The sequence below is a fragment of the Camelus bactrianus genome, chromosome X, assembly GCF_048773025.1.
Source record: "Camelus bactrianus isolate YW-2024 breed Bactrian camel chromosome X, ASM4877302v1, whole genome shotgun sequence".
NCBI lineage: Eukaryota > Metazoa > Chordata > Mammalia > Artiodactyla > Camelidae > Camelus > Camelus bactrianus.
Genome location: NC_133575.1, coordinates 104,322,590 through 104,568,620, shown reverse-complemented (window position 1 = coordinate 104,568,620; position 246,031 = coordinate 104,322,590). Strand labels below are relative to the sequence as shown.

Below are 246,031 nucleotides of genomic sequence, written 5' to 3'. Positions count from 1 at the left end.
AGAAAATGGGGAAGAGGGGGCAGTGGGGTTCAGAACTATGAGCAGAGAGCAGAGGCCAAGGAAGTGTTAACATATTGACATCTCACACTGTCAGAAAGGGGAAGCTAGCTATTTACCCTCACTGCAGATCCATTCTTCACATCACCTCAAATATAAGTAGATTTACTGAGCTGCTTTTATGTCATTCTCAAGATAGGGGATGTAGTTTTTGCCCCAGAGGTGTCATTACAGCCCTTTTGGGATGATGGAAAGATCAAATCCCATCAACCATCCAGAGATGATTTCTGCCGCCCTCTGCCCTCCCAAGATCAGGACCCTGAGGTCCACAGGGTAGAATGGACTTGCTCAAGGTCATAGAGATTATGAGAGGCAGAGCGGGAGCTAGAACCAAGGCTCCTGACTCCCAGACCAATGCATTTTCCTTTACACCTCACACCTTAAATGGAAAAAGTCACTCTAAAAAGAGACTGAGTCAACCTATTATTTGTAGGTTCTCCATGGGGACAAGGGGAAGGAAGGGGTGTATCAGAATCATCCATTACTCACTCCCAAGCTCAGAAACTGTGATCAAGATGGTAGATGAGCTCATGCAACTTAATAGGAAAAAAACAAACAACCCAATCCAAAAATGGGCAGAAGACCTAAACAAGCAATTCTCCAATGAAGACATACAAATGGCCAGTAGGCACATGAAAAAATGCTCAATATCCCTAATTATCAGAGAAATGCAAATCAAAACCACCATGAAGTATCACCTCACATGAGTCAGAATGGCCATCATTCAAAAGATTACAGTTGATAAATGCTGGAGACGGTGTGGAGAAAAGAGAACCCTCCTACACTGCTGGTGGAAATGTATTTTGGTGCAGCCATTATGGAAAATAATATGGAGAGTCCTCAAAAAACTAAAAATAGACTTACCATATGATCCAGCAATCCTACTCCTGGGCATATATCCAGAGAGAAACTTAATTCAAAAAGATACATGCACCCCAATGTTCATAGCAGCACTATATACAATAGCCAATACATGGAAGCAACCTAAATGTCTATCGACAAATGACTGGATAAAGAAGTTGTGATATATTTATACAATGGAATACTATTCAGCCATAAAAAAGAATGAAATAATGCCAATTGCAGCAAAATGGATGGACCTGGAGATCATCATTCTGGGTGAGGTCAGCCAGAAAGAGAGAGAAAAATACCATATGATATTACTCATATGTGGAATCCTAAAAATAAAAGGGAAAAAAAAGGACACTATGAACTCATCTACAAAACAGAAACAGACTCGCAGACGTAGTAAAAATCTTATGGTTGCCAGGCAAAGGGGTGGTAAGGGAAAAATTTGGGAGTTTGAGATTTGCAGATGTTAGCCACTATATATAAAAACAGATTTAAAAAAAACAAGTTTCTTCTGTATGGAGCAAGGCGCTATATTCAGTTCAGTATCTTGTGGTAACCTTTAATGAAAAAGAATGTAAAGATGAATATATGTATGTATATGCATAACTGGGACATTGTGCTGTGCACCAGAAATTGACACACTGTAGCTGACTGTACTTCAATTTAAAAAAAAAAAAAGATAGTGTTTGAGAGCCCACGCTTTGCAAAAGATGGACTTGAGTTTGAACCTCAATTGTGTGATTCAGGTCCAGCTCCCTAACATCTTTGGAGCCCCCAGTGTCCTCATTTGTAAAACATGGATAAAGGTACTCACCTCATATCACTGTGAAGATTACATGAGACAGTGTGTGTAAAGGGCTTAGCCCAGGGCCTGGCAAGGGTTCCAGTGCTGCTGCTTTTGCCAAGAACTCCACTCCTTTCCACTTGGCTTTCGAGGCCTGCTCCCCATATGGGTCCACACAGCTTACAAGGGGATGTGGGGCAATTGCTAAGGATCATCTTGATGCTCTCCTGGCAGTGGTTTATCTTTCACACTATGCCTGCTCATTGGGCTGCCTCTCAACTCCATACACTCTGAGCTGTGGAAGGGCAAGGGTTCCAAGTTCTGCAGTGGTTCATACTTTGGGAGCACTCAATGGAGATGTGATGAATGAATGACTATGCCTTTCTTCCCTAAAGACAGAAAAGCACATCTCTGTTCTCCTCGTGCTCTGCCCCAGGAGTTAGCACAGGGCCTGGCACATAGTAGGTGCTTAATGAACATTTGTTGAATTGAAAAAGAATTTAGAGGAGAATGAATTTATATATACTTGGCTATGGTAAGAAAATTCTCTAGAAGGAGACTCTAGTGAGAATAGCTGATTCTAGAAAAAGACACTGAGAGGTCTTGGATGGAAGGGAAACTTACTTTTCTCTGCATATGCTTTTGTACTGTTAGAATTATAATCATCTGTATGTGTCACATTTTCAAAGAAAAACACTGTTTTCAAAATATCTAATGTAGTGCAAATGAAATAATTGACTCAAAAGTGAAACGTGCAAAACAATGAAGAGTTTGGAACCCTTTGGTCAAGAATAGTGCCACCTAAGAAGGAGGGGCTTCAGTGGTGATCTTCCATTCTCAGGAAGGTTATTAAGGAGAGCACTGACCATCTGTTCTCTGTATCTACAGAGTAATAGAAAAATAGATTGAAATTGCACTGGGAGATATGAGGTAAACATAAATAAGTGATTATTGACGGTAGGAGTTGATAAACACCAGGAAAGGCTATCACGGGATGTTATGAGCCATCCATCCCTGGAAAGTTGAAGGTCTAGATAGCCATATGGCTCTGCTGATTTAAGTGTCCTCCCACACAGAGTGCTGAGCTTGGTGAGACTCTGCCCCTGTTTCTGACAATAGAATAGACCCTTAATTAGGTGAAGGTCCAGGCTGTCATCATTCCCTCTCCTCTTTCCTGCTGTGAGCATTCCACCAGGCCAATTGGGATTCTGATGATTTGCATACAACATGGCCCCCAACCACAAGCTGGCTACTGAATTCAGAGCTCAACCATAGAAACAGTGAAAGGGTGAGGGGGGCAGGATATAGCTCAGTGGTACAATGCGTGCTTAGCTTGCACGAGATCCTGGGTTCAATCCCCAGTACCTCCATTAAATAAGTGAATAAATAAAAACCTAACTACCTCCCCCCTTAAAAAAAGAAAAAAAGGAAAAGGAAAAAAAAAACAGTGAAAGGGTACAATGATGGAGGAAAAATCATCTGTGTTGGTGACTTCCTAAGAGATTTTAAACGACAATTTTGATTATATTTGTTTGCTACCTTTAATACTACCATCCAACCAATTCCCTGCTGGGTGTCATTTCTGTGCATACTTTCATACTTTTGCTACATATGTGGGCACCCATTAACAACATGTAATATTTTTAGGAAAATGCCAGCTAAGGTATTGTGGAGCAAAGTGTTCTTACATAACCACAGTAAAATTATGAAAAGTAGGAAATTAACTTGATGTAATATTACTTCTTATACAGTACATGTTCACATTTAGCCAACTGTCTCACTAATGTCCTTTCTTGCAGTTTTCCTTCTGCTCCAGGATCCAATCTAGGATGACACACTGCCTTTAACTGTCTTTAATTCTTAGTCTCCTTTAATCTGGAAATATTCCTCAGCCTTTCTTTGACTTTCATGACATTGGCATTTTTTAAGTGTATGGGCGGCTATTTTATAGAATGTCCTTCAATCTGGGCTTGTCTCATCTTTCCTCATAGTTCAGGTCCTATATTTACGGCAGGAAGAGCACAGAAGTGATGTCGTGTCCTTAGTGCATCTATCAGGGTATACACGATGGAATTTTGTCCCCTTATTGAGGATGTTAACTATGGTCACTTGATTAAGGTGACATCTGACAGATTTCTCCATGGAAAAGTTATCATTTTTTCCACTTCTAATTTGTAAGTGACCTGTGGGAAAATAATCATAGAGTCTGTGTAAATACCCTGTTCCCCTTGTCTTAGTTCATTCAGGATGCTGTAACAAATTACCATTGACTGGGTGACTTATAAATGACAGATATTTAAGTCTCACCATTCTGGAGTCTGGGAAGTCCCAAGATCAAGGCACCAGCAGATTCGGTGTCTGGTGAGAGCCCACCTCCAGATTCACAGACTCCTGTCTTCTCCCTGTGTCTATACGTGGCAGAAGGAGTGCAGGAGCTCTCTGAGGCCTCTTCCATCGGGGCACTAATCCCATTCATGAGGGCTCCACCCTCAGGATCCAATCACCTCCCAAAAGCCTCACTTCTTAATACCATCACATTGGAGATTAGGTTTCAACACATGAATTTGGGGGGGACATAAACATTCAGTGCATAGTACTCCTCAAACCTTCAACCAGTAGTTCTAGCAGTCATTGCTTATTTTTGTCTGATGGTGGCCAAACGGTAATTTTCTATTTCTATCATTTTTCCTACATTTATTTGTCAGCTTTCTACAGAAAGGAAGAGTTTTCCTTTCTCCCATATTCATTCATTCATTCGTTTTTATCAATATGAACTCATGGATTCTTATTTTATTTGGTGGATTACAATCTATTACTATCACTATTTTGATGCTCAAATTGTCCTAGAGGGGAAAAATTGTCCAACAGGCACTCTTTCAAAGTGGCTTCTGTGTACTTTTGATATATCCTTATGAGTCTTTGAGCACTTCCTTACTTTCTTGCACAAGATACTCCAGGATTATCTTGCATTTTCCCTGCCTCAGACCTGGAATCCACCATTTCTCTTGGGATCCCTGGTTCCATTTAGTGGATCATCGAGTCTAGAGTCCAAGATCTGGGTCTCGACAGAGCTTTGAGTAGAGAAATAACATGATCTGACATGTTTTAAAAAGATGACTCAGACTGCTGGGCTGAAAAAGGACTCAAAGGCACTAAGGAGAAAGCAGGAAGATGCACTGGTGTTAACAGAGTGGACTTCTTTCTCTGCAATGCAAACCTGACCATGTGACTCACCAAAACTTTTCAACAGATAACATAATTTATAACATTAACACCCTATGGTGTTGCAAAGAAAGCTCTTCCATGGCCTGGTCCCTGTGGATTTCTCTCCCTTCATCCCCCACTGCTCCCATTCCTCAAATTCTATTCTTTGCCTATAGTGAGCCATGTAGAGTTCCCCAAAGGCACTATTCTGTTTTATTCTATGCTTTTGCAAATGCTGTTCCCTTTGCCTAGAATATCCTTTCCAAAGCCTGTTCCCCTTCCCGTTGACCATCTGGTGATTTTCTACTCACCCTTCAAGGCCATCATGGGAACATAGTGCCACTCCTTCAGTCACATTTCTAGACTCTTGGAATGAGGCCTCAGGAAGCTCAGGTTCACTAGGGCTTGGCCTCAGAATTTAAGTGAATCCCCAAGGCTGGGGGACTGGAATACTGGAGATTATACAAGGGTAGTAGGACTTCCAGGAGAGCACAGGTCTGCTCAGACAACCCTGGGAATATGGGCAGGTCAGAGTTCAAAGGGGCCTGAGACACAGGGAAGAGGGAGGTAGACTTGGCTAATTGGAAGACATTCAGTTGAGCTTTGAGCCTTCTCCTGTAAGAACATGCCCCTTCCCTTAGTGTCCTCCAAATCTTATTGGAGCCCAATAATAACTTCTTTCCTCTTGTTATCTGACTGTGAGCTAAGGTCATCCAGATAGGTCACACCCTTTAAGCCAGCTGGAAGTCTGTGTAAGATGCCTTCAGTTAGTCCTCCTGCAAAGGTCTAGCTTTCTGAAATATTTCCTTCAAGGTCTTGGGGATGAGTCTCATTAGAAGCTCTTGGGTCCCGATCAAAGTTCTCTAGTGCCAATGCCCTCCAGCTAAAGACCACCAGGAATACAGCTGCAGTTGAGGAAGCTGAGTTTATTACCTGTTGCAACAAAGGAGAACACACACCAAGGAGGAACCATGAGGTGTCTCAGTAAGAGGGAGTAGAAGTATATTCAGTATCTTGTAGTAGCCTATAGTGAAGAAGAATATGAAAACGAATGTATGTATGTACATGTATGACTATTATGCTGTACACCAGAAATTGACACAACATTGTAAACAGACTAGACTTCAATTTAAAAAAAATTTTTTATTTAAAAAAAAAAGAGAGAGTGGAAAAGATTTATTATAGGATTTGGGCTTTGGTTGAGTAATTTGGGGAGCGTTTAAGAAAGCAAGGGTTCGCTTTAGATGACATGCTCTCAGAAAGTGGGGACAATTCTATCATTTGGATATCTCAGCAAATCTTATCTATAGGGAGGGCTGACTAGAGCGAGGGTAAAGCTAGTATTGGTAGACTTGTTAAAGCAGCGGTCACTCAGGTTAGCCAGGAGAGGGCGATGTTTGGCGTTTTGTAGGGTGCACAGTGACCTTGTTTTTGTCCACGATTAGACAAAACTATGAAGTGGCCTTGTTTTGTCTTACTTGATCATGGTCTTCAAGTAACCTTGTCTGACACTGGTGTTCTGTAAGATTGTTTATGTCTCCCAAGAGAAGAACATGGTCTAGCTGTGAGTACCAGGCCAGCTTGTACCAACACCGGGCCCATGCTGTGAGCATCAGACCACTTCTTGGCTGTCAGGGGTTATTTCTTTCCTTCTTGTGTGGCCCATGGCAGATGAAGTCAGGCTGCAGGGCATGACTCTATGATATCCAGATTTCCCCACTGCTGATCAAGAGGTTGTGTAGAAAACGTAGTCTGTACTTGGACTGGGGCTAGTTTCTCCTGCTTGCTGCAGGATGAGTTGCCACGTTCTCTGATATGGAAATGGCCGCACGGTAGGAAGTCAACATAAAGAGACCCTGGACAGTTTGTATCAGCCAACTGTAACACAAGCAATAATCAGAAACAGGTCAATAACAGATCTTGAGGTCAGGAGCCTAGAATAAAACCCATGTAATGAACACATGTTCCAGAATCCAATCCAGTCTGTTTTAGACAAGCAGGTGGCTTTTTCCTTTAGCCTGGTCACAAATTCTTCTTCTTGCCCTGTAGTACTTACATAACTGTAACAAGTAATACTTGCTATAGCAATAACTTCCCTTTGGCTGGCTAAGAGGAAATCAAGGGCTATGTGATTATCCATGATAACTCTAGCTAATAAATTTAGATGAGTTTGTTGAGCTTCCAGGGCAGAAGTGTGCCATTTATAACTTCCATTAGGGGTAGAGACAAGTTTCAGACCCCCTTTTTAGTTGAATTATCCCCATTATGGGAATTACAGGTCATAGCGTAGGCATAAAGAAGGACTCAATGACTCTTCTTGGAAGTTCTCTTGAATAACTTATGTTTGCCTCATTTTGGAGGCTTCTGATGTCCTTTTTAAAGTCTAAGACTGACGTCCACATAAGAAGTAGTACTGAGTGGAGCACAGACTGTACTAGGAATATAACTATCATTTACTGCAATAAGAGTGAGCCAATTTGCTTCTCTCAAGATGGACCCATCCCTTTAGTGGTTCGTACAAAGCAAGTTGAAGAGAATGAACAGATCATTGCAATCAGAATATCCACAATATTCGTGTCTATTCCTGGTTGACTAGGCCTTGCTGGTAGGCTTATAATAACTAACTTCAGCAGAAGCATTTTGTTGATGTGAGGTCAAGGTCCAATTTTTACAAGACTAAAGATTGAGATTAACGCTGTGAGGAAAACAGGTACCAGAAGGGATCTTTAAAAGGAAATCTACCTCCTGAAGTGTTTAAAGGAGCAGCTATTAAATTTTTGTCAGGGGGGTTAGGTAAGGGGTAATAGATCCAGCAGTCAGTTAAATTCAGAGCAGTGGTTATGAGAAAAACACATAAGAGAGTTTTGGGTTTTTTCTTGAGTGGAAGAAGAAGACATAGGGAGGCAAAAATAATCGAATGGAGATAAGAGATGTCACATTAGTGTTCTAAAGGGTATCAAAGTAGAATAACAGGCAAGTTTAGTGGAAGAATAAAGGAATAGAAAAGAGTGTCAAAAACTCAGAAAATTCATCTTGTTCTGTCATCTTGGGCAGAAGCTGTTCACTTTTGAGGTCAGCAGCTTGTCCTGTCATCTTGGGTAGAAGCTTTCCACCTCAAGTCAACAGGCTTTGGAAGATTTCTTTTATATATATATTGAAGCACAGTCAGTTTACAGTATTGTGTCAATGGAAGATTTCTAAGAATCCAAAGTTTCAGGCTTGCAAGTGGAATGGATGCCCATAATTGGCATGAAGTGGCGTATCTTTTTTTTTAATTGAAGGTTAGTTGATTTACAATGTTGTATTAGTTTCTGGTATACACCATAGTGAATCAGATACACACACACACACACACACACACGCACACACGCACACACACACACACACACATACATTTCTTTTTTTAGATTTTTTTTGGGGGGGTTAATTAGGTTTATTTATTTATTTATTTTTAGAAGAGGTGCTGGGGATTGAACCCAGGACCTCATGCATGCTTAGCACACACTCTACCACTTGAGCTATACCCCCTATTTTCATATTCTTTTTTATTATAGGTGATTACAAGATAGTGACTATAGTTCCCTGTGGTATACAGCAGGACTTTGTTGTTTATCTATTCTGTATACAGTAGTTTGTATCTGCTAATCCCAAACTCCCAATTTATCCCTCCCTGCCCCTTTCCCCCTGGTAACCATAAGTTTGTTTTCTAGTGACAATATATCTTTTGAGTTGGGAACCATGAATCCAAGGATGTATACCTTGGAGCTGTACTGCTGTGACAGTTAACAGTATCTGAGAAGGTCTTTTCTGTCAAGGCACAAGACCAGTTTTTCTCCGGTGCATTTTCCAGAAGACAAAATCTCCAGGTTGCAGAGTAGGTAGAGGCTGCTCAGGTAGGCAGTTTGGAAATGTGACTGGTACCTGTTGGTGATAAAACCAGAGGTATTGTATGAGTCCCTCACATTAACTAATCCTATCTGCTTGTAATAGGGTAAAACTGAGGCTGAGCGAGCAATTCCCAAACACATAAGGTTTATTATTTTATTAACCCTTATTAATTCATAAGATAACTTGTGGGTTCCCGAGGGGGTTGATCTTACAGACGTTACAGCTAGTGGTAATAACTCAGGCCACAGAAGTTACAGAGCTTCCGACAGCGTTGCTGGTTTTACTTTTAGTATCCCATTAATTCTGTCTACTTTTTATGAGGACTTTGGATGATAAGGACAGTGGAGTTTCTGGGTAAAAGAGAGAAATTTACAGAGCTCCTTAGCAACAGTGCTGGTAAAATGAGTTCCTCTGTCACTACAGAGATAAATTGGAATGGCCCAGATTGGAAAAAAATGAGATCAAGATTTTATTTTTTTCCACAGTTTAGGAAAACTGAGTTGAATTGTGCACTTCCAAAATTGATATGTTGAAGTCCTAACCCCCATACTTCAGAATGTGCTCTTTTTTGGAAATAAAGTCTTTGCAGATGTAATTAGTTACATTGAAACGAGCTCATCAGAACCATGAGACAGCCAATTCCTGTTGTTCAAGTTACCCAGTCCGTGGTATCTGATTACAGCAGGCCTAGCAAACTCACAGAGGGCTGTAGCCCTCAGACAGGAAAAGCTTTAACCCACCCAGAAAATAAACAATAACCAGATGTATGTATAGCCCATTGCAGAGACATCTGTATAAAGTTCATATGGCGGTATTCAAAGGACCCTCCAGGCTTCGGTTCCTGACCGTGACCCACCTTTATAGTTTAACCAGGATTGTGTTGTTAGCAGGTAGGACATCTTTTGGAAACATCTTTGACAATATCTCTAAAAATTACCCTAACCCACCAATGTTAGTACAACATCATGGCCAATTTATCTCTGCTGCTGTAGCTAAATCATGAAGAATTCTTGCTAAAAATCAATGTTAAAGGATTTGGCACTACCAGTTAGCTATACTGAGAGTACCAAGTATTCTCTCTATGCAGTTTTTCCCAGGTATCTTTTCTCCAAATTCAGGGCTTCTCTCTGATAGTTAACAACAGTTAACAACAATTTCTGACAGTTAACAACAATCTGAGAGGAATCTATTAATTCCTCTAAGGCCTCTCCTTTCTGAGGGAGCAATTATCTTGGTGAAAGCTGCTTGTTTAGAACAGCGGTCAGCTCAGGTTTTATCGTGAGATTCTGGGTCCCTGTGCTTTGAATGATGCTTCATCTTTATTACAGCTATTTCCTTAAGCGAACAGCATCTAAAAGTTCTTTAATTTGTCCCTTTTCATAAGTGTTTCTACTGAGGTCAGAAAGCCTCTCTGTTTCCAAGCATTTTGAAGTCAGATTAGCCCAAAGCCATATACTTACTACCAATACAAAAATTTTCTTTAATCTTTTGTCAGTTGGTAAGTCTAGGTGAGGTCAACCAGTCAAGCCATCTGAACTGATTTAATGTCTATGAGAGGTTTATTTTTTTAAAAGTAAATCTGAGTCTGTGATAGCATATTTTGTTTGTCAATTTTGGTTTTACTTTGTATATATGAATGCTTAACAAACACAATTAAATTAGTGTTACTCAAGGAAGTCTCCATAAATTGTTCATTGTATGGTGTTGGAGAGGGGGAAATTTACCCTTCTTCCCTTCTTGAGTTCTTGTGGCTGGACTAATAACATATCAACACTAGACAGATTAACAGGAGAAAAAGAAACAAATTTTAATTTGTACATGTGGAGATCAGATAGAAATAGGATTCAAGAAGTAGCCAAAGCAGGCAGCTTTTCTACTTTTTGCACAATGAAACAATAAATTTGTGAAGAATTGGCAGGACAAAGAAACTTAGGTTTGGAGTGATCAATTAGTGAAGAATCTGAAAACAGAGTTTGGGCTTGGAGTGGTCAATGAAAGAAGTAAAGAGGTTTGTTTACACAGGCGTCTCAGCTGAATTCCCCAGCTCTGGTGAGAAGGGAGCCCTTCTACCTCCAGATGCAGGGAGTGCACCTTTCGCCGGAGATTTATTTCCTGCTTTTAGGGGGACAGAGAGGAGAATCAGCATGTCCCTCCTGTACTGACCATTTCTTAAGCAACTTTAATTCAAAATAATCAATATACCATTAAGACGTATTTCAGGGTGGCTTGCCCTGGGCCCCAACAATGGATATTTTTTCTGTTTGTTTGTTTGTTTTAACAGAGGTTATATGGTTTCCTTTTGTAAGCAAAGGAAAGAGGCTGGGTTTATACTGTTGCAACAATACACAGTGATACTGGAAGGGGAAAGCAGCAACACTTTATGGGAAGTAGGTAACAAGCTAAAAATCGATGAGCATTGTATTTTTTTTTTTAATAAAAGTTTTCACAGCAGGGAGAAGGGTTAAGTTTAGTTAGAACTAAGCTCACTGAAGTTTTCACGGTTTGCTACTGCTGTTATAGATCTTAAACAAGAGGGATATGTGTTGCTCCTGGGTCTAATCAAAGGCTGAAATAAGCAGTAGGCCTCTGATGGGTTTCATGGAGCTAAAGCCTATTCACACTCTGTGAACCAGAGGGGAAGTGGGCTTGTGAATCTAGAATTCTGGGGGAAAAAAAAATCTGTGGTTAACAGTTATTGTCTGAGTCTTTGTGCTTATAATGTCTCTTCTACCTTAAAAAGTATTCAATAATTGAGGTATAGTAATAAAGAGCCCAGTCCTGGTCAACTGATGTCACAATTCAGACCAGAGTGTAATAGGTGGATGAGCACACAATCATGCAGTCTGGGCAGGGCCAGGGTATATAATGCAGACTCACCCCCAGAGACAGCTCAGACTCTGGAGAAGAGCCTAGACGAAGACATCAGAAACCCACCCTTGTGGCAAGGCTCTCATTCAGAGAATCACCAACATCCATCCACCCACCAGGAGAGCAGTTGCAGCTGACAGCTATCAAGTCCCATCAGAAGCAGCAGGCTACCCGACAAGAGAAAAAGAACAAGGTACTGGGAGGGGTGGGAACATAGAGCAAGTAGCAGAGAGGTCACCCAGCTGGGGGTCAGAGGGGAAACTCTCCAAGAGACTATTTATTTACTCTTTATTAACTTATTCTCTGTGTTGCAAAAAGATCTGGAGACAGCTTACAAGGATTCATTCAATATAGTCATCCAAACACATTTTAAATACAGACAGAGGGGGAAGGGCTAAAGGCTCTAAGCAGGTCACCCGCTCCAGGAGCAAGGTAAGGATCCAGTTCTGATGCCAGGTCTCAATTCAAACTAGCAGCCAAAGGAGCATTTGAACTAGAGGGTGCAAGGCTTCAAAGGAGATAATGGGCTTGGACTTTAAAAGCTAAGTGGCGTTTTTATAGGTGGAGATGAAGTAACAAGCATTTTGGGCCAAGGGCGAGCTCTATTCCCTACACCAGGCCTGGGTAAAGTACCGAGCACAGTTATGAAGGGGAGGAGCCTTGGGAGATGGATGGGGCTGGAGGGGGAACAGCACCAAATCACCCAGGGTCCTGAATGCCTGCTACGGAGACTGATCTCCTTTTCAATCACTCAACAGGTTTCAAAGGTTCTGAAGTATAGAAAACAACTTAGAGGTATGCCTTAGAAAATCTGTTGGATAATAAGGTAAATGAAGTGTCTGAATGTGAGTGCACTTAGGTATGGGAACGGGCAGGGATGAGTGTCTTTAACCAGGGTTACCTGGTTACTGTGATGTAAAGAGACTATGACATCACAGAAGAGCAGCAGGGAGAGTGGGTGGGGATTCAAGTGGATGAGGGGGAGGAAATGGACTCAAGAGAGATTTCAGGGACCTCTGAGGAAATAGCTGCCTTCTACATTTGCATTTATGCCCCAAGAGAGCTGTTCAGAGGGAGAGATACATGCTTTGACATCACTATTCATGTGTGAGCACAAGGTGCTCTCTGAGTGGCTGAGGCACCCACGGATGGTGGGAGGGGGGAGCCTTTATGTCTACATTGTGAAGCGTTGATGGCCTAGCAAATTAAGTTCTCCCATTGGTGGAAGCTACTCAATGGCTACCTCCTACTTAGTCACATATTTTGTGTCAGCAGCCAGTGTGCTTGGGTCCCACCTCAGCACCCATATCATAGGAGAGGGCTGTTAGGAGAAATAGGCGTGATCCTAGAAGTTAATGCTTTTCCCTGACACACTGAATTCTACCCTAGGGGAAGGAATAGAATGTTGCATAGGTCATCCCTGACATCACTATTCACATGTTGGCACAAGGTGCTCTGAGTGGCTAAGGGACCCACAGGGGACTAGGGGGAGGAGCCATGATGCCTCCATTGTGAGGCGGTGATGGCCTCTCAGACTAAGGTCTCCCATTGGTGGAAGCTGGCCCAATGGCTGCCTCCGACTTGGTTAAAGCCTCTGTATCAGCAGGCAATGTGCTTGATTCTAATGGCAGCACCCCATATGATACATGGAAGCACCAGGTGCTCTCTGATTGGCTGAGGGACCCACAGTGAGAGGAGGGTAAAGGGAGGGGAGAGGAGCCATGATGCCTCACAGAGGAGGCATCATTCCTCTTCTCCACCCGCCATGGGTCCTTTAGCCAATCAGAGAGCACCTTTCATTGAGTTGTGAATAGTGATGTCAGGGATGGTTTCTGCCACCCTCTCAAGTCCTTCTCCTAGGACTAGGTCTGGAGGGTGAAAGTGGATGTCTTTAGGGAGACTACTACCTTCCAAGGCCACCCCTGTTGCTCCTAATGGCCTATCATATGGAGTGCTGCCATTACATGCATCACATGTTAGCACAAGGTGCTCTCCGAACGGCTGAATGACCCACGGGGGAGGGGCGGGGAGCAGCCATGATGCCTCCATTGTGAAGTGGCCTCTCAAAAAAAAGGTCTCCCATTGGTGGAAGCTGGCCCAATGGCTGCCTCCAACTTAATCATATACTCTGTGTCAGCAGCCAGTGTCCTTGTTTACCACCCCTGCACCCCAAACCATAAGGTCTGGTCATAAAGACAAATAGGGGTGATCTTGGAAGATCATGCTCCCCCATGACACCCCCACCTCCACACACTGCAATACACCTTGGTAATGGAGTTCAGAGTGTTCCAGAATTCATCCCTGACATTACTATTCACATGTCTGACCAAGGTTCTCTCTAATTGGCTGAAGGGACCCAAGGGTGGGGGCCAGGGTGGGGTGGGGGTCAGATGCCTCCATCATGAGGTGTCAGCTGGTCTCTGAAGCTACATGTTCTCATTGGTGGGAGCTGGACCAATAGCTATCCTCCTACTTAATAATAGTTTCTCTCTGCCAACCACGTGGGGGTTTGTGTTAGATCTAAAGGTGAAAAAGTCTCTCCCCCATTACCACTCTCCTGAGTATACAAAAAGCATAAGCGAGTTTAAATGAAGGGATTATTATGTCTTGAGACATTAAGAGATAAATGTCGCTGAGAGTTTGTGGAATAGGATAGAGAGTGTTACACAAAATGGGAAAGGAATGTTTAAGTCTTCCTGTGTAATTATATGTAAATGTACATAATATATGGTCTATATAATTTATATACCATATAAACATATAATGTAAAAACATTTCCAGTCAGAAAAGGTATGGGCCTTTTCCTGACCCCATTTGAGTCTTTTGAAACTGATTTTAATTTGCTTTGGGGATATATATGAATTGGGTCATGGTTGCTATGGAGATCTCAAAGCTCATCCTATCTTCTCTGTGATTCTGTCTGAAATGATGTCTTTGGGGAGATTCAAATTATGAGAATGAGGACTGTGGGTGTCTGCCTCTCAAGATGCCACTTGTTATCAGCTACCATCATCTACTAAACTCGAAAGGTTCATAGATTCCCAATCTTAATAGATGATTACATTTCATAGTAGATCTTTTATCCTGTCAACCATCCTGAATAACACACCAAATTAATTTGGGGGCATAAATGGATGTGCTTTTTAGGAGAGTTTGGCTCTATTTTCAGCTGTGAATTATGCATTAGTAAGAATTATTTGGACAGCATTCATCATCATTTCCGAAGTTAATGAAATTCCATTACACTTCAGTACATTTTCATTTCACCCAGTGGTAAATTAATTCTCCTTCACTCTTTCTGTCTCAGTCTCTCACTCCTCTTTTGCATCATTTACAGTAGTTACAGAGTGGGAACACAGAGAGGTTTCATAACTCGAATAAGTTAAATAAGGGCCAGGAAAGACAGATGTTACTGATTCCCTCTATAATGATGATGTGCTCTATAACTCAATGCCAAGATGAGTGAGGCTGCCTGTTTTCATGGCTGTCACTGCTGTTTCCCTGCTGAAGAACTCAGGGCAGTGTCCAGGCTCAGGGGCTTAGGTGGGCTACTACTGAGAAGTCTGGTGCCTGTCTCATCTCCTTAACACACTTCTTCCACTTAGGAGCTGCTCCCGCAGTAGCCCATGCCACCCAGTCACAGGACTGAATAGCTTGTTTGACCTGGGGAAGCTCTGAGCAAATGAGAGGGTCAGTAGCATTGGCAGGTCCAGCATCGCCTCACTGAGAAGCAAACCTGGAGCTCTCCCAAGTGCTGGATACCTCCCTTTCATTTTACTGGCCTTGCCCTTCCTTGGTCCCACTCTGCTTCCAGCCCTACTCACAACTCAAACCAAATCCTGCTCCCACAGGTCCCCTGCCCCATGGGCAAGAAACCTCTTCTGGTTCTCTAGCAACTGACCCAAGTCCACGCTGGAAGCTACTTTGATCCCTACTCACAGGAGCCTCTACATGTTTCTAGACTCCTCTCCTAGCTAATAGTGGTTAAAAGGGAGTTCGGGCTGTGAACTCAGAAAGCGCAGGCCTTGGATGTGGCAAAGCTGTCAAATACTGAGCCAACTTGAGTCCTAACTTCCACAGCACAAAATGGAGATGCTCTCTCTCTCACAGACTGATAATGAGGAAAACATGAGATAATGTACAGGAAAATATCGAGCACAGGGCCTGAAACTTGGCAAATGGCAGTTATTATGATTATTACTAGATCATTCTAGTGATGCTCACCGACTGCTTTCTGGTTTTTTGTGCCTTTCCCCTTCTATTTGCTGTTTGGTACAGCCTCCTGCTCATCCTCGATGAGGCTTAGAGGAATAATGGTAGCACTAATGAGTGACCCGTCCAGCCCCACTTACACTCATACCCCTGGCTTCCCAGTCTAGGCCAGTCTAGGCCAACCTAAGCATGAGATTTGCCTCCTTCCTCATTTTCCCACTCATAAATCGCCCCAGGTCCCTTTGTTTACATTGGTTCTTTGAAGGTTAACATTCTGCCTACAGCAAGTTTGGGAAGAGTAGGGCTTTTCTCTATTCTGTTTCATTCAGCCCAGCACCGGGTCCCATCAGGCGCTGGGCTAGGCAAAGAAATATTTATTGAATGCCTGTTCTATTCCAGACACCACACTAAATACTAAAGATTTAATGATAAGCAAAATTAGACATGGTCCCTGTTTTCAGAGAACTTACCTTACTAGGGGAGGAAGACACATTAATGATTTAATAACTCAAAGCTAAGATAGATGCTCTGTAGAGAGAGTTTTACCATAAAGCTAAAAAAAAAAAAATGAAGCTTCTGGTAAACTTCAAGCCTCCTCATTTGAACAGACCCCTGTAAGTGCTGGGAGATGCTGGGAGTCATAGAACATTCTAGATGGAAAGGGATATAGACATGAAAGTCACCCCCAAGAGGATGCAGGACTTGAAGTGAAGAGGAAAACCATGTTCAGAGTGTTTGCTGATTTAATTATACAAATTATAGGTGACATATTATAAACTTTCAGCTCTCAGGCAGATGTATGTTTTATCTAAGAAAAAGAATGGGACTTTTGAATCGTTTACAGACTGAAAGTGATCCGAATTCCTAAATATCAAAACCATACAAAAACAAGTCTGTTTCCACGGCTGAAAAAAATCCTCCATCAATTCTGTCAGAACAATTAGAAATGACCACAGTCAGAGGAATTGTCTTCTGATCAATGGTGTTCAGCCAAACTGACTGGAACAAAATCAACCAGATGGCAATCCCACTGACAGTACAATCATCAGCCATTTTCTACTCCGAAAAAAAAATGACCTTTACATGAGCAATTCAGGCGTGTAATAACAACACAGACTCTTGTGTACATATAATAGTCATCACTTTAGATTACTCTTCAGCTTGATTTAGTTGCCCTGTGTAACACAATGTATATTTATTCAGATTATTTGATGCTCTCTACTTCAGTTCACTCCAGACAGGTTCCTTCCAGAGGTAAAAGGCATATTTACTTGCCTACTTTAACCAAACTGGCAGGCCATCAGGCAAACACAACTGTATCTACATCTGTCTAGTAAGCTGCCCAGAGCTCCCAGACTAGGAGGGTGATTTGAGTCAGGTGGAGATAAGAGTTGGTAACCTTGACTATATGTAATTCATAGTTGTCGGGGGAAGTGACAGAACTGGGGAGGTGCCCTACTCTTGCTGAAAGCAGAAGCCATCAATGAGGGGAAGTAATCAGTATTGATTGTGAAAGGTACAGTAAATCCCCTGTGACCACATGCCTCTCCTTATCAGATGTTCTCCAATAGTCACCAGTCCTGGGAAGCTCAGGGTGCTGGGACTAATTTGAAACACAGCCAATTTGTACATAAATACAAGGACTAAAAGGCAGCATGATGCGGTCACTAGAGGGAGCACCGAATAAGACTTGCCCCCCAGAGACCCTGTAACTTTAATAGAAAGAATGTCAAAGAAACTCCCCTCTTTGGACCAGGCTTCAGGCTGAGATAACGAACTTAAGCCTTTCTCCAGGGTTCTTCATTTTACTCCGGAATGATTTAGTCAGCACATAACACTTGACCACTACCGTTTTTAGCTACTGCCCCTTTCGGGACCTGCTTATAACAATACTTTATTGTAGCCCCAGACAAGAAAAGCTCCATTCCAGACAAGAGAACAAATTATTACACATTTTCATCCTGCTTCCATGAAGATGTCTTATCTCACCAGCAATATATGAGAGGTCCAAATACTCTACATCCTTGTCGGCATTTGACAGTGTCAGTTTTGGTTTTGCTTTGTTTTTGTTTTAGCCATCCTGATCTGTATGCAGTGGTATCTCACTGTGGCTTTAATTTGCATGTCCCTAATGACTAAGGAGGTTTGAGCATTTTTTCACGTGAGCCTTTCACGTGAGCATTATGCTTGGCGCAGAATAATTGCTCTTTACCAAGATTTCAGGTGGTTTCTAATCCCTTCTTCCCAAATACATGATTTTAACAGAGGCCATCAAGAGACAAGACCTTACATCCCCACTCAAGATTTTAAGTACCAGTCACATGCTTGAGGAGAAAGGTATGGGGGAGCTAGGGAGACGGGTTTCTTTGCAAACTTCTCACACATCACACCATGTAAGTGACCACTGAATTCCGCTAGTAGGAATTGCCCTAAATCTAAAAATTCTTTTCGATACTAGCTTCTCTGGATTAATCAACACACACACACACACACACACACACACTCAGAGACAGTTTTCTTTGTTTTTAATTTTTTTTTTTTGGTGGGAGGAGGTAATTAGGTTTATTTATTTACCTATTTATTGTAATGGAGGTACTGGGGATTGAACCCTGAACCTCTTGCATGCTAAGCACAAGCCCTACCACTGAGCTATACCCTCCCCTAGTTTTCTTTTTCTTTTTTTAATTAAAAAATATTTCAATGACTTGAACAGTATAGGCAGACAGCTAAATTAAAAGGCGGCTGTAAAAAGTCACTGAAAAACCTCCCATATGCACTGCCGGCTGCATTATTACACTTGTGATTCATATACAATGAGATGGGAACATTTACTATCCTTAGTCTCCTCTTCACACTCTGAAATGAAGTCTGTAGTTTCTTATTTCTTTGGCTGTTTAACCCAAAAAAAGGCACCTTGATTCTTGAAGCCTGGAACCTGATTACAAAGTTCATTCTGACTCACTAAATACTTGAGTATCTAAAACATACTAAAACGAGGGTAGACAATCTAGGAGAATTTAATGACATAAGAGACATAATCTCAACCCCTGGAGGGCAACTTCTGGTCTACAAGCACCTTGAGCTTATTTCAAGAAATAGCTGAAAATTATTTTAGTCCATACTTGCTGCGTGGAGTCTAGGCATGGGCTGAGGCCTCTGTTTTTTGGTTTTTTTTTTTAAATAAATCTTTTTTGATGACCCAACACCAAGTTGTCTGTAGTCTCTGACTAGTCTCCGACTAACTACCTCGACTCACTTCCTCTTTTTTAACAGCATTCTCAGCTTGTGTTCGACTATTTCCTGTTGACATTTTCTAAATGCCTTTGTTTAGTATTCTCTGCCTTAAAACCAAAAAAAGAGAGAGAGACAGCACAAAATGTTATATAAGCCTTAGTATGCATCCTTAGCCTAAGGAACCCCCCAAAAAGTCAGAAATGGGGAGGGGTGGGGCAAGAGTAAAATTACTGTTGTGCATATTCTGTTCATATCACGTAGATACATCTGTAATAGGTGATAGATGGATTCTTGTTCATGGAAACTCTTCACCTAACTGATAATTTAATTGGAGGAAGAGAGGATCGTGTTTGAAAACAAACAGTGGAGGGAAATCTATCCCTTTTAGTGAATAATTCTGTTCAGGCTTATTACTGAAGGGAATTTTGTATGAAAGAGGAAGGAAGGTTTGAATCACTTAACTATTCTTAACAATCCCTGTTAATAGAGAGGAGCGATTGTTCTGATGAGCTGAAACAACAGATAATCACAAATTCTTCCCCTTAGTCACCTGTCCTCCTACAGTCTATCTCCCCTTCCACCCCCATCCAGCAAACAATTGGTTGGAAATTAAGGAAAATATTTTCCCGAGGTAATCTCTCCCCCTACAGGCAACTGGGCTACCAAGCCGCTGCATCAATTCCCCGAGGAGAGGCTGTATTACTAGAATGCCTCTGTGCTAATTTACAACAGGGTCTGCACGTGGCAAGAAGGGAACCCTCTCCTAGAGATGGAAATGTAGACGGTTCCTAGCCAGAGTACGCATGCGCACCTCCTGCTTCCCGACATTAGCACATCTGGGAGGCCAAGGTCCCAGGAAGGAGGGTGGTATAGGGCTGTGATTAAGGGCTAAGGTAGTCAGGAGAGCCGTGGGACTCTGGTAAACTGTTCTCTGACCCTCAGCTTACTCAGCTGAAAAATGAGGATCAGGATCATAATTATTATCTCATTGGGCTTGTGTCAGATGTAAATGAGATAATAAAGGCAAAGGCCCTGACTCAGTGGATGCCCTTGGTGATATCAGCCACTATTATTATTACTACTGTCATCATCATTATCGTCATTAAAGATTGTTGATTGTGCAAAGAATTGACTACTTCAACTTGGGGCTATGAGATTATTGCAAGTGATTTATAATAAAAGTAGCAAAAGCTTGATTTTTAAAAATACATTCTAGCAGATTGCGCCTGGTGCGCCGGGAGCCACTCCAAGGGTGGGCTGCCTCTCAGCAAGATGAAGATAGGTGGTTAGAGGCCTCTGGGAGTCCCAGGGAACAAGTCCTTCCTTCTTCCCAGCACAGAGAGCGCCTTCTAGTGCTTAAAGCTCCCCTGAGCATCAGCAACTCCAGCTTTCCGCCCAACTACCCATTCCTTCCCACCAGAACCCTCAGGCGTTCTTTAAATATGCAAATAGCATTGATTAACATCTCCTAATCTTGCTCCAGGCCCAGGAGCTATATTCGCCTCTGATGGTGGTGGTTTTACAAGTCACTAATCTCATTCATTTGCGGTGGATTTTATCAGATCAGTTTTCAGAGTTCTGGGACCAGTCTCCTGTCACCCCTGCCTAAGTTAACTACCTGTGTGACCTTGGCCAAAATATCTTCCCTCTGTACTATGAAATAGGTTGTCCTAGAAATTCTCTGAGGGTGCTTCCTTCTTGCTCAGACCTTCTAGGGTTCTGGGATTCCAGCCGAAAGAGGGAGAGGACCACGGGTAAAGACCCAGTCTGTACACATCATTACATCTACTTAATAGTAATGCCCAAAGAAGCTCTTCTCCCAACCTCATTTAGTCAAAGGGAAAGAGATTGGTTTGCAGAAACCTTGTAAGAGTTAATCTGTGAAATCCCCAGAACGATCTGGTCAACTGGATGATTTCTGGTCGCTTTTCCCTAGGCCAGCACAGGAGCCTACCTTGCCTGGAAGCCACGCGCCTTTTCCTCACTAGGTGGCAGCAACACTCAGCTTTGCCAAATAGCAAAAGCATCCTTTCTATGGTCATGTCTGTGATGATCTCTATCATCTACAGGTTTGATTCAGGACCTTGATACTTAGTGGTTCTATTTTCCTGAGCAACTAAACAGGTTTCATTCCCATAACAAGCAATAGCAAATTATGGTAGAGATTTCAGAAAAAGGCATAGAACGCAAAGCCAGGAAAGAGCCAAAGCAATAAGAAAGTAGGAGCCTTTAATTTGTAGAGGATGGAACAGAACTGGAGTGATTTACCCAAGGTCATACAGGTAGGTCGTGGCACAGTGGGAACTGGAACTCAGGCCTCTTCAGTAACCACCCCAATGTCTTCCCCCTTCCTTCTTTTGGGAGGTGAATATGTTGATAGTTTCACTTAGTAACTGTGCACCCGGGGTGGGGCAGGTTGAGTTCCTCATCTATAATATGGGCATAGTAATACTATCGACCTCATAGAGTTTTACTAGAATTAGAGACCACACGTGTAAGGGACCAGGAGGGAGCACACTCAGGGAGGCAGGGTGTCACAGACAGACAGGTGCGTCACACATAGGTATGCCCAAAGGCATTTTGTTCCACAATTTGCCATGACACAGTCTGATACAACATATGACATACACGGTTTTCCTTCTCTTTTTCCCATGGGGACAGTGCAGGGATTTTTAACAAAAACAAGAACCTACAGTCAGGAAATAAGAAATGGGAGGCATCGGTGTCCAGTGAGAGGATATCTAAAGCCTGTTTCAGCGCTGACAGCCTCCCAGCAGTCTCTGGTTCAGATATTAAGGTGAACTGTGCCTAACTCCAGGTTTCTCCCTTAGGAGAGGATGTGAGGCTCCCTGGGTTACGTCCCAGCATCCTGACTTGCTCACTGCAACAAGACCTGGGGTACCACGCCCCGGCTAGTCCATTGGACTACTTTTGAAACATGGATGAGGCCAGCAAAAGCGATAGCACGCGTGAAGGTGAGTCTCATCTTCCTCCTGACAGTCTATTGCGGGGGGGAGCATCACATTTGTAAATAACATCATGGAACTGTAATCGGGGACTCACTTGGCAGAAATCATTCTTAAAATAGAAACTACTCAGTCTCTCCAGAAAGCCTAGGGCTGGGCCAGGGAATGGTGTAGAGTCCTAGAGAATTACTGTAGCTAAATTAAATCCACGTGATGACCATGTCTTACATTAATAAAATGCCTACACATTTATACAATATTTTGTTTACTCTTTACAAGGCACTTTGGGATTTTTCTCCCATTTGATCCTTGAAACAACCCTGAAGTCAGTAGGACAGATAACTCACCATCTCATAAATGAGGGGAGGAGGGGAGGCAGGAGAAAACCAAGCACAGATGCTTTAGAATCAAACAGGCCTGAGTTCATATCACAGCTCTGGCACTTCCTTGGTGTGTGGTGTGTGACTCTGGGCAAGTTAATCTTTCTAAGCCTCAGTTTCCTCATCTGTAAAATGGGGATGATAGTAGTGTCCACTCCAAAAGTGGTTGTTAGGATTAAATGGGATGATGCATAGAAGCGAAGGGCCGTCACACTCCAAAATATAACTTGTTAGTATTAATCATTGACAATTTGTGACAAAAGTCAGAACATACACTGCAAGTCCAGTGGGCTAGATGTTCAAATTCAATCACATAGATGGATAACTGGATACATAGATCCACACTTAGATTTGTATCTTTAAAATCAAAATCATCTTCTTGGCCATGATGGGAATTCACAAGTGAATCCCCAACATTTTATTTAATAAAGCGCTTGGAATGGTCACACTTCCCTGGGTGGCTTTTGTTAGATTCTGCCTCATATTAATACAGAACTATTCATCTTGTTCTATATTAGCATGGTCACTTCTGCTCCAAGACTCTCTGCAGAAGGAGGAAGTTAGAAAACGGCCAGGAAAGCACTAACACTGCCAAAGGTTGAAGGGTGGGGTGAGGAGGGGCAGGATGTGAAGTTTCAGCCAAGAATCCCCAGGTTCCTTTTTCTATGCCCAGACAGAGGAGTTAAACCACTTTTTTTGTCAATGATAGTCTCCCGTCACTGGTCACACACACAGTAAACGTGGTATTTCTCTGACGAGCAATCTGCTTTGAAATCTCTTCGTGTGTCTTACTCCATTCTTGAGAACACATTCTAAAGAAACCAGCTTTAGCATAGGGGATGGGAAGGTGGCAAGCTAGGTAAGGTTGTTCCAAGCCCTGCTATGTATAATGGTGAAAAACTGGAAACCACCCAAATGTTCACCAGTGATAGAGTGTATACAAAATAGTAGAGTCCACAGACCAGATGGAATATTCTTTGGGCATTAAAAGGTAAGTCTGCAGGTAAGTCTGCAGTCTGTGTTAAGTGAAAAAAAAGAGATCAAGATGTGGTCTAGACACAAACATTACAACTATGTAAACTCAAAATCTATGTGGCTATGAATATCCAGGAAAGAAAATACGTAACGGACAGAGCATTTTAATTTCGTTCTGCCACTTTACAAGCGTTACTGCATTGAATCCTTGCAACAACAAATCATCTTGTCAATTGTTACACATAAAAATGCTCCCTACTGGGATTATAATTTGGATCGTGTGTAATGGCATTTTGAAAATGGGACTTGAAAACATATGGGTTTGCCATTTACTAGCTGTGTGACCTTGGATGAGTCACTTCTTCTAAGTTGCTTCCTTTGTAAAATGAAGAGGGAAGCTGGCTAGATTTTACAACGAAATTTAAAGACACTCCAAATCGAGTGTCTTTGAGCTGTCAAAGAAGTCCTTACCTGAGTTTTTTTCCTAATTTGAGTTTTTCTGTCTCTGGCCTACCCTGAAGTGTCCCTTAACAAAATGGTTGTTTTGAAACGTGATGTAAACTGCCACTGGAGAAAAATATAAGTGACTTTTCTATTTTAAAACAAGACACAATCCAAAAGGTTATAGTATGATATTTCATATTTCCCTGAATTCTGGGGACCAGACTGTCTACCACACCCAGAGAATTGGCAGAGACAGCAAGGAGGGGGAAACAGACGCAGAAAGAATTTGGGACCATGCGCAGACAGTGTGAGAGAAAAATGCTGAAATTCTGTGCTGTGGCTTCCCGGAGGCCAAACGGAAACTAGAATCTGCTTGGTTTCCAGTTAGCATTTCAATAAGTTTCTCCCAGGAGGTGCTTCCCCCAAGTGCCCGCCAGCCTTCGGAAGTGGGTGGAGCAGGGTGTGTTGTCACGTGACCTGAGTTAACCACCCCACCCCACCCCCCAGACCTTCAAGGCCCATGTTTTGCCTTGAATCCGATTCGGATTCTTATCTGAAGCCGCTTCACCTTCTGCCTTACTCTCAAGAGAGATGCTCTCTTCCTGCAAGAGCTAATTTCCAATAAGGCCAGTTCGGTTTGTAAGAAATGAGGACACTGCAGGCATGCTAGTGGCAGCAGTCTATCTGTTTGGACCACATCTGCCCCCGCCTCGTGCCTTCCCCACCAGGAGATGTGCCTGGGGGAGGGGGAAGGGGGTCTGTGACTGCACCTCAGGCTTCGCCTGCACCTGAAGGGAATCAGCCCTACCTTGTCCCGACCTGGGACAGGGGAGCAGGGAAGGAAGGGGGTGGGGAGCAGGAACACAAAAGGTACTGGCCCTCTGTGAAGGCCCAGTATTCTGATTTTAACAGATTTCAAGTATATGAATGACTCCTGTGTTTGTTTTCCCCCAAACAAGCCCCTTTGTCAGATACTTACAATTAGTATTCTTTGCATAAAAATGTGATTTCTTGTCTCTGAATGCAGACCCCTTTGGGGTTGCAAAATGCCTGTTCTCTTGGCCTCCTGTCTTCATTCCATCACCTGGTGAAACGTCTCCAGCCGTCTGGCCACAAATGAAAACTCAGTGGGGGGTCGGGGGAGGTGTGAGGACGAGATGAGGAAGTGTGGAATTATCCCAGTCTGAGCTGTGTGGTGTGTTAGCATTATTAATCATATTCGGTGTTTTAGGGGATAATTCTACTGACCTCATAGCTAGAAAAACAAAAAAAAAACTTCAAAAAAAAAAGGATAAGTGAGACAATGAGAAAAGTGCCTAGCACATAGTATAATATTAGCTTTTGTTATCACTCCAAAATATTAGCTATCGTTGCTACTACTATTTTATATTGAGCTCACATTGTGTATTGAGCACCATACCTGACCCTTTATATCAACTGATTTGAAGATCAATAAAACAGTTTTAAGCAACTGTTATGATCCTCATTTTACAGGTGAGGAAACTGGAGGCTCAGGGTGAAAGAGTCTTTAAGTGGCAGGACCGGGACCCAAAGCCCCTGCTCTTTTCCCACAGGCAACGGCAACGGGCCAAGGGCAGGTTGGGGGACTTCACAATTCTCTTCAAATGTCATTTCCTCCTCCTATAAACGCAGCGAACACATCCCTGACTCACGTCTGAACAAAGTCATTTTACATTTCAATTTTTCCTTCCCCCGCAGTCAGCCCTATAGCAATTCCACAGGCCCAGGGCCAGATTCCAGCTCCTAGTGGAGGATGTGTGAATACCGTCGGCTAAGAAAATAGCAGGAGACCAACTGACAGTGGTCCCCAAAGTGCGATCTTACCCAGCTATTTCCCAGCAGGCTGTGGATTAAGATATAAATGAAACATATGGAGATGGGAAAAAGCATATGTCAGGCCTGCTGTGGCCCATGTTCCTGTCAAGCACACGCATGGGGTCATTTTCAATCATGAAAACACCACCAAGCAGGCTTCCCAAATATTTCTACAGAACTAAAATTGCAATCAGTGCTTTATTTCTCACACCTTCTTTCTGAAGGCAGTCTCATCTACAGTTTCTCAGGGTGCACACATCCAGAAGCAACCAGAACTTGGCATATGCATGCCTCCTCCCAGAAAGAGAAAAGAACCGGTTCCAGAAGATTGAACAGCTCCTCCTGGATGTGTTTCAGTTGAATTAATTATCTCCAAGCATAATAATAAATATCGACAACAGAAACATACTGAACACAAACCCTTCACAAAGCACTGGCAGAGTTCTGAGAATAACACAGATAAGAATTTACTATCCAATAGATATGAAGCCTGATTTGAAGAGTCATTTCTTCCATGGAGCCTCTCAGGCTACACTAGTGCTTGGCCATCTCCTCCATCCTCACCGCTACTCCCAGATTCAGATCACAGTTCCACACTGGCACGCTTTTAGCCCGGGCATAGGCTGCCAGGCACTGCCCAGAGCGGCCCTCTCTTCCTCTGGCTCCTCATACCTCTGGAAAGTTTGAGGACTCTGGAATCAGATTATCCTGAATTTGAATCATGCCTCTGTGAGGTGCGGGAAGAGTAGATATAAGAGGGCCGTGCAAGCCGAGACGTTTGCCTGGTTTGGGGGCTGCAGAAGAGGGTTCCATGGAGGAAGTGGTGAGACAGGAGTGTGGAGCAGCAGGTAGGGGCCAACTTATTGGATCCTTTACAAAAATCATGGCTGTTAAATATCCTTTAAGTGTGCCTTTCACAACTTAGCGGGATCTCCATCTGTTTCCCTCCCGTGTCCGTTTCAGTTTCATGAGAGGATATAGGTCAAATTCCAGCTGGATTGCATAATGGTTCCCAGCGCTGGATCAGCAATTCTCACTTTTTTTTTCTTCTTCCAAAAGATTGTTTGGACAGCCTTTCACGTATGTGTAGAGGAAAGAGCATGAGATAGGGCATCAGGAGACCTGGGTTCCAGCTGTGGGGACTTGAGTCAACATGCCTCTCTGAGCCTCAGGGGAAAGTGAGAGGACTAAACTTAGTGGCCTTGAAGTTCCTTGCTAGCTCTCACATTCCATGATCTGTCCTCCACGGTAATATCTGGAAACTAAAGCAAAGCAAAGTCAAGGATATTTGTATTTCCTGAAAGCAGAGAAACGTTGTCTGTTCACTTGGCCTCAAGGATAACCTGCTCTTTTTCTCTCCTCCTCCCCATCTATCCCAAGACTCTTCTCTGAAAACCCTGGAGAGTTTTCTTTTCAAGGGGCTGGCTGTTGGGCTGACCCTTAGAAATTTCACTCTGCATTGCTGAGTCCTTCACCCCAGCTGCATGCAGAGATGAGAACCCCCTGGGAAGTCTGCTTTGGCTCTTGGCTGCCCACGTGTGCGTTCTGATAGACCCACGTGCCACGAAGACTGTGCACAGTGGTTTCCTTTGTCCTCTCAGGCCCTTTTGTCTCTCAAAGGACACATTCTCTAAATAGATCTAGGAGCTGGCCATGAGAAAACAATGAGGTTTAACAGTGCAGGCAACTCCGCAACTGTATCAACCTAGTGACAAACAGCTGAGTTTTGCAAAGGGTGGCTCGAGAAGAGCCGAGTTAGGGACAGGATTGTCTAACCATTCCAATCTTGGGTCACGAAGACTTGCATATTTCACTTTCCCCCTCATTCATCTAATGAGGTCCTTTTTATTTTTTATTTATTTATTTTCATTTTGGTAGGGGGGAAGCAATTAGGTTTATTTATTTTTGGAGGATGTACTGGGGATTGAACCCCGGGCCATCATGCATGCTAAGCATGTGCTCTACCACTTGAGCTATACCCTCCCCCCATTAACGAGGTCCTTTGAAAACATAGGTGCATATGTATGTGGACTGTCCTGTGTATGGAGGGCCAAGAGCAGGAAAACCGTGTATGTAGTGTGCTGTAGCACACTCTGTCACAGGAAATTGTGGTACAAAATGCTCTCAGGCAGCCTTGCCTGCAGCTCCCTGTCGTGATGCCCCTCCCTCCATGGTGATGCTCACCAGCAAGGCCTTGGCCAGACCTTGGCTTTCAAGGACCCCTAGGGCAAAGCATCTGCCTGCCCTTAGTAAAAAAAAAATGTTAAGTATCAGGATGTATACAACATTAGATCTGTATTAGAATTTTTAATATTTATCATCATCAGTGTTTTAATATTTACCAATTTTTAATATTTATCATCATCAAAGACATTAAGTACTCAGCTATACTTGACATCACAGTAGATATTATTCGGTACATTTCCTTAGAGGTATATGTTGTACAATTAATGACACTTACAGAATCAGAAGCTCTGGGAATGGAGCCCAGCAAATCTGTGTCTTAACAAACCATCCTGACTTCTCTCTTTTCTTTTCATTTTCTCCCATCTGGATTTTACCAATTTTTAGCTCTGTTAGAAATCCTAAAGTGTCTTTAAAGGGCATTCTTGCTATTTTATGCTTTTTGGCATCCCCAGAAGCTTCCTTTATATTACAGGCCCTGTATTTAGAATTAGAAGGCACAGCCCATGTTTGCTCTACTTTATTTGAAGTCAAGAAAAAAAATGAGGACATTTTCTTGCCCTTTAATAATTTTAAGTCTAGACCTTTTCAACACCCTGGTGGCCATCGAAAATATTTTCATTTCTTCCTCCTGCAGTACTGTGGAGGCTTTTTGTACTTTTTCATTCAACACATATTCATTGCAGGATAAACAGCGCGATAGATGTGGCGCGTTTTCCTTTACAGAGGTATTTTGAAGTCAGTCCTGAGTGCTTGGCTCTGCTGAGCCTTGCTATTCTAGAAGGAAGACTGCTTAACAGGAGTCATATGTATCTCCATTGCCAGATATATATGAAACACCCATTTTTCAATTTTTTTATGGAGTAGTTTGAGTCAATTCAATTAAAGACTTAAGAGACTGCTATACTGATACTTGAGTTAAGAGATGTAGTTGTAGGAAGACCATCCCAATCATCAAAAGTGCAACACTGAAAAGGCTGAGTGTGGGGACTGGATCTGTGGAAAAGTGGAAGACATGGGTTAGGAATTAAGAGCAGACTAGGGGCTCATCAGCTGGTAAACCGGGAGACACAGTGTAAGGAGTACTAGATACACATGGCCTTGAATCCTGGTCCTGCTACTTCCTAGCTCTACTAACCCTGGGGAAATTAACTGTTTCCTCATCTGTAAAATGAGGATGCTAACAAAAGCTCTCTCATAAAGTGGTGCTGAGGATTATATTAAATAATCCACATAAACCTTTAAGCACTGTGCCTGTGAGGAGGCACTGGACAAATGACAGCTCTTACTATGTACCGGTAAGTATCCAAGACATACCTACTGCTCCAAACAGATTGTTACAGCCGTCACCACACTCTTCCCTGCTGAGGTTTGTCTGATCCAAAGTGACAGTGGTGGCCTCTTCTTCCTCTCCTAAGAAGCTCCAGCCCCCACCCTGGTCAGCTCAGGTCATGAGAATCAGCGCCCCCCACCCCCACCCCAGGAAAGAGAGCAAGGTCACCCACGGTCCTCTGTGCAAAGGGAAGGGGAAGGAGAAGGGGGAGGGGTGCTGAAGGGTAATGGCCAGGGGGACCCCGAGGTGTTGCAGCAGGAATTCCAGAGCTGGGAAGGCTGCCACCAACCAAGCAAGAAGTGACCAGAGCCTGAGGTAAGTCCGTAACTTAGGAGAGAAGAAAAGTGCAGATTTGGGAAAAGAAAGGAAAATATGAGTCGGCTTGGCAAGAGACGAGTCCAGAATGAAACATCACTCTTCCCCCTGCATCACAGCCAAGCTGCAACAGATGCGAGGCAAGAGTCAGAAATGAGAGAATGAGAAACGAGAGGCCTGACTCTGCTGCGTGTGTGATGGGTGAATCTGACAGCTAGTTCAGGATGGAGAGGAACAGCCATCTCACAGCCATGAAGCTTAGAACTCTTAGTACAGTGCTGTGGTGGTGGCTGTTTAAATGCAAATTTGTTGGACTTGATAAGTCCACCCAGTGTTTATTACATGTGAATTCAATATTTTAACAGAAAAAAAAGTGACAATTCCTAGACCTATTATGACTGTGGTTTGTGAATGTTTCCTGCTGGTGTCAGGTTTAAGGGAAAAAATAGCCAAGTAGGAAAAAAATAGTGTGCAGGATTCCAGTTCTTTTTTGCTCACTGGGGAACAGGCTTTCCAAATACAGGAGGAGAGGACTTGAGCAGCCTGGGTTCTTTCCCAGCTCTGAGTCTGCGTTGGCTCCAGAATAGATTCACTCTCTCCAAGCTGGCAGCTTTCAGCTCCAATATTTTTCTGAGAAATATACAAACAGTCCCGTGGGGGCTCCTTAGGGAGCTGCTGTAGCCACAAGGAAACATCGAAGGGGACCCTGAGGTCTAATTATTCATTTAGAATCACTGGAGGACATAGCTCTCTTTTTTTCCCAACCTGCCAGGCACAGAGTAGATGGTCAAAAAAGCTCTGTTGAATGACCTACCTACTGAATGAATGAATGAGTTGAAAACTCACAGTGATCTGTCAAAGAGGGTTGAGAGAAAGAAGGGTTATTTATAGATTAAAAGAAACCTAAAAGGCATATCAATGAATGCCATGTGTGGACCTTGTTTGGATTTTTATTCGATGTAAAAAAATGAGGTAATTGGGAAACTTGAACATTGATTAGCTATTTGACCATTTCATTTGTCCTGCACTGTGGTTTTCAAAACTTTTAATGTTCTTATCATTTTTAAAATAAGAGATTTTACGTTAAAATCCAGATTTCCAGCTTATTTTGAAAAATGGGACGATCTGGCCACAGATGGGCCCATTGCCTCACTCAGCTCCTAGGGGAGGCTGAAATTAAGGTGCCATTGCGTTCTTTTGATCAGCAGGTGCGAAATAAGTGCCAATTCTTCCACAAAGGCTTCTCTGATCACCCCAACCATGAGTGATTTCTCATCCCTCTGAGCTCTTGGAACCCATTTTAATTACTCATCCAACTCCCAGCATATGCTGCCTATATTTGTTTTTTTGTAGACCTCTTATTGCCCCTTCCCCACTCACCTGGGCGGGATTAAGGACTTTAGAGTTTCTAAATGCTGCAACGATATGGGGGGCTCCTCCCCATATATGTAATTCCAAATCAAATTTCACTTTTCAAAGTGGTGATGTTTAAAGAAGACAATCTTTCTAGATTTCAGAAAAATTCCCCAACTTACTTAAAAATGAGAAACCCATGGAAGAGTTGAAAGAAGAGTAAAATGAGCATCTATGTAACCATCTAGATTCACCAGTTTTTAACATTTTGTGATAGTTGCTCTGTTTTTTTCCTGTGAACTACTTGACAGTAAGTTTCGGATATTATGATACTTTACCCCCAATGCCTTCAGCATTTACTTCTTAAGAAAAAGGACATTTCCCTACATGACCATAATATCATTCTCACTCCCAAGAAATTTGACTTTGATACAATAATATCTAATATACAGTTCATATTCAGATTTTCCCAGTTGTCCCCATAATGAATGCAAACCTAGGTTCTAATCGAGGATCATGCATGCTTACACCTGATCTCTTTAGCCTCCTCTGATCTGAAACACTTTCTTGGTGTTTGTTTTTAATCTTTCATTTTGAAGCATCCAGGTCAGTTGTTTTGCAGAATATGCCACAGTTTTGATTTGTCTGAATGTTTCCTCATTATTAGATGGGTTCGACATCTAACAGTGAGTTCAACATTTTCGACATTTTTACAAAAAACTACAAAGGTGATGCATTTTTCTAGATCTTCTGTTTGTAAGTTCCAGGTAAATTCATCAAAGCTGAATCTGTGTATATGTGTATGTGCCTTGCGCATGCATGATTAGTCTACGGGTGTAATAATAGTCACGGCTACCATCTCCTGTACATCATGCAAAGCACTGGTGTCTGTATATACGTAGGCGCAGGGCTTCAGGTGCTATAATGGCAATTTTTTTCTGTACTAGTATTTTTTTAATTGAAGTATAGTTGATTTATAGTATTATTTTTCTACGTCTTCACCAACACTTACTGTACATTCTTTAATTTTTGACAAATCTGTAGGTGTAACATGGTATCTTGTGGTTTTCATCTGTATTCTCTCAAGTGCTAAAGAATTTCAGCATCTTTTCATATGCTAATTTGGCCATTTGTGTCTTCTCTCCTGTGAAAGGCCTGTTTATGCCTTTTGCTCACTTTTTGGGGGGTTGTCTTTTTCTTAAGTATTTTTAGATCTTTATGCATTCTTGATACTAATTATTGATGTATTTTATATGTATCTATCTGGAGAGATTAACACCAGTAAGTCCTCTCCTTCACTTTAAAGATTCACAAACACCCGAAAGGTAATTCACACAACTTTGAGACCTAACAGTGTCATGGTTTATTGTCAATAACTTAAAAAATTTTTACTCGTGATCAGGCCCCTAGCACCTCACAGGAACCTCTTTCCCAACCTTTCGCCCAACTTGGGCCTTACTGTTGTTTTTCAAAGACTAGCAAACTCATAATGCAGGCGAACCCAAGAGGCACTTAGGAAGTGATCCTTAAATGAACGAATGAATGAAGAATGAATGTACTGCGTTTCTAGGTAGAAGTGATGAAAAGAAAAAGGACTGTTGGATAGCCAAGCCAGCTGATGATTGGCTGTCCTCCAAGATGAGGGTATGGGGAGAGCACGGGACGTAGAAGACGGTTTCCTTACACAAGGTGGTCCCGGAAAGTAGCGCTGCGGCGTTTGCGGGTCTGAGGCTGCCGCGGCGTCTCTTTGGGCCCCGCCCCGCCCCCGGAGCCACGCCCCCGACCCCCGTGGCGGCCGCGCCAGAGCCTGCGCACTGGGGTCCCGGCGGCGGCAGCAGCGGCTCCCAGCTCGGCGGCTCTGAAGATGGCGGAGCGGGCTGGCGCTCGCGGCAGCACATCCCTGAAGGGGCTGCGGGAACGGATGGGTGAGCGGGCCGGCGGCTCCCGGGGGAGCTCGGGCGCGCGCGGGAGGCAGGGTTCCCGCGGCCCCAGGGACCTCTGGAGCGGCGTGGCCCGCGCCGGAAAACTTTACTCCGGAGTCTCCTCGCGCGCGGTCTGATGTCCCCTCGTGCCACAGCGCCCGGGGACGCGACGGGGCGACGGGACGGGACGGGGGCGGGAAGGGAGACGGCTGGCCCGCGCCGCCAATGGCCTGAGTCCCGCAGCCCGCGGTCCAGCTGCCACCGCCCGCGCCCGCACCCCCACGGGCGGGGAGCGAGAGAACTAACGGGCGCTGCTGGGGCGGGAGGGCAGGGGCCTGGCACCCGGGACCCCGCGGACGGCCCCGAGCCTCGCCTGCCAGTGGGGGCGGTGGACGCCTTCGCAGACGGGACGCGCAGCTGCCGGGGATGTGCGGGCGCTGGGATAGCCCTCGGGGCCCGGGGCAGCCCTGAAGTTTTCCCGCGGCCCGGGGCGCTCGCGCTTTCGTCCTCTCCCACGGTCTCAGTCCTTGTCTCTCCCAAGGCTTGACTTCCTGCACCCTCCCGGTCAAGGGCCGGTGACGAGGGGGCCTTGGGGGGGAGGTCTTGCTTTGAAAGTTGGGATGAAACTTGGCTCTCGGCTCCTCCGGGTTTGCCTCCTGTAGCACATGACTTCGCCAAGATGTCATCTTCCGTGGGACCTCTTGCAGACCCCAGGCTGAGCTGAATGGGAGTCAGCGCTTCAAAGTGCTTTCTCCTAAACTGATCCCATCGCCAGAAAGTACCCTTCCCCCCACCCCAAATCGTTGATTTTATAAAATTGGACAGCGCATTGCTTAGCCCAAGAGACTTGTCCACTGCCTGAGAGAGGTAGTATTCGATTGTGGGAGGTTGCTTTTAGCCTGTTCTCAGGCTGGTTTCCTTTTATATGAGCTCCAATAAAACAGTCTTACTGATTTTGTTGAAATCCTTAAGGATTTTTTTCATTTGCAGTTGAGAATTAAGTTTTAGCATGGCTACTATTGGAAGGCTTTGTTATTTCAGAACGCTTTGAATCAACTCTCCGGAGGTGTCAGAAGCAAATACACTTTCATCGTTCCATAGGGAGAAAAACTCTTCTTTTTGTCTCTGGCTTATTATGGTTCACCTAGAGGGGGACTTTGCAATAAATTCAAAGATTTGTATATTGAAAGTCGAAAAGTATTTTAAAGTTTTATATGGGACAGTTGCTTGAATTCACAGTATTTCAAACCAAAAGCTTAAAGCCATGATGCCCCAAAAAAGGAGGGGCTTAACCCAGAACCCTAGTTGACATCTTTGCTGCCCATTTCATATGTCCATTTCATATTAGGAATTGAAAACGTCACATGTTAAACTTTCATAGAGGACCAACTTGACTATAACTTGGTCTCAGCATGGCCTCAGCATTTTCCTAACGGGGACAAGGAGTCAGTGAAATGTTCTGCCACTTTGTGACAAATGCTTCTTTTCTGTTATCCAAATACCAGTGAGTAGACTTTGTTGCTGTTTAGGCAGAATTCTGTGAATGTACCTTATATTTGTGGTTCCCTGATTGCAGATTTCTTTGGGTTCCTATTTTTTTTCCTCAATATTTTCTCACGTGCAAACTGTCATAAAGCTATGAAGAGAGATTCTTGGTATGGGTGGAATGGATCCACAGGAGACCACATGACTTCCAACTGCTTGGCTTTGAGTGAAGGTGGATCCAAGACTGGGCCAGCAGCTGTAGGAAGGGTCAGGGACTGGGCTGCTGGAAAAGAATCTGCTGACCTCCCCAGCCAGCACTTTGCAGGCTGCATCCAGCAGGAGCTCAATATAAGACTGTAGCAATTGCTGCTTTTCATTCTGTTACCCAGATAACAGTGAGTAGCACTGTATTAATCTGTAGCAGTTAGCTTCATGGTACGGTTGTTCTCTGCCGTAACCACAGCCCTCTTTATAATAAAAACCTTCAGTCAGTTTTTACAATCTCTGCCTTTTGCTACCTTATTAAAAAAAAATACTAGTTTATGTGATCTAATGTTTCTAATGAGTACAGAAGAAAAGTCTTGGAGAGGTGGGGGCTAAAGATTTTATGTTGAACTCCAAGTGATTTCAGGAGCAACAGCTGTGGCAGACAGTGTAGAATTTTTGCTAAGTAAGTACTGGGATGAGTATCATTGACATCTCACAGGATTAAGCATTTTGGGGTGATTGTGCTTGGGTGCGGCTTTAGGAAGATTATTACCATTCTTGAACTAGCAAGCTGTCGTGGAAAAATGTTCTTCCTTCTTGCATTGAGCTTGCCCTAGTGGAGCAGAGCTCTTGTGACAAAGATCTTTGTGTGTGTTTTGAGGAAGCGGGTAGTTTCAGGAGAGAAGCAGAAATGACCTACTATATTGAAGTCAGTAATGAGTTAAAATACTTTGTGTCCAGAAGGGGCCTCAAAATTTCAATGACATCATTTAAAAATCTGTCAAGTGAAAAGCATTCTTTAAGTTTGGCATCCTAGTGTCACCTGTTTTGGGCTCACTTCATTCTGAGGCTTTTATTGAGCTAGCTAGCTAGGCTGATTGAGTTTGTTAAGTTTCCCCATCAGAGGGACTGATTTTCTTCTTGTAATGTCTTTTACACATTTTCTCTAAACTTAGGCGTTTGTTAGCCGCAGCATGATAGTACTTTCTTTAAAAAATACATAGTAAATGCTTTATTTAAAATTTTTTCCATTGCTATATTTCCAAAGTATATTTTAACCCAAAACCCATATATTTCATTTACTTATCATTAAATCAGTTTTATGCATTTAGATCTTAATTCCTTCCTTGTGGTATTTTAAAAAGAAGTAACCTTAGAAGTGGCTGAGGTGGAATTATTAAACTAAGTCATATAAAGGTTGATGTGAGTTTTATACAGTCTTGATAATTATATAATATTTCAAAATAAAGTTGCTTCATAATCTACAGTTGGATTAAGTTCTGGCTTTACCGATTGCTGGCTGTGTGATCTCAGGTTTTTCATCTGAAAAAAAAAAAAGAAAGTGAGGAAAATAGTAATACCCTTTATAGGAGTGTTATGAGAATTTAATGTGGTAATACAAATGAAAAGAACTTGGTAAATGGTGAAGTGATACACATTATTTGTTATGGCAAGTTTTAGGAAAGTACTGCAAATACAGATTAAGATTCATAATTCAGTCTTAGTAATAAACTCTACACATTTTCTTATTTAGTCTTCAGGCAAAAGATAACTTTTAACTTTAATTTGAGAGTTAGTATAAGAACTATAGAAATACTCTACTGTGCCTTACTGTTACCTTAAAGTGAATGGTAAGTAAGTTCCCTCATTGGGTGGAGTTGAATGTTCATTCTGTTAAGTTCATACATAAAGGCTTTCTCGAATTGCCTGGACATTTTAAATAATTTTTAGAACCTGTCCTTTTGGTAAATGTATTTCTTGCCAGTAGGAATTTGGATATAAAGCTCTAGAAATCAAATTTGATATTATGACCTTTGTATGATTTGGTTCATTATTCCCACCACAGCTATTTCTAAGGTTACTTCTAATTAATAAGATCTTTAAATCTGGTAAAATTGTACATCTTGAGAGATATTGTCTTTACGGCCAACTGAATTGTGCCAAAATACGGACTTTCCTTAGGACTTTTAAGTGGGAAAACCAAATGTACAAAAACAATGCTGGTTTCTCTGTGCTCACATAGATATGTTGTGAGTGGGAGGGAGATACGTAGGATGGTTTAATTAATTTATAGACTATATTTAAGAATTTTTTTCTTAATACACTAGTACTCAAATTCAGAGGATAATTATGGTCCACAAAACTGCTGGTAGTTAAATTACTGAGGAAGCTGAGAAGAGTAATTTTCAAGCTAGATCATGGATTATCTGAGCTGTTAGGTCTCTGGGATTAAAAAAAAATCCTTTTTCCCTTTTAAAATGGCAATGCCTTTGGCAGCAATTGTGATGTCACCTTTCAAGGTTACTCTGTAAAATGGGTCCCAGATACCTTTCCTCAGTGGCAACTAACATCTCAAAGTCCATTCATTCCGAGTACAGCCACAGCTCCTCTATTCCCCTATTTTAACTGCCCATCTTCAACTGTGAACATTTTTCTTGAAATATAGAAACCAGAGCTGTACGCAGTATCACAGGGTCATAATTCAGTGCTATTCTCCAGCCCCTGCCTGAAGATGCCCAATATTGTGCGGCATTTTAGATACAGCCATATATGGATTGTGTTAGAAGGGGAAAAAAACATATATTCTGACCATAGGTGTGTTTTTAAAATTATTATTTTAATGTATTGGGAATTCCTCAATAATAACTTGTGTGTGTATCATCCTAGAATTTTAGTTTTTCTCACTTTCCCTCAAATTATGCCCCCATAATCTTATATTTCACCCTTTTTGAAGTTTACTTACCACTTTTCTACCTGTTTACACATGACATATAAATTTTATATTATATAATTTATATTTATTTGCTCGACATTTTCCTACCTAGAATAATACCATCACGTTGGAAATTCCTCGAGTGTTTCTCCACCTTCACTGTGCATCAGAATGGAGCTTTTAGCAACTGCAAAGGCTGGACCCCACTCTCACAGTGTGGGGACCGGGAGGGGAAGGCATTGCTAATTTTTTTAAAAGCAATTTTGGTGACTCTAGTTTGCAGCCAGGGTAGAAAGCCCCTGTCTAGATAATGTAAAATATACTCGTTCATATTTGGCCGAATCTCTGAGGCTGTCACTGTTGACAATTTAACTTCCAAATTCAGATCCATAAATTCCAAATCTTTTCTTTTCTAAATTCCCCCACTTTATGGCAAAACAGTTTTTCCAGTTCCTTGCCAGCTCAGTTTTTCTAGTACTTGGTGTAATGTCTTGTCTGAGGCATTTTTGAAAACTGTTAATCGTTAGCTCCTACTCATCCACAAGCTTGCGCTGTGACTTCCACAAACCACTCTCTGTAGCTGCACACACAGGCCAGCATGGCCACAGTAAACACTTAAATTCTTCGTTAAATTATTGTTGAACATCATAGGTACTCAGTATGTCTTTTTTGTTGACCCAGAGTAATCTGTCATGATTTATGCCTTCTAGAAGAGATACTGTCTTATCATCAAAGATACAGTTGGCTGTGCTTTGCCACCCCGGATTGGCTGTTTGTATGCTTAATATCTAATCCCTTTCCTTTATCTCCCTGCATTTTAGTCGCTGCTGCTAACGCAATTGCTGAAGAAAGACGAAACCAGAGTGGCTTTAGCACTCTTGCACCTCAGTCTTCAAATGCAAAGTCAGCATTTAAACCAGGTATAATTTCTAGAAAGCTTTGATAGATGTCGAAGTATCATATCATTAAAGTTTGATATCCCATTAATGCCTAACTATATTCTTTTATTTATTTATTTTTTTAGTAATAGATGGATCTGTGCTTAAAAACGATATAAAACAAAGATTAGCAAAGGAGCGAAGAGAGGAGAAAAAGAGACAGGAAGATGGTATGTATTAGACTTTTTTAAAAAATTAAAATGAATGAATTATATGTTAAGGTTATTTGTTTCCAAAGTGGTTTTACTTACTTTTTAATCTGTTTATATGATAGATTATACTTTCTAATAGTATGTGCTATATTGGGTTAAAAGCTTGAACTAAATTAGATAAAGAAGGCCTATGAAAAATATTTGACCAAATTGTTTAATTTTTGAACTAGTAGTTTCTGTTAGCTTTTATTTTCTGAAAACTAAGGTATGAAAATTTCTTCAGTGTTTGTACAAACAAGCAAAATGGGATTTCAGTAAAAATGATTCTAAAACCAAAAATGAAGTCGCTAATAATCCTAAAATAGATATGATATCTTTCACTGGTTGCTATGCTTCTCAAGTATAACTTTGTATCAGTTAGGATCTTAAAGAACAATCTTTTTCTACACCTTGAGAGAAATTTTCAACTATGTATTTTTCTCACCTGGTCTTGTAAATCCACTGCAAAACTAGTGCTCAACTTCATTCAAATGGAATAGCAATTGTCTTTGTTTTGGCAAGGAGGTGTTTCTTCCTGTAGCTCTATAAGAGTATTTTACAACTGCATAGATGCTCTCCAGGCTTTAGTGAGGGGAAATTTGAATATAGGAAAACATCATGCTGTTCAGTAGTGTGGTATGTGCCTGAGCCCATGAAGGTCAAACTGGCTGTCTTGATGTGGCCTGCCTAGGTGAGGCCTTTGGAATGAAGTGTCCTAGTAGAAGGGGGAAAAACATATATTCTGACCATATGTGTGTTTTTTAAATTCTTATTTTAATGTACAGCAGGTTAATCTGGTGGGGTTTGACTTCAGCTCAAGTCAGCAGTAACATCACACGAAAAAAAATATTTCTTCTGAATTTGAAATTTTAGTTTGGACAGGAGGAGAGTCATCTAAGCCAATTCACTTCTTGGGAGTTAAATGAACACCCAGTGGAAATGATTCTTTCATGGCCATCTCTGTTCACTTATATAATAAATCTGTAGTTATTAGCATAGATTATGGTATTTTTAAGAAAGAGAATAAAATACATTAAGTTTTTCCTACTCTGTATGTAATGTGGAAAACTGAAATATTTTCTTGGCTCTTATACCTTGCATTTGGAATATTTCAGCTAATAAAGAAATACAACTTCTTGAGAAAGAAAGAAAGTCTAAGATCCTATATGAAAAACAGATGGAGGAAAAGCAACGAAGACTGAGAGAGCAGAAGGCAAAGGATGAGCAACGGAGGATATCTGCAGAAAGAAAAAGAAAAGAAAAATTTCAGGAGGAAAGGGTACATGTTCTTCTAGCCTGTTAATCGGATGATAGATATGCTGTGTTGCCTGGTTCTGGAGTACTTTTTTTCTTAGCCCTTTTCTGCCTTTACTGGTCCCACCTGTGGAAGGGAAACCAATCCTAGTTCTTCGTTTCTTCTTTCCTTGCCCTGTTCTGATCAGACCCCTGAGTTTAGGCTCAGGAGCTGAGGTAAAGAGGAACCTTGCTAATCCAGGAAGAGAGCCCTGTCGACTTGCAGAGCCTGGAACCCAGGGTGCCTGCAGCCTGAGGTTTGCGGTGAGCGGTATGCTCTCCTACCAGAAACTGTTGTCCCCGCAAAAGGCCCTCCCTGATGGGCCCCCATCTGACGGTTTACTTCTCACAACTCCTGTCATGTGAGTGCCGGAGGCCCAGCCGGTCAGAGCCCTGGCGCTCTCCCAGGGGTTCCCTGGCTCCCTCCTGTGTGCGCTCTCTCCCCCACGAGCTCCTTTCTTTCTGTTGTTTTGAGGCCCTGCTGCTCTCTTTTCCTCTCTGGACTCCGTTTGGTGTCCTTGGCACTCTGTTGGTGTGAGTCACTGCCTTCGTTGTGCCCTCTCTCTCCCATTCTGTCCGTCTTCGGTCAGGTTGTCTTTGACTCTTTGTATGTAGGCGTTTGGCTACCTGTCTCAGTCGGTATGAGTCTCTCTGACACCAAGTTTTCCTCCGTAGGTCATCCCACTGCTTTACTGAGTGTCCTTGACTCCTTTTGCATTGGCACGTTCTCTGTGGCACCAGTCTCCTTCTTGCTGCCATTCTTACTTTGTTCCAGTGACTCTCAAGTGTCCCTGAGTAAGCCTTAGTCAGTCTGTGGCTGTCCGTCTGATCCTGGCCTTTGTCTGCCTGAGGCACTGCCCTTTTCTTTCTGCTTTCTTTGTTTTAGCCTCTCTCTTTTTTTCTCTCCCCATCTTTGGACTTTTCTGCCTGTTGATCTCTCTGTACGTGTGTCTGTATCTCCCTCTCTTTTTCCTGTTCTAATTTTTAAATGTCTTTTTCTCTTCTTTTCTCCTTGCTTCCATATCTCCCCAAGAGCCTTCTCTGTGGTGCTTGCCTTTCTGTCTGATTTTTGCGTAAAGTTGCTCTTGCAAATGCCTTACCCTCAGCCCTTACCCGCATTCATGGGTCTTCCTCATTCGAGGACTGTTCCCTTGCTGTTTCTTCCCTGTCCGTGGCTCACTAGCACCTTCTCTGACTTTCTGAACCTTTTTCTATGGTTTATGCTCTTTTTTTCACATTCCAGCATTTGGTGAACTCTCATTCAGAATTTGTGTCACTCTCTATCTTCTTCTGTGAAACCTCTCCTTAATTTCCTTCTCTGTGATAAAGAGAATGAAGGCCACAGAGAGAGAGAATGAACTAGGTGGAAACAGAACCAAAGAAAGTAAAATAGAAAATTGTGTGCTGCAGAGTGGGGAAGGGTCCCTGGGAGAGAGTCCCAGGCACTGAGAGGGAAAAAAAAAAGACCCTCTTAGGGAAAGAGGAGCCAGAGAGAGAACACAGAGAAAAGAAGATGCAACAAAGTGACACAGCAGACAGAAGGGGAGCCAGAGAGAGACATGGCAGGAGAAGAGGCCGCCAGACCAGGAGAAAGGGCAAAAGAGAGCCGTCCCCAGAGAGCTAGCATGGGGAGTCCGAGGCAGAGCAGGGACTGTGGGACACTGTGAGTAGGCTGTACTTAGAGGAAGAGAATAATTCTGTAGAGCAGGGGAAACCCCAAACTTGGTCGTGCTGAGGAGGGGTGAGTGTGGACAGGCAACACATAGGAGATACGGCCGGAGCTTACACGTGAGCCACAGATGCAGAGCACAGAGGGTCAGTGCACCTAGACCCAGCGGGATAGAATTCTTAAGAATCAGAAATGTTTTAATAATGCAAGATTAGTTGCTGTTTTTAGTCTCTGTTATACTTCCTGCATTCTAAGTAGTTTAAAACAACCTATTTTCTGTTAGAAAATATAACTTTGAAATACTACCATTAGATGAATTTTAAGAATTGAAGTTGCTTTTCTCCTTAGGATCTGGATAGCTCTCCATTTTCCTAGTATGTTTATCCTCCTTGACCTCAGAGAAAGGCTGGGAGCATTATAAGGATGATGTTGCTATGAAGCGCTTGTTGTCAGGGAAGAATAGAAAACCTTGTAGCCCTCAGGTTGGTTTGCTCACCTGAATGTGGTCCACGGCGTGTCACAGGGATGAGAAATAGCTGAGAAGAGAAAACGGTGCACCTCATTTCTGGTGGTGGTGGTGTTTTGCCACAGTGTGGCATTTACATCTGTAGAGCTGTTATCCTGCACAGTTTAAATTGAAGTTGAGGTCAAGACAAGTACATCAGTTATCTTTTTCAAACTTGATTAGTTAACACCAGAATTTAAAATGTTACAGATGTGGGAATAATAAATGATCTGACATAGATTTCTCTTGCATATTTTAGTTGACTTTTTTCCTACCACATTCTATAAAGAATTTAAGGTATAATTTTTAAAAATACATACTTCAACCAGATGATAAAATAAATGCTTGAGGGAATCAAGCAGAGAGGGATATTAATATAAGAAAATAATAAAACATATGGTCTGATTAGCATACACCAAAATGTGCCACTCAGTCTTTGTGTAGTTGCTAGAAATAGGCTACGCATTTGGTTCTAAATTTCCTAATGATAAAAGCAAAGAGGGAAGCACAGTCAGTTCCTCGATTCATGTCCATAAGATTAAAACCTGGTTATTCAGGAGAAGCACTAATATTGATTGATACCTGAGATGTTTCCAATTTTTTTTAACTTTTACATTTTATAAAAAAATTTTGCCTGGTACAAAAATTTGGTAATGGGGCTATTTGATAATCCACAGATCAAAATTATACTAACCAATATAATGCATATGTAAAAATTTGTTGTCATCTGTTTTAAATAGGAGAGACTCAAGGCCATCCTTTATCGTACATTGGAACGGAGCAGCCACGTTGATCGTCAAAAAAGATGGTCGTGGGAGGGCTGTACGGGAATAAACTCTGAGAATAAAACCGGTAATTAACAACTGTTAAAATTGATTCATGTTCATATGTAAATATTGGCTATTTGTATACGGTTGCATTTACAACAGGGTTTTGAGCTTTGTATTCTAAATGAAAACGCTGCCGTGTACTCTTTGGCATGCATTTAAATTTGTGTCACGTGAGATTGCAAAAGAAACAGGTGCAGCTTGTAGTAATCTTATTTTATCCACTGTATCCAGAATCTTATCATTTAAACTTCTGATCGGTATAAGAATGATTAATAATTAATAACCTTTACATAGCATTTTTAAAATAAATTGTCCTGTTTACTGTGTACTGTAAGTTTTCCTATATATGGACATAATCCTACACAATTTCATAAAATGTAAGGTAAATTGGCATAGTTTGTAAGGAATGACTAACAATGAGCATTGTGTACCTAATTAATGCATGTTTATGCTCCATAGAACTATATCATGGACTCATTTTGTTTCAGCTAATGATGCATTTTAAAATAAGACTACAGTAAATATTGTATCTTTTCTCAGCCAATAAACATTCTATATCTACTGAAAAACTTGAGCAGGGGACTTCTGGTTTACACAAACAAGTGTCTGTGTCATCTACAGGTCTCCAGAATCCGGTTGACAAGAGTAAGTAGTTATTTCATGTCTTCTGAGTTTCAAATCAATGAAATCAATTCTTTAGGTGTATTTTTACAGTACCACTTATTCTTTAGATTGTAGAACATTTAGACTTATTTCAGAAGAGCACCACGTTGTTTTATAGTAAATAGTGATGGTCATGACAATTTTGTATTTTCATCAGTATAAATCCTTGTTTCACGATTTGTTATTATTAATGAAAGCACACAAACACTGGTGTGCTTTCATTAATATGTGTACCTGCCATATTAATGAGACATGTAAAGAGAAAGGAATAGGTGATGACTTTCAGGTTAATAATTAGTTAAATTGCACTGAAGGAGCAATTCCAAGTAACTTTTTAAATGATTTCTTTACTAGTTTTTAATATAAGAAGGTATGTGTGGAAGACACTGAAATAACTTGCTTAAAGGTACAGTATATTGTACACTCTGAAATGATGAATGCTGTTATTAATGATTCCAGGGATAATAAAATCAGTATTGTTAGTAGATTACCTTCAAATTGAAATGAAACCTGTTCAGTCCAGAGAGATGAACATTTCAAACTCAAATGAAGTTTATAATCTAACTTGTAATATTTTAAATAGCCCTATTTTAAATCTTGGCTGATTCAAATAGCCTGTTTTTCTTCTGCACATTGCTGACTCAGTTTTGTCATTTCTTGCAGCGTGACAATAAGGGATAGGTGATTCCATCACGTGATCACATCAATTACACTGCTGTGGTTCATGCTGTTCAATTACATTATCAATTCAAGAACTTTCAAATGATGCTATATTGTCAATATGTACTTTAACTTATAGGTCCCCAAAAGAGAAGTTATTCTTTAAACAGACATTCGTCAGTATTCTGATCAGTATTTCAAGTGAAATGGAAAAGTGTCTACATAAAAGAGATTTTCCCATATGACTGACTGGTTTGGGTTGCTAAAATTGTAACATCTATGAATGTTAATGATAACTTTTATTTAAAAAAAACTAGTTATAACTAAAGTATAAACTACTTTAGTCATAGATGTTATGGGCTATGTCTAGAATTAAATGTCGTATATTCCTAACTTGGTAACTTTGAAGTTGTCTGTTAGTGTCAGGCATTTTCCCTCTTAATTTTTAATGTTTTCTAAGTAATTTTATTTCATTTCAGATAAAGAGTAAACTAGTTTTAAGTTTGGGCATATAAAAATCTCTCTACATAATATTTGAAATTTAAATAAATTCTTACAAGTAAGAGTAGAGAAGATTTTTAAAAAGGTTTGGAAAAAAGGAGTGGCTCACTCCTGAAATAATGTATTTATACAGCTTGTAAAAATAATGTTCCTTTGCCCTTGATCTCCAGAAGCAACAGAGAAGAGGAGAAGCTCATCTCTGAATAGAAGATGCAGCAAACTGCATTCATCTGCGGAACCTGAAGAAGTAGAATCAAAAACAAGTGGTTAGTTATTTCTAAGTATTGATCTTAAATGGTGGTTTTCAAGTGTTTATGTCAACATTTAGTTGTTTGAAAAGTCATTTCAAAAAACTGGAAGCCAAAATAATATCCCTTCTTTAACTGAAAAATATACTTTGGTGCCATGCTTACGTGGCTGAAGCCAGAAGAGCCTCTTTAAATGAAACGTGTAATTCTGCCATCATGTGAGCAAGGGGTTATAATAAAGCTGAGGAACTAGATCTCAGAGTGTTGGTGTAGCCAGATTTGTCCTGAAGCACCTGATTCCCTTCAAACATTTCATCAGTTCGCATGTAGAAGTTCTAAGTTACTGGCCATGTTTTGAACTTCAAAGCTTTGCTCTGTGGCTTCACGGTATCATCCACATTTGTCCTTTGTGCGTGTTTTCACTGCTGATGACTACACACAAAATTTCATAATTATTACTGAAGTACTTCTTTACTTAAAGTTGCTTCTTTCTGACACCTTCCCCCCCTAAATTTTCTCTCTCAGACGTGACTGTTCCTTTTTGTTTCATACTGAACCTTTCACTTACAGAAAACTCTCCACTTAATCAGTCAGGTCAAATCCTGTTACAACAAATGTCATTGTCACAGGGAACCTTATGAACATAAAAATTTATTGGAGCAACAAGATTCAACTTGAACAGAATAATTCATTCAGTCCCTTGGAGCTTTTGGTGATGGACTTGACCAATATGACTGTCAGTGGCATGTATCTGTAGGAAGCCACGTCAGAGTGGTTTTGTCATGTACAACTTTTTTCTTTCTCCACATGTGAGTTCCTCTGTGGAGACTCCATACATTGGGTATGATTCTATTAAATACATTACCTAGAGTCCTGTATTGGGGTTACTGTGGTACGCTGGGGCCTTTGCCCCTCCATTCAGGTACTCTCTTCCCTAACAGAGCAGTCCCATCAGATGGCAGTATTCAGTCCTATTCTGTATGTGTGGCTCTCATTGCTTCTGCTTTTAGTCTGGGAAAGTTACAATTTATAGCAGTTCACATTGCTCTTTCTTGCTTTACATTTATTTGTGAGACCTCAGATTGAATCCTTTCTGTTTATTCTCATCATTTAGTTTGTCAAGTGCACACCAGTCTTTGGGAGAATAATTTAATCAGTCACCTGCTTATCCCAGCAAAACCGTCAGTAGCCAGGAGCAAAAGTACTGCTTCATTATTAATTTCTGGAAGTAATATTTCAGGTAACAGGCGTAGGTCTGAAAGTGTTAGTATGTCCTTAAAAAGCAGGTTGCATCACTTAATTTTTTACAGTAAAGCATGAAAATAATGTGAATCAGTACTTTGCAAATGAGTGATTTTTACCTAACTTTTTTATGTTGAGTATTTATTTTATGATCTCTAGCATGGTAGGGCAGTTATCTGGCTAATTGATAGGATGAGATAGAGAGTTTGGTTGTTGTTAAATTTTTAAGCTGTGGGGTTTTTGACCTGTGTTTGAATGTATCACAGTACTGTAAAAAGTATTGGATTTTAAAAATTTAGAAAAACCTAGTATCAAGGGAGAGTCTCCTACTCCACCCTCCTTTTTTTTCTTAAAATGTGGACGAATAACATTAAGTGGCTCTTTAGCTTTTAGTTAAGAATATAAAGATTGTTAGTAAACAAATCTTCAGGGTTACGTGGATTTTCTCACGTTTAGGTTCCATGTTACGTTAGACGTGCCTCTGCGTAGTAAGGGGTTCTCGGTAATGGAGAGCTCTAATTCACTATTCCCATCCTTTTTCTCTTTTTTTTCCCTCCACTTTTTCCTTTCCAGAATATATCCCACCCCCATTTATTTTTTTTTCCTGTCAGTATTCATATAATTTAGCAAATCAGAATAGACTGTCATAGACTTTGTTGCAGTGCAGCGTTACTTCTCTTGGTTTGAATTCCTGACTTTGTTGATGCCTGGTTATATGTGTGCTGTCAGATTATTTTCTGCCAGTCTCCCCCCAGACTATTATAAGGAATTCTACTTACTTTCATTTTAGTTTAATATATTACCCCCATCAAAAACCTTAATATTTTGTCTTAAATCTCTATAGCTAATAGAAATCTAGTTATTATACTTAACTATATTTTCTGTAGCACAAACTGTCAGTGTTAAATAAGTGACTGTTTAGGCACATGCAGGTATGTAAAGAAAATGCTTCCTCCACCAGAAGTGAGGGACTAAAAAAATAACCAAGTCTTGTATTTACCAAGTCTTACCAAGTCTTAAGGAAGCACCCGCCAAATGCCTTTTAAAAAATGTTTGCTTTCTTTATTATGAAAGTAATTAATATTTAGTGTAGAAAAATGTAAATATAATTCCCTATTATCAATATCCACTGATAACTGAATTTTTTTGCATTTATATTTTTTAATAAAATGGGATTATAACCTGCTTTTGTTTAAACTCAGTATATACCATTTTTATGTCTGAAAATTGAGTATTACTGCTCTCAATGACTGCCTTAGTCTAGTCCAAATTTTCTGTTGAGTATTTAGATTATATTTTCAATTGTTTCAATATTATAAGCAATACTATAATAAGTAACCTCATATATACATTTTCATTTGTTTATCTGCTTTTGTCTTAAAGATAACCTAGAAATCAAATTGCTAGAACAAAGAGTGTATACTTTTTAGAATAGCTCTTGATACATTATTGCCAGAGTGCTTCCCAGGGAGCATTTACAAATCCACACTCTTCACCAGCAGTGTATGACATTGCCTGGTTCCCAACATTGGTATTATCACTTTCCTCCATCTTAGCAGGTACTGGATATTATAATTTATGTGCATTTATTAGGCTAAAAATATTTAGATTGTTGAAGCTGGAAGAGACCTTGGAGATGCAGTCTGACTAATGTCTTATTACAATTTTCTGTATGGGTGAGAAAATGTTCTTTTTTACGTTCTAGTTTAAAACAATCATATGTAAAGTGTCTTACGTAATCATCTGTGATGGTAAGATCTCTGGCCCTGGTGACATTGTTTATGTTACTTTTAGGAAGTGTTAAAGGTCTTGTAATTTTCTAGAAAATCATTCTGAACTATAGTGTGATTGAAATAGAAATTTAATTTATTCTTATTGCAAACATCAGCTTTTGAGAAGCATCTTACTTTCATTTGGAGTGGACTATTGCTTTCCCAGGGCCTTTCTTGGTGGTGCTTCTGAAATACCAATTTGGTGATGCTTCTGTCCTATGTCTGTGATCCATTTCACTAAACACTCCGTGTTGTGTCTAATCCCTCTGATTTCCTAATAAATGCAGTCTCTTTTGTTCTTATACTGTTACATAGTACATTTCTGTCTTGTCATATTTCTACCTGTATGGGATTTCATTCTCTGTCCTCATTTACCTGCAGGCATCCACAGTATAATCCAGCTTGTAAACATGCCCTTGCGTAGCCAGAGCAGTGTTGAATTGAAGAGTACCATAGTGCCTTGCAAGTCAACAGTGGCAATCCCTTCCCAGGAGAAAGCAGAAATATCTTCAAAGATATTTGAAGCAGTCCCCAAGGCGAGTGTGGAAGCACCCGCCGAGGCGAGTGTGGAAACACCCCCAGAGGCGAGCATAGAAGCATCCCCGGAGGCGAGCGTGGAAGCACCCTCGGAGGCAAGTGTGGAAGCATCCCCGGAGGCAAGTGTGGAAGCACCCCCAGAGGCGAGCGTGGAAGCGCCCCCGGAGGCGAGCGTGGAAGCGCCCCCGGAGGAGAGCGTGGAAGCGCCCTCGGAGGCGAGCGTGGAAGCGCCCCCGGAGGCGAGCGTGGAAGCACCCCCGGAGGCGAGCGTAGAAGCGCCCCTGAAGGCGAGCGTAGAAGCGCCCCTGGAGGCGAGCGTAGAAGCACCCCTGGAGGCGAGCGTGGAAGCATCCCTGGAGGCGAGTCTGGAAGGGTCCTCCAAGACCAGCATGGAAGCACCCGTGGAGGCGAGCATGGAAGTGCTCCCCAAGAGTGTGGAAACATCACCTGAGGCAAGCATGGATCCATCCCCTGACGTGAGCATGGACTCGTCCCCTGGGATGAGTGTAGACCCATCCCCTGAGGTGAGCACGGACTCATCCCCTGAGGTGAATGTGGACCCATCCCTTGAAGTGATCACGGACTCATCTCCTGAAGTGAGCTTGGAAGTACTCCCCGAGGAGAGCGAAGAGAGCCTGGAAGCGTCCCCTGAGGACAGTCTAGAACTGCTCCCCGAATTGACCCCCGATGAGAGCCTGGACGTCCCTCCCAAGGAGAGCCTGGACGTCCTTCTGGAGGAGAGCCTGGATGTGTCCCCCAAGAAGAACCTGGACGTCCCTCAAGAGGAGAGCTTGGACGTAACCCCTGAGGAGAGCCTGGACGTCCTTCCCAAGGAGAGCCTGGACGTCCTTCCGGAGGAGAGCCTGGATGTGTCCCCCAAGAAGAACCTGGACGTCCCTCAAGAGGAGAGCTTGGACGTAACCCCCGAGGAGAGCCTGGACGTCCTTCCCAAGGAGAGCCTGGACGTCCTTCCGGAGGAGAGCCTGGATGTGTCCCCCAAGAAGAACCTGGACGTCCCTCAAGAGGAGAGCTTGGGCGTAACCCCCGAGGAGAGCCTGGACATCCGTCCCGAGGGGAGCCTGGAAGTAACCGCCAAGAAGAACCTGGACGTCCCTCAGAAGGAGAGTGTGGAGGCGCCCCCTGAGGTGACAATGGTGAAAGCAAAAGACTGTCCTCCGCAGGTTTGTCGGGTGCCTTTCATTGACAAATTTTCTATTAAAATCTGTATATTTAGTTGTATAGATTTCGATAGGTCAAGTTTCACAACAGAAGCAACTTCTTACTTATAGCATTCTGTGAGATAATAAATTCACTGTAATGATTTAAAATTATCTGATATATGTTGTACCAGAGTTTCCCCCCAAAACTGGAAAATTAGTATAAGAGACAAAATATAGCAATTTATATGAACTATGTTTCCAACTGAAGGAATTTTTTTGAGAACTATTTGCAAACCTCAGTTAGGATTTAAAAATAAAATTAGGTTTTTAAATTTTAAATTTTAATTGAAGTATAGTCAGTTTACAATGTTGTGTCAATTTCTGGTGTACAGCATAATGTTTCAGTCATACATATAGTTACATATATTTATTTTCATATTTTTCACTATAGGTTGCTACAAGATACTGAATATATTTCCCTGTGCTGTACAGAAGAAACTTGTTTATTTTATATATAGTAATCAGTATCTGCAGGTTTTTTTAAAAAACCAAGTTTTGAAGTAAAAGAATTCTTTTAAATTAATTATTTCTATGACGTGCTTAAACTGTGTAATATAAATTGTTAGTCTGGAAGAACATATCTCTGTACCGAATTCTCATGCATGGAAGGAAAATTTGGAATTTAAGGAACTATGATTCTATTTTACTCAGAATATTTTTCTCTTGAAAAGCCAGCTGCAAAAGGTAAATGCTAGTAATTTCTTATCTGATTGTATTGATCTGTTCAGAAATCAGAAATGGACAAACAGGCCTCAAACTCTGTTACCAAGAAGCGCCTACCACCGTCGCAGATCCCATGTTATAAATGGTCGTCTTCTCCAACAAGCAGGTGGCGTCCGCCATCCCCCATCAATGCTAAGTAAGTAGCTTATTTGCAACTGTTCCTGATAGGTATTTTACCAGCATAAACTTCACATCAGTGTTTCAGCAACAACGTGTAGTATGCATGGTAATGTAAATATAAAGGGAAAAACCTTTAAAATGGATTTACCTTTGTCTATAAAATATCATTATATTATATCCAGATATGTTTTATGAAATGCTGTACTAAAAATTAGCATGTATTTGTTACAAAATCATAACAGACTTCCTTCATTTCTCTCAGGAGGCAAATCCAAAAGAATCGCGCCCCATCACCTTCACCCGTCACTTCAAAACCATCAACACAGGTTCCTTTTTCTTATAAAGTAATTCCTATTCAGCGTACCCTATTTGCACAAAATGCATCAGGTACTATTGGAATGAAAAGTGAAGCCATTTCTAACACCACTAACAACTCTGAGGCTGCGAGCCAAAATGGTGCGATCTGTGAAGGTAAGAGCATTCACTAAGAAGTTCATTTCTGCAACGGAGTTTGGGAATGGTCAGCTTCATTTTATTCCCCAGTTCAGAGAACTTCAGGAAGCGAGCTTTCTTCTGAATAAAGAGAATTTCACCAGTCACTGGCACACTGCTTGTTTTTTCTTGCCGGAACTTCCTCTTACCCCCATTTTTGGAACAGATGTTAGAAGTACGGGTTGGATGAGCACCGTGGTCTAGGTGCTCCCTGCAATTCTGACAGTGGATGGCCCTAAGGTATTTTCCATCCTTGGAGAGAGCACATCCAGCCATTTGTGGCTGAGCGGGTTTCCATCAGGAGCTGTAGGGCCATTTCCATACATAGGCCGTAACATGGGTCAGGCCAGTATGTGGGTTCCTGAAAGTACCATATTGGTATTTTGCTGGTCACATGCATTCTTTTTTCTTTTACATTGAAGTATGGTTGATTTACAGTGTTGTGTTAGTTTCAGGTGTACAGGAAAGTGACTCGGTTACACACATATATATCTATTCTTTTTCAGATGCTTTTCCATTTTAGGCTGTTACTCATATGTATTCTTAATATCCATGGACATAACTTAATTTTAAATACACTGGGGAATTTTGCTTTTTGAAGGAATTGCACAGTGAATTTTTTGTAACGGAAGCAACCTTTTTATTATAAATTATTTTAGATGTCTTGAAATCCTCATTTTGACGTATAGTTTATTTTAAAAAAGAAATTAGTGACATGACTGAAATATAATATGCCTCCATGTGATCACTTTATTTTACTGATAGTCCTGGTTTCTTTGGTTATCTACATTTAGCCATTTTATGATCAACCAAACATAGTAACATACTATTATCAATGGTTAGCTAAACAGTAATTATTTAGTAAAAATAATGCACAATTTTCAAAATGTATCCTGGATATATTTTTGTTTAATCGAATATTTAAGATTTGTACACTTCATTTGGACCGAGCATAAGCTTGTGCTTCCTCTATATTCAATATATCTTAATTTTTTTTCCCATGAGGCAATTTAGTCAGGTATCTCAAAACAGCTAAACCAAAATGAGGGTACATTATTTCATTTTGGAAAACGCAGTTGTTAAAAAGAAACAAAATGCTACTTCTGTTACGGAGGGGCGGGGACTTGCAGTTTTGAACAAAATCTGTTGCATAAATCACAGTCTGTTTTTTATAAATTTTAGACCATGGACATATTTGGTTTTTTAAAAAAATACTGTAGGTGGTCTTGCTGTTGGACTTAGAGGCAGTATGTTCCATAAACTTAACTGTTTTACATGTTAATTTGGACTAGAGTCTGGTAATAAAAGCACACCAGGGCCTATGAGTGCCAAGGAGGCAACAAAAATTTTGGCAGAAAAACGACGCCTTGCTCGCGAACAAAAAGAAAAAGATGAAGAAAGACTACAAAAAGAGATGGAACAAAGGTTGGCACAAAATCATCCTTTCTATACTATAAATCTTGGCTGGGGCCCATATTCTGAAAGTCAGAATTTATGCTCAAGTTAGATGTATTATAAATTCTCAGAGTAATGGACTTTATCGCCAGCGTGAATCAGAAATGACTCGGCGCCTTCTAAACTAGTGTGGGGAGCATTTCAAGCACACAGGACACTGGTGTGTAAATGAGCGTGTAGAGACCGGAACTCGTTCCAGGGTCCTGGGTCTCAACAGTAGTACCCGAGTGATCATGTAAGACTCTTCCTGTTGGTATTCACTAGTGGCAGTCCCTTTCTTTGTTTCAAAAGTTTTTGTAAGTTTAAAATTTGTAAACCTGGAAGGGATACTCCCTCCTGTTTTACTAGATGTCTAATGACCCATAGGTTGCAAATACCACGTATAGTTGTACGCATTCTACCCTTGATTGCAAGGCCCGTTCGATTTGGGGCTCTGTGATGCGAACTCTGTCTACTGTTTGCAAAGAATAACTACAGTCCTGACTTTGTTTTTAAGTATTAAGTGTCTTTGAATCATAATTACGTGCTTTCTATGTACCTTTCTACGGGTTTGGGAGAAAGGAGGAGGAGACATTGTGAACAGCAAAGAAAACTATAATTTGAAGAATATTACTCATTGCTTCGTGTAAGCAGAACTAATTTGGCATTTTAAAAGCCCTGAATACTGCTCATTGTGGGCTGGGGTTTCCTCCACTGAGCACCACCAGACCCTTCTCTAAATTCCCTCTCTCACACCCCAGTGTGCGATTCAGTGTGAGCATATGTCTAAGACAGTTAAGAAGGGCTGATGATCTCTGATTGTGTGCGCGCGTGCCCATTTGTGTTTTAAGATGCAAAGTTGGCCACTTCTTGATAGAAATATTTTTTCTACTCCCAGGGGCTAGTTTCCCCCATTTAAAAAAGATGAAATTATACAAATCCGATGTAGTAACAACACAGAAAACTTGGTGAATCTGGTGTAAATATAAATTGTGTACTACACACAAGCAGTTTCACTATAAAAATACACACATTGAGAGTTATTTAAATATTCTGTGTCATCAGGAAAATGAAAGGCATAGCAAAGAGAGCAGATGAAGGCCCAGAAGAAGAGTTCTCAAATTTTGAAGATGTGCAGCAACCAAAGGAGATAAAAAAGAAGGAAGAAAGTCAGGATCCAGAGGACAAGAAAGTACAACTCCAGGTTTGCTGGCTCTGCACTTTCTCAAGGGATGAGAACCAGATTCTAAAATTCAGTGGAAACCCAAAACAAAAATCTCTTTCTCCAAGATAGAAAAGGAGCAGATACAGCATTCTCTGGTTGCATTTTTACATTAGAGTCTAGCTATTACCCAATATCGCTGTGAGTCATTCTCAACCACCCTTGGCAAAATCCTAGAATGTCTTCCAAGTGAAACAAAAGCAGAAAGCAACAAATTACAGTCTAGGAGTCCTTTAGTTTGTCTACGTAAATAATATTACAGCTTGGTTTCAGGAAATCCAAATCACTCACGCAGATTAAACATCCTATGAGTTTTCCCAGTCCTACATTCTGTAGTGACACTTACACCTGCACCCCTCTGCACACCGCCTAACAAATAAGATAAAAATGATGAATACCTCTAAACATTTAACGCCATCAAATCCATCAATAAAGAATGTCTCACTTGAGGCGCAAGGATATAGCTCAGTGATAGAGTGCATGCTTAGCATGCGAGAGGTCCTAGGTTCAATCCCCAGTGCCGCCTCTAAAAATAAATGAACCGAATCTCCCCCCTCAAAAAAAACTAAAAAAAAAAAAAAGTCTCACTTGTGTACATTTAAATCAGCAGGTAAATAAATCCCTAAATAAAAAAAAAAACACCTCAGACTGTACTCAGCTTGAATTAGTATGATAACCTAATTTATATTCCAGTTTTTGGTGTATCAGTTATATGTGTCACATAAATGATTGTATGTATTTGCATTCCTTGAGAATGTACCTATATGAATCCTCTCGATGCTTTCGAGAAGGGTAAGACTTGGCTCCCGTTGCCTGTGTCAGTGGAAGACTACACAGAGTCACTTACATACTTTGAAACTGTAGTTCTCTGAGAACCCTGATGTCCTGGAGGAAACATGGCTTCTAAATCCTCAAAATAATAGCCTAGTTTTTACATTTTTGCTAATGCTTTAAAAACTGATGATCCATGAATGAAATATATGAGTATTCTCAATCACAAGGTTACATTCTTTTGTTCTGGATAATGTCTTACTGTTTCACTTTTTAAACTGGTGTTCTGTGATGTCACTAAGATGTATTGAGGTTAAATGATATTTTTATACAAATTTCCTAGAAAGGCGACGCCAAAATAAAAGCTCAGGAGGAGGCTGACAAACGCAAGAAGGAGCACGAGAGAATTATGTTACAGAATTTGCAGGAGAGATTAGAAAGAAAAAAGGTAGTTTTTCTTTTTGGGGGGGGGTTTGATTCTTTGTCTAAAACTGTTGGAAATCACAAATAAGGGATATGCTAGCCCTGATTGTTTTTCCTCGGTACTTTCTTCTTATCCAAGAAGCTGACTTCTCTCTAGAAAGGTCTGTTACGGATCATACCTCTCTCTCATGGACCACTGGTGCCATTATAATGGCACTATGCCTCAGTTTAGCAAACCCTTGGGAACGAAGCTCCTTTGAGCAGAACCACAGAACCACTCAGGTCATGGTAGGGGTTGGTGGCAGTTAGAGTTTCTTCTGAACTGGGCTGGAAGTTGCTGCAACTGAGTGGGAAGAAGCAGAAGGTGCAGGCCTCTGAGAGGCCAAGGTCTGGGCTGTTTGCAAAGCAGGGCCTCACAGTGCATCTCACGTGGCTCATCTGGGAGCAAGGAAAGGCTCTGGACCAGGCCAAGGTGCTGCATGGCCTCTCTGTCAGGAGATCAGTGACCGTGAGGAGGCCTGCAGCTCTCCTCGCCTTCAGGGAAGAAAGTGAACACTGCGGCGGTGGGGGGGCTTTTATCCCTCCCACATATGCTCCTTTTAGTAACCAAACCTCTGACGTGGTCGCATCATTGGGGTGCATTCTTTTCATTAACATCAGCTTCAGTCATGGTCTGTTCAGGCCAAAATCATATTCCAAAGTTCTAATTGGTTTGCAGTATGTGCTTAGTCAAAGTACTGAATTTCTAAGTCTGCAAATCAGGAGTGAGAAGTCATTTGGATTTCTGTGTTACAATAACAAGTATATCTGTCATTGCTCAGTGTTTTCTAGATGATGGTGAAACTGGGATTAAAAGAAGGAACCCAACCTCCGGCCAGGGGTCTGTGGCTTTGGAGCAGTCACTGATACTGTCCGATTCTGGAACGTGGAAATGATCAACTTCTTCAGGACCACTGTTTTGTTTTTAATCTGTTTTCATGTTTGAATTTTTATTTTCCTTTAGAGAATTGAGGAAATTATGAAGCGGACGAGAAAGCCAGATTCGAACACATCAAAGGTAGTCTGTGTGCTCCTACCAGCAATGTGTACAAATTCCTGCTTCACATTCTTGCTGACTTTTTAATTTTTGCCAGTCTGGTGGTAATGAAATAAAACTATCACATTGGTGTTTCCCTGATTATTAAAAAGATGGAGCATGTTTTCATATCTTTAGTTAGCTTTCATGTTTTTTCTTGTCTGAAGCGCCTGTTTAAGTCTTTTGCCTAAAACTTTCTGACTGACTTGTCTTTTTTTATTTCCTTATTGGTAGTTCTTTAAATGTTCTAGGTATTTATACCTTCTTGGTTGTGTGTGTTCCAGATATCTTCTCCCAGTTTGTGGCTTTCCTTTTCCTAATGCTTTCTGCTGCTGCATAGAAGTTCTTGATTTTCACATCGCTGAATTTATCAATATTTTTTGATGACTAATGGAGTCAGGTACCTTATTGGCCATTTGGAGATTGACTCCCTTTGGTGAAGTGTCTTTTTAAGTCCTTTGCCCCTGTTTCTATTCAGTCACCTGCCTTTTTCCTTTTGATCTGTTAGAGTCTTTACCTGCTCTGGTTCTGAGCCATCACAGGTATCGGCCCCCATGCTGTAGTTTGCCTCACACTCTCACAGTAACTTTTGATGCACAGAAGTTTATTTTAATGAACTCAAATTTGGCAGCTTTTTTCCCCTTATGGTTAGTGCTTTAGGGTCTGTCTCATGATAAGTATTTGTTTACCCCAGTGCCCTGTCTTTTGATGGTTTGCATGCATCTAAGGCCTTTTCTCCCCTAGAGTCTGTGTTCTCAACCCTTTGTGCTACAAAACTGATATTTTGCTGATTTACAATTGCCCAGTTGTCCTTCATATCATTTTGAAAATTTAGAATAGAAATGTCGTTTCTGAAAAGTGCTGGGAGTCGTCATGTCAAAGATCATTTAGCCCATTGGCCTGAGAGGTTGTGCCTTAAGCAGCAGCCAAGAATTTTTTTAACTTATTTACCAACGGGCCACACCTCGGCTTAGTTAGGACCTCGAGTGGGCAAAGCCTGCATGCCAGCCCAAAGCTGTTGTCCCTTGACTCTTATTCAGAGAAGTCTTTCATTCTTGAGTGTCTTTCCGTAGCTGAGAGACACAACTAGGGCCACCTGTCCTGTCCTCTGTAGATTCTTGGGGCCAAAGAGGCTAATATTTTTTCCTTTTAATTGAAATGACAAAAATTAAAAAAAAAATTCACCAGCAATCCAGGCGTGAAGTCTGTCTTCTTTGAAATAACTGAGTCAGGATGATTGACTATTAGATGTAATCATGACTTTCCGTTTGCATTGTAGGCTGCAGATACAGCCAGCATCCAGCGTGATGCATATGAGGAGGACGAGGCGGACGATGAGGACGAGCCAGAAAGTGACGACGATTCCTTTGATGACATGCGTCCACCTGGTTTGCTCGCCTTTTGAGTTCTGTGACCATCTAGAAACTAGACTGTCTAGGTTTATCCAGGGGCTACTCCGCTTCTGAGCTGTGTGGCTTTGAGCAAGTCACTTAACTTCTCTGTCCAGCTTCCCTGTCTGAAAAAGGGGAAGTTAATGTTGTTCTTCTAGAGTGGGCATGAAATTGCAGTGGGAGAGTCCATGTAAGGCGAAGAACAGTGCCTGACTCTCAGTAAATATTAGCTGCTGCTACGCCTGTTGTTAGTTTTCAAGTTGTGCTGAGAGACTATACAGATGGCAGCTCTTTCTCAGCTCAGTGTGAGGCTTACTAGCATTTTGTAGTTCAGGACCTCACGCAGCATTCATGACCCACCATAGGTGGAATGCCACTTTCCGCCTCACTGGGAAAAATGAAAATCATGTCATGATCTGAGAGCCCTCTCAGGTGCATTGCTGAGTCGCGTTCATTCCTTGGTGAGGAGGACCACTTTATGCCCACAGTAGCAGCATTTGGCCGTGTGGCCACCCTTTATCCGGTAGCAGATATTGAACTCAAGTCGGGCACTCTGCTAGGTAGTAGGGATGCACGGCCCTCAGCCTCAAGGAACCGCAGCCACTGCGGAGTCAGACATGAGCAGTGATGCTGCCACAAGCTGGTTGCATTAAGAGAAGTTTGGCCGAAGTGCAATGAGAACATAGCAGTAGGAGCAGGGCGGGTGTAGGCCCTGCCTTAGGGCGTTGGGGGTAGGTTAAGGTAGGAGGTAGCACTAAGGGTGAGACTAAAGAAAGAGGGTCATTTGGACAAGGGGCAGGAAGTGTGGTGCCGTCATTCTTCCTTGGCAAAGGAGAGAGGGCAACTTCCCTAAAGGTGGCCCTCTGTGCTTTGATGGCAGGGTGGCCATGTATCCTGGCTAGCAGCCCAGGCCATGGTTCCAGAAAGTGGGCTTGCCTCTCTTGAGTTCTGCCCCCTGATAGCTCTAGCCTGGCAGGGTCACAGCCTTCACTTTGCTTGTCTTTGTTGTTGAGATTGCAGTTTTTTTAATTAGGTTTATTCATTTAGGTTTTTATGGGGGGTGCGGAGAGAGGTAATTAGGTTTATTTATTTATTTACTTGTCAGAGGAGGTACTGCGGTTTGAACCCAGGACCTCGTGCATGCTAAGCATGTGCTCTACCACTTTGAGTTATACCCTCCCCCTAAAATTGCAGTTTTAATTTTGTGGCTCTTTTTTTTTTTTCCCGCTAGCTTTTATAAATGGCATGGATCCATCCACAACACCAAAAGCACATTTTAAAAATGTGAAGAACACTCGCAAGCTGGAGTTTTTAGATGCCACTTCTAGCCACATCTGTAAAGAGACAAAAACAGTTTTTAATTGTGACATGAAAACCTTTAGACATAAAAGCGTGAAAGATACTTTGAGTCAGATAAAGAGTACAAGGTGAGTCACTGGGTGAGTTCAGCATAATGCACTTGAAGGGGTTATGATTGTCATTCTTAGAATGGTGCGTGAGATTACTGACTGAGCTCCTAGTTGGTACCAAACACTATGTCAAGCACTTGACTTATAGAAACAAACTAATCTTCACAATAGACTTGCTTAGTAAGGATGAGTGCCGCCATTTTTACAGATGAGAAACTGAATCATGGAAAGATTATGGACCTTATTTGCCCAACATCTCACTCACTGTTCGAAGGCAGAAGCAGAATTCAAACCCAGATACACCTGACTCCGAACTGCTTTTGTTCACACTGATTAGTGTTGTCTCATAAAATCAGGGAAGGGGACATTGAGTGACTGCAGTATACCAGGCACTTTACCTATTTTAATTCTCATTGCAACTCTGGTTTGATATTAGTGTCCTCATTGTACATACGGGGAAACTGAGGATCAGAGATTAGGTTGGAAGAACAGGCACAGATTCCTGGGAATGGAGGCTCCTCGGGGATTGTGTGAAAAGACATTAACGTACAAAAAGCCCATGAAAACAAGAGTCTGCTGAGAGGCAGCGAGGTGAGGAGAGAGCACTGGAGCTAGTAAACCCATGTCAGTTTACTGACTCCACCTTGCTGGCTGTTTCCTGGATCAGCTTGAAGCAGGGACTGGGTTCCCGGAGCCCTGCGTGCTGAGCTGCTCCTAGCCCCTCCTTAGTCTTCCTGTGGGGCCCTAGGACCTGCTAGGACACAATTTGGAAACCAGTGTATTCTGTGATCTCCAGAGTCCCTTCCAGCCTTCCCATGCTATGACTCTGATGAAAGTTCATTTACTTCCAAGGCATTTCTTAGAATTAAAAGGATACAGCTCCTTTCAGGACGAAGCCTTGATTTGGGAATAGTCAGGATTCTAACCAACATACCTCTTTCTAGATCCTCCACCAAAAGAACCACCAGCCGAGCAGCAAAAACTGGAAAGGCCAAAACCAGCAACACCATGGGACCTTCTAAGAGTTTACGTTCAGAGGCACAGGAGTGGATCTGTGACAAGATTACTGACATCACCAGCGAGACAGAACCACCTATGTCAAGTATCCCTCCTGACAGCCACGAACGCCACCTGAAAGGTTCTGTGACATCCTGCCTAAGTGCTCAGCTGGCTGTGGACAACAAAAAAAGAAACAAATCTGTTTCTACTGAGTCGGGTAAGGCCTCATACCATCATCACTTTGTTTGAGAGGTAGTTGGCCTTGAACCCTCCTCTGTTTCTGGCTGTCCTGTAGCTGTCTTGGCACTGTGTAACTTTGGAGGTGAGGGAGAAGACTGGTGGGTCTAAAATCTAGGTTGATGTCCAAGAGTTTTCCATTAAGTTAGTTTTGAGAGGGTAAATGACTTGCTTCTAATTTGTATGTCCTGCATTTCCTGCCAGACATGCAAAGCAGGTTCCGTTCAAACCCCAGATTCCTCTGCGCTCCTGGTCCACCGGCTGCTCTACAGCACGCAGATAACATTTAGGGCAGAGGCTTAGTCAGTTTTTTGGAATTACTCTTTCAACTCCAAAACCATAAGGCCTTTGTTTTTCTTTCCTCAAGAAGCTCTCTTTGAAATTGAGAGGCAGCTTGGGCCCGTTTGTGGGATGGGGACATTTGTAAGAGCACCAATATGTCAGCGACTCCACGGGGGCTGCTGAGGGTCCTAGGCCCACCCAGAGTGGGACCCGGAGCCCCGTTGCTGTGGCACCAGCATCTTCTCTACTAATCTTTTGTTTTTCCCTCTGCTCAGATATGTAAACCTTATCCAGCCTGCAAGAGAATCTATCCTCCCCTCTGGATTTTGACTTCCAGGCCCATCTCTCAAAACTTCTCCACCTCCTGCTTGAAACTGGCAAAGAAAATGACCTTCAAAAACAAATACAAAAGGAAAACATCAAAATGTCATCTTAACGTATCTGAGGAGATGCTCATGTCATCTTGACTCTTGGCCACAAGCAAGGGTCCTGAGTGAAGAGTCGTTGTGTTTTCTTATAAAAATATCCATTGTCTCTCATTCTTGTGTTTTGAGACTTGTCTCCAACATGCTTGAGTGTATATTAAGGGTGTCTTTATAAAATGCTAACTCTTGAGTTTCTGATGGAATCTCTACCAAAGGAATAATTTTTTCTAAGTACATATTTGAAGTCTCCATTTAACAATTACATTAATTTAGCAATAAAAAGCTTGATTTTGAGAACATAGTGGGTTATGCAAAGACTCAAGACTGCTCACAAGAGTTTTGTTGGATTGTTTTTAATACACAAATACAAGAAGGTTGCAAAATATAAGCGAGATCGGGTGCGTTCAGGGTGGCATGGCCGTAGACAAGGTTGCAAAATATAGTAAGTCACATTTTACCAGTATGTATGTATATTTTTAACTTTGCCATAGTCTGCCAGCCTAGTTTACAGGCACTGATACCCCAAATGCTGGAAGTCCTAAAAGGGATGATCTTGGGACAGTTAGCATTTCTCCTGTTCCTGTCAGTGTTTCCTTCTGAAGTACATATTGAGGTTTATCTACAGAAACATGAGCAGTTTTGTTGTGTACAAAAGGCAGTATTTGACTGTTGTTGATGGGGTGTGCTTAATTCCTCTTAGGTGTTTACTGTGTATAATCTTTTTCTGCTTGTGCTCTCCAGGCCTGCCCTTCACTATAAACTCAGGCTTGAGATGTGGAACCAAAATACGCTTGCCTTTCTCTAGGCGCTGGCTGCAAGCGAGTACAGGAGGAGGAGTATTCTTCAGTCCTGGTGATAGGTACACAGATACACACAGCGTACGCGTGCACACGTACACGGACACACGTACTCACAGGATGTATGTTCCTGGAAATCCATGGAATCCTGCTTCAACAATTGACTAAAACTTGAATGCAAATTAGTTGTCCTAATGCTAATGAGTTCTGGTGCATCACAAGATTGTGTTCCTTTCTAGCCACCAGTCTTGAATTAGTAAAAGGAAGTAATTATTCTTTTTGATTCCCTAGTTCTTTGCAATTCAGAGTACTGTACCTTTGTTAGCGATTAGAGCTTGGTACCTTAGATTCAAAAACTGTTTTTATATAATAGGTCTTCTACATAAAAGGCAGAGACAATCATGCTGACAGGTGAATTTCTGATACTGTTCTGCACAAGCATCACATGCTGAAACACTGTTACACTTTCATATGTGTGCTCTATGAAATAAACTTTGCAGATGAAGCAAGTTTTCTTCTCATTTTAATAATAAAAAATGTACTGGTGGTGGTATAAAAGGTGACACCAATTCCTCCAACCTATGAACACGGGTAACCAGGATGTTCGATAAATAGTAATCAGATCCTCTGATGCCCCGCTTCAGCCACTGGATGATGTGAGTGTTCCACGGGGGACAGGAAGAGGCAAACTAACTGATTTTCCTGTACCTGTTCCAGTGCGTGTTCCTCTTTGTGATGGCTCTGACTTGTATTTGAGGCCAAGTGATTAAACTATCCTCTTTACTGTGGTTAAATTCAGGTAAGTCACCGTCCAGTGGTACTAGTACATTTACAGTGTGCAGTCATCACCACTATGTAGTTCCAGAATGTTTTCATCACCCTCAGAAGGAACCCGTACCCTGTCAGCAGTCAATCCACGTTCCCCCTCCCCCAGCTCTTTCAAACCTCACATCTGGTGCTGGCCATGCAGGAGGGGAACATCTGCTTTTTAAAGTCTGAGTGTGCGGTGTGCGGTCAGGCAGTAATTGTGCTGTTACATACGCATCTCTTCATGACATCACTGTTACTATGCATGGCTGAACAAATGTTCTCATCTGCCCGTAATATTTAGTTTCTAACCTGGAAACATGGCCACTAGGTTTTGTGTTTAATAAGGTGCGGCCCTTGTTTACCCCCAGTGTTTGGCATCTGGTGCTTGGAGATCCGTGGCAGGTGTCCCCACTTGACACTCCGTATTGCTGGGCCACCCCTTGGAGCGGCTGAACTAGGATATTCCATGGTGTGCACACAGCCTGAAGTACCACCTGTTGACACCACCAAGGTGATGGACACTGACTCGGCCTACCCTCTTGCCCTAGGCTGGTGTCCTCGAACCTATCATGGGACACAGTGGTCACCTCAAATTTCCCTTCCTTTCTGGATAGTCTCTTGGTAGCCACTCCCCTGAAGAACAGGTCCCTGGCCTCTACCGGTGGACTCAAGATCAGTCCATTTCCTACGCCCGTGTCATCCCGCCCACTGCAAGTGCAGTGAAGCCTTTTAACAGGTCCCATCCCCGACAACCACAGAAACGCAGTGCGGAATACTGGAAGGGATGCTGGGTGGCGTCTGAAGACCCAAATTCTGGCTGAGGTGGCTGCAAGCTTGCCCAGTGAGTCTGTGCACATTGTGGTCCTTCTGAGCCCTCCTATCTAGCAGCTGGGGGGGCTGAACTCCCATGTCTGAGGGCTCCCCAGTTCTGGGGAGTCACTAACTGCAGGAGCCAGAGGGTTGAGGGGTGGGACGAGGAAGGGCAGCAGCAGCTGGTGCACAAGCACAAGGCTGGAGTCAGACCGCACGTTTCATCGGGGCTCATTGCCCACTCCCTGCACCCTGCTGTCCTGGTCAGTTGAGGCAGATCCTGGAAAGGCCACCTTGCCCTCCATCTCCCTCCCCACCAATCCAGTTCCAGTGTTTCCAGGCGGGGTGCAGCTAAGAATTTCCCCGACTGTGACTAGTTACGTTGATTAGTTCTTTGTCAGGTGCTTTATAGGCATCATTCGAACCCCTCACAACAACCCACTGAGCTGTGGGTATTCATTTTCACCCAAGAGGACATAGATTGGCATTTGTTCAAGGTTACACAACTAGAAAGAGGCAGACCTGATGTTTACACTCTAGTCTGATTCTAAAGCCACACCCACTACTGCTTTGGAGTGGGAACAGTGTCTTGTGGCTTGCATGGAGGGTAACATACTGTCTTTGGTGCTAGAAATAAAAATAAATGAGTTGCTACCATTTTCTTGGGTATCTGGTCGCCCTGTTAAATAAGCATTTGTATCATCATCATGAAACGTGCCTGTGATTCTGCAAGACAGGAATTCTGTCTCGTTTTACAGGTGAGGAAAGCAGCTCAGGGAGGTTAGCTGACCTGCCCAAGGTCATAACTGGAAGGTGGCAGCACGGCCAGGATTTGAAGCTGGGCGGTGCGGCTCCAGAACCTGCCCAGTTACCCACGAGGAGATATGTTCTGATACTCTTGATCCCTTCATTATGAGAGGGAGAAAGTTCTCTGCTGAAAATTTGGTGAGTAGACATTTCCCCTCCTCCCTCCCTAGTCTCAGGTTGTCACTCCAAGTGGAGCGCTGAGTGCTGTGCGTGAAGCTCTGTGATGCCGCGTCTCTGCCCTGAGGGGCTCACCGGTTCCCTGGCAGCGCGCTGTCCTAAGCAGTCGGTCTAGATGTCTGCCCAGGGAGGGTCTTGTCACTTATTTGCTGTGTGACCTTCAGTCTTCTCATTTGGAAAATGGGACAACAGTGCCAGTGCTGGCTGTGAGGACTCGATATGATGTGTACAGTGTTTGCTTGAGTGTTCAGAGGGCAGGGGTCTCAGGCAAGCCTGGTGCCGGGGGACGGAGGTGGTGGCTGGGAAGTGGCAGGAAGTGGTGGAGGGTGACACAGGGAACCTCAGGCACAGTTGAGGGCCTGCAGTCTGCAGTTGTGCGCCTTTTTCTCTGCAGAGCTCTTCAACCCTGGCGTGGGCCGAGGCTTTGCTGGCTGAGTGGGGAGGGAAGCGAAGGGTGACAGGGTTGAGGGATGAGAACGGTGCAAGTGATGGAGCGTAGCGTCTCGGGCAGGTCAAGAGGGAGAAGAGGCTCAGAGGCCAGTGGAGTCTTCGGTGGCCTGGAGGGTGAAGAACTAGTTTGGCCAGATGAGGAGGACCAGGAAGGGAGGAGCAGGGTCAGAGGAGAGGTAGGTTCAGATGCCGCGAAGGTCCAGGCTTTGCCGGTACAGAGCCAGCAGATGTTGGGGGCATTGGAGACATGATGGGGTCTCCCCTGGGGTCCCTTCTCCTTCCCAGGCTTGTTCCCCCTGTGCTCTGTCCCTTGGTCCCTTGGTGCAGCCTGTCACCCAGCTCCCTTGGGAAGCAGAGGGGCAGCAACTCAATTCTTCACAACCCCTACTTCCTTGGGACCCCGGCAGTAGACAACCAGACAGACTCGCATTGTTTTAAGGGTTTTAGCTGCTAATTTCTAGAGAAACACACACACACACACACACAGAGCTGTTCCCATGCATACAAATGCTCAGTTTCTTGCAGACAGGTTTTGACTCCTAACATGGCAAATGTTAGCACCAAAAGGGTTCTGTCCTTTGCTTTGTTCACCTTGGGCATGAGCACCCTCTGCTCCCCACTGCGTTTGACTGGACTATACTTTCACTGGGTGCCCTTCTGGCCTGGGGACCCACCCATCTGAGGTGATTGCAGCAGACAGCTGTCTCACTGGGCCTCCAGTCCTGAAAGGACCATGTGGCCTCGGCAGGCTGGCTGCCCAGGAACCTGAGCCCCAGAGGTGTGGCCATGATCTGGAAGCTACCTCCACCTCTGCCCACACTGGCCCTGAGCCACCAACCCCTAACTGAGGTGCATGGGCCCAAACAAGCACTGCCCACAAGGGGGAGTGAGTTCTGAAGGCCCGACAGTGGAGAGCACATCAGTGTTCACCGTGGCTCAGCTCCAGAGGGCACAGGAAAGGGGCAGCCAACCAGAGGGACAGGATGATTTCTTGATGACACACTTCAGCTGCAGTCCCCCTCCCACCCCCAAACCCCGGCCAAAGGAAATCAATCTGCTCTTTTTAAGGGATATGAACATCTGGGAATGTATATTTGGGGTCAAAGTGGGTTTTGTTGTTATTTAACTGCTTCCAAGGGCTGCTATAGGTTTGTTTTATCTTGTTTTTACTTCCTATGTTCCATGTAATTGCACTGAGCTGAGTATGTCTTTGAAGGAAGGGGAAAAAGAGTCATTCAGGTTTGTGGATCAGCAGGTAACACCTCAGAGCAATTCCACTAGGCAGAATTAGAGGACAGGAGGCAAGTTATTCATATGCCGCTTTATTTCTGTAAGGATACACTGAAACGTTAGATGATAATAGCTAATGACAAAATGTAGAAATGAGGCATCAGCTTCTCTAACCACTCCTACGAGAATGTTAATATGTATTGTCATTACATGTGTACTCTTGATGTCATCTCTTTATACTAGGTCATATAACAATGTGGATAGAATAGTCAGTGGGTAATCCTGCATCTCAGGTAAGCACTATGTGGAAATCCGGTTCTGCCTGTGAGGACGGTGGCCTCCCCACTGCCCCAGAGATCCAGCTAAGCTCTTGAGGAACAGTCCTAAGAATCACAAGAGAAGGGAGTTGGCGGGCCTCTTTAACACACGGACAAGGAGAAGACAACTACTATGTTACAAGGGATTCAACTTGTCGCTGTTTGGAAATGTCGTTGTATCCGTGTCAATGAGAGGCCTGGCGCCTGCTCACCTACCCCTCTCGAGTTTTACGGTTAACTTCTGTAGGATGAATTTCAAAACTGCAGGAACATCTGAGGGGGCTAAAACATTTTCATGCAAGTCTCCAAACCCATAAACTATGTTGCTATTAATTAAAACAAAAATATTGTTAATTAAAAAAAAAACGAACGACAGCTGGGTTAGTTTTGTTAAGCTTCCAGAAGTATTTGCTGTGACGATGTTCTTCTGAAACAGGCTCGTTTTCTCAGATCTGCCTACACTTTCCAAATCACCTGCATGTTCCGTGCCTGAAAGTAGGAACGCTCAGGAAACACGCCACACGGGGGAGATCAAACGTTAGTACAGGGAAAAGGTCAGTTTAGAACTTACGGCTAAATTCATATGTTAAATTTTCTGGAAATTCATATTAGTCGTTTGAAAGCACAAAAGAACAGAAGGAAGGTTTTGATGAAGATAAACCATGCAATTCGGTAAGTTCTTTCCGCTCACAGAACAGGGTGAGCAGCCGAGTTGGAGCAGCCGCTGCAACTCTTGGGTGTCGTGCGACGACGACACGGTGGGTCCCAGCTGAGCCACGAGACGCATCTCAGTGGGGGCTTTATCTCTTAGGCTTGTCGCTTACATCACTAAGCAGCTAAATGGTCAGCACTTTTCTGCTCTATGATAAACATGCAGAAGAGTCAATCTAGCTAAGTGTTCCTTTTTTAACTGCAGCTGTCGAGAAATAAACTTTGCTGCAAAGTTGCTTTTTGCTAAATCCTAGTATGATCGCTGTGTGCCCTTACTTGAGTAATAACTGTAAAATGGGAGAAAAGACAGAAGGAGCAACTGTGAAGAGGTGAAAAGCCGCTCTTGCCCGATGGGTGGTGCAGGGCAGAGGGTGAGGACACAAGGAAGAAGACTCAAATTCCATTTTACAGGACAGGAGCCCCTGTCACTTTACAGCTTTTTGGCACAGTCGGGGCAATACACTTGCTCCTGATGGAAAACAAAGCGCTTGTTGGCCAGATTCACGGAGCACTTTTTGCAGTGGAAGCAGTAGTCGTGCCAGGATTGTCCTTCATAGGCCACCACACTGGAGCCTTTACCAAACCCTGTGGAGGAAACAAAAGCAAACAAGAACGACAGCTGAGTGGACACAGGTGGCAGCCAGGCCACCGCCTTGCCCGTTCACGAAGCCAACAAGCACATGGGGCGGCGTCCGCCCGGCCCCCCGCTCCACCGCACGCTGTCCCCCACGCCGCCGGGACCTGAGAAGATGCCAGAGCTCAGCCGAGGGCTCCCCTTCTTTCCAGAACCCACATTCCCCTGCCACCGCCATCGCCCTGTGACGCGCACCGACCTCCCAGCACAACCAGTGTCTTTGATTTAGGTCAGGGCCATGGCATCAAAGTGGCCACCAGGAGGCAAACTTGGGCTGTCGGTGGGGTGTGCACTTACCGGGCCTCGAGGAGCTGCTAAGCTTCGATTTTTTCTATAAAGAACCACCACCCACGAGGGACAAGTCCTCTCTCCACCCGGATGCCTGCCCCGGAGGTTGGCGCTGGGAAACAGGGTGAGAGGCAAGCGTTTCCCGTGGCACACTGGGGGCTTCCTAGCTTTAGAGACTGGGTGGCTCACTCTTGACACAGTCCTTTTCCCTGAGGATGGCAAAAGTCTTCTCAAATGTACATTTCAAGGCTCCCCGGGGAGATGGGAAAATTGGAGGCGGGGGAGAGGGCCCAGGGCACATGGACCGCGGCCGCGAGATGAGGAATGAAGTGATTAGCTTGGCTTCTGATCGCAAAAGACCTGCCCACTGGCACCTCTGAGCTAGCCTTCCGCTACGCTACGGGGTGCTGTCATCCCAGCTTCTCGCTCTCCAGCCTCCCTCCCCCTTCCCCTGCCCTCCCCTCCCCCAGCCCAGCCCACTCCTCTCCCCTCCCCCACCCCCTCCCCCCAGCATCCCCGCGCAGTGCCTGCCCGTGGCCGTGGGTCTCGGGCTCGTGGTCTCCGGCAGCATCATTAGTTAGTCGGCAGTAGTCAGGAAGTGTTCTGTGGTGCAAAGGCTAATCTGGCCTGGGGGAGAATCCAAACTATTTGGGGGCCTTTGGGACCACAATGACAGCGGGAGAGGGCATTCTTTGGGGCCTTTGTGGATGAAACCGACGACGTAGGAGAATGAGAGATGGTTACCATGCGCAAAACCTAGCCTGGCAGACTTAGCAAGGACTCTTTAGCCTACCAGTGATGGGGTTCTTGCATCCAGCACACTTCTTGGCCACAAAGTTCTTGTAGCAATCCACGCAGTAATACTGGTCCTCCACAGCGGTGAAACGCTGCCCAGCCAGCTTCTTAGAGCAGGTAACACACACAAAGCACTCGGCATGCCAGGGCTGATCCTGGTAAGTGATTCCTCCAGATGTGATGGCCTAGACCAGGGAGTGTAGCACCGGATTCAGATTCAACAACCATTTTGTTGAGTGCCTACTACGTGCCAGGCACTGTGCTGGGCGCTCTGGTCTACAATATCTCATTGAATCGCCACAACAGCCATGGGAGGCAGGTGCCATTATTATCCCCGAGTTACAGATGAAGACACTGAGGCTCACAGAAGGCGGGCCCCTGTGCGAGGTTACACAGCCACTAGGTGGAAGAGGCCAGCTTCCAGAGCCAGTGTGCCCCCGGACAGCCTGCCGTGGCCTGGGTGCTGATTTCTACCACCACAGCCTCCTCATCTGTAGAACGTGAATAATAATTCCTACGTCGCAGGGCTGCCGTGAGGATGGAATGGGATAGTGTGTGTGCAAGTGCTCTGCAAACTGTCAAACGCTTCTAGAAACACTGTCAGCACAGAACTCCCTTGACAACGTACCTTGTTGCACTTCACGCAGTGCTTGGCAAACTTGGTCTCGTGGCAAGTCACGCAGTAGAAGTCCTCCCCTTTAGGGAAGAAGCTTCCCGTCCCGATGACTTGCTTGCAGTTGCTGCAGGTGAAGCAGTCTTTGTGCCAGACGGTGCCCTTGTACTCCACATTCTGATCTCCTGCGGGGGGAAGCGAGGGGGTAGGCCCAGGCCGGTGCGCTGCAGGGGGCTGCATCCGCTGGGCGCCCCCAGCCCGAGGAGAGGGAATGCAGGCCCTGCAGTTCTTGGCCTCACACTTCCGGCTCGCCTCCCCGTGGGGGTTTCTCTACCGTGTCCTCCTCGTGGTCGGTCATGCCAACCCAGGCTCTGTCGGTAGGGGCCCCAGCCACAGTGATTTCAGGCTAGCTGCCTGAATGCCCATTGCCCGCCCCCGCCCCTCCGCGGATTCAGAGGTTCAACGGGGGTTCCCTGACCTGGAACCACACCCTAAGGAGGAAGCATGCTTCGATCACTTACTCTACCCACATGAGAAAGTGCTACATACTGTTCACTTCCTTCTCTTGCCACAGACCGTTCTCTCCATGTTCTGCAGTAGCCGAGTGTGTGCGTGTGTGCAAGCATATACGTGTACACATATATACGGGTATATATATGCGTGCACATATATGCTGAACTCTAGAAGCGGCTCACAGCGGCCTCGGCCCCATCACCACAAGCCACCCCACGTCACACCTGCCCTCAGGGCCTCCTCCCTGGCCGCCCCGGGGCTGAGTGTGGCCAGTACCTGCCACAATTGGCTTGAAGCACCCCTTGCACTTGGGGGAATCCTCCCGCGTGGTGCACTTGTTGCACAGGATCTTGTTGTCCTTGGCCACGAATGTCTCATTGGCCAAGGGGTGAAGGCATTTGGCGCAGCGGAAGCAGGTGTCATGCCAGTAGCGGTTCTTGTAGTGCACCTCCTGGGAACCGAGCAGAGGGGGTGGGCTCTTTGAGTGAGGCCGGCACCAGGGCAGGAGCGGGGCTGCCCATCAAGGTGACACAGTCCCTTACACCCGGGGTGGGGGGCTGGCATCCCGTCCACGTCCCCCATCAGCCAACCAGGGACACCTGGGCAAGGAGGAGGAATGAGAGGGTGGCCGGGCCATGTCTCTCTCTCTCTCTCTCTGCAGAAAAAGCCTGCCGGTCCCGTCCCATCCCTGCGGGGCCCACCCCGCCGCTACCTTGGAGTCGGCTCCGATGGGCTTGCGGCACTCCACGCAGGTGTTGGCGCAGAACTTGTCGAAGCACTTCAGGCAGCAGTGGTGGCCGTCCTTCTGCACATACTTCTTCCCCTGCAGGGAGTCCCTGCAGTAGTGGCAATCGAACTTCTCAGTCATGGTGCCCACCTTGTAGCTGGAGGGACCTGCAGGGGACACGCGGGCAGAACCAATGACCCACAGAAAGGTCAGCGAGCAGCCCGAGGGGCTCCCGGGGAGGCTGGCCCAGGTGCCAGGGCCACAGATCCTTCACTGGGACTCCTGTGAGGAAGGCGCCCCGAGTGGAGCTCCCCAGGGGCCAGAAGACCAACAGCCAGGGAGTCTCCAGGGCCGGGGAGACAGTCCTGCTGGGACGTCCCACTGTGCTACTCCAGAAGACACGGGAGGTGAGGGAGGAGGACAGATGGCTTGGAGCTTGTGGTGGCCAGACGGGTTCTGGCGGGTGCAGGGGTTCTGAGCCACAGTGCAAACAGTCCACACACAAGACATGCAGCTGTGGGCAGTCTGCAGGCGGCAGCTCCCGGAAGGAAAGCCGCTCCGCCTGCCTGTTCCCAGGGGGCTGGCGGGAGGGAGCGGCCCAGAGCCTCTGCTTAAAGGGCCACGTTCTAAGACTGAGGCAGCACCGTCCCACCAGCCTCTGACCCTTCCTCTGTAACTTTCTCAGCACAGCACAGCATCCTCTGGAGGCATCACTCTCTTCCTAGCTGCAAAATTCAGTTCATCTAACAGAAACTGACAAGCAATCCTTATTAATTTATTCTAAATGTCTGCATTTATTTTAAATCTCACAGAACACTATTTAATCCCTGAAAAGATCCTAAAGAATTTTATCGAAGATAGTCTCCTGAATTTTGATGCCTGGGCAATCAAGCCACAGCGGATTTATTAAAATGGCACACTATGTGGGTGCCGGTTAGTTCTGCAACTGTGAATTATTTGTCACAGTGACATGCAGTTTTGTGACATGCCAAAATCAAATCCCCCTTCATTCATGCAAGTGAAGATCAATATAGTAAAATGACATGTTACGATTTAGGACATCTGTTTTAAAAACTGCAATTTGAAAGTGTAATCTGGGGGAAAAATGACTTTTAAAAGGTGTTAGGCTGATGATTGTAAGAACCCCTTCCACTGCCTTCAGATGAACAAGTCCCCTTCCCCCGTCCCACGCGCCTGCAATCACAAGCACTAAAAAGCACTCTGCTAATCCTGCCACCAAAAAGGTGCCAAATGTGAGTTTCTATTAGCTCTCAACTTCTGTAAACATATGCTAATTTGTGTCTCTCTCCCTGAAATAGAAACTTACACGGGTAAATAGATAGCAATTATTTAATTTGCCCAGGAAACAGGAGAACAGAGACTATTTTCTCTAACTACTCACAAACATGGTTATTGTGTGAGCAAACATCCCAGGAGTAATTTAGAGAGAAAGAAGGGGGTAAGAGAAAGGACCAGATGCCCAGTACTCACCGCAGCTCTTCCACTAACTGAATGGCCCCAGACTCTCACTTTGGGTCCCATTCCCAGGTTTTTTTATACAAACACATGTCCAAGTTGTTTGGATCCTGTTGCCATAGGCAACCAAACAGCAGAGTGAGCTAAGGAAACCACACCCTGTGTCTGAGCACTCGGCCTCCAGACAAGGGCAGGCAAGCAGCCCCCACCCCCAGACCCTCCTCTCCACGCAACTGACAACTGAAGCAAAGCAGTGACATCCTTGTGCAAAGACACGTGCTGGGGACAGCTGTGTCATGGTTCAGAGATTTCTTGAGACTGGAGACTGGTTCTCACTGGCACTTCTGCCCCAAAAAGTAAACTGGGCTGTTCCTCTACATAACTGGGTTAGAAAGGAAAAGCAGAGCCACGATGAAACCAGCGTCTTTCCCCCTGGACCACGCACTGTTTGTGGAAGGCAGCCTTTCAACCGTCTAGCCCCTGTGTGTACAGGAAGGAGTGCCTGTCACAGGGAGAGAACGCTGAAAATCACTCTCCTTAATTCACTCTTGCTGCTCTTTCACATGGCACATAAAATCCTTGTCTTGCTAGCTTTTCCATATTGAAATTGTGCTCTCAACAAAGATTTACTTTCTTGTTAAGAGCTGCGCAGAGAAACCAAATAAATCTCCAGTAACAGTAAGTGCCAGGAAATTAAATTATCAGTGGCTCCTAAATGCCATTTGGCAGGAAACCAGCCCTTGTAAGATCAGACAGCACTGGCTTCCTGTGTGGCTAGCGACCACGGCTGGGTTAGCCCTTCAGAGACTATCTTGGGCCTTATTTGAAAATCCCTCCTTCCCCCTTCCCAGTCTCTAGGTAGAATAAACGTCTGAACCCTACTCATTTTACTAGCACTCTCTTTTGAGGTTGTTCAAGGAAGAAACTGATTCTAAATATTTCTATATTAAAGTAACATACAGAGACCCACCTAAGGAGAGGTCTATCTTGTGGGATTTCTGAGTCCTCAGGTCCCACCAAAAAACCAAACCACCAGAAAACACAGTGAATTCTATTTAAACGTTTTCAGAGGTTTTGGAGAGAAGGAAAGCCACTGCGGTTCACAGTACCAGACAGATCTTACCTGCCAAGCCTTTCCCACCTTTAAACCACGCACTTTCCAACCATTATTTACCAATGCCAAGCCCTGCACTGGTTATTTTCATAGTTTTATAACATGACTCGCTCAGAGTTTCTAGGCATCCAGATGATAAAATAATCCATGGCTCACCATGAACATGGCAGTACCCGAGTGTGCTGAAGATGGAGTCGGTGACGCCGTGCGGGGTTGTAAACCAAGCAGAAGGAAAAGTGACCCCCGGTCAACGGTACCACCAAGGACAGTCCGCTTGGTGTCTTTGAGCCCTAGCTTTAGGCAACATTACTTTTTCCTTCTGTGGGGTCATCTCATACTCGCCAGCACTGTGTGCTTAAAGCCAAAGAGTCTCCATCCAGACAGAGAGACAAACTGCAAAGGGCATATCCTTTAGGAACAGATTTCCACAGCTGACTCAAGCCTTTTTCATGTGTGTGGAAACACTCATCTGTCAAGATAAAATAGGCACTTCTAGGAATGGAGGCTTCATTGCCTAATAAGTAAACAGGCTGGAAATACCTACAGCACGTTAACAGTGTCAACGTCGAATTCATGAACTTTAGTATTTTTTTGCAATAAATCCAATTAAGTGGAACTTTGGGCAACCTGAATGAGCTTACCTCGTGTTTTTCTAACCTTATAATTATTTGGTCCCAAACTATTTCAAACCTTCACACAGTGTGCTTAGGGGGGACTTGGAGTAATGTGTTCCTGTGATGAGAGTTACCACCTCACTTCGCATAAAATATGGAAAGTGTGCACAGAGCAAATGTTCTGTTACTACTTATCTCTAAAGAGATTAACAACTCTAAGAAAACAGCTTACAAATGACAAAGCTGAGACAGACAGGCAGCAAATACTCTGATTTGTAGGCTCCACCAAAACGAGCTACAGTTAAGATGTGACTTCACTAGGAGAGAAAAGCTCTACTTTCCTTTCTCTCCGTTTGTTAGAAATAAGAGAATAGAGAGAAAAAGGAAGATGGCATTTCCCCCTCTCATTTGGGGCATTCTTTACTCTTCATGAATCCCATACACTTAGGTGTTTGTGTTTATCTCTTGGTGAATTTTTTTGTTATCCCCTTAGCAATTTCTAAGTACATGAAATATGAAACCTTTTAACCTTCCAAAACTTCCAGATCTGTTCGCCTTGACCCGTTGCCATGATCTGCTTGCCTCCCTGCCTGTCTCTGCCCGGGACACGTTTGCCCTAGGACAGCTGTCAGACTCCTCTTAGCTCACAGTGTGCCCTCATCCCTGTGTGGCAATGAGGTTTCTCTATCATAGGAAAGTTGGAAAATACCCTGGGAGCCCCAGGGGGCCTGATCCCAGCCCTTGGATACGTGGGTCACACAGTTGGTGCCCGCTGACTGACAGGTGGAGGTAAGTCACCATCATTAAGCTTCTAAAACCTCTCTTATTAAAAGCATTTTAAAACAAAGACTTGTTTCAGAAAAGCAGGGGGCAGCTCCTGTGACCCTAAGGAGCTGATGTCTAACTGACGCTCCTTATAGACTCAGCCAGTTAGAATGCAGTTGGAGACGTGACAGGGTGATCAAATTTTAGTATTTATTCCAAGATGGTAGCCTGACTTTCTTGCTATGCCTATTTCAAAAGACACATCATTCTTTACTTAATAAACAAGCTTCCTCTTTCAGAAAATTCCTGAACTACACTCAACATGGTGATAGGGGCCTACAGAAATCTCAGTATCTCAATAAAAAGTGTTGGCTTTCTATTTAATCGGGTACACATAGAAGAGACATAACATTGAAACATTTGGTTTTTTACTAGAAACCTCTCATCAGGGAGGATCCAATTTGTCTTTAATAATCTTCTGTTTTATATACCTTCTCTCATGTATTTCTTGCTAATATTCATTTCCCTCTCCTCCTATCCAAGTGGCTCAAAATAAGAAAATTTAAGGAAAAAGTGAATATTACAATTAAGTAGCATTTTTCTAACCAAGTGCTTTCCCCGAGTGGGATACTGTCCAGTGTAAACAATGAACTGCAACTCAAATGGGGGAAAATGTGGGTGATTCCTGGTCTGTTAACCACTCAGTCCAGCACACCACTGCGCTCGTCACCCGGCGTGTGACCACGCAGCAGGCAGGCTTGTGCGGCAGAGGGGTGGACACAGCACGCCAAGTCACAAAGGGCCATCCCCTCCAGACCGACCGCGCGCAGAAGGCCGCACTCAGATCCCTGAGCCCGGGGACCACTCGTGGGCCCGGTGGTCGCTCGTGGTCACATGAAGCACAAAACGCCCCGTCTCCCCATCGATTGGGCCTTCTGACCACATTTCGGCTGCTTCTGGAGCATCCCCGGTGCCTGTCCTGCCGGCCCACTGGTCCCATCCGTCCCTGCCCAGGGAGGGCGTAGGGTCACACTCCCCACGAAAGGCCAGAGGGTAAAGGAAGGAACCTAGAGAGCTCGGCAGACTGTCAGTGTCCCATCACAAGATGGTCAGGTCCTGTTCCTGAAATGTCCCGTCAGTATGCGGACGGTCCCTAAAAACGGACTGTGACCTCCCCGCTCGTCCATTTCAGGGCACAGTGGCTTCTCTCTGGGAGGTCCCCTCTCTCATCTGCTTCTGTGGACCTAGGAACCTAATGCAACACAAGATGACAGTTCTGGTTTTCAAAGTCATCTGGAAGGTGTCAGAAATTTGTCTAATTTAGTCACAGTTATAGCCTCTGGATTTATATATCCAAGAATAATACCGGGATTTGGTACAATTTAAAAACCCAAGGTTGGGTGTGTCATAAATATGTCACCTTTGAAATACACTTCCCTATTCCGTCATTTAATTAGTAAATAAAATGGGGAATTACTTCACCAGTTAACACACGTTCAAGGTCCACAGGAATAAGGTGTACAGCTGACTAGTCTGCCTGCACCCAGGGACCGGGGATGTTGGCCAATGACCACAACCTTGGGCATGTGGGGCCATGTTTGTAAAATGGCTCCGGCGGGGGGGTGGTTTCCCAGCTCTTGAACACCTGGGAACAAGGAAGACACTGCGTATTGATTCCTCAAAGCAGGACATTCCACTGCAGCACATTTGTTTTTTAAAGCAACAAAAGAGAAATTTCCCAAAGTATTCCCATTGTTTATACATCGACACTCAATTACAAGTTTTCGAAAATAATTCTTCCAAAAGACTGCTGCTGATAATTACTCCGTCCCTTAATCTGACAGCTGGGAGATGGGGCAAAGTGCCCGGTTGCTAAGAAAGGACTGTTACTCAGGCAGCGGGCAACAGGGCCACAGCGACATTCCTGGCTGCGGAGCCGAGAGGGGCAGCAGGCTGACTCCGGAGAACTGGGCTCTGTGGGGAAACTGGCCTCCCTTCAGTCCTTCGGCTCCTGTCCTGAGGAGTCTTATCCATGGCCAAAGGGCTTCCTCAATGTCAGGTTATAAAACAAGTGGTAATGATGGTCTAGAGTCTGAACTTTGCCCCCCTTTCTGATAAGAACAATTAAGAACCTATGTCTCATATCAAAAGGATCACCGCTTCAGGAAGACTAAAAACATGGTTCAGAAAAGAAGATGTGGTTATGTCAGTATGGAATTTCATTAGTTCTAAATCTTCCTCCTTCCAGCTCAACATTCGACTGACCTTTTCTAAACACTTTAAATTCAGCTTAAAGCACTGTCAAGATGAAGACTTGTATCTTACAAATAACACAAAAAAATTCCTAACAGCAACAAAGAAAACCTCTTTCCTCTCACACAGTCTTTCACAGTTTCATACGATGTCCTGGAAAATGTACAACACAGTAATATATTTAAATATTAAAAAAAATAAGCCACTCAAACTGCTGATTTTATTTGAGGTAAGGATAATCTTTTGTCTGAGAAACGGCATTAGAAGAAGGCAAAGACAGAACAGAGACAAGCTGTGACTTATTTACTATTTAGACAAGACGAAAATCATTTCACCAAAATTATCGTTTCGACAAAGGATGGATTCACTGCCTCAATAAAACTGTGCTTGACAGAAGATAAAGAACAGAAGCTTTTACCTGAGTGTCTATGGGAAGCCATGGCTCAGAGACCAAGTTCAGGAGCAGCACCTAGTATCAATCTTCCCTCGACCCCAGCTGATAAGGCTGTGGCTCAGTTGTGAACATACATTTAAGGGGAAGCGGCTAACACAAAAATAACCGAGAGCAGATGGCCCACCCCTCCCCAGAGATCACAACCTTAATCCCACTAGAAAATTCTTAACCATTTTAGGTGATCCCAGGGAGAAGAATAGGACCCAGTAAAAATACCAAACACTACATATAAATACCTGTGGGGCTACTCAGCATCCAAATTAGCTCGAGAGCCAGAGAGGCCACATAGAAAGTGATCCCTGTACCGGAATAAAATTTGGACTCAGCTCTGGCATACCTTAACGCTGAGCCACCCTCATTAGTCCACTTTATATGCCTCAAGAGCTTGCATTCGGTCCGCTGAAGAATTCGTTTTTTGTGCTGCGAATGATAAAAGTAACTATAAGAGAGACTTACGTTACCAGAGTAATTAAAAGGGAGGAGACTCTATGAACGTAGAGCTGGAGAGCATGATCTCTGTGTTCCTGGGTCTGTACCAGAGATTAGCAGAATACTGGAAAGAGCCATTCCAGCCTCACATCTCCCGGAGGCAGAGGGAGCAGGGCAGGACAGAGAGACAGACGCGCGCTGCCTATTATGTCCGGGGAGATGCTCTGTCCCACAAACACAAGCTCTTGCTTTTCACTGTCAGGGTCAATAAAAGTAAAAACATCCACAAAACCATGGCGACCTGGCCTGTGGTCACAGCTCAACCGGCCATCCGATGGCTGGAGGCTGGTAGTCAGGACAGAGCTTTGGGAAAGGGCCCTCCAGCCCTGCTCCATCCCTCTCCGGCCTCCTCGCTGGCCCTGTGCCCTCCAGATGCCCCCACCTTGGGGTCCCCCAGCAATTCCCGCAGCACAGAGCCTCCATGGTCGCTCCTCTGCTCCTTTCAAGGCTTTGCCCCAAGCACTTTCTCAGCACAACCATGCTCCCTGGCCCCACCCTCTCTACCCTCTTCCCAACTGGTTCCCCACAATAACTATTTGCTGAAAACATGAATTAAAAAGATGCAAAAAGCATGACTGAAGCCTCATAAAACCAAAACACAATTCCACCTGGAACCCTAAAATGGCTCCACCATTGAACTGCAAGGGAAGTAGATGGCCTTGACTCTGGGTCAGGCAGCAGGCTGGGAACCTCACTACCGCTGTCTTGTCTAGCGCGCATCGCTGGTTCCAGGCCTGTTCCCGCATCTTCCCCAGCAGCCTGCGGCCCAGGGCTGGGCTTCACTCATCCTCCTACTCACAGCAGCCAGCAGGGAAGCAATACATGCTTCATGGATGGATTCATGGATGGATGGATGGATGGATGAAAGTTTCAAGATTCTTATGCTCTTCAAACGTTTAATGAGAAGTCATTCTAAAAGAGAGCTGAAACTGTTAGTAACTTCTAGTTCGCTGGGAAATGACATAACAATGAAAGGCAGGATGTCACCAGCAGATTTATGAGATGTTAATGTCAAAAAAAAAGAGAAAAGCCTGGGAAAAGAAAGGAAATGGCACTGTGCTCGCCCCTTGCCTCCCCGGTCTCTTTCTTATCTAGGCTGGCTGCACTACGCAGGGAGATTGGCCCACTTGAACAATGTTGCACCCCTAAAGCAAACTTAAACTTTTCACCCAGAGGAAATGCTTTTACTTTATGAAATGATTAACCTTTACAAACCCTAAGTTTTGGATTTTAGTGAGGTATATTTTTAGGTAGAGCTAAGGTATTTTTAAACGCCCCTCCTGCTCTCCTCCAGGAAGTCAATCTGGTTTCCTGCCACACATCAGGAGGTGGCCTCTTGGAACAAGGAGAGTAGTTTCTTAGCTGGCTGACCACTTGCGAAGTTAGCCAAAAAACCTAAATCTATTTTGCCTGGAACACACAGGAAAACACAAAAACTAGCCAATTACTTTCTGACCATTAATTAACGAGTCAACTCCGACAAGTGAGTGTGAGCTGGGAGCATTTATCCCACAATTCATACTGACTAGGTTAACCCTGCCTTCCTAGAAACTTCGTGAGGCAGAACCACTGCCTGCTCTGACATGTGTCCCTACTGCCCCTGTCCTCGAGTCACAAAACTGCATCTTTCACAAAACCGAAACAGAGATAGGCCCTTTGTGAGGTGACAAAAATCAATTTCTAAGTCGGAAGAGCTGATAGGTTTGTCGTGTCTTCAATCAGTGCTTCCGAAACCTTGACGGTTACTTAGCAGACACGGAAACAGTCACTGGTTTCATCAGCATCTGAGCCACCTTCGTTACACACTAACAGTACGACGTGTGATAACGTCCTTAATAATCACTGCACTGTTGACACGGCGCCTTTACATACTACCGGTGGGGCTGGCTGGTGTTTGATGAACAAATCTCTTCAGCGTCTGAAGGCCATGTTTCAGGCCTTCCAGCCTCTCCCACTCTAGTCAACATGAGGAGGATTCTTCAGTGAGTGCTGGGCATCAAAATGCCTAAGCTCCTTCCTGCATGCACACTTCTGAGAACCGTTCACTTCAGAGGTTATCTACACACTCTTGTCTTCCAACTATTCTGCACCAGACCTACCTTTGGCTCCACCTGTAGATGATACCACCTCCCCATCCACTCCTTTATTTTGTAAGATGAGTACAGTTTTGCTGGTCACAAAGAGTAAGAGACGGGGGGAGGGTGTAGCTCAGTGGGAGAGCATAGGCCCAGCACGCACAAGGTCCTGGGTTCAGTCCCCAGCGCCTCCATTAAATAAGAAATAAAAGACAGTCCTTCCTTCGCAGTCTACCCAGATCAATACACAAGTGAGTCCCGTGCAAGCCACAGCACGGTAGGTGGAGGCTACCAGACAGGTACAAAGTGGTATCGAGCTCTGTCACAGGCAGAGAGCATATCAGACAAGACCTGATGGCTGGGATGACAGGTGACCTGGTCCCTGAAGAATGAGGAAGATGGTGGCACACAGAGGAGGGGAGAGGGATTCCAAGAAAAGGTACCAGGTGAGCAAAGGTCTGAGAACAGAGCCGCTCCAGAGGCAGGACGGTGCGGGGGGTGGCGTGGGCTGAGGAAGCCACTCTGCGGTCGGTGCAGGGGAGGCTGAGAGCGGCCCGGCTCTCACAGGAGGGGAGTCCGCTGGACGGGAACCGCGCTGGGCTGGCTGAGACGGCGGGGCCACCGGCTGGATGAGAGCAACCAGGACAGTGGGCCCAGAGCAGAAAGGAGAGATGGAAGGGACACTGCAGGGCAGGGTAGCACGGAAGGATGGCTCAGACGGATGCAAGGGGAAGGGGCTGTGATCCCTCTGAGGTGGTGATTCTGGGTGGTCAGGGAAGTAATGGGGGGCTGGGGAGGCAGAGATGGTGCGGGAAAGAGGAGTACTGTTATCTCCCACTTTATAACCAGGTTCTTCTGGGATGTCAGTAGCTAAGTCCCTTTAATGGGATCCCAGTTGTCAAGCCTCGAGAGAAACAGGGCTGATGGTGAGGTTGTGGTGGAATCACGTTCACCGGGATTCCTGCCCTGCAGTCGAACCTCAGAATCCCAACCTCAGAAACACCCCTGGAGGATCACCGTTCCAAAGTTCAAAGTGGTACAACCTTAGGGTCAAACACGGCAAATTCAGTGACCCAGCTAGCCCACAGCTTGGGAGCTCCACGCTCACAGCTTGGCTCGGGGTCACCCTTCTTTACTGTAGTTTTCTTTTACTGAAGAAATCTGAAAACAGCCTCAGATCACTCCTGGCCATTCGTCACGGACGGAGGCAAGAGGCTGGGGACAACCTGGAGCGGAGTCTTTGTGGCTGTATAAGCGGTTTCATCTTCATTTTTCTTTTACACATTCTTCTTCTTCTCCTCATGCCTAACTACTAAGAAACTGATACACTGCAAGCGTTTTCTCAGCGTAACTTTGTCAGGCTACCGTCCCTCCACCAACAATCTGAGGGATTCCAACCGTGAGATTAAGCCACCCGGTCATGCACCATGGTTGGTATGATTCAATGTTGAGCCCTCTGGAGTATTTCTTGTCCTATGTGCTCCTGCCAGAAAAAGCCTAGTGCAACTTCAGCCATCTCATGTTCCTGTCAATCTTTAGGGTGGGAAGAGTACTTTTTCTTACTGACAAGCCATATTTTGCAAAGTCACTGCTGAAGTGTCACCATGCAGGGCACACCGGTCAATGACTAAAACAAGCCTCACCCTCCCCAACCACATGAGGGCCGATTTTCTTATGTGAGATCCAAATAAAAGCAAACCTGGAATTCTTCCCCCTGCAAAGGGTCTCTGAATTTCAGAGGGAAGGAAAGGGTGGTTATGAAAGGGGAAGACCTGTTACAAATGAGAGAAAATACATGAAACAGAAGATCCTGAGAACAGCCAAGTGCCTTGAAGATGCTAATTCAGTCCAGTGAAGACCTGTGAGTTTCACAATTCACCAGGGCTGAAAAAGTTTCCTTGTGATACTCGGAGATTAAGCATTTAAACATGTGCCATGGCCTCTGCCATTTGCTTTTTGAAAATGTCACTCCATGATTAGTAACAGTTTTCAATTCTCCTGTCCCCAGAGTCTGCCCCTTCCTGTACTGCCACTAGACTCTCACCAAGATGGAGGAACCACCCCAGCAGATGTTTCTGTGGGTTTCTAACCAGAAATCACCATCAGGACAACACTGAACAAGTGGCTTTCAAAGTAAGCAACTATCATGACCTCAAATTTAAAGTATATATCTGAAATGATACTTAAAAGAGAGACTAAAGAGAAAATGATACAAGAAAGAAACAAATCAGAAAGACTTTGGAAGGAAATATGTAGGACAAATATCAGATTAGATGAAAATGAATGTTTCATGAAACTGAGCTCACAGGGATAAATCTTTGTCATATTTTAGGTGTTAAAATTCTCTTCCAGTCTATTTCTACCACCCACTTGTGATATATCTGTTTTATTTCCATGTTGCCATGTGCTGTGACTCAAAACACCCTCTCAATCATGCTAAGTCCTGGCATTCACCAAGCCCACCTGTTATGGGCATTTCAAGCTTGACAGCTAAACATTCCATGACCCCCACAACAAGGAGAGGACAGCGAACCAAATAACCCGCCATCTCCTGATTCTTAACGCTGCTACCTGGGACCAACCGCCTTGGCCAGAGATGTGACCATGATACCTCACGAGCCCCACTTCTGGGTGTGAGATCTCAATTAGTAACATGTATTCTGTCTTCACCTGTCAAAGGACTGGAATTACTACATTACCTTGGTATGCACTGGCGTTTTCAACTCCGAAACAGGAGAGAGCCCCAGAATTCGGGGTACAGGTTGGAAACACACGAGTGGTTCTGTGGGGTTGGTCACAGTGCACAGAAGTGGCAGGGGGGCACAGGAGGAGGAAAGACACCAAGCCGTGACCTGGGTGTCAGCTGGAAAGCCCCGATTTCTGTCAGGCAGTAGAGCTGACTGTTGCGTGGCAGGGGCAACTGGCCTTCTGGGGGACTGAAGGGATGTTAGGTGAAGGCCTCACTCGGTCGGTCCCCATCTGCCCAGTCCCCCCGAGGGCCATGACTGGTCTGCCTGAGCCACGTCTCAACCCGGATGTGAAGCGGGTGGACCCAGGAGGGTGGGTCCACGGAGACTCAGACCTAAGACAGCAAACACGAAGAACTTTCTGTGGAAAGAGCCGTTCTGTTTGCGAAGACAGGCAGTGTTATGGGAAAATTCAGTGGCCAGAGCAGAGTAAAGGCCAGTGTGACCCTGTCGTGTGTGGCTGGCTGCCAGGTGACAGCCCCGAAGGGGAGCTCGTGTTCCCTGTCAGTCCGAGCGTGGGGAGGACAGAGCACAACAGCAGGGTCTCCACCTTCGCAAAGACTTGAGAACATCCAGTCCTACCGCCTCCTCTCAGATGGGGAGGCCGAGGCCCAAAGACGGGGATGACCTCCTCATGGAACCAGCAGCTCGGTGCCCAGTCGCGCTGCACAGCCTGCAGTGTATGCGAATTGGGGCTCCGGCCCCTTGACTTTTGGTCCTTACTGACAGGGGCTGGGCGCTGGGTCCCAGCCGGGGAGACTGAGGGGCGGCCGCACGCTCTGTGGATGAACCACCTTGTAGGTTCTCCCGCTACAGCGAGGCCTTCGGGAAGCAGCCCTGATGTGGAGCCAAGGGCCCGGCTACTGGGGGAACAAAGGGGCCCCCGGAAACGAGCCGCGGCCTTCGGAGCTTGGGAGGCCGAGCAGCAGGTTCACACACAGAACGACGGGGACGCGGAGTCCGCGAGCACAGCCCAGGCAGGAGTCTGCGGCTGGAGTGGCAGAAGCCACTGAAGGTCATGCGCTCGGGAAGACTGCATCACATTTACCTCAAACCCCAACACTTCGGGTTCGCTTTCCAGCAGTGTGATAATCTAAGAGAAGAAATGTGCGAGTGGAAACAAGACCAGGTTGTCTAAGGTATGGAAAACCAAACAAAGCACTGGTGATGGCTCTACTGCATTCGTGGAATTCAGATGAAATGCTTTAGACTGGGCCATAACTATTTGTGAAGGCTTCCACGAAAGAAACTCAAGTCTTAATTTTATATGAGACTATATTAACAACTAAAATTGTTCTAAGACAAATAACATGGAATTTGCCCTGAGTTTAACACAGGATTATCTATTTTATAAAGTTCCAAGGGACACAGCAGAGCGGCTAAGGGCATGGTCTCTGGAGCCAGGATGTCCAGAATGAAATCCTGCCACCACCACTTACTGGTTGTGACCAAGCAAATCTTACTTCTCTATGACTCAATTGGCTCATCTCGAAAATGGAGGTAACAAAAGTACCTACCTGAACAGGGCTGTCATGAGAAACACAGTGGTAAGTACTTGCAACAGTAAGCACAATGTATGATTATTTATTCAACTACATTCTAAGAATGCAGATGTCCCAAGCAGCAGATTCTTGCAAAAGAGGAATTTAGCTTCAAGTTTACTACCAATTCACAGGGGACATGTGGAAAAGAGATAAGAGCCCAGCTGCAAGGATTATGGGCCTGGGAACAACTGGGGCAGCAGAGAGCAATTCTGAGAGTCCCAGGGACTCAGAGGAACCCGCCTCCAGCAGCAGGACAGCCCAGAGGGGAGGGCCGTACACCCCACCTCGGTCTGTACTGTCTACCCAACCCCGACCAAAGACATACTGTGCTCAAACTCTGATGCTCCCCCTGAGATGGGGTCGGCTCACAGCACTTGGAGTTGGGAAGACTGGCAGGAGACTGTTATCTGACTGGCCCATGGACGGGCCAGATGCTATGACAGCAGGTGTCCTGCTGCACAACAGTCCGCAACGGCCCAGCTCCTGTGAACACTCAGTGAGCGACCAGGGGGAGAGGCTGCCCTGTCGGGTCCACCGATCTCACCCCAGAGCTGCAGAGCTAACCCCCTAGTATTAGGAAGGGCTCCTTAAACCCTGTGACTTGGCGTGACCCAGGAGAACACCAGGAAAGGAATGGGGAAGCTCACTGGCTCATCGGGGAGGCAGAACAGGGGCAGGGGCTGCGCTGACATCAGCTGTGAGGAGACCAAGGGCAGACTGGTCCAAAAGATTTGGAGGTTCTTTCGAAAACTCCCGTAACCTTCACTCCTCGTGACAGGGACTGGGGAAGACCTGTCGCCACAATAGCTCAATCCTTTGTTCAGTTATTTTACTTAAAATTCTGTCAGTCAGGGCTTCATTTGGGTAAAAACATTCCCCTACAAAACAAAAAGATCACTGGCGGGTGTCAGTGAAAGGAGCTAAAGGGTACAAAGTCCTCCGGTGTTATCAGCGATATCACGTCAAACGTCTTACAAGGAAATATTTCTTAGGTGGAAACTTAAGAAAGTTGTTCCTTGTTTTGTATGTTCACAGTCATTCTTAAAGTTTCCATGTTCATGACTTCACCAAGTTGTTTTTTGTTCTATTTATTTACATACAATTTACACAACATAAAAATCACCCTTTTAAAATGTACACTTTGGTGGGTTTTAGTATATTCATAAATTTGTGCAACCATTACCCTTATCAAATTCCAGAACATTTTTAATCATTCTAAAACAGACCCCATTGCCATGAGCAGTCACTCCCGATTCCCTGTTCCTCAGCCCCTGGCAACCACTAATCTACCTTCTGTCTCTGTGGATTTGCCTATTCTGGACATTTTGTGGCTGGTTTCTTTCATTTAGTGTGTTTTCAAGATTTACGCACGTTGCAGATGTGTGAGGACTTCATTCCTTTTCACAGCTAAATGATATTCCACCGTATGGACACACCATGACCTGCTCATTCATTCACCAGCTGATGGACATGAATTGTTTCTACCTGTTAGCTATTATGAATGCTGCTTCTGTGAAAATCCTTTTTTGCGTCTGGATTTATTTTATTTTAAAAATATCTATTTTTGAAAAAGTATAGAAGAGTACATAGTGAAAAGTACCCCCCCGTCCATCCCCAGGCACCTGTTTCCCCTTCTTCATCAGTAGCCAATGGTACTGGTATCATCTTATGTTTCCAGAGATACTGGGCATATGAAAAATAGGAAGCTTTGTACATTTTTTTTCTTTTTCCCTCTTTTAAAACATCATGGTGAGAAACTATACAAACTCTTCTACACTTTGCCTTCTCAATTTAATGTATTTTCTAGAATTTTCCCTGCTACTACACAAAGAGCCTCCACTTCGTAACATGTACATAGTATTCAACTGTGTAGATAAACCACAATTTACAGTTCCTCACCAATAGACATTTAGGTTGTTTCCACTCTGTTACTGCAAACAATGCTATAAGAAATACATAAAGTTTAAAGTGATGGAATGAATTGGTTAAATAAAAGTAATCCATGAGTTCAATCAGACTGCCTTCTTCTCACACCCAGCAAGGGTCAGCTGCACTGAAGAACCAGGAAAGCGAGACAGAAAAAGGAGAAGGATGAAGGGATCTCCAGTGGATCAAGCGGCAGTCAGCAAAGCTTACTGAAATGGCAGATTATTTCTGCTCCCGCAGAGAAGATGCCATCTGGAAATTCCATGCCAACTATGCTAAGGTTACCCTCAGCTAATAAGCCACCCAGACAGGAAGTGGCTTTTGATTCCAAGTCTGGGGCTCTTTGCACCAAACCACAATGCCTGGCCAGTGAGTTACAAAACAATAAACTGAGTCAGACTTCAGTGCCAGGCAGGCCCGCGATGCCTCTCGGAGGGAAGGAGGCACCCGGTGTCCTCACGTCATCGGGCTGGGAGGCTATAAAGTACACATGGTGCTTGACTCTCAGATGTTCACGTTCTCTTCTTTATCTACTTACAAAAAATGAAAAGTGGCTTCTCAGCCTAGGATTATAATGGGGCAACCCGAGCTGGGCACAAGGCCACGTGGCTGCCGCAGACCCGGTCCCCCGTCTGACCTTAACCCGCACCTGGAGGCACACCGCCACCTCCCTCGTTGTGGGAGTCCGTCAGGGGGCTTTCAACTCCATCCGCGTCTGAGCTTTAAACGAAGCCTGGAAGTTTTCCTCCTTTAAAGCAGAAGAGTAGCTTGATGTCTGTCATCTCAAAAGTCAAGTCTTTTCTGAAATGCCCACTTGTTTTTTAAAGGTCGCAAAACTAACTGAAGCCAGGGAATGCATGCTCCATTTGTCACTGACCTACCGACTTAGATTATCACACCCCGTTTCTCTGGACAAACAAGAAAAAAAAATGTCACTCGCGCCCCTACCCCAATCTCACAGGGAACATTTTTGAAAGTAACTGTTCAGGCTTCAGGAAGAGCGGCTAATGTTTATGAACCAGCGTAATACATGCAAAACACTAAAAAGTGTGTCAATGGGGGTTTTTGTTAGATGTTGAAGCAGGGCTCCTCTGTCACTGTGCTGTGGCCACTCAGCCTGGAGGGCCAGGAGTATTAAACGCCACAAAACCGAATTAATGCGAATTCACCTCAAACTGTCTATTCATTTAATGTCCCAAATAAATGCTAAGTAAAAGCTATGCAAATCATCACACCGAACAAGGAAACGTACAGAGAAGAGACTGATTCAGGAACTGTGAAACAGGACATTGAATTCGGAAAGCTTTAGCAAATGCAAAACCAATTACAAGTTAACTATGTGAAAATAAATGGAGACAACAGTATAAAAGTTATAAGACAACAGTATAAAAGTTCTGCATTATTTAATGAAAAGAACAGTGAACTTTTTGTTGGCTTCTTTGTTTTGCAACTCAAGGGATGAGCCATAGATGTGGAATCAAAAACCCCACATAGATTGTCTGCCTCTGTTGACCTGTTCATGGGCCAAGTTCGTTTTTCTTCCACATCAATAAAACGGGGATTTGAATACCTGTCCTGCTTTCCCTATAGAATTGTTTTAGGAACCGAATCAAATCATATGTGTCCAAGAACTGTATGAACTAAAAAGTAATACCAAAATAAAGGCTCTGTAAAAGAAATACGTGTGTGTGTGTATATATATATATATATAAATCATATATATATATATAAATCAGGCTTTGTACCTAAGTAGATAGTGTCTTCAAATTTTTCAAGTGGATTTCATTTTTCACATGATCTAACAAAATTTTCACAATAAACACAAACACATTTATACACCACACACTGAAAAATCTAGTAGCAGATCATGGCAAAAACAATGACAGTTGCTACGCCACGGAATGTCCTTCCCTCATGTTAAGCCTAAATTTCCAAGGAAACAGAATTTAGAAAATAGTCCCATGGGTATTTTAGCTTTACTTGGGGTCTAGCTATTTAATCCTCTTGATATTTAGCTAATATTTCATTCTTTGCAAGGGCACAAGTAGCTGGGAACAAATGTATAACAAGCAAGCTCCACATAATCTTGGTTCTTTGCTTTGATCTAAAAATCAAAAGCATACTCCTCTGCCTATTTGTAGAGGGTAATTTTAGTTGCTTTAAGAAACTGACGTGGTTTATCCTTCATTCCTTACAAAGAGAGTAACTTGGAAAGCTCTCAACAACAGAAAAAAATAAGCCAAGGTTAGTTAGAAGAATTTTTTCCAGAAAAATTAAATAAAACAAGGAGCACTTTTTATTCCTGTTGTCTAAAGGGCTAGAGATTTAGTAACAACTTGAAGAAGTGAGTTAATCCCTTTGTAACACAGCCAAGACAGGGTTTATTTTCCTACTGTTATGATGGTAACTTAGACCACACAGGACAACAATATCAAATATCAATTCCCTCCAGAGTGGTAACTTTCTAAATGTAGTAATTAGTAATTTGTCAAGATTATCATTCAACATACAAATAATTTCTACACAGTAATTTGAACCTCAATGCCTCCTACATCGAGTCCTCAAATGCTATCAAATACAAACCAGGTACTGTTTTCATGAAATAAGACTGCAGGTGTTATAGATGGATAAACTGAGACGTTAAAAATATTAAGTGTCTTGCCGTAAGAGTGGGGGCAAGGTCAAACTAAGAATAGAAGTTCACACTGTCACCTGTCCTAATCGTAAATCCAGAAAACTTTCCATCTTCCTGCTAGCAATAGGTACATAGTCTAATCAATTTCTATGTGTTTTAAACATACGTTTTGCAGTAAGAAAGTGACCCTTCTAAACTCATCTGTGGAAATACCATTTACTTAAGGGTGGTACCGTTCACACGAACGACAGAATATAAAGTATTCATATACAAAACAACCGTTTTCAAATTAAAAAATCAGATTAATGTTACAATTCAAAAACTTCACCTATAATGGAAACTAGGTGTAGTTTTCAACGTCTGTATTATACTATGGATGGTACATCCGTTTTATTATCTGTGCTTACAAAACCATCACAGAACAAGTCAGCCACCTTCCGAGATCAAAGAGCGAGTCCGTAGTAGAGGAATCAAAACCTTTGCAACCTAATGGTCTCTTCCAAGACCAAAGGACATTTTCATTCTACAGTGCCAAGGGCTTTTTATGGGTTTTAAAGAGTAGTGTGTCTGTCCAAGGGCGTTGCTTAACTTTTTACAACTCCCTACACATAACTGTTTAAGTTCATGTTCTACTGACATGTTTAAAATATATCTAATCACCCAGTTCTTCACCCATATCCTCCACCCAATCCCTGCCCCAAAGATTTTCTATACTAACTTTTTGTTCTTAAACATTAAATTTTCTTGAAGGTCCAGAGATTGGGAACACAGCAGAGATCTTCTTCTACCCAAGCAACAGCAGCTGGCATTGAAGTGGAAACTATAGGATTAGCCCCTACAGGGAGTGGAGAAAAACTGTTTGGAAATGCTTTTCACAGAGCTCCTGCCAGCTAACTCAAGAGTGAGAGCGAACACTTCCAGAAGGAAATATATCCAGCCAACCCCCTGGGCCAAGGGCGAGTGTCTGGACACGATTCTGGGGGCTGAGGATAAAGGGAACGACAACACAGCTTTGCAGGAACTTAGGGAGTGCTTTCTGCATCAACAGGGGCAAAAGCTGCGCTCTAAGATCCTTCATCTCCACAGGGTCTCACTGCTCCAACTGTACCAAGAGGGTTTTTTAAATTTTTAAGTAATTTGCACTTAATACCTTGACACAAGGGTTTGGGATGGAATCCATGGTAGACCAATTTAGTTCTCAGTTAACTGCTCTTCTGTCTTACAAATGTAATAGATTTTGTCGGAGTGACCAACACTTGATGTATTTTGTAACACTTTTCAAGATGATGCTGCCTCTCCGTAAGAGCTGGAAGTTATCTGGTTCCTGTCTCAACGATGAAAACAAAATTTACAAGTATACCCCCCCCACATCAGGAATCAGCAATGCCTGAGTCACGAAAAAGTTCAGATTTAAAAATACGCCAGTATTCTTTCCCAACTCAATGCCAGAATTCCAGAAAATCTGCTACTTTTAAAGTAAGACTCCTAAACTTTTTCCCCAGTAAAAAGCATTTGTATCTTCTTTCACAGGACTCTATGCCAATTTAGGCACATCTGTGCAATGTTTAAAAAGCCAGACTCAAAGTGTGTAAAATATATGAAATTATTTAACTGGTGAAATCTATCACATGTACTTTGAAATGCCTCCCCCCAAAATATGTCTTTTAATTTTATTTATTTTATTTTTAATTGAAGTATTGTCAGTTTACAATGGTATGTCAGTTTCTGGTGTATAGCACAATGCTTCAGTCATACATATACACACATATATTCGTTTTCATATTCTTTTTCATTATAAGCTACTACAAGATATTGAATATAGTTCCCTGTGCTATACAGGACAAACTTGTTGTTTATCTATTTTATATATAGTAGTTAGTATCTGCTAATCTCAAACTCTAATTAATTTATCCCTCCATCCTCCTCTTTCTCCTTTGGTAACCATAAGTTTAATTTCTATGTCTGTGAGTCTGTTTCTGTTTTGTAAATAAATTCATTTGCCTTTTTAAAGATTGCACATGTAAGTAACAGCATATGGTATTTTTCTTTCTCTTTATGGCTTACTTCACTTAGAATAACATTCTCCAGGGACATCCATGTTGCTGCAAATGGCGTTATGTTGTCGTTTTTATGGCTGAATATACCACTTCTTCTTTATAGAGTCATCTGTCGATGGACATTTAGGCTGTTTCCATGTCTTGGCTATTGTAAATAGTGCTGCTATGAACATTGGGGTGCAGGTGTCATTTTGAAGTAGGGTTCCTTCTGGATCTACGCCCAGGAGCAGGATGACTGGGTTGTATGGTAAGTCTATTCCTAGTCTTTTGAGGAATCTCCATACTGTTTTCCATGGTGGCTGCACCAAACTGCATTCCCACCAACAGTGTAGGAGGGTTCCCCTTTCTCCACACCCTCTCCAGCACTGATTGTGGACTTTTGAATGATGCTTCCCCAAAGAATGTGGATTGATGGATAGATAGAGGGACAGCTAAATATGTGATCAAACAAGCAGAGTCAAATGTTAATGGCAGACTCTAGGTGCCGAGCATGCAGGTGTTCATGATAAAACCATTTCAACTTTGAAAATCTTCCTAAAAAAATGTTAGGAGAAAATAAAATATAGATAAGCAAACATTTTCAAAATCAACTGCAGCTCTAGATAAGCAGGTCCTGGCTTAGACTACAGGCACAGGATGTGGTACAATTCAGAGTGAAGGGATCAAAGTGAGTACCACGGCCTCTGAGAAAGAAACTGGCCAGAGCCACTGTACAGCCTTTCCGACAACCTCCTGAGGAACTGCACCACTGCCCCCGTACGTGTGCAGACTCACACGGAGCAGTGTGAGCTATGGGCCAAGAGAGAGCCCTTTGGAAGTTTCCCTAATCCATTCCCACAGCCCCACCTGAGGGCCTCCTGATGACCTTTCCCCTTTTATGGTTGTTTCAAGTTGAAAGCATATACTCATCTGTTTCCAGAGTCCTAAAGGTACCAGAAAAAAAGAATCTAAATATAACAGATGGGTAAGTGCTCATGGTAACTGGAAACCAAAACGTAACTTCAGCTTTCACAGGTCAATGCCTTAACACCATGGCTTTAGTGTAATGGTCTCACTGAAGACCTTTTGTCTTTATTCCCACAACAGAAATATTATCCTGGCCTTGATGGATGGCAGATAAGTGTTATTCAAAATTTTATTTTAAGTTGACCTCAATAACCTTTACTTGAAGTCAATCAGTAAGTGTTCTACAGTATGTTAAAATTTATTACAAAAGCCAGTTGAGTACATCTGTTGTATTTTATTAGTGTTTGTCAAATAGTTCAATACACTTTTAAAAAATCTAATTCTAATGTTAGTGAAACCTCTGAAGTATTTCTGTGAGTTCTAGGGTTTCACGGACTAGAATGTGAAAATCAATATTGGTAATGTTGATGTTTATTAAATCCATAACCCTTATGTAATATAAACAGCCTCTACACCCTCTCCAGGCTCACTGTGTAAGTAGTGGTATCAAGCTGGCAACTTTCAGATTCTGAATCTCTTTCTCCATCTCTTATAGTATCTAACTGGAACATTTTGCCCCACTGTCTTCAGCCCCAACTCTCCAGTTTTATTCATACAAACAAAGACACTCAACTCTATTTCCTAGGCTGGCCTTTCAAGTTTCAACAATACACAGAATGTGACCGTGTAATTCAGGAAAAAAGGGGCAGTGATCTAAAGTGTTTGTACACTTGCTGGTCATTAGAAACAAAAACTCTGGCGAGTCTTAAAATGGAGCTTATTTCACATTCGACTTACCATCTTTTCTCAGGACAGACTCTTAGCAAATCTGTTAGCAGGTCTAAAAATGTCAAAACCGAAACCACATACTGATATGCATGCTCAAGTGTTTACAGTGCATGGATGTCAGCAGCTTACTGTGACATGCATCCAAGAAATGAAGATGGACTAACAGACAGAGGGCTATGTGGTAAAGGAAATTTAGTGAGATGTTTAATTGTAGAACCGGGGTGCTGGGGAACGAGTATTCACTGTATAACTTCAATTCTTCTGCCTGCCTGAAAACTTCATAATTAAATGTTGGAAAAATATGATGCCATACTATAAGGTATGGGGTAGGAGGGGCTGTTCTATTTGAGAATATGCCCCCGTGATGTCAGGAATACTGATATTACAGGAACGGGTCGGTGGGGGGGCGGGGGTGAGCAAACGAAGATCCTGAGACTGTCCTATGTAATACCACAGTAATGCTATGGTTTGTACTTGATAAAATGTCTCTCATTCAATTCATTGTATCTCTAGCAAAAGCCTACAGCATAAATAATAAATGATATGGAGGACACCACAGAAAACATCAGTAATTCTTGTTTCCAAGGAGCTTCCTGGAGAAGCAGAGTACAATTTAGGACAGTGACCCCAACCAAATCTCCGGCTCAATTTGTGCCTTCGATTGTCCCAGTAACAAAACTGGAGAACAGCCCACAGGGGACCAAAGGAGTTGGGTCAAGATCCTGTGTCAAATCTACGAGGACTGACAATACAGAGGACATAGCTGGGAACATAAAGGATGGGCTAAAAACAATGGAACGTGCTGCACTGCTTCCAGGTTCAGACCCATCACATGAGCAGCATGCCAAGGGTGGAACTCATCCTGTCCAGTCAGTGAGCACTCGAACCACTTTAGTGAGCGAAAGACACTACGGACTGTGAGTCCCTTAACTACGCACACTCACAACTAAGTACACAAATTCCTCACCAGAATCCACAGAAAAAAGTCTACTAGTTTTGAGAAACATTTGGAATATCTTAACTAAATTATTAATTCATAGCCCTGAAGAAGGTATAAAAATGTTCATATCACACACACACACATCACATGGTTTAAGAGATGTCCACAGACCTGCAAAGACCACAAATGCTCAGCAAACTACCTAAGGACCACTGCTTTCCTACTTAGGTGAGGAACTGTTACAGAAACTAACTGTTCACCCAATAAATGCATGTCCTTCAGTGAGAGATGCTATACAAAGCGTGAGGCTTACCTGGCTGACAGGATAGGAAAACGAGGCTACTCTTCTAAATACATTTTTATATACTTCATCCTTTTAAAATTTAAATTGATTTGATCCCTAGAGCTGTTTGAACAAAACTCAAATATTCACAATTAAAGATATGAGGAAATAAATTATAACTATTGGTAGCACAGTTCTCCACGCTGGGTTTGCAACGCACAAGGCTGATATGATGATAAGGATGATGACAATGGTAATAAAGAGGGGCAAGTACCGCTCTCCCTCAAGCACTGATGAGGGCTTCATACCTTACCGTTTTGATTTCTGCAACAGCTCTGACCTCAGCTATGCTTACGTACTGACACAATAAAACTTGTATGATTTAGCTATGACCTTAATCTCACAGAGTTTCGAAGTTCTCAGTTGTAAGAGGCACGAGCAAGGTCTGCAACCCAGAACTGAAAGAGTACCCAACATGCGTCCTATTAATAGACAAGGTGACAATGGAGAAAGTCTTAAAACAACTTCCACATCCACTGAGTTTTATGATGTTAAAAAAATCTTAATAAAAATATTAAGGATTCACAAGTTCCTACTGGACTGGAACTGAACTTGATGACAAACCTGAACACTAATATTATTAAGAAATAAGGGTATAAGGTCATTTCAGTTGCTTCCATTGTCTCAGCCGTTGTACAATCCTTTAGTTAATCATTTGTTTTGGTTTTAAAAGAAAATTCACAAATGTGAGCTTGTTTGTGGAGAAGATGGAAGGACCTGCAAATAGAGAAACTAGGAGAAACTAACACAGTATACCCTAGCCTTAAATAAAGTAGACCACTGACTTTATTTTGGATATATTATTAAATTTTCTAAAACTGGACTATCCCTGTAAGTCTCACAGCATCATATGGAAGAGGATAAAACGTTTTAAAGGATCGTTTAAACCAACTGAAGTTCAAAATGGTTTGGCTCTAGCTACCTGAGAGGTCAGACATCCATGTCTTCATTTCCCAACAATTGCACGTGGACAGAACACTAGGCTTGAATTCCTACGTCCAAATCTAATTTCTTCCATGGGAATCCCAGTCAAACCTAACCTTTGCCATGTGGACTTCCATGGCACAGTAATATATTTGAAGTCTGAAATATAGTTCAAATATTTCTTTCTATCCAAACTTAGAATACTGGAATGGATAAAGGAGACTTTTTTAATTAAAAAATTATAATATCCAATCAATGTTCCCATTGATTTAATACTCTTAGAAAACACTCTCTTATAACAAGTTCTCACAGACAAGTTCATTCACATTAACTAAACCATGCTTTATTTTCACTGAAAAGAAAATTATTTCCTGAGGCCACTGGTAATGCTGCATGTGTGTGTATGCGTGTTTCACAAGCATGTGCGCACGTTTATCTGAAAGACTTCTCAGCTTTCTCCACAAGTGCTACATCAACTCTGATCGAAGATAGCTTAAGAATCGAAGACTTTGCAGATACCACTTTTCAAGAGTCCAATTAGGACCCTTTCTCTAAGTGAGGCAGTTTCCCTCTTAATGTGAAAACGAATTCCTTCTGTATCAGAGGCTGGGAAAGTTGGGAGATGTACCAGAGGTCAAAGTTAAGTCCATTAAATCCCAGCCCCGGATTTAGTCACCATAGAGACAGGGGAGATAAATAAACCAGCAACCTTAACAAACGGACTGCACCTTTGCCAGACATCTCTCTGACTTACCATTATTTTTACGTTAAGTATCTTTCAGTCCAAACATAACTGACGATGAAGACTACAAAACCAAATAGAACTAGGCCCAAAAGAAATAGGAACGCTCATGCCGGCAAAGGGCAGGCAAAGAGTCAAGAGCCACCCCAACCCCCCCGCCCCGGTAATGTGCTCTCTGTTCCCCTTGAAAAGTGATTGCAACACGAAGCTGCAGAGGCAATGACATATGGGGAAAATATGTGGCGCTACGGCCAGAGGAAACCATGTCAAACAAGAAAAACAGACATGAAGTAAGTGACCCAATTAAAGGAGAGAAGTATACAGAGAGCAGGGAACCAAGCACATCTGAGCCGGGACACAGGGAAAGTGGGGAGTGGGCGGGGGTCACGGAAAGCTCTGACACAGACATCACACTTTGTCCTGTGGGACACCAAGATGCCTCCCCACCAATCACCGGAAACGGAAGAAGAAAGGAAAATGGGGGCTTGGAATGGTGGGGCCGAGCCAGCGAGAAGGAGCTACGGCATCCGATGTCCACGTCTAGGCTCGGCGCAGGCATCTTGTGGTGTCTCACTATAGTTACTAAACACCTACTGTGTCACCCTCGGAACATCGCTGCTTGCAACGTGGAGTTGATTTAAGTGGCTAAAAGCTAAGCCACTCAACCTCTAAAATGTACAAACCACAGGATGACAACAACACGAGTAAAGCCTCAAACACAGGGCTACTTACATCTGCCCAGGTGCCTTCTAGTTCCTGTCCGTGTGTACCTGTCACCTTACAAGCTTCTAATCACAGCACATGTATACAGTTCTGCATCCTGCACGTTTCAGTAAGGCTGTATCATACAAATTCTTTCATACTGCTCTGTAGGCGTCAAAATTATGATTCTGAACAGATTCATGGAATTCCACTACATAGATGCAGCAAAATTACTTAACCAAAACTATCTGTTGAACAAATGAACCATTTCTCTAATGCTGGATATTTAAATTCTAATTTTTTGTCCTTACAAATAACAACTGTGATGAATTCCCATAACACAGCTTTTTTCTTTTCTTAGAACTTGTTTCTTAGAACATATTTCCCCAGATAGGATTACTGGATCAAGCGTGACTTGATGCCATCTACTGCCAAACAATGTTCCAAAAGGCTTTTCACCAAGTTACAACGCTACCAGCAATGAGTGTTTATTGGTTCCAAGGTAACCGTCTTAGCATCGGGTTTTCTTTTTGTTTTTGTTGATTTAATAGATGAAAAATACACCTCACTGCTGTTTCAAGAAGCTTGTCTCTGCATACCAGTGAGGCCAAACATTTTCCCATACATTTATTTACCCCGTGATACAATGTGAACGTTTCCACCTGTCTACCTACTGGAGAACTCATTCTGCCAACAGTTATGGACCATCTACCATCTGCCAGGCTTTCCAACCTATATGAGCTCTGTGCATAATACAGAAACTAATGATCTTGTCAAATTCACCACAAACTTATCCTGGCATGTTTTCCTTTTCATCATTTTTTCCCCCAGCTCTACTGAGGGATAATTACAAAACTCGTAGATATTTAAGGTATACAATGTGATGGCTTGACACAAATAGACACGGTGAAACGACTGCTGCAGTCAAGTTAACACATCCATCATCTTGCAGCGACCTTTTTTGCATCTGGTGAGAACACTTAAGATCTACTCTTAGCAAATTTTTATATATTTTACTGTTGATCTCCTCTTCCTTTCTGACTTGTTCTATCGTTTTATAGTTTATAAGGTTATCATATTTCCAGGAATTTGATAATTATCTTATTTTCTGTGGTCTTGGAAGTTTTCCACGAGTCTCACAAATATATCCTATAATTATATCCTATAATTATAAAATGTAAAATTTAAATTTGGGCTTTAACATATCTAGCTTTTTTCTTAGCAGCACTTAACACAAGATTTAAAAATAAAGTTGGACTTGTCTTTTTATACACACTGTGTTGTATTAAAAATAATGGATTTTAAGTTACCCCCACTACAGCTAGGAGTGATGTCAGGTTTATCAATGAAGACTCATCCCCAATTAGCCTGCTTATGATCTCCTTCTATTTCTCAGGTCAGAGGAAAAGATATTTAGACCCATCACTGCATGACTGCTTTTTCTTAGGACTACTTCAGGTTAAGAGTCCCCTTATCACTCAGAGGTGAGTCCTCAGAGTAGCAGAGGTATAAACTGGTGCTTGCTGGAACTGCAGAATCTCGGGCCTGACCCCAGACCTACTGCATCAGAATCTACACATTGAAGGCTGAGAAGCACTGACGGAGACCCCAGGACTCCTCCAACCTCTGCTGATGCTCCTTCTCTGAAGCAGGCACCATCAGAAGGTGCCCCTCCCTTCAGATGTTTACCCTCAACCCTTTTAAGGCACCCCCTCAAAATGAACAGCATCCAGCATCATGCACCTGAAAATTCACACGCTGATATTTTGAGAGGAAAGATGGCTCTAACCCTGCAGTTGCAATTTCATCTAGACAAGGGGCTGAAAACGCACATGCACATGAGAGCCCAGCAGGTCTTACAATGAGTAATGGCACCCGACCCTTGCCCTTAGTGTCAAGGAGATAACAGAGAGTGGTGGAGACTGCGGCAAGTTTCAGAGTTCATGTTCTATCTTTAGCTATCTTTAGCAGCTATTTGACTCCAGCCTCGTGTTGCCCAACAGGAATGCAGGCTCAACGCTGCTAGATCTTCTGATATTTCAAGAGGAGCTAAAAATCTAGATTTTTTTAAAAAGTGAAATCTCTCAAATTTTAAATGCTGGCAATTCACTCAAAATTTTAAAAGAACACCCCTGTGTGCCAGATCCAGCCCACCAGCTTGAGACCTTGGCTCTGGACTGATGATTTCCAAACTCTTTAAGCCTGTGTGACCCATCTGTGCTGATTTCCACGCTTTCTCCTAGTGTACCAAGAAGAGAGGTCACATCAATATGAATGGTGCAAATCAAATCACTATGGCTACTGCATTTCAAAATTCTGTTTTGTGAATATTAGAAACTGCCAAGTCAATAATGAAAGTGACCATATGTCAATGATACAGATATTTCCTAGATGTGAAGTAAATGTTTCATTAATTAACAATATTGTCACTACTACAGAAACACTTAAGAGTACCCAGCTCAACGATGCATTAAGAATTATGCTGTGTTCAAGTTTCTGTTCCAAAGAATTCCATCCCTGAAGGGTAGCCAAATGGAATCATTTCAAGTTCATGAATTATAAAGTTTACCTGTGATAAATGTTGTACTAAACCTAAAATGGGACACATTTTCATTTAAAAAAAATTCTCATGTGGAAACTGCAAAGTCTGTCTTCCCGAACTATCCAATTTTTCCAAATAAACTTCTAAAAAATGGAGTGTGAAATATACAGTTTACATCTGTTTTCATCTTGCAGGCATTTGGATCCCAGGCCCAGCCGCAGCCCTGAAATGACGGCATCCTTTATCATCTGCACGTGCTCACTCAGAGGTGGCATAATTCACAGGCCCAAGGAGCGGGCTGGACACAGGGACCTCGATTTGCACCCCTGAACTCATATTGGTCTACTCAATACTGGGTAATTTAATTAAAAAAGGAAAATCAACTTTAAGTTTCCTCATCTGCAAAAGGGAAAACAGTTTAGGGATGTCCTACACTTGAAGAATACCAGACCAAAATGCATCGCTAGTTTTGTTTTGCTCACTCCTACATTCCTGACCTAGTGTATAGCAGAGTTGAATGAATGAATGAATGAATAAATGAAAGAAAGGAAGAAAGATCACAAGACACAACTGCATTGTGACTCTGGAACTCTTTTACACCAATCCCATATATTTCTGTCATGGTGAAACAGAACTTAATAGATTCTATTTCATTAACTCACCTGAGAAACTCACTGATCTAGAAGAAAACCCAAAGATGCTAAGTTTTGGTCAAATTAAAGACGTCATTCGTGATTTGTGATAATCGTAATATCACAAAACCACTTTAATTAAAATATTCCACTTTAAGAATACAATCTTGTACACACAGTTTCTATCAAAGTGTTCTGCATACAAAATCTGTCACGGTTGCAGATTGCTGTGGAATTACTAAGGGCAAACAACACATGGGAGTGGACAAGTTTCACCTGGCCAGCATTTCCAACTCAGGGGATGGGAGGATGTTTTTTTACCTTTCTGTATGTGGTCTTAAACAATCTAGTCTCTGTTTCCTTGGAAAATAAAAGTAAGAGCTGTGAAAGGGCACAGAGCTAAAAATCTCTGCTCTTTAGATGGAGCATGGCTTTTTGATTGCCCTAGGGTTCCCCAGAGGAGGAGAGAGTCACAGCCTCCTCCTTGAGCCAAGCAGCTCTGGTTTAGTGTCTCTACTGGGGTCAGACTTGAGGCTTTATTTAAAGACAGGCTTTTATCATCAGAAAACAAAGTCTGAAAACAATCCTAATTTTAGGTAAAAACTGTGGATGGGAGCAATGCCAGGGCTTAAACCGGAACATGGAAGAGATGACTGAGGCTGGCAGCTGAGAGAAACTGCTGAAGCTTTTATCACAGGGCCAGTTTAAAGCCCCAGGACCCGGGAAGGAATGCCGACCACCACTGTAATTGATGAAACGTATCAAATTCAGATTAAACACTTCTAAAAAGCTGCCCTTTTTTCATTTTTTAGGGTTTAATATATTTAGGTATTTGAATATATATATTTCAAAATCCCTGAAGAGTTCCGCATCAAGTAGATGCAACAAAGGCATCTCTCACCACCTGTGAGCATCAACCCTAACCGAAACAGAAGGCCCCGCCCGGAATGTGCGGAGGGACTGCGTATGGAGCGGGGCGAGGTGCAGGGGAGGCAGACATGCAGCAACCTTCTGATGGATGAAACTGGAAATCTCTCATAAGCACGTGGAGATCCAGGCCCAGAGAGCAGAAAGGCTGCGGCCCTTACATTGTGCTCCTGGAGGAACCACCTTGGAGAGTCCCTCCTTCCACTATTTTCAAAGATGAATGTCCCCCATCTCTCAAGAGAGAGAAATCAGTAACTTGGAATCATCACAGAGCATCCATAAGTCGCCGAGGCTAAAGGAAAGGGGCCAGAGGATGCCCGTCCAGGGCATGTTACGTGGAAAGCCTCGCCCATCCCGCTGCTCACACCCACAGGGCGGCACTGGGAACTTCAGTCCTCCTCAGAAAAAGATCTCCTGGCCCACGTTACTGAAACCCAATGGAAACGCTCAAGGTGAGCAGACTGTGAGGTGGCAGCCCCACACCTCGGCTCGTGTCACCCTGAGGCTCAAGATCCCCGATGGCCGGTGGCCGCAGACTGACTGGGTCAGCCTAGTGCCACCTCCCCTCCCTTCTCCTCCCTCCACCCACGCGGCTCTCCTGCTCCCTACTGCCCGTGCCGGGGTTTTCAAGCAGACATTCTGACCACGCTGCTGTGCTTGGCACACTTTTCATGCCCCCAAATTAAGAGCAAATGTGAGGTTTTCTCCCTGGAAGAGGCGTTCCCCAGAGAGCTAATATGTAGGGTAAGCTGTGATATTGGTTGGGTCAATTAAAATGAACCTGCTTATTAAGTCGACTGTACAGTGTCAACCTGGACACCACAAACCAGAAGGCTGGAGGTCAGTGTCGGAATTCGTGGAAATTAGAAAGACTCACCTCACACTGGATGTGTGGAGAATGGGATATTCAGTGAGGGCTGGACACAGTTGACAACACAGCCTCTGACGTGCCTACGTGAAGAAAAAAGGAGAATCAAGAGACAAAGTTACTTTTTCAGAAGAGAGTTAGATATTCTAAAAAAAAAAGTCAATTTCCTTTGAAATGGCTCAAGGTAACACATTCTACTTTGTATTTACAACCCTTAAAGTTAAAGGAAAACTGCCAAGGCGTTCTGCATATTTCCCCAAATGTCTGTTTATCATATAACATTCGCCCAGCAGTGGATCCGGCCCCTCATTATCAAGCTGTATTAGTTCAAACACTCAGCATTGTTAGCAGGGTGAGCTCATGGCCTATTTCAGTTTTAAATTAACATTTGGCAATCACCCGGGTAATCAAAACAAATGACTCAGTCGTTTAGAATAGATTTATTAGTTGAGACTTTTTTCCCCCCTCTTTTAACATCTTTAGAATATTTTGCCACAAGAGGGCTCAGATCCAGACAGAATGTAGAGCACAAGTCACCAGAGTAATATTTAGAGGTGTTGCTATGGAGATGAGGTGCCTTGCGACTGCTGAAGTTATCTCCAATCAACAACAGGATTAGGATGCAGGCTCATCCCCTCGTGGATGGTTCAGCATGACTAGGAAACAGGTGTGCCTTGTGCTTTTCCCATCGCCGCCGACACAAAGACAGTACACCTGACACACCGCCCTCCCTGCACCCACGAGGCCTCCCCACAAGGCCTCCCTACAGGCATGCTGACATCATCACCCTCCCCGCCCCTAATTATTCAGAAAGGACTGGCTAGGGCTAGGGAGAAAGGAAGTGTGATCATGGCACCATCCCCAATGTGTCAAATCCTGAAACTCACACCAAAGGCACTTTTATATCAACTGTGAAATGTACACGAGCAAATGAAATCTGAGAAAAAGACAGCTCCCCGAGAAGAGGGCCCCGTCTGCTCTGTTCACTGCTCTGGTCCCATGGCCAGAACAGTGCCTGCCACACAGGAGGCGCTAGAGAAGTATCCATCAGATGAAATAAGGCAGACACAAACCAAGGATTATAACCCGGCTCATCACTGCCCCCAGCCCTCAACCAATCAGCTCCAGGCCCATCCAAAAAACAGTGGTTAGAGAGTTTTTTGCAAGTTTAGTTTGTTTTACCAGGGGGAGGTAATTAAGTCTATTTATTTATTTATCTTTAGGTTTTTTTTTAATGGAAGTACTGGAGATTGAACCCATGACTTCGAGCATGCTAAGCACACATTCTTCTACTGAGACATACTCTCCCCGCTGAGATTATTTTTAAACAAAAATAAGCAGCTGGTCCAGTAAGTTCAACAGACTAGTGGGTTCATCTGTTTAGAGACCTTAATAACAGCTGTCAGAGTTGAAGACATCTCTTCCAAACTCAAAATGGACAAGTCTGCCGACTACAGAGACAGGGTCCTTGTCTGCCAGGTCAAAAGCCCAGAGCAAGGCAGATCAGTGCTGGCAACAAAGAGTTAACTTTCAAACACGAATGCCTGAAAGTGACTAGCCCCCAAGGAATACTTTGTAGTCCTCTTCCCACCAGTACTTAAATAGAGATAATATTTTGTTACTCTACTATATGAATAATGTACCCCTGGTTTCATGCTATGCCTCATTTATCCTACAGGACTTGAAGTTTCTTGGTGGCAAAGGCAGAAATGCCTTATTTCTTCTCTAGCTCCCAGGATTTGACATGGTACGTATCTACAAAAGGCTCTGCTCAGCCTCACTTCCCACCGCCCACACCCCACTCATCTGGAACTCACTGTTTCTAGAAGATGCCACACCCTTTCGTGCAGCTGCAGCGAGAATGCAGCATGGCACAGCTGTTCACAGCAAGGGTGCCAGGGTCAGACAGCCTGGGGTCACATGCGGGCCCTGCCTTACATTGGCTGTACCACCACTCTGAGCCTCATAATGGTCAGCTACCTCACAGACAGGCTGACAGTGGCAAGGGGCCAGCGCCTGTAAAGCGCTTAGTGCCTTATACATGAAAAGTACTAGCTGAATATCAGATATATAATTATCATGACTATTGCTGCAGGCGCAGAATGAAATTGTTATCAAACTTGGATAATGCCTTCATATGCTGCCACAGATACTTGGCCCCAAATATACCCCTAGTTAGATCCAGCCGAACTAAAACTTCAAACCTGAACCCATCACCCTCTAGCCTTATTATTATACTGGTTCATTTTACCCACCCCATTGGAACTGATTTTTCCTGGAGATGGATTCAATACATCCAGGGCTCTACTTGAAGTAACCCTGTTCTCTAAAGAACCAGGATAGCTTCCGCCCTAAGACCCCTTCCCTGCGTTCTCTCTGTCTGCTCCCTACCGCTACAAGTTCAGGCTTTGAGGAGCCTGGTGGGGCCAGGGGAGGCTAGAGAACTCAAAGATGCAGGCTCTCCCTTCCAGAGGAAGTCCTTGCATGTCATGTTCCCCGACGCCCTCCAGAGGGCAGAAGAGAGAAAGGCCCAAAGGCTGAGCAGGCAGAGCTCCCTGGTTGGGGTCCAACTTGGGCCCCTGCCAGAGGAGTCTGGTTCCAGAGTTCATGGTTTCACCATCAAAACCAGCCCACCAAGAAAGAGAAAAACGTACAGCAAGATTTTAACAGCATCTGTATTTCCATTTCGCTTTACTGTCGGTGCTAGCGTGTGCCACTTAACATTTAGCTGGGGTTGGGAGGGTAAAGGCCCTCACGGCAGGTAGAGCTGTGTATACTTTCAGATGTGCTGTGTGCGACTGTGGCTCTGATCAGACATGACACAAATCGTGTTGGCGATATTGTGCAAGTCAAAGAAGAAAAACAGAGCAGCAGCCAAAGACAGTGGGTAAAATGTGATGACAGCAAAGTAATCCAAAATAAAACCCAAACACTTTAGGGTCAGTCATGCTGCAAAATAAATCACGTTAATCTTATCCCACCCTGACAGAATTCATAAGTGAAATTAGACAAACCATTTATATTACTCCAGAAGCCAGCAGCTACGTCCTAGTGACATTTAACATACACAATCATTCTCCTTCAGGTCTAGCCACCGTATTTTGGTCACAAGACACTGGCGACCCTATCACTACAGACAGCCAAGCTGCAATGACCCCCAAATCACCAATCAATTGTGTGAATTATGTGGAAAAGAGAACCCAGAGACAGCAGCTGTCTGAATGAACCTAAAAGACCGGTTGAATCAATCAAAATGGATGAGCCCCACAGATTCATTGTCTCCTCTAAATTCTTTGAATGTGATTGTCATGGTAACCATGCCTTAATCATGTCCTTCAGAATATTCTCTCCTACCTCAGAAACCAGAAAGCAGTGAACCCCAAATACCTTCTTAATGAGGTACACTTGTGATGGTACCGGGCGGCCAGCCCAGACTCATTTATCCTGCTTCCATTCAGATGTTTACGCTACTATGATCTTCAGAAACATTGGCGTATGCATCGTCCAAAACGCATTTGAAATACGTAAATCCGTAAAACGCAGGAAGAAATACAAACAAGATGGCCACTTTAGCAGAAGGACTGACAAAGTAGCTCTCATCCAGCAAATTTATTTATTGCTATAAACAAACAGTTCAGATGAAAGATGCCTCATTTTAATAATCTCAACATCATTAAGATCTGCAACATCATCAAATCTTTAACAACACATTAACTAAACAAACAAATAAAACCCAAAAGGATATTATGTTATAGAAACAGAACAAAATCTACCTTTGTGTCCTTATATTAAAGACTGAGTATGATATACACCATACTATGTCTAGAAGATCATTTTTTCCACATAAGTTCCTACATTTACTTTTATATGATATAATATTCTTCACAATTTGAAAACAGACGACTCTTGATCCCACCTGGGAAAAGATAGGTTATATTTTTAAAAGGTATCTTATCTTCTAGATAAACTACACATTTCAAGTTGTGATCTGTCTAGATTCTTCCATAGATTTCTTTTTCTAGTTCCTTCAGAAAACTACAAATCGTGCAGCATTACCAAAGGTAAGCCATTGTTAAACCTTGCATTGGAATATATGTAACCCTTTAAAATACCGAATTTGCCTTTATAAGTTTCCAAACTAGTAACAAAAGGTCTTTCCTTCCAGATATGACACAACTTGTAAACTAACAAAAGGAGGAAAGGTGAGCAGCACGCCCCCCCAGGCCGTGGATAAGCACTAAGGAGCTCTTTCAATGGGCCATTTCTGGATGCAAAGTTAAAGAATTTTTGGTCACAAAGGAGGGATAAGAAATTTTTAAAAATTGTGCTTTTTTAACTGGAGTACTAAAACATTAAGCATACTTTTGCAACAAAAGCAAAAATAATCAAGTGGGACAACAAAAAACAAAAAAAAACAAATAAAACTACGAACCAAATGAAAAGGCAGCCTAGAGAATGGAGGAAAGTACCTGCAAATGATATATATGATAAGGGACTAACATCCAAAATATACAAAGAACTCATAAAACTCAATGCCAAAAAAAAATCGAATTAAAAAATGGGGAGAGAACTGAATACATTCTTTCAAAGAAGACATCCAGATGGCCAACAGACACATGAAAAGATGCTCAACATCGCTAATCCTCAGAGAAATGCAAATCAAAACCGCAAAGAGATATCACCTCACACTTTGTAAGAATAGCTCTCATCAAAACACCACAACTAACCAGTGCTGGTGAGGGTGTGGAGAAAAGGGAACCCTCATGCACTGTTGGTGGGAATGTAACTTGGTACAGCCACCATGGAAAACAGTACAGAGGTTCCTCAAAAAAATTAAAAATAGAACTCACATATGATCCAGCAACTCTACTTATGGGTATTTATTCAAAGAAACTACCTCGAAAACATATCTGCACCCCCATATTCACTGCAGCACTACTTACAACAGCCAAGATATGGAAACCACCTAAATGTCCATCAGTGGATAAATAGATAAAGAAGTTGTGGTGCATGCGTATACAATGGGATACTACTCAGACATAAAAAAGAAGGAAATCTTGCCATCTGCAAGAACATGGATGGATCTAGGGGCATCGTAAGTGAAATTAGTCAAAGAAAGACAAATATTGTATGATCTCTCTTCTATACAGAATCTAGAATTAAAAAAAGAACAACCAAGCTCAAAGATACAGAGAACAGATTGATGGTTGCCAGAGGCAGGGTTGAGGGGGAAGAAATGGATGAAAGAAGTCAAAATGTTAAAAAAAAAAACTTTAGGTATTTTCTGTGTGTATCTTTACATAACCGCTGGCTAACTGCTCTTTGTAAGCCCAAAGAAAAGCAGAAAAACAAAAATCCATTAAGAATACTTACAAATAAAAAAGCCATCAATAACAGAGAAAATAAAACTTACTGGACATGAGGAACAAACAGGAATGCAAAAAAAAAAAAAATCAAATGGTGAAATCCAGCAAGAAAAATGGAGCTGCAAATATTTGCTAAAGTCAAAAGGTAAAATCTTGAAATTCTTGTCCTTTGCCCTAATGTTCAATGGTATTTTTGTTTTGTTTTGTTTTAAAAATATGGAGATTGATGTTCTTTCAGTGACTATTACAACAGCTCCCAAATAAAACAAATGATAAAGTAAAAATTCACTTAATTGACTGATAGGTTTGAATTAGTCATTGCCAAGTTTATAATTTTCCCACAACTCCAAGCATTCCTTCATCAAGAGAAACAGGATTTTTTTCCCCTGCTATGATGACCGTGGGTAGCTTTCTGGGTGACTATAATTTGTATTTTTCTATAACTCACTGGGGAATACCCGCCCCCCAAATAAGAACTCCTAAATCAAAGCAACGAGGGACAAAGGATGAGTTCAGACCCATAGAATGTGACAATCCTGACAGCTGCATCTGGAAAGCGCTGGCTGTCCCAGAAGAAGAGAGGAACTCCTGAGCCAAAGACTATTTTAACACTGCCTTGACCCCCACAATCATCACCGAATCCTGGCCATCTGTCCTGCAGAAGAGCTTTCACACTTTTTCTTCCTTATAATCTCACTTCTACAGTTGTAATGGGGCCCCTGATTACTTCACACCTAGACTACTTCATCAGATGTTCTTGACTATGCACGTGCTCCCTAGAGCTGCCAAAATAATCTTGCAAACATACCACCTTGAACGTATCACTCCCTTTCCCCAAAACCTTCCTCCACTGTAATCTAAAGGCCAAATTTCTAGCACGAAATCCAAGGCCTTCCAATCATCTTCAAACCCACTTTTCCCCTCCCCCATACTCAACTCTGGCTTTGGCTGACTCCCCGCCTCGGAGGTTTGTCACCACTGGAGAATAGCAGGTGCTTTCGCACATGCCACCCTCCTCTAAACCAGTGATTCTCAAATTGGCTGCACCTGGGGAGTCTGGTTGCACCCCAAGTTCCCCCAGATGAATCTAATGTGCAGCCAAGTTTGAGAACCACCACCCCAAATTCCCACAGCCTGTAGTCAAAATTTAGTGAGCATCACAATCTGCTGGGCGGGGGGACTGTTAAACCACAGTGTTGGGCCCCATCCCCAGTGCTTCTGATTCAGCAGGTCTAGGGTGGGCCCATGAATCTGCATTTCTAAGAAGCTCCCAGGTAATGCGGATGCTGCTGATCCAAGGACCCCACTTTGAGAAATGCTGGTCTCCAGTTGTAATTAGTGTAAGTATACAGTACAACTGTATGTACCATATACGTGTAATACTATCAGATGTATACTTGATTTGGCAAAAGAGAAAGTACCATCTTCTGGAATCTCTTCTATTACTGCCTTCTACTGTTATTTAGCTTTTTAACCCATTTGTTTATGAACCAATCTATAGAATGTCTTAGCGATTATCCAGCCCGATTCCCTTTCTATAAACTGAGACCCCGAGAGGGCAAGTAATTTGCCCAAGGGACCAGATGGTTATTGGCAGAACTTGGGCTAGGATTCCAAACTCCTGACTCTCTCCCTTCCCCCTCAGTTCAGGACTCTTTCCACAACATCCTTAATGCGTCTCTAACAGCGGCTCCAGTTAGAATAGATGTTCCTCGCTCAAAGAGATCGCTTTTGTTTTTAACATGTCCCACAGCATCTAGCAAAGGGCCCTGCACACAGAGTATGCACTCAATAAACATTTGCTGACTACATTTGATGAAGTGCTCGGACTCCTACTGTATAAGCTGGGTTGGGCACTCCATGAACTGCTTCCTTACACGCTGGCAACAGGGCACCCCTGCTCCAATCAATTAGCCACAGAGTAAATCCTTCCACATCAGCGTGCCCGCAGCTATAGGACAATAACAAACACGTCGAGAAAAATCAGATTTAAAAAAATCCACTTTTAAAAGTGGAAGGAATGGTAAGTTTACAGGGTGACACAAATCAACTTTCAAGTCGCCTGTCAGGAACTTTACAAAGCACCCTAAGTTCCATTTTACCCCTAACAAGCCTGCACAGCCGGTTCCGGAAGCCTGGCCGTGAAGGAAGCTCGTCTGAAGGGCGCTGCTCCGGGAGTCTGACTGCTTCAGCCAAGGGTCCCCCAGCTTTTTAGTGCTGAGACCCTCTTTCCTTGTTCCTTAACAGAAAATTCACAAGTAACTGAACTAAGAGTACAGGAGAGACAGAGGGGAGGGGGACAAAGAGGAGCCAAAGGGCAGCGAGCAGCAGCTGGGTGAGCAGCGAGGGACATGATGGTGTCACACACCCGCCCTGCCTGCCACTGCTACGGCACCGCCGCAGGCCTTCCAGCTATTTCCAGCAGCCTGGTCGGGAGGACCAGGACTGAGCCAGGCCTCCAGACTGACCGGCCGAGCCCGTCTACACCTGTGGTGCAAATACACGATGATGTGGTCAGACCATTACTTTAGCCGTCTCTATGACAGACATGACTGCTGTGCAATCAAGACAGCTCGCAGAACGTGATGGGAGTTGTGAAGGTGACCACCAGGAATGCACTGGCAGTGTCACCGTTTGGTTCGCCACTGGCCCACAGGCACCTGTGATCCTGCAGCCTAACTGGAATCCCCGGCCTCCATCACGGACTGGGACTCAGGGAGAGGTTATTCCTGTTCCCCCGTTCCCCATCCCCCTGTGAAAATCTCCTGCTTCCAACAGAGGTAGGATCACATGTACAGTCAACCAATCAAGCAGTGGATCAAGAAAAAAATACGTGAAAGCTTGTCTAATAACAAGTATAACAACACATGTACAGGACAAATCCATACACAAAAACGTTTCTTCCGATATACAAAATAAAATTTACTAAGTAGGTGAACTCTATTAACTCACTCCCTCTTTACTGGTATTTTTTCAGGTAACTATACGAAGTTTTTGACCCTGGGTCTAATCACAGACCTGACAGACACACTCCATGAACAGCCACGTCCCCAGACACCCATTCCTTGAGTGACCGCCCTCATATATGTTCTAATTCTGTACACTCTGTCAGTTTCTTCTCTTCCAATGATTTTAACATCATCCCCACATTAGCTTGTCTCCTTCAGTCTCTACATCCGTCTCAGGCCTGATCCCCACCCCCACCTACTAATGCCTACATAGAATGTTCTGTTTTCATAGCCAACTCAAGAAAGCAGCATATATTTGTAGTTGTTCATAATCACCCAGTTCCAATATACAGAAACCATTTACAACAAGACCTTAAAAGACCTAATCTCTTCACATGGGTTTACTATCCACCAGCCCTGCTGAGTAACTGCCCAGAGGTTCTGGTGTCAGGTCTATGCTACTACAAGCCATGCGATAGCCTCTGGCCCAAAGCAATCAAACTCTGACCTGGATACTGGCTCCAAGAGTTGGCATGAGCTCACCAATTGTCACTGTTGATACTGATACCACAACTGCAAGGATCAAAAAGAGGGCTCATTGGGTTGTAGGGCAGGGAATTTGTCAAGTCTGTGTCTCCATTCCACCACAAAGATGGCACAACGCCCCAATGGTGGCAGACAAAGAAAGTCCCAACCCAGTGCTCACACTGACCGGCCCAGTAACTCTTGTGCAACCAGACAGTGGTGAGCAGCACTGGGCAGCTCTCCTGACAGCTCATCCTTTCCCTTTTCGGGGGGCCCGTGGTACAAGTTATATGACTCATGACCAAGCACTTCTCTTACTTTACTAGTACTTAAAAATGAATACTGCACTTTTATCTACAAGTTAATAATAAAAAGTGCCTAACATAGTCATTGTATTCTGAATCCCATATGTATGAAAATTTATTTTTAACTAATAGATTTTTTAAAAGCAGCTGGAAGTTTACAAAACAAATGAGCAGAAAGTAGTTTCCACACACCTGCACAATACCCTCTTCCCATTTTCCTCTACCATTAACATCTTACGTTATTGTAACTTACCTTCACAGGTGATGAGCCACCACTGATACTATCACATAATGTCCAAAGTTTCTATTATGGTTCACTCTGTGTTGTGCATCAATAGATTTTGACAAATGTTGAAGGTTTTTTTTTAAAAAAAAAAACTTTACAGTACATTCTAAGAAACAATAAATCACCTTACCCCAAGACAATTTTAATTGCTTCAGCTTTGTAAAAGGTAGTTTCATAGGTGCACTGTAATGTAAATCATTCCTTTCTTTTTAATGATTTATGGTTTCCAAGGCCATCTATAACATATTCAACTTTGATTATCTGAAAACCAACCTCTCAACAACTCTCAAACCTCCAGTGTGGCCCCAAACTGAAAAGCAATCTGAGGAAATTATTGGGTCACAAAACAAAAAGTAAGAGAAACAGCCTCCAATATGGTATGTGACGTGTTGGAATTAGTTTGCTGATGACTCAGTCTGGAGATGTTTATACAAACAGCTTTGTCTTGGGAAAGCAGAGCAGTGTAAGAGGAGCGGCACCAGGAGACAGAAAAGATGAGGAGGAAGAAAACCGGGAAAGGAAGACAGAAGAGGGCAGAAACAGCAGAAATCAGGAGTGGCAGGTGGGGACTAGAGCAGGACAGAGTGACAGCAATGGGATGGACAGCCAGCTAGATATAAATGGATAGTGACATGAATTATTTTGAGAGGGTGAGTGAAGAAGGGTCAAATTGCATCTCAATACTACAGCCCTTAAATTTCCTTATCATTTGTTCAGCTGAATACATCAATGGGAAAGCAACACTCGGCAGGTTAAAAGCGGGCTTTGCACCTAAGTGTATGAAGATGGTACACCTTCTGTCGACTGAAAATTCCCTCTGAAACCTGTTTCAAATCTTTTGGAAGTCTCTAGGGATAGGATTATTCCTGAAGAATGATTATATAAATACACTAGCTGGAGGTATAGATCTATACGTGCAAAACATTTCTTCTCATCCTTTCATTTTAACTTTATGAGTAAGTGTGAAGCAGAGCTCAAATTACTTTATTTGTCCTGTCCTTGGGGGGATGTGACATCTCACTGTATCTCCTTCTTTAGAAGAACATACACCGCCTTTCTATTTTATCAGAATTGTTTCGGGTGGGGGAGGGTATAAGTCAAGTGGCAGAGCGCATGCTTAGCATACGCCAGGTCCTGGGTTCAATCCCAGTACCTCTTCTAAAAATAAACAAGCCTAATTACCTCCTCGGCAAATTGTTTCTCTCTTGGCTGTGATTTCCCTTCAATCCAAGTTATGTAACGAGACTATACAGTCCAGAGGCTGTGGTTTACTTGCAGGCAAAATTCTTAAGGACTCATCTTTAGATAATGGGGAAGAAGTTGTAGGAAATCAAACCCGGACTCTCTCTACAATATGATTTTAGACTGTGTTTTAGACTTAGACCTGGTCTTTGGATAGAGAAAGTCACAAACTTTCCACTCTAAGTTAGAAAGCAGCTCTCACACAAAAGCAGACCAGGGCTGCCCGGGGGCGGGGGCAGGGGAAGAATGTATTGCAAAAGAAGCATGAGGAAACTTCTGGGGGAGTGACAAAAATACTCCACACCTCCTGATGCTGGCAGTGGTTTCATGGGTCTACACATCCGTCAAAACTCATCAAATTGTATGCCTTGAGTGGATGCAGTTTACTGTACATAGATGACACCCAATAAATTTGATATTAAATCACCTTGACAATCATTCCATGATGTCTATGTATATGAAATCACCAGGCTTTTGAATACATACAATTATATCTGTTAATTATTCCTTAATAAATTGGGAAGAAAAGTTGACATTTTAAAAGTGGCTCCTCTAACAAAGGCCAACTGCTTTATCTGTAGATGCAAGTATCAACTTTCACCTCTTAGTAGTTTGGCTGTTTTGTTTCTTTCCTTGGTGTACTTAGGTGTGCCTACTATATTGGAAAACTCTGTCACCTGTGGCCTAGAAGGGAAGGGCCTGGAATTTGAAAATCGGAACTGACGCTGGCATCTGGAGATGTAGAATCTTGACAAGGAACTTCAAGTGACTCCCTAGCTTCTAGAAGCCATCTTGCTGGGGACTTTAAAAAAAAAAACATTTCAAGTATTTGAAACTACCATTATTTACAGAGTATTTCTTAGAAACTATTAAAAAACATAAAATGTTGTTAATTCAAAATGTCTAAATCCACTACTATGGCTTAGTGATATCAATATTTTTGGAATTTAGAATTCGTGTCTATGTGTACCCTTTAGTCTCTATAAAACCTGGGGGGAACACCTGTTACTTCAGTTTGCCCGGTCACATGGAAGTGCAGATGCCTGATTATGTCTATAGGCAGGCGCTGGCAATTAGCTTCCCGAACAAGAATAAAGTATAATACTCGACGTGGCAGAGATTCACTGAAAAACCAATCCTTAATGGCTTCCGAACAAATCACACATTTGTCATCTGACAGAACCCAGCAGCTTCGTCTGCAACTCTAAAACTGAAAGTGAGCAACAAAACTTGTTAATCAATCGAGTAACAGAAATTTAGTCTTGTGCCATCCTCGTCAAAACAACCTTGATGATAAAACCTCTACATTATCAGTTACCATTTCCTTAGTATTGAAAGTACATTTAAAACTTTGTGGATACTTTGTGGATTTTTCAAATTCTTGTGATTAGAATGACTATGGAACATTTTCTGTCTCGAATATAGTAAGATCCCGAGTTTTTACGTGGGTAAATAAAATATAAATCCTACAAAAAACAGACTACCGTCAATCAAGACTGATTTTGATTGCTCTTTCCTTTTTCTAGGTTTCACTGCATTAAAAAAAAGTAACAGTACACATGTATCTTCTATCCGTGTATTTCATACCTACCGTAGTTCCAGAATGAAGTGCAAGCAATCTCATTGGTTTAAATACAGACGAAAGCCGTGTTCAGAAGTGAATCCAATGTACTACAGGAAGCTGGGAAGAGCTGGCGGCTCGCTGCCAGTGCACATACTCATTAGCAGGCAATAATGAGGAACAGGAGCAAAAACTATTTAAGAACACACCCCTAGGCAAGGGTACAATTTTCTCATTTGTTCAAATAGTAAGCCCTTGGCAGTGAGTATCCATATTTGCTATTTCATGTAGCTTTAGCACTGGCTGGGGCCCTGGCCATAGAGAAGGGGCAATTTTGCGTTCGCAGGTTTACATGTGTACGCACGCAGCCTCTGTAATCTCTGGATGTATTTGTTTAATTCAATGCTAACAGTGACATTTCTGTATCAAGTGACACCAGATCTCACCCGACCCCTGCTCTGGAGAGCAGCTTCCCTGCCTATCCCAGGCTGAAAAACGGACCTGGCCTGGGTTGGGGTAACTGGAATACTGGCAAACTGGGGAAGGGGAAGATGAACATGATGACTCTGAGAGCCCAGAAAAAGGAAAGTGGGCAGAGTGCAATGGACCAAAAAAAAAAGTTACCCTAAGAATGAAACAGACACATGGGCAAAAGAGACACGAAGAAAGAGTGACCCCCTACAGCTACAGAAAGAATAAAGAAGGCCAAGAAAGAAAGGGAGTAAAGTGGAGGAACTTATTTTTAATAGTGCTGGATTAAAAAACGACAACACTGCCTGTGAGTGCACATGAGCATGTGCCAGTATTTGCTACAATTTAATTTCCTAAGTTTGGAAGCAAATGCAATCTTTATTTATTTTTTTTAACTTTTTTTTATTGATTTATAATCATTTTACAATGTTGTGTCAAATTCCAGTGTTCAACACAATTTTTCAGTCATTCATGGACATATACACACTCATTGTCACATTTTTTTTCTCTGTGAGTTATCATAACATTTTGTGTATATTTCCCTGTGCTATACAGTGTAATCTTGTTTATCTATTCTATAGTTTTGAAATCCCAGTCTATCCCTTCCCACCCTCCACCCCCCTGGTAACCACAAGTCTGTATTCTCTGTCTGTGAGTCTATTTCTGTCCTGTATTTACACTTTGTTTTTGTTTGTTTGTTTGTTTTTGTTTTTGTTTTTTAGATTCCACATATGAGCGATCTCATATGGTATTTTTCTTTCTCTTTCTGGCTTACTTCACTTAGAATGGCATTCTCCAGGAGCATCCATGTTGCTGCAAATGGCATTATGTTGTCAGTTTTTATGGCTGAGTAGTATTCCATTGTATAAATATACCACTTCTTCTTTATCCAGTCACCTGTTGATGGACATTTAGACTGTTTCCATGTCTTGGCTATTGTAAATAGTGCTGCTATGAACATTGGGGTGCAGGTGTCATCCTGAAGTAGATTTCCTTATGGATACAAGCCCAGGAGTGGGATTCCTGGGTCATATGGTAAGTCTATTCCTAGTCTTTTGAGGAATCTCCACACTGTTTTCCATAGTGGCTGCACCAAACTGCATTCCCACCAGCAGTGTAGGAGGGTTCCCCTTTCTCCACAGCCTCTCCAGCAGCAAATGCAATCTTTAAAATTTCTTCCCCACAATTTTAACAGGTACCTCGCTATAGAAAGGGAGAAAATACTTTCATGCAGCAACAGCTCCAACAGGGGCCTTCCAGGCTAGGATGTATAAAGACTCTTACCGAGTCGTTTTGCATGTCTGTGACCTTAGGCATATTTGATAAACCTTGGCACCTATACTTGCCTCTTTGGCTAGAAGAAATGAAACTAAAGGCTAGAGATCAGAAGAGGTTCCCCACCACAAGTGTTCAATTTCAGTGAAGCAAATAACATGATAAATACCTGCACACAACTGTTCTGATCATTTTCTGAAATTAAGAAAAAGTTGGCCTTTTATAGTTAACATACTTTTACCATATAACTTGATCTTTTGACAGACAGGCCAACAAAAACTTCTTGGCTGTGAAGTTTTTAATTAGAAAATAAAACCTTATCTACATATGGAGGACCGAAAACTTCAAACTGGAACTCTGACATTAATACATCACGTGACCTTGGATCAGGTGCTCAATCTCTTTGAGCCTCGATTTTCCCTTCTGTAAACTGAAGGGAGAGTGGGTCCGGACAGCCCCTTCTAGCACTGAAATTCTACTATTCAAGTTGGAGGAGGAGGAATCTTAAGGAGGTTACATGAGGAGGCCACGGGATGGTTCTCTAACTCTCTACTCTTGGGTGCAGCTCCCACTTCATTCCTCATGACCATAATTGCCACCTAGAGATGCAACAATAATTCATAAGATCTTCTGGTAAAAAAATTTTTTACACTTAGACTACACTTATAAGCTGGAGATTTTGCAACAGGCTCTGAATCCACCATTTAACACAAATCACTGCATTTTCAAAAGAAATATAAAACACTGTTGCTAATTTCTGGGTAGTGGATTATAAATAATTTTTATTTTCTTCTCCAGGCTTGTCTGTATTTCCTGAATTTCCCTACAATGAAGAAGTACCTCTCTTATCATTAAAATAACAGATTTTCAAAAGGATTAGTGCATTCTTGCAAGTTTTATCAGATCTCTCTTGAGTCTACTCTAAAATCATGGCAAGGTGGTACAAAATCAGGGCAGCATCACAATGCACGTCCACACACAGTGGTTGATGGCCCAGGTGGCTGGCTGCTGCAGTCGGAATCAGCACATCAGTATTACAATTAGAATCTATGGCTCACAGTCCTATGTGGAAATCAAAACGTAAATTTTATCTAAATAGCATTTCTTTTTTTCCCCCAGCATCCTGGATCTTGAGAATCATGGTGAAAATTCCTTTCCAATTTAAAGTAAATGAAATGAAACATGAGGAACTTCTACCCCCCCCCCCCACATACACACACAAAATGCTTGCCCGACAAAGTATGATTGCTATTGGGCTGGTTTTTATTCTTCTTCTTTTTATGCTTTAAAATACAACACATCAAAAGTTGAAATAAATATTTAGCTGTCAAAACAAAACACACCCCCATATGGAAAACACAAGTATGAATCTGATGACGTTTATTATAAAAACAACTTCTACAGCAAAAAACAAATGTTTAAATTGCAGAAATGTAGAAAAAGACTACAAAACTAAATGCTGTCATTGCTAAATTCTATACAACAGTCCAAAAAAGGTAGAAGGTAAGCCACAGAAAGGATGTAAACACAATTAGGGAACTTCCAGCTTCACTGTCATCAGACCAGTGTTTGAAAATTCCAAGTAAGATAGAAAATAAAGTTCTCCAAAATGACAACGCAGGCTCAGTTCGGGCGGATCTCTACAACAAACTCCATGTTGAACTCAATTCTTATCAGTTGAGGAATGTATAGTAATTCACCTCTCCATTCTCTACCTAAATACAATCCATCATCTACAACTTAACTCTGAAGCCACTTTTCACCCAGGACCAGTCACTCACCTCTCTGCAGAAGGCTCCCCAACTCACCCGCTTCAGCAACCCCACACCAACCTCACTGTGTGCTGCGCACCATAACCACTTTGCAGAGATGCCATGAGGATCACATGACCTAACAGGTATAAATTCAACTCACATATTTTCTAGAGCTATAGTGGGCCTTCAAGTAACGTCAGTTCCCTTTCTCCTCCTACTCCTGGCCACTTACTCCCAAGTATGATCAAATTTAACGTTTATGGTTTTAATTACTCTCCAGCAAGCTCAATGGTGTATAGGACATGTGGTAATTTTAATTTTGTTAAGTAAGACTTTGAATGGAGTGCATCACAAGGGAGACAGTACGACGTGCTGAACTTCTGAGGAGTAACACAAACCTAATTTTTACGTCCCCTTCCAACCTTGACCAGCTGTGACACCTAGGGCAAATTACTTTACCTCTCTGGGCCTGGTTTCTCATTTACAAAATGAAGAGACTATGCAACATATATAACACCGGGCATAGAGAAAGTACCATGAAGGGTATTTTTTTATTGGTGTTTTAATTATTCAGGTCAATGTTCAGAAACTAGTCACTTTTAAGACTAGTCAGCCAACTACTAGGTCATGTCAAGAACTGTCAGTCTACTCTCCTGAAGTTATTTCACTGTGTTTTGTAGAGGAAATTACATCAACTGGCCACACCCCAACCTGTGACAGCCAAAAACATCTCTAGACATTTTTCAATGTCCCCTAGGGGGCAAAACTGCCCCAGTTACAAACCACTGGTCTAGCACGATCCACAGATGGGAAATCTCATAGGTATCGTGAGGCAGCCCTGCAGGAGGACAAAGGTTTACTCACCCTACCATTTAGTGTTATCCGCTCCTCTGGGTTCCATCATTCATTAGTGTCCATAATTCAAAGCTGACCACAGGAAGACAAATATTTTGGCCCAATCTGCCGTCAGAAACTGCTTTAAGCCACAGGAAGGAATGCTGGCCTGGGTGCCTTTTCACTACTCTATATAGTGATACAAAATGCTGAACTTTAATATCAAGAAATCTGCTACGTCCTATTTACTTTACATAAAATTTTAAAAGCCCACTGACCTTAAGATGACTTATAAACGATGTAATTACCCAAAATGACAAAGTATGTCTTAGTTGGGAAGGTGAGATGGAATTTATGCAGTGACTAATACCCTAGAAAGAACCGGCTCCCCTGTCTGCACGGATGAAGCATGTTTACTGCACACAAAGCGCTATGTTCAAGTCCAGAAGATCGTGGACAACTCTTGATTATTCACAACAAACTTACTGTCTATGTTCACTTCAATAACTACACCAGAAAGCAGGAGCCATTTCTTACCCACTGGGCACCCTGCACCTAGCAGAGCTTCCAACTGAGGCGGTAACTCAGTAAATGTTGGTTGAGTAAATAAATGGTCATATATTGTGCTTAATTAAGTACTCCATTGACAAAATAAATAAATAAATAAACCTTTCTTTGCTCTCATCCAAAAGGAGCTGAAAAGATCTTTTAAGAGAAATCAATTAGAGTCTACTCCTTTTTACTCCAAATCCAAACAACCGGAAAGTTCAATTAACCAAAAAATTTTGCAGACAAAACTTGGGGAAAGCAGCAGATAGATAAGGCCTAAAGCTCAAGCAAGCACAGACATTTGTTCAGCTCCCACGAGGTTATAAAAGCCAAGTCTGCGGGCACCAGAGGAGAAAACGGGAACCTGGACGTGGGAAGCAGGAAGACAGGGATTCATCAGCCTCAGATGGTTAGCGGCTGTCCTTCAACGAATGCTTATTTTTTTAAATGTCAAAACTTTAGAGGTGAGGGTCCATTTCGTAGGCAGAGGCTTGATTTACTTTTCAAATGGATATGAGAAAAATCTTTAAGAATGTTTAGAAAGCTATCTGATCATATTTTTGTTAATTTTTGAAATTGCTTCATCTCTTTCCCCTCCTCCAGTCCCACAGGGCAAACAAAAAGCTGGGTAAATGACACTCCATTTACTCCTTTTGTCTAGAGAAACTTAAAACCCACCACCATCACATGCTTCTCTCTGTAAAGATTCCACCACTCCCAGCATTCTATTCATAAGAGAAAAAAAGTCAGACTTAAATCGTATTTTTAATTTATCATTTTTGATCCTTGCTTGTGTATACAATGAGTAGCACATTAACATTAGAAATGGTGTAAAGAATAGTGTTTAAACACATTCTCATCCATCTTTGAGACCAAAATCTCTATTTCCACTTAAAACATTTCCAGCCTATCATTTCCAGTAAACAAATAAATTATCTTGTTTAAGTGGTCCATTAGTTTGATACATATTAAATTAGCTTCAATTTACTGGTATCATACAAGAAGAATTTAACCAATTTAAATCTTACACAATTTTTTTTAAGTTTCACTCAAAAACCTAGACTTGGTTGGAAAAAAAAACCTTTCCTCCAAAAATTCAATACGGGAATGGTAGCTTTGAATTTCAAAGACCATATACCGTTACAGAATCTATACGGTAGTCTTGGGCTGTATACTTATAGGCAGGTGGTTTGCACAAATCATGACCTGACCAATTTCCTGATGCATAAAGATTATATTTGCTATTAAAAACGTTAAATAAGCACTTTTAGAGACTAAAGGTAAGGCTAGATTGGCACTGTATGTAACCAAAATAGGAAAGCACGTATAGCCTCACCACATTAAAGGCCTAAGCCTTTTCAATAGGTATTCTTCTGAAGCAAATACGCATGAGTTTCCAAAGGCGAAGCTACCATCCCAGAAGCCCTTGCTTCTTCAGTGTAAAGAATGGGGAGGGTTGTGTTCCTGGCGATGAGCTGAGGAGGGAAAGGCTCTGAAAAATTCCAAGGGGGCTCATAATTTAAACTTATGCTATTCTGCAAATGTTCACATTTCCAGTGAACAACATAAAATTTACATTAAAACCGTCTCAATCAAGATAACGGAAAAAAATTATTCCTGCTGCTCTATAAGCTTGCCATAGATTTGATAACCCAGGGAAGAATTACAGGCAATTACAAAATGATGGCTCCAATTAGGAAAACTGGATCTAGTCCAAATTCAAATCAAAGGGGGCTCAGACAATCCCGATGGAATAATTTAAATAAATATAGGGGACTTCCAGCAAAGACATACGTTTATCCTATTTCTACCTCTTCTGAAAGCCAAGCAAAATGCTACAATGACGTATCACTTGCACTTCAGGAAATTCAAAAACCAAACCTGGAGTCCCCTTAATAAACCTTGTTCTCTTCTTTTCCCAAGGGGTCTCGCTGGTACAGGGTTTTTATTTTAAAGGGCAAGCAAAACAAACCTGAGAAACTCGCACAGTCCCAAATGCAAAAAAAAAAAAAAAAAATATATATATATATAGCACTGAATACGAACCACAGTCTTCTCTTGATGATTTCCAAACCTCTACCTAGTCCTGGATGCCTAAGAGGCCGCGAGGAATGGGAGAGAAAGAGAAACTTCGAAAGCAGAAACCGCTCTCCCAGAGCCTAGAACAGACGGCACCTTGGAGGGATTTCATGCTTTTGGAGACGAAAGGTCACACCCTGCAGTTTCGAAAATCCACCTTCTAAGGCTTAACTCACGTGACAGAATCTTCCTCCTGCTTCTCTAGGTTCCGCGCTGGAGCTGAACTCCCCCACTCTCCCCACCCCCATTCGCCAACCCCTCGCCATCCCCTTAGAGAGAAGAGCCACAGCGGACCCTCCCCCTCCTCTTCCTTCCCTCTGAACCCCACCCCCACTTCTCTGAACCCCTCCCCACCAGCATCCCCGTCGAGAAAACCGTGGCGAGCCCCCTCACCTCCACTCCCTCCCATCCCCAACCCCCGCCATCCCCGTTGTGCGAACCGAGGCAGGTCTCCTCTCCCTCCCTCCCCCAACCCCGCCATCCTCGAAGGGAAAACCGAGGGGAGCCCCCCACTTCATCTTCATCCGCTCCCCGCAACCTTGGCTAGCTATCCTCGCTGAGAAAACGGAGAGGTGCCCCCACCTCGCCCAACCCCCCACTGCCCGCCATCCTCGGCGTGAAAACCGAGGGCCTCCCTTCTCTCTCTCCCCACTCCCCAACATTCCGCAGAGTAAAGCAGGGAGACCCTCCCCTCCTCCTGCCCGTTCCCCCCACCTCCCGGCGCTCTCGGTCCCCTCCGCCCGCCACCCCGGCGGCGAAACCTCGAGGGAGACTGAGGCACGCACCGGAGGGGAGGGGACCCCGCTGTCGGCCGTCCCGCAACCCGGTGCGCCCACAGCCCCCACCCCCGGCTGGGCGGCCGAGGCCCGAGGCCGCAGGTACCGGCCTCGGGAGGCCGGGCGGGCGGGGCGGCGGGGCAGGAGGGCAGTCGTTCTCCCAGGACGCGGGCCCGGCGGGCGGGAGGCACACACGCACGCACACGCGGAGAGAAAGCGGGCTTACTGCTTGAGGATGCTCGCCCGCGGGGTTGTCTCGGCGGCGGCAGCTGCCTGCACCGGAGCCGAGGCGCGGCTGCGACGGCGGCGGCTGCGGACTGAGCCCCCTCGGCTGGGCGGTGGATGTAGGGCGCGGGAGGGGCGTGAGGGGAGGGGCGCGCGGGGGAGGCGGGGAGGGGCGCGCGGGGGAGGTGGGGAGGGAGGGCGCGCGCGCGCGGGTGCGGGCGCGGCTGGCCCGGGGCGGGGCGGGGCGCGCGCCAGCCCGGGCTCGGCCCGCGGGGTCTGCGGTGCGGGGCGCGCGCGCTCGCGGGAGCCGGCCCGGCCGGGGGTGGGGCGGGGCGGGGCGGGGGCGGGAGCGCCACGCACCCCGCGCGGCCACGTGCCCCCGCCTCGGGAGCAGCCCGCTGCCTGCAAGGCGCGGGCGCGCGTGGAAGGTGGCTGCGAGGAGGCGGTGGCGAGCGTATACCCGGAGGGCCGGCTCCCTCCCCGGAGCCCGAGGAGAGGGAGGGCTGGGGGCGCCTGGAGCTCCCCTCCCTCGCGCCGCAGCCCTCGAGGCTGGCGGGGAGTCACGAGTCACTGCAGGCAGCCGCGGCCGGGCCGGGAGATGGGAGCAACAAAGAGAGTCAAGAGAAGGTGGCCTCATCAGGAGCCTCCTCTAACCTGCGCACCGCCTGCAAAGGCACCCAGGTCCGGAATGTACCCCGATTCTGCCTCATACTGCGGGAACCCCGCGGTTCTGAGCAGCGCCGAAGAACCACTGGCGACACTTCCCTTAGTCACCAGCCGGAGGGAACGAAAGAAGCTCCATCCATGAGCCTAGTGCTACCATCCAGAGGGTTTTACGTCGCTCAGAAAAGCCCTGATGGTAAAGCGGCACGTGGCCACTCATTCATTCACTCAACATTTGGTTTATCGGGCCCTCACCGTGTGCCAAGCACTGTGCCGGGCGCTGGGGATACAGAACGGGTCAGGCAGAACACCATCCACCTTTCCCTGGGAGCTTGCAATTTAGTGGGGCAATCAGGAAGTGAGAAAATAATCAATCACATTTGGATTAGGCCTGTGCAGAAAAAGGAGAGGATGCAAATTGTGTGGTTAGGAAAGGAGGAGGTGGCATTTAAGCTGAGCCCTGAAAGTTATGAAAGAAGTAATCATAGGAAGAGCCAGGGAAAAGCCCTCCAGAAAGAGGGAACAGACGTGTGGAAGCCAGGAGGGGGCAAATCTTGCCGACTTGGAACTAAGAGGTGGCGGTTGTGATTGGCACCAGGAGAGCTGGGGAGAGTACCATCAGCCTGGACAGGTTGGCAGGAACCAGATTGTGGATCGCATCCTAGTCAATGTGCAGACCATTTTATTCCAAAATCAATAGGAGGCAAGTGAATGAATAGCTTTCCCCCTGAGCATGACATGATCTGATTTATGTTTCTTTTTTCTTTGGGGATAATTGTAGATTCACATGCATTCGTAAGAAATAATACAGAGAAATCCTATGTACCCTTTACCCAGTTTCCCCCAATGCAAAACTACAGAATATTGACTTTAAAACAGTCTACCAATCTTATTCAGATTTCCCTGGTTTTACTTAAACTCGTGAGTGTATTTCATTCTTTACAGGTTTATCACGGGTAGGCTCATGAATCCACCACCATCATCAAGATACAAAATAGTTCCATCATTACAAGAATCTGTCCTGTTGCTCTTCTGTAGCCACAGCCACCTCCCCAGTCCCCCCAGTCCCTTGCCATTGGTGACCATTCATCTGTCCTCTGTTTCTATAATGTTGTCATTTCAAGAATGTTATGTAAATGAATCATACAGTATGTAAACTCTGGGGGTTGGTTATTTTTGCTCAGCTTAATTCCCTTGAGAGTCATCCAAATGGTGTGTATCCATAGTTTGCTCTCTTTTATTGCTGCGTAGTATTATTCCAGGTCTGATTTGTGTTTTTAAAAGACCACCTGGACTACTATGTGGGGAAAAGTTCAAAGGAGACTGAGGATCAAAACAGGAAAACTAGTGAGGATGCTTTCCCAACAGTCCCTATCAAAGATGATGGTGGTTTAGATTAGGGTGGTGCCTGTGGAGGGAAGTGGAAGGATTTGATGGAACAGGTTCAGAGAGGAAATTGGAGTTGGAGACAGCATAGTACAGACAATTGTTTTGAGACCTTTCACTGTAAAGGGGAACAGAAGTGGAGTGGAATGGGAGAGACAAGTAGGGACAAGGGAAGATTCCTTTCTCTCTTTTTAATTTGAGAGATGAGAGTGTTTAGGAATAATCAGTAGGGAAGGGATTGCTGATGAGAAAGAAGGCTTACTAAAGGAGTCACCCCCGCGTAGCCCAGAGGAAGTGACAGCCAGGTTCCACGAGGAGGATGAGCCCTACACCTGCTGAAGAGCATTCTCTACGGTAAGGACCGTGATAGTGTATGCTGATCAGAGGGCTGGGTAGGGGGCGGCCAGCCGTACATGTACAGATCAGACAAATCCTGTCTGATGACTCCTCTTTTCCCCCGTGGTGCACAAACGGGGCGCTGGCCTCCCTTAGGAGAGAGCATAAGCCTTTGCAAGGTTCCCTCCTCTCCCCCTAGCACCAGGAGTGTGGCCCTTTCCTTTTCCCATTCCAAGCCCTCAGAAGCACTGAAGTTTGGTCCTTCTGGATGGAAAGAGAGGCTCTGGCTTCACACTTGTTAGGAAAAGAAATCGATCAGCCCCACCCTGATCCCAAGAAGGTTCTAAACAATTAGCTCCGCTGCAGGCAACTCCTGGAAGAGAGTACCAGCCCAGCGTCTGGCACCCAGATAGCCAAGAGGCATCCAAGATCAAGGGCTCCAGATGAAAGGCCCTCTCCCAGGGAAAGTTCTGGCCATCCTTTAGCACTCATCAGTGTTAGTTGTGGTTCATTCTTCATAAGATCCTTTTCTTCCTCCCCTCTTCCTTTCTCCATCTTTCCTTCTTTTCTTCCCCCTCTTTTTGCCCCCCATCTTCTTTCCCACCTCCTTCACTTCTTTCCCCCCTCCTGCAAATATCCAGGATGTGCTCCTAGACTAGGCGCAAGGCACAGATCTCCCGCGTTGCCCACACTTGGTCTACACCCTAGGCCAGTCCTGTCTGCCTCTTAACACTTCATCTCCTTGGATTTGAACTCAACTTTTATGGCTCATGGAAACACATTGTTCCACTTAAAATATGTGGGGGACTATATTGCAGAATAAGCAAAATGGATAAAAGGAAGGAGGCTGCCCAAATTGTGAACTTGTGTGCTACATTCTGCTAATGTTTTCAGCATCAAGAAGCGAAAACAAATTAAACAGACTAAAATCAGATGGTATGATCTCAGATCAGATCTTTTTCATTTCTGTTTGAGTAATGAAATAGGCATGAGAAGAAGAGTCTTAGATTTCAACAGAATTTAAAGCATCCTTGGAAGGAAATATGAAGCATTTATCAGCATATGAAGTAATCAAATCCTTTGCCTTCTCTTCAAAAAGTACATTATGACTGATGAGTCTAAGTTATTGAACATGTGTATTATATACCAGACAGTTTACATGCATCATTTTATTTGTTCTTCACATTAGATACTATTATTCCCACTGTACAGATGAGAAAACTGAGGCTCAAAGAGGTTAAGCAACTTTGGAGCCAGGATTAAACCAAGCAACATGGCTCCAGAGCCCCTACTCCAAACTACTACACCATACTTCCAAAACAATGAAAGAGAGTTAATCACTTTTACTATGGTCATCCAAAGTGGCTGCTTCTTTCTAGTAAGCGATTTTTTTCAAAGTGATGCTAACTCTTTCATCTTCATGAGTTTTCCCTATCAAAGGAACGCACGCAGTTGAAGTGTCTCCTTCCACAAGGGGCCTCAAGCCTACTGACAACTGCCCCATTTCACGATCATCACACATGGTGGCATTGGTGGAGCCCAGCTCCGAGTGAGCACATCTACCTCTCCGGCCAGCCTTACCTCCCACCTCTTTCCTCTCAGACCCTGTGGGCCATCAGCCTGGGGTCTAGGAGGGTCTAAAACACACCCTGTGCATCCTTCTTGGAGACCTTTGTTCTTTCTGCCTAGAACACAGTTTCAATGACTTCCTGGACATGTCTACATTCCATAGGAATCTTCCTGTTGCCTGCCACCACCCTGACCTATTTCTTTTCCTGTATTCCCTGTCTTCACTAATGTCATGCCACCCACCTAGTGCCCAAGTTAAAACTTCCATTTCTTTTGACTCCTTCTTCCACCTACAATAGGTCACCAAGTCCTGTAAATCCTACTTGTGAAACCATCAAACCATACCTCCTCTTCTGAGTCATCCCTGACCAACTCAGTCAGAATTAGGTGTTCCCATGGCAAGTGGTTTATAACTGTGAGTACGGCAGGTAATCGTTTACAAACCTGTTGATTCCAGGGATCTCTTTGCCCCACCAGATCATAGGCTTCTTGAGGGCAGGCAATGTGACTTTCCTGTTTATATGTTTAGTTTCTTGGAACATGGTAGGCATTAAATTAATATTTTGTTTACAAATATTTCATCATAAAATATAAACATATGCAAAATAGAGAAAATAGTGTAATGAACTGACATGTACTCAACACCCAGCTTCAACTATTATCAACACCAATTTTGTTTCATTTACATTCCCCTAGCCGTTTCTCTAACGCACACACACACCCTGGACTATTTTAGAGCAAATGCAACACATCGTATCATTCCATCCAGAAATATTGAAGTAAATGTTGCTAAGAGATAAAGACTTTCTTCTTTCTTTTTAAACATGAGTGCAATATCATTATCACACCTCACCGTCCCTCAAAGCAATGAACTAAAATCCTTTAATATCAACAAATACCCAGTTAGGATTCAGAATTCCCCAGATGTCTCCCAGATGTTTTTTACACTTTGTTTATTCCAATCAGGATATTTTCAAGGCTCGTTTATTGTATCTGGTTGGTATGTGTCTAGTTAATAGTTTTTGGATGAATGGATGGATGAATTAAGCCTTCATATCTTCTCTCTCCCCTGGTCCAAATTGTACCCATTTTACAAAGACCCATCTATCTGATGCCAAAATCTGTTCAGGCTCATCTCTGATACCCCAGCTAAAAATAACCTCTCCCTTTTCTCATAGCATTTTTCATAAATGTCTCTTGCTTGTATTGCATTTAATGTATTAAAGATTTTGTCAAGATAGCTTATCTCCCCTATGAAGTTTCCAGCTCCTTGAAGTAAGTAAACTGCCTTCATCACTGCTGTGTAGCTAGTGAGTTTGGCCACCTGTTATAAACTCAGGTGTCTTCAAACTTTTTTTTCTGGTGACTATAGTAAAAAGAAAAAAAAGAGATTAAAAACAACAACAAAAAAAAATTTTAAAGCAAAACGTTTTGCTCACATGCTCCCTAAAATAATTTTGAAAACCTATTTACCCTCTCACATATTGTAGGTTGATATCTAAACTTTTTTCATTGCGTGTTTAGTTACAAAGGAAGTTATTTCTAGTATAGAGGAAATATTGACATTCTAAAATAAAATGGTTACATCACTTTTTGAGTCTGTCCAATTGAATCTGAATACAATAGCCATTTCACACCCACCATCGGCTGTTTTAAAAATACATGATGAATATCTTTAACACTCGGAAATTTTATGTCATTCCTTTTTTCTCCTTAAACTCGTATCTCCATTCCATTTTTCCCACAGACTGTCATAATATAACATTTTATGCTTATAAATCAGTTTTTGATCTCTCTCTATAATTCTCTGGAACAAACATATAAACATAAATTAAAATTAATCTTTTCTTTTTACCTTTTGATCCCCCTGCCTCTGGCAACCACCAATTAATTCTCTGTATCTATGAGCTTGGTTTTTTGTGTTTTTTTCTTAGATTCCATATATAAGAGAGATCATACAGTATTTATCTTTCTCTGTCTGACTTATTTCACTTAGCATAATACCCTGAAGGTCCATCCATGTTGTTGCAAATGGCAAGGTTTCATTCTTTTTTATGGCTGAATAATATTCCATTGTATATATAAAAGCACATCTTCTTTATCCATTCACCCATTGATGGACAGTTTGGTTGTTTCTACATTTTGGCTATTGCAATTAACGCTGCAATGAACATGGGGATGCATATATCTTTTTGAGTTAGTGTTTTGGGGGTTTTTTTTGATAAATACCCAGAAATGGAATTGTTGGATCATATGGTGGTTCTATTTTTAATTTTTGAGGAACCTCCGTACTGTTATCTATAGTGGCTGCACCAATTTACATTCGCACCAATAGCCAGAGCAATTAAATTGAAGTTTTAAAATTTCCCATCACCATAAGGCCCTATGGGTTTAAAAAAAAGTTTTCTGCATGGAATTATCTTTAATACATAATTGATCAAAAAAACTGTTTTATAAAATTCGAAAAATAATTTAAATATACAGTGTAAAAAGTTTTGGAAATGTATCTTAAAGATGGATGAGGTGTTTCTTAATTAGTTCATGCATTTGTGTATAAATGGTACTTATTGCTAGAATGAGATAGGGTTCAGTATCGATTTTATTTTATTCTTTTTTTACTTTTTAAAAATGTAAACACCAAGAAACTTTGGTCACAGAAGGTGTTAGAAAGAAATGAGAATTTTTCTCACAGCACTGTCACACAATTCTTTGTATTTCTTCTGAGTTGTGTACCCAAAATCCCATTGTGATCTATCATCAAAAATTAATTTTAATGCTTTGTTAGCTGACAATTCCATGAGATCCTTCAGCAATTTTGTTGAAAGCCAAGAGTTAGAAACCACCTGTATTGCAAAAGGTCTTGTTAAGCAGTAATTAGGGTCATTCATCTTTCCACACCAATACCCTTATTTTGGCTGGTCTCTTTCTTAGGTACCCAGAGATCCTAAGAAAGTCAGATTAGTGACCGAGGGGGCAGGGTGGGGGGGGGGAGCGGGTAGGGGAGAGGAATGTTTTTCTTTTGCAAAATGAGAGAAGAGCTGTTGACAAAGACAGGGTGGGAAAGGAGCAGCCACTTGCAGGAGACACAGTGTTCTCTGGAGATCCATGGTAGGAAGTTGAATGTCTAGAAATTGATTTCTGTACAACTGAATGTGCCTATGAACTCCTTGCAATTCTTTGCATATCCCCAGTGATATTCATAACCTAGTTTGACTTAATTTCCTCATCCTAGTTTCCACATCTGCATTTTGGGACTGGCATTATCTAAATCACAGGATAAATATGAGGATGGAATTAAATTATATATCACATGTAAAGAACCTAGTATAATGTAAGGTCGGTATTCAGCAAATATTAAATTCCTTCTCCACCTTTTCACCTTGATATGCCCATTTTTACACAAATATGATTGATAATTTTTTACAGTCTAAAAATCATGTTAGAAAGTAAGTTATATGACTTGCTCAAAATTACACATGAAATCAATAAAAGTGAGCTGAAAATTGAATTCAGGACATTTCCTCTGTATTTTTTTTTAACTTTCAGACATTTTAAATAAGTACAAAGAATAATATTACACTCATGCTCCTGCCACTCTGAATTAACACCCGTTAACACTTTATAGTTACTTTAAGTCTCTCTTTTGGAAAATTAGATCATTAAATATTACAGTTAAATATCTAATATTGGCCACTGCCTTCAGCCCTACCCCCTTCTCTCTCCTGAATCAACCACTCTTATGAGTTGGTTTTGGTTTGATTTTATGTTTAACGTACACTACTGGCACCATTAGTATGTATCATTCTGCAACTTATTTTTGTTTATCTGCTTGACTCAACATCATGACTTTATTTATTCCTCTCCTTCTCTCCCTGCCACCATCATTTTAGAGGTTATACATTCTCTTTAGATCATTTAGTCCAATGGAATGAGCATCTCTATCCTTCTCCCAAACAACTTCTCCCCCCACCACCCCCAAGTCTGGTGTTTTTGTGGTTTGTGATTTTAGTTCCAATTTTTGTTTTGTTTTGTTTCATAGAACATGTTGACTTGGTACATTTGTATATTGCAATATGTTGATTTGATGTATTTATCACAATATAACTGCCATTATAGCCTTAACTAAAGCCTGTTTGTTTTTTAATTGAGGTATAATTCACCTACCATGAAATTCACCCTTTTAAAGTCTATAATTCATTAGTTTTTAGCATTCACAGAGTTGTGCAACCATCACCACTATCTAATTCCAGGACATTTCCTTCACCCCAGAACAAACCCCACTAGCAGTCACTCCCCCAGTCATGTTCCATCCTCCCTTCCAGCTCCTGGCAACCACTAATCTACTTTCATTCTCCTGTTCTGGCATTTGCCTATTCTGGATGTTTCATGTAAATGAAATTATACAATATGTGCCCTTTTGTGTCTGGCTTCTTTCACTTAGCATAATGTTTTCAAGGTTCAGCCTTTATGTTTCTGATCATTGCATGGGTATTTTGTTTGTCCATTCTATTTTGTTTATCCACTTATCAGTTGAAGGACATTTGAGTTGTTTCTACTTTTTAGCTATTGTGAATAAAGCTGCTATGAATATTTGTGTACAACTGTTTGTATGGACATATGTTTTCAATTCTCTTGGATACAGCCCTAGGAGTGGAATTGCTGGGTCAAATGGTAAGTCTGTTTAAACTTTTGGGGAACTGCCAAACTGTTTTCCAAAGCGGCTGCACCATTTTACAATTCCACCAGTAATGTACTGAGGCAGGCTGGAACCTGGGACCTGGGACCCTGGTCTGCAACATTTGCACTGGGAGGGAGCAACAGAATACAAAGAAACCAATAAGGGACTAAAAATAACTGTGTGCATGCGCAGTTGGGGCGAGTTATGAACAGTAAGATACAAAAAGATCAAAAACCCAGTCGCCACTTCTGAGGTGTAGGGAGCAAAAGCAGGGTACCAGGAGCAGAAACACGATACTGCTCATGATCCCTGTGCACAGCACCACCAAGGGGGTGGGCAGACCACCCAAGCCACCCCTCCCGCCCGAACCTGGACCCGCCCCTACCCTCACTCCATCTAAGGAACCAGCTCACCCCCCTTCCCCCTCAGGGAGTGAGCAAGGGAAACTGTTACCGGTTTTCGTCCCCCCCCCCTCCCCCCCGCTGCAGCACAAGTCCTAATAAAACCTTGCCTGAATTTTCCGTCTGACCTCCTATCAATTTCTATTGATTAAGGAGGCCAAGAACTCTGGTTGGTAACAATATGAAGGTTCCAGTTTCTTCACATTCTCACCAACACTTGTTACTGCCTGTCTTTTTTAGTATAGCTATGCTGGTGTGTGTAAAGTGTGTTTCACTGTGGTTTTGATTTGCATTTCCCTAACGACAAATGATGCTTGTCAATCTTTGCAAAAAAGCCACGTGGCATTTTGATAGAGATTGCGCTGAATTTGTAGATCAGTTTGGTAAGTACTGTCATTTTCACAAATTAAGTCTTCTAATCCATCAACACGGGGTGTCTTTCCATTTATTAAGCCTACTTTAAACAGTATTTTTAGTGTTCAGAATATAGGTTTTATACTTTTTTGGTTAAATTTATTCTTGAGCATTTTATCCTTTTGATGCTGTAATAAATGGAATTATTTTCTTAAGTCCACTATTGGATTGTTCATTGCTAGGGTATCGAATTACAGTTGATTTGTACGTATTGATCTTCTACCCTGCAACTCTCTTGAACTCATTTATTAGTTCTAATAGGTTTGTTTCTGGCTTCTGTAGGATCTTTCACGTACAAGATCACGTTATCTGTAAGTAGTGATAGATTTACTTCTTTCTTTCCAATCTGGATGCCTTTTATTTCTCTTTCTAGCCTGATTCCACTGGCTAGAGCCTCCAGTACCAAGCAGAGTAGAAGTGCTAAGAATGAACATCCTTATCCTGTAACTGATCTTACAGAGAAAGCTTTCAGGTTTTCACCATTAAATATTATGTTAGTGGTGGATTTTTTTTGTAGAGGAAGTTTCTCTGTCTTGCTAGTTTGTTGAGTGTTTTTATCATGAAGGGATGTTGGATTTTGTCAAATGCTTTTTCTGAGTATATTGAGTGTATTGTCCTTTATTCCATTGATGTAGATATCCTATATCAATTCTACTGATTCTGTTGATATGTTGGCTTACAGTAGTTGTCTTTCTGATGTTAAATAAATTAACCTGGTATTCTTGAGATAAATCTCACTTGGTCAGGTGTATAATACTATTTATATATTTATACATAGTTAACTTTAGTTTGCAAGTATTTTATTGAGGATTTTGGCATCTATATTCATCAGAGATATAGGCGTATAGTTTTTTCTTTCTTGTGATGTCTTCATTTGGCTTTGGTATCAGGGCAATACTGGCCTCACAGAATGAGTGAGGAAGGGTTTTCTTCTTTTCTACTTTTTGGAAGAGTTTGTAAAGAATTGGTCTTAATTCTTTTCTGAATATTTGATAAAAATTCTCCAGTGAAGCTATCTAGTCCTAGGCTTCTCTTTGTATGAAAGTTTAAAATTACTAATTCAGTCTCTTTATTTATTATAGCACTTTTCAGGTTTCCTGGTTCTTTAGTCAATTTTATCAGTTTGTGTCTTTCTAGGAATTTTTCTATAGCATCTTGGTTAATTTGTTGGCCTATATTTGTTCATAGTATTCACTTATTATCCTTTTAATTTCTGTAAGGTCAGCAGTAATGTAACTTCTTTCATTTCTGATTTTAGGAATTTGAGTCTTCTCTATTTTTCCCTTGTCATTCTAAATAAAGGCCTTCAATTTTGTTAATATTTTCAAAGAAACATCTTTTCGTTTTGTTGTATCGATTTTCTATTCTTTATTCAATTGGTTTCTTTTTTTCAATTGATTTATGATCATATGTTCTGATTTCAAAATCTACTATTTTTGAAAATACAAAATATATAATTTTATGTATGCTAATTTCTCTTTATCTTTGGACATTTTGTGGGGTTTTTGTTTATATTCTTTCTTTTCCTCAACTTTTTGTTTTGAAATATTGACAACATTTAGAAAAGTTGCAACAACAGTATAATGAAAAGCCATATACCCTTCACCAAAATTCACCAACTGTTATTATCTTTCCACATTTGCTTTATCTATGTGTGGATGTCTATATCCATCTATATATGTATGTGTCTATCTGTCTGTCTGCACTATCTGGTACTTGTGGTTACATATGATATGACACTTCACCCCTAAATACTTGAACATGCATTTTCTAAAAACGAGGGTGTATGCCTATATAGCCCCACGACAATGATCACACTTGGGAAATTTAACGTTGTTATAAAAATATCATTGAATTTGCATCCATCATCAAATTTCCCTGGTTGTTCCAATAATATCCTTTTCAGCTGTTTTAAATCCAGAACCCAATCAAGAATCCAGCACTGCGTGTCATGTCTCTTTAGTCTGCTTTGATCTAGAACAATTTCCCAGCCTTATTTTTTCACTTTCATGATATTGACAATTTGAAGAGTCCAGATCAGTTTTTCTTCTAGAATGCCCCTCGATTTAGATTTGTCTGACTGTTTACATTTTGACAGGAATACAGGGTAAGTGATGTGTTCTTAGTGCGTTACATCAGAAGGTACACGACATCAGCTTGGTTCAGGTGGTTTCCACCATACTTCTCCATTGTAAGGGTTCCTTTTCCCCTTGTAATTAATAAGAAATCTGTGAAGTGATATTCTGAGACAGTGTGAATATCCTAGTCTTCAACATGCTTTCACCTGATAGTTTTAGCATCCATTGATGATTTTTGCCTGAATCAGTCATTAGTGTGGTGGTTATAAAATGACTTTCTAGTTCTGTCATTTCTTCTACATTTATTGGTCAGAATTATCCTGTAAATAAGAGCTTTCCCTTCTCCTCCCACTTCTTTTGACCTGTCTTTCCAGTATTAGTATGGACTCATAGGTTCTTTACTATTATTCAATGTGTTGTAATTCATTTCTGCTATTATTCATTTTGATACTCACATTATCTGAAATTTAGCTAGTGGGGGCCCCTTCTAGCCAGCTCCTGCGTCTTTTATTTTCTATAAAAGTCTATTAAATTTGGGGCATTTCTTTGCTCTTTCACATAAGATGTTCCAGGCTCACTTTGTAAATTCCTTGCCCTGAACATGGAATGAGCCACTTCTTCAAGGAGATCAAGCTTCTTTTGGTGAGGAACAGCATGGTAGATAGGGAGATGTGCTGTCCACATCACCCTGTAGGAAAGGACTTACTGATCAGCCGTAGGGAGTGTGGTCAGTGGGCAGCCTCCAGCTGTCAGCTCCTTCGGGGTCTGCCTCAGCTGCAAAACCGCTTTACCCATGTACCTGCCCTTCCTGGGGCAGCCCACATCCAGAGACTGAGTGAGACAGGGGTATAAAGGCTCAGCTTTTCACTTTGATGTAGGAAAGGTATTTTGGAGCAAAATACCAGCTCCAGAGCTCCTTGTTGGTTTGATTGAAGTTTGTCAGGCTTGCAATCTTCTTCCTCTTCTCAATCCTGCTTCCTCTCCCCATCTTTATGCATTTATTGATCCCTAGTAAGAACTTGTACTTCAAACTCCATCCCAGTGCCTGTTTGCAGAGGCACTCAACCCAACGCATGCGGTATTTAGAATATAAGATCTAGGCACTGTGTGCTCATTGCAACTGGGATGTCATTACCCCTAGGCCCTTTTTAGTAGTTATATATGTTTTAAAATCATGAGTTCCTACTCAGGTTAGTTTTTTTGTTTATATTGAACTTTAGTTTTTTCTCATACTAATTCAATTCTGTTTCCCGAATATGTAAAATATTAATGTAGCTAACAGACAAAATATACAGAACCACACTCGGTGAAGTCCCATTGCCCTCTCTTGCCTCCCATCTTCTCACTTTAGGCAATCAATTTCCTTAATTTCTGGTTTATCCTTCCTGCAAAATATATTTTGCAGACATTAGCTTATACCTATTTCACTTTCTTTCTTACACAAAAGGTAGCATACCATATATGGTATTTGGTGTCTTGCAAATATAATATAGTCTTTGAAGATTTTACACGACCTTGCTTCAAAGTTCTTTTTAGATCATTCTGTTATCTTCATTTCCTCCAATACTGGGTCGGTTGGCCACTTTTCATGCTGCCCAACTTCCCATAAATGGCACAGTTTTGTTTGGGAGCTAGTCCTCTATAGGGAGTTTCTTCCACGTGCCCATCCCTGATGGGGGTGGTTTCTCAGTTGCTTCAGGTCTGGCTCCTTGAGTTAACGAGCAGCTCAGCTCAAGGCTCCTTCCTGCAGGATTTAGCAGTTCTAATGCCCATATCCACGTGGCACAAACCCAGGTACAGGTCTCATGTTAGAGTTTCTCTGCTTCAGCTCCTACCTGGGGCAAACAGGAGATCCTGGCCCAATCCCGGTGGGTACTTGGAGCTCTTTTAGCCATTGCTTGCAGGGAGAATGGTCCTAGGCCATGGCTTCACATTGGGATCCTGGATCCAGTCCTGTACCACATAGTGGGCATGTTTGGCCCCATTCCCCTATGGACTCGGAAGTCCTGGCCCCAGCTGCCCATGTCTTACCACTGTAGTTTATGTCTATGCCATTTTTCCTCTCACATTTGATCATTATGTATTTTTAAGTAGATCTTTAAAGACTTCATAGATCATTCCTATGTGTTTGAAATAATGTGAGGAGACTTATACATATGCTCACTTCAGCATCTCCACATGAAACCATTTATTCATTTATTCAACAATTGTTTATTGAGACCTACTATGTGCCAGGCACTGGTCTAGAATTTTGGGATACCAAAATAAACTAAGGAAATGATCATAAGTAATCAAAGCTCCCTTTCTTTTCCTTTCCACTATGTTTATTAAGAATGTGAACTTTGCCTTCATAATACAATAAAACCATTAAAATATATTCGGATTGCTGGGATGACTTGGAGTGCCCCTCTCACCCACTTTCTCCTTCCCCTCCCTGGACCTGGGTGCACACTCTCAAAAGAAATGAAGCTTTTCTGCAGAAAATAAAAACTCACCCTGAAAAGAAAGCTTTTCCTTTATTCCTTTAATTCTTCCCTTCAATTGCACTCATGATAGTCTGGAGCCCTTGAATACTAAAGTAGACCACATAAAACTGCTTCTAGAAAAAACCCTGCCACCGACTCAATACTCTGTATTAGTCCCTATGACCTCTTGTGTAGGTGGGAGTCTTTGGTTTAATGGTAAATTATTTTAAAGAATTTACTTGTGATGATGAATTCTGGCTTCTGGGTATTTCTTTTCTGATGAACGTGTTCTTAGGCTGTGTGTGTGACATTTTTCCTGATTATTGTGTATCGCATCTTTTTATCTTTCTCTGGAAATGCTAAAATTAGATGCATTTTCAGTCTCTGGTTCAACACTGAGACAAAAGTCCTCCTCTGCTCTTTGATATTTAACAGGCTGATGTGCTGACTAATTCTGCAGCAGCCTTCTCTATTAGCTCACTTGCTAAATATAGCGGTGGACATGGTGTCTGATAAAACAAGTTAATTGAACATTACTTTTCATCCATTAATTTTTCAGTTGTTCACTGTTTCAGAGCAAACGGTATCATTGGTGAAAAGGCAGTGCCACAAAAAAGCACATACCTATTCAGAATATTTAACTGTAATAGTCAACCATTTTTCTGTTATTTCAGAACTGAAAGCCACTGATAACTGTAAAACTTTTTTTTTTTTTAATGCGGTCATAGGCATCATAGCCTAATGTTCCCTTTTTAGAATTCCGAGAGCTGAGGAAGGCCAAAGAGACCCAGTGAGGAAGCGCCAGCTTAGGCTTGGGAGGGTTGTTCTGTTTGGGGTTAAATCATGTCAATGTAATTATTTTCTTAGTCCAAATATATATATGCTTATGGTACGAATACACATAGCTCTCTCAGCCTGGGTTTAAATCGAGCTTAGAGTTGGCAGACTATTAACAGCAGTTGAATTCTGAAGAGCTAGATGATTTATGTTGTTTATTGATGAAGGGTTTTGGCGAAATTGAACAAAAATAGAGGCAAATGAATTCTTGACTTGTTTTCTAGACTGGAATGATTTAGAAGTGAGAGCCTTTCTCGGTGGAGTTAGGTCTATATTTGGGAAATGAGTAAGATGTGCTTCGCTACAAAGCTCACCATGAAGACGGCTATTAAGTAGGAGACAGTGCCTGAAATTATCGTTGGTTTAAGGCATCACTTTTTCTTCTCTGCCATACCCCCCAATTTCTTAGTCAGAAAGCACATTGTTAATTGCTGCAAATTCAATACATATACAGTCTCACTGAGTCTTTCCAGTAACCCTATTATCCTATTTAATAGGTGAGGAAACTGAAGGTTCAGAGAGGTTGAGCAACTTGCCAAGGGTCACACCGTTAAGAGAGGTGACCAGTATTCAAGCCCAGGCACTCTGACTCCACTACGCTTGCATAGATTGACTTCTTTTCATATATGTGTTCCTCACCGTGGCATGTAATTTTTTTTAAGCAATGTTGGACCATGATTTACTGTTGACTTACATAATTGTTTGTGGGGGAGGGGATTTTTGATCATAGATTGGCAAGATTCCCTTCTCCCTGTCACTTTTAATAAATTAGTGAATGGAAGGTTCAGAACTCTGAGACCCCAGCCGGAAGGAGTTCTTGGTGGAACCCTTTTAGTTTTTATTCACGGTATGATTTAGTAATGATCAGATATGACCAGCTCTGGTCTCTCTGATCTCTGTTGGGAGGTTTCTGTCTTAACTTCTGAACTATTTCAAAGGTCTGAGCAGATTCCAAAGGCCACCCCCGACCCCACCACACACACACCAATACACACGGCCACTGCCACACACAGTCCTCTAAGGGCCAGATGTTAAGAGGCTTGGCCACAGCCAAACACTGGAGCCCCAGCTGGTCACTACCCTTCTTAGAAGAGACCTGTTTCTATCTTTTATACCCAAGAGGAGGGACACTGATGACATCCAATTACAACGTCTCCTTTCTCATTTGTGGGGCTGAGTTGCAGGTCTGTTCACCTTTCCATAGAGGCATTACAGAGTTCTCATGACACCACGTGAGATGTAAAGCCTAAAGAACTCATGCTTTATTCCCTTTGGTTTCTCCTTAGGGACAGTAGCTCTTGCAAAGAGGGCGTTCCTAATCCCTGCTGGACCAGGCTCTCCCACTGACAGCCTGCTTCTAGAAGATTGTCTGGGGTCTCTGACTCAATAATCAATTGGCCAATGAATTGATTAGTATTTCTGTACATACTACTAAATGCCTAGCGTGGGGCGGTCTGCTGAGGAAGACTCTGAAGAAATATAAGCATGGTCAATATCATGGAAACCCCTCCAATGGCTTCTAAAATTGGATAAAATCAAAACCTCTTGCCATGACCTGCCTGGCCCTTGCCTTCCCCCTCCATCTCAGGTGCTACCAGGTGCCCCTCTTTCCCTGTGCTCTGGCTACACTGGCCTTTCCCTTCCTCGAACACATCAAGCTTATTTCCACTTGAGGGCCTTTGTGCTTGCTTTTCTCTCTGCCTAGAACCATCTTCCCCCACCTCCTCATATGGCTGATTCCTTGTCATCAAGTCTCTAACTACCCTATGGGTATAGTACCCATCTGTGGATATAGTACCCATCTCCGGGTCGCTGTTGCATTATCCGGTGTTTCTATCATCATAGTGCCCAGAACTATCAGAACTGGGCTTGTTTATTTACCTGTTGTCTCTTTCTCCCACTAGAACATAAGCTGCACGAGCGACTCTTGTCTCTTGTCCTCTGTGCCAGTCCAAGTGCCTAGAACAGCCGGGGGCATCTCACACGTGCTCAAATAAATATTTGTTACATGAATGGATGATTAAATTCTAACTTACTTGTTACCTGGGTCTATAAGTACATCTTAGGGGCTCAGAAGAAGAGGAGAGAAATGAAAGAAAAATTTTAAAAGGAGGTCAGAGTTCAACTGGGAGACAGGCTTTTAAAGTAATGATTCAGAGCACATTTTATTGTTTTTAGATGTGACTGATCTTTGCTTAGCGGTGGCACATTTGAGCGCCTTTGTCAGTTAGTTATATTTAAAAAGCCCAAACACATCTGTAGAGATGCCATTCCAGCAAAGAAAACCCTTTGAACATTTAGAATCATTAGCCCTTCCCTAACTTCATCTGTTTATGAATAATCCTCTTGGCATTTGAGTCAAAACAAAGTGAGGAATTGATAACTCATTAGCGGTTGACTAGTTTTGAGCAAGTAATGATTTCTCCACGCTTTTCTCTAAATGTCAGGAGGGGTTTGAATTAGCTCAGGAGTCACAGACTCAAAGGTCACCTGGGGCCAGATGGGTCATGCAGGGAGGACCTGACAACCCGCGCCTGGTGGCCCCTGCATGTGCCATGCTGCTGTGCGGGCCTGACACAGCCAGCTTTACCCACTTCTTCAAGAAAAGCCAGAAATTCAGATTTTTACGTGAAACTGCCTGATTTTTCAATGTTGGCAACTAATCGAAATAGTTTTAAAATACCACAGGGGCCAAATAAAACATGTCTACAGGCTGACTTTGGCTCATGGACCCTGTCCTGGCTTTCTAAATTTCCTTCCAACTTCTCAAATGCCTCCAGTCTATGAAATTTCTTTTTAAAAGTTGATACAAAATCTGGGTAAACACTGAAAACCCCTCATTAGCATAGAAGCCTTTTTAAGATCAAAAGAAGACATTGTTTCAAGTGAAAGGAATTAATATTCGCAGCGTACTTGAGTTCTGACCAACACACTAGATGTTTTGATGAAGTTGTTCACTATTTAATTAAGCACAGAGCAAGGGGAGCCGAAGACCTAAGGAGAGGCGAGTATGCTGGCTGTGATGTCTTAAGGTGGAGAAGAGCTGGAGAGACTAACCTCCATAGGTGAGAACTTGGTGTGAAATTATCTCTAGTGCAAAATCCAGAATTCATCCAGAACTTTAACAGCAGAGTCCTGAACTTGGTCTGTGAAAAAAGTTTAATTTCATTGTATCAGGTTCTCAGTTCATTAAAGAAAGGAGATTCATACAGGCACCCAGGAATTTCCCATGTCCTCTAGGAAAAAAAACTATATAGAAATACTTGTTCATTCAAGAAGCATATTAAATAATTTATTAGCAGACAAGTAGGCAGTTTCACATTAACTTTTCTCAGGATGGGGCTGGCTTGGAATTTTTTTTAATATTAAATCCACTAGTGAAGTCAATTAGTTCCACATTACCAAAACATACTAATGAGATAATTTTAAAAGCTTTGTTACTGTGCAGACCGTTGTAAAACATTGGGACCCTGAAAACAGCAACCTAAAAATATGAACCATCTTTGATTTTAAACTTAGAGGTTGCTTGTGGTGAATTTTTAGCTCTTATTCAAAATGTCACAGTAACAATCTGAAAATAAAATTAAGAAAAATTCCACTCATAATAGCATCAAAGTGAATAAAATACTTAGGAATAAAATGTAAAAAAGTATAAAACTTGTACTCTGAAAAGTACAAAACATTGTGCAAAGAAATTAAAGAAGACTTAAATAAATGAGGATATTCCACATTAATGGAACAGAAGATTTAATATTGTTAAGATGGCAATACTCCTCAACTGATCTACTAATTCAATGCACTCTCTATCAAAATTCTAACAGATTTTTTTGAAAAAATGGCAAAGCCTATCCTCAAATTGATATGGAGTCAAAGGTATTCTTGAATAGCCAAAACAATACTGAAGAATAAAGTTGGAAGACTCACATATCAAAACTTACTACAAAGCTACAACAATCAAAATGGTGTGATACTGGCATAAGGATAGACATATAGAACAATGGAATGGAACTGAGTCAAGAAATTTACCCATAAACATCTATGATTAGTTAATTTTTCACAAGGGTGCCAAGACAACTCAATGGAGAAAGAACAGTGCCTTTAAAAAATGTTTCCAGGAGAACTGAATATCCACGTGCAAAAGGATGAACTTGGACCCCTACTTCACACCATATACAAATATTAACACAGAATGGATCAAAGACTTTAGTGTAAGAGCTAAGCTATACAACTCTTGGAAGAAAATATAGGAGTACATCTTGATGACCTTGAGTTAGGTAAAACCTTCTTAGATATGATACCAAAGGTACAAGGGACAAAAAGAAAAATAGATAAATTGGACTTCATCAAAACTGACAACTTCTGTGCTTCAAAAGGGCACCATCAATGAAGTGAAAAAACAACATAAAAATGTGAGAAAACATTTGCAAATCATATATCTGGAAAGGTACCTGTATACAGAATATATAAAGAACACTTTCAACTCTGTAATAAAAAGACTACCCAATTTTAAAAAATGGGTAAAAGACTTGGACAGACATTTCTCCAAAGAGGACATACAAATGGCCAATAAGCACATGAAAAGATGCTCAAAATCACTAATTATTAGAGAAATGCAAATCAACACCACAATGACAGAGTAGATCTTAAAAATTCTCGTCACAATGAAAAAAATTGAAACAATGTGAGGTAATGGATGTCAACTAAACTCATTGTGCTAATTACTTTGCAATGTGTACATATATCAAATCATTATGTTGTACACCTTAAACTAATACAATGTTATATGTCAATTACATATCAATAAAACTGGAAAGAAATTAAGTGAAAATTATTTTTAGTAAGGAAAATAACAAATGTTGGAGAAAGATGTGGAAAAATTGGAACTCTGTACACTGTTGGTGGGAATGTAAAATGATATAACCACTATGGAAAACAACATGGCAGTTCCTCAAAAAATTAAACATTGAATTACCACATGATCCAGCCATTCCACTTCTGGCTATCTACCCAAAAGAATTGAAAGCAGGCTCTCGAAGGGATATTTGTATACACACATTCATAGCAGTATTATTTACAACCGTCAAGGGGTGGAAGCATCCAAGTGTCCATTGACGTATGAATGGATAAACAAAATGTAGTATACACATACTATGGAACATTATTTAGCCTTAAAAAGGAAGCAAATTCTGATGCATGCAACAACATAGATGAACCTTGAGAACATCATGCTAAGTGAAATAAGCTAGTCGAAAAAGACAAATATTGTATGATTCCACTTATGTGAAGTACCTAGAGTAGTCAAATTCATAGAGACAGAAAATACAATGGCAGTTGCCAGGGGCTAAGGGGAGGAGGAATGGGGAGGTGTTGTTTAATGGGTACAGAGTTTCAGTTTTGTAAGATGAAAAGAGTTCTGGAGATGGATGGTGATGATAGTTGCACAACAATGTGAATTTACTTGATGCCATTGAACTGTACACTTAAAAATAGTAAAGATGGTCAATTTTATGTTTTGCGTATTTTACACAAATAGAAATATTTTTTTAATTGGCAAAGGATCTAATAGATACTTCTCCAAGGGAAATATAGAACTGGCCAATAAGCACGTGAATAAAGGCTCAACATCTTTAGCCACTAGGGAAATGAAGGTCAAAACCATGACGAGACACCAGTTCACACCTCCTAGGATGGCTATAATCAAAAAGACAGATAATAACTTGTATTCCCCAGGATGTGAAAAAATTGGAACCTTCACATATTACTCGTGGAAAAACAGCAACCGCTTTGGAAAATAGTTTGGCAGTTCCTCAAAAAGCGAAATGTGGACTTAATACATGTCCCAGCTATTTTACCCCTAGGTGTACATCCAAGAAAACATGTGAACACATGCTATACATACTGTGTTCATAGTGACATTATTTATAATAGTGAAAAAGTGGAAATAAAGCAAATGTTAAATGGATAAATGGATAAAGTGTGGTATATTTATATAATGGAATATTGTTCGTCAATAAAAAGGAATGAAGTACTGATACGTGGTACAACATGGATGAACCTTGAAAATATGCTAAGTAAAAGAAAGCAGTCACAAAATCCCACATATATATGGTTCCTTTCGTATGAAATGTCCAGAATTAGAGACAGAAGGTAGGTAAGTGTTTGCCTAGGGCAGGGAGTTGCAGCGGAGGGGAGGGTGTCTGCTAATGGCTACAGGGTTTCTTTTTAGGATGTTGAGAATGTTTCAAAACTGATTGTGGTGATGGTTGCACAATGCTATGAATATACTAAAACCCATCGGACTATATACATTTTAAATGGGTGAATTGTCTGGCATGTGAATTATATCTCAATAAAGCTGTTAAAATGTGATGGTATTCTTCTACCTTTCCAAAGATCGCAGATTTATTTATTTCACAAATATTGATAGAGAATCTACTAGATGCCATGTAGTGTGCTAGGTGACTTTGGAGCCCAAAACTTTACACCGGTATTGTCACAAAGAGTTTTCAGTACAGTATATGTGCACCAATGACTATAACACATGGAAAAGACTGAAGCCTGAACCCGGAGAGGTACCACAGGTTCTGATGAGGATAAGATCAATTCTTAATGGAGGTGGCATCATTTGAGGCATTGAAAGGGAGGGGGATGTTAACAGGAGTAGTTCAATGAGAGAGGCATTCTAGCTGTGCGTGGTGGGGAGGGCAGGATGGGGGTAACAATGCACAGCAGAAACAATGGGAGGGAGAAGCACCTACTGTGTTTAGGACATGTCAATTACCCCAGTTGGCCAGGAGGTGAAAATCACGGTTTAGGGACCCCCTAAGTCAGGACAGGTAGGTTATGTCATATCCTGGAGGGCACTGAATGCCATGCTAAAGATTTTGGACTTGCCTCACTGGGCTAGAAAGAAGCATGAAGGCTTCTGAGCAGGGGCGTTACTTGAGCAGAACTGTGCTTTAGACAGATACCCTTGTCCCCTCCTCCTCCCCAACCCTCACCCTGAATTACATGGCACTATCTACACCTCTCGTTCTCAAGCAGGAGGTCTGAGCAAAAGGACTAGAAAAGCTCATGACTTGAAGACACCCAGCACAGCACAGCACAGAGGAGGCTGAAAGGTCAGAACAATAGGGATTTACGAAAAGATCTGAAACCTTCCGGAAAAGCAGTTACGTGTGATACAAAGGAGAATCAGCACAGTGTTAGACTGCTCAAGAACACTAGACGCTAGAAGGTCGTTGAGCCATGTCATAAAAAATGTGAGGAAAAATTAAATTTTCAACCACGAATTCGTTGCAAAAGCAAAGGATCAGAAACTCTCTTGTGCGCATCTTAGGAACTACTGGATGATATGCTCTAGCAAAGGGAGGAAATTAAACAAGACTGGAGAAGAAATGGGATTCAGGACACAAGATCCCACATGGGAGAACGGCATGGGGAAGTTTTGGGATGACAGCTGTGCAGCAGACCTGAAGTGTAGACCAGTGCGGGAAGATGGGAGACCCTAGGAAGGTGATTTCTGGGGGTGAAAAAGAGGACTTGATGGAATATCTAGTATATGGAGAAGTTATAAAGAATTTAGGATATGTGGATGATACATAAGGTAAAAGAAAACAAAATACAAGGTAATTAGAGGTTCCAGGAAAAAAATATATTACAAGAAAGAAAAAAATATCTTATTACTTGACTCCACAATAAATGATATTAACATAGTTGTGATGATGGTGTAAATGCTTGTTTTATTTTAAAATATAATTACAACACTACTATATAGTGTAAGATTGTTAGACCTTCATCTATTTAGTGATCTTCTAGCACAATAAAAAGTCAATAGGTAATGTCTGAAACGGTCTAATGTCTGAAATCTAGAAATACCAATAAAATCATACTTTAAAGAAATGCAGTCATAATTACTAGAAGAAACAGCTAAAAGTATTTAACTGCTTGCTTTTGTGGCACAGAAGTAGGGTGTGAGAAAATGTGGGTAGAGGGACTGTGGCTTTTCATTATGCAATATTTGATTCTGAATTATTCGTTTTTTATAATTTTCATATATGAATACATATATTTTGGGGAGGAGGTAATTAGGTTTATTATTGTGCATGCTAAGCATGTGCTCTACCACTGAGCTATACTCTCCTTCCTATGAACACATGTTTTAAATTATGCAATTATTTAAAAATCTAGCCCGGGATGCGCTGGGAAGTTTGACCTGGAGAGGGCTGACACTGAATTAGAAGGATAGTGTGATAATTCTGACAAGAGGTAAGGGTCTGAACTCGGCTGGTCGGGCAAACAAGTGTTCAACCAGATTTATTGCATCCATGTTCGTGAAGACCTTTTTCTGTTAGAAGTCTCATTAGAATGTCATCTCCTTCAGAGAAAGGTCCTTGTGTATTTTGTTCACTGCAGTATTCCTAACGTCTAGCACAGTGGCTGGTACCTGTAGGAGCGCGATAAATATTTGTTGAGTGAAGGAATGAATAAATCTTGACATAGTTTTGCAAGGCCAAATTGCATTCTTTCTGATTCCTAAGGTGATGCTCATTTCTAAAACAAATGCTCCCTAAGACCACAACCAAACAATAGCTACATCACTCTTATCCCTCCTGTTCCAAGAAAAGACAGAACAGAGTGAGCTCCACTTCATCTTACGGAAAGCAGAGCGACAGCTCGCTACAGGAGCACAGACAAGATCTGTGATGCCGCCATGTGTATCCCCATGTAAATGGTCAGTGGGGATGGTGGATAGGGCTTGTTCTACTTGGACCTAAGAGCTTTCAGGTTTCCAAGCTTCCATTGTCTTTATCTTTAGCAAATAGGCCAGGATCACATGCAGAGGTGAAAAATCATGATCTGGATATTCTCAAACAAGGTATTTTAACAGAATTTTGTACAGAGTCCCCAAGGACTTAGTTGGAATTTGAGAAAGCAGTAGCTCAAGAGGCTCAGGGCCTGAGAAGTAGTGTATCAAGCTATACAACTGTCTATAAGCAATGCCATGCGAGTTCTGCATTAATATATTAGAAAATAAGAAAGAGATGTTGGTTACACCCCAGCTGAAAACAACTGAGAGTACATTTAGTCTGCAAGCCCACTTCCTGAATCCTCTGGGAACTCTGAAGATTTAACTTTAAGCAAAAGTACCAGTGGTAAAAGACACAAGCAATGCAGATTTCTGTATAAACCCCACCATCTCAGCAATTGCTGGGCAGGTTATAGACCAAATCAACTCATCCATGTACAGTGTTTGCAAATCCCTAGGCAATTAAGTTTAGAGTTTTATTATTTGAGTATGACATGATATTGTAACTGTAAAATAAAAAAGATCTGTTAACTGCATGAATACAAGTTACCAAGGCATGACACCAGATACAGGCAAGAAAGACCAGAATAATGTTAGTGGCGGTGGGATACAAGGTGTGAAGCAGGGTCCACCCCACCACAACCCTCAACAGCTCCTCCACCTCAAAGAAGATCTCTTTCAAAATTTTGGATCCTCCCAGTTTGCTCCAACTTGTAACAGTTAACCCCGTTGATCTTGGGAATTTGTCAGCTGGTCCATGTAGCTTGGATTTTTCTGGTTTGTTTTCATTGCTACTTCTGTAACACGAAAAGGATTTTAAAAATTAAGAGCTGGGAGAATGCTCAAAAATGAGGGACTGTTTGTATTTTCACAGAGCACACAAAGCATAAAATATGTTTCTCAACAGCACAGCTTCTAAGGAACACAAATAGTTTTCCAGTCTCCTGAACGTTTGCTTATGCATTTCAGCATTCTTGTGATACCATTCAAAGGTTGTACTTAAGTCCTCCATGATTTAGGTGCACAACAGGAATAGGAAGATCACCTCTCATTTATTCTTGCTCCTTTTGTTATAGACTGGATGTTTCTATGTCCCACTCCCCAAATTCATCTGTTGAAATCGTAACCCCCAATACAATGGTATGGGGGGTGCTTTGGGAGGTGACTAGGTTATGGAAGTGGAGTCCTCATGAATGGGATTAGTGGCCTTTTAAAAGAGACCCCAGAGAGCTCCCTGGCCCCTTCTGCCATATGAGGACACAGCGAGAAGATGGCCTTCTGTGAACCAGGAAGAGGACTCTCACCAGACACCAAATCTCTCTGCACCTTGACCTTGGACTTCCAGCCCCTAGAACTGTGAGAAATAAATTTCTGTTGTTCGTGAACTACTCAGTGTATGGTCATTTGTTATAGCAGCCTAGACTAAGACACCTTTGGAATCAACAGCCAACACCATTGCAATTTTAGACTAGACAGTTAAAAGCATGCAGTGCTTAGGAAGAGGTGACCGTGGTGTTCTGCCCTAAACACAGATGCTGAGGCTCTGTCGTTGATCCAGTGTCAGGGCCTGTGCTGGGTACCGGGGATGTGGAAGCGAATAAGACAGACCTGTTCCCTGCTCCCAGGGAGCTCACAGTCTAGTAGGGAGAGCCAGACCGTAAAGTAGAAAACAAGGAAAGAAGATTTCGGGTTGTAAGGAGTGCTATGATGGGGATAAATAGGGAGGCGTGGGAAAAGTCATTGTGGAGAGGGGTGGGCTGTACTACTATGGAGGGTCAACATTTTCCATATGAATAAGACAGCCTTGCTCTGAGAAGTTTTCAGTGTAGTGAGGGGAACAGACTACAAACAAGTAAACAAAAGAATTACCCTAATTGGAGGTTACGATGAAAGACACAAAGCGTGGTCAGAGAAAGCCTCTCCCAGGAGGCGCTATTTCCGCGGAGGCCCCATGGGTGAGAAGGAACTAGCCAAGCCCAGAACGGAGGAAAGAACATTCCAAGCAGTGGGAACAGAAAATCTAAAGTCTCCAAGATGGGAAAAAGCTGGTCATTTCCAGAAAGGAGGCCAGTGTGACCTAGTGAACAAAAGGCAGATTGGAAGAAAAGGAGGCTGGAGAGACAGATAAGGGCCGGCTCCAGCCCACGCTGAGGAGCGGGGTTCTTATTCTAAATGCCCTGAGCAAAGAGAAAAGTTGCTTGCAGTCTACTGTTCCTTGGCCTTCTGGTCCAGACTGGTCTCTCTCTCTGTAAACTTTCCTCGGGCAGATGGGTACAGGTTGTCAGTGAGAAATGTGAAAAGTCTGAAAGCATAATAAATTAGCCTCGGCTTCAAAAATTTCGCAGATGTCCAACTAAACATTTGAATACAGTGGTAATATGCAGACCTCCTCTTGGGGATTATTATGACCAAGTAACCTGGTAAAGCAAGTGGAGCTTGAGTCCATTCCTCCTCCACTTTCTCTAAAATGGTTAAGGATGGTGTTCTTGACATGGAGTAGTATTTGTTAAGTTAGTACTGCCTTCCTCTGCTAATAAGTAACTAGGGTAGTAGTTTGGTCAGTTATGTGCTGCCTGCTTCCAAAGAGGATGTGATATGGGTCATGTAAGTCCATGTATTATACCAGGATAAAAAAAAAATCAATAAAGTTCATGACTGAGGGAAAATACAGGTAGGAAAAAAAATAAAAACTGAGAGTCAAGGTAAAACAGCATGCTGAAATGCTACAAGTGGGTCTCAAACCTCCATCTGGGCTGCCTGGTGGACAAAGGACAGAAGGAAGCAAGACCAAGTTCGTATTGTAGAGAGAAACCATAGTTTGGCTCAGGATAAGCCCAGCCTTTCCTGGTATAGACGCCTGAGAGAAATTTCTCTCGTGGGTCCTATTAGATTGGGGACATTGTGCTGAAGTGGACCTAGGTGTTTTTTCAAAAGCAGCTTTATTGATGCGTCATTTACATGCTGTAAAATTCACCTGTGTTAACTGTACAGTTCCCTAAGTCCCTATATTTTCTTAGAGACTTCTACATAAGAACACCTAAGGAGGTTTGTAATCGGAGAACAAAATTATTATCTTTCCTTCAAATAAAGTGATTCATGTGAGTAATCATACTCTCTCCTAGCAAGCAGCTCTACAATTGTTAGCATAGTCCTTCAAATGACTAATCCTAAAGATTATAGTATTTGTTTCATTTTATAAAATGGAGAGCTTAAGAAGCAGGGAAATTAAACAATTTAGCAGAAGTCAGACATTTAGCCAGGGCTAGACTTCAAAACTGGACTGTTACACAAGTCATATTCTAATTCTAATTGCTTAATATGGGTTGATTTTTCCTGCTTACAGATGGCTACTCTTGTAGTGTGTTCATCTCACTCAATTGAAGTCCGGAAATGTGAAAGGGCTCCAGGAATTCAAACACCCTTCAGGCCACATTTCAGATTGCTAAACACAGATTAAGTGTGAGTAATACACTCCAATGCTATAAATAAAGACATAAGATGTTTGCTCTTTTATTTTTGGAGCAACGTATGAAAGTTTGTTTTGAACCTTGAAAAAGTAGGTAGAACATGCCATCGCATTGGTCCAGAAATCAGTTTCTTGGAACTTTGGTTAATGGCATGTGGCCCAACAGGAATGTATAGATAATTGCTCACAAGCAGAAAGTGAAATACGAAGATATTGTTGCAAAAGACCTTGCTATTTTCCAGAATATATTAACAGAACTATAACATGCAGTCCAAAACATTTATAAATTAATCCTCTTTGTTTATCCAGCATTTTTAAACTCCTTGTAAAGTATTCTACAGAGCCAAGCAAGGATTTGACCATTTTGGAAACTGCAGTCCCAGAGCAGGACATGTGTTTGATCTCTCCAGACCCCAGCCAGCACAGACTAAGAGCTGGAAAGGGACAGGGAGGTCACAAGGTGCTTGCTGGGATCATCTGAGAACCTAGCACAGTTCTGAATCAGTAATTAAATTTTAATCTGAAGACAGTGGGGAAGGGAAACAGTATTTTATTTTCTTCTTGCTTGTGCATTAAAAAAACCCTTTTTGTTATGTATTAAGTGTATAGGTTGGTGAATTCTCACAAGCTGACCACAACTGTGTAACCAGTCACTCATTTCCAATGGAGGATTTTTTTTTCTTTTTTTTTTTTTAACATTGTTTATTGATTTATAATCATTTTACAATGTTGTGTCAAATTCCAGTGTTCAGCACAATTTTTCAGTCATTCATGGACATATACACACTCATTGTCACATTTTTTTCTCTGTGAGTTATCATAACATTTTGTGTATATTTCCCTGTGCTATACAGTGTAATCTTGTTTATCTATTCTACACTTTTGAAATCCCAGTCTATCCCTTCCCACCCTCCACCCCCCTGGCAACCACAAGTCTGTATTCTCTGTCTGTGAGTCTTTCTGTCCTGTATTTACGCTTTGTTTTTGTTTGTTTGTTTGTTTTTGTTTTTGTTTTTTAGATTCCACATATGAGCGATCTCATATGGTATTTTTCTTTCTCTTTCTGGCTTACTTCACTTAGAATGACATTCTCCAGGAGCATCCATGTTGCTGCAAATGGCATTATGTTGTCGGTTTTTATGGCTGAGTAGTATTCCATTGTATAAATACAATGGAGGATTTTTAACAAAGGAATAAGCAAAAATGAGTAAGACCTGCCCTTTGTGCTGGAGGAAGGCATAGTTCAATAGGGGAGACAGATGGTAAACAAAATGATTACATTATAATCCACACGCTGGGTGTTCTAATAGAATTGTGTACATGGCACCTAGGGACAAGGTGGGGAAAGTGGCTCACTTTACTGTGACTTAATGAAGTCCTCACAGAGGAGGGGAGATTTGATATGAATCTTAAAGGATAAGAGCTCCCCAGGTGGAGAAGCGTGGAGGAAAAACTTTGCATGTGGAAAGAATAGTATGGAAAAGGAATATACATGCACACGCGCGCATAAGTGAGGCACTATGCTATACATCAGAAATTAACAAACATTGTAAACCAACTATACTTCAATTGAAAGAATAGTATGGATAAAGGCAAATTTGGAAGAAATGTGAGAAGGACAGTGCTGTAGGAGCCCTGGGGGCATGAACATTCCTCCGTTGACCCTACAGCCCTCTCCATCAGATACTTTTTTTCCTGACCCTTTTACAGCCCAGCTTCTCCGAAGAATCATCTTCTTACACTGCCTTGTCCTCCTCAGCACCCATCCACTCCTCAACCCATTCCAATCCATCTTCCAGACTGTACTTTACTGAAACCACTCTCCCTGAGGCAGCCAACTTCCATGTTGGCAAGTCAAAGGAACATTTTTTTTTCAGTCTTTATATTATTTTGTCTCTCAGTGATATCCAGAAGTCAGTCATTGTTTCTTAGAATAATCTCTCTTCTTGGTTCCTGTGACATCTCACATCTGGAATTTCTTCAACGTTCTCCATCAGTGTGTTTTGCTGGATCCCCCTCTTTCTCTATTTATGCAAAGAGTAAATAAGATAATACATGAAAAGTGCTTAGAATAGTTCATGGTAAATAGTAACTTAATAAATAATATCTATTATTATTTCTGATCTTCTGATGGCATCTTTTTCATTTTTCCAGTCCTCCTATTGATTTATTCTTATTTTAAGTTATTACCCAATTTCTAAATATCATTATTCCTCAGGACTCATACTTTAAATACTATCCATAATTGTGAATCACAAATTTCCGTCTCTATCTTTCTTATCCACTGTCTTTCTTATCCACTGAGCCCTTTTTTTCAGATGGTAGCCAGAGTATTCTTTTTGAGACCTATATATCATCATATTTACTGGCGAAATATTGAGTACTTTTTCTTAATATTGGTAACAAGGCAAGGATGTCCACTCATCACTTTTATTCAACATCATACTGGAGGCCCTAACCAGTGCAATAAGTCAAGAAAAAGAAATAAGAAGTATATAAATTAGAAAGAAAGAGGTAAATTTTTTATTCAGATAACATAATTGTGTATAGAAAAATATCTAAGGAATCTAAAAAAATCATTAGGGCTAATAAATTAAGCAAGGTCACAAGACACAAGGCCAATATACAAAATTAATTGTATTTCTATACACTAGCAATGAAAAAGTGGGAAATGAACAATTAAAACACATTATTATTTATGATAGCATCCAAAAAACTTCAAACACCCAGAAAAAAATCTAATAAAAGGCATTTGAGCTCTCTAGACTAAAAAAAAAAAACATTGCTAAAAGAAATTAAAGAAGACCTAAATAAATGGAGAGGTACATCATGTTGATGGATTGGTAGAATCAATATTATTAGGATGTATGTTCTCCCCAGATTGATCTATGGATTTAATGCAGTCCCATTTATAATCCCAACAAATTTCTCTTGTAGAAATTGTCAAGCTGATTCTAAAATTTATATGAAAACGTGAAGGACCTAGCCAAAACAATTTTGAAAAAGAAAAACTTTGGATGATGCACACTGTCTGAATTAATACCTACATACTCTAAATCTACTGTGTGGTATTGGCATAAAGATAGACAAATAGATCAATGGAACTGAGTAGAGAGCCCATTTTATATATATTTGATTTTCAACAAAGATGCAAAGGCAACTAAATAGGGAAAGGACAGTCTTTTCAACAAATGGTACTGGGAACAGACAGATATTCTTAAGAAAAAAAAAATGAACCTTGACCCCCTACTTCACTGCTTACTTAAAAATTAATTTGAGATGCATCATGTACCTAAATGCAGTTAGATATAGTTAAAAACTATAACGCTTCTAGAAGAACATATGGAAGAATATTTTCATGATCTGGGGATAAGCAACAGTATTTTAGATGAGACATAGAAAGCACTGACAAAAAAGAAAAAATAAGGATAAATGAAACTTCATCAAAATTAAAAATTTATCATCAAAAATCACCATTAAGAAAATGAACAGTCAAGCCACAGATTGGGAAAAATATTCACAATACATATAACTGATAAAAGACAAAAGACAAAAAAACCCAACAGAAAAATGGGCTAAAGACTCAACACTTTACAATAAAAGGTAGATGAAGGGCCAATAAACACATGAGAAGCCTGTGGGGGTGGGGAGGGTATAGCTCAGTGGTAGAGCACATACCTAGCATGCACAAGGTCCTGGGTTCAATCCCCAGTACGTACATCAAAAAAATAAATAAGTAAAACTAATTACCTCCGCCTGCAAAAAAGATAATAACACTAAATAATAAATTAAAAAAAAAGAGTTCCAGAGGCTTTAATTGAACTCCAGTTAGAATATTTAAAAAAAGAGTTCTCAATATTATTAGTCATCAGGGAAATGCAAACTAATTCTGCAATGAAATACAATTTCGTGCTCTCTAGAATGGCTAAAATAAAAAAGATTGACAGCATAAACTGCTAGCAAAGATGTGGAGCAACTGGTAAACTCATGCACTGCTAGTGGAAATATAGAATGGTAAACCACTTTGAAAAGCTATGTAACATATCCTTATAAACATATATCTTCCCTATGACCTAATAATTTTACTCCTGAGTATTTATCAAAAATAAATATAAGCATATGTCTGCAAAAAGACTCAAATAAGAATGCTTACAGCAGCCTTATTTATATAGTTAAAAACTAGGGGTGGAGGACCAAAATATACATCCACCAACAGGAAAAAGGGAGAACTGTGGTAAATTAATACACTGGAATATTAATCTCCAGTAAAAGGGACAAACTACTGATACATGCAACAACATGGTTGAATCTCAAAAATATGGCATTGAACTTAAGAGTATACACCATATGACTTCATTTATATGAAGTTCAACGACACACAAAACTAATCTATAGGATAGAAATCAGAACATTGGGTCGGGGAGGGGCATGGAAGAACTTTCTGGAGTGATGGAGATGTTTTATGTCTTGATAGAGGTATTGGCTATGCAGAGGTATATAATTCACTAAACTTAAATTAATAAATTTTTATAAACTAAAAATGAAATTAAAATTCAATCAGAATAAAAAAATAAAGCCCTAAAGCCTGAAAAAACAACAAAAAGACTTCATATATCCAGCTACTTCATTGACATCACTACTTGGATGAGTACATAAGCATCTCCAATGAAACTCAGATATTGAAGGGTGCTCTCAAAATCCTTTGACACCACGAAGGAAATAAAAGAAAGTCACGTGATAGAAAGTGGCTGGACTAAGGAGTGTTTTATACAAGTACCGCGTGCTAACCAATTGCGCCACTGGAGCTTCTAAGGAGTGTTTTAAATTGAGTAATTAGGAAGCCGTGCAGTGAGCTCAGGGGAAAATGTTCCAGACAGAGGGATAGCAAATACAAGGACTCTAAGATAGGAATGAGTTTGGCACATGCCCGGAACTTAGTGAGCAAAGGGAAAGTGGTGGGAGATGATGTCAAAGAGGTAGGGCCATATAGACCATGGTGGCGGGCTTGGAGTTTATTTTGTGTGTGTGTGATGAGAAGCCACTGGAGGGGTTTAAACAGGCCCAAGGCATGACTTGCATTATTTAGGATCACTCTGGCTGCTCTGTGGAGAATAGATTTGGGGCATTGGGAAGAGTAGAAGCAAAGTGACCAGTCAGAAGGTGTGTTGGTTATTCCCTTTACCTCTCTACCTCTTACCCCATTTCATTATCAGCCTTTCCCTGACCCTGAAAGCTGATCCCTGTAGACAGCATCCCCAAGGCCCCTTTGCTGGCTGATTTCTGGTTGAGTTCAGGCAATGGGAGTTCTGGTGGGAAATCAGATGTGGAAGCAGAGAGCTCAGGGCACTCATTACCACTCCCCCTGTCCCCCCTAGGCTCAGTCAACCTAGGACTCTTGTACAGGACTTTGAATCTGGAGCCAGTGCTGCAAACAAGCAAGGGACAGTTCCAAATTCCTTCTAATGGCAGCATCCAAGTGGTCATTGGTGGTGGTTGATGATGACAGTCTCAGGATGCATTGTCCAGTCCGTTCCTGGGGTGTGAGCTTGGCTGGGACGCTGACCCCTGAGCATCCCGCAGTCTCAGACAGTGTCTAAGCCTGGCTCACCAGCCTTCCTGTCAACTCTGCTACCTGATTTCCTGCCACTGAATTCCTTTTCTCCTTAGGTTAACCAGAGTTGGTTTCTGTTGATTGCAGCTAAGAACTCTTTTAGCACAATACCTTGAACTTGGTAGGCAGTCAACAGATTTTTGCTAAATAAGTGTCTGAATAAGTTTCCTCCCAACGAAGTTAGTAAGGTGTCCCATGCTTTTCCACCATGGCTGCCATGGTCTAATGAGGAGTATTATTTTTCGTTAATTAACAGCTTTCCTTGGAGTTTTCAGAGGACAAAGAAACAAGAGGTCAGCAGCTGAAGTAACTGTCACCCTAATCTAATAGGAATAAACATATTGACTCATGGGTGAAGTCAGTTTCCTTCTTAAAATGGCATATGGGAATCATTATTCATGGGGAGGGTTTCTTCTCTGGACCCTCCAGCATTTAAGGATGCTCCAGATCAAACCCCCCCCAATTCCCCGTATTTTAAACAACAGTTCTAGAACCCTGTGAATTCCTTCTTGTAAGATATGTAGCCACAATGAGGGCAAGGATACTTTTGTCCTTTGCAACTAGAATAAAGAGATCACATTTTACTTTTCAAAACATCTCAAGGTAATTCAATTCCTCTCTCCCCTCCAATGTTTCTAAATGAAAGTCAACTGTTGTCTTTGAAGAGACTTAAAGAAATGATTGAAACAGCTGGAGTCTAAATCTGCTTTGGCAAAAACAAAAAAAAATGTGAAATTATCCTACACTGTTCTATTTTATATTTTATTGATTTTGAGCTGCATCAGGGGCCATCTGCTGGGGCTCCTGTAAAGAAACCAATTTTCTGTCTACAGATAGTTCCAAAGCCAAAAAGAGGCTGGCTCCTCAGCTGTGGTGTGAACCCAGTCCAAGACAGCACGCGGTCAGTGGGTGCTCTAGCGGATGAAAAAATGGAAATGTCAGCAGCTGGAGAAATATGTTCATTTTGAAAGGATCACTACATCTGATGCTAGGTCCTGTCTATTCCATCTTAGTAGCTCTCTCATGCCTGTACCCTCCTTTCCATCCTTATTTAGTCTTAGCTGATGCTTCTTCAATTTTAATACGACATCAGTCACCTGGGGATCGTATTATAAAGTGCGTTCTGATTGCACAGGTGTGTAGTGGAGCCTGAGATTCTGCACGTGTGACAAGCTCCCGGGTGATGCACATACTGCTGGTCTTGGACCACACTTTGAGTAGCCAGGGTCCAGGCCACCGTAATAAGTCTCACCTGGATACTGACAGCAGCTTTCTAACTGGTCTTCCGGCTCCAGGCTTGATCTGATTTTCAACTGATTCTTCGTAGAGAAGCTAGAAATGATTGGTTTAGAAGCTAATTGTAGATCTGTAGCATTCTCCCCTCTCTCTACTTAAATTCCCCCAATGGCTTCTAATGTTCTTAGAATACCATCCAGACCCCTTACTGTGGTGCTGATGGTCTCTATGCCTACATGCCTCCAAACACCGCTCTCCTCTCTGGCAGAGCGCACTCTGATCCTCCCACGTTGCTGCTGCTCGCTCACCGCTCCTTTCCTTGCAAGACTTGATGGGACTTCTTCTGTCGGGCCTGCTCTCTTCTGTCTGCCAAATGAATGATTCTCTGGCAAGCCTTTGCCTTCACTCCACAGCTCCTGCCTCCTTCACAGGAGGAGGACCTCTCCCTAGGGGTACCCACAGAACCCTGAAACTATCTCTACCACTGGCTTTACCAAACTGCATTTAAATTGTTTACTTGGTTATCTCCTAGTACTACATTTTGAGCTTCTTAAAAGTATGGGCTTCCTTCCTTCTTTCTCTCCCTCCTCTTCCTTTCCCCTCCACCCCTTCCTCTCGCTCTCCCTCGCTCCCTCCATCCTTCCTTCTCTCCCCGACTTCTTCCTTTCTGTCACACAACTATTGAACTTTCTAAGATCTCTGGTCTATAGGACTTCACAGCACTGTATAATCTCCTTGGATAATCCTTCCCCCACCCTCTAGACCTGGAAACTCCTATTCATTCTTCAGGATTCTGTTCAGATGTTACTTGCTCCAAGAAGATTTTATTAATAATTCTTACTCCAACTCCACCTACCAGCCAGACTAGGGGTCCCTAAACACCCGGTAAAAACACTGCGTAACACTGAATACACTGCGTTGTAATTGAAGGTTTACCACTCTACTCAGCTAGACTGTCTACTAATTCATTCATTCAACAAATATTTATTGGGCGCCTACTGTTCTAGGTACCAGGGATACAGCAGCTCACAAAGGAGACATCTCTGCTTCTGCTTCCTTGAAGATCACTTTTTAATGGAGGGAGACGTATACACAAATACACGTGTCAGGTGGTGATAAAGCCTTTACATGAGAATAAAGCTGATTAGGGCGACAGAGAGAGGGACGGGGAGGTGCCTGTTGAGGGTGGTGAGGAAAGGAGTCTTGGAGAAGATGCTGCATTTGGGGGGAAACCTGAATGAGGTAAAAGGGAGCATGGCATGCAGGTATCTGGAAGTGTTCTAGACAGAGGGAACAGCCAGTGCAAAGGCCATGAGAATGTATCATGCTGGACATTTTTGAGGAACAGCATGGAGGCCACAGTGGCTGGAACTGCACGAGTCAGCAGAGTGGTGGGCAGCATTGCTGAGCCTTAGAGCAGGACCACGTTCCAAAATAAAGAAGATTGTGGACTCAGGCTGACAGGGAGCTTCACTTATGTTCAATAGCCCACATCGACGTTTCGTGAGCCTCAACCACATTTGAGTCCCCATACTTGTCCAGAATCCTAGCCCTTCTCTGTCTTTTTTTTTAACATGTTTTTATTGAGTTATAGTCATTTTACAATGTTGTCATAGCCCTTCTCAAATGCCTCAGACCTTACACAGAAGAAAGAGAAAGTCAAATTAGGTGTGCATAAATTCTTGCACTGAAATATTATAAAGTATATCCAACAGGTTTGTTTTTAGACAATGGTGTCCTTGTCTCTTTCCAGGCAACCACTGGGGCGATACTCAAAATATTGAACAACTGACCTGATGCAGGTACCGATCCATCAGGATGGACGCCGCAGCGCATCGGGACGGTACTCACTGTGATCAGCCAGCACTGCTGTGCTGGTGTCTATTGGCAGCAGAGCAGTAGTAACTGATTACTAATCCTTCACATTTGAGTGGCTGCTTGGTTTTCAGAGTTTTCTTCATACTATTCGTATGATTTGGTTTCCACAATAGCACTGTGAGCATAGCGGGGCATGTTACCTCACACATAAGTGAACAAAATCAGAGGAGTTAGCTGACTTGCCTGAGATCACCCAGCTGTGTCCGTGTCCAGCGGATGCGGGCCTAGAACCCTTCTGATTCCTAGTCTGGTATTCATTCCCCTTTATCAGGCGGGGCCTGCAAGGCTAGACTTATTTACTTTGCAATGAATGTAACATCCATGGAAGATTAGGGCTGGACATGTCTTCAGGAAGCTGAGAGGAGGAGCCAGGCCAGTGATCAAAACCCAAAATGCCTCTGGGAGCTGACAGGTGAACTGAGAGTGCAGCCACCAAGGGGAAAACTGAGAGCGAGGCGGAGCCTGCGCTGATCTGGAAAGCACGTGTCTCACCTACAGGTGCCTAAAATCAACTCTTTTATAACACTGAGTTATCCAAACAAAACGATACTCAGCCCACAGGACACCCACGTGCACCCTCTGATATTCCGAGTCTCTCAATGACAGACGACACAATTGAGAGGCCAGGTAATTCCACCAAAGTCAAACAGCTTGTTACCGACAGGTGAGGTTAGAGGACAAACTAGTGGTTACCAGTGGGGAGAGGGAAGGGGGAGGGGCAAGATAGGGGTAGGGGATTAAGAGGTACAAACGACTATGTATAAAACAAATAAGCTACAAGGATATATTGTACAGCACACAGAATACAGCCACTATTTTATAATAACAATACATGGAGTATAATCTATAACAATTTTGAACTACTATGTTGCACACCTAATCTCATATTCTAAATCAACCATACTTCAATAAAAAATACATTTAAAAATGTTACAGTGCTACAAAACAGAAACAGACTCATAGACATACAATACAAACTTGTGGTTGCCAAGGGGGCGGAGGGTGGGAAGAGATAGACGGGATTTCAAAATGTAGAATAGATAAACAAGATTATACTGTATAGCACAGGGAAATAAACACAAGATCTTATGGTAGCTCACAGCAAAAAAGAATGTGACAATGAATATATGTATGTTCATGTATAATTGAAAAATTGTGCTCTACCCTGGAATTTGACACATTGTAAAATGATTATAAATCAATAAAAATGTTTAAAAAACAAGATTATACTGTATAGCACAGGGAAATATATACAAGATCTTATGGTAGCTCACAGAGAAAAAAATGTGACAATCAATATATATATGTTCATGTATAATTGAAAAATTGTGCTCTACCCTGGAATTTGACACATTGTAAAATGATTATAAATCAATAAAAAATGTTAAAAAAAAAAAAAGAAAGTTCAAACATACAAAAAAAAATGTTACAGTGCTAAAAAAAAAAAACCCAAACCTGAGCTGGTCTCGCTCTCCAGCCAGTCCCCTTCCCATCATTAGCCCCAGGCTGCACTTGGCCCCACGGTACCCTGATAAGTCACCCTAAGGCAGCAATGAGAGACAATGGCTTAGGGTGAATTAGTACAGCCAGTTGGGTTGGTTATTAAGCCAAGTCAAGGATTAAATCTCTTTATTGCCAAGTCATTAGGGAAGGCAATATAACATCATGAAGAAGAGTTTGGGATCTCTCGTAGAGACCTGGGTTCAAATCCTGACTGTGTGACTTGGGGAAAGTTACTTATCTTCTCTGTGCCTTACTTCCATCCTCTGAAAAAATGATTATAGTATTAGTCTCTACTTCCTAGCACTACTGTGAGGATTAGAGACAGTATAAGCAAAGTTCTTAACACCGTGTCTGGCATATGGTAATTCATCATAAATGACAGATTTTGAAAATAATCATAGACAAAAAAAAAGATGCATCCCCTGTGAGCATTCCTTGGCAGTCTGGACTGTTTCTATGCTCCAGGTCTGGCTGGAGTTCAGAGAAGAGAAGGGTGAGGAAGGAGAAGAAAATCCTCTGAGTCAAATGGTGTTCCCACATGTTAATGTACACAGCCACCATCATCAGATTATCTTCATGTAAGCAAGAGCTTTTTTTAAAATATATTTTACCTGTAAATGGTGGTTACTTGGCAGGGCTATTTTGTGCTGGACCAGGAATTAATTGATAGGAACAGTATAATCATGGAATAGACAAACTGGAGCCAATATGTAGAATTGGGGGTGTCAGTCAGAAAACTGTAGGAAGCCAAAAATACACTGGGAATAAAGCACAACCACTGAGAAACCGGGACAGATTCCTTATCACTTGTTCTGCTCAACATTTCATATCAGTAACTGGAAGAAAGACTAGAGGGCAAATTCACTGACTTTGAAAGGGGCACACAGCTTGGGAGGGATGGTTGAACACCCTGCATGCCAGAATCAGGTTTCAAAAAGACCCAGAAAGAAATCTGATTTCCTGGTCCAATCAAGATGGAAAAGCCTCTCTAACAACGAAAAAACCATGGACATAAACAAACATATGAAGACTCGAAAAGGTGAAAAGAAGAAGGCGGACTTGGCTAGAGACCTCAGGACTTCCAGAATGACAAGGCAGTGCATTCTCTGGGTTTCCCGTTGCCTCCCGTGCAGCCGGGACGGGGGCTGGGAAAGCCTGTATCCAGGAACCACCAATAGGCACAGACAAGAAAATCTCCATGAAGGCCCTGCTCTCCTGATACAAAGGACCAGAGAAAGGTGGCCTAATGGAACAGAAAACCTTTCTGACAACACCTGCCTGACTCCAGCTAAACACCAGTCTGTGTGTCTATGCCTCCACCTGTACCACACTGACCTGATTACGGCAGCTACACAGTAAGCCTTACGCTGGGTGGCAGAACGATCCCTCCCACTTCAGTCTTTTTCAAAAATTATTTTAAGCTCTTCTAAGGTCTTGCCTTTCCATTTCAATTTGAATGGTGCTTACCTTACTGATCTGAGACATTTCCTCTTTTTTAATGTATGAATCTACTGTAATAAATTTCCCTTCAGCACTACGGCAGTTGTGTGCTGCAGATTTTAATGTGTTGTACTTTCATTGTCATTTTGTGCAATGTTTTATTTGATTTCCCTTGAGCCTCCTTCTTTGACCCATGGATTATTTAGAACTATGTTGCTTAGTTCCCAAGTGTTTGGAGATTTTTCTGTTATCTTTGTGTTCATTTCTAGTTTCTAGTTGGTTTATAGTTTGATTCCGTTGGGGCTGGAGAACACTCTCTGTATGATTTGAATTCTTTTAAATTTGTTGAGGTTTGTTTTATGGCCAGAGATCGAGTCTATCTTGATGAGTGCTCCACGGGCACTTTAAAAGTAGATGTAATCTGCTGTTATTGGGTGGAGTGTTCTATAAATGTCGATTAGATACTGATGCTTAATGATGTTGTTGAGTTCTTCTGTATCCTTGTTGATTTTCTATCTAATTTTTCTATCAATTGCTGAGAGTAGGATATTAAAGTCTCCAACTGCAATTGTGGATTTTCTATTGCTTCTTTCAGTTTTATCTGGTTTTGCTTTGTGTATTTTGAAGCTCTGTTGTTTGTTGAATACACATTTAGGGTTACTGTGTCTTCTTGGTGGATTGATCCTTTTATTATTATGTAATTTTCCTCTTTTACCTGGTAAGTTTTTGTTGTTTGTCGGAAGTCTACTTTATATGATGTTAATATAGCCACTCCTACTTTCTAAAAAATTAATGAGTGTGCAATATATCTTCTCCTATCCTTTTACTTTCAACCTACTTATGCTGTGTTTGAAGTTGGTTTCTTGTAGAGCGCATACAGTTGGGTTATGCTTTTTAATTTACCCTGCCATTCTCCTTCTTTTAATCGATATATTTAGATTCAGTAAATTTAATATAATTATTGATATATTAGGACTTAAGTCTGCCACTTTATTGTTTTCTTTTTTTCTTGCTTTCCTGTGGACCACTTGAACATTTTTTAGAATTACATTTTAATGTATCTATATTCGAAAAATGAAGAGGATAAATTATCCTACCAACATTCTCTTTGTGATGCCATATGAATTCTCTAAGATGATACAGGCTTTCTCTCCAATGCTCCTGACTTCTTCCTGATACCTCCCTGGCAGAATCTTTGTTTCTATCAACAGTCTGTCCAAGCCAATGTAGGATTTTTCTATAATGCTTTTCAAAATTTTTCCGGCCTCCACTCATTACCCACATCCAAAGTCATTGCCACAAATTTAGGTATTTGTTACAGCAGCACTCTCCTGGTACAAAATCTGTATCAGTAAGGTTTCAGAGAAACAGAACCAGTATAAAATATATGTTGAGGTTTATTGCAATAAATTGGCATATGCAATTGTGGGAGCTGCCTGGAAAAGTCTGAAATCCACAGAGGAGACCAACAGGAAGGGCAGTCTGGGATTCTCGGCCATGAGCCAAAGCTACTGTCCAGAGGCAGAATTTCTTCTTCAGGGAATCCCTGGCTCTGCTCTCAAGACCTTTCAACTGATTGAATCAGGCTCACCCAGATGATCTAGGATAATGTCCCTTACTTCAAGTCAAATGATCATGGACTTTAATCACATCTACAAAATACTTAGAAGCAACACCTAGATTAGTCTTTGATTGAATAACTGGGAACTGTAGCCTAGCCAAGGACATATTAAAATAGCCATCACAGACCCACATCACCACATTCACCTTTAAAAATTGTTTGACAGCATATACTAAAGATAAACATACAAGTCCTTTATGACTGAGCAAGTTTTACACCTAATATAAATCTACTTATCTGCCAAAAGTCATGTACAAGAATGTTCATAACAGCATTTATTTGTATTAGCCTGAAATTGGAGACAACTCAACTTTCCATCAACAGGGGAATGAGTTAATAAATAGAGGTGCGTGCATTCAATGTACTACTACTTAGCAATGAAAAAGAATAATCTACTACTATATGTACCAGTATAAATGAATCTCACAGACATAATGGATGAGCAAAAAAGCCATTCACAAATGAGTATATTCTGTATGATTTCACTTATATGAAGTTCAAAAACAGGCAAAACTAATCCTGTTAGAAAACAGGATAGTAGTTACCTTGGGGTGGGAGTTATTGACTGGGAAGAGGTACAAGGGAGCATTCGGGGTGCTGGTAATGTTCTGTTTCTTGATATGAATGGTGGTTACAGGGGTGTGTGTGTATGTGTGTGTGTGTGTGTGTCTTTGCACGCACATGCAAGTAAAGATCAATCAAGCTGTACTGTTAAGACCTATGCACTTAAGTAATATCTTAATAAAAAAATTAAAATAATAAAAAGATTCAGACAGGCTAGGAGAATGAGTTGAAACCAACAAAATGATCTTTAATGTCTAACAATTTAAAAATAGAGCATGAGAAATAGACTCACAGACAGAGAATACAGACTTGTGGTTACCAGGGGGGTGGAGGGTGGGAAGGGATAGACTGGGGTTTCAAAATTGTAGAATAGACTACACTGTATAGCACAGGGAAATATACACAAAATGTTATGATAACTCACAGAGAAAAAAATGTGACAATGAGTGTGTATATGTCCATGAATAACTGAAAAATTGTGCTGAACACTGGAATTTGACACAACATTGTAAAATGATTATAAATCAATAAAAAATGTTAAAAAAAATAAATAAAAATAGAGCATGAGGAAGACCTGATTTGGCACCATGGAGAAACACTTGGGGGCTTCAGTTGACCACAAGTTCTATATGATCAGCTATATGACATGGCAATTTTAAAAGTGCATGTAATTTAAGGGGCTTTAGCAGAAGCAAAGTCTCTGTTATATTTCATCTTGTTGGTTCCAGCCCATCATTTTCAAATCTTTGTGGATCTTAATTCTGTCATGTAGGACAAAATGGGGTCAGAGATAGAACTCTTAACTAGGAAAATAAAGCCTTGGAATTATCTTTCTCACTAAGACAACAATCTAAAGTTGAGCAGAAGTCCAATGAGTTCTTTTCTTTGTGACTGGAATTAGATTTAGAGACCAGATGCAACACTTTTTGAAAGCTGTTGACAAATTTAAGAGGAACCAGAGGCCAAGAGTTAGGATGGTAATGAGAAGTAACTGTGCCATATATGGAAGAACTTGAGACAAACAACTAAGGAGGAACATGGAAGGGCTTTTATTTTGAATATTGGGAGGGCTGGTATATGGAAGAGGGCAATCTGTTCACTCCCGAGGGCAGAGGTGAACCTGCGGTAGGTATGATGGTGAAACTGACTTGGGTTCTGTATTAAGAAGGAGACGTCTGATGTCTGGGGCTCTGCAAAAGAAACAGAGCTGGCTGTCATGGGAGAGTTTAAGCAGTTGCTGCGTGACTTCGGGTTGGACAGTGCTCAGAGGACTCCTGCTGTGTGCTGCCTCTTTCCAGATGTACAGAAGCCAAGAATGGCACGGAGCAGAAGGAAGGTGAAATCTCAAAGATAACAAGACAGGAAACATGCTGACCCATGTTCAGTCATTATTATCCATTTGCAATCTCTTAAAAGTGGTCAGTAAGGATGCCGGTCAAGGTAAAGTATCACACATTTTAACTAGAAATGGACCAGAAATAGAAAGTAAGTTTTTTGTAACTCCCCTGAGGTGCCTCTTATAAGACCCAGCTAATGTCAACACCCAGCATCTTGTTTTCAGAAGCGAGACATCAGTTTCAGTTGCTGTCTAGACTCTAGTCCATTTACAGGGCCACCCATTTAAAAATCTTGCCTCTGTGAAGCAGCAGAGAAAACACCGTATGACTCTTTTGGGGAACATTCTCTTCAACTACACTCCTCTTGCCCCTCAAAAACTAAAGTCCACCTATGTAGAAAATCCACCAGATTTTTCTGCTCACAATAAAGTGATTTTGCTTTAACTGTATTTAATTTAGGAGAGTTGATATCAAATCTAAAGGATTATGGCAGCCAGTATTGGTCAATCTGACCCTGTCCAGAATGCAATGCTTATTTTTATTACACAGCTGCAAAAATGTTGTCACAAGTATCTGTGACTATCTATCAAGTACATAATGTTATTAAAACACAGCCTCTTACTAAAGCAGTACAAAATATTACATAAACAAATAAAGCTAGAAGCAAGCATATTTCTTTTGCTTAAACAGCAGTAAGGAAGCCACCGAAGCAAAGTGTGTGATGGGCTGGCAGGCAGCAGGGTGATAATTTCAGTGATGATATGACATGATAAATTGCCTCTGCTGTAGACAATTTTCACTCCAGAACAGAATTCATCCCCCACTCCCATCATATTGTTCTTTCCCACTGATGCGTATATCAGTTCTGTCAGCTCTGGAGCCTGAGCAGGACCAAGTTGGTCCTTTGCGGCTATAGCTCCAAAGATGCAAAACCAGGAAAGAAAAATAAACCCATAGAGCACAGCCTGCTTTTGGACAGCTTCTAAAATGTAAGCGTCATTATTTTGGTCCCATTTACATGTTGGCATTGAGAGTCCAGATACACCCGTAGCATAATACTCTTTTGAGACAAGGCAGCTTGAAAGGAGGCCAGAGCTGCCACACTGTGACCCTATGGAAGCCTGACTTGGAGTTCTAGCACCTACCAGATGTGTGAGTCTGAGCAATTCACTTCACTCTGCAGTGACTTTGGCTGATAATGATGTGTCAATGTGGGTTCATCAGTTGTAACAAATGTCCCATTCTGATGAAGGGTATTGACAATGGTGGGGGCCTATGCATGTATGGGAGCAGGAGGTATGTGGGAAATCTCTGTATTTTCCTCTGCATTTGCTGTGAACCCAAAACTGCTGTAAAAAATAGCCTTTCAAAAAATTCCAATAGAAGAATCTTAAAGTATTGCTTATACATTCCTGGGCCTATGATGTCTAGAAATTTTTGCTGGTACAACTGGAATTCTGATTGTATATCTCAGGAAGTCTCATCACAACCATGGAATTACATTCCAAGGAATACTCAAGGTTAGATTTTTATTAGGAATATTTTTATATTCCTCTTGGATGCTAGTACTGATCCACTGTTCAAGGGAGGAAATTTTGTCTTAACTTTGTACAGTTTCCATTTCCACTGCCTTCTAGAACTTTGTGCATTCCTTGCTAACCATCTTTCTGCATCTTTTTCATATATGGATGATAGATTAACTAGAGAGAGCAAGAGAGAGAGGGAGGGAGGGAGGATACAAATGGGAGGAGAAAACTTAGAGGCAGTGAGTATAGACAACTCTTTCAAGGAGCTTTAGTGTGAAATGAAAAAGAAAAATGAAAAATGGGGCAGTTGCCAGAGAAGGAAGTGAGTCAAGAGACCTGTATGATCACTGAAGGGGATGATCTGGTAGAGCAGGAAATGGCAGATTTAGAAGAGAGGAGGGAACTGTCAGAGCTGTGTCTCTGAGTAGGTGATAGCAGGTGAGAATCTAGGGAGGAAATGGAAGAGTTACCCTTAGATAGAAAACAGATACCTCTTCCAATGTAACTGATATGCTTGTGGGAGCTTTGGGAATTCCTTTTTATCTGCGGCTAGCTTCTATTTTCTCAATAAAATAGGAAACTAGGTCACCTACTGAGAGTGAAAATGGGGGAAGAGATGTCAGAGGTCTGAGGTGAGAGGAGTAGATGGGACATGGGCTTCCACAGGGGTTGGAGAGTGAATGTTGAGGAAAAATAGTTTGGTTGCCAGGCAACTCCAAGGACCCACTTGTGGTTAGTGGTCTTGAATTTAAAGTGAGACCAGATATCATGGTTTTGTGTTTTCCTTCAGCGAGCATTCAGCTGCAGGTGCAGAGAGGGGAGAGAGGTGAGCTTAACCAGGTTTGGGGTTTTGCCAAGTAAGTACAGAGGTGTGAGAAGGGCGGGAGGTTGGAGCACATACAAGGGAGTGATTACAGTGCTGGAGTATGGAATGCAAACTCTGTAAGGAGGGGAGAAGGGGCATCAATGGGGTGAAGGACAGCGAAAAAATAGTAGGATCAATGGATGATAAGTCTCATGGGGTCAAAAGATAGTTGGGAGGTGGGGGAGGGTGTAGCTCAGTGGTAAAGCGCATGCTGAGCATGCACAAGGTCCTGGGTTCAATCCCCAGTACCTCCATTAAAATAAATAAATAAATAAACTGAATTACCACCCCCCAAGAAAACCCCCCAAAAAGCCAAAAACCAGAAAACGATAGTTGTGGGGGAGCTGGACAGATAGGAGGTGCTAGTCTCCTATCTAGCCTTGGAAGGAGACACTGAAAATTTGGGTAGAAAAACTAATGACAAGGGTCTATGGTGTGATCATGGAATTGAGCAGCCGAGGTAGGGGGGTGGGGTTGCCACAATCATTGGAGGAAAGAGGGTCAAGGAACTGAGAGGCTAGGGGTGGACACTGGAGTGGCCATGGACGTATTAGTAGAAGACATTGTGGTTGTGGTGGCAGCCCCAGCAGATGTTGTTGCTACTGGGGGGAAGGCGACAAGTGCAGCTCTGTTGGCAGTTTGGAAGTCTCCCATTCAGAGAACTCTTCTTGGAATCTTGGGTCCAATGAGCCGCTCTGGCAGCTGGCGCCTCCCCTTCCCATCATGTGCATCCCGTTACTCTGCTGTGTTTCTTTAATGCAGTCATCGCTGTCTGAAAAGATCATGCTTATTTAGTTATTTTCTTCCTTATTGTCTGCCTCTTCCACTAGAATCCAGACTCCATGACTCCATCTTGTCCCATGCTTTATTCACAGGGCGCCCACAGTGCACTTAATAAGAGGCAGTTGAAAAATCATGAAAAAAAGAACGAATGACTTTTATCATGAGTGTGCCGCCTTCTCAGTGGACAGGAGGGCCCTTTAGGAAATCTTTGGAAAGCTGGGTGAGCAGAATGCATTTGGGGAAGGGTGAGCCCATGTCAGCTGGTGTTGAGGGTTTCTGTGAAGGGGGTTTTTGTGAAGTGCAGAGAGAAACCAGTTGTGAGTCCTCAATTTTGGTAGTGTGGCCACTTTTTTTCTCCTTCGGGAGAGTGTTGGGTGTTATGTGTTGAATGAACCTAGAATTCACCCAAGTGAACCCTCCCGCCCCCACACAGCCCACTGAGGCTTCATTCTTCGTTCCCAGACAGCAGAGGAGTAACGCTACCTTGGGCAGCCCGCCAACCTGCAAAATGTTGCCTTTCCTCCGGGCTCTATCTCCACCTTTTCACATCCCCCTCCTTTTTTTTTAATCTCCACTGGCTCCAATAAGGCTGCCACAGCCCCTGGCCGCTACTGAAACAGCTCCGGTCAAGGGCACCCATGACCTCCTGCACCCGAGTCCACAGTTGTTCCATTGTCTCTGCCTCGGTGCTTGCCAGCAACATGAGACATCCTCCCTGAAACGCTTTCTTGTCTCAGCTGCTGTGGAGATACCTCGGGCTTACCCCATCTGACTAGCTACTCCTTCTCCTCTGCTTGACCTCTAAATGTGGCCATGAGGACATCAGGGCTCAGTCTCTGGTCCTCTCCTTGTCTCTGCCTTCATCCTGTCTCTGACTATTTCCCTTGGCTTTGCCTCCCCACTGGCATACTGGCATGGCCTCCACCACCACCACTCCATCCACCTGCTGACAGCTCTTCCCATGCCAGGACTCTTCTCTGGGCTCCAGACTCCCATATTTCCATCTGCCTGCTAGACGTTGCCTCAAACTCAAATGGCCAGAACAGAGCTATTCATCTTGCCTCCACCCCATCACCAGATCTCAGACTCTCTCTCACCCATCTCTTTAAATGGCACCAGCATAGTTTAGTTACTCTGGCCAAAAACCCAGGTGGCACCATCGATTCCTCTCTCTCCTTCACCCCCCTTCATTTGGAAATCCCTCATCAGGCCCTGTGAGTCTTACCTTCTAAGTATCTCATGACTCCGTCCACTTTGTCTCCATCTGCCACCCTGGCCAAGCTGACATCATCTCTCACCTGGATGGCAGGACTCATCGCCTAACTGATCTTTCTGCCTCTGCTCTTGCTCCCCCACAGTCCAGTCCCCCCACTGCAGCCAGTTCAAGGGTCTTTTCAAAGCATAAATTGGATTATGTCTCTCACCCGCTCAACACTGTTTAATGGTCCTTCCATTGTCATCGGAATACAAATCCCAAATCCACAACGTGTCCATGTTTACCTCTCTGGTCTCCCCTGCCACAACTCCTCCCCATCCTTCAAACTCTGTGAATTTTTCTTGGTCCCTCAGATGTGCTTATGCACTGGGAGCACAGGCCCTTCACATATGTTGTCCCTCCTTCTCCCCACCTCACCTTCACCCTGTGGACCTGGCTGACTTCTCATCCTTCATGTCACAGCTCAAATGCCACTTCCTCCAGGAAGCCTACTCTGACCCTCACACTCAGCCCTTGGTGTCCTTGGTCTGTTTCCAGAGCTCTCTACATACTCTTCTGGTCATAGCATTGATCTGACTGCATGGTCACTGCCTATTTTCTGTCTCTCCATCTGGACTAGAAGCTCTGGAGTGCAAGGACCTCTTGTCTTTTGTGCCCCTCTGTATGCCATGTGGCTAGCTCGTAGTAGGCTCTTTTCACCAGCTCATCCTTACACCAGAATATTCTTCACCCTCATCTTTAAAAGTCTGGCTGCTCATCCTTCAGATCTCAGGTTCAAGGTCATCTCTTCATGGATGCTGTCCCTGATCACCCCAGCAGAGCTAGCCACCCAGTCGCTCTATCATATCACCCTACTTTCATTCTGTGCATTGCACTCGCTGCTCTTGGATACTGTCCTTGCTTGTGTGTTTCCCTTCTGTCTGTTCATCACCTGTCTCCCCCAGCAGGACCAGCCGCTCCATGGGAACAGGAACCTTGGCCCGTTTTGCCCCACGTTGTAGCACAGCACCTAGGTTAAAGCTTGGCAAATAGTAGGCTGAATGTGGGCTGAATACATTTGGATGAATTGAATGAATGAACCAATGAGTGAATGAATGAATGAACGAACGAATGAATGAATGACTCAAATTCTCAAGCGGAAGCTGTAAACTAAGAGAGGAGCTTGTGTAGCCTCCTCACAGGCTGGGGCCTTAGATGGGCATCAGTGGTTCCCTAGGGACTGTGGCCTCCATTCTCCAGCATGAATTGCCTCGGGCACTCATGAGAGGAGGATGCTGGGGAAGGCTCTTTTTTTTTTGATTTCCAAATGGGGCAGATCTTTGGTATGGAAAGAGGGAAAAATAGCCTCCCAGGGCCCCCCCATGGCCTGCTAAAGGAAGGGGCTGCCAGAGGGTGGCTTCTCAGAACTTCTGGTAGGTGCTGGACGCTGATTAATTGGTGACAAGTAAGACCTGGTACACAGATGTCACATGGATAATCATGAATATCAGCCAACCATTGGCGAATGAAGAGACCTAGGGCAGGACTGAACTGCCTGGATGTCTAATGGCCCTTTTGAACAGTCTCAGCTTTGCTGGAGGGCAGTGAAGAGGACTATTGGCCAACCAGCCCTGCATTCCATCATTCCATCTCCACCCTGCCTCAAATTGTCTTCAACCCTCTCACCTCCCCGCTTCCTGTCCTCCACCCTCAGGCGGCCAACAGCAAGAACAGAAAGTCATGACTCCATCTCCAGAAGCTCTGGCTACAGGAACGTGTCCAACCTACTAAACTGAGCTCCTCACTTCTGTGAATACTAAGAAGCAAATGTAAATGGAGGCCTGGCCAAGAGAACTTCCCCCCTCACTCAGCATCAAAATCGAGGTTCTGAGCAGTCCCACAAACATTTCTGAAGCCACCTCCTTTCCTTTTTTAAAACTGCAAACTAAAGCACTCTCTCGTGAAGAGCCTCCTCCCCCCTCCCCCCTTGGTGGCGAGCCATGCCAGTTTGGACACCTCCCAAGGACCAGACTTTTTATGCCAGACTTTTTATGAACAAAGCACAAGTTCCCTCAAATGCTGCCTGATTGATGAAAGTCCTGTGGGATTCGACCCTTAGAGGATTCACACCCAAAGACCACTCGATTATTAAGCACTGTCAGAGTAGACACTAGGACCCAAAATGTAAAACCAAACGCCCCGAAGTCCCATTTGCTTGCTGTTTCATATATTGTTGTAGGTAATTCAGTGCATACGATGTGCCCTCCAGTCCAAGGGACCCTGTGTGATGTTGTCAAACAATAGAAGACATAATTCTTACCCTTGAAAGGGTCCAGGGGTGGAGGGTGGGAAGGGATAGACTGGGATTTCAAAATTGTAGAATAGACTACACTGTATAGCACAGGGAAATATACACAAAATGTTATGATAACTCACAGAGAAAAAAATGTGACAATGAGTGTGTATATGTCCATGAATGACTGAAAAATTGTGCTGAACACTGGAATTTGAAACAACATTGTAAAATGATTATAAATCAATAAAAAATGTTAAAAAAAAAAAAAAGAAAGGGTCCAGTGGGGCCAGATCATCATATGTGCCAAGGCCACATGTGTTAATGAAGAAACCTGTAGTGCAGACACACATGGTGTGACCAGCATTCTCTCTCCGCACCACCTCTGGGGAGTGCGCTGAGCTCTCCCGGGGTCCCCTGACACAAAAGGCCTGACTCTAAAACATCAGGACCAGGCCACCCTCCTCACCCAGGGCTGTTTTAAATTCTGGTCCCTGGATAGCTCAGTGGTAGAGCGCATGCTTAGCATGCATGAGGTCCTGGGTTCAATCCCCAGTACCTCCATTAAATAAATAAATTAAAAAAAAATTCTGGTCCCTGGAACAAGAAAATCTCAGAAGATGCAAAGAGCGTCCCAGACAACCCCCGCAATGGAGTGTTTGTTAACGGAGAGTCAACTGGAAATGGCCAGCCCTACCCTGGAGGCCGGGCGGGGTGGGATGTGAATCCAGGAGGAATTTCCACTTGTGGCTCCAGCCTAATCCTCCCTGCTTCTCAGTAATCCACTGGATCACACTCCAGCACGCAAGTGCGTTTACTTTAATGAGAAGTAGAACGAAAAACCTGGATCTGAGAAAGTCCCCTAGGAGGCCCGTGCCTGAGCTCTAGCTGTGCGGAAGTCAGCGAAGCAACTGTGAGCTCAGGAAATGGAGACGTTTTGTGTGGGAGGCAGTGGCTCTTGGGGGTGGGGGAAAGAAAGAAAGGACAACAGAAAAAGCAACTTGCTTAACTGGTTATCTTTTTGCTCCAGGGCTGGCCACACACTATCCCTGTTCCAGAATGAGCTTAAAGGAAAATGAGAAAGCAGAAATGTGGAGCAATAAGTAGGCATTTCATGGTTTGCAGAAACCACCAAGCGCCAGACCCCACCCCCCGCCCCAGCACACCGCGGTCTGGAAGGCAAGCGGGACCACCAAGGGTTGCCATGCCTACTGCCTCCACTCTCTCCCAGCAACCCCCGGCCTACCCACAGCACACCACATCCCGGCACCCCCGGGACACTTTCCCATCCAAACTTGGCTGTGAGAAATGGAGCTGAGCAAAGGACGCCCTTAACCCTGAGCCCAGGCTGTTTTTAGCCGAATGGGTCCAATGTACCAAACCACAGTGAAATCCACTGTGAGCAAAAGAGATGGGGAAATGGGGGACAGATGGGGAAGGCGTCTGCAGTGGGGAAGCAGTCCTGAAAGAGGGAGGAGAGAGCTGCCCCGCTGAGTGTGTCAGGTTTTGAGAAATCAAATGGCCCAAGCGCAGAAAACCTGCAGCAAAATCCCCAGAGGTGTTTCCATCATGTAACCTTGCCTCCCAATGCCGTGGGTGAGGCCATCTTGCCTGTGAAGACCTCGTATGTGGAGCACCTTTTAGGAAATTACCTTCAGAACCTGCAGCCAATTCCTTGGGATAAACTGAGTGCTAGATTGAATTTTTTGAAAAAAAGAATCGGTCAACATTTGATCTATGGCCACGAGGCAGATGTTCCAACAAGGCTGTACTGCTTTGGGTCCAAAAAAAGAAGGTGAAGGGAGTTGTCTCAGGTGTCACATAACCTGGCTCCGAGGAGCAGCCCCCTCGATGGCCCGCGTGCTGGCAGCCGTGTCGGAAGTTGTGTGCAGTCTCCCGAGGGGACTTCTTGTAAAGGCAACACTCAGTTACTGAATGTCAAAGCTCTGATGTCATTTAAGAACTATGAAAGCGCTGATATGCTTGTTAAAAATCCATCTCTGCTTTTTTGTGGTGCCAGGTGTTTGGGGAGGAGGGCCAGGGGCTGGGAGAGGCCACTAAAGTCAGATGCGCTTTCCCTGAAGGCTTCAGGGCAGGGCTGGGCCAACTTTCTCTGTCAGGGGTAGAGAGTAGTTATCTTCGGCTTCATGGGCTATGTGGGCTTTGTCACACAGGCTCAACTCCGCCTTGGCAGCACCAAAGCAGACTGTCTGCAAACCAGTGAGCATGGCTAAGTGCCAATAAAACTTTATTTGCAGAAACAGCTCAGACCGGCTTGGCTCTGTGGGCTGGATTTGGCCCGCAGTCCAGAGTTGGTGACCTCTGCCCTCTGCAATGCCATCGCGCATTTGCAGACTTCTTGTTCAGCATCTCCCAACTTGCTGAAAGGTAAAGGGATAAGCTGAGGTCCCTAGATGCTCATCATCGCTCCTCTTCCACCATTCTCAGTTTAATCCCATGATGTCATTCTGAAATGCAGTGGGTCACTGACAGGGTCACATTACTCAGAGAAAAACAGGATGTTTGACACCTAAAATATTCAGAACAAGGCCAGAGCTCATTGTGGCAAAAATGCTCTTATATACTGGGAAGCAAGGGAAGAGGGAAGGGAGCGATGGGCGGCCAAGAGGGGACAGCCTCTTGCGGAGGAGGCGCCCAGGCAGGGCTCAGAGGACCGGCCTGCTGCCCCCGAGAGCACACCTCCCCACACAGCTGTCACTCCAGGGGACAGATGACTTCATTTCAGCTCCCCCCCCAAATAAAGGGGGTAATAATCTCTCACTTGGGAGAAATACCATATGGTAGATGCTTTGAAACATTGTAAGAAAAGTATAAATTACTTAGAGAGGAAAGCTACTTCCAAAAGGCACGACATTTGTCTAGAAAAGGATCAGGCAGTTCCTTTGAAATACCATAGCTTCCTAGAAAATCGAGTCTAAACCAGTGGATTAGGTAATGAGCGGGGCATTCTCAGGGCAAATCAGCAGGGAGATTTGTGTCTTGTGTTTACATACCTTTAGTGGAGCTCAAATCCCCAACACTTACTCGCAAAGCCCTCCTGTGACCTGGTCCTGCTGAAATCTCCAACCTCAACGCCCAGCACCCTCTGTATTGTACTCCAGGCTCCAAAGTGTGGAACACAATGACTTCTAATTCCCCAGAGGCCCAGGGCCATGGGGTTTTGTGCCTTGGGGCCTTTGTTCATGGGGTTCCTTGTTCTAAAAGTTCCCTCTTGCCCTTCAAAAATTCAGCCTTCTTATTATGTATAAAATCAATCAGCTACAAGGATGTATTGTAAAGCACAGGGAATGGGGCCAATATTTTATAGTAACTTTAAATGGAGTATAATCAATAAAAATACTGAATCACTCTGTTGTACACCTGAAACTAGTATAATATTGCCCATCAACTATACTTCAATTAAAAAAGGTCAAAATCAGCCTCCTTTGGCTGTTCCCCAGCCCTCCCAAATGTGTCCAGCACCTCCTCTTCTGTGCTCACTAGGCCTCTTGTACATAATTGTCCCACAGTATTTACCACTCTATCAAGTCATTTGTTTGATTATATGATTTCCTCCACCAGACCATGAGCTCCTTACTATCTGCTACATCTGGATCTCCAGAGCCGAGACGCTGCTGGGCTCGTGGGAAGAGCTCCATAAGCATTTGTGGAATTGGATGTCCAACAGTAGGGGCGCCGTGTTGCCAGGTGTTCTCCTTTGAACCAGAGCTACATTTCCCAGGGTTTGCTTAAGTTAGGGTTCTAGGTTAAGGTCTCTAAAACAACCATCTGTAGCCCTGGTTCCTCAGCATGAAGCTTCAGTCAACTGAGTCACTGACATAGCTCTTATACGGACTTCAACCCAACTTTACCCCAATGCACCAAGCCTTCCAGTCCAATTACTGAGAGTCTCCCCGCCAGCTCCCATCTATCCTTCAGCCTCATCTCAATGTCTGCTCTTCTGAGAGGCTTTCCCTGGCTCCCCAGTCTCGGGTAGGTCTCCCCATTACTATGTCTTGGCACATAGTTCTTTTGCTTTATATCACTCATCAGAATCTGTAATGATTTCTTACATTTCTTTCCTTCTTTGTTGTCTGCCTCTCACTGGAGGGTTAGCTCCACGAGGACAGGGGCTGTCTTATTCACTGCCATAGCGCTGGCCTAGAACAGGAGTTGGCATTTAGTTGGCATGGAGTTGGCATTTAAGCAATATCCATTGAATGAACGAGCACTGTGAGGTCTGAGCCACATAACACACCTGGACGCCTCCCACAGTAGCTGTCGCCTACAGGCAGACCGTAATGTTTGCTGATCGACCTCTCTTCAAACACACTAATCCCAGGAAACAGCTAGGATAATGAAGCCACATTTCTCACGCTCCAGCGCTCACAAAAATGCTTCCCTCCACCTCCAGAGAAATGAGAAGGGGGATGAAAGCCCAAAAGAAGGCAGTTGTCATCTTTCATGTACAAATAAGACGTGTGCAGAAGCTGACAGCATTCATTTTTCCCTAGAGGGCAGCAGAAGTTAAATTCCCCACAGCTTGAGCAATCGGGAAGACCAGAAATGTTCACACATAACCTTAAAAGTGGATCTGACCATACTGCAGAGGGAGGCAAGCCCGGGTTCAGAGATTATGCCCATATAAGGCCCTGCAGGCCGCTCCCAGCGGAGTCTGAGATAATTTGGCACCTCTCAGCAAAGACCAACAGTGCTGCTCTCAGGGCTTTGCTCACCAATAGCCCCAGATATGCTGTCTGCATTTTCATCTAAACATTTGAGGAAAAACCTAATACCACCCTAAACATCTCAGACTCTTAAAAGAAGTGCTGAAAATAACTCAAAGGCGGCCATCATGGACATGCTCGCTTGAGGGTCCCTGGAGATCTCCCTATGCGGCTAAGGGAGAGGCTGGGATGGGAGGACAGGGCTCTGGAAACCATCGGAGTTCAGACAGGGGCTGAGAGCTGCTTCCTTTTCTGCCAGTGACCTGCTAGGCCAGGGGGTTGGCCAACTCTTCTGGTAAAGAGCTCTGTGGGCCATCGGGCCTCTGTCACAACTCCTCAAGTCTGCCATTGGAGTGAAAAAGCCTTAGACCATATGTAAATAAATGGGTACGGCTGTGTCTCAATAAAACTTTATTGCTGGACACTGAAATTTGAATCTCATATAATTTTTGCATGTCATGTAACAGTCCTCTTTTGATCTTTCCCAACCATTTAAAAATGTAAAAGCCATTCTTAGCTCCTGGGCAATATAAAAACAGGCAGGTGGTGGGCCAGATTTGGCCTGCGGGTTGCAGTTGACTGGTCCCCGCAGTAGGCAGTCATGCACAAGGAACCAGGCCTTAGGTATTGGGTCTCACTTGGATTTTTTAAGCTTACCTCTGCCACTTTCTGACTCCATGACCTGGAGCAAGTCAGTGGAATCTGAGCCTCAGTTGCTCCATCTGTGTGGACTTCCCTGCCGGCTCTGGAATGAGGATTCAAACAGATGAGGCATGGGAAGAACTCAGCATAGTTCTTGACACACACAGTAAGCACTTAATACATGCTAAATTTTTTTTAAAGTGGCAGTTACTTTTGGTTTATTTTTGGGGGGGGGTTAGGTTTATTTATTTCTGCTAAGCATGCCCTCTACCACTGAGCTATACCCTCCTCCACTCAATAAATGTTAGCTACTGTTTGCTGAAATTCTGCTTGATTAGAGCCGAGGTTCTCCCTTTGGATAACCCAAGTGCCTAGCACAGTGTCTGGTACACAGTAGACATTCAGGAATTGTTTGTTGAATGAATGAATAAATGAATGAAACCCCACTGAAATGCACCAACTGACACCGTCACTCACTAGCTGCCCGAGATGTTGAGTTTCAGCCTGCGTTGCTTCCAGATGTTTCGTTTTGGCCCAAGGTCCTGGTTGGGTCATCACTGGGGACAAACAGCTGGGGCTGGACTTCGTGCGGTGTCAAGATGTACATGAAATGTACAAGATGTACTCAGTAATTGTTTGACAAATGAATGAATGAACAGCTATTGCCTAAGTCAAGCCTATGGTGTTTGAAGTTCAAAAAAAGAGATTCTCCTCTCCCGCCCCTCCCATCCCTAGGGTTCCTGATGTCCGGAGGGGTCATGAGGATGAGGGGGACCCCTGAGAAAGTCTGCGTGGGGAAGCAGGTCACTGTAGGGCGCTACCTGTCTGCCTTCCCCTCTTGCCTTCTTCAGTTGACCCCACAGAGGGGCTACTGGCCTGCCCACCTGCCTCCCTAGGAGACGCGGCTCTCATACAAACAAACTGAGGCTTTTTTGAGCCAAATTGCTGTCTGCATATGCATCCTTATCCACAAGGCCCTTGCTCCAGCTGCTAAGGTAAAAGAGGGGTTAGCCAGTGATTCAGGCCTGGGTGCTTCATGGGGGGAAGCCATTTATTTTTATATAAACAGCATATGGTGCTCATCTACTGCTCACAAGGAGGCTGTGGGGATTCCTGGCACGCGGGTGATTTGAAGTTTCAAAGATTCTCCTGGGTCCTGGAAAAAAAAATGCTGCGGAAAAGACAGATGGCAGAAAGGGGAATGATCTCGAGCTGTCTGTAGCAGTTCCCAAACCACTAAGAGCATCAAGGGCGGATCCGAGGCTCCAGCACAGGCCTCCCTGGAGAAAGGCCCCGGACGAGGCCAAGCCAGGCTGATACTGTGCTGGTCTCCCTGCCCAGGGCAGCAGCTCGAGCATCAATGAGCGCACTGTGCTCGGCGGCGGCTGCCGGGAAAGCTCGGCCTTGGGCGCCACCGAGAAGGGGCCTGTGGGCTCTGCGAGCACTGACAAGACCCTTAAAGGCTTCCAGCTTTCCTCCAGAGGAAGGCTTGATTTGGCTCCGACTACAAATACCGTCAACCACATCATAGCTGTTTCACAAAAGAGCTCACAAAATGGAAAATGTTAAGGGCATTTGTGGGAACCAAGAAGGAGCCAAACACAAGCCCAGCATCACTTTTCCCACCACCCAAGGAGCCATCTTCCCAAGTCTTGAAGAGGCAGCAAGGGAAGTTGGGGGCCTACTGGCCGTGGGGCAGACCCCTGACAGCTTCAGGAGGCCTACGGGAGTATGCAGCTCAGAGCCTGTTATCAGCCATCTCTTCGGATCAATAGTAGCGATAATATCTGTAATGACCCCCATCAATAAGAGTGTTCACTGTAGCCCAGGTATTGTAAGTAAGCTGCTGTGTGACCTTGGACAGTCACTGAACCTCTCTGTGCCTCAATTTCTTGCTTATCTGTAAAAGAGATATAACAATAGCGCTTACCTCAGAGGATTGTCCTGAAGATTCAACCAAGCAGCGTGTGTGAAGTGCTTAACCCTGCCCCCGGCCCACACGAAGGACTCAATAACCGGCAACTGTTACTATGACTCCCCCAGGTGGAAAGTATCAAATGAGTAGGCTCAAAGGGGAAAACGAGAAGTCTTAACTCTGCTGGACTTCTGCCTGCCCTCGCCCTCATTCTTCTCACCTTACCCATGCTCTGCAACACAGACCCTTTCAATTTTCTCCCCATCCCCAGAAGGACAGGCAGGACAAGGGGCGAGTCGGCCACGGAAAAGCCTCAGCTGATCACTCGGGGTCTGTGTGCCCATCAGCAGCAGCTCTGAGCCGACTGCCTCTTCATTCCCTGCCAGGTCCATTTTCCCGTTTTCTGCCATTTACCTCTCCTTGACCAGGCAATGTTGGCCTGGCGCCACAGGGCAACGCCTGAGGCTGGCCGTAGCACTGGGAAAAGTCATTCGCTGGCCATCTTGCCAGGCTGTGTCGCTGTGAGTCAGGAATGCCCACACGTTTGAAAGCAAGAACCACACCTTCCATGATGGCCACGAAAAATCTTACCCCCAGAGGTTTTCTTTCCCTTCATCTTCTGAGTGTAAAGCAGAAGAGGGGGAAAAAAAAATAAGTGAGTGGCAGCAGCCAGGCCTGGGAAGAGACTTTCATCTTGGTTTATGCATTTGTTCATTCATGGCATTCTTAGTCACTGTCTCCTTTTTTGCTGAGTAGTATGTATGCCACAGGCGGAGGGGAAATGAGACAAATAATCAGGGGGGCTGAGGGACTCACCATCTGAGGGGAGAGGGGAGAGGGACAAAATAAAGGAGAAATCTAATGTGGTGTGGAAAGTCCTCTGTGGGAGGGGAGACCTGAACTTATCCTGGGACCGTGTTTGTTTTAGCTGAGAAAAAGCCAGGAGCAACAACAAAAAATAGGCTTTGAGGAAGACAATTGGAACTCAGCAGCCCGGGAAGCCAGATGTGGAGGGCTGAGCCTGCAGGGGCAGCTCTGACCGGCTTCCTCCAGGTCATGGTGATTCTGCTGTTTCCTATCTGTTCCAGAGCCTGCTGATCGGGCTCTTGGCTACAACCCCCAAGAAAGAGTTAGTCCTTAAGAAAATGCTCCCAATATTGTCACAAAATCCAAAATAAAAATCCCCAATCCTGTACGCAGTAGGATGCCCATTTTGTACTTTTTCGTTTCTATATGAGCAAGTTCACACGCACACACAGAAAAAAAGACTGGAAGGAAACGCTGAAACGTGAACAATGGCTCTCTTTGGGAAGCATTTTTATATATTCTTCTCTCTTAGTTAATTTTTTTTTCATTTTTCCACAGTGAACATGTGTGAATGTTTATTGTCTGAAAAGTAATGTTAATTTTAAAAGTGAGGAGTCTGTGAAAGGCTGCCTTGCTGTATGATTCTGTTCATATGACATTCTGGAAAAAGTAAACAGGTCCATGGGTGCCAGGAGCCCAGGGTAGGGAAGGGACTCACTACAAAGGGGCACAGGTGAATATTTTTGGAGTGATGAAATGTTATGTATCTTGATCGTTGATATAAACGATTGTATGTGTTTTTCAAAACTCACAGAACTACACACTAAAAAGGATAAATTTTACTGTATATAAATCGTTCCTCAATAAATCAGAGATTTTTTTAAAAGTTAGAGTCTGGATCATTTCTCTAGTTCTATTATTTCTGGAGAATCCAATGAACCTAAGAAGATAATAAAAATCTTGGAGGATATGATCTCCCAGGGAAGATTAAATAAGGAGATAAAGGAAATTTTCATCTTCCTGTCAGTCTCTTCAAGTTCAGCTTTAGATGGCTGGGGCTTGAGTTTTGTGTTTTATTCTTTGATCCTTTTTTTAAAGTCATTTGAGACCAAGATTTATGTGAAAGACACAGTTTTTCTTGGTGTTTAATGAGGTGACTTGAGTATGTATTCAAGCATATGATTTACAACTGGAGCAATAGCTTTATGAAACATTTACATCTGTGACAACACCTAATAAAACTTTTCATTATTATTAGAAACATTGCTTGTATGGTTAGAACAGACTGTCAAAATAATCCCCCTTGGACCAGACACATCACAAATTGATCATTTATCCTGTTGCTCTTGCCAGTATCATATCTAAATTCAATCTGATGGAGAGTCGAGAAAAGGGCAAGCCAGTGACATCATGTTCTTTACGAAGATTGGGATTTTCATTTACAGCAGTGGACACAACAGAAAGACTCTCTTCGGGTAGGAAACAACATGAGCCGGAAGCTGACAAGAACTTAAGATTGTCTGTAAAAGGAAAGAGAGATGCCTTGACACAGACCCTACTTGACGCATAAAGTACTTGAGGGCTCCCTGTGTCTATGGCTTAGGGACGAGTGCTACAATTCCCAGGAATGACCAGGGTAGACATTGGTTTTCAATTCAGTCATGTCATTTAAATATTTGAGATTTCTTTGCCCTTTATGTAATATTGAATCGGATCATGGTCCATAAATACTGACATTAGATGCTGTTATAATTGAGGTAGAATCGAAGCCACTCTTCCGCTTCTTTCTTAGGTGAACAGCAACAAGAGAAGGTTCTATAACAGATCAGTGTTATGGAAAGGAGGTGGGCAACTGGCTCAATCCAGTAAGGGGAGCTATTCCAGCTACTTTTTAATTAACCTGTAAACTCTTCTGTTTCTCTTTAGAAGTGGTTCCAACTGCATGGTACAAAACTGCACGTACAGATGCTTCTGGTTCAAATAAAATCAGTTGAGAAATCACAGAGAAACACTGAAAATTAGAAAATATCTAAGCGGTTGATCCAGGTAAAAGGCATAATGAAAAGATGGCATGGAGTTCTCTACAGAAAGAGAAAATGGCCATGTTAGTCTATTTTATTTATAAACTAGGAATTTCGAGCTCTACACCCATATAGCCAGTGGACCACTGGACATCTCCACTTGGCTGTCCCATGGGTACCTTATGCTCAGTGTGTCCAAACTTGAACTTCCTTTTCCCTCTCCCCCTGGTCTGCTCTTCCTGGGTTCCACATCTTGGTGAATGGAAGCACCACTCACCAATCACTCAGTCCAGAAACCTGGCAGTCATCCTTAACATCCCCTTCTCCCTTCCTTCCCATATCCAAGCAATCAAAAGCTCTCCCCTAAACCTACTCCTGCCATTCCTTTACTGTTCCCATTGGTCAGCGACGTCTCCATATTCCTGGATCCAATGGATGCTCTTCTGTCTTTGTATGACTTGATCTCTTTACTGATGTTGATGTTATTGACCATCTCTTCCTAATGAAAATCCTTTTTCTCCCTTGATATCTGTAACCCCACTCTTTTCTTGTTTTCTCCCCACCTCTCTAGTCTCTTTAATTATTTGTTTGTTGTTGTTATTTTGTGTCTTTTTCTAGGACTCTATTATACACTTTCTCTTGGTGATCTCATCCACTCTCAAAGTCTAGATCTCCTGTGCTTCAGGCTTATGTATCTAACTTATACTTTAAGGTTCAATTCAATACCAACTTCCTCAGGAATCATAGAATAATAATTCATCTAGTTACAAGTCTGTCTCTACTATTAGACTGTGGGCTTCTTGAGGGTAGGAACCATGCCTTATTTACCTCTGAGTTCCTAGAACCCTGGGTAGGTGCTCAGATAAACTTTGTTGAATAAATCAATAAATGAATGAATGATTAGTAGAATCAAGTAATTGGTCTCCTATGAAAGGCAGAGGTTTGAATTTCCCTACTGACATCTCCTACCAATAGGTCAAAAAGAGTAGAGCTCGGCTGGATGAGAGCAAAGTTTCTGGCTCCATCATTACACAGACAGCCAGACTTGTCCTGGATGGTAACTTTAGGTCAACTGTGAACTCTGACCAGCCACCTTGAAAGTGCCATGTTGGTCATCAAGTGGGTGGGAACCCAGCAAGTAATCTTCTCTCACTGATGTCTCTATCTGAGCCCCCTTTTGGGGTGGGATTGGTGTTGGTTCAAGAAAACCTTGGGGAAAGGGAGAGACCTTCCTCTTTCCTAAGTGTCTCCAGGGGCTACTCAGCTAACCCCACCCTCTACTGCGAAAGACTGAGGTGAGCCAGTGAGCTTTTCTATGTAGGTGAAGGGCATAGTTTGTACACATTTTTAGATCAGCACATCAGCCCTATGGTTTCTGGGTGGAGGAATAAAATCCTGCTGAAGAAGGAATGTAACCATGAGTTAATGTAAAAGCAATTTTAGGAAATAACCTATCAGGACCAACATTACATTTTTAAAAAAATGGCAGCTCTCCGTGGATCATCTTTCTCTCAAGGTAGTTCTGAAGTGACTTTTCCCAGTGACTCCGGAGGCAAGGAAGACCTCATTTTGGAAACATTGGCTGGGTGAGCTGGTGACTCACACCTCAGATGAATTAATAAAAGTTAAGAAAACAAAAACCAGATGTTTCCTTCATCTTAATACGGGCCTCTCTGCTTTCTGTTGTCAGTTACACTCTCGATTGCTGATTTCCTTCTCTTGAGGCAAAAATCAATTTTTAAAAAGTTGGAAGCTCTGCGTGTTTGATGAACTCTGTCCTAACAGTTGCTATTTGGCTCAAACTTCCACCGAGGCTGCAGCTCCGGCACCGACCGCTTCGGCAAGCTCACGGCCCACGGGGTTTGAGGACCGCATACCAGAGGGCTTTGGACGTTAGACTGGATTTGCTAGAGACCTCTTGCAGCCGCCTTTGGGGAAAAGCACAAAGTGAAGCAGTCTCCTTGCTTGCACGTAAACCTCCCCAGAACCAGAATGGGTCTGGCCAACTAGCCGTGGCTTCCTTTCCAGATCCAGGATTCGTTCCTTGGCCCTTGACCCTCTCAGAAAATGCTAAGAACTGCATTTTAGAGCACCCGCAATGTATATTTTCATTCTTCTGGCCGGAACAGCGGAGAAGACACAGAAATCCAGACTGACGTGCTTTTCAGTTTCCTAATAACACCACCCAGCGTTCCCTGAGAATGTTGGAAGCTTTCTGCTTTTTGTAAGGAGGGAAAGTAATTTCTTTTTTCCTCTCCATCTATTGTACTTTGGTTAAAGCAATGATTTTCCCCAGACACCACCAAGAGCAGAAACTCCAGATGTTCTTAGGTCATAATGGGAGGATGGATTGCAAGTCCCGTTGTTTTCCAAGCTCGCATCCGCTCCCAACTTTCTCGTGTGGGCCCTTGGTTCCTCTCTCTTACGGCACTTTTTCTGATTGGGCTCCATCTTCTTTTACCTCCCAGAGGCAAATTTAGATTCGTACCCTTACTGACTACCTCTCTGAAATTCTTTGTCATAAAAGGTATTTTCTAAAATTGTAGTACTACCATTCCACTCACCCATTTGCTCGAGCGAGATCTCTGGGAATCGTGGTAACCTCCTCCCACCCCCCCACCCACTCACTCACCACATTCAGTCTCCAAGGCCCGTTGAGCCCACTGACGGCATGTCTCCTGTGTAGCTTCCCTCCTCTCCAGCCATAGGGGTGCTCCTATAGCTCAGGCCACACCCTCTCTCAGCTTCCCTCATGATTTCTGTGTCCACTCTCGCTCCATCCAGATAGTCCATCCTTCCCACTGCGGCCACAATGTGAGTGATCTTTCTAGAACCCATATGTGATCGTGTCTTCCAGACGTTGCTACTCCCTGGTAATCTCGTGGGCATGGTGGCCTCGGAAAATCCCTTACACCAGTGAGTCACGTGGAAGTGTTCGTTCAAGCTAGGCTGAAGTCATAGAAACGGCAGAGCCTTCCCCAGCCTCCCGACTCATACCCTGGCCGTGCATTTATTATCTGGACTTTCCTCCGTCCTGGTGCCATGTTGTCTGTACACTTGCTGGCCCCGCTCCCGGCCTGTGGACTCTTGGATTTTGTTCAAGGCCTGACACAGAGCAGACATTCAAAACTGAATAATAAAAGAGATGATACCCTCTCCCTTAAAGGCAACGTGTGAGTTACCTACTGCTGTCATCACAAATCACCACCAATTTAGTGGCTGAAAACAACAAGCCCTTGTCAGCTTACGGTTCTGTTGGTCAGAAGTCAGACAGTTTCACTGGGCTAAAAATTCAGGTGTCAGCAGGGCTGTCTTCCTTCTGGAGGCTCTATTTCCTTGCCTTTTCCAGCTTCTAGAGACCACCTTCCTCTCTCTTCAAAGCTAGCAACATAGCATCTCTTTCTGTTGTCACATCTCTTTTTCTAAACACAGCCAGGAAATGTTCTCTGATTTTGTGGGACCGTGTGATTAGATTGGGGCCACCTGGATAATCCGGGCTCCTCTCCCCATCCCCAGGCCAACTGATTAGCTGTCTTAATTCCACCTACAACCTTAATTCTCTTTGCTGTGTAACTTAACCTCTTCACAGGTTCCAGGCAGAAGCAGCAGTGGGTGAGGGCCCTGAATCCCAAACAGCGGCCCCCTTTTAATGCTTTCCCACGATTGCAATACTTTTACCTGATTGGCTGCAGCTGCCTTTAGATCAAAACCATGATTTAGTCACGTCTGTGTCCCTGGTGCTCGGCCCAGGGCTCAGCCCCTGTGAGGTGCTCAGTGTTTGCTGACTGGAAGTTAGGAAGTAAAATATTGGTTGACTGGAATGTTTAAATATCCACTTCATGGTTCCCCTTAGAAAATAGAGTTTTGATTGTTGGTCTGAAGAAAGTGTTAAGAAACCAATTTTGTAGCACAATCAGGGGGTCCAATCGCCATTATCCAGCTTTCTTACCTTTAACCAGCTCTCAGATTGGAAAAACAGGCATCTTCCATTATCTGACAAAAAGCTTCCAGATTTTTCAGATGAAAAAACAGCTCACATGCTTTTTGCCTAGTCCACATGGGAACACAGCTGTATAGGAAATTCAGACGAACAAAAGGAAAAAAAAAGATCAGGCAACAGAGCCTCGTGACTCCCAAAGCAACTGAGAATTGAATACTTCTCAAGCAATTTTGGTAGGATTAGTATTTGAACACACAGTGAAGCACTCCAGTTCCAACAATTCTGGAGAAATTAAACCTTGTTTCCAAGAAGCGCTCACAGAGTTTTCAATGTGTTTTTCCATCACTGCAAAAGAAATAACTTGCATGGCGCTAAGCTGTGTCTCTCTCCTGGGACCGGGCGCTCATCGGACAGCAGCAAGTGAGGAAGGAGCAGGACCCCAAGGGCGGGACTCCCAGGCTGTGACTGCGGTTTGGGTGTGTGGTCGAGGAGAGGCCTCTTTCACTGGACAGACAGAATGGTCCAGAAACGGTCAGGTCTCGTGGAATTCAAGCTCCAGCCATGACAGCCCCAGCTAAGCCAAAGCTCAGAGTTCAGCCTTCCCCCTGGCAACCTCTTGGGAAACCTCCAACTTGCTGAATTGGAGATTCTGAAGGAAAGTCGCCCAGAGTGGAAGCCTGGTCTGCAAAGAGTTGTCCGTATTTTATCCCTATAGCCCCTCATCAGCAAACCCTTACGGAAGACTCAAGCTCAGCTTTCAAGAGCCTTCTGAATCCTGGTCAAAATGTGTGAATGTCCATCACTTCATTTCATCCCCGGAAAAGGCCTGGCAGCTAATTGGGGCCAGAATCATAAACCAGTCCCTACCACAGTGCCGGAACATGACGGCAGCCCGATAAATGTTTACTGTATCCGTGACCTGTCATCATTTTGTAAAGGAAGACACAGGCTCAGAGAGGTTTAGGCGGCTTCCTAAGTGCGCCCAGGGGCAGGCAGGGCTGGGACCCCGGGCTTTCCGTTCTCCCGTTCCTCGGTGCTGGACTGCCAAAGCCAACTCGGTCAAGGTCAGGAGGACATTTCGCTCCTCTTCAACAAATATTCAGTGAGCTCCAACCCTAAACCAGAACTTTTCACCACTCTTTCCCTATTCGCTGCCTGGCGGGTTCCTTCAAGCCTTGGTTTTGGTGTCACCTCCCGAGCGATTAGCTTCCTACAGCTGCCAGGCCGCCGCCTCCTCGCACCCAGTACCCTCTGTCACATTCCCATTTGTCCCTTATCCCAATCTCTAACTATGGGATGTGCGTATTTATTTACAGTTGGCCTACCTGGACTGCAAGCTCGTGATGGCAGGAGCCAGCCTGGACTTTCTGGTGACACTGTAAAACAAGGGGGCTGAGGCCCCTAAAACAAAACCCCAGCATGGTCTCAGGTGTAGTCATAGAAATGTCTAGAACCATGGACTTCTGGCGCATGTCTGAAAGACAGGAAGGGGATGGGGCTGTTAGTCTGGGGGTGGAAAGACTCAGGGAAGACAGACCCGCTCCTCTTCTCAAGCGTCTGAAGGCTGCAACCCAGAAGAGGGGCATGGACTTGCCTTGGAGGTGGCGCGGGAGCAGGGCTGACGTAGAGGAGTTACGAGGGCAGATTTGGGTTCAAGGTGCTCCTGGTTATGATTGTTAGGTACTTCCTGCCTTGCACACTAATATGTAAGCGTGAGGAGGGTGGCCTGCATCTGCTTTATTCCTCATTCTCTGTAAATAGCGTGGTACCCACTGTCTGTCAGTAACTGATGGATGAATGTTGTGTGGAAAATCAGTTATAGGCGGAGAGCTGGCATTGTCCACTCTGCCCGGAATGCTCCTCATCTTCCCTCTGTCATTTGCTTGACCCTCTGCTTACTCTTATGATCTAACCTTAAATATCCCATTGTCAGGAAAAGCCTCCCTTTTTCCCCATCACCAAATGACAGTCCCCTCTCAGAGCCTCCTGTACTTTTCCATCATAGCCTTTGTGATGTTCGTATTTGATGTTATCGGCTGATTAGTTAAGATAGATATTCCCCTACCAGAAGGCAGTCAGTCTTTCTCGCATGAATGATTCCCAACCACTCCCCGCCGCGAGACAGCTGCTGGCATCCTCTGGAAAACCTGCTCTGTGAGGGCAGGGACGCCATTGTTTGCTGCTATAGCCACTGTGGGGGAACAAAGTAGGTAGGTACTCAAATATTTCTCCAATGAATTATCTTTATAGCTAAGACATTGTAAGGGCTCAGCCACGCCATGTAAGTGGTCGACATTACACAGTAAGGTAGCAGAGCCTGGCTGTGAACCCAGCGCTGTGTAACTCCAAAGCCAGGTTTTTTCTACTACCCCAAACTCTGTGAGCGCAGAGCCACTGTTCAGGACCACACACTCTGCCAGAAAAAGTGGGCCCCTTAGTGAAAATGTTGGAAGGCAGAGGGTGAAGGCATATGGTGCTAGCCAGGTTGCCTTGCCCACGGGCTCAAAGAGATACAGGAGGGCACTTCACTAAGAATTTGAGAAACTTCCCAACCAGGGGAACTTGGGTCTGGCAGCCAATGGTGCAGCCAATGGAGAGGCAGAGCTGAGACTTCATGCCCTTCCCTGGCAGGATGGCAAGCAGGTGGTGGGCAGCAGAAGTCCGCAACTCCCTTCATCAGCCCTCTAGTTAGACTAGCCTGTCACCTGCCATTGGAGCTAGTGGAGGAGCAGTTAAGCAAGACTGGAATTGAGTCCTGGGTCTGTCACTTACTAGCAGTGTGACAACTTCCCTGCACCTCAGCTTCCTCACCTGTCGAAGGAGAATAATAAAATAGACCCTCACAGCATGACGAATGTTTAATTAAAAAGTAGATTAAAAAATACCTCCTATATGCATTGTCTGGATCTAAGAGGGGCTCAAAGGAATGGGAACCACTTGACTTCATGAGAAAGTCCTTGACAGGAAGTGCTCCACACAGATGATGCCACGTTGAGGTATGAGGCTTAAAATAGTCAAGCCATCCCTGCTTTCATCTCCTTACATTCGTGCATTGAGTCAGGTGTACAGGACGAACTTCCTCAAACCCAATGGAGGGATTTATACTTGTACTAGAAAACGTGAGTTTGTTCAGGAAATGAGCCTGTGGTGTGGAGGCCCACCCTGGGTCTCTCACTGGATGGTAAACAGGGAAGCTGGAGTGGGTGTCAACAAAAGACGATCACGGCCACGGTCAGTGCCATTAACAGGCTGGGCCCAGTTGCTGTCAGCAAACCCCGACTGACAAAACTTATATACAAAAAGAAAGACCTATCTTTAACTTGGAAAAAGGACTATTTGTGTGATGGTGCTCCCAGCCCAACTTGGGACGGCCTTTCTGCCCAGCTGGATACCAAATGTACTCCCCATACAATGGAACGAGCATTTTCATGACGTTAGCCACCACTGGGCTAACAGGCTACAAATCAATGTAACAGAACGCGACTGCTTTGACTCGTGTTTCTTAAATGGTCCAATTGTGACCATAGGCAAACACATCCAGCCTTACACATAAACACCAAAAATTTGCCACCCCATAAGTTACGTTCTGTTAGGTTTCTGTTTGTTGCTTTTTTAAACATCAGCCTTCCCCTTCTCCCACTAGGTATATAGGTAGAAAAATAAATGAAGTCAGCACTCTTTACTCCTCACTAGAATAAACTGTGACTCAGACGCAGTGAGTGGTTATTTGCAAGGCTATAATTTTTTTAATGACAGATTTTCCTAAAAGAAACCACTATAACATCTGTCCAAGTACTCCAAGTGAAAACAAAAAAATACATAAAGATTAAAAGTCTATTACTTTAACAGCACACTGCCAAACACGGACAACTAGGATAAAATGCCAAGGAACCTTAAAAAATAAATTTAAAAGATGCAACATTCAAGTCATTCAAACGTGTAGGGTCCACAAGGAACAGAAAAACAAGTCCAAGAACAGTTCTACTTGTGCATGATGGTAGCTCAGACTGTCCCTCATCCAAGTTCATTCAGGTGTCTTAAACAATGGATGTATGAGCAGTTTGTTTTTTTCCTCTTCGCTTGGGGATGTGCACACAGATTAGAGGAGAGGAGAATCTTCCAGATGCTGATGTAAGCACTGCAGGCTTGGTTCTCCTCTGATAAAGTACGAAGGCAGATTTAGTTTTATCAAGCTTTATCAGTTTCCCTACGAAAAAGTCTTATGCATGCTGAAACAGATGAGTTACTGAATTTGCGATGCTAAGTATTTACAGCCGTTTGCTAAAGTGAGCTCAGTAACTTGACAGAATAAAAAAGGTAGTTGTTAATTTCCTGTAGAACCTTTTACAACATGAATAACTTCATGGGTAAGTGACACTGAAGTTCAAAGCCCCTCAAACGCACATTAACAAGAAATTATTGACTGCATGAAGAGGCACACGTCATAGAAAATGCACACTTCACGGGGTTCCTGCATGGCAGGAAAGTCACTACTACTACATAACAAATGGCTATGCCAACAGTTAGAGCTGCCACTCAAGGGTCCAACAGTAGAATTCCCTTAAAACCTCAAGGAGTGTTTGCATCACAGCGAGGAAACCTTTGGGAAAATAAGTATGTATTTTATTTGGAAAGATATTTTGCATTGGAAAATTTGAACATCATGTAAACAAATCCATTTTCGAATTGGGTTAAGATTTAAGGCAATGCTACTCAGACCTGGGGGGGGATGAAAAGCCACAAAAGTTTCTCTTTTTCTTCTGAAAACATTAACAGGTCAGAATCAATGTCAGAAAGGATCCCTCTGCTAAGCATTCAACGCACTGTTAGGTATTTTCAGCATTACAGAATAGAATCCACTTTCATACTCTGAATATGAAGTGGGAAATTGTTATGCACTCTTCCTTGAAAACTGTAAAAAAAAAATGGCAGCTTAGGTATTTCATATTAAAAAGTCACATGAAAATGCAGACAACTACACCCGGTGCACACAGGGGAGCACCCGCCCTTACAGTAAGCTCCCCGGAGCACTGTATTTCTCTTACGACTGGCTGAGGTGTAGTACAGACTGACCGTGGATTCATAAATTAACATCAACTACAGACTAACGAATGACTATTAGACACAGTAAGTTCAAAAATTTTACATTTTGCTCCTGTTTGGCTGCTAAAGAGCAGCGATTTAAATTGATATAAAAACTTCTGACCACAAAGCTTGCTATACAGATAAAGTACATAATCAAAAGGTAAGCAGCAATTGAATTTCTTATTTAAACTTATCTGGTATAGAATATTTACAGATTTGGGAAGAGAGATCTCTGAAGCCACCGTTCTCCTTACTCCCCCTCCTGACCTCTGCCCCCTCTCTGCCCGCCCCAGCCCCTTCAGACCAAAATCGAGTGCTCTGAACTATATACAACTGTACTTTGGCTAAGTGGGCCCGATGACGTGACTCCTTCCAAGGTCTCGATCTGGAAGAAGAGAAATGAAGTCTTGGAAGCCACCTGCAGCCTTCTTTGCCGAATGGTGGTGGACTGTAGCCAACAAATCTGTTCTTTCACAGTGAGGTGGGGAAAAGGGCCCCCACACTTCACTCCACAACCTGCATGGGGTGAGATCTGAAGCCGCCGGCCTCTCGCAACACAACAGGCCACCAGACAAAAACGAAAGAAAAAGGTCACGACACAGGCAGCAGCAGTCAACACGAGTTTCCTGACAAAGGAGCTTCTCTTACCTGGGCTCCCCCCGAAATAACACTCCCTCTTTCCTCTCCTTCCCCTCCCACCAAACAAAATTAATTCACATCACAAGAACTTGGTACTCTGGCTAAGTGTCAGGTAAATATAAGAAAGAGTAAATGTGTCACCGTGTATACTTGAACTGAGACATAAGGCTAACAGAACACACGACATCACTGTGAAATTAACTTTCTAAAACAGATCCGGTCTACATAGTGCAGCCAATAAAACATAAAAGAATAGTTTGTTCACAATCTGCCTTGTACAGGGTATTTATAGTCTTTCAGTGCCATATAAATAGCATTTATACAGCTTGAACATTCAGAGACATGCACTGGGACTTTTTAGGTAGTACGAATTTCTTCACAATCACATGTGCAAATTTTACAGATCACTAAGTGAGGAATTAGTAAGCTTAGGCTGGACTGTGTCTTGTATTATCTAACAAATTTAACGGGGGTTCAGAATCATCCATAGGAAGAACCAGGCGTGTTCCCCGAATGACCAGTTCGTGGTCCCCAAATGCCAGCTCCCGGTCCAAGGCATCTTCAGAACTGTTTCCCATAAATCTCCTCGGGGCACCAGATGTTGCTGATTCAGTGTTCACGGTAGAATCCCCGTACGTCAGGCTGATATCACCATCATTGAGAATAAGATCAGAGTCATCGTCTTTCAATTGTTCCTGGTTCTAAATGCAAATAAAGTAAGTTTTAAGAATTGTTAAGAAATTCAAGAAACATTCCCAGTAGGAGAATTTTCAAGGATGGTCTATTTTAAAAACGTTCCCGGGACTGCCCCCTGCGCTGAGAACAAAGTCTTAAGTCCTTGCCTTGGCTTAAAGACATGGGGTGGCTTGGGCCCTTCAGCTTCGTCTCCCACCACAGTCTGTTTCTCTCACCCCAACCTCCCCACTGCGTGCCCGCACACTGACAGCTGCCCAAATCTCTTGGGTTTTCTCTTACCTCTTGTCCACTCTCCCCTCCTTCATGTGATGAGTGCCTACTTATCACTGAGCTCTTGGCTTAAAAGTCACTTCCTCCCAGAAGTCTTCCTTGACCTTCCGAGGCTAGCTCAGGTGTCCCTCCTGCACTCCCCCCCGTGCCCTGTACTGAGCCCTCTCCCTGCAGTGGCACTTGCCCTTCTGCATAACTGCCTGTGCCCTGGTCTGCTCCAGACCTCCCCCCACTAGACTCTCAGGCCCTTGTTGGCTGCAGTCCGATCACCTAACAGTCTGGGGCACACAGAAAGCATTCACCAAAGGTAAGTTCAACTGATTGTTGAATGGATTTATATAAATGAAGCTTTCACGTCTGCATCAACAGTGCCTAGAAACACAATGTCCCTCCTAATATATTGGACCCTCACTACATACTTGTCACCCAGCTCAATAAGGTCTGGTTCTAATGGAAACTTTGGGGCCAAAAGAGTATAATTAAAGTTCCACAAAAGGGGAAAAGAAAGTCTAGCATGTACAGTGCCATTTCGGTAAATTAGAAGATGTGCATGCCCACAGAGAAGCCTGAAAGGGTGCTCAACAAACTGACGGCGGCGAGCTCTGCATGGCAGCACTGCTAGCGGTTTTTGCTTCCTTATGTCTCTGTACTCTCTGAAATTTTATTATGAAGACATACTACTTATAGTTTTATTTTTTGTTTTGTTTTGCTTTTTGGGGGAGGGGGAGGAGGTAATTAGGTTTATTTACTTTTAATGGAGGTACCGGGAATCAAACCCAGAACCTCGTGCGTGCTAAACATGCGCTCTGCCACTGAGCTACACCCTCCCCCGCTATGCCTGACATACTACTTTTAAAAATCAGAAAGTCATTTTTTAATGTAAAGAGTAAGAATCATTCTAAATACTCACTGATCAAGCAAACAAAGTCTGTGACTAATACTCCTTGAGGAAAGGAGAGCTGATAGAAACATCTTACATCCAGCTCTCCTCTCCTGTGTGTATCTGACAATTTTAAATTTGTCTAAGAGAGTCAAAGAGACTGAGGAGACTATTGGGCAAAAATTAAAACCTAAAAATAAAACTACTGTTCCTAGAAATCTGCCTAAATATTCAAAGACAAAGACATGTGAATTAAAAACCAAACAAACCATTCCACCAACCAGTCATAATCCCTTCCTGCCCAATCGAGTTATAACAGAAAGTCTAACGAGCGTGTCTAACACTCAGTTCAGCCGGATTCACAACCAAGCTCCGTGGCGCCTTCACACGTCAGCAGGGGCTTTTCAGCCCCTTCTAATGCCTTTAGTAAGCCTGAGGTTTGGGGCAGTATCTATCAAAGTTTAAAATGCATATGCCTTTTGACTCAGCAATTTAACCTTCTATATAACTATTCTATTCTATATAACTTTATATACTAGGGTAAATTTACACATACAAGGATATTCACTGCAAACGTTGTTTGGAATAACAAAACCAGAAAAGGAAACAACTTAAAGGTCTAGCCATAGGAGACATTAAATCAGTGTTGGTAAAGCCGCGCCATGCAGCCCTCAACAGAGGGAAGGTAAGGGATCTCAGGTACTCACAGAAAGGTATCTGAGATGTATTATTAAGTGAAAAACGCACTAGCAGGATGATACTCTTATTATGAGCCCATTTGTGTAAAACAATAACAAGCAAAGCTATATATACACATGTAACTCTGTGTAGATAAAATGTATCAGGGAGCATCCACAGTAAACCTTTAGAAAGCCTGCCTCTGGGGGACATAGGCAGGAGGAGGGCGACTTTTATTTCTCACTTCGTACACTGCGTACTGTTTGAATATCTGGCCATAATCATGCTACTTCTATAACTAAAAAAGTAGTTAACATAACAAAAACATTTAAAAATTAAGTTTTATGGTTGTTACAGGCTACAACCCCCAAGAGACATTGAAATCCTAAGCCCGAGCACCTGTGAATGTGATGTTCTCAGAAATAGGGTCTTTGCAGATGATCAAGTTGAGGTCTTTGGTGTGGGCCCTGACTGGTGGGTGTCCTTATAAAAAGGGGAAATTGGGAAACAGACACACACACACACACACAGGAAGAATGCCATATGAAGAGGAAGACAGAGATCTGTGCGATGTATCTACGAGCCAAGGAACGCCAAAGACTGCCAGCGAATCACCAGAAGCTGGGGAGAGGTCCGGGAGAGATTCTCCCTCAGAGCCCTTGGAAGGAACCAACCCCGCTGACACTCTGACCTCAGACTCCTAGTCTTTGGAACTGTGAAACAGTAAGTTTCTGTTGTTAAGCCATTCAGTCTGTGGTACTGTTATAGCAGCTCAAGGAAACGAATACAGCAGTGCTGTGTTTTGCTATATTCCACAGGACACAGAGTCATCGTGGAAGTCTTCTGGCTTTTGGTGATGGCGAGTGTGTGTCTGGAATCCAAGAGCTAAGCCTCACCAACTTAACTAACAAAGTTGGCTGACCCCTCTGCATGGAACGAGGACTGTGCTTGAGAGGGGAGCCTGGGCAAGGCGGGAGGGAGAGACCACACAGGGTGCTCCCCCAACCCCAGGAGCACGACCTGTCAGAAGTGTGCACTCCTCAACATAGCACAAAGCTGTGGGGTACTCCTCCCTGACCAGGTGCCACCCCTGCTAAGTTTACCTTTCCCTGTCCATCCTCTGTGGGATCTGCTCTAAAACAGCACAGAGGAGGTCATACGGACATGCGGGGGTGCATGTCTACACTGCTTTACCACAGCCTCACCTCTCAATCAAAGGGTTGCATAAGAGTAGTAAAAATTGGTCAGTTTTGTTAACATGGGCACTTTATTGGATGCCACAGATTATTTTTGAAGGGTTCGGTTAGAATGAAAGGTTTTCAAAAAAGAACTTGAAAAATTAAATATTCATATTTTAAAATAAAAACTGGTTAGCATTTGTTATTTCTTTCTTTGTTGCAATACCTCCTGAATCACCAAACCTATGTTGGTAGCTAAGGACAAAATATGAAACCTAGATTATATCGAGATACGCTCATGCCTCCCAGCGACGGGGAACACAGATAAACCTTCCCTAACATCCAAAAGTTAGTAGGTATGAAACAAAAGGCCACCTGTTGCACTTTAGGGGCATCAAAAATTGTTTTAGTAATCCTCTCAGTGTGACTGTGACAACCTCGATTTACAGATTAAAATATATGCATTTAGTACTGAGCTCAGGCCACACACTGCACATAATGAAAACCAACGTGGAAACAGAATTATTCAGTAAAATCACTGATAGTAAGATAACAGACTATTCTATATCTGTTTTCAAATGATGTTTCAAACACTTAAATGATACTTACAGATTTCAGAGCAATTTCTGGCTAAGGAAAATATGCTTATATTTCCACTTATGGCTTTTATGCCTTAAAAGCAAGCAAAACAAAGCAAAGCAAAACCAAACCAAACCAAACCAGTTACCCATCCATAGAGCAGAGAAATTTAACTTAATGAAGAACTCACGTTCTGGATAAAAGTAACTTACCTCATAAGCCTGGGGGCTAGTTAGGCATCTCGCAATGGGTCCACAGCAGGCAGGGAGGGTTGTCGTAAGAGGAGGCCCACTGTGCGTCAGCAGAGGCTTCAGATAGCTGTGCTGGTTAAGGAAGAGCTGCGTTCCTTTATCCACCAATTTAGAAGGACAACTCATTTGATAACAATCACCATCAAAGTGTACCTACCAGTTCAGATAGCAAATGTTGTCTCATTTCATGACTGCATCATATCAGTGAGACAGCAATGAGAGGGAGATTTTATTATCATCTCTATTTCATAAGCATGGAGACTCAGGCTCAGAGAAGTCAATGATCTGCCTAAAGTCACACAATTAAGTAAATGGAGCAAAAATACTCGAACCCAGATTGGCTTGATTCCAAATCCTGTGCCCTTTCTACATCATATTGCCTTTCTGATTTTACTAAAACCAAAAGGAAGACAAACTCACTAACAATTTAGCACTGAAGGAGATATGGAAGAAAGTAAAGAATGGTAAGAGTCTGAAAAGAGAGTAAATATTCCAGTGGTAAAATATAGTAATAAAAATGGTCTTCATTATTTACTGTGGATTCAGCTGGCCTCCTGAATGAGTTGAAACTTTAGTATCAAAGGAAACTCAATCCTAAAAACATTAAAAAAAATTATATATCATGAGTTCCTCTGTGTTAGACTCTCATTTCAGTATTCATTTTTTCTCCAAAAATAAAAATAAAAACATCTTGCCACACAGAACCACTGAAAATCTGGAATGATGAATTCTACTAGTGCATCGAGTACAGAAACTACCAGGTCTTACTTTAGTGGTACTTAACAGGGTAGCACTGAGGATAGTAAGTATTGGCATTTAACTCTACAAGAACAAATTCCTTAAAAACCAAATCTTATCAAATACTGACAAAAGAAAATCTGATTAGTCCCGTATCTATTAAAGAAACTAAAATACTTTCTCATATAAAAAGCTCCAGGCCCAGATGGTTTCACTGGTTAAAATCTTCCTGGAACTTATGGAAGAAATAACATCAATCTTATACAAACTCCTCCAGAAGATAGAAAAAGAAGAAAATTCTTCCCTACTCATTTTATATAACCAGCATAATCTTTAGAAACTGACAAGGATATTTTAAGAAAAAAAAATCACAAGTTAATATCTCCTCATGAAAATAGACACAAAAATCAGACACAAAATATTGGCAAATTAAATCCAGTGATATACACCATGAATAATACATCATGACCAAGTGGGATTTGTTCCAGCAATGTAACATTGGTTTAACATTCAAACAATTGATGAAAATCAGCAAAATAACATATTAAAGGAGAAAAAATAAACATGTGATAATCTCCATTGATGTAGAAAAATCATCTGATAATATTTAATACATGTTCATGATAAAAACTCCAGCAGACCAGAAATAGAAGGAAATATTCTTAAATTGATCAAGGGTATCTCAAAAACCTATAGCCAACATCATACTTAATGGTGAAATATTGAAAAACTTTCCCCTGAGGTCAGGGAAAAGACAAGAATGTCCACCATCATCATTTATATTCAACACTGTGCTGGAGAGGTCCAGCCAGTGTAGTAAGACATAAAAAAGAAATATTCAATATCTTGTAGTAACCTATAATGAAAACGAATATGAAAACATATATGTGTATGTATGACTGAACTATTACACTGTACACTAGAAATTGACACAACATTGTAAACTGACTATACTTCAATTAAAAAATACAATATATTGGAAAAGAAAAAATAAAACATTATTATTCGCTTGACTGTACAGAAAATCAAAAAGAATCTACAAACTATTAGAAATAGTAAGTGAACTTAACAAGATTGCTGGATACAAGGTCAATATATAAAAACCCAATTGTTTGTCTCTATATTAAGAGCAAATAAGGTGGGGTGGGCATAGCTCAGTGGTAGAGCACATGCTTAGTACGCATGAGGTCCTGGGTTCAATTCCCCAGTAATGCCATTAAAAAAAAAAAAGCAAACAAGTAGAAAATAAAAAGAAATAAATACCATTTATAAGAGCATCAAAAATATCAAATACTCAGAGATACATATAATGAAAGATGTGCAAGACTTGTCACTGAGAACTACAGAACATTAATGAGAGAAATTGAAGATCTAAAGACATGGAAGGATATACTGTGTTCAAGGATTAAGACTCAATATTGTTAAAATGTCAGTTCTCTCCAAATTCATCTATAGATTTAATACAAACTCAATAAAATTGCTAGCGGTTTTTTGTTTTTGCAAGTGTGCACATGTGTATGTGTGTTTAGAAAATGACAGGTTGTTTCTAAAATTTAGATGAACTTATGGTTACCAAAGTGGAAGGGGCGGGGAGGGACAGATTTGGAGTTTGGGATTAGCAGATACAAACTACTATATACAAATAGATAAACAACAAGGTCCTACTGTATAGCATAAGGAACTATATTCAATAGCTTGTAATAACTTATAATGAAAAAGAGTATCAAAAATAATGAAAATATACACACACACACACAAAACTGAATCACTATGGTGCACATGAGAAACTAACACCACACTGCAAATCAACTATATGTCAATAAAATTTTTTTTTAATTTAAAAAATTTAGATGAAGATGCCATGGACCTAAAATAGTCAAGGCAATACTAAAGAACAACAAACCTATAGAATTTCCCCTATTGGATAGTAAGACTTATTATAAAGTATAATAATTAAGACAGTGTGGTATTGATGTAAAAATAGACAAATAGAAAGATTCCAGAAATAGACCTCCCACTTATATGGTCAAGTGATTTACAATAAAAGTTCCACTATAGTACAGTGGGTTAAGGATGGCATTTCTAATAAACGGTGATGGGTCAACTGAATACTCATATGGAAAAAAGTAAGTCTTGACCCATATCTCACACCATATGCAAAAATTAATTTGTAATGGGTTGAAGGCTTAAATCTGATAGCTGAAACAATCATACTTTTTAGAAGAAAATAGGAAAACATCTTTATGACCTCAAGATAAAAAAGATTTCTTAAGACACAAAAACTACTAGCCATAAAGAAAAAGATTAATAAAATAAACTTCATTATAATGAAGGATTTCTGTTCCTCAAAAGAGAAGATTAAGAAAATGAAAAAGTAAGCTACAAATTGGGAGCAGATATTCACAATACATATAACTAACAAAAACCTCAATTCAGGAATATAGAAAGAACTGTAAGTCAGTAAGAAAAAGATAAAGACAGTTCAATTAAATAATGAGCAAAAGAACTGAACAGACACACTTCATAAAAGAGGATATCCAAATGGCCAAGAAACATGAAAGGATGCTTGACCTCACCGGCCATCAGAGAAATGCAAATTAAACCACAGGAGATATCACTACACACCCACTGAGATGGCTAAAATTTAAAAGGCTAGCAAATACCAAGTTCTGGGGGAGATGTGAAACAACAAATTGCTGGTAGAGGTGTAAACTGGTTAGAACCACTCTGGAAAACTGGTTGGTAATATCTATTAAATCTAAACACACACTTGTTCCAAATTCCACCCAAGAGAAATGAGTGTCTATGTTCATCAAAAGATACACATATGAATGTTTAGCTTTATTTGTAATAGCCAAAAGCTGGAAACAATCCAAATATTTATCAACAGTAGAACATCTGACCAAAAACCAAACCAAACCAAACACCAAAACCCTGTAGTATATTCACATTATGGAATACTACACAGCAATGACAAAGAATGAATTACTGGTACAGGCAACAATATAGATAAATTATGCAATGCTGGGTAAAAGAAGCAAAACATAAAGTAATACATAATATATGATTCCATTTATATGAAGACCAAAAACAGGTAAAACTAATCCATGTTGCTAGAAATCAGAATAGTGGTTGGCCTTTTTGCTGGGATGGGGCAGGCCTTCAGGGAAGGCATTACTGACTGCAGGGAACACAGGGGGGTGCCTTCTGGGGTTCTTGAAATGTTCTCTTTATCTTTATATGGGTGGCAGGCACACAGGTGTATACATAGGTCAAAATTCATTAAGCTGTACACTTAAGATTTGTGAACATTATTGCATTTAAGTTGTATCTCAATTATAACAAACAATCTGGCTGCACAAAGGAACTGAAATCTAGAATGATGAATGATTAATTCTACTAGGGCATTAGGTATTAAAATTACCAGGTTAGTCTAGTAGTACTGAGTCAAACAATTCTTGGTGTTTACTTCTATAAGAATTTACAGAAAAATAAGCTATTATTCTACTCTTTCTCTACATGAAGTTTATTTAACTATTTTGTCTATTATGCGGAAAGTGTACAAGACATTTCAGCAGGAAAAACTAAACAATTTTTGTTAAATCAGAGGGATTGAAAAAGCCCTAAGAGATATAGGAGTGGCTGATACCCAAAATGCTAAAAATGGAGCCAAAAGTAATGACAGAATCATTAAACAGTTTTAAAGAGCCAGGATCTCTCCCCCTAATGGGAGCCTTCTTTTTTTAAAATTCTCACAGGCTTTAATTATTAAATTATAAAATCACAGCACCATTCAAAATTAGCAGCAATAGAATATAGTTTCTTCTATTTATAATATCTTTAAATTTTTTTTAATTGAAGTATAGTTGATGTCCAATATTATCTAAGTTACAGGTACACAATATAGTGATTCACAATTTTTAAAGGTTATGCTGGGGGAGGGTATAGCTCAAATGGTAGAGTGTGTACTTCGCATGCAAGAGGTCCTGGGTTCAATCCCCAGTACTTCCATTAAAAAAATAATTAAATAAAGGTTATGCTAATGAAACTCTTAATGCCATAGATATGCTTGCATGCGTATTTCCATATAGTAATTTAATTTGAATCATTTGAAAAGGTGAATGTAAAAATCCAGCAAACAGAATATAGTAAGTAGTAGCTTCTAATGATAAATGTCAAGTGCATTTTTCTTAAACATAGAAGGTTTTGACTAGAAAGTCAAAAGCAAGGAAAAAACATTTTACATGGTTGTCCCAAAATTTGCTTCAATGGAACATAAACCTACTTTTGATTCATTTCCTGGTAAGTCTCAGCCAGGAAGAACTCCATGGTCCCTTTTTCTAGTTTGATATTCAAATAAGAAAGTAATTTGAATAAATAGTGAGTGATAACATTTTTTAAATGGGATGATTTAAATAGGTTATTAGATATAACCCAACCCAAAGTATAGCTATGAAGAAGACTGTTAAAATAGGACTTGAAAGAAATTTGGTAAATAATGAAGCATGGGCATTCTGAATAGAGAGGAGTCCCCCAGTCTTTGGAAAGGTCAGAAAAATAGGCAGATTGCTGACTACCGTGGTATCTCAAATTACTGCGTTTCTCATTCTCATGTTTTTTCCTAAGGCAGCCCTTCCTCTTTTACCCTACCAAGTACACTGACAAGAAACAACAAATACCTTTTACAGCATTCACTGGACTAGCTAAAGGACAATAAATGTTGAAGTTCTCTCAATAAACAAACCTATATATTAAACCAAGTCTATCATAAGGGCTCCTGAGTCCATGCACACAGTCAGCTTCTGCAATAACCAGTCCCTACTGGTTTCATGGGTTTTCAGAGGAATTCATTTGTGTGAGTTTCCTCTAGTGACTTTCTCCACTAGACTGAAGGGGAAAGGGATGATCAAAGGTAGGTTTTATATTCCACTTCAGCAAGAGAATGGTCAAAAGAGTTGTCCCATTAAATTATAATTATTTGTATCTATATTGCCACTTTGTCCTCAATTAAGGATACTTATGATCAAAGTTGTACCATATCCGGAAGAGCCAGGCACTTTCTGCTTTGGTAGTTCTTCTTTCACTCTCAGGAATACCCTACAAACAGATAATAAAGAAATCAACACATACACAAAGATAAAAACACATTTATTTAAGAGCCATTTCTCTGTAGAATCAGAAATATAGGCTACCATGAATGAAAGACTCTCCAATATGGGTAACATTAGAAATTTAATAGTTTGTATATTGCAGCTTTGGAATAAGAACTTGAATCTTTTTCTGAACACATCTATTACTCAGGCTGCTTGCTGATTTATGAGTCTAATGTCATTAAAAAAAAAATCACTGTGGGATAATTCACCCCCTAAATCTAAAAGGCTTACACCTTAAGCGGAAAACATCACATGGACATCCCGATCTTGGGGAGCTACCATGGAGTTCCAAAAGTAACCGGCATTTTCAAAGTTGCTACCAGGTTCTTAGAACACTAGGAAGTAAGTAGGGAAATTCCATGGTAAGCCTGACTGGCTAGGAGGGAAAACTAACATAGCAAGCAGGTCTCTTCAAAAATAGTTTCCAAAACCAAACTGGGTCCTTATGTGTATTATGGTGCACTCAGCAGTGGCGCTGTTAGGCCATTTGTCTCGGCTCTGATACAAAGCAGTTAGGCAATCCTCTCCCTCCTTTGGCCTCAGTTTCTTCAAGGATACAACTTGACAGAGAATCTCGGAGGCCCTCTCTATCATGAATGTTCTACAGTTCCATGATTTTTGAAGGGCACAGAGTTTGGATTCTGGGTTTTGGTTCCTGTCCTTCCTGATCCTCGAAATAAATCCATCTTCCTCTCAAAACACACGTAACATAAAAATGTTTGAGAACACTGTATGGGTTTACAAGAGCCCCAAACCACCTGTATTTCCTTTGGTTTGTATGTCTCTGCTTTTTGAAGAGCAATGTATCCATAAATCTCATGATCGTCTCACCACATAAACAGCTGTACACCCACTCCCACGCTCCATACCTACTATAGCATCCCTCTCTGCTTCCCAGTGGACACTTGAAATATTGAGTAAACAATATACTCATAAGCCGAGGCATCCATACAGTTGTGAGGGCAAGGGGAAAATGGCATTTTTTCTGGATGTCACATATGGTCACTCCCCTACCTGGCTCTCTCCCTGTCACTTCACTTCCATTTCTCCTCTGTGGTGACAGAGGTGACATAGCAGGTGGAGACGGTGATTAAGCATCTGTCTGGGGAGCTGTCTGATAACTTTATTCTTACTTGGACATGGTGGTCGTGGCAATGAGGAGTTATTTATTACCCCTTGGAAACTACCCCAGCCAACTGGCATCATGAGAATTCATCCAGCCTGGTTTGTACAAGTATTTCAAGCCCAGGAAATTAGACTTTAAAGTTCTGACCACAAAAGAGGCAAGTACTTACTATGTCACATACAAACATCACTCAACAGTTAGCAAAATTAGCATTTAGGAGATGAATCTGATAAATTTTTTTGAACTACACTTTGAAGATAAACAGACCAGGGCTTGTTTCAGACAAAAAAAAGAACTGTGTTTTGAAAGAGATGCTTTCTAGCTTCAAAAACCTAATTTCTGTGATTTCCCATTCTCATGTTGAGGGCAGAGTCACATATTCAGTGGTGCTCAAAAAGCATTAAAAAAAAGTGGAGGGAAAATACCATACAAGGGTGGTCAGTCTAGAGAAGGCACTGAGTTACACTGCACTCAGTCTACTAGGTTCAGGTTCAGAGGACAACCAAGAAAGTGACATATGGCAGGAAGCAAGGAACTGTGGGGCAGGGCTGGGGCCCGGGGCAAGAAAGTGCATTCTCCAGAACAGGCAGGGAAGAATGGCTGAAGAGTCCAAAACTTCTCGGCAGTTCTCAAGGGCAGCTGCTGGTCATCCAATTTGAAAGTTACACAGGAAGAGCAGCTGGAGTGGGGCTTACATCAGAGACAAGCCTTCATGCGCAAACCAAAGTGGAAAAAGGCTCCCTGTGCCAGAGCCGTCACTTGAAAACCCAGCAGTGCTCAGGGGACTGCTCTGCTCTGTGGCCAAGGCCCAGGCTGGCCCACAGATAGGAGAGCTGTCACCCTTCATAATCACACGCTGCCTAAAATTTGGTTTGTCTCTATCGAGCAGTGAAAAAAGCCAGGAATAATGTCAGTTAAAAGCTGGTGCAAATAGGACAGGATCTAAATAACAGTGGCATGAAGTCTCCAGTAGATTTGTTTTGTTTCTAAGTGACTGCACATTGGACAGAAATCCCAAAGACAGCACAAACGCATATTTACCAAATGTTCTTGGTCTGAGTCGACACCAACCCTATAGGAGAAACACAAAAGGAAAATGAGATCTTGAAGCCAATAAAAGGTCTGTTCACATTCGTACATTGTCAGGCAACTTTTCTCAACACAGAAGCTATGGAGCAGTTAACATTTCCATGCTTCGAGACGGCTGCTGATGTAGACTTCTGGCTCCTGCCACTTTCCTTAGCAACAGCTTGGATCCTAAGGCAAGCAGGGTTTACTAATATTCTCTTCCCGCCAGCCCACTTACCAGTTTCAGAAAAATAACCCTTTCTTCCCTGACTGTAAGTCCACTAGAAGCAGAGCCTGGGAAAGCGGCACTGCCCCAGGGGCTGAATAAGGAATACGGGGTAGCTCCAAAACCAAGGCCGGCCCGGTGCTGTTCCGGGAGGGAGCTGCATGTTTTCGGACCTCTCAGCTCTCATGGCAACATCCTGTTACGATGACTGAAGAAAGGGTCTAATCACAGGGGTTTTTTCATAGGTGAATGGACAGACATTGCCCTGGTTCTTTATAATTCTTTTTTCTCTGCTTAAAATTCCTGCTTTCCATATCCCAGGAAACAGCTTCATTATGAAGAAGCTCTCTTTGACTCCCCTACCTCCACGACACGAATGCTCAGCAACCCTGTTAATTCTTTCTCTAAACTGTTTCTCAGACGGTCCGTCTCTCTCTTCCAACTGTTCAAGCTCGGGCCTCTTTCTGACTCATGGGGTCTGTCGCAATGGGCTGTAAGGTTTTCCAGCTGCCAGGCTCTCCCCAAGAGCCAGCTGTCTAAAGCAGAGAACTCACTGCGCGATGCCCTTGACCAAAGACTCTGAGAGCGGCTTACAACCCAGAGGGTCACGTCTAAAGTCCTCTGTGTGGCACTCGAGACTCTCTACAAACTAGTGACCCCCGCCACTCCAACCTTCCTCCCCCTCATTCTCTCCTATGTACTCTGTGCTGTGTCCTCTCTCCAGTCCTGTCCTCTCCTGAGCCTCCACGCCTCTGCTCGTGCTGCTCCTTTGACCTGAAATGCACTGTCCCTCATTTTTCTCTATTCCTTTTTCAAGTTCCAAATGAACCGTTCTATGAACCCTTCAGGCAGAATCATCTTTCCTCTGTGCTTTTATAGCACTTTCGAGATTCCTCTATTATAATATTATTTACCTGTCAGTCTCCCCAAACAGACTGTGAGCTCCTTGAGGGTAAAGGCCATGGTTCATTTCATCTCTGTACCCTCAGAGTCTAGCAACAGTACCTGACACATAATAGGTGCTCAAGTATTTACTGATTAAAGTCACTACTACAGACAACACAAAAAAAAACCTGCAGTGTGAGAAGCTGCAGCAGGAGCATCGCAGAATACGTGTAACACTGAAGGGAGGAAAGCGATGCGAGACCTTATTCAGAATTCAAAGAAAGGCTCATTTCTTCTTTGCTAAAATGGCCAGAAGCTGTTTAATTTTCTTAGGCACATTAAATTCTAACCACATTTGTGTATCTAAAGTGACATCTAGTGGTCTTGAAGGTAGCACACTTGTAACTCTCAGATGGAACATTACTGGAGGCCAAGTCAATATAATAAACATTTACAAGAGCAGTTATTATCTGCCATTATCTGCAGGTGCTGTGCTGGCACAGGGCATAGACATGAATTAGACATCACCTTGCCCTCAAGGAGCTCACACACTAGAGGGGGAGACAAACACAAGTGAAAAAAAGCCCCAGGGCTTTGCAGTCAGGGAGAGCTGGGCTCCCATCTGACTTCAGCTCCTTTCTGGCTGTGTGAACTTAGTCCAGTCATGCAGCCCCATGAACCACAGTTTTGTCACCTGGAAAATGGGGATGATCTCTACCACGCAGAGTTGCTGCAAGATTAAATGAGAAAATGTGTCTAAAGATTTAAACAGAGTGTCTGATACATCCCTGACACTCGCTGAATGGTAGCTCTTGTAACAATACTGTCATTACAGGGCTGACTGAAACAAGTGCTATAATAGAGATACCTCATCTTAAGCAAACGGAAGTGTGGTTCTGCTAGGAAAGAAGAGGGCAGAGGGAGGAGGCACTGGAGTGGTGTCATTTTCAGGGAAAGAAAGAGAATTCCAGGCAGAGGCAACAGTATGAGCAAAGTCTTGGAGTTGGGGAAGTGCAGATATGTGTGGTGAATGACAAGGAGCCAAACGTGACTGGCACAAACTGCGCGGAAGGACGTAGGAAGAGCTGGCTGGCTCTAACTCCCTGAGGATCTGTTGTTCACACAACAGCTGGAGTGATCCTTTTACACTGTAAATAGATTGTGTCACTCTCTTGCTTTCAAATCCTGTAAGACTGCCAACTGGATTGTAAAATTAAAACTCCTTACCATGTCCTACAAGATCTGAGAGCAGGGGTCCACAAACTACAGCCCACAGGCCACATCGGTACACATTCTGCTTTTGTGAATCAGGTCTTGTGGGAACACAGCCATGGCAACTGATTTACATATTGTCTTTGGGGGCTTTCACGCTAGAGTTGAGTAGTTGAGACAGAGACCGTAAGGCCTTCAAACCCTAAAATTTTTACTCTGGCCCTTTACAGGACACGTTTGCCAATCCCTGCCCACCTCATTTCCTATCTATCCTTTGATCAGTATATTCCAGCTAGGCAGGCTTTTTTGTTTTCATTCAACAGGCTAAGTTTGTTCCTGCCTCAGGGCCTTTGCACTTGCTCTCCCCTCTGCCTAGACTGCTCGTCTTCCTGCTCACTGTTTAACTGGCAATATCTTGTCATTCAGGTAGACTGAGCTCACATGTAATCTCGCAGAGAACCTTCCTGATCTCCACTTCTAGATAAAACACATTCTACCCCCAGCTACCGTCACACTACCCCGTTTGCCATCATGGCATTTAATACTATCTAAAGTGGTCATCTTCACTTATTTGCTTGCTAGTTTACTGGCTGTCTTCTCCCACTGAAGTATAGACTTAATGAGACCAGGGACTTTTCAATGTTATTACTACCACTGTCCCTCTCCAGAACAGGGTCTCTTAACCTTCACATTACCAGCATTTTGGCCCAGATCATTCTTTGCTATGGGGGCTGCTCTGTGCACTGTAGGACGTTCAGCAGCATCCTTGGCCTTTACCAATGAGATGCCAGTAGCAGCCTCCTCTCTTTGATTGTGACAATCAAAAATATCTCCAGACACTGCCAAGTGTCCCTTGTAGGGGGAACCATCCCCAGTTGAGAACCACTAAGTTAGAGCTTAAAACAGCACCTCAAAACATGGTTGGTGCTCAAACAGTATTTATCGAATGAATGAATAAGAGGCACAGTTGAAATGCTGTGCTAAGAGCTTTACAGATATGAGCTCACTGAATCCTTGCAACAACCCTGGGAGGTATGTACTATCACAGACACTACAGATGAGGAAACTGAGGCTTAGAAAGGTTAAAGAACTTGCTCAAGGTCACAAAATTAATAAATGAAGGGGCAAGAACTCAAAGTCAAGTTTAATCCTGCATGAACCTTAAAACTGAAGGATTTATCAGTATCCTCAAAACTGTACTAGACAAATTTAGGGGGAGGTAAGAGAAACTTAAATTCCTCTGTTTGAAAAGAGGCCAAAAAAAAAAAAAACCCCTAACAACAACAATAGCAACCAGTTAGGAACCTGACTGTAAGGTAATGTATACAGTTAAATGCCAAACTACTATCGGACAGACAAGATGGGCCAAGGAATGTGCAAATCTGGGGAGTTGGATTTGACTTCATGTGAGTAGGTGGGTTTTTTCTGGGGGGCAGGTAAGCATGCGTATTTTGTTTGGTTTGTGTGGAAGGCAGTTAGGGAAGAGAACTGATTCTACTTAAACACTAAGACTCCATTTAATTTAAAAGTGTTATTTTTCCTAAATTATCTTACATTTAGTTTAGTTCGTCTTAGTAAAATAAGGAAGACTTTATTCACAAGCTCTTGAGAAAAAGGAGTTTAATCCTTCCAAAATTGACTACCTCATTTAAAAAAAATTTTTTATTGACTGCCTTATTTCTTGATGCAGCAATCTAGGAAAAATTAAGTGAGACTGGTGGCTTCTCTGTCCACCATTTCATAGTTTGTATGACCTTGAATAACTTAGAAACTTTTTTTTTTGTTTTTGTTTTTGTTTTTGTTTTTGTTTTTTTGGGCTTTCCAGTGCGGAAAGCCTGCTAGACAAATTCTAAAAGAGCTGTTACACTACTTAGAAACTTTTTAACCCTCTATTTCCTCACTTGTAAAACGGAGCTATTGTGATTAGAGAAATATGAAAAATGCACTTTGCACAATGTCCAGCATACAGTAGGTGCTCAGCAAATGTCAGGCACTCCCTGAGGTAATAATCAGGGTTATAAGAACATTATTTCTGTGTATTTTCAATTATCTACAATAACAGCACTGGAATTTAAAAAAGGTATTTCAATAGTAAAGAGAGATAAAGACAATAATAACAACATTCCAGGTCTGATTAAGGGCTGGTTGCTATTTAGAATGTTAAAAGAAAGGCATAATAGAATGAAAAAAAATGGAGAACAGAGTCTATAAAATGTGAAATACTATTTTCTCTAATGAACCCCACATATTCTGGAAGCTCAGCAGCGCTTAAGGTCTATGATGTTTCAGCAAACACAGAAGTGAAATCTACAAAGGCTTTAGCAACACAGACTGCTGTACCCATGGAAACAAACGCAGGACTCCTGAGATACGAGGGAGCTGTCCAACTGAATACATTAACTAGCGTGCCATTGAGACTAAGACCTCACAATCTTGCCCTCGGATTGTCAGGTCAGAAACAGTGCAGATCATAAAGATGAGAAAGAATGACAATATCTTGTCATTGATTGGGGCTGAGATAAACCGGACTGCCTCATACATTCCAGACAGAAGGAAATTTTTGATCCAATCTGGTGATACGGATCAAAAGCCTTAAATATATGCATATCCTTTGATCAAGCAATTCCACTTCTAGGAATGCATCCGAAGGAAATAAACAAGTGCACAATGGTGTATGCATTTACAAGTGTTACACTGTTAATGGTAATGGTAATAGTGAAATCCTCAGTTGTTAACAGTAATGGCATAATCCTAGAAACAATACAAAAGTCCAATGGTAGGAATTTGGTTAATAAGTTATAATATATGCAGCCATTAAAATAATGATATTTACTAACATAAATGTCCATGCTATATTACATATAAAAATCAGTTTACAAGAGTACCTGTAGTAGGGAGGAGGGTCTAGCTCAGTGGTAGAGTGTATGCTTAGCATGCATGAGATCCTGGGTTCAATCCCCAGGCCCTCTATATAAATAAATACCTAATTACCTCCCCCCGACCCCCCCCCAAAAAAAAGTTAAAAGAAGAGTACCTGTAGTGTTGCCCCTTTTTGTTAAAAAAAAATACAATGCACAGCCAAGAGGTCTGGCAAAACAGCCCTCAAAGTGTTAACAACAGTTTTTATTTTTCTTTTACATATTTTCCATTTTTTCCCTCTACTACACGTTATATACTTGTTAAAAGGAAGAAATGAATATTATACATTGGTTAAAGCTTAAAATTTTCTCATGATTAAAGGCAAAATAACCTGAATTATAACTTAATATTAAAAGGAGGTCCCCAGTCACAACTTACCTGATATGCAAGCACGACAGCATGGCAGTGGTGCCGCCACCAAATACCCACACAGTAAAGAACACGATCAGAAGTGTGGTGCTGAACATCATTTGCCGGGCGTAAGTGGCAGTATCTCGAATGGCCAAGGCAAATGCCATTGCGCCACGAAGGCCTACAAGGGAATGAAGGAGGACAGTGTGAGCTTCATAAATTCAGAGAAATAAGGCACATTCTGAGAACTTAGAGGAGCATGAACAGATGTGTAATATATATTAACGTACACAAGTATATACAAACAGAAAAAGAATTAGTAGATGACACCCACAGGCATTGATCATTTAACAATTTATTGAAATCTATTTTAAAATTTACTTACACTAAAGTCTACTCTTTTGGGTGTACAGGTCCATGAGTACAGAGGTGTGTGACCACCTATCACAACCAAGACACAGAATGGTTTCATTGCCTCCCCCCAGCAAATTCCTTTGTGCTGCCTATTTTTAGTCTAACCTCCCTGTCACCTAGCAAACCCCTAGCAACCACTGACCTGTTCTGCGTTGCTATGCTTTTGTCTTTTTGGGAATGTCGTGTAAATGGAGCCTACAGTATGTAACCACTTGAGACTGGCTTCTTTCACTCAGCACAGTGCCTCAGAGGTTCATCCACGTTGTCGTGTGGATCAACAGTTTATTCTTTTTAGTGCTGAGTAGGATTCCGTGGCGTGGCTGTACCACAGTTTGCTTATTCCCTCTCTCATTGGAAGACAGACAAGTGGGCTGTTTGTATGTTTTGGCAATTACAAATAGAATTGCCATAAACATTCACATACAGGTTTTTGTGTGAAAAGGGGTTTATCTTCTTCACCACACATGACATAGTTCTGAACCAGGAATTTAGAACCAGAACATGAAAAAAATTCCCAAAGAAGGGAATGGAACACTTTTAAAAAGAATTTTCTATCGGAGGCTGCAACTTCAATGTTTAAGGGAGTCTTACATTACTAGCATTATCATTTCCGTTTAAAATCAAGCTAGTATATGCACGGTGAGTTGTTTCTTGGAATAGGCAAGAGAGGGAGTTACAACTTACCAGCAAACATCATCATGTGTTGAAAATTGGATCCAATCTTACTTCTTCTACCCAAATTAAGTAAGAGGGACAATGGGTAAATATTGGCAGCTCTTCCCAAGAAAATAGCAATCTAAAATTATTAATAGGTTAAGGATAATTATTTTTATTATTAACATTCTTTAGATTACACATTCAGGGTGGTGAAAGACTATCTTAGGGAGCTCAGATTCTAACACACAGCCTTTGCATTCCGTCGTCTGCCACGACAGTTCTGTATCTGCACTGTCCAACATGGTGAGTGCCTGAAGTGTGGCTAGTGTGACTGAGGAACTGAGGATTTTCATCAAATTTCATTTTAATAAACTTAAATGTAAATGATCACATGTGGTTAGCTGCTACCAAACTGGACTATGCAGGTCTAACATATAGGAAATTCATGAGATGAATAGAAACATGATTCAAAGCAGAGCTTCTCTGGCATAATCTTAAGATTACTAATATAACAGGGTAGTTCATTTTAATTGTCAATGTTGGTCGGGGAAAGAGTAACACTGGCTAAACTTGCCCTTGATTCCTCAGAACAAAGGTCAGGGCAGCTCTGACACCTCATACCGCTGACATTCCTGCCAGCTCTAGCGTCTTCCTCTGAGTCTACAGTTCCACTTTGCTTCAAAGGGAAGTCTTGATGAGAATTTAGAATGGTTTTAACTAGAAATGAATCTTAGTGTCTTTTTCTCCAGTTTGCTGTCTATAGATGCTCTTCCTTTACAAATACAATTTTTATTTCAGGGGTTCTAAGACAGTCTCCACCTCACTTTCTGAAAGGAATACAAAGGAGAAATCTAAGATTAAAAACAAAGCAAGATGAGGGGAAACAGTGCTGACCTGAGTAACTTTAGAAATGGGGGGGAGTCTGTAGGAGTAAAGGTAAAAGGAACTACGCAGAAGTATTAACATGCTCATTGATAAAGCTGTTTCCCATGGAGCACTGGGTAACGATCCGGACACTGCCATGTATGCTGGAATGGAACAAGTAATGGAGGGTGGAAGGTGGGAGTCAGGTTTCCCACTGTTGGAACGGGAGTTTACTGATCAGCAAGAGGAGGAGGCTAGAATTACCCATGTGGTAATGGATTAGAGTTGGAGACACTGGTATGAACTTGCCTTTGGCTTAATAGAAATAGGGATGGTTACCTATGTTAATATCTATACACATACATATATACAGCAACCTGACACACACTATCTAGGCCAGGTGATTAAGATGAACACCAACATTATTTACATGCTAATAAGTATGTATCCTTGATATGATGCCATGAGAATGGTACTTACTTCTGTGGTCTTCCTTCTAAAGAATGCACAACCCCAGTCTAATCATGGGGAGAACATCAGACACATTCCAGCTGTGGGACATTATGGAAAATACCTGAGCAGCACCCCCTCAAACTTGTCAAAGGTCATCGAAAACAAGGAATGTCTGAGAAACTGTCACGGTCAACTGGAACCTCTGGAGGCATGATGATTCAATGAAACGTGGCAGCCTGGCTGGGACTTTGGACATTAGGGAGAAACTTTGGGGATCTGAATAAAACATGAACTTTAGTTAATAGTAACGTATCAATACTGGTTTATTAATTGTCACAAGTATACCATGCTAAGGTAAGATGCTAATAATAGGGGAAATTGGGTGTGGGTATGTGAGAACTTTCTGTATTACCTTCACAATTTTTCTGTAAATCTAGAACTATTTTAGAATATGAAGGTTATTAAAAACAGTGATTCCCTGAAAAAAAAAGCAAAAGAAAATAAAACAGTAACAACAAAACATGTGGGCCAATGTGGCATCAACTGCTAATTATACCCCCAGTATCTATTCTTCATTCCTTTAGTAGGAGCACATACTCCTCCCTCTCATCTCCAATTTTCATCTGAGCACGCTGCCACCTAGATAAAGAATGTAATTCCCAGCCTCCCTGGCAGGTAGGTGTAACCAGTGGATGTTAAGTGGAAGTGATGTGTGCATTTTGTGGCTCGTGTCCTCAAAGGGAATTGGCAGACATAGGGGTAAGCAACCTTGGACCCTAAGAACAAGGGCCACTCCCTAAGGATGGTTGCAAGAAGGCTGCTTGGGTCCCTGATGACTCTGTGGAGCAGAGCTGCTGCATCAGTCCAGACTTTTACATGAGAAAGAAAGAAACTTCCACTTTGTTTAAACCTCAGTTAATTTAGGTCTTTGTCACATGAAACTAAACTTACATCTTAAGTAATACAGCCAGCAAGAGAACAATTCTCTCCTGGTAAGAGTCAGTTTTCATGGTAGGATTCTGTATTGAGGAACTTCAGTTCCTAACAGACTCAGAAACCTACAGAGAATATTTAGCCTTATTTCTGGATAAGTCTAGTGGACCAAGCCACTTGAATGCTCAAAAATTTCTCAAAGACGAGCAGGATATGAAGTTACTGATCTCATGGGAGTCTTCCAGCTAAGGCTCTTTTTTTTTTTTAATTAATATGGCTTTATCTTTTTTGCCTGAAGTTCATTCTCAGAAGACTAAGACTCTGCAGAATGGCATTTCAGTAATACTTCACTTTCTAACAGAGATCCTACTTAGAGTTTTAATTAAAAAATATTTCTGCTAATCTCTTTTGGCAGAATCTTCATTCCGAGGTGGTTTTTGAAAAATACTACTTCTTTTGGAAGTCGCTAATTCAAACAGCCCTCTCTCTGATCACAATCTTTCTATGTTCCACGTTCATCCATCTTGGATCATTCTCCCACCTCGCTGGGACCTCCAGTCCAAAGATCCCTCTACTTTTGCCTCAAATACTCAGTCTTCTCCCTTCTTCACTTCCTTTCTTAGCCACATCTTTAATAATACTCTTTCCAATACCTTACATTCACTCGTCCCTCTCGGTGTTTTCATTGCACCAACTTGACACGACTATCTATTTTCTCTGTGCTTATAGAGACTCTCCTGGACAGAGTCATACAACAGGGCAGACTGATTCTACTGCTAATACTAACCCCTCAAACTGAAATGGGTCCCCAACACTGCTCAGCAATCCTACTGCATTTCTTTGGTCAATTCACTGTCCCACTCTCTGCAACAACTATTTCCAAACCTTCTCCTCAAAACTCCTACCACCCATGGAAGCCAGCCTCCTAGAGGGTCCCTACTAGTCCACCCTTCTGTAGTCTCTGCTCACACTGTACCAGGGTCCATCTGTGCAACCAATAGAACACGGCAAAAGGGATGATGGGATGTCACCTCCAAGATTAGGCTGTAAAAGGCACTTTGGCCTCCATCTTGGTGCTCTCAGCTCGCCTCCACTGAGGGAAGCTGTCCCACGGAGAGGTCCATGTGGAGAAGAACTGAAGCCTCCAGCTAACAGCCATGTGAGTCAGCCTGGGGCTCCTCCATCCACAGTCAAGTCTCGAGAGTGCAGTCCCGGCCCAGAGCACGACTGCAGCCTCACAAGGATCCTTGAGCCAGAACCACCCAGCTGAGCTGCCCCTGGACTGCAGAATCTCAGAAGCCATGTGAAAGAATACATGTTTGTTGTTTCAAGCTGCTAAATTTTAGGGTAATTTGTTACATAATAGATAACTGATAGGCCACCTGTTCCTATCTCACTTTCAGCAGCAGATCTCACCTCCTACTTTACAGATAAAAATAGAAGTTATCAGACAGGAATGCCATCTTGCAAATGTACCTTCATCTCTACAAACCCTAACCCTCTCCTGGAACAATGGCGGAACTGAGCTTCCTCCCACTGAAGCCCAGTGTTTCCCCACGTGCCTTGGACTCCATCTCCTCCTGCCTTCTCATGAGGCTGGTACTACTGATTGCTCTCTTTCATGTACTCAGCTTCTCCTTTTCAGCTGGATTTTAAAAATTTGAGAGAGAGAGAGAGAGAGAGCGAGCGAGAGAGAGAGAGAGAGAGAGTGCAAGCCTCCTTCAATCTTTCATCATCTTTCAACCACTGCCCTGTGGCACACACTGCAAACTGCTCCCCACCATCCACCCCCTCTTTCTTCCCTTCAGTAATAGAGGACAGACAGTTTTATCTTTCGTGGCTGGCAGGATGGTAGGAGACCTTTTTCTGTCATTCCAATCTGCCAGTATTGTTTGTGCAGTAAACAAAAGTGGAAATAGACTAGAATGGACAAAAGGGTTGAACTCCTTATTTGTTTCACACGGAGGAAATTTTTATATATTTAAATGTATTCTTATCAACCACCCCTCCAGAAAACACATGCAAATCTCACTTAAAAAAAAAGTTTTCATAATAGAATGCATGACAAAGGATACAAATGCCCCTACTACAAAGGTCGGGTTAAAGACATGGTTCTGGAAGGTGAACAGTGTCAGTCCCATGTAGGAGAAGATGAAATTCTCTGCCAAGAAATTGAGAAGCTCAAACAACTGAAACGAAATTTTAGAAGGTTAGTCCAGCAAATAAATTAAGTTACATAATTTGAAACATAAGTATTACTAAGATAATGAAACATACACTTCAAATATGTTAAGTTCATGTATATCCCCAAAAATATGTGATTCAGAGGGGAGCAAATGAGAGATGACATTTCTGGTCCCACAGAAAAATCCAGAAATGTTACCTCTTCACTTCCCCAATCAGTTTCCCTTCTCCAATCCCTGTATTCAGTCATTCTTATCCTCCTCCTCCAAACTCTGTCAATTTTTCTTTTGGAATGTTTCTTGCTGTCCCTGCCACTGCCTTAGTCTAATTTTCATCACTTTCCATCCATAATGCTGCAAAAGGGCCCTAACTGCTATACGTGCCACCCCTACCGTCTATACCCCTACCCAATGAATCTCTCTAAATACAGCAGTTCCAAGACCCTTCCCTCTTCACAGGCTGTAAGAGCCAGTTCAAATTCTTTATCCCAGCATAGAGTTCTTCATGTCAATTCTCACAACACCACCTTGCCATATGGTTTCACTTTTTACATGGGTCTTAGCCCTCACTGAGGGAGCAAGGACTCACATATTATAGTCTTATGCTCTGTACCCCACCCTGATGCCCACCCACCTCCACTCATACACATCACTGTGATGAAAAGGCCACAACTAGAAGCATGAAAATTATGAAGGAGAAGTCTCATTGGTAAAGGCAAATATACAATAAAGGTAGTAAATCAACCACATCTAACGCTAGTAGGAAGGTCAAAAGACAAAAGTAGTAAAATCATCTATAGCTGCAATAAATAGTTAAGGAATACACAAAACAAAAGGATGTAAAATATAATGTCAAAAAACAGTAAATGTGGGGGGAGGGATAAAAAAGCAGGGTTGTTAAAATGCATTTGAACTTAGGAGATCAGCAAATACACGCACCCAATGTTCACTGCAGCATTTACAATAGCCAAGATGTAGAGGCAACCTAACTGCCCATCAATAGATGACTGGATAAAGAAGATGTGATGATGATGTGTGTGTGTGTGTGTGTGTGTATACACACCCACATTCTTCTACATTATTTCTATTTCTTTGATTTTATACACACACACACACACACACACACACAATGGAATATCACTCAGCCATTAAAAAGAATGAAATCTTGCCATCTGTGACAACACGGATGGACCCAGAGGGTATTATGCTAAGTGAAATAAGTCAGAGAAAGACAAATATTATATGATCTCACTTACACATGGAATCTAAAAGCCAAAACAAATGAATAAATACAACAAAACAGAAATGGAGTCATAGATACAGAGAACAAACAGGTGGTTGCCAGAGGGGAGGGGGGAGGGGAAGAAAAGAAATAGATGATGGAGATTAAGAGGTAAAAACTTCAAGTTGCAAAGTAAATGAGTCATGGGGATGAAATGTACAGTGTGGGGAATATAGTCATTAACTATGCAATATCTTTGAATGGTGACATATCAAACCTAGACTTACCGTGGTGACCATTTTGAAATGTATAGAAAAACCAAATCACTATGTTGTGTAACAGGAAGTAACATAGAGTTGTAGGTCAATTATACTTCAAAAACAAATAAACAGACTCATAGAAAAAGAGATCCAATTTGTGATTATCAGAGGTGGAGGATGGGGGTATGGGGAAACTGGATGAAGGTGGTCAAAATGTACAAACTTTCAGTTAGAAGATAAATAAGTACCAGGGACATAATGTACAACATGGTAAATATAATTAACACTGCTGTATGTTATATGTGAAAGGTGTTAAGAAAGTATCCTAAGAGTTCTCATCACAAGAAAAAAAAACATTTTCCATTTATTTATTTTGTATCTGTATGAGATGATGGATGTTCACTAAACTTATTGTGGTCATCCTTTCATGATGTATGTAAGTCACATCATTATTCTGTTCATCTTAAACTTAAACAGTGCTGTAAGTTACTTGTATCTCCATAAAACTGGAAGGAAAAGAAGCCATTGGATTAGGAACACAAGGAAAGAAAGCTATCTGACTGACCACTGGAGCCACAATAATAACAGTCTGATAATATTCTGCTGACCTATCTCTACCCTAAAAGCTGTCACCCTTCAACCTGCCAATCCCATCTATTTCTGGAGTCAATGAAACAAGAGCTGAAATGAGTAGACATCACTTGGAACAGATCAAAGATTATTTTTCAGTAAAAAAACAAAACAAAGATTTGTATTTGTTTCGCTGCAAAGAGGAGAAGTTCATTCACAAACTATAAAGTTTCTCTTACCTGTTTAGTTCTATGCTGAGACTCCGTGGACAAATTATTGTATGTATAATGGGCCTGTGTGATGCCACAAAACAACACTGCAACTACACCTAGAAAAACAATGAGATCCAAGTTCACATAAAAGGAGAGTTCCTAACTTTAATACTGAGGCTCTTATTTTACAGAAGTAAATTATATGCTTAGGATTAAAATTTTCAGTTGTGACTTACTTTATTGAGAGGAACTGCTTCCACTGAAAATCTTTTACATTCTAAAGGGACAGCATAAATCTCAACCCTAACAAGTATGCTCAAATATCAGAGGCTCAAATACTAGTTGGTCCACCTGAAGGAAAAAAAATGACTGGTGAAGTCACTCCTTGTAAAGTTTACAATTAAAAGGAGAAAGTAACCTACCTGTGAAACCCCATGCTTCAGCCAAGAGGAAGGTGCTCCAGGACATCAGGAAGAACAGGCCTGTCTCCAGCAACTGGAACTCCCGTAATTTGGTGAATTTTGTCACGTCACACTGTCAAGGTTGATAACAAGATCTCGTAATACAGAAATGTGGCTAGAACAAAATAAGTCAAAGCAAGGCAACCATGAAAGCAAAAGAAGGGTTCTCTAGTCTCTCTAGCACAAAAGGCACAGAATAAGGAGGCAGGAAAGTGAAGAAACTCTGACTCTAAGCACTGTATGAAGGAGTCAGCAGCCTTCCCTTTGGTTAAGAAGTCCTACAGCTTAGTGCATCCAGTTGTCTTATGGGTATCATGTGCCTCACTAGGAAGCACCCAGTAAAGAACAGAAAGGACAGAAAAGGATGGGGGTGACAGAGCAGATACACAACATGCCCACTTCTAGTAATTCGTGACCCAAGGCAAGACAGCTTCTGTAATTACAGCAATTTACATTTATGAAAAATATATCATTTCCATGAGATTCCATGTTTATCTAATCCTCCAACACCTCTGCGGTGCGCAGCATTCCATGAGGAAGAAACAGGCATCACTCGCTCACTCTAACAAGTATCTGTTAGTTGCCAGCGGAGGGACCTGTGTCAAGCTGTGGTAAATCTCAGGCTGGACTCTACCTTCATCTCAACAAGTGTGTACTACAACACAGAAATTAAGCTCCTCAAGGAACTTGTGCTGGGGAAGAGAAGCTATCTGTCTTGGGTCCTTCTTCAGAACTCTTTTCACTGTCCCTTTATGCCTCAGTTGGTCTGTAAAAAGCCCTAAGACAAGTCAATTCCAGCACAAAGCTGAAGTATAGCATGCTAATAGATTTTCGGAAAAAGTATTTGTTTTATATGAAAGTACCCTGGAGGTTTTAGAGCTGGAAGCTCTTTAGGGATCATCAAGTCCCACTCATTTTCCGGCTGTCCTCGCCCTCTACTTCCTACGCTGAGGTCCCACGAGGTGAAATATCACCGCTTCTATACCAGAAGCTCCAAAAGGCAGAGGCCACGTCTGTCTTGTTTAGCTTTGATACACAGGGCATAGCGTGTGGCATGCAGCAGGTAATCAAGATTTTTAAAAAATAAATACAAGAATGACTTGCTCAGTATTTCCAATAGCAAACTAGTGGCAGTACGTAGGACTCCAGAGCAAAAGGTTAAAATCGGTGAGAGCTGAGATGAACTCCCATCTGTCCTAACCCGGAAGCCCTATTTTGTTCAATTGGCATCAAGGTCAAACATTCCTAGTTCTCCTATTAAATGAAGAGCAAAAGACTGCCGGGCTGAACAGCAGCACAGAACACCTAGAAGCTCTCTGGAATATACCTACCTTTCTATCAATTTAGTCTACAACCTTGAAATTCACTCCTAAAGGGTCACTGTGTCTAATTAGACTTTTGTAGTGAGTGAGGACATGGAGCCCCACACAAAACAATGAAATTCTTTTATTTATTCATTGGTAAAGATGATTGCCTGATGTTTTCACACCAACTACTTGGTTATAAGGTTAATAACTGTAACACAATGTCAATTATTATGGAACTAGGAGAGACCACGGAACACAGTATTCAATTACTCGGTGAAGTTAACAACAAAAGATAAATATAATAAAAGGATATTAAAGCTGTCACCACGCCGGTAGCAGCACCCATTGCGAAAGAGCCACTGAAGATTCCAAGGAAAATTCCAATAGACTTGAACATGGCTGTGACATCAAAGGTGTGGCTGTTGTCTCCAGCTGGCTGGTATGCTACTATTGAGCTACAAAAGAAAGACTGTTCTTACTTCTAGGCGCAACTTTTACTTTTAAAACATTATCTAAAAAATAATAAAATAAATACATTAAAAATCCATTATTTACTATAGAGTTTCAAAGATGAAATCAGAGTGGGGGAAAAACCAAAAATTTTGGATTTGGATTGCCAAAATAAGGACCAAAGGTTATCCAGACACACTGCAGTGGATCCAGCCAGCAAGAAAACTCAGCTTTTCTTAAACGACAATTTCAGAAGGTAGAACATTTTAATTTTAAGATCCTGTCTATGAAGGCTGTGCCAAGCCTTTCTGTCCAGCCTCAAGATATTATGTAGTATTATCCTTTCGTGACTCTGTTTTTGACTTACTGTTATTGAGTGTCTGAAAGCCCTAACATACTAATGTGAACAAACTAATGAGAAATTCCATGTACTTCCAACAGAGGCATAAGAATATAAAGAATATTGTTCAACACTCAACTCGGCCATGTTCTGTTTTTCCTATGGGAAGAAAAGAGATGACTGAAGTAGCCTTTCAACTTTTAGAATACCTGCTATCTAGTGACTCACTGAAATGGACTTTTATGGGGAAAAGGGCTTGAAAGGCCTTCCAGGGAATTAGAAGCCACTCAACAGTACTTTTAGTGGATTCTCCACTTCAAACTTCTGAAAGAAAGTCACTCTCTAAGAGGCCAAGACAGGCAATTACAAGGGACACTCTTCATCTTGAACTCACAGTCCAAACCTGGTCTAAAAATACTTCTTTTAAAACAGTTGCCACAGGAAACAAATACAGCTGAGAAAATCAGTGCTGCCAACAGGTCTCTGGCAGGAGTGCCTGCCATTACTAAGTCAGTTCTTAGTTAATTGAGGTACCAGTGTTTTTATAATAAGTCCAGACTCAAAGACATCATACAAAACATGTCAAAGAAAAGAAGGAGAAAAAAATACATTCCTAAGAATATAATGAATTCTCCCTGTGATTACTACAACGATTTTTTTCTGGCTCAAGGCTAAAAAAGTGGCCTTAATATACCATGTACACCAAGTTCTTTTCATATATTCCTGGTTAAGTTAAAAAACAAAACAAAACAAAATCTAAAACCAAACTAAAATGCCCTCATTTTATCTATTTTATCAAAGTACAGCTCTAACATGAATTTCTGGTAATGGCATCTAGGCTCAATCTGAACTGAAAATTTTTAAAAATGTGTATTTCAATCTTCAAAGTGACCAGATCATTTTGGGAGTAGCAGACGTGGTGTTGTTTTAGTGAATGTGAAATGGCCTTCAACGCCATTCTAACTTACCTACGCACAAGGGGCCCCACCACTGTAAATGAGATTTGGAACACATAAACATGAAATATAGCAGCTGGCTAGAGGAAAGAAAGGATATTGCTACAACAACAATCCTTCTCCCTGGTGACAGTTTTCAAAATGCTGGCAAGAGCGAAATATTGATGCCATGCCTCCTGAGACTGCTTTCCCTGGAGTAGTTCATGGAAATCCAAGATTCACACTAATAATTATGTTATATTCTTTAATTGCTAAAATGTACAAGGAAATAGGAAAAGCACGGTGGGCTGAGAACAGATGAGAGGTTTGTTTTCTTCCTTTCCAGTCAAATGCTGGCCTCTGGTTTGAAATCTTAACTTGTCTTTTCTACATAAGTCAATATTTTATCTTGACGCAGCAACATTTTCAGGAATACTTTAAAAAAAATCCTGAGAGTAATATAACGTACAATTTAGGAGGAAACATCAACCCATCATTCCACTACTCTGACAGGTCTCTTATTTTCCTTCTGTATTTCTTTCCCCTCTTTTTGCTACACACATGTTTTTTCATGTTTAGTTGTAATCATAGTGAACATACGGTCCTGAATTCTGCTTTTTCAAATGACAATGACATAACAATTATTAGTCTCTCTAACTGTAGTTAGACTTCAAAAATGGTCCAAAGAGATATAACATAATTTATTTAACCATTTCCTGACTGTTGGACATTTATAAGTTGCTTCTAATCTTTTTCTACTATAAATAACAGTGGGCCCTTCTGCATCCCCATAAGATCATGAGAGTAAAATGTCTGAGAGGGGAATGAAACAGGATAGAAGGGATCAGGGCACAACCACTGAAGGAATGACACAGCAATTGAGGACAGGACAAACTGGTTAGAACCAAGATGGTGGAAGATTTGACTTCCAGTAGACCTTGAGTCTCATGGCACACCCACAGGTGCCATGACAGTTCGTAGGCTGACCATAAAAGGTCAAAGAGCTGGCAGGGGCTTGATTGCTGGAAATCCCTGCCCTGTTCCCCAGAGTAGTTAGAATAATACTACTCATTAGTGTATGAAATTACCAAGCCCATAAAACCTAACAACTGCACCTCGTGGTCACTCTCTCTCTCTTGCCTTCTAAGTCATTTTCCATTCTGAGTGAGACAGACTGCACTCTATCTATGGAGTGTCTATCTCTCTAAATAGACTTGCTTTCACTTAAAAAAAAAAGAAATAACAGTGTGAAAGAACATATTTGTGCTTTTCACAAATTGTGGACTATTTCCCTGTGCCACATTCCAAGAAATAGGGTATTACTATACCTATGGCTCCTTTTAATGTCAAGAAACAGCTTTCAAATCGATCTCCATTACATTTTTGGAGGGAAATATGACTATATCTCTCAGTCTTTTTAGTGATCATATCCATTGGCCTAGAAATTCTACTTATAAATAATATCCTACAGAGATACTCTCAAGGATTCACAGAAATTTACACGCTATTCACAATAATACAATATTAGAAAATACCAAATATGAATCAAAAGGGGACTGGAAAGGCAAATTTGTAGTGCATCCATACAATGGGATACTAGAGGTATTAATATTGTACAAAGTCCAAGTGAAAAAAGCAAGTTACAGAAAAGTATGTGTAGTGCTATGCCTCTTTTTGTTTAAAAATTAAAATATTTACATGCATGTTAATATCCTAATGGGAAAAGTCTGGATGAAAATCTTAATAGGGATTATTTCTGAGAGCAGAAATTTCAGGAATTTTCTACTTTCTAAGTAAAGTACTTTGAGTATTTGTTACAAACATGTATTAATTTCATTATCATAAACAGTGACAAAAGATAAAATACAAAAGAGTAGGTGATACCAATTTCAATGTTAACAACAATGTAAAAGTGATACAGTAAGAACAACTGCACTAGACAATTACCAGCAGTAACTATCTTCATTAACAATTGTTTCTCTTGTTAAGTGCATAGGTAAAAATGGCCACTTATTTAACATGTATATCTCTAGTAACTAGTAAAGTTAAAGTTTGTCTATCATGTGTGTTTACTCACGCTTACATTTTATAAAATGCAAATGATCCTTAAAACATATTTTAAGTTAGTGTGAATTTAAGTCTCCAGAGTAATCATGGTGTATCCATTCAAAGAAACACTAGGTGACTTAGATCGCATCTCTAACTAGATACATATTACACTGTCTCGGTACATATAGCTCCACCTCATACAGCAATATATAAGGGAACCAGTTTCACTCCTCCCTCACCAGATTAAAAGTAGTAATATTAACAAAAAAAAAGTACTGCTAAGTTAACAGGTCAAAAAACAAAAACAACTTCCAACATAAATTTCAAGAAGGGATATCTTAACTTGTTAATTGCCAAACAGAGGTCCCTCAGAAAAGGGTCCCTTTCTTTGTACAATGCTGTTTCTACAGAATATACACATTAGAAAATCATCAAACTAACAGAACTCAACACAAAGCAGACTATTTCTATCTAATGTACTTTTAAAAGGCAAATAAAAGATGATGAAAAACAATGCAGAGCACTCCACCTAGTAACCTCCCCAAGTCAGCAACACAGTGGGTTTCCCTTCATCCTTCGAGCAGGAATTCACTTGCTCACCTGCATTCAGACACTTACACAGCTAATGATTTCCCTGGTATTGATACTCCCTAGATACAGTCCTTCTCCACCAGATTCCACCAGACTATGTAATGAGTTAACTTATCTCCTATGAATCCAGAATAGTACTATCTATGTACCATCCTTGGGAAAATTGAGAGAAGAATCACTTGAGTCATTCTCTACAAGGCTTAATTCTCTCACAGGACCCTGTTTGAGAAAGGCTGCAACAGAAGGACAAGAAGTCATTCTCCTTTTGTGAGAAGCGTCATGGAAAGGGCATTCTCTTTCTGCCAGATTTTTTCTTCACCAACACTGATATGTACACCTCCAAGCTCAAAATTTTCTAATGAGTTTTTTTTTTCTTTTAACTCTATTCAACTGTTCTTAAAGTTGCAGGAAATAAGTTACTTTATTAATGGAAGGCACAGGGCACATCAGTTTAAGACAGGACCAGAACAGAGTTTCCTGGCTCTTAATCCATTAGGGCAATGAGGAAGGAACACTTATTAGTAAGATGATTAAGTAACAGAATAATTATCTAGGACGGTGGATTGATGCTAAAAGTAACCGCAGTATCCTATCCTCTTTGCCTGGTAGCACTGGTGATCTTACACGCTCTTGTGTACTGAAAACTTCAACAATATTTACAGCTTCTTTTTTTTTTTTACAGCTTCTTTTTTATAACACATAAGTTATAACCACACTATCCATTTCTTCCTCCCTTTGAATAATATAAAACTTTTACTTTGCACCTATCATCCTTGAAGGTACATGCGTTCAGCATCAATATTAGTTCTAGCCTTTGGGCTTTATTTCTGAAATTAAATTTACGTTAATTGCAGACAGCTGCAAAAAATTCTGGCAATAAATATGGCAGAGGGAGTAGAATTTACATACATTACATTCACAAAAGAGGGTCTAATCTTTTGCGTATCTTCATACATAACATTTAAGGGATTAGTGTTACATCTCAGGATAATTTTCCACTTTGCAGTAAGACAATGGGAGCAATCAAGTTATGTAAACTAGAGTCAGTGACTGTGCTTTTATAGTTAATGAAGTAGAAATTTATGAGGGAAATAAAAGTAAAGAGGAAATGTGAAGAGCTTTTACTTCTCTCTTGTAGAAAGTTCTGGTATGGAATAAAGGCAACTATCTATAGGGTTAGATATTTGCTTAGTAGGAGGGAGCTGGCAGGAATAAGTTCCTCAGAGATTCAGACCCATTCTTTCACCTTCAAACATCTTCTAGTTGCATGTATAGTAATTTCTATAATTACATTAAAATGTTGCTCATCTTCATTAATTGCCTTTAAAAAGTATATTATTTAACACTTCTAAAAATTAAAAAGTTTCTGAAATGATAAATAAGAGAAGTACAAATTAAACTACGGGGTGTTCCTCAATCATCAAATTGGCAAAAATACAAAAGTCTGGCAAATATTCTGTCAGTGAAGCTATGAGGAAATACGTACTCCCATAATTTAGTGGTGGTTAAAATGCAAAAGAGCATAATACCTTTGACAGGCAATTTAGCAATGTAACAAAATTACAAATGTATTTACCCTTTAACCCACTAATCTCACTTCCAGGAATTTACCCTACCAATATACCTATGTATGTATAAAACTGGTTAAGTTCAAGGTTAATCACTGCAGCATTATTTAGGATAGCAAAGGATTGAAAACCCTTATTTTCAGCAATAAGAGACTGATTAAATAAACTATAGTACAGTTCACAGTATGGTACATAGAATACTATGTGGCTGCAAACAAAGAATGAGAAAACTGCCTGTTTTGACACAGAAAGATTTCCAGAATACAGTTAGGTGAGAGAAAGGTGGGTATAGAACATACATAGCATGCTACTTTTAAAATGAGAAGTAAGAGGCAAATAATATTTTATTCATATGTGTGCTTGCATTTGAATAAAGAAATACTATGATACACAAGACACTAATAAAAATGATTACCTATAAGGGGCTCAGGGGACAGGTGGATGAGTACAGGAGTTAAGAATGTGACTTTTCGATGTATATGTTTCTATATAGTTTTGATTTTTGAATCATGTGAATATATATCTATGCCAAAAATTTAATGAGCAAATAAAAAGTCCATGTTACAATGTGAAAACAGAATACAAAATTATACATACACTACAATCACAACTACGTAGAAATACTATGCATAGAAAAAAAGAATTGAAAAAATGCCCTAGAATGTTTATAGTAATTTTCTTATGTGTTAGGAGTACATATCATTTTTTTTCTTCCTTTTCTTCCTTGCATTTTCCATGTTATCTATAAGTATATATTTCTTCAACAGGAAAAAGATGCTTCAGTTTTTCAAATGTTTCCTTTCATAATGCACTTCACTCAATAAGTGACTTTTGGTTCTTAGAACCCTAACATTCAATATACAGAATGTAACAAGAAAACGAACACTTACGAAGATAGCACTATGGCAACAGCATCATTGAGGACACTTTCACCAAAAAGAAGTGCATAGAGTTCAACATCAACTTGAAGCTCGTGGAATATGGCAAGAACAGTCACTGGCAAGCAGAAAGAGTCAGAGGAATATTAAGATATTACAAATATAACATATTCCCCTCCATAGATGATCATAATAGTTATTTAAAAATTCATTTCTTCATCTCAGAATTCAATCCTAATAAACATTCTCCTACCATATTAAAGATTCAGTAATTTTATGTCAATATTTTTCTTTTCCCCTAACTGTGTATGTGCAGTATCTCCTTTCTCTCTCTTACAAACAGCTGCAAATAACCTTGGAGGACTGAGATGGCCTACATTCTTCATGCCAATTCTAAGTCTTGTCTTGTACATTTCTTTTCCGTAAAGAATACATTCAGAATTTCTTACAGACCAGATGATCATTAATCTTCGATGAAGAAGACTATTATGAAAAGCATTTCCTGCTGCAAACTTCATTTTTTTTCTTACAGCTCACTTCTATTTGACTTACAAATTTCCAGCATGCCATGTTAGCAAAGACAGTAGCAAATGAAAACACAAGTTTGGTTTTCGGTTGGGTTAAAATTTATGACCAGAATTACAGCTGCTATATTTAACTTAATAAGAAGCCAACTATCAGGCTATTATAGCTTGAGAAGAAAAAAAAAAAAACCTCTTAGGCAACAAACATGAGGATTCTTTGAAAATCAGAAGAGATTGAAATTTCATTATAACTTTAATTGCTGAGTCATATATAGCTCTCTTGCTAAATAAACCTAAGCAGACATGAAAGATTATTATAACCAGAGTTGGGAGCGCCTCTTCAAATGCCAACCAAAAACCAGGAAGCTTGCATTTTAAAAGATATAGTTTCTACTGCAAAGCATTTCATCTGGAATATACTGATACAAAAGCTAACCAAGAGAAGGAGAAGAGAGGGCAAGAGAAATGCTGTAGAATTTTTAAAAGAGAACCTATGGCTCACACTTCTATCAAGTGAACAACGGCAAAGTAACAGAATTATTATAGGGGCAAATACCCCTGTAATTCAGAAGAAATATAAGTATCCAGCTTTATATAAGCAAAACAGTTTTACTTGAGCCATTCCGGCAATACTCCCACCAAGACAAAACCAGAAGTTTTAAGTAATGAAGCTAGTCCAACAGGCTCAGATTTCTGATGTCTTTTGAAAAGTCAAAGACTTTGCTTCTACTGAGAGAACACGGAAAACAGAGACCTTGGAAAAACCATCCCATCTTCATACTGATAATGGGAACAGCTGTAAACAATACAGGGGCATCCTTGCCTGTCTTTAAGGAGGTGAAGTGATTTTCAGTTTTAAAAATGCCAAACTACACAAATGCCTCTCTACAATGTCCTCTGAGCTTTTAAGATCATCTCTTACAGAGTATAGAGCATATTTTCCTACTTTTTATAATGCCCTCTGTTATCAAAGTTAACATAGGAATGCAGAGATAACCTTAGAATCCTACCTTTAATTATGCTGTATGATAATTAAAGAAGATTATTAACTTACACAAGGTCAAAAGGTAAAACAGAACAAATCTCTACCAAGGATCTGAAGTCTAGTAAAAGAAAACTTGCGTCCTTAGTTCAAAAAATGCAGTCTGTGCTCTTATCCCAAAGTCTTCAGCCTACACATTCTCTAAATTCTTAATTTGAATGTAGCTGTGAAGCTCACCAGTACTATATTAGAAAAACTACAACCTAACTCAGCACAACTAAATTCATCTTCTAGACATGCTAATATCAAAACTATTTCATAATCCGAAAGCCCATTAAAAAAACCCAGTTCTTAAACGTATAGTATAGCCCACCAATGACCCCAAATCACATATATTGTAGCACAACGGCCTTATAGCACTCATTTAAAAACTGTTTTTCTTACTCTTAAATGCAGGTAGCTGAATATAAATAGATTTTAAGGGAGCTGTTTTCTAGCAGCTTGAAAGGAAATGTGTAATTATTACCCATCTTAACGAATATAGTTCATCTTCTCATATACTCAGTCACTAGGGAATAGAGACCAACCAAAATTCTAAAGAAAATACCTTACAGTCCTTGTCTAAGCAGCATCAAATTGTGGACCAGTAAGAGGAAATAAAATAAAAAGAAAAAAAATATGTGCTTAAGCCAAAAGGAACCATGAATTTTATTTATTTTTCTCTCCACAATTGGAAAGTATGGTAATATGGGGGGTACCTAATCCTGAATTCTACATTTCAAAGGAAGAAATAGCCACATGTGCTTTGATGGGAAAACACTGTATGCCTTAAGTACTTAAGCTCCACTTTCATGTCAAACATACCTGGATCAGTTGCCGATACGATGGCACCAAACAGCAGGCAATCTGTAAAGTAAAAATCTCCCGCGAGTTGTCCAGTTACTTTCATCAGGGTTACACAGCCATACATTATTGATCTGTTCAATAAACATATTTCTACTTTAGAAAAAACATCAACTGTTAAAGAAGTTAGAATACAGTAAGATCAGAAGATCAGTCCACTGTAGTACTTTCTGACTAATCCCAAATTTGCTTCATGTTATTTAATATGGTAATACCTCAGCCTCAAGGAAAATTCAACTTATTATCTGTGTGAATATATTTTACTGCAAAAGTCCTTAGACACATTCAAGAATACAATACTGCATAAATCAAATATGCATTACTTTTAAATTATAATTTGAAGGCTTAAAGTGTTTTAAGCTTCAAGTACTCACCCAATTACGAAACAAGAAATTGCGGTTCCAAGAAAAGCGTATGCTAGGATAGACCCAAGGTTTCGAAAGAAATGTCTCTGACAAAAAAAAAAAAAAAGTTACACTGTGTTACAATACTCAGCAATTATTAAAAAAAGGGTTTTTTATTCTAATGTATTATGGTTATATTAAATGCATTATTCATTAAAGGAAATAAATAAGAGAAAGGATTTTTATATAGACATAAATTTCAGCAACTCAAAAGGATAAGGAGAGAGAAGAGGGAGGGAACCTGGAAAGAACTGCCTGTTCGAAGTACATGAAATACAGAAACACTTACTCTCTTCAGACTATATCCTGCATAAAATATGATAGGAGGAAGTAGTATGTTGAAAAATACTTCTGGATCAAAAGTAACCTGTTGAAATAAAGAGTTATTTTAGATGAATTCCTTCAGAAGATTTCATATTACATTAGCAAAAAGAAAAAAGAAAAAATGTTAAACCGGCAAAAGGCACAAATATTACCACTGTGGTAACTGAAAAATATTTCACACAGGGTAGCTGTTGTTCCACTGCTCAACCACATGACAAGGAGATAGCATTGGAACAATCAGTTAAATTTTATCTGTGCAAAGTATGTTAAAATACTATGACAGTAAAAATCTTTAAAATAAGAGAAAGCATGAACACATCTTTGCTTTATATAAAAGAGACCCAAAACTGGTAACATAAAATTTGGGGGTACAGCATTACTGTTGGCAAGAGGAAACAGACTTCTTACACAGGTAACACCTCTAAAGGTATATAACCTAATATGGTAAAAAGTTTTTAGTCCTGAGAGCCCATTCCTTTCAATATGTAATAACACAGATGCCCCCTTCTGTTCATAAGGCTGTAGTGGGATTTGACATGAACACAAAGCAGCTACACACATACCCATGCTAAAATTTCACTTCCTAGAACTTTAAAGGACCTGGAATTTTCCACAGGTGGAAAGAACTCTTGCTGCAAAGTAAATTTTAAGTTTGGATGAAATTTTACAAAGCATTAAAGATGGCCAGGAACACAACCAAGTAGCTAGAAAAGCCAGGTCCTGCCAATGTAGAAGGCGGAGACGAATGGCCAAGGGTGGGCGAAAACAGAGACATGAGCAAAGAGACCCCGAGAAGCTTTAGGATGGAAACTATGAAGGGAACAGGAGAAAGAAGCGCCCGGTATGTCCAGGAGCCAGTAAGACTGCAACCTAACCAACATCAAGCTTCATGCACAGTGTGGTACAATAACTGATACTCAGACAGAGGCCCCTGAAGTTGTGCTAGATAGTGAGTCAGAGAAAGATTAAATTGTGCTCAGTATAGAACACAATCAAGACAAGAAAGAATTCAAAAAATATTAATGGAATATTTTAGGTATTATCAAATAAACTCAAAAGTGCTGAAGTACGATAAAACTCCAAGGGCCACAAGCAAATTGGAAGAAACACTTATAAATTCAGCTTAACTCAATACTGGTCACCATTTATTACAATTGTAAATATCACAGAGTAAAACAAAAAGGGTTATAGTACTTGGCCTCAATCAGAAAATGAAACTACAGACATGTCAATTTCCTTAGCATTGCATTACGTTCCTTAATTGAGGTTGAAGACAGATTATTCTAAATATTATTAAAAATTCAGTCTTTTCCTCCTGAATCAATTTGCTGCTATTCTGTACTTTAAAAAAAAAGTCCAAAGATTCCCTTTAATGATGAACTTACCTTTCTAAGCATTTCATTATCTTGAACGTTATTGAGTTCATGTGAACTAATCTCTCCTTTCAGTGTATATTCGTAAAATTTCCCACTAACATTTACCAATAAGGTAGTTGGGCTTGACTGTACTTCACAACTCAGGGTCACATTATTTACATCACTTGGAACATGAATGCCGTATCGAAGCACAAGGCCCACCAAAAGACCTGGAAATAATAAAAGAATATAAGCTCTTCTTTTAGACAGAGACTATTTCTTTTATACCCCACATATACCTTTAGAGTAATTCATTTTTAGACCAAATGCAGTTAAATTTTAAAGTATTACTAAATTCACAAATCTAAGAGTGCAATATTCATACAATCCAGTGGGACAGGAGAGAAAAACATTTCCTAGGGTAACAACACATATCATTGCATTCCTAGGTCAAGATATAAGTGATTAGGAAGGTAACAAAATGAGGGAACACTTTCAAAACATCTATACACAAAATATGTTCCAAGCCGTCCCAACCTGACAGTGTAATCACATTACAAATGTGTTTACCACATCCATCCATCCATCAAGTCACAAGACTGTTAAACACACGCATTTCTCAAGTTATTCCTCAAGCACATGGCTGGCCAAATAATACACATTTTACAAATTGGAAAGTCAATGATGTTTGTAGATTGACTGAGTTCCCCTAATACTAAAAGGTCAGATTTTAATTTAAAAATATATGTTTCAAAATCAAAACATGGAATAGAAGTCGTGACTCTGACACTATATCAACATATTGCTAGAATTTTACTTGTTGATATTTAAATATTCATAATGTTCTAGGTACTATAAGCCTACATTGATCAAAATGTTTCACAATGAATTTGTTGAGATATAATTCACATACCACAAAGTTTACCCTTTTAAACTGTACAGTTCAGTGGTTTTTAGTATAGTCACAAACTTGTATATTGATCACTACTATCCAATTCCAAAACAGTTTCATTGTTTCAAAAAGAAACCATAGATCTATTAGGAGTCACTCTCCATTTCCCCCACCCCAACTCCCATCCCCTGGCAACCACTAATCTACTTTTTCTCTATATAGATTTGTCCATTCTGGACATTTCATATAAACAGAATCCTATGTGACCTTTTATGTCTGCCTTCTTTTACTTAGCATGTTTTCAGGGCTTTTCATGCTGTAGCATGTATCAGAACTTCATTCCTTTTTATGGTCAAATATTGTTCTATTGTATAGATAGACCTCAACTGCAAATTGAACTCAAACGTCTGGAACTTTCCTTAACTCTACTCTTAGTTACATTTCACCTCCCCATCTCCTTTCACTGTAACCAGTCAGCCCTTCTTTTAACATATGTGAATGGACTACTACGCTAAGTAGGCATCCGGGGTTCACAGATGAAAACAGAAAACATGTATCTAAGCAAGCCCAAGGGAGTGGGACTTTCGGAAAGTCTTTCCAGAGGTGTCAACTAAGCAAGTAACAAAGTAAAAGAAAATGGTTTTCCAGGTAGGAAGACTAGTAATACATATCCAATCAAGGAAGAGTAAGAAAACACAGCCCGTTTAGGGACTCATAACTAGTTCTGTATGGCTGGGATATAGATAGAGCAGCAAGAGTTGAGGTATGAAAGCCTGGCAGGAGCTGAATCATAAAAGACTTTGCATGTTGGGGAAGGGAGTTCAGACTTTACCCTGAAAACAAAGGGAAGCCATATAAAGGTTAGAAGCAGCGGCTCGACATCAGATTTCTATTTTAGAAAGACTGGCCTAGACTACAGAGGTTCACAAAGGCCAGAGAGAAGGCCAGTGCAGTCATTCAGGCACTAAGAGTGCAGGGTCGGATCTAAGAGAGTAGATAGGGAGAAAGGGGGTTTTTTAGAACGTATTATCTTGTAGAAGGATTTGGTGACTGAGTAGACAGGGAGGGAGATGAAAAACTAAGAGGAACCTAAACTGACTTGGCAACTAGGCAGGTAAACTGGCCTGGGCAATCAGGTGGGTAGGAGGGTCAGTCAGTGAGACAGGGAACAGAATGACAGGGGGAAACGCGCAGTTCCGTTCTGGATATGTTGAGTGTGATGTACCCATGACACACACACAGTTGAGTATGTGGGATCTGGAGCTCAAGGAAGAAGGGAGTCCCAAGTGGAGATATACACTTGGCAATCGTAAGATAGTTGAAGCCAGGTGCAGATAAGATTACCTAGGGAGAAAATAAAGTGGAAAGAGGGCTATGGATATATATGCCCAGAGTTTTATGCCAAAATTAAAGGGTTGGTAGGGGAGAAGGAGATGATGAAAGAGTCTAAGAAAGAAAAGCCACAGGAGTAGGAAGAAGAGAGGAGGAAGTGATGAAAACTAGCAAATGCTGCAGCAAAGTCAAGGAAGATGGGCATTAAGAAGTGTCCATTGGGTTTGGCAACAAGGTCATAGGTGACCTTGGTAAGAGCAGTTTCAGTGGAGCGGTGGGGGCAGAAGCCAGGCCAGAGTGGGAAGTGATAAAGCAGAAATGGAGAGTGTAAGAGAGGTAGCTGGCTGGGAAGGAAAAGGAAGCAGCGATGAAGGAGACTACTGGTCAACTTAGAGTCACACATACTTTTTTTAAAGTGAGCAGCAGTGAGTAACTGGTAAACAGTATAATGATGTTAACTCTAGAAAGTTTTAACAAAGGTTCAGACAAAACAAATGAAAGATAGAATATTTCCAAATCATATACCTGATAAGGGGCTAATATCCAAAATATGAAAGAACCTCTACGACTCAACAGTACAATAAACAATCTGATTACAAAATGGGCAGAGGATCTGAATAGACATTTTTCCAAAGAAGACATGCAGATGGCCAATGGTACATTAAAAGATGCTCGACATTACTAATCATCAGGGAAATGCAAATCAAAACCACAGTGAGATATCACTTCACACCTGTAAGAATGGCAATTATCAAAAAGACATAAAATAGCAAGTGTTGGTGAGAATGCTGGGAAAGGGAACCCTTGGTGCACTGTTGGTGCGAATGTAAATTGGTGGAGCCGCTATGGAAAACAGTATAGATGCTCCCAAAAAATTAAAAATAGAACTACTATATATAATCCAGCCATTTCATTTTTGGATATTTACCTAAGGAAAATGAAAACCTTAACTCAAAAAGATATATGCACCCCCAAGTTCACTGCAGCATTATTTACAATAGCTAAGGCATGGAAACAACCTAAGTGTCCATTTATGGATGAACAGATAAGAAGATGTGGTATATATACACAATGGAATATTATTTACACATAAAAAATGAAATCTTGCCATTTGAAACAACACAGATGGAACTTGAGGGCATTATACTAAGTGAAATAAGTCAGACAGAGAAAGACAAATACCATATTCTCTCTCTTATATGTGGAATCTAAAAAAAAAAAAGCAAGCTCAATAGATACAGAGAACAGATTAGTGGTTGCCAGAGGCAGGGGGACAGCGATGGGAGGTGGGAGAAATGAGTAAAGGAGGTATAAATTTATTTAAAATTTAAAAAATAATAAGTGAAAGATACACTTTGAAAATATCTCACCCCAAAAAACAAAATTAAAAGTGGTATCTCAGTATCAACTGTGTTTGAGAGACATAACCTGGGAGAGAAAAGGCTATAGATCCACAGTCACCTTGCTTATATGATAGAGAAATAGCTCTTTTCTCTACTATCCCACAAAACCTCCCAATTAAGAGGCTCAGTACTAAGTTATCCCCTTACATTTATGTGTAAAAATCACAGTTAAGCTACTACAAATAGTAATAATAGCATAAATTATTTCCATGCCCCCAAACCCAACTGTGTAAGGAAGAATACCCACTAGCTCTACTGTACCCCGAGCCGATGCTGAAATATCATTGGATGCCCTAGGGAGGGCTCAGCTCTTGGACAAATTTGAAACACACACCTTGGCAGTTAAAACACCAGCAAGGAGAATAATTACTTAGTTTGGAAAAAATTAAGATACTTTTACTGCAGCATCAGACAGCTGAAAAATTGGAATTTCTCTGATAAAGCTGACAGATCAAGTTAACTTGCGTTCTGTGAAAGGTCAAATCCTAATCACGGAGTTAAAGCAATTCTCAGTAAAGAGAAAGTACACAAAAGGAGTGCTTTGTTAAGGGAATAAGGCAGAAAATTCTAGCCTCCCACATAGACAGAAGCACAAAAATATTGATATCATGGAATTTAAAATTACCACTAACAGGCAACAAAGAGTACAAACCACAAAGAGATATCTTTCACAAAACAGAGAAGTCTCACCCCTCCTATTCATTCCTGACCCTCTTGTGCTGGAGACCCTCCCAGGGACAGAGAACTCAGGATCACCCAAGGCCCCACCACTATATGAGCCTCACAGTAAAAAGTGGTTTTCTAATAGAGCTCAGCACATTCTTCCCGCTTATCACACTGGAAGCCTCTGATAGTCAAAAATGGAAGGAACATCACTGGGGTATTAAGTGTGGCCAAAATTGATATTTCTACAGGTTAAAAAGTATATTTACATATTGTGTATGCATATATACACACACACATACACATATATATACATATATGTGTGTGTATATAACATTTATTTACTTCTTGAAGAATATTGTTACAAGAAACAGACTTGCAGACATAGTAAACAATCTTATGGTTACTGGGGTAAGGGGGTGGGAAGGGATAAATTTGGGAGTTTGAGATTTGCAAATGTTAGCCACTATATATAAAAATAGATTTTAAAAGTTTCTTCCGTATAGTACAGGGAACTATGTTCAATATCTTGTAATAACCTATAATGAAAAAGAATATGAGAACAAATATATGTACGCATATGCACGACTGGGCCATTGTGCTGTACACCAGAAATTGACATAACTGACTGTACTTCAATTAAAAAAAAGAATGCTGTTAGATTGTCTTAAAAGCTAATTCAATTATTATAAATCTCTCAGTCATAATTTTCTCATCTATAAAATGGGGATAAATGACTTGCCCAACATTATTTGGCATTAAGTGACAACACCAGAATTGAAATCTGGGTTTTCTATTTCCAAAGCCTCCATAATTTTCTAATCACCTCCTTGCTCTCGTATCACCACTAACTTGTTCTCTGGTGGTTTAGGTCTCCTTTCTCTCAGAGCCTTCCCTCACAACCCACCTCCAAAACCCCTATAACTGTAAGTATTAACTCCTTCATATTTGATCTTATGAAATCTAGTGCAGTAGAGGGTAGGAGAAAAAGCACAAGTTTGGAAGTCAGACAGATACATGAATTCCAGCTGCATCAAAGTCTAGTCTCTGGTCCTAGGGTAGATAACCTCTCACTGAACCTCAGTTTCCTCATATGTAGTGATGATAATACTAACCTGTTGTCTTTACAGATAGGTTTTCTCTCTCCAACATAAGGTAACATGGTTAGGGGACTAAGACAATGGGGCTCCTCAGGCAGGCTGTGTTTGAAACCTGCCTTAATATTTCCAAGTTATGTGACTTCAGGCAGATCATTTAACCTCTCTGTGCGCCAATTTCCTCATCTGTAAAATGGCAAAGATATTACCCATCTCACAGGGTTGTTATGAGGTTTAAATGAAATGATATTTGTAGAACACCTAGCTGTATCTAACACATTATAATGCTCAGTAAACACAACCTAATAAGTCACTCAATTGTTAAGTGTTTTGTGGGCAGGGATGATGGCTCACATCTGTGTTTCCCACTATAGCTCATACATCAAAGACATTTAATAAATATTTATTGATGAATCACATTAATTAAACCTAGGACTCTAGATGCTGTAGTTTAAGGCATAATAAATATTACTTTCCTGTCTTTTGCTTTTTATACCATCTGTAAGCACACTGCAGTGAGTGATCACTTTTCAGACTTACTAATGGTGACTCACTTTTAAGCTTCTTAAGCAAGCCAGCCCAATGAACAGAACACTTGGGTGCTCTGACATTGTGTTTGTAACTGGAGCAATTAGGCTATATTACAATCTAGAAACTGACCACATTGGCAATTTAATCTCCCTTTTTAAAAAATAAATTCTTTTAAAAAATATTGATTTATTATTATATTACTTAATTATTTTTTTATTTTGGCAGGAGGGGGAGGTAATTAGGTTTACTGATTTTTTTTAAGAGGATAATCTCCCTTTTTTTGACTCTTGCTTCTCAAAAAGATAAAGGAGAGGCTTATTTTAAGTAGCATTTTTCTGGGATTTAGGTAGCTAAGCCGACATCACAGAAATAAAATCATCAGTGGGCTGAATCTGGGGGGTCTGGACATTCCTAGAGTAACAAGCCTTTCCGTCTGGGAGTCAAGCTGAAAAATAGAGGTCTTAAAATAATATATTAACATAATAATTACAATGGTACAAGAGTCGTAAGAAAAGGTAAATGGCAGGTGGTAATTAGGATTAGAAAATGTCAATTTCCATGGCATTGAAAATACTTTGACCCAATCCCATCTATTCTCAAACTGGACTTCAGAGTCAGTCAGGAGGCTGTTCCACCACACCCTCCGCCCCAGCCCATACTGAGAAAATGGCACAGGCTAAAGAATGCCAAGTAGTGGCAAATCAACCCAATTTGTTTCCCAGACAACACTCTTTCAGTGTATATTCCACAAGAGATGCCCTTGTTTTTCCTTCACAAAATACCAACACCAAAGTACTCCATCACTTTTCATTAACTTAGAAATGTCAAGAAATGCAATCAGTTATCCCACCTTTCAAGAGTTAGAAGAGGTTAATGATATCAACTACCAAAGAGCAAATATTTTCAGAGCTAATTCTAAGTCCCTCCTTGATTTTTATAAAAAATACTATGTCTGTCTCTTAACGTACAAGACTGAGCAATTAAAAGAACTATTCTGAGCCTAACCTGAGAAAATGCAGTGTTAACAGCAATAATAGTAGTACCGCAGCTCTCATTTACTGAGCATTTACTTAGAGGTCAGGAACTAAATTAAAAACATTTCTTCCTCACAATAATTCTACTATCATTGTTCCTAATTTGTAGATGACAGGATAAGAGGGTAAGGGACTTGCCTAAGGTCACACAGAGCTACTGGCACAGTGGGACAGGAACCTGGGGCTGACTTTAAGGTGGGGGTTGGAAAATGACAGTGGCAGTCTGTTTTTGTATGGCCCAAGAGCTAAGAATGGCTTTTACATTTTTCAAGGTTTGTAAACAGAAAAAAATAAGAAAACGCAACACATTTTCACAACACCGAGATTGATGTGATCCATGGAGCTGACAATATTTACCATCTGGCCCTTTACAGAAAAAATCTGCAGACCTCTGGTATAAAGCCTTATATCTTTAACCACTTCATCACACCATCTCTCTATAGGAAAGAGGTTTCTGTGATCGGTTCCTTATTTTAACACCGTAATACTCACTTGGCATTTAATGGGATTTAAGATGCCTTTATTTTCTTCATATGCCCTGTCTACCCAAGAAGGATAAGTTCCTTGAAGGCGGGGATCATATATTTCTTTGTATTTTCTGTGCATAACACAGTAGGCTGAGTAGCAAATGTTTGTTGAGGATAGTAAATAAATCATACACTATTATGCAGAGATATTATATAGAGATGTACAGCTTATCTGGCCAATTTAGCTTCAGGAGTGCTGCAAATAGAATGCAAAAAACATAAAATAATGAAAACCACCTAATAAGTCTAAAAACTAAGACTCCCAGGGAGCAGAGATATTTTGCACACAGGTTTAGAATTTTATTACCTTACAAATGAAAAATAAGCCTGAGTTCATGCATTTTCCTGATGCCCACAATTACCTTTCCTTGCTATGCTACCCTTGAGCTGCAGATTCCAGAAGTCCGTATTTACTGGAAAGGGGTGGAGGTTGGGGGAGGGGGTGCGTGGAGAAATGTCTTTTTCTGCCAAGGCTTCTCCCACCTATCTGCAAGTCTGAGAAACAAAGCTTAACAAGCTCATCAGTTTAAGCCTGTTCCAGATGAAGATAATCTTCACTCATGTACTGCACAGAAAGGACTGTCTGCCCTCATCTCTCCGGCCATATATGTCCTCCCAGTCATCTGAGATTAAGACAGTCAGCAATGTGCATCTTTTCCTTTCATGAGGCCCCAGCACAGACCAAAATGCCTCTGAGTCCATGGTTTGATCTGCCCTTCTCTCACCATGACCAAAAAATAAAGATAAATAAGAAACCTCAAAAAGGAAGCACAGAGGCACAAGGACTGAAGCCATTTACTCAACGATCTGTCAGTAATCACTGCCACCACCAAGTCACCCATAATACTGCATATGCGTGGTGTTCCTAATTACTGTTTGGCTGAACTGTCCTGATCATCCTATAGTACAACATAGTGCTGGATGATCTTTAACTCTTCCTTGTCCTCACCTCGGAACGGCGTGAATTAGAAGGGTCAGCCCTGCGTATCCATATCAAATATTACAAGCATAGTACAATAAATCAGGACGTCATTAAAAAATGCCCTAAGCCTGCTTTAGCTTCTTTCGCGTTCAGGTTTTTACTTGGGCTACACGGGAGTCGGCTTTTCATTCTCAACCTCCAAAGGACAGGGCGTAGCAATAGCTCAGTGATGGGGAAAGGTGGACTCTGGCTCCAGAAGAATGCCAGATTCTGAGCAGTAGAGATACTACTGCAGCTTCAACAGACCTTAAAGAAACTGACACCCCAGAGAAATGGCTAGCTATGCTGTCTTCCCCTCCCCCAGTTCCCAGCCCAATCCCAGACACCGCACCCACTCCCTTCCCATCCTCAGTCCCAGGTCTCGAGCTCGGGTAGGCAGAGGCGGCGGGGGGGTGGGGGTGCACACGAAGAAAAAGGGGGTGGGGTCGGAGAAAAAAGGTGTGGACTGGCAAAGGAAAGGGGGGCGCGAGGCAGAGAAAATGAGGGGCGAGGTTGAGGAGTAAATGGGGTGAGGCAGAGAAGCGTGGGGCGTAGCAGAAAAAAAGGGGGCGAGGAAGAGAAACGGGGGTGGAAGAGAAACGGGGGTGGAAGAGAAAGGCGAGACGGAAAATGGAAGGAATTCGAAGGGGAGCCGAACGTAGGCCGAGCAGAGCCAGGAGAGGAGGCGAAGCAGCCGGCGGGCAGAGAAAGGGGGAGAGCCGGGGCGGACACGGGGTTGAGGCACTTGCCATAAATCATAGCCAGGCCGGTTTCGTGCAGGAAGCGGGCCCGGCGGTGCTTGAAGAGCCAGATCGTGAGAATGGTGAGCGTGAGCAGCAGGATGAAGATGAGCAGGTTGGCGCTGTCCTGCCGGTGGCTCTCCTCGGCTTGCTTCTCGGACACGATCTCCTCGTCCATGGCTCTCGCTGCTTCGCCAGCGCCGTCCGAAGCCCCGGCCCAGCCAAAGACGCCCACTGCGAGGAGCAACCAGAGCGGCCGCGTGAGCCCGCGGGCCCGGGGCCCGCCGCCGCCGACGCCGCGGCGGAGGGGCGCCCGCAGCCAGCCGCGCCGAGCCATGACTCCCCCCGCCCCCCGCCCCGCTCCTCACCCGCAGCCGCCCGCGGTCGGACCACTCCCCGAGGGCTCACGGGAAAGGGGCGGGGCCCCAGGGAAGCCGTCGGAGAGCGCGGCGCCGCCGCCGCCGCCGCCGCCGCCGCCACCGCCGCTCTTAAAGGAGACGCAACTCTCCCTGCTCGCTCGGCACCATCCCTTTGGCCTTCTGTACCCCATTGCACCAGCTCCCCCTAGGTCCCACCGCCAGGGAATGAAAGGCCGTCGAATCTAGCCCACTCCCTTCTGGAAAAGAAACCTGGGCTCAGCGTAATCAAAGCAGAGGCAGATTGCGCTCTACTTTGACCCTATTCTTAGGGCTCTCGGGGGAAATCGATCTCTCATAACCCATCTCAATATTGTCCCCCAGTGTCTCTTAACAGGATAAGAAGTTGTCCCCTCGGGAGAGGCCTAAATCTCCATCTCTAATTTAAATCGGATTCTCCTTGTTCTGTCCTCATTGGGAAAAAAATAACAGCGCGGTAGTAGTTCATAAATAATTGACTCAAAGGCAAGGATTATGTATGTCCGTATGTTTGGTTTTCTTCACACGTAAACACTTGATGTAAGTCATCTCTTACAGATAAACTCAATGTCGCAAAGATTCAGTCGGTTTGTGCTCAAATTTACCCGTACTCCAAGCACTCTCCTCCCTCCCCGAAGAAATTTTTTGTGGGGTGGTGGGTTTCTCCTCCACTTGCACCTTTTCCTTGATGTCTTAAAGCATATTTCCCCAGCTCGCAAGCCACCGTTGACACCATCTCTCATCTCTCTTCTTCAAAGAGTATTTTCCCTATTCTCAGCCTCTCAACCTCCCGCTCCAGTATTTTCATAGTTCTCACCTCTTTGAAAATGGTGGATTCCTACTTTCTTGATTCTTCTCTGATCACTCACTAATCTGTGTGGGCTTTTTGTTTTCGCTAGACTTTCTCTAGACAGTTTCTTGTCTACCTCCTGATGAAGGAACTCCAAACCCCAAGCCCTGACCTGCCTGCCACCCTCCCTTCAGGCCTCTACCTGTTGGATATGGAGCAAATGCTGTCAAGGCTTTTACCAATCTCAGAAACTGAAAACGTTTTTAAATGAGCTCATTTTGCCCCCATCAACACGTATTCTTTCTCAATATTTTCATACCATCTAGCTATCAATCCAATTCCTATCATTCTGCCTACAAGTCATGATTCTCAAACGTTTTCCTCTCATGGCCTCATAACCTCCTTGCTAAGAGAAATAACACTCAGGCAACTCCAAGCTGCCACAGTATGGGTTCACTCCTTCTAACCAGTTCATTAACTTGTGTGAGGATGGTGAGCTAAAAAAAAAGTGCTGGAATCGTGCTCCTGTCGGGTCAGGAGCTGTCCCAAGACTGTGGGCCCATTCTCTCCTCTTAGTACCTGGGTCTGCCTGTCCCCTGTCCCCTGCCTCCAGCCTGACCACAGTGCCCTGTTCACACAGGGCTAGGCTTTGTAGAGGCAAGAGACCACATGACAGTCCTTCCCGGTCCCCCCACTGCCCCCTCCCCAGATCTAGCTCTGTCTCCCCAGAGGGCCTAGCGAGTGAGTAGTCCTGCTTACTCAAGCCTAACCACCCAGTCCAAGGCTATTTTGCCCTGCCACAAAACCATTTTTCATTCTCTAAGTGTTTGGAGACACTTGGGAAAATAAAAAAAACAACAAGACACAGATTGCTTGCCTGACCACAGTTAGCAAATGTCTTCAAGCTCCAGACTCTACCTGTTTACCTGACTCCACCCCCAGCAACTTTATATCTTTATAGCAGAGTTCCAGGAGGACTCGGGATAGCAATAACTCTACTGAGCTGGCCAACCCCCGTGAGCCTTTGGCTAACCTTGGAATGTGCTTCTCTCTCCACCTAACACAGCCCTCTGTGACTCACGCCCTCCAGCTTCTCTGACTACTGCTCCCCCTGACAGTCCTGTCACATGCTTCTGGAACGCCTTCTGTTAGGGACAAATCACCCAACCCTCTCAGTTGCTGCATTGGTGCCCCCTCCATCTCCTCCTTTTCCCGGTACCTAAATCTTGCCCAGCACATCAAATGCTCAGAAGCTGTTTCAAGTGGAGGCTGCTTATTTCCTCACCACCCCACTGTCCTACACACACAGGCACACAACTCACGTCCTGTCATGTGGCCTGAAGGAGGAGCTGGCACTCCACTCACACCCCATTGATTGTCATTCCAAGCTCCTTACTGCTCTGCCCTTCACTGAAGCTCTAACACCCTCTCCTTTCCTTGTCCTCTAGTGACTTTCTGGTCACTCTCACACATTCACTGAGAGCTTGAGCTTGGGTATCTGGTTTACAGCCTCTTCACCCTCCACTCCGGAGGTCTACCCTTACCCTCCCCCTCAGCCCCGCCTCCTGCCTTTGATGCTCACACTCTTACTAGTAAGTCACCTGGAATTTGAGCCTTGCCTGCTTTTTTACTGGGAAAATCAAGATCCTCAAGATCTCACCTTCCTCACCTCGCGATCTCCTTCAGTATCCCATCCTTTCTTTCTTCCCTCCATCCTCCATGAAAAAGGTGTTCCTTCCTCCCTTATAAAGCTTACGCTTCCGTCTGCACTCTGCATTCCCCCACCTCCTTCCTGCCTCTTCTGGGATCCACTCCAACAACCATTTCCCTCCACCATCTTCACACTCCCCTTCTGTTCTCTAGAACCACTTTCAGGTCTCTTCTAAGAAACAGCCCCTTATCCATACCCACCTCTACTATCAAATGATTTCTCTCCTCCCCTTCAGACATGAGCTTCTCAAGAGTCATCTACAAGCTCTATGCTCCCATCTGCCAGTCAGCCAGCCAAACCCGGCCTGCTGCCTCTTTTGGTACAACCTGCAACTAAGACAGGAGGGAAGGGGGCAGGGCACAGCCATTAAAGGGAATGACACAGCAACTAGCACCAAGATGGCAGAGGAGGCCGAAGATGGTGGGAGATTTGACTTCCAGTAGACCTTGAGCTTTATTATATACTCATTGTAATATATCAGCATGAGAAATGACACTCCCACAGGTGCCATGACAGTACTGAGACTGACCATGAAAGGTCAAAAAGAGGGCGGTGGCCCAGTTCCTGGGAATCCCTGCCCCTTCCCCAAAGTAGTTGGAATAATCCTCCCACTTGTTAGAGTATGAAATTACCAAGCCCATAAAAACTAACCACCCCATACCTGTGGTCGCCTCGCCTTCTGAGACAGCTGACACTGTCTTTATGGAGTATCTACTTTTACCTCAACTGTCCCACCCCCCCCCCACCCTCTGCCTCAAGGCCTCTCTGGCCTTCTGAGATGGCCTACACTTGGTCTATGGATTGTGCAGCTCTCTGAAAAATCTACTTTTACTCAACTATGGTTTGCTCTTGAATTCTTTCCTGTGTGAGGCCAAGGGCCCTCACTTGGTGGGACGAATCCCAGGGACCTGAACGAGACCTGAGATATGGTTATCCTTTCATGCCCCATTTTTTCCTGTATCACAACTAAGAATACTTTTGACATTTTTTAGTCCAATGTTGAGTGCAGTCCTTGGTTCTTTGGAGGTGCGTGATAAACACTGAACTAATTCGTTGGGGGAAAGGCTGAAAAGCTAACTTGAGGCCGTATTGTAGAAGGCCTTTATGCTGCAGAAAATTTTAGCTCATTCATTTCCCTGATCAAAACCTCTCCAGTATTAATTTGGCAGCTGAAAGGGGGATAGATGCACTGCAGAGAGATGGGCAATAGAGAAGGCGAGTTAAAAAGTTGGAAAAGTAGTCTTGCTGAAAAGTAATGAGGCCTTAATTCATCAGATGCAGTAGGAATGGAAATGGAAGGTTGGATGCGAAAGCAAAGGCAGGGGTAGGATTAACTTGTTTTTGGCAACAGATTGGGTGGGTGGATTGGGTGCTTAAGGAAGAAGGATTGAAAGATGACTCCAAGGTTTTGACCTTGGATAACTGGAAAACATAGGACTGCTAATAGCATTAAAATGGGAGTAAGGAGGTAGAGCTCAGCTCTGGACAAGTTGGATTTAAGGGCCTGGTGGGCTATCCAAGTGGAGGTATCAAAATGGGCAGTTAGAAGCTGCGGTCTGGAGTTCAGGTGTGAAGTCAGGACTAGTGATAGATTTGGGAGCTGTATGCACAATATTGAAGCTATGGGAGTCATGTGTTCTCCAAAGAAGAGGGAGTGGAAAGAGAGCCAGTCCTCGGGCAGTAGTATAGAGAATGCCTATATTCAAAGTGTAGAAGAAATAAGAGGTGACACCTATCAGTTAAAACCCAATATAGTTATGTTGGAGTTTTCAGTTTATTTCCTGAACATACCAGCCCAAAGTGCTAAAAAAGCAACTAAGATTTTTGGTGTCATTTTCAGTGTCAAGGCTGTTTGAAGTGAATAATCACATTAACCTCAGACAAGTAACCTAGGATACTTTGTGCAGATGTAGTAATGAAACCCCATGAGAAATATTAGCGGGTCTGGAAACAGTCCAGAGAATAGCAATTAAAATAATCAAAAGAGAGAACCAACTGATGTTTTAGGAAAGACGAAAGGGATAAAGAACCTCTTCAGTCTGGAAAAATAGCTAGAAGAGTCAACAGCAGCAACAACAACAACAATAATAATGGCTAACATTTATTGAGTGCTCCCTGTGTTTGACATTATTTTAAACAATTCATATGCATCATCCCACTCAATCCTGACAACAATCTCATCAGGTAAGTACTATTATTCCCACTTTACAGATGAGGAAACTGAGGCAAAGTGAAGTGAAATAACTTGTCCAATCTTCCAGAGGTAGTAAAGGAGAAGCCAGGGTTTAAACCCAATCTGATTCTAGGGGAAAGTGGCCAAGATGGTGAAGTAGGGAGACCCTGAGCTCAACTCCTCCCAGGGGCAAACCAAAATTACAACTATTTATGGAGCAACTATTGACGAGAAAGACTGGAGGACTAGCAGAAAAGATCTTGTACAACTAAAGATATAAAGAAGGAACCACGAAAGGACAGGTAGGAGGGCAGAGATGCAGTGTAGTCAAGACCCACACCCCTGGGTGGGAAGCCCACAAAAGGGAGGATAATTACAATTGCAGAGGTTCTCCCCAAAGAGAAATGGGTCTGAGCCCTGCATCAGGCTCCCCATCCTGGGATCCTGCACCAGGAAGATGAGGCCCAGGAACATTAGGCTTTGAAGGCCAGCTGGCTTAATTTTGGGAGACACAGACAGTTGTGGGAAATAGAGATCCACTCTTAAAAGGTGCACTCAAAATCTCACATGCTCCAGGAGCCAGGGCAGAAGCAGTAATTTGAAAAGAACCTGGATCAGACCCACCTGCTGTTCATGGAGTGTCTCCTGGAGAGACAGGAGGCAACTGGAGCTCAACCTGGGGACATGGACACTGGCAGCAGTCATGTTTGGGAGCTCGTTCTACCACGTGGACACCGGTGCTGGCAAGTGCCATTTTGGAGTCCTCCCTCTAGCTTATTAGCACAGGGACCTCGCCCCACCCCTGCTCACCAGCCTGACGGCACTAGTACTGGGACACCTCAAGCCAAGTAACTAGCTGAGAGGAGACCTAGCCCCAGTCACGCAGTCACCCAGGCCTGCTGCCTTAACACCCCCCGAGCCCACAGCCGCCCCAGGACCCAGCCCTGATCACCAAAGGGCCCCAGACTCAGCCTTGCACACTACTGCACTGGCACTAGCCCCTGGCCTCCCTCCTACCAGGGCCCTGCAGCCAGAGACCCTGGGACCTGGCTCCACTCACCATCGGACCAGCCCTAGCCCTGGGATCGCCTTCACCTACCATTGGGTGGGTACCAACCTTGGGAGCCCCTGGGACCTCGCCCCACTCACCAGTGGGCAAACACAGCCCCAGGACCCCTGGGCCTCAGCCCTGTTCACCAGCAGGCTAACACCAGCTCTGAGACACCCTGGGCCCCTCAACCAGTGGCCCCAAGATCTGGCCTCACCCATCAGCTGGCTGACACCAGCTTTGGGACCCCTAAGGCCTTGTAGCCAGAGACCCCAGGAATAGGCTGTGCCCACCAGTAAGCTGGCACTGGCCCCGAGAGCCTCTGGGCCCCAGCCCTGCCCACAAGCAGGCCAACACAAGCTTTGAGGTGCCTTGGAACACTTAGCCAGCCACCCCAGGATTCAGCCCCACTCATCAGTGGGCCAGTGCCAGCTTTGGGACACCCTGGACCCCACAGCCAGCCTCGTCAGGAAAAGGCCCCACCCACCAGCAGGCTAACACTAGATCTGGGAACCTCAGCTCTCCAACCACCCACCCCAGAACCTGGTTCTACCTATCAGTGGGCCAGAACTAGCCCTGGGACCCAATGGGGCTCTGCAGCCAACAGCCTCATGACCTGACCCCACTCACCAGTAGCCAGCAGCCTCTGCACAAGGTAGAGCCTGGCAACCAATCAGACTGGGGGCCAGCCATGCCTATCAGACCATCTACAGCAGTCAGCCCACCACAATAGAAGGACCCATGCAGCCCACATAGGGGGTGCCCCTAGAGCATATGGGTCTGGTAACCAGAGGGGAGTTGGGGAGTGTGCTGCTGGGATGCACAGGACATCTCTAGAAAAGGCCACTTTCCAAGGTCAGGAAATGTAACCAATCTACCAGATACATAAATATAACAACAGTGAGTTAGGGGCAATGATGTGACAAAGAAGCATGTTCCAAAAAAAGGAACAAAAAAACTTGTTCTCCAGAAGAACTAAGTGAAGTGGAGATAGGCAATCTACCCAATAAAGAGTTGAAGGTAATGATTGTAAAGACATTCAAAGAACTTGGGAGAAGATTGGATGAACAGAATGAGAAATTAGAAGTTTTTAACAGAGAAGATGTAAAGAAGAACCAAACACATCTGAAGAATACAATAAGAGAAATGAAAAATACACTAGAAGGAATCAACAGTAGATTAGATGATACAGAGGAATGGATCAGCGAGCTGGAAAATAGAGTACTGGAAATCACTGAAACTCAGCAGAAAAAACAAAAAAAAAGGCTAAAAAGAAATGAGGACAGTTTAAGAGACCTCTGGAACAATATCAAGCATCCTAACATTCATATTCCAGGGGTCTCAGAAGGAGAAGAGAGAGAGAAAGGGGCTGAGAACATATCTGAAGATATAGTAGCTGAAAATTTCCCTGACCTGGGAAAGGAAACAGACATCCAGGTCCAGAAAGCACAGAGTCCCAAACAAGATCAACCCAAAGAGAATCACACCAAGATACATTGTAATTAAAGTGGCAAAAAGTATAAAGAGGGAATATTAAAAGCATCAAGGGAAAAGCAACAAGTTATGTACAAGGGAATTCCCATAAGGTTATCATCCGACTTTTTAGCAGAAACTCCGCAGGACAGAAGGGAGTGGCACAATATATTTAAAGTGATGAAAGGGAAAAACCTACAACCAAGAATACTCTACCTGGCAAGGCTTTCATTTGGATTTGATGGAGAGATCAAAAGTTTTACAGACAAGCAAAAGCTAAAAGAGTTCAGCACCACCTAATCATATTTACAAGGAATATTAAAAGGACTTCTCTAAGCAAAAAAGAAATGTCACAACTAGAAACATTGGTAAAGGCAAATATACAGCAAAGGTAGTACTAATCAACCATGTATATAGCTAGTAGGAAGGCTGAAAGACAAATGTAGTAGAATCATCTATAACAAGGGATACATAAAACAAAAAGACCTAAAATAAGATCTCAAAACAGTAAACATTGGGGGAGGGGAGTAAAAATGTAGGGTTGTTAAAATGTGTTTGAACTTAAGATATCAGAAGCCTAAAATAATCACACATATAGATTAAGAGGTACAAACTTCCAG

The 246,031-nt window shown here is 42.4% G+C and overlaps 3 protein-coding genes and 1 pseudogene across 8 annotated transcripts; 1 reads left to right on the top strand and 3 right to left on the bottom strand.

Moving 5' to 3' along the window:
- The first annotated feature begins 32,654 nt into the window (after positions 1–32,654).
- On the top strand, positions 32,655–61,786 carry MAP7D3 (MAP7 domain containing 3). Of its 2 annotated transcripts, XM_074359427.1 has the most exons (18): positions 32,655–32,810; positions 38,034–38,132; positions 38,237–38,320; positions 39,457–39,620; positions 42,549–42,660; positions 43,179–43,283; positions 44,633–44,728; positions 48,106–49,442; positions 50,210–50,340; positions 50,587–50,795; positions 52,109–52,241; positions 53,316–53,454; positions 54,587–54,691; positions 55,670–55,723; positions 57,021–57,129; positions 58,364–58,559; positions 59,486–59,757; positions 60,335–61,786. In XM_074359427.1, exons 1-18 carry the CDS (start codon positions 32,750–32,752, stop codon positions 60,340–60,342), a joined length of 3,414 nt encoding a protein of 1,137 aa, XP_074215528.1. In that variant the 5' UTR covers positions 32,655–32,749; the 3' UTR covers positions 60,343–61,786. The 2 variants fall into 2 exon arrangements, with proteins under 2 accessions (XP_074215528.1, XP_074215529.1); XM_074359428.1 differs by lacking the exon at positions 54,587–54,691.
- A 3,855-nt stretch (positions 61,787–65,641) lies between these two features.
- FHL1 (four and a half LIM domains 1) lies at positions 65,642–121,007 on the bottom strand. Of its 5 annotated transcripts, none has more exons than XM_074359429.1 (7): positions 120,864–121,007; positions 100,676–100,749; positions 70,149–70,330; positions 69,713–69,887; positions 68,939–69,108; positions 68,309–68,495; positions 65,642–67,178 (listed from the first exon to the last, which is right to left on the bottom strand). In XM_074359429.1, exons 3-7 carry the CDS (start codon positions 70,302–70,304, stop codon positions 67,024–67,026), a joined length of 843 nt encoding a protein of 280 aa, XP_074215530.1. In that variant the 5' UTR covers positions 70,305–70,330; positions 100,676–100,749; positions 120,864–121,007; the 3' UTR covers positions 65,642–67,023. The 5 variants fall into 5 exon arrangements, with proteins under 5 accessions (XP_074215530.1, XP_010950817.1, XP_010950815.1 ...); XM_010952515.3 differs by lacking the exons at positions 100,676–100,749; positions 120,864–121,007 and adding exons at positions 67,525–67,724; positions 76,804–76,959; XM_010952513.3 differs by lacking the exons at positions 100,676–100,749; positions 120,864–121,007 and adding an exon at positions 76,804–76,959.
- Positions 121,008–187,588: 66,581 nt separating this feature from the next.
- On the bottom strand, positions 187,589–238,176 carry SLC9A6 (solute carrier family 9 member A6). The gene is made up of 16 exons (XM_010952510.3): positions 237,831–238,176; positions 228,672–228,871; positions 227,252–227,329; positions 226,933–227,009; positions 226,520–226,632; positions 224,162–224,267; positions 217,652–217,793; positions 215,993–216,098; positions 215,598–215,686; positions 213,199–213,312; positions 208,901–209,012; positions 207,830–207,983; positions 202,183–202,213; positions 199,880–199,959; positions 194,086–194,191; positions 187,589–190,293 (listed from the first exon to the last, which is right to left on the bottom strand). Exons 1-16 carry the CDS (start codon positions 238,156–238,158, stop codon positions 190,021–190,023), a joined length of 2,109 nt encoding a protein of 702 aa, XP_010950812.2. The 5' UTR covers positions 238,159–238,176; the 3' UTR covers positions 187,589–190,020.
- Positions 206,345–206,401, bottom strand: LOC123616167 (U7 small nuclear RNA; annotated as a pseudogene).
- Positions 238,177–246,031: the final 7,855 nt, after the last annotated feature.

Bases quoted from the DNA above. Each gene is read 5' to 3' on its own strand.
- MAP7D3 (XM_074359427.1), top strand. From the start codon at position 32,750: ATGGCGGAGCGGGCTGGCGCTCGCGGCAGCACATCCCTGAAGGGGCTG. The intron at 49,443-50,209 runs GTTTGTCGGGTG...TGATCTGTTCAG, and splicing joins CAAAAGACTGTCCTCCGCAG to AAATCAGAAATGGACAAACA. The intron at 50,341-50,586 runs GTAAGTAGCTTA...CATTTCTCTCAG, and splicing joins CCATCCCCCATCAATGCTAA to GAGGCAAATCCAAAAGAATC.
- FHL1 (XM_010952515.3), bottom strand. From the start codon at position 76,825: ATGGCTTCCCATAGACACTCAG. The intron at 70,331-76,803 runs GTAAAAGCTTCT...TGTCCCCTGCAG, and splicing joins GGCTTCCCATAGACACTCAG to GTCCCTCCAGCTACAAGGTG. The intron at 67,179-67,524 runs GTAAGTGCACAC...TTTCCTCCACAG, and splicing joins TAGCAGCTCCTCGAGGCCCG to GGTTTGGTAAAGGCTCCAGT.
- SLC9A6 (XM_010952510.3), bottom strand. From the start codon at position 238,158: ATGGCTCGGCGCGGCTGGCTGCGGGCGCCCCTCCGCCGCGGCGTCGGC. The intron at 226,633-226,932 runs GTGAGTACTTGA...TTTATTGAACAG, and splicing joins ATTTCTTGTTTCGTAATTGG to ATCAATAATGTATGGCTGTG. The intron at 217,794-224,161 runs GTAAGTGTTCGT...TTTCTTTTGTAG, and splicing joins GTTGCCATAGTGCTATCTTC to CTCAATAGTAGCATACCAGC.